Consider the following 288358-nt stretch of genomic DNA (forward strand, 5'->3'; position numbering starts at 1 on the left):
TTTATCACAGTTAATGGCTTCTTAATATTAATTTCCCTAATCCTTATTTTTTTAATTATCACTGTTTTTTTTTTAGCTGAATGACTACCTGACTTCTCCAAGTCAATTTTGTCAGAAATGTGGAATTTGTACCAGACTATAAAAATGAAGAAATTTAATGAGGAATAATACAATTTCTTCAAGCAGAACAGTGAAAATATTGTATAGAATTCAACAGACAGTAGGAAAGGGGGCAGTCAGTCATAGTAGACAAGGCAACCCAGTTTGTGACCTCTCAAATATGATCAGAGATACATGTAATCTGTTAGTATCTGTATCCAAGATCATCAAAGGATGGGGATGCATCCCTTTAGAGAGACAGAGGGCAATCAAAATGACCTAGGTCAGGGAATTAAAAATCTTCGAGAACTTCAGTTCCCTACTCATGGAATAGCAGCACTAAAATGGGGAAACTCAGGCACCCCAATGTACAAGGTCCATAACAGCACTGACATTTCAGAGAGGCCCCTGAAGAGTCAGTGCTCTAGACTCAAAGATCCCTAGGTAGCTAACCTTCAACATAACAACTCAAGTGATGATTACCAAGACTAAACAACCTGGACGACCCTATCCACAAATACAATAAGTATAGAACTTGGCCCTGACAAAAATCTCTAATTAAGAAATTGATATTGGAAATTTGTTAGTAAATGTAGGTTGATACTAACTACTATTTAACATTATTATAAATATCATATGGAGATTTCTCCACTCCCTAATAACTATAATCAAAGACTCAAAGGAAAATGTGATTTTTCTAGAAGGACTAAGTAAAAATTCAGAAGAAATGAAACAAGAAATTAAAAAATAAATAAAAGCTCTGGAGAAAGGATTTAGGAGAATAAATTATTTAGAAGTTAAAAAAAATAAACCCTATCCAAGAAACAGATTCCCTAAAAAAAGAAATTAAATATGTATCAATGACTACATCAGCACTAAAAATATTAGAATAAAATCAAAAGATTGAATAAAAAGAAGAAAATATCACTTTTATGCTATTGAAGAAAAAACTGGTCTGAAAAAAGTAAATGAGAGAGAGACTTTTTAATTTTTTATTTATTTAAAATATTTTATGATATGTAATTTTATTTTTCTATTTTTCAAAGATAGTTTTCAGTCATCTTTTTGTAAGATTTTGAGTTCCACATTTTTCTACCACCTCATTTTCCCTCCCTCCTCCCCATGGCTGAATAATCAGATATAGATTGTACATGTACAATCATGTTTAACATATTTCCATATTAGTCATTCTGTGAAAGAAGAATTAGAACTAAAAGAAAAAAAAGTCATGAGAATGAAAGAAAAAGCATAATAGAAGTTTTAAAACGTGAACAGTGTGTTTTGCTGTGCATTCAGACTCCATTTTTTTATGTGGATGTGGATAGCATTTTCCATAACAAGATTGTAAAGGATAGCTAATTTAAGAACAATTCAATTCCCTGAAAACCATGATTGACAAAGGTAAACCCATGGGGGCAGCTAGGTGGAGCAGTAGATAGAGCATCAGCCCTTGAGTCAGGAGTACCTGAGTTCAAATCCAGCCTCAGACATTTAAAAATGACCCAAATGTGTGGCCTTATGCAAGTCATTTAACCCCATTGCCTTGCAAAAACCTAAAAAAAAAAGGTAAACTATATTTTAATAAATCATAAATTAATTGGAAAATGATTGAAAAAGTTGAGTTATATAATAGTGGTGGAAAACTAATGTGATGTAAGAAATCATGAGCTCAGTGATCTTAGAAAAATATGGAAAAACTTGCTTAAAATGATGATGATTAATATACACAGAACCAAAAGAACATTTTATATAGTAAAAGAAATATTGTTTTTATAATGACTTTGAGTAAATAGTTATTTTTGCTCTAATACTTACAATATTAGTATTAAAGTAAGTACAATATGTAGCATGTATTAATACACTAGCATATTATATCTATATGTTAGCAGTATTATAAATACTAAATTAACTATAAAGAATATATGAAGAAAGATGCTATCTGTATCCAGAGAAAGAACTATAAATAAAAGGATACAAAGAATAAATTTGCACATATACACACACAAATTCATCCACCTATTTGTGAATACACATCACTAAGACAGGGTTGGAAAAAAGTAGAGAAAAAGAAAAAAAATTAAATTTACTTGACAATTTTGTTGTATATTGAAAGGAATAGAAAGTTGTATTTAGTTTATCTGCAGTTTCATGTATAGTATTCTTTTTGTGGTCTTATGTTATGGAAATATTTGCTTTATTCCATAAATGTTTATTAAAATAAAAAATAAATCATAAATGAAAATGACAGAAATTTAGTGGATAGGATTATTTATAGAATTAATCCACCAATCATTTTATAAAAAAAATCCAATCTGCAAAAAGTCCTAGGTAATTCATAACTAAAATCTAGAGCTTCTTCATTAATTTTTTTAATCTTGCACATCCAGAAAAATGCCTAAGCATCAACAAATCTCAGCCCAAAACACATACGACCCAGCAGATTATACTAGAAGAGAGAAAGAGATAGGGAAGGAAAAGAGAGAGAGAGAGAGAGAGAGAGAGAGAGAGAGAGAGAGAGAGAGAGAGAGAGAGAGAGACAGTTGAAATGCAATATTTTCAAAGAGAAAAGATAGCAACTTGTAGTCAATTTGCCCTGAAAAGTTGAATATAGCCCTAAAGGGGAAAAATGGATGTAATGAAAGAATCAAGCTGTCTAGGAACTTTAAAATGCAAAGACAAGTCAAGAAAATATTAAAGAGGTAAATGTATTTGAGCAATTAGAAAGGATATGATAATATTCTATTTGAGGGAGAGGGTACACTTCAAACTATCATTGCCTTCAAGGGAAAATTGAGTAAGTTAAACAACCAAAAAAAAAGAAAGGAAAAAGTATTTGAGAATGTATGAATTGATTTTCTTCTGATGCACTTAACAGTGGAAAAACATGGAAGGATAAAATAGATTCATTACCATATGCAGGAGGAAGCAGGGGATAAAGCTTATTATTCCTCATAAACAGGAAAATGAGAAGTACTTGCTGACATGGAGGAAGGATGGAAGAACAGACATTAGAATAACCTTATTCTTATATGAAACAAAGCATGGTTGAACATTTGTCCAAATGCCCACAAAAAGAAGCAACTGGATATAGAAATACATCTAGTTCAACAAATGAGGAACTGGAGATGGAAATGGTTTTGAAAGGATAATATTGGACAGGAAATAGTCACACGCATAACAAACATTCGCAGGTTGGGGCAAGGGACAAAAAAGGGAAAAAAAAACATCAAATAAATAAAACTAGAATCTAATAGGGTGTTTATTAATTGGGGAAAAAGTTGAAAAGAGATAGCAATGTAATGGATTATTATTGCTCCACAAGAAATTATGAAAGTAATAATTTCAAAGAATCTTGGATAGTATGAATTTGTGCAGAATGAGGTGAGCACAACTAAGGCAAAATTTATATTATAACCACATTGTAAAGACAACTATTTCTGGAAGTCTCAAGAACTCTTAGTAATGGAATAATCAAATTTCAGAGCATCTATAATGATGAATGTTATCCAATTCCTGGGTCCAAAGTTAGAGAAGAGACATGAATTTTTGGATATCACTATACATTTCAGATTTGTTTTGTTTTTCTATATTTTGTGATAATTTTTTCTTCTTTATCAGTTTTTAATAGAGATGGGATTAGAAGAGGGAATGGGTTTTAGCAATGAGGATGACCCCTCAATATATCATTGAGTTAAATGATGAACAGAATAGACTAGACTAGAACAGAACAGAAAGAAGTACAGATCTTCAGGAGAGTTTTGAAAGCAACATGTGTATTGTTATTATTTCAAATAAAAAAAGCAGAATGAATTGATGATTCATAGAGTGTGTGTCTGTGTGTTTGTTTTCTCTTGTACACATGGAAATGCTCTTTTTTAATGTTTAAGTTTGAAATCAAAATTATCTTATAAAATCCTATAACAATATCTAACATAAATGATCATATTTTTTCTGGTGAATAGTCTTCTCTTTCTGGGTTTTCATGACAGTATTCTTTCATCTTTTTAAATCTATCTGATTGATATTTCTATCTCTTGTGTTGATTCATGTCACATTCACTAAATGTATATATGACCCTATTATCTTTTCTACTTGCATTCTCTCAATTAACCATCTTTTGAATTGACATGAATTCCATTACAATCTCTATGAAGATGACTCCTTTCTCTATAAATTCATCCCTAGCACTTTTCCCAGAATTCCAGGTTCATATTATTAGACATTTGGCTGTGTGTCTCATAGATAGCTCAAATTAAATTTATTTTGAACAATATTTCATTACCTTTACCCCTAAAGCTACCTTGTCTTCTGAATTTTCCTATTACAGTTAAGGGAAATACTATTCTTCCCACCATCTAGATTAACACTCTTGCTATCATTTTTTTTAGGTTTTTTTGGTAAGGCAAATGGGGTTAAGTGACTTGCCCAAGGCCGCACAGCTAGGTAATTATTAAGTGTCTGAGCCCAGATTTGAACCCAGGTACTCCTGACTGCAGGGCTGATGCTTTATCCACTACCCCACCTAGCCGCCCTCTTGCTATCATTTTCAGTTCCTTACTTTCAACTCTCATATCCAATTAGTTGTCTCTTAACATATGTTCCCTCCTTTCCACACACACAGTCAACATACTAGTCAATTATTTAGGTCTCATCAACTTTACTTTGTATTACTGCAGTAATTTCCCATTCCATCTTTCACACATATGCCAAACCAATTTTCCTAAAGCAAAAGTCTGAGTGTGCTGCCCCTCCACTCAGGAAAATCTATTAGATACCTATTACTTCTAAGATAAGATATAAATTCGATTTTCATTTGAATCTCTTTACAACCTAGCCTCTTTTTTTACCTTTTAAAAAATCTTTTCACCCTTTACTTCCATCCAAACCTATTTTACATACATAACAATTTGCTTGATTTTCATCATAATCATGCTCCATTTTTCTAGTTGCACCTTTTCACTGGTACTTCTCCTTTCCACTTTTTTGAATACATAAATTCCTTAATACTCAGATCATGGACCATTTTTTGATATGGAACTTTTGCTAATTCCCTCAGCTTCTAGTGAAGTCCTTTCCCAAAACAACATACACATATATACACAGATATTCAGTACAGTATAAAACAGCTAGATAAACATATTTCCTCTTCAACATGGTCTATTGAATATCTAGGAGGAGACAACAAATTTCACCATTAAGGAAGAGGGCTTAACTCGTACTATAAGTAGGCAAGTTGGAGAGATGCATATAGGATCCAGGACTGCTGTGCCTGAAGTATCTCTCCTTCAATATTTGAACATCAGGAGGAGTATGGGCCCATAATTATAACTATATATGAAAACAAATATCTTTATATTAGATGTATAAAAAAAGTTTCAGAAGAAACAGTCACTTTCTCTGTTAACAAGGGGAGAGTAATAACTCATTCTTACTAGATTTACTACCTTCCACAAATACTGGTTGCACAAATAGCTATCAAGTTTCCTCATCAAACAATCCATTAAACAGAAATTGGAGAAGTGAAACAGATTAGTAGAACAAGTAATCTATAAGAATTGTCGTATTGCTAACCCAGCTATGAGACAGATGATTCAGTACATACAGCACTAGCCTTGAAATCAGGAGGACCAGAGTTCAGATCTAGCCTCAGACACTCACCATCTGGATGACCTTGGACAAGGCTCTTAATCCTGATTGCCTTGTGTCCTTATTCATATCTGACATCTGGTCATAGATGCTTCTGGAAGAGAAAGTGAGGCTAGTGACTTACCACAACACCCTCCTCACTCAAATCCAATTCACATGCATTTCATGATATCACCTCCCTGATGTCATGGTCTACTTTGTGAATGAAGGGCAAACATCAGGAGATATGATCTCAATTTGATCAAAGAGAGAGAAATGGGGAATGTCTACTTTTGACTATTTTTAGGATTGCACAAAATCAAGGGGCATTTGCAAGTTGGTTTCCCCACTTCTTTTGCTCTGGAAAGATATATTTACCATTCAAAAATTCATACTTGTATCTTTCAATACATGTTTTTAGGTTTTTGCAAGGCAATTGGGGTTCAGTGGCTTGTCCAAGGCTACACAGCTAGGTAATTATTAAGCGTCTGAGGCTGGATTTGAACTCAGATCTTCCTGACTCCAGGAATGGTGTTCTATCCATTACACCACCTAGCCACCCCTTCAAACCATATTTCTTAATCTGTATTTCTTTATTTTATCTTCTGAAATGTCTGCCTCACCTAGAAAGCTCTTTCATTATACTGTTGTCTAGCTCCTCATGTACACACACATGATAGGACTATACTTCAGGAAAACTGCCGTAAACTTAGGTGGAAGTGGGGTTACATTCCTCTTGTGAACTGAAACTACTTTTCCATATTTTGTAAAAATTAACTGGGGTAAATTTTAAACCTAAAACTGTACAATTAAAAATATTGGCATTTTTCTCTCTTTTTAATTTTATTTTTAAATCAGGAAATAAAACAAGCATTACCATAACATAGTAAAATAAAAACAGATGATTACACATGAAACTATAAATCTACTATGCTCAACTTGTTATTCTTTTAAATATTCAAGAAAATTAACTAGTGAATTTCCTTTTTTTCTTCCTCCACTCCTTTTCTAGAGATGGGTATCATAAGGTACAAATAGAAACACATTTTTAAGATTATTTATATATATTTCTGCTTTTCAGTTTTTTCTATTTGCAGATAGCATCTTTTACCATATGACTTCATAGATTATTTGGGTATTTAAAATACTCAAAACAATCTTCACTCAAAGTCATTCATAAAACAATATTGCTGCTACTGCATACAATATTTTCTTGGTTCTGCTCATTTCACTCTTCATTATTTTGTTCATCTTTCTATGTTTTCTAAAATCATTGAGTTCATTATTTCTTATAGCACAATTATATACTACAACTTTTTTAGTCTTTCCTCAAATGATGGGCATTCTTGCATTTTTTAGTTCTTTATCACCACAAAGAAAACTGCTATAAATATTTTTGAACATATAGATTCTTTTTCTTTTTCTCTAATTATCTTTGAAAATAGACTAAATAGTGGTACTACTAAGCCAAAAAATATAGAAAGTTTAGTATCTCTTTGGGCAAAATTCCATATTGTTCTCCAAAAGATTGGATCAGTTCATTCTTCCATCAACAATTATTTTAGTGTCTTAATTTTTCCACATCCCCTTCAACATTTGTCACTTTCTCCTTCAATTTTTAAAAATATTTATTTTCCAATTACATACAAAGATAATTTTTAATATTCAATTTTTAAAAACTTTTGAGTTCCACATTTTTCTACCACCCTTCCTTCCCTTTCCCCTCCTCACAGCAGTTAGTAATCTGATATATATGTTACACATGCACATTTGTGTTTGACATATTTCTATATTAGTCATATTGTGAAAGAAGAATAAGAACGAAAGGGAAAAATATGAGAACAAAGAAAAAACACAAAAAAGTTTTAAAAAGTGCACATAGAATGCTTTACTCTGTATCCAGAATCCATAGTTTCTTTTCTGGATGTGGATGGCATTTTCTCTAAAAGGTCTCTCAGGACTTTCCTTGTTCACTGGGCTTTTGAGAAATGCTTCCATCATAGTGGATTATCTCACAATGCTGTTGTTAATGTTTACAATGTTCTACTGGTTCTGCTTACTTTGCTCAACATCAGTTCATGTAAGTCTTTCTATGCTTTTCTGGTCAGGTCGCTCATGGTAATTTACAGAACAGTAGCACTCCATAACATTCATATATATATATATATATATATATATATATATATATATATATATATATATATATATACCATAATTTCTTAGCCATTCGATGGGCATTTTAAGCATTTTATAGAATTTTACAAATACAGTAGAACCTTAGTTTACAATTTTTATTCATTCCAAAATTCTATTCATCATGCAATTTGATCATATTGCAAAGTGAATTTTCCGATAGGAAATAATGTAAAATGGAATGATCTGAAACACATCCCCCAAAATATTTACATAAAATAATTATTTATAATTTAAAGTAAGCTTTTTGTTGCTAATGCCCCTGAAATACAATAGCAATGATTAGTACACAATATAAACTGAAAATAAAACAAATTAACCTGCACTTTTCTTTTAAGAAGAGTCATGGCTGGCATGATGAAGACAGGGGGAGGAGGAGAAAGGATTATTGCTTGGAAGAAGAATCCCCTTCCATGAGTACATTGGGGATTTCAACAACGGGAGTGTTCTCTCATGCTACTATCATTAAAAGTAAGACTAATACTAGTGCTTCCACTTACTTTTTTGTTTTTAGAGTCATTTTTATGGTTTGACTCACTGATTTTTTTCTCTTATATATGCTTCTGAATGAATTAAAGAGGGGAGGTACTTGAAACTGGTAGAGAAATTAGGAGGCTCTGCAACAGACAGGGTAAGAGCTTAAAAGGGCCTGAGGAATGGGGATAACAGTAAATAGTGAGAAGGGGCAGTCCAAGGAGATAGTATTGAAATATAAATGACCAGTGGGAGTTGAATGAGGTTTCCTTGTTTGACATGTGAAAGCAAAAAAAAAAAAAACAGAACAAAACAACTTTGCCCTAGTTGAGTGTCATCCCTTTGTTAGCTGTTCAATTCCAAAACTGATGTTCATAATGCAAATTTTTGTTCATCCTGCAAGACAAATTTTGCAAAAAATTTTTCCTTGTCCAGTGAAGCCAGGTTACTTATAAGCTAAGGTTCTATTTGTATGTCTAGTGGTTAACCTTAATCTTACAATGTCTTCCTCTTTCCTTATCCCTTTGGATTAAATCTAGTTTAGATTTTGCTTTGCCTGAACTCAGGATTATTAACCCTGCTGATTTTTTTAACTTCAGCATAATATATTCTGATGCAATCTTTTTACATTTACTCTGTGTGTATCTCTGTAAATGTGTTTCTTGTAAACAGCATGTTGTAGGATTCTGATTTTTAATCTATTCTACTCTTTATGGGAGAGCTCATCCTATTCACATTCACAGTTAAGATGACTAATTCTGCATTTCCCTCCATCTTACCTTTTCCCTCTTTCTTTCTCTTTTCTTCTTATTCCTCCTCACCACTGTTTTGCTACTAGCTATGCCTTTCTCAGTCTGTCCTACCTTCTATCAGCCCTCTTCACTTATCTTCTCTCTTTCCCCTTCTACTTTAAATTTTTTTACTGTTACTTTAACTTTAACTTGACCTTTAATTCATTTTCCCCTTCCTTTTAATCAGTCTCACCTTCCCCTTTCTTTTCCCTTCCCTACATTTGAATTTGATGATCTGAGTTTGAAGCCTGCCTCTTTTTTTTTAAGATTTTTGCAAGGCAAATGGAGTTAAGTGGCTTGCCCAAGGCCACACAGCTAAGTAATTGTTAAGTGTCTGAGGCCGGATTTGAACTCAGGTACTCCTGACTCCAGGGCCAGTGCTCTATCCACTGTGCCACCTAGCCGCCCCTGTCATCATTTCTTAAAGAACAATAGTATTCCATTATATTCATTTACCACAACTTATTTAGTCATTCCACAATTTATGGACATGCCCTCAATTTCCAAATCTTTATCACCACAAAAAGAGCTGATATAATTATTTTTGTACGTATGGTTCTTTCCCTTTTGTGATCTCTATGTGATATAGACCTTGCAGGGAATTGCTAGTTCAAAGGTCTATGCATAACTTTATAGTTCTTTGCACATACTTCCAAATTGCTCTCATGAATGGTTGGATCAGTTCACAATTTCATCAGCAATGAATCACTGTTCCATGTTTCCACAAGTAATAATTGTATCTTTAATGTGAATTAGAAAAGATAATAGCAACATTCATGTAGAAATACAAAAAGTCAAGAATATTCAAGGAAATAGTGAAAAAAGATTAAGAAATGATGATCAGTTAGATTTGAGAAAAACCTGGAAAAGACTTTCATGGATTGATCCTAAGTGAAGTGAGCAGAACCAGGAGAACACTGTACATACTGACAACAATATTGTATGATATTTATCTCTGATAGATTTAATTCTTCTCAACAATAGAATGATCAAATACATTTCCAAAAGACTCATGATGGACAAGGCTAACCATATTTGGAGAAGGAATTACAGAATCTGAATGCAGATCAAAGGACATTATTTTCACTTTCTTATTTTTCCTTTCTTTTGATTTTTCCCTTTTTTTCTGATTTTTTTTCACATGACCATTGTGGAAATATGCATAACATGCTTATTACATGTATGACTCACATCAGATTGTTTTCTCTCCTGGGGAGGACGGAGAAAAGGAAAGTTGAGAAAAAATTTGGAACTCAAAATCTTACAAAAATGTTGAAAATTATATATGTAATAGAAAAAAAACACTAAGAAAAAAGATAGATTTCATTGCATAGTTCCAATTTCTGCCATGATGGTAGAGATAAAGCACTTTATGTTGACTAGAACTTTTTGTGTTTTGACTCTTATTACTTCTATTTCTTCTTCAGCCATGTTTTTGCTGCCACTCATATGCAGTTTACTGCATAACTTGGCTCAGTGAAACAAGTTTTACATAGATGATAAATATTTTGTCTCATCTTTTTGACTACTTCTGCACTGGTACACCCCCAATTACCTTGTATTCATTTTTATATATCATATATATTAGTCTATGTCACATTTTTTTTCTTCTCCATTAAAACATAAACTCCTTAAGCATAGACACAGTTTGATTTTTGTTTTTGTGTAGTGAGATTTACTCCAGTGTCTGGCACAAAGTAGGTTCTATATCAGTGATGTTTGATTTTTAAAGGAAACTTAAAAAAACTTTAGAATATGAAATCAAGACTAATTATTTGACAGTTATAGGAAAAGAATGCTACTACTAACTTTTGGTATGGCAGGATGGGTGATTTAATTTGTGTATCTATGTAGCTCTGCTCCCACCTACCTTCTAACTATTTCCTCCCAATTTTCCTGTCATTCCTATATTTGCTCAAAAGTGTGTGTGGGGGGGGAAATGATCACTTTAATTACCATATATTTATCTTATCTATATTTTTAAAAAATCTATTTTTATGTATTTTCTCCTAGATAGGAGGTAAGGTTTTTGAGGGCAGGACTGTATAAAAATTAAAAATTAAAAAGGAATTTATTTGAGGAACTCAAGAAAGGAATAGAGAGAGAAAGAAACACCAAGCTAAGGGAATATTAATTGTGAAGTATTTTGTCCCCCTAGAGTTCTTGTATTCAATGCTCTTGGAAACTGCTTAAGGTAGTTGGTTTTAATATATATGACAAATGATGAGATGAATTATTATTTGAGAAATTTTATCCATCTCACTTGAAGCTTTTCATTTCTCTGACTAAGATATGTAGAAAGTCCCAGGATTTCAATCTTTGATTTTCAAAATTGCACAGATAAATATTTCAATCTAAATTAGATTTAGTTGAGATTATGACAACAGGTCAGGGTTTTCTGCTTAAATTATAAAGATGTAACTTCATTTTACACCTGATTAATATATTAGCACTGGACATCTGATCTCTTATTAGTACTGAATGAATGCTCATGAATTGATTTATTTTTCCCTAGTCATCACTAATTTGCCCAGATTAATTCTTCTAGGCAAATGCCTTAGGGTATTTATTTTTTCTGCTAATCAATCAACTTTTCCCTAACTGCTTTTCTAAATTGAATTATGTTATTCATCCTGTATAATTAAAAAAATGTAAGAATGAGTAGCTAATTGATTTCTTTCTTTGATTCAGTTTTCCTCTTAATTGCACAAATAGTGTGAACATTTAAGGGTGGGCATGTTTTTTTTTTAAGGTGAATGAATTATTTGAGAGTGCTCTTTTAAAATTCTAAGATGACAAGACTTCTGTTTTGAACATGGAAAGCAATTTCCCCTGCCTTTATTTTAGATCTCAGGAAATTGTGACTCATTTAACAAATACTCTAAAGTAACTGGTAATGAGCTTGTTTTTTCCCCTTAATAATAAGATTTGTTCTTATAGTTAGGACTGGATAATGTGTAAGGAGTGGGGTAATAAAGTAGCAAACCAATAGCATAATTTCAAAATTGCCAAATATCTTTCCTTACCAGCCAATCTGTAATTAAAGGTACTAATTGGTTTATATATATATATATATAAGTCTAGGGTCTACAGAATGTTAGTTGTTACTTTGTGGAGTGAATATGGAACCCCTGAAGACCTGCTTACTTAAATTACCTTGTATTTATCTTGTATAACTGTTAAAAGTCTATTTTTACTTATTTCTCCCACTGATAGGATGCAAAGTTATTTAGGACAGGGGCTATTTTGTTATCTTTGTAACCCCTGTATCCAAAACAGAGTAAGTGCTTAATAAATAATCCTCAATTAATTAACTGATCCATGATTAATCCTTAATTGATCTTGAGAAAGGCAGTTTGGGAATATCAATTTGGTCAGACAGTAAAGAAAGTATAGTTAAAAGAGACCAAATATAAAGTTATTGTTGTTTGGTTTTTGTTCTTAAAGAGGAATGTTGATGATATCACAAGCCTTGCACATGAAAGTTATTGCAAGTAGTCAAAGCAAGAGATGACAAGGGCTTAATGAACTAGGAAGGGAGGGATGATGGTAAGGATGAAGAGAAGGGGATAAATATGAAAGATATTATGGGTATAGAACTTATCAAACTTTGGCAGCTGAATAGTTATGGAGGACTCTGATCATTAAAGAGGCAGGTATGCTCCTGAAGTTGTAGTTATACAACCAGAAGGATGTTTGTGCTTGTAGTAACATAAAGGGGGAAATCAGGCAAAAGGAGTAGGTTTTGGGGAGAAGGCAACATATGTTACTTTAGACATGTAATATTTGAGATGATTGTGGAATATTCATTTGGAGATGTCCTAGAGCGTTGGTGAGAGGGAACTGGAGCCGAGCAGAGAGATGAGGGCAGGTTATGTAGATTTTGCTTTTATCTGAATAGAGATGCTAATTGAAATTGTATAAAAAAAATGACATATCAAGACAATGTCCAGGGATACCTTGATTTTTAGGGATTATGGCATGGGTAATAACTTAGTAAAAGAGACTGAGAAATAGTAGTCAGTCAGTTTCTAAATAAAGTCTCTCCTGATCCCTCCTCCCATCTGTCATTATCTCCTTTGCCAAGTTTTCTTATACCTCTTTTTTATATATGCACATATATTGGTTTTTCTCTTGGCTAAGTTTTAAGCTCCTATAGATCAGGGATTTTTATTCTTTTGACTTTATATCTATATAGTAGAAATTTAGTGTGTTTATCAATGGATTGACTGATTGAACTTTTGTTTCATCCAAGCATAGTGTTCTGCAATCAGTGAGTAATTAATAAACATATGGTAATTGGACTTAAAATACCATCAGAGATCAGAAGAAACAAGATTGTCTGATACTCAGTCTCTAGGGATGGGGGAAGCTTGCATCTAAAAGCTGGATAAAAAAATTGTCCACCTTCAAGTTCAGCCAAGTACAATTTGTATAGGACCCTTAGTTATATTTAAGTTTAAAGCTTAAAGTATTACATGGTGTATTTTAATGAGATCTTTGAATAACTCCCACTATTTATTCTCTTCCCTTTCAATTATAGCAGTTTTTGCAGATGTGAAACCAGATGGATCTTACAAGTTTTTTAAATGGTGTCTTAAAAACTATGTAATTAGTATGTAAAGTAAAGTCTTCTCTCAATTAATTACTCTTTTCAGTTATATAGTAAAGGCTTGGGAGTATATTATTAGTTACTGTATATTATATATGTTCAGTTGTGGGGGCAAAAGCTTTCTTTGTAGACAAATTACCTCATTTGCCCCTATTCTCAGAATGTACTTTATAAACTGAATCAGTTTCTTTAGAATACAGTTGGGGAGAGTGAAATTTCTAATTTACCTGTGATTCATTTAGCAATAGCTCCTAAAGTCATATTGATTCAACAAAGAATTATGAGAAGCATAATTGTACTTTCTTGTTGTTACTGTTTAATTTTTTTTTGGTTTTTATGACTCTTTATTTCTTCATTTTGAGTTGTATTGGCAGAGACACTGAATGTCATTTCCTTCTTTAGATTATTTACAGGTGAGGAAGCTGAAGTAAAAAGGTTAAGTGAAGTTTGGCAGGTCACACAGCAAGTAAAGCTGAAGTCAGATTTCACCCTAGGGAATCAAGCCTTTTTGACTTCAGACCTGGCCATCTTTCTATTGGACCACTTAACCACCCCTAATTATAACATGATATTATTTACCATACCAAAGAAATTCAGAGTAGAAAGGGACGTTCAGTAGGGCTCTTCTTTCCTCTTCTTGGACAATACTCCTTTCTTGAGTCAGTTTAAGATTGAATTGACTTTGAGAAGAGTGGCACTAGATGGCAGAGAGAAGCCAGAAACTTCCCTGAGTTCTTTCAAGTTTCCCTCAGAAATAAATTTTAACCAAATATATAAATGGATTCTGGGGCAACAGAAGAAGCATAAAAAAGACAGAGTGGAACATTTTCAAGCTTAAGATATCTTAGAAGAACTTCAGGAAAAGTTTATTTCACTATCCCACTTGGGTGTAGAGGGAGCATGGTCGGTCCAGCACAAGTGGGATGAAGAAGGCAAGTTCTTGTTGGTTCTCATAAGCAATCAATTCACTACATGAGGCCATACTCCCAGTTCAGCAAGCCAGTGACACAGCAGGGCAACTGAGAGACTCCAGCTCCAGCACAGAAGGCAAATTGTGTGCCCCAGAACCCTAACACAGTGGGAGCAAGTAGACTGGCAACCCCAATGCGGTGAGGTGGCTGCTAACACTGGAGACCCTAATGTGGAGAAAGAGGGGTTAGTAGTGCTTCAACTCCAAGTCCAAGAAGCTTTGGACAGCACCCCATGTGACTAAGGATCCAAGCTCTACATTAAAAACCATGAGTAAAATAGAGGAAAACTACTGCACTAATGAGGATGATTAAAACAGTGTCTTGGTCTTGAGTCCAAAAATCCTCTTGGAAGAGATCTAAAAGGATTTTAAAAATCAAGCAGAAGAATTGGGAAAAGACATGAGAAATGTGTAAGACAGTCAGCAGGTTGAAAAAGGAAACAAAAATTGACAGAACAAACCTATTCCTTTAAAGATTCAATTGGGCAACGAATTGGGGAATGGCTGAACAAAATGTAATATAGGAATGTGATGGAATTTTATTGATCTATAAGAAATCATGAGGGATGGGACTTCTGAAGAGCATGGAAAGAATTGCATGAACTGATGCTGAGTTAAGTGAGCAGAACCAGAAGAATATTATACACACTAAGAACAACACTGAGTGATGATCAACTATGATGGACTTGTTCATATTTAGCAGCACATAAAAGATTTCTTAAGGCAAACACCATCCAATCTAGAGGAGGATCTATGGATTCTAAATATAGATCAAAACTTACTATCTTCAATTATTAAAAGTTATCTTATATAATATTTTTCCCATTTTTTCTCCTTTTTTATTTGAGCCTTCTCTCATAACATAACTAATGGTTCTATGTTAGCATGATTAAACACACTGAATTGCTTTCTGTCAGGGGGAAGAGGGAGGGAAAGAAGGATGGGAGAAAAACATAAAACCCAAAACCTTGAAAAAAATATTGTTGAAAATTACTGATCTGTGTAGTTGGAAAAAAAAATAAATAAAATATTTAATTGAAAAATACAATTTGGGAAATAGACAAGGAAAGTAACTCTTTAAGAATACAATTGGCCAAATGAAAAAAGAAAACAACTCCTTCAAAAATAAAATTGAACCTGGCCCTGGAGTCAGGAAGAACCTGAATTCAAATTCAGTCTCAGACACATAAAATTACTTAGCTGAGTGACCTTGGGCAAGTCACTTCACCCCACTACCTTGTAAGAAAGACTAAAAAAATAAATAAAATTGAACAAATGGAAAAAGAAAACAATTCTTTTAAAAATAGAATTGGACAAATGCATAGGTCAATGCAAAAACTAATGGAAGAAAATAATTTCTTGAAAATTAGAACTGGGCAGGTGGGAAACTAATGACATTATGAGTCATCAAGAATTAATTAAGAAAAATAAAAAGATAGAAGAAAATGTAAAATGCATGTTGGAAAAATAACTGACTTGGAAAATCGATCCAGAAGAGATAATTTAAGACTTTTTGTACTACTTGAAAGCCATGATAAAAAAAAGAGCTTGGACAACATCTTTCAAGAAATCATCAAGGTGGCCTAGAACCAGAGGGTATCATTGAAATAATACACAGATCACCTGACAGGGATCCAAAATGAAAACTATGGAACTCAAAAGTTTACAAAATGATGAATGTTGCAAACTATCTTTGCATGTAATTGGAAGAACAAACTAAAACAACATTTAAAAAATTGAGTTGGTTTTCTTTTTAAAAATAATTAAGACATTGTTTATTCCAATTACATATAAAGGCAATTTTCATAGTGTTTCTTAAAATTTTTGATCTCTAAATTCTCTCGCTCCTTCCCTTCCCTCATAAAAGGAAAGCAATTTTAAATATATTATACATATCCATTTTTGAAAAACATATTTTCCATATTAGATGTGAAAATAAGCACAGATCAAAACAATCAACATAAAAAGAAAATTTTAAAAAAATATTTAATTTGTATCCAGACTCCATTAATTCATTCTCCAGAGTCAAATAACATTTTCAATATGTTATTCAGAATTGTCTTGGATAATTTTAGCTCTGTGAATAGCTTATTCATTCACAATTGATCATCAAACAATATTCCTATTTCTATATAGAGTTTTCTACTTGCTTCACTTTATATTAGTTAATATAGGTCTTCTCAGGTTTTTCTGATAGCACCCTGTTCATTTCTTACAGCAAAATAGCATTCCACCTCAATCCTATACCAGAGATAATTCAGTCACTGCCCAATTGATGGGCACTTCCAATTTCCAGTTCTTAGTTACAACAGAAAAGAACTTCTATAAATTTTTGGACATTTAGATCCTTTCTTTATCTTTTTTTAGGGTCTATGCCTGGTAATGGTATTGCTGAATCAAAAGGTATATGCAGTTGTTTATAATTCTTTGGTCATAGTTCCAAATTACTCTTTAGAAAAGTTGGATCAGTTAACAACCCTACCAGCAATGCATTATTGTTATGTTTTTTCACATCTCCAAATTTGTCATTTTCCATTTCGGCAATATAAGTCAATCTGATAGGTAGTAGGTAATACTAATAACTTTCTCAGCATTGTTCTTATTTTCATTTCTCTAATCAATAGTTATTTATAAATTATTTATATAACTTTATATAACATTCTTCTTTTCCCTGAAAAGCTGCCTCTTCAAATCCATTGTACCTATATCATGTAGGGAATGACTCCTAAATGTGAATTTATGTCACACTTTCTTATTATCTAATAAATGAGGCCTTTATCAAAGAAATTTGGTTTATATTACCCACCTACCCCTGTTTCCTGTTTTCCTTTCAATTTTGGTTGAAGTGCTATTGTATGTGCAAGCCCCTTTTCATTTGCTATAATCAAAATTGTCTACTTTATTTCATAATATTCCCTATTTCTTCTTTACAAATTCTTTTTTTGTCTATTAATCTTGCAGATAAAATATTATATGACCCCTTAATTTGCTTATTTATTTCTTAATTATGTACACATTTTGATGTTGGAATATAGTGTAACATGATGACTTATGCCTTTTTCTTGTTGTTAAATCATTTCAATTATGTCAGATTTTCATGATACCTTTTGGGAATTCTTGGCAAACACACAAGAGTGGTTTGCCATATCCACTCATTTCACAGATGAGGAATTGAAGCAAACAGAGTTAGGCAATGGCAAGGTTCACATACAAGTGTCTGAGGTGAGTTTTGCATCCAGGCCCAACACTTTACCTAGGAACCTCTATATAGGCACCTAGTTGCTTATTCATTTTAGTTGAATGGATAGACACTTCTAGTTAGGGGTAAGTAGTTCTTCATCTGCTGAGAAAGCACTCTATTCTTTGTGCCACTAGTCCTTTGGTGCATTCCTAAGATCTGATAAATTGCCTTCCATTTTTCCAGCAAATTTTGTCCAACATTGAGATTTTATCCCAAAAGCTGGGTTCTTTGAATTTGTCAGATAAATGGTCCTTTACTAATAGGTATTGTGTGCTTATCTATTCCAATAATTTGCCATTCCATTTCTTAACCCATAATGAATTGTTTTAATGATTACTGCTTTGTAATATAGTTTGAGATCTGGTACTGCTGGGCTACCTTCCTCTGTATTTTTATTTTGAATACTTTATTTGATATTCTTGACCTTTTATTCTTCCAGATAATGTTTGGTTTTTTTTGTAAGTTTATAAAATAATCTTTTGAGAGTTTTATTTTTATGGCCCTGAATAAGTAGATTAATTTAGGTGAAATTGTATTTTTTTATTACATTGAATTGGCCTACTCATGAGCAATTAATATTTCTGCAATTTTCTAGAAATGATTTCAGTTTTAGGAAATGTTTTATTTTTATTTTTTAATTTAATTTAATTTATTATTTTTTTATATTTTTTGCAAGGTAAATGGGGTTAAGTGGCTTGCCCAAGCCCATATAGCTAGGCAATTACTAAGTGTCTGAGGCCGGATTTGAACTCAAGTCCTCCTGACTCCACGCCCGGTGCTCTATCCACTGGGTCACCTAGCCACCCCAGGGAATGTTTTTAGTTGTGTTCTTATAACTCCTGGATTTGTTTTGGCAAGTAAAATCTCAAGTGTTTTTATAACATCTTCAGTTATTTTCAATGAAATTTATCTTTTTATCTCTTGCTGTTAAGCTTTGTTGGTCATATAAAGAAATGCTCATGATTTTTTTTGGATTTATTTTATATCCTATGTCTTTGAAGTTGTTAATTATTTAAGTAGTCTTTTAGTTGGTTTTCTAGAATTCTCTTAAATACACCATGATATTTTCTGCAAAGAATGATGATAGCCTTTTTTCTTCATTGTCTAGTCTACTTTCTTGAATGTCTTTTTTCTTGTCTTTTTACTATAGCTAGGTTTCCTTGAATAGTATTGAATTATTGTGTTGATAAATGACATCCTTGCTTCATCACTGATATCATTGAAAAACTTCTAGTTTATTGCCATTACAAAAACATTTTCTGATGGTTATAGATAAATGCTACTTATCACTTTAAGGTAAATTCCACTTACTCCTATGCTCCCTTTTGCTTTCTAATTGGAATGCAGATAGTCTTTTGTCAAAAATTTTTCTGAATCTGTTGAGATTCATCATAAAGTTTCTGTTATTGATATAAATCTCACCTCATTATAGTATATGATCTTTCTGACATATTTCTGTAATCTCCTTTCTAGTATTTTCTTTAAGATTTTAATATCAATATTCCTTAGGGAAATTGGTCTATATTTTTTTTCTGTTTTTGCTTTTCATGGTTTAGGCATCAGCACCATATTTGTGTTGTAAAAAGAATTTGATAGAACCTATTTGACTATTTTCCCTAATAGTTTATATAGTATTATAATTAACTGTTCTTTATATGTTTAAGAATTCACTAGTAAATTTATCTGGCCCTGGAGCTCAATGATGAATTTTTCAATTTCTTTTTCTGAGATAGTGTTGTATAAGTATTCTATTTCTTCTTCTGTTAATCTGGGCAATTTATATATTTTTAAACATTCCTTTCATTGAGTTAGTTTTTTATACTATGCCTTTAACTCATATCAAGCTAGTGAGACACTAAAATCTTAAAAATATTTTTGGAAGGTAAAGGGGAAAATCTACTATTTAGTCTTATCTTTACATTCTTGTTAAATTGTGATTTTAATATCTCTATGACAGTATTTATTTTTTAAAGATTTTATTTATTTTGAATTTTTCAATTTTACCCCTAATCTTACTTCCCTTCCCCCACTCTACCACTGAAGGAAATCTGCTAGTATGACATCATTTTTAACCACATCAAATTTTAAATCATTAGATTTGGGCCTATTGTTTTTAAATGTGAAGATATATTAAAATATTGATCTTATTACCCTTTGTGTCTAGCTTTGTGTCATTTTTGCATTTTACAAACAGTGCACGTATGCCTTAATTCAAGTCAAGGAGTACCAAACACAAATCCCTGGCATATATCACTGAAAATCATTAATGACTGCTTTATGTCTGTCAGTTTGATGAATTCCACATCCATCTGCTATAATTTTGATTAATTCAAATTTTTACAACTTTTCCATTAAAATATCATGAATGAGATTGTCAAATGTTTCTTCAAAATGTAGGTAAACATGATGGCTTCATTTTCTAAAAGGTTTTTAAATTTTTAAAAAATCATGTATTTTAACTTATTTTTCCTGTTTGAATAAGTGATTTTTTTAAAATGTAGAATCATCTTTATAATTGGTACAAATCCAATTTGATAACAGCCACAAGACCTATAATTTTATTGATATAGGGAACTTTTGTATGAAGAAACTTACTGTATTAATACTGATCAAATGTTGTTACATAAATTGTCATTATTTCATGGCAGTCTTGCAAATGTATCTCTTAAATGTATTGACATAGAAGTACTTCCAGCCAAATTGGCTGGCACTGTGCTAATGTTTCCTGGTCTTCTCTCATATATAATATGAAACAAACCTCTCAACAGAAATTTGATTGACAAACCCCAGTAAAAGAAGCTAGGAGAAGAACATCTATCAATAAGGTCAGTCTCCAGGTATTTTGGATGAGCCAGGGGCATAGAACAGAAAACCAGTGAGGGCAGGGTGAGAACTCGATTCACCTGGGATCAGCTGAGGAGGCTTTGAATGTGGGAGGTGTGGTCTGAGAGCCAACTAATCCATGGAAGCTTTGGCTGTGGGAGCAGCCGTCTGGGGTGCTCCAGTGGGGCTGGAGGGCAAGTTTCAGAGATAGTTACAAAGTGCAGTTGGACATTGATCAGCTGGGCTCAGATTCCATACTTGTATTTCATCAGACTCATCTTCCCAGAACAGACACAGTAACAGTATTCCGCCCCCACCCCCACCCCCACCCCAGCCTCGGGCAGGCTCAGGCATGGGAAGCAGAGATCCCTTGCTGAAAAGGGAGATTAACATTCTTGCCCCAGGGCACAGCCCACATTCTTCAAAGATAAAAGAATCCAGCAGTGCCACCCATCCCATCTAGGCCTAGGGAAAGGGTCTCAAATCAAGGTCACAGATACTCTGGCTGGCTCACTTGGAGTTACTAAACCCTGTTAGCAATGTCTCTGGTGATTGCAAAACCAAACCTCTGTGAACCAGCCCTTCCCCCATCACGAGATCTTAGAAAAATAAAGAAAGGCCAGTGAAAGGGGGGTCCTTAGAAAACTACCTAGAAGATAAAGACACTAACTCAGAGAGATCTAGAACTTCTGAGGAGAATATGATTTAGTCTCCAGCCCAGAAAGACTTCCCTGAAGATATCAGGAAGGAGTTTAAAAATCAGTTGGAAAATTTGGGAAAAGAAACTGAAGAGAAACTTAACACCTTGCAACAAGAAAACAAATCCTTGAAAAATACAATTGGCCAAATGCAAAAAGAAAATAATTCTCTCAAAAACTCAATTGGACGAATGGAAAACCTCCTTCAAAATAGAATTGAAGAACTGGAAAAGGAGTTGCAGAAGGCAAATGAAGAAAATTCTTCTCTAAAAAAAAGGAATGGAGTCTTTGTAAACGAATGACTTCATGAGTCGGCAAGAATCTGTTAAACAAAACCCAAAATTGAAAATTAATAGAAGAAAATGTAAAAATACCTCATAGACAAAAACCACTGACCTTGATAATAGATCTAGAAGAGACAACTTAAGAATCATTGGGTTCCGAGACTTCTGGTCAAGATGGAAGATAGAAGACAGGCACTGCATTAAGTGATCCCTGTGTGCCCTCAAAAATAACATGAAAGAAATCTCTTAACAGAAACTCAATCAACAAAACCCAGAAAAAGGAGCTAGGAGAAGAACACCTAACAACAAGGTCAGTCTCAGGGGATGTGGGTGAACCAGGAAAGAAGAGCAGAGGATTAGCACAGGATCAGCGTGTTGGGGGGGGAGCTAAAGATCTGCATTAGCCTCAGAGACCTTGGTGAGAGGCTTTAGCCTCAGAGACATTGGTGAGAAGTGTTAGCCTCAGAGATTTTGGTGAGAGGTGGGTCAAGAATCAACTTTATCTGTGGAGTCTTTGACCACGGGGAGGGGAGGTCTGCAGCCTGCTAAATGTCCAGATCAGTATGGGATCTGAACTTCATACTCTTGGAGCATTCATCCAGGAACAAAGGGTAGCCATCTCATCTCCTCAAACACAGGTGTGGACTAAGGAGCCCACTCAGCTGAAAGGGAGATAGGGTTCCAGCTCATTGTTCAAGGTCAGGGTTTCAATCAGTTCAGAGAAAGCAACTAGCACTCCCTACTGGTCGGGCCTTGGAATTACTAAGCCAAGTGAACAAAGCCTCTAGGATCTTCAAAAGCAAACCTATGAGAGCCAGTGCCCCCATGCCAAACACAAGATCCTAGAAAAATGATGAAAAGGGAAACCCATGGAGAAATATATAGAATGACCAGATTCTAAGCCAGAGAGATATCTAAGACTTATGAGGAGAATATGAATTGGTCTCCAACCCAGAAAGACTTCCTTGAAGAAATCAGGAAGGAGTTAAAAATCAATTGGAAAAGTTGGGAAAAGAAACTCAAGAGAAAATTAGCACCTTGCAGGGGGTGGAGCCAAGATGGGATCGAATCTTAGGAGCTTTCTGATAAAACTCATCAGCTAAGGACTCTAACTAAACTTTCTAGAGACAGAACCCACAAAGGGACCCAGTGAGGCAATTCTCCTACTCAAGGTAACCTGGAAAAGAGCAGAAAGGCTCTGCTCCCCGGGATCGGAGAGGTGGCCCGCCGGAGGGGTGGCCCGCCAGAGCCGAAGAACTTCAGCCTCCCGGAGGCAGCCCCAGGATGCTGGGAGTCTAAGCTCACAGCAGCTGGGGGGGAGTCTCATGAGCTGCACCCCGAGGAGCACTGGGCATAAAGTGGGGGAATAGCGGGGGACCTCTGCCAGAGTGAGCACTTGGAGCCCAGCCCTCGGGGCACACAGCAAGCAGCATGGTCTTTCCCCAGCCCTGATCCAGGAAACAGAAGCAGGTGGAGCAGGTAAGCAGGAGCCCCTGGGGCATGGGCCCATTGAGCTGAGGGAGGGGAGTGAAGAGAGACTGCAGAGCTCTGTCCTCTGCCCCTGAAACAGGACTCTGGGGCTCTGACCACATTCAGATCCTGATCCCAGCTTAGGCCCCACCATAGAACAGAAGGGACCCCCACCTCAGCCCTGTGGCAGAGGGAGGTGCTTATGGTCATTCACAGACCAGGAGGGAAGACAGAGCCTCACACACTGAGACCCTTGTGGGAGTATCCCAAAAGCTCAGGAAGCACCCCAAACCAGGCCCAGGCTGGGAAAATGAGCAAGCAAAGAAACAAAAGGAAGACTATTGAGAAATATTTTGCAAATGAGCCCAAGAAAGATCAAAATACTCAGTCTGAAGATGAGAAAGCACAAGCTCCTGTATCTAAAGACTCCAAGAAAAACAGAAATTGGGATCAGGCTATGACAGAGCTCAAAAAAGACTTTGAAAATCAAATGAGGGAGTTGGAAGAAAAACTGGGAAAAGAAAGGAAAGAGATGCAGGAAAAACATGAAAATGAAGTCAGCAGCTTAGTCAAGGAAATCCAAAAAAATGCTGAAGAAAATAGCATGCTAAAAAACAGCTTAGGTCAAATGGATAAAACAGTTCAAAAAGCAAAATTGGCCAGATGGAAAAAGAGATAAGAAAACTCTCTGAGGATAACAAATCCTTCAGACAAAGAATAGAATTCAGGGAGATTGATGAATTTACCAGAAATCAAGAATCAATACTTCAAAACAAAAAAAAAATGAAAAATTAGAAGAAAATGTGAAATATCTCATTGAAAAAACAACTGAAATGGAAAACAGACTTAGGAAAGATAATTTAAAAATTATTGGAATACTTGAAAGTCATGATCAGGAAAAGAGCCTTGACATCATTTTCAAAGAATTACTACAGGAAAATTGCCCTCATATTCTAGAAGCAGAAGGCAAAATAGAAATGGAGAGAATCCACCGATCCCCCAGCGAAAGGGATCCCAAAAATCCAACCCCTAGGAATATTATAGCCAAGTTGCAGAACTTCCAAGTCAAAGAGAAAATATTACAAGCAGCCAGAAGGACACAGTTCAAATATCGTGGAGCTGCAGTCAGGATCACTCAGGACTTAGCAGCAGCTACATTGGAAGCTTGTAGGGCTTGGAATAAAATATACCTGAAGGCAAAAGAGCTTAGAATGCAGCCAAGAATGAACTACCCAGCAAGGCTGAATGTCCTCTTCCAGGGAAAAAGATGGACTTTCAATGAACCAGGGGAATTTCAAATGTTCCTTTTGGAATGGCCAGAGCTGAACAGAAGGTTTGATCTTCAGATACAGGACTCAGGTGAAGCATGGAGATTGGAGGAGAAGGGGGAAATATGAGGGACTTAATGAGGCTGAACTACATGTATTCCTGCATTGAAAAATGACACTGATAATACTTATATGAACCTTCTCAGTTAATAGAGCAGGTAGAGAGAGCTTTTATAGTTGAAGCACAGCAGAAAGCTGAATTCGAAGATAAAATATGGTGTAAAAATGGGGTCAATAGAAAAAAAGGGAAATGGAATGGGAGAAAGAAAAAGGAGAGGGGGAATAGGCCAAGATATTTCACATAAGATTTTTTTTTATTATAATGAGCTATTGCAATGATATGGAAGTGGGGAGGCAAGGGGGAATGAGGGAACCTTTGTTCTCATCAGAGATAGCTAGGAAAGGAAACAGCATATATACTCAATGGGGTATAGACATCTGGAGTAAGAAGGAGGGGGGAGCAGGGGAAAAGGGTGGGGATGTGAATAAAGGAGGAGAGGATGGACCATGAGTTGAGAGTGGCCAGATATAACATATTTTCTTTCTTACTTCTTGCAAGGGGCTGGGATTGGAAGGCCTGCCCAGGACCACAGGGCCAGGTGGATTCTGGGCCTGAGGGGTGGTATGGGAGCTCAGGGATTCTTGGCCCCAGGACCAGGGATCTGTCTGCTGAGCCAGTCAACGACCCTATAGCAGAGTCAGAGTGAAAGGAGAGAGAAAATAGAGTACATGGTAGTGGAGAAATAAGAAAGGAGGGAGTTGCAATCAGCAATGGCAACAGTGGAAAAATATGGAAATAACTTTTGTGATGGACTTATCATAAAGAATGAGATCCACCCATGACAGAATTGTTGGTGTTGGAAGAAAGACTCAAGCACATTTTTTGTTATTATTATTTGGGGGAGGCTGCAGGGCAAGTGGGGCTGGATGGCCTGCCTGGGGCCACATAGTGGGGTGATGTTTGGGTGTCTGGGGCCAGATATGGACCCAGGTGGTCCTGGCTCAAGGGCCAATGCTCTGTCTGCCACCCAGCCACCCCTACTATTATTACTATTTTATTTTATTTTGCGTCTTTTTTTCTTTCTATTTTTTGGTTTTTGCAGAGCAGTGGGGATCGGGTGGCTTGAATGTCACACGGCTGGGTGAATGTTGGGTTTTCTAAGCTGGACATGGACTCGGGTGCTCGTGGCTCCAGGGCTGGTGCCTCATCCATTGTGCCACCTAGCCATACCTACAATTATTACTATTTTTTTTAATTTAATTTTTTTCCTCTCCCCTTTACTTTTTTCACCCAAGCAAGTCTTTCTATATTCATGGGGGAGGAGGGGTATTTTGTTTACTTGTAAACAAGAATACTTTATTAATGTAAAAAAACATTTGTACAAAATTAGAATAAAAAATAAATTAAAAAAAAAGAAAATGAGCACCTTGCAACAAGAAAACAAAATACTGGAAAATACAATTGGACAACTATAAAAAGAAAATAACTCTATCAAATCTTCAGTTGGGCAAATGCAAAAAGAAAATAATCTCAAATCATCAATTGAGCAAATGGAAATTTCCTTCAAAAATGGAATCAACCAGTTAGTAAAGGAATTAAAAAAGGTAAATGAAGAAATTTCCTCTCTACAAAAAAGAATGGAATGTGTGGAAACTAATGACTTCATGAGACAACACAATTCTGTTAAACAAAAGCAAAAGTTCGAAAAAAATATAAGAAAATGTAAAATACCTCATCAGCAAAACCACTGACCTCGAGAATCAATTGAGAAAGGACAACCTGAAAATTATAGGACTTCCTGGAAACATTGAAGAGAGAAAAGAGCCTGGACTTAATACTACAGGATTTAGTGATGGAGAACTGCCCCTGATATCATGGAATTAGAGGGCAAAATAGATAATGAAAGAATACATCAATTCCCTCTCAAAAGAGATCCTAAAATGAAAACACCAAGAAATGTTCTTGCCAAATTCCAGAACTATCACATAAAGGAGAAAATCCTGCAAGCTGCCAGAAAGAAATCATTTAAACATCAAGGAATCACAGTAAGGATTACATAGGACCTGGATGTATCAACATTAAGGCATCGAAGGACCTGGAATGAGATATTACAAAGAACATGGGATCTGGGAATGCAGCAAAGAATCCATTATCTGGTAAGGCTGAGCCTTCTCTTTCAGGGGAAAAGATGGACATTTAATGAATTGGGAGACTTCCAAAATTTCCTGATTAAAAGACCAGAGCTAAATAGAAAATTTGGATATCAAGCAGGAGGCTCAAAGGACATATGGAAAGGTTAAAAAAAAAACTAAAGGAAAAAAGCTGCTATCCAATAAGATGAAACAAGCTAAATCCCTTCATTAGAGAAAGACTCTAATAACTCTTGAGAATTGTAACTCTTTTAGAGAGAAAATACTTAGCCTGAAGTGATGGATACTCATAACTTTTCTGTAACTCAGAATGATTTAAAAACAATACCTCCTTAAAAAAGGGGGGATATTAAGGAGATGGGAGGATGGAGGAGATTGAATTGGGGTAAATCTTATTGCATCAAGAGGTAATGACTTATTTTAATAGAGGGGAAGAAGGGAGGAGGTGAGAACAACCTGAATCTTCATCTCATCAGACTTGGCTAAAAGTTAACTTACACACATTCAGTTAAGTCAAGAAACTTATCTTACCTTTCAGGTATTAAAGGGGGAAAAGGACAGGGGGGATGGTGAGGGGAGAAAAATAATAGAAGTAAAGAAGGAGGAAGGGGAAAACAGTAAAGAAAGGGGAGGAGAGTTGATATAGGAGGGAAAACACACTAAAGGTGGCGGTATTCAGAAACAAAATACTAGGGAATATGGAAAAAGGGATACAAACAGAGGGAAGATAGCATGGAGGCAATAAATAGTAATTGTAACTTTGAATGTGAACAGGATGGACTCTCCCTTAAAACATAAACTTATAGCAGAGTGGATTAAAAACTAGAGTCCTACAATATACTGCTTATAAGAAATTCATTTGAAGCAGAGAGATACATATAGAGTAAAAGTAAAAGGTTGGAGCAAAATATATTTTGGTTCAGCTGAAGTGAACAAAAGCAGGGGTTTCAATCCTTAGCTCAGACAAAGCAGCTGCAAAAATAGATCTCATTAAAAGAGATAAAGACTCTATATCTTCCTAAAAGTTACCATAGACAGTAAAGTAATTTCAATACTAAATATGTATACATCCAATGTTATAGCATCAAAAGTCTTAGAGGAGAAGCTGAAAGAGCTACAGGAAGACACAGACTGCAAAACTCTCCTAGTGGGAATGGCTTAACAAATTATGGTACATGTATGTCATGGATCACTATTGGTCCATTAGAAACCAGGAGAAATGGAAATTTAGGGAAGCATGGAAGGATTTGTATGAACTGAGCAGAAGCAGAGAAATATTTTACATCCTGATGGTGGCATGGGGATGATGATCAAACTTGATGGATTAGCTCATTCCAACAGTATAACAATCAGAGGCAATTTTGAGCTGTATTTGATGGAGAATACCATCTGTATCTAGAGAAAGCATTGCGGAGCTTAAACAAAGCCCAAAGGCTATTACCTTTAATTTAGAAAAGAAAATTATCTTCTTATGTAATTTTTCTATACCTTGTACTTTATTTTTCTTCCTAAAGGATATGATTTCTCTCTCATCACATTCAATTTAGATAAATGTATACCATGGAAATAATGTAAAGACTAACAGACTGCCTTCTGTGGGAGTGGGAGGAGGGAAGCAAGATTAGGGATAAATTGTAAAATGCAAAATAAATAAAATCTTCAAAGCAAAAAAAAGAATCATTGGGTTCCTAGAAAATTTTGAAGAGGAAAAAAATAACAAAACCTGGACTTAAAATTGCAGGATTTAGTGATGGAAAATTGTCCTGACATCATGGAACAGAGGGCAAAATAGTTATTGAAAGAATACATTGATCCCCTCTGGAAAGGGATCCCAAAATGAAAATACCAAGGAATATTGTGGTCAAATTTCAGAATTATCAGATAAAAGAGAAAATCCTGCAAGCCACCAGAAAGAAACTATTAGATACCAGGAGCCACGTAAGGTTTATAGAGGACCTGGCTGCATCAACATTAAGGGATCAAGAGGCCTGGAATGTGATATTCTGAAGAGCATGGGAGCTTGGAATGCAGCCAAGAATCCACTATCTGGCAAGGCTGAGCCTTCTCTTTCAGGGGAAAAGATGGAGAAGGGAGTCTGAAGGGGATTGAATGGAGTAAATCACATTACATAAAGAGGTACAAATGATCTATTGCCATAGAAGAGAAGAAGGGAGAAGGTGAGAATCACTTGAATCTTACTCTCATCAGATTTGGCTTAAAGTTAACATACACACACATGCACAGTTAAGAAACTTATCTTACCTTTCAAGTACTAAAAGGGGAAAGAGGAAGGTGGGGTGAAAAAGTGAAAGTAACAGAAGAAAGGGAAGGAAGAAGGGGCAAAGGGAAAGGGGAAAGGGGTTGGATATAAGGCAGCAAACACAATGAAGGTGCTGGTATTTAGAAACAAATACTGGGGAATATGGATAAAGTGAAAAAAGGGAAAAATGCACACAGAGGGAAGATAGCATGGAAGGCAATTAAGAATTAGTAATTATAACTTTGAATTTGAATGGGATGAACTCTCCCATAAAATGTAAGCAAATAGCAGAGTAGATTAAAATCCAGAATCCAACAATATACTGTTTACAAGAAACTCACGTGAAGCAGAAAGATACATATAGAGTAAAGGTAAAAGATTAGGGCAAAGTGTAATTTGTTTCAACTGAAGTGAAAAAAGCAGGGGTAGCAATCCTTATCTCAGACAAAACAGCTGCAAAAATAGAAATCATTAAAAGAGATAAGGAAGGAAACTATATCCTTCTAAATGGTACCATATACAATGAAGCAATTTCAATACTAAATATGTATGCACCAAGTTGTATGGCATCCAAATTCTTGGAGGATAAGTTGAATCAGTAACAGGAAGATGTAGACAGCAAAACTCTACTGGTGGGAGATCTCAGCCTGCTTTTGGTTTTAGATGAATCTAACCATAAAATAAACAAGGAGGAGGTTAAGAAGGTAAATAGATTGTTAGAAAACCTATTGAATGATAGACCTTTGAGAAAATTGAATGGGGATAGAAAGGAATATACATTTTTTCCTGTTGTACATATCACCTACACAAAAATTGAAATTGTACTAAGGCATACAAACCTAATAATCAAATGTAGAAAGGCAGAAATAGTGATACATTCTTCTGAGACAATAATGCAATAAAAATCATATGCAATAATGGGCCAGGGAGATATAGACTTATAGCTAACTGGAAATTAAATAACCTCACTATAAAGTATGAATTGATCAGGGGCAGCTAGGTAGCATGGTGAATAGAGCATTGGCCTTGGAGTCAGGAGGACCTGAGTTCAAATCTGGACTTAGGCACTCAGTAATTATCCAGCTGTATGATTTTGGGTAAGTCACTTACTCCATTGTCTTGTAAAAATAAAAAAAAATTACCAAAAAAGGAATGAGTGGATCAAACAACAAATTATAGAAAGAATGAATGATTTTAAGGCATCTAGGTGGTGTAGTAAATAGAGCACTGACCCTGGAGTCAGGAGTACCTGAGTAATTACCTAGCTGTGTGGCCTTGGGCAAGCCACTTAACCCCATTGCCTTGCAAAAACTAAAAAAAAAAAAATGAATGAAAGATGTCATCCTAGGTAATGACAATAACAAAACAACATACCAAAACTTATAGGATACAGCCAAAACAGTTGTCAGGGGATATATTATAACTTTAAATATTTACATGAATAAATTAGAGAAAAAGGAAATCAAGGACCTAAACACTCAACTAAAAAATTAGAGAAAGAAAAATTATTAATTTCCAATGAAATATCAAATTAGAAATTCTAAACTTAAAGGGGAAATTAATAAAATCCAAAGCAAGAAAACTATGGAACTAAACTGAGTTGGTTTTATGAAAAAAAACAATAAATTGATAAATCTCTACTTAATTTGATTGAAAAAAAAGAAAGAAGAAATCCAAGTTGCTAGTATCATAAATGAAAAAGATGAACTCAGCACCAATGAGGAGGAAATTAAAATAATAATTCAGAATTATTTTGCCCAACTGTATGCAAATAAATTTGATAATCTACATGAATAGGATGAATATTTAGAAAAATATAAATTGCCTAGGTTAAATGAAGAGGAAATTAAATATCTAAATAACCATATCTCAGAAATAGAAATTCAACAAGCCATTATTGAACTCCCTAAGAAAAAAATCATCAGGGCCAGATGGATTCACAAGTGAATTCTATCAAAAGTGAAGACTGAGAACTGTCTAAAGAAATCAGTCTTTTTACCAGTTATATAGTTTGAGGGACCACTAGGTGGCACAGTGGGTAGAGCACTGGCCCTGGAGTCAGGAGTATCTGATTTCAAATCAGGCCTCAGACACTTAATAATTACCTAGCTGTGTGGCCTTGGGAAAGCCACTTAATCCCATTGCCTTGCAAAAAAAAATTCAGGAACTATTGGTTCCAATTCTATATAAACTCTTTGAAAAAATATGTGAAGACAGAATTCTGCCTAACTCTGTTATACCAATATGGTGCTGATACCTAAATAAGGAAGAGTAAAACAGAGAAAGAATATCATAGACTTATCTCCTTGATGAATATAGAAGCAAAAATTTTAAATAAAATCTTAACAAAATGATTGCAGCAAGTTATCACTAGAATCATATTGGTTGAATGTTGGTTCAATATTAGTAAAACTGTTAGTATAATTATTTATATCAATAATCTATCAGAAATCATATGATTACATCAATAAATGCTGAAAAAGCCTTTCACAAAATACAACACCCATTCCTACTAAAAACACTAGAGAGAGTAGGAACAAATTGATTTTTCTTTAGTATAATAAGCAGTACCTATCTGAAACCATCAACATGCATTATATACAATGGGGATAAGCTAGAGGCATTCCAGTAAGATCAGGGATGAAACAAGGATGACCATTTATCACAACTACTATTCAATATTGTATTTGAAATGTTACCTTAAGCAATAAGAGAAGAAAAAGAAATTGCATGAATTAGAATTGGGAAGGAAGAGACAAAGTTCTCATTCTTTACAGATGACATGACAGTATACCTAGAGAATCCAAAAAAAATTCTAATAAAATGCTAGAAACAATTAGCAACATTACCAAAATTGCAGGATATAAAATAAACCCTCATAAATCCTCAGCATTTATTATATATTAATAGCAGGAGGTGGAAAGAGAAATCCCATTCAAAATGACTTTAGACTATATAAAATATTTGGGAGTTTACCTGCCAAGGCAGACTCAGAAACTCTATGAAAACAACTACAAAACACTACTCTGACAAATAAAATCTGATTTAAAAAATTGGACAAAGATCAAATGCTCATGGATAGGCTGAGCTAATATAACAAAAATGACAATTCTATTTAAATTAAACTACTTATTTAGTGCCCTACCAATCAAAATTCCAAAAAAAAATTACTTTAATGAGTTAGGAAAAATTGTAAGTAAATTCAGATGGAGAAATAAAAAGTCAAGAATTTCCTGGGATTTAATTAAAAAAAGTGCAAAAAAAAGGTGGCTTAGCCCTACCAGATCTAAAATTATATAATAGAGCATCAGTCATCAATACTATTTGGTAGGGCAGCTAGGTGGCACAGTGGATAGAGCTCCTGGAGTCAGGAGTACCTGAATTCAAATCTGACCTCAGACACTTTAATAATTACCTAGCTATGTAGCCTTGGGCAAGCCACTTAACCCTATTGTCTTGCAAAAAGCAAATTTTGGTATTGGCTAAGAAATAGAGTGGTGGATCAGTGGAATAGACTAGGTACAATCAGGAAATTATTATAGTAATGTGCTATTTGATAAACCCAAAGAGTCCAAAAACTCTCTCTTCAATAAAAACTGTTGGGAAAATTGAAGGTTAGTACAGCAGAAACTTGGATTAGATCCACACCTCACACCCTATACCAAGATAAGATCCAAATGGATATGGGATTTGGATATAAAAGACAATATTATACATAAACTAGGAGATAAAGGAATAGTTTATTTGTCATATCTATGGAAAGAAAAGCAGTTTATGACAAGGAAAAGGTGGAGAACATCATTAAAAACAAACTAGATAATTTTGATTACATTAAATTAAAAAATTTTGCACAGATAAAACCACTGTAACCAAGATCCAAAGAAATGTAATAAATTGGTAAATAATTTTTACAAACAGCATTTTATATATATGTATATATACATATATATATATATATGTAAAACACTGAGTCAAATTTATAAAAAAACAAGCCAAACAAGCCATTCCCAATTGATAAATTGTCAAAGGATATGCTGAGGCAATTTACAGATGAGGAAATCAAAGTGATACATAGTCATTTGAAAAATTGATTTAAATCATTACTTATTAGAGAATGCAAATTGAAGCTTCTCTGAGGTACCACTTCCCACCTCTCAGACAGGTCAATGTGACCAGAAAGGACAGTTATCAATGTTGGAAAGGTTGTGGGAAATCTGGGGCACTGATACATTGTAGATGGAACTGTGAAGTCATCCAAACTTTCTGGAGAACAATTTGGAATTATGTCCAAAAGGGAATAAAAATTTGCATGCCCTTTGATTCAGCAATAGCACTACTGGGTCTATATCCTGTAGAGATCAAGAAAAAATATGAAAAACATTACTTGAACAAAAATATTCATGGTACCTCTGCTTGTGGTGGCAAAAAATTTGAAATTGAATGAATATCCATCAGTTGGGGGATGGCTGAACAAATTGTGGTATAAGTACATTATGGAACACTATTCTATTTGCCAGGAGGGATGAGAATTCAGAGAAGTCTGGAAGGATTTATATGAACTGTTGCTGAGCGAGATGAACAGAACCAGAACATTGTGTATTATAACACTGTAAAATGGGGTTGATGATCAGTCACAATGGACTTGCTCATTCCATCAGTGCAAAGATCAGGGACAATTTTGGGGTATCTGCTATGAAGAATTCCATCTGCATCCAGAAAAAGAACTGGAAAAAATTGGAGTTTGAACAAAGACTATTACATTTAATTTAAAAAAAATATTATCTTATCATGAAATTTTACTATACCTTTATATTTTTTTCTTAAGGATATTCTTTCTCTCTCAACACATTCAACTTAGGTCAATGTATAGCATGGAAACAGTTATAAAGACTAACAGACTGCCATCTGTGGGGGGCAGGGGAGGGAAGCAAGACTAGGGGAAAATTGTAAAACTCAAAAATCAATCAATCAATCAATCAATAAATAAATAATATATTGACATAGAGTTATCTAGAACAGAAGTCTCAAGTACCTGACCCTCAGAGACATGAGTCTCTAGAGAATCAGAGCTTAGCTGGAACCAGATTAGAACATAATTTAACAATATATGTAACAACACAGGAAAATCTAAATAATATTACATTTAAAAAAATCAAATCAATAGGCAAGAGCCTAATATAGGTATTAGTATTCCCTATTTATATTTGAGTTGACATTTTAAATGACTTGTCTACTGTCCCACTGTCATCATATGTTAAAGGAAGGACATGAACCCAAGTTCATGGCTCCAATATCTGCCTCTCTGCTGTGTTTTTGATATTGTATTTTTTTGTGTTAGAAGTCAGTAGCTATATTGATTTATACATCTCTAAATCTACTTTGTTCTCCTTCATTGAATATCAGTATATTAAAGTGCCTCATTTCTCATTTATTAACATGTAATTACTCAGTATCCCTTCTAACATAATTTCTCAATTATAACATATAATTACTCTTTAAAAATTTCATGACATTCACTTATAAATATATCTGGAAAAGGTGATCTTTATTTTGAAGTTAATCTATGAACTCTTTAGTTTTTCTTTTTCAGATTGAGTTGTTTAGTATATATGTTAGTTTTTTAATCAGAATATTTTATATTTTTTAGTTAATTGATTTTTTAAAGTTTTATATAATTTATATACTAGTGATATTCCATTCTATCTTTACTGATAAACCCTATTCAGTTACTTTTGTTCCTTTTTTTTCTAGCTTTAACATTTGCCTATTCAGTACCTCTTCATTTTGTTCTTGTGTTCCTTTCACTGATTTCTTTATCCATATTTTCTCCTTCATACGATTCATGAATCTGTTTGAAGTACTGTGCTTTAGTTCATTTTCTTTTCCTTAGTCAAGAGAATAATAAATCATGCCAATACATATTATTTTGTCACCACAAAATGGCATTTTAATCCACAGCAAAAATGACATGGAATTACCTTGACCAGTTTTTTTTCTCAAATTCAGTCTTAAATGCTATGACCTTTCCAGAATAAAGGAAATCTACAACTCTCTGTTTATATTAAATATTTTTTTTGTTTCATTGTCCTTGTTTAGATGGCCATGGCATCATTCATAGTAGCTGTCTACTCAGACCAGGAGAGAAAAAATGTATTTTTATCTAAATCCTAATTTTTGTGATATAGTAATTTCCAGTCATTTCCTTTATTTTCAGTCCATTCATAAGCATTTGACATTCCATTTTTTGGACAATTTAATTTATATCTCTAGTCTCCTATATCTCTGTCATTCCTTCTGATTCTATTACCATTTCTCACACTTTGTCTACTCTTCTCTCTGTTCATAAATCAACATGAAATTTTAAAAGGATAAGCATTAAAGGCATTTGAAGCCTTTGAGCATTCTTCAGGAAAGAAAAAAGCAATTAAAACAAGTGCATCCTTTCCCATCTTATTTATAAATAATTTACCTGTCATGTTTTGGTATAGAGTGACAATTATGCTGAAAGAATACAAATAAATTTAGCATTTTAGCAGTGCTTTATTCATTCTTTCTTTTATTTTGTCTTCAGAATTCATCTCTCTGGTTTCCTGTGTTGCAAATAAAGACAATGAAATATAACATCAAAGGTACAACACTGGATTAGAAACTTTGTACACCTTTTATGTTAGACAAAATTTGAGGGAAATATTTGTATAATCTCTAAATGAATTTTCATTTGGTAATCCTTTCAATTGTTAAATAGAAATATTGACTCAGGATGCACTTAGAAAAGTTACGTGGTATACAAGGCAATCATGCAGATTCTTATTGCAAAAAATTAATGTATAAATTTTCCATTTTTCTATGTTTCTGATGCATTTTTAAATAGAAAATTATAAGTTTCAATAATTCTCTGTTTTTTGATAGGTAGCCTCATGTAGTATCTACTAAAAAAGTTCTATAATCTATGGTCTCATTATTGCCGATACTCTCTTTAATGAGGATGGCAATCTATCCATCTTTTCCTGAATAACTCTATTCATATTTTCCTATAAGTTATTCATGAGAGTTGTAACCAAAAATTCTAGGACTCTTCTTGGTTTCTTGATACGTGGAGACAAAAAGAATATGAGAAGCTGTTCATTACTTATCTTTCTCATTACATTGTTTCTACTGGTTTGACAGTGACTAATTTCTTCCTTAACAGGTCAGTTCTATTATTCTGTAGATAACAGATTTAGAACTGTTTCTCAAATCAAAAACTGATTAAATACAATTTCATTAAGAAAATATTGGAGTAGAGTTATGAGGGGTTGAGCCAAGATGACCAAGAAAAGGCAGTCATTCTCCTGAGCTCTCCCCCCAAGCCCCTTGATGAAATAATGTCATAAAAACAATTCATGGAGTATCAGAACCTACAACAGGGCAGGGAGGGATAATTTTCCAGCCAAAAACAACTTAGAAGTCTGTCATGAAAGATTTGTCTCACCTGGGTATGGGTGGAGCATAGTCCAGTCCAGATTTCTCCAACATAGGCAGCAAACCAGGAGGGGGTCTTGGAGACACTGAATCAGCACCAATATCAGCTAATTCTGGAGCTCTCAGCCCATACATAAAAAGGCAGTTGCTCAATGGGTCAGAAGGAGATTACAGGATTCTGTTACTTTCTAGTTCTGGGTAGCAGTTCCAGAGCAGGAGGAACAGAAGCACATAAGAACTTTTGAAACAGTGAAACAGAGACTCCTCACACTTCCAGATCACAAAAGAGTACATATAATCATTCATAGACCAGAGCACAGGTCAGGAAAATATTAAATACACCGAAAACCTATGAGTTTCAAGAACATCTCTGAAAACAGCTGCACAAAACTCCTGAAGCTTGGGGCAGTGTTCCCTCCACCCTGGAGGGAGAATCCTATTTTAACAAAATTTTAAAAATCAAGAAAGAAGCTGGGAAAATGAGTCAACAACTTAAAAAGCATGACTTTAGAAAATTACTTTTTTGACAAGGAAGAACAAGATACACACTCGTAAGAAAATAACAGAGTCAAAACTCCTACATCCAAAGCCTCCAAGAAAAATATGAATTGGTTTTAAGCCATTGGAAGAGCTCCAAAACATTTTTAAAAATGAATTGAGAGGTAGAGAAAAAATTGGGAAAAGAATTGAGAATGATGCAAGAAAATCATAAGAATGAGCCAATAACTTGGTAAAAAAAAGACAAGAAAATACTGAAGTAAATACAATTCAAAAAACAGACTAGGTCAAATGGTAAATGATTGTTCAAAAAAGTCAATGAGAAGAATGCCTTAAAAACATAATTGGTCAAATGTGAAAAGAGTTGCAATAGCTCAATAAAGAAAATAATTGTTGAAATTTAGAATTGAACAAATGGAAGCTAATGAACCTATGAGAAATCAAGAAACAATTTTAAAAAGAATGATAAGATTGAAGACAAAGTGAAATATCATATTGGAAAAACAACTCATCTGAAAAATATAAGCAAGAGAGATAATTTAAAAATTATTGAATTACTTGAAATCCATGATTAAAGAGAGTACTAGGGACTAGGTACAGCCAAGATATAAGAGTAAAGGAAGGACTGCCCTGAGCTATTCCCAAAATCACTCCAAATATCTTTAAATGATGACTCAAAACAAATTCTTGAGTGGCAGAACCCACAAAAAGACTGAGTGAAACAACTTTCTAGCCCAAGTCAACTTGGAAGATCTGTGGGAAGTATTAATTGCAATAGGATTAGAAAGAATACATCCTAGGCCATGTCAGAGTAGGTCTCAGGAACAGAGAGTTGTGGAAGTATTCAGACCTCTCAGGGATTACCAAGGACAACTTGGTTGGAAATTTGGATGATGCTGTAGGAATTGTTTTATGACATTATTTAATCTATGGGTTGGGGGAGGAGCACAGGAGAATGACTGCCTTTTTTTGGTCATCTTGGCTCAACCCCTCAAACTTCTCTGCATTTGGGTGAGACAAACAAAGTTCAGTGCAGGTTTCAGCAGTAAAGCTCTGACCCCAGATGATCAACAGACCTTGGAGCCTCAGGAGATACTGAATTACCAATGGCTTCTACTTTTAGAGCTCTCCATCCACAGGTGGTAAGAGGGATTGGAAGGAAATTAACAAGGGTCTCTGCTATCACTGAGGCAGGTCTCTGTTGCTTTGGACATATTGGGTTGCAATCTGGGATCCCAATTCCTGGAAAAAGGAGCAGAAACACAACAGAGCTTATTGTGCAGCAGAGCAGGGACCCTCCTCACAGTTTTAATGTAGAAAGAAGTGCTTGTGGTAATTCATAGACTAGAGTATAGCCCAGGAGAATAGTCAATACCTCTCATAAGACTTTGGAAGATCAAAAACTTGCAAGCGTCTTGAAGTATCTCTGAAAACAGCTGCAAAAAATCCCATTCCCAAAACTTGGGACAATGCATCCTCCATCCTGAAGCAGAGCCCCCTTTAACAAAGAGTTAAAATGAAGTCATAGGCTAAGGAAATGAGCAAACAAGAGAAGAAAAACAATCTGACCATAGACAGTTACTTTAGTGAAAGGGAAAATAAAACACATACTCGGAAGAAATTAATAAAATCAAAGCTTCTATGATGGAAGCCTCCAAGAAAAATTGGGCTCAGAACTCAAAAAGGATTTTGAAAATAAAGTAGTGGAGATAGAGGGAAAATGGGGAAGAAAAATGAGAAGAATGAAGGAAAATTGTGAAAACCAAGTCAATGGGTTGGTGAAGGAGATACAAAAAATACTGAAGAAAATAACAGCTTAAAACCTAGACTGGACCAAATAGAAAAATAGATCCAAAAAAAACAATGAGGAGAATAATATCTCAAAAAAAACCAGAATTGGTCAAATGGAAAAGGAGATACAAAAACTCACTGAAGAAAATAATTACTTAAATATAGAATGGAGCAAAGGAAAGCTCATTGCTTCGTGGGAAATCAGGAAACAATAAAACAAACCAAAAGAATGAAAACTAGAAGAAAAGGTGAAATATCTCCTTCAAAAAACAACTGACCTGGGAAACAGATCTAGAAGAGATAATTTAAAAATTACTGAACTACATGAAAACCATGACCACAAAAAAGAGGCTGGATATCTTTTTTCAAATAATAATCAAAGAAAACTGTCCTGATATTCTAGAAGCAGAGGGAAAATAGAATTGAAAGAATATACTGAACACCTCCTGAAAGAGATCCTAAACTGAAAACTTCCAGGAATATTATAGTCAAATTTCAGAATTCCCAAGTCAAGGAAAAACATTGCAAGTAGTCAGAAAGGAACAATTAAATTACCATGAAGTCACAATCAGGATAGGACAATTTAGCAGCTATCACAATAAAGGATCATAGGGCTTGGAATATGATATTCTGGAACACAAAAGAGCTTTGATTACAATCAAAAATCAAATACCCAGCAAAAATTTTCTTTAACAAGAAAATGGATATTTAATGAAATAAGGGATTTTCAAAATTCTTGATGAAACATCTAGAGCTTAACAGAAAATCTGATCAAAGAAATACAAGACAAGTGAAGCATTGAAAAAGTAAAACAGGAAAGTCAATCATAAGGGACTTAAATGATGTTGACCTTCTTATATTCTTGCATTGAAAGATGACACAGACAACTCAAATGGACTTTTCATTTATTAGGGGCAGCTAGAAGAGAGAAGGCATATGTGGAAGTTGAATTTGAAAGGGTAATATATCAAAAAGATGGGACTAATGGGTGTAGGAGAAAGGGGAACATAGAATGAAATAAGTTATTTCACATAAAAAAGAGAGAAGTAAAAGCTTATGCATTGAGTGGAACAGGAGGGAGGTGAAGTGGAGGTGAGCCTTATTCTCCTTATAAGTGACTCAGAGAGAGAATAACATACATATGCATTTGTATATTGAAATCTCTCTTGACCTAAAGGAAAACAGAAGAGGAAAGGGATGGGAGAAAGAGGGCTGGGGATAAGTGATAGAAAGGAAGATTGTGGGAGGGGTTAGTCAGATGAAAAATACTTTAGAAGAGGGAATGGGTGAAAGAGAAGGGAGAATAAATTAAATAGAGGTGGGGAGAATAGGATGGAGCAAAATACAGTTAGCAATATTAACTGTGGGAAAAACGTTGAAATGAGTTTTTCTTATAAAGATCTCATTTATCAAACAAGAACCAAATTTAGTAAAAAATAAGAGCCACTCCCCAATTGATAAATGATTGAAAGATATGAGCAATTTTCAGATGAGGTTATCCATACTATCTATTTAAAATCATTTAAAAATGTCTAAACTCACAATTGTTAGGAGAAATGCAGGTTGGAAAAATTCTGAAGTACCACCTTTATACCTATTAGATTGCCTAATAGTACAGAAAGAGAAAAATGACAAATGTTGGAGGGGATGTAGGGGAAATGAGGCATTTATGCATTATTGGAGGAGTTGTGAAATGATTCAACAATTGTGTAGATCAATTTGTAACTATTCCCACTCTTTTTCATGTAACTGTGAGAAGATGAAATAAAAAATACAAAAAATAAATTATCAAATATAATCTATTTTAAAAAGGAGCATAGATATCATCTCACAAAAAATATGAAGGAAAACTGGAAGCAGGTGGTAAAGTAAAAACTGGAAAGAATCCACCAATCACCTCCTGAAACATATCCCAAAACACAAACTCCCATGAATAAGATAGTCAAATTCCAGAAGTTCCAGGTTTGCAATTTAAATATCATGAATATAGGGTCAGAATAACACAAAATTAAGCAACTTCTATATGGTAGGACTGGAATATGATTTTCCGGTGGGGAAAGGAGGTAGGAATACACAAGGAATTGCCTACCCAGCAAAACTGAACATAATCCTTCACAGGAAAAATAAATATTCAATGAATTAGAGGGCCTGCAAACATTCTGGATGAAAAATCTAAATAGAAAATTTGACTTCTAAATACAAGACTCAAAAAATATTAAAAGGTAAACCCAAAACAGAAATCATAATGGACTTAATAATGTTAAACTATTTATATTCCTATTTGGAAAAATCATATTTGTAACTCATAAGAACTTTCTCATTATGAAGACCATTAGGAGACAGAAGGCACAGGTGTGATTTGAATATGATGAAATGATAGCTAAAAAAATAAACTTAAGGGATGAGAGAGGAATGTACTGGAAGAAAGAGAAGGGGAGATATAGACTAGGGTAACTTTCCTTCCTCAAAAGAAGTAAGATAAAGCTTTTATTGTGAAAGGAAAGAGGAGGAGTAAGTGAACCTTATGCTCATCAGAATTGGCTAAAAGATGGAATAGCATACACTCAATTGGATATAGAAATATAACTTATCCTACAGGAAAGTAGGAAGGAAAGGAAATAAAATTAGGGTGAGTGATAGAAATGAGAGCAGATTCTCTCAAAAGGAGGAGAAACTGAGTGGAAAGAGAAAGAGAATAGGATAACTGGGGGGGGGTAAGGGGTGGGAATAGAATGGAAGGAAAAAGGATAACAATGAATCAAATTTTTCTGATAAAGACCTAATTTCTCAAATATATAGAAAACTGAGTCAAATTTATTAAAAATAAATGATAAATGGTCAAAAGATAAGTTTTCAGGTGAAGTAACCAAAGCTATATGTAGCTATATCAATAAAAGCTCATTGGGAAAATGCAAATTAAAACAATTCTGGAGTACTATCTCATATCTATTAGATTGACTAATAGGATAGAAGAAAAATGACAAATATTGGAGGGAATGTGAGGAAAATGAGATATTAATGCATTGGTGGTGGAATTGTGAATAAATCCAGTCATTCTGTAGAGCAATTTAGAACTTTGTCCAACAGGTTGTAAAACCATGCATACCCTTTGTTCTAGCTAACCTACTACTAGGTCTGTATTCCAAAGGAAATAAAAAAAGGAAAGTACCTGTATGTAAAAACATATTTTATTATCTCTTTTCTGGTGGCAAAGAATTGGAAATTGAGGAGTTGTCCATCAATTGAGGAATGACTGAAGAAATTAAGACCTATGATTATGATGGGCAGTTTTATTATTGTACTATAAAACATGATGCATCAGATGCTCTCAGAAAAAAACCTAAAAAACTTACATGAGTTGTAAAATTGATGCATGTGCATGATTCAAAGAGAAATGTACTGTGTATAAAGAAAGAGTAACATTATAAGATGATCAAATGTGAATAAGTTATTCTTAGCAATTCAATTATCCAAGAAAACTGAAGAACTTATGAAAAATGCCATCTATTCCCAGAGAAAGAATTGATGGTATCTGAAGACAGATTGAAGCATATTTTTAAACTTTATTTTTCTTGATTTTTTGTCTGTTTCCTTTCACAATATGATTAATATGGAAATGTTTTGCATGCCTACATATGTATAACCTACATGGCTTGCCTTCACAATGCGGAAGGTAGGTTGGTGAAGGAGGAAGGAATTCAAAGGAAGGAATTTGGAATTCAAAGTTTTAAAAAACAAATGTTAAAACTTGGGGGAAAATAAAATAATGAATTCAAAAGAAATATGATTTGGACTATTTGGACTATTTTTCTCTTGATATGTAAAGATTCTCCAGTTGACTGTTTCAATGATCTTTATTTAAAATTTAAAACTTATTGACCACTTTTCATTGCAATTTCTAATTATTTTCTGTTAATTCTATTTATCTGGACTTTGTTATTTCCTACAAATCTAGAGGAAATTTCTTGTATGATTTCCTGAAACATAGAATTTAGATATTTTGTTTCACTGTGCTTTTGGGACATATCTCTGTTGTTGAAATTGTTATTGTTAACTTGTTTTTCGAGATCAGAGAATTTTATTGGTAGAGACTTTTATTATTCCTCTAACTTTACTGTCTTTTGGTTTTCTTCTGATCTTTATTGACATATTGTTTGAAAGTAGTTCCACACTGAGAAAAACATTGCAAAGTTCTGTATACTGTTCTTTCATTCTTTAACTATTTATATTGTTTCTACCCTCTGGAACTACACAATGTATACTTAACCCTTTTCCCATTTGAAATCCTTTTTAATATTTGAATATAGTGGGGGCATCTAGGTAGTGCAGTGGATGGAGCACTAGCCCTGGAGTCAGGAGGACCTGAGTTCAAATTTGGTCTCAGACATTAAATAACATGACTTAGCTATCTAAGTTATTTGATCTCTTTGCCTTCCAAAAAAAATCCAAACACCCAAATTTGAAGATATTGATTTAGAGTTCATTCCTACTCCTTCTTTCTTATCACATCCAAGTCTTTTCTTAATGTTAACAACATATTATTTGTCCTCTTAGGACATATCCATCCAAAATCAAAATAAACCTTTAGAGATTTCTTATGTTAGTGTGCACTGCAATGTTAAGAATTGATTTATCCAAACTTTAATGTCTACATGTCATAGAGAGTGAGAATCTCTTTCATTAAAATGTATATCTCATCATATATTGTAATTTGTTGCAACCTAGTCAGTTGCTTGCCCTCTCTTCCATTAATACTGGTTCTGGCTACATGGTTATAAATTTCCCAAATAATAGAAGTTATCCTTTTCTGAATAAACTTCAGTTTGTCCATAAATTTGCTAAACTGGTTAGCTCATAATGGAATATTGCTTAGTTTGTGCTGTGGGAAATTGGAGCTAATACATGGCCTTACCTAAACAAATGTTTGAGGCTTATTTTTTTTATCCTACTGCAGAGAGTATTAGGAAAAGGACAATGTCTTGGTGAACAGTTTTGTTAGTAGACTTTCAGTAATAGTATATTAGTGTCACAGTTCTTTATCAAAGGAAATTATTGATTAGGGCCATTTTCAAAGAATTGTTTATTACAAAAGTACATAACATTTAACTAATATATCATAATGTCATCTTGAATTTGTCATGTTTGGTATTTATACACAATTGGAATGTGACTTTTACCTATTATACTTTCATTCCTCATTTTAGCTGCAAAAAGCTGATTGACTTCTTCCTCGAAAGTAGAGACACTTTGCTTTACTATATGCTTTAAATTTCTTAAGTCATATTTCAGTATAATGACTTATGTGATTCTTGCATGAATTTATTAGTTACTTCATTTTGATGGTGCATTAATCATAAAACTTGCTATTTTAATAATAATGGAAGTTAAGTATCGCCAGGGGATTATTTACATGAATTATGGAAACTAGACAACAGGATTTGAGTATTTTGATGAAAGGAGCCCATGTTTTACATGTGTATGTGCATGTGTGTGCAGATGTGTATGTATGTGTGTGTGTGAGAGAGAGAGAGAGGAAGAGACAGAGAGAGAGAGAGAGAGAGAGAGAGAGAGAGAGAGAGAGATAGCCAGAGAGATAATAAATTTCCATATTTTGATTTGGTTTGGGTTTTTGGTAACAAGCAATGGATGTTGGCATGGAAAAAAATCTCACATTGGCTTTTTATACCAGTCTCATCAGAGGGATGCTTTGATTCAAAATTTTTAATCATTAAAAATGGTGTCTTTCTAGAGCTTAAAATGTCTATTACCTGTGGGACATGGAATGGATTCCAGTGAATGTGAATATGCATTATATACTAAGGAGAAAACTGGCACTACATCAGACACAAATACTGCTATTATTCTGTAAAATCATTTTCAATCACTTCTAAACAATGCCAATATCTTATTTCTTACATTTGCCCAAGGCTACAGTAATTGCAGATTCTGCTGATTGTCTTATCTCTCTGAGGAAGAGGATCAACCAAAGAAAGCAAGATGTTTTTCTTATCATTTTAGCCTGAGATTCCTTTTGGTGCTATGAAGCAAAGATGAGTGAGAAATGATTATAAAGGTACTATAATCCTTATGAAAATTAGATGGAGTTCAACTGAAGGTGAGTCTTCCAGAGCATTAAGTTCAGAAATAAGAAAAAAAGTATCAAGCATTTATAAGAGCACTTCCTAAGGGAACAGTTTAAAGAAGATGCTCTAAAAACCATTGCATTCAATTTGGATGTGTGTGTTAACTTGAAACAATAAAAACTGTAGAGTTAAGATAACCTTTGAAGTTGAGATGAGTTCCAAGGTCACTGCTCTGACCTAGAAATGCATTTATTTTAATGACCTAGTAGCATATCAATGAGTATTTTAAACCAAAGAGAATTTTTCTTGTGAATGCTTCAATATCATAAAATGGGGGACTTAGGAGAAATCTTACCAATGGATAATCAAATGAAACCTAAACTTTTTAAAATGAAACCACTGAAGCCAGAGACAATGGATTATCTACAGTTATATAGTTAGATAGAGAAAGAATGAGCATTGGAATTTAAACTTCTTGGCTCCCAAGGAATATTGTCTATTTATGATGTCTTCACCTGAAACATAGGATTTAGTTATCAAGCAATATAATTTTATTAAAATTGCTTCAATTTCTTAAGTCAAGCACAACCTAACTTATATGTAAAAAAGGAGTGGTTTAGTTTTAAATTATCAGCTTTTAAAATGTCAAAAAAGAAAATTCTAAAAAATTTTTTCTTTGTCCAGTTCTTCTTCCTGAGCAGATCAACAAATATCTTGCAACTTATATTCTTATTGAATGGAGACTGAAAGGTTATGTCACTTGCAAAAAGTCACAAAACTTACGTATGTCAGAAGAATGATATATTCACTTCTGGTTAATAATTACTGTACTCATACATTATCATGGCAATTAATTCTTATGCTATCATCAGTTTTCACATTATGTTAAAACAACCTGAGTATATTTTCTATCAAAAGTAATGTGTGCCAATATTCATAGGGAATGAAATGCATCCTGTTCACACACTGAACCAGTGTTATTGGTGTCACTGTGAAGAAGACCACTATAAGATCCTTTCACCATTTCTACAAGAGCACTCCTTGGAGTCAGAAGGAATGGAGATCAAATCTGCCTCAGATATATGACACTTACTAGCTGTGAGATCTTGGGCAAGTCACTTAACCCTGATTGCTTTGCATCCAGGACCATGTCCAGTCATTCTGATTCACATCTGGTCACTGGATTCAAATGATTCTAGAGGAGAAAGTGAGGTTGGTGATATAAGTAGCCCTCACTCAAAGCCAATTCATGTACTTGTCATGGCATCACCTCCACTATGTCAAGATCTTCTTTGAGAATGAAGGACAAACATCATCACCAGAACAACTGGAAATGAAGCAAGAACAGTCATAATAGCCATGCCTTGGCTGTTAAAAAAGAGGGTTAGGAAGAACACCAGTTTTATGAAACTCATTTATCAGTGTACATTATACCAACATAGATCCAGAGGTTTGAAAAAGGGAATTCAAGTTAATTAAACATTGCCAGGAAATGAAACATGATTGACTCCATCAGATCAAAGCATACTTTTTTCAAAAAGCTTTCTTTTTCTTGTCATTGATTTTTGGTCTAGGTTTTCTTTTAAAATATGACAAATATGGAAGTGTTTTGCTTGATTCCATTTGAGTAAAACATAAGAAATTGCTTGCTTTCTTAATAAGGGGAAAGGGAATGGAAGGAAGGAGAGAGTGTGGAACTCAAAATTAAAAAAAAGAATATTAACTGTCTTCATGTATAATCAGAAAACATTAAAAAATTTAATAAAGTAGTCTAATCTGAATTGTTAAGTACTCAAGATGTGAACTTGAGTTTCCATTTGATAACATAGCTAATTGAGAGCCACTGATGATTATGAATTAAGAGAATTACATGGTAAGGATCATGATCTAGAAAGAGTTTTTGGATGTATGTGGAGACTTCAGGTAAGAGAATAGAAAATATAAGTCTAATTAGAAAACTATTACAATATTTTAGCTGAGGTAATTGTGAACATTTACATGAGTAGAGGGAAGAGAATAGATGCAAGAGATTTTATGAAGCTATAATCAACACTGATGAACAATGGGAGGTAAAGTGAAGTGAGAGTTGGAAATGAATCAGAAGTTGTTATTTAGGTAACTGGAAGGATATTGATGCTCTCCACAAAAACTAGAGAAATTTAGAGAATAGGTAGGTTTAAGAGTATTAATATTCTATATTCTTTCTCTATTTTCATTTGAGATGCCTATGAAACATTTAGGTCAACACATCCAAAGGGCAATACTGAAAGTCAGAAGAAAGAATAGACCTGGATATATGGTCCTATAAGGAAATTGAAATTCCTATGAGGAGTTTCCATGAACATATGGAAACTAAGGATCACTAAGAGTGAGACAAGAGGAGAAAATCTTTTTCAGAGGTTTGAGGGACATTTAGAGTTAAGGATAATGATGTTAAAATAAATAAGCATACAGTCAAGATGGCAGAGAGAAGAGGAGAGGAGAGGAACACCTAACAAGAAGGTCTGTCTCAGGGGACCATGGATGAACCAGGAGACTAGAGCAGAGGATCAGCACTGGGGATAGCATGTGGGGAGGTCAGAGGGTCAGCATCAGCTGTGGAGACTTCAGTGAGTGGTGGGTGCAAGACCCAGCTTTAAGCTGTGGAGTCTTTGGTCAAGGAGAGAAGAGACACCAGAGGGTGAGTTCCAGTACAGTCTCAGAGCACACCTGAAGAACAACCAGATGGGTCAGGGATCTGAGCTCCACACTTGCAGTTGAGCCCTTTGCCCAGAACAAACATTAAACAACACCCCCCCACCCCCTCAGGGCTACAGAGCTCATTTAACAGAAAGAGATTAACTCCCTCCCCCAGGGCCCAGCCAAGTTTTCAAGGTCAATTTAGACCCTGCTGCTCAGACCTCACTCCAGAGAAAGCAACCATCACCCCCTACTGACTGTCCCTTGGAATTACTAAGCCAAGTGAACAAAGCCTCTAGGATCCTCAAAAGCAAACCTCTGAGAGTCAGCTCCCCTCCACCAACACAAGATGAAAAAAGGCCAGAGAGAAAAGGGGGGCCCATGGAGAAATACTTAGAAAGACAGATTCTGATCCAGAGAGATCTAGCACTGCTGAGAATATGAATTGGGCTCAAGCACAGAAAGACTTCTTGAAGAAATCAGGAAGGAGTTTAAAAATAGATTGGAAATATTGGGAAAAGAAACTCAAGATAAAAATGCAAGAGAAAATTAACATCTCAAAAAAAGAAAACAAATCCTTGGAGAAAACAATTGGACAAATACAAAATGAGAATAACTCTCTCAGATCTTCAATTGGGAAAATGCAAAAAGAAAATGATTCTCTCAAATCCTCAGTTGGCAAATGCAAAAAGGAAATGATTCTCTCAAAATTACATTTGGGCAAATAGAAAAGTCTTTCAAAAACAGAATGGACCAATGAAGAAAAATCTTCTCCTCTAAAAAAAAAAGAGTGGAATTGGCGGAAACTAATGACTTTATGAGACAAAAAGATTGTGTTAAACAAAACCAAAAGATTGAAATTGAATTGAAAATTGAAATTGAAATTGAAAAAATAGAAAAAAAATGTAAAATACCTCATCAGCAAAATCACTGACCTCAAGAACCAATTGAGCAGAGAGAATCTGAGAATTATTGGCCTTCCTGAGATAACTGAAGAGAAAAAAAAAAGCCTGGACTTAATGTTACAAGATTTAGTGATGGAAAATTGCCCTGGTATCATGGAACCAGAGGGCAAAATAGTTATTGAAAGAATACATCGATCCCCTCCGGAAAGAGATTCTAAAATGAAAACACCAAGGAATGTTGTGGCCAAATTTCAGAACTATCAGATAAAAGAAAAAATCCTGCAAGCAGCCAGAAAGAAATAATTTAAATGCCAAGGAGCCACATTAAGGATTATGCAGGACCTGGTGGCAACAACATTAAAGGATTGAAGGGCCTGGAATAAGATATTCCAAAGAGCAAGGAAACTTGGAATGCAGCCAAGAATCCACTACCTGGCAAAGCTGAGCCTTCTCTTCCAGGGGAAAAAAGATGTACATTTAATGAAATGGGAGACTTCCAAGATTTCATGATGAAAATACCAGAGCTAAATAGAAAATTTGGACATCAAACAGAAGGCTCAAGAGACACATGAAAAGGTTAAAAAATACTGCTATACAATAAGATGAAACTGGCTATATACCCACTTGGGAGAAAGTAATTATAACTTCGAATGTGAATGGGATGAACTCTCTCTTAAAACATAAGTGAATAGGAGAGTGGATTAAAAACCAGAATCCTACAATATGCTGCTTACAAGAAACTCATTTGGAGCAGAGAGAGACTTATAGAGTAAAGGTTAAAGGTTGGAGCAAAATATATTTTGCTTCAGCTGAAGTGAAAAAAGCAGGGGTAGAAATTCTTATCTCAGATAAAGCAGCTGCAAAATTAGATAGCATTAAAAGAGATAAGGAAGGAAACTATATCCTACTAACAGGTACCATAGCCAACAAAGCAATTTCAATACTAAATATGTATGTACCCAATGATACAGGGTCCACATTCTTAAAGGTGAAGTTGAAAGAGCAACAGAAAGACATAGACAGTAGAACTTCACTCGTGGGAGACTTCAACCTCCCACTCTCAGATTTGGATAAATTGAATCAAAAAATAAGCAAGAAAGAAATCAAGGAGATAAACAGGTTGTTAGAAAACCTACATATAATATTCCTATGGAGCAAACTGAATGGGGGTAGAAAGAAATATACATTTTTTTATCTAGTACATGGCACTTACACAAAATTGATCATATATTAGGACATAAAACCCTAATTATCAATTGCAGAAAGGCAGAAATAATGGATTCATCTTTCTCATATCATCATGCAATAAAAATCATATGCAATACTGGGAGATTTAGGGGAGATATAGACTCAGAACTCATTGGAAACTAAGTAAACCTCCTTTTAAATAATTAGTGGATCAAACAACAAATTATAGAAATAATTAATTATTTCATCCTAGATTATGGCAATAATGATACAACATACCAAAACTTATGGGATACACTCAAGGCAGCTGTCAGGGGATATATTATATCTTTAAATGCTTACATGAATGAATTAAAGAAAAAAGAAATAAATGAGCTAAACATACAACTAAAAAAAAATAGAGAAAGAACAAATGAAAAACCCTCAATTAAAGGCCAAATTAGAAATTCTAAAAATTAAAGGAAAATTACTAAAATTGAAAGCAAGAAAACTATTGAACTAATAAACAAAACCAAGAGCTGGTTCTATGAAAAAAACAATTAAATTGATAGACCTCAGGTCAATTTGATTAAAAAAAGAAAGAAGAAAACCAAAGTGCTAGTATCATAAATGAAAAAAGTGAACTCACCACCAATGAGGAAGAAATTAAAGTAGTAGTTTGGCATCATTTTGCCCAACTCTATGCCAATAAATTTGACAATCTAAGTGCAATGGATGAATATTTACAAAAATATAAGTTGCCCAGATTAAATGAAGAGGAAATTAAAAACCTAAATAACTCTATCTCAGAAAAATAAATTCAACAAGCTATTATTGAACTCACTAAGAAAAAATCTCGAGGGCCAGATGGATTCACAAGTTTATTCTATCAAACATTTAAGGAACAATTGGTTCCAATTCTATATAAACTCTCTGGAAAAATAGGCGAAGACAGAAATCTGCCTAACTCTTTCTATGACACCAATATGGTGCTGATACCTAAACCAGGAAAAGTTAAAACAGAGAAAGAAAATTATAGACCTATCTCTCCAATGAATATAGATGCAAAAATCTTAAATAAAATCTTAGCAAAATGACTACAACAAGTTATCACTAGGATAATACATTATGACCAAGTAGGATTTATTCCAGGAATGCAGGGTTGGTTCAATATTAGGAAAACTGTTATTATAATTAATTATATCAGTAACAGACCTATCTGAAATGATATGATCATATCAATAGATGCTGATAAAGCTTTTGACAAAATATAGTACCCATTCCTACTAAAAACACTAGAGAGTATAGGAATAAATGGTTTGTTCCTTAGAATAATAAATAGTATCTGTCTGAAATGATCAATAAGCATTATATGCAATGGGGATAGACTTGAGGCATTCCCAATAAAATCAGTATCACCAATACTATTCAATATTGTATTAGAAATGTTAGCCTCAGCAATAAGAGAAGAAAAAGGAATTGAAGGAATTAGAATAGGAAATGAAGAGACAAAATTCTCTCTCTTTGCAGATGACATGATGGTATACCTAGAGAATCCCAAAAAGTCCTCTAAAAAATTACAACAAATAATTAGCAACTTCAGCGAAGTAGCAGGATATAAAATATACCCTCATAAATCCTCAACATTTCTATATATGACTAGCAAAATACAGCAGAAGGAGCTAGAAAGAGAAATCCCATTTAAAGTAATCTCAGATAAAATAAAATACCTGTGAGCCTACCTGCCAAGGCATTCTCAAAGTTTTAAAACAATTACAAAACTCTTCTCACGCAAATAAAATCAGATTTAAATACCTGGGCAAACATCAACTGTCATGGATAGGTCAAGCTAATATAATAAAAATGACAATTTTGCCAAAGCTAAACTACATATTTAGCGCCCTACCAATCAAAATTCCAAAAAATTACTTTGAGTTAGAAAACATTGTAATTAAATTTACATGGAGAAATAAAATGCCAAGAATTTCCAGGGATTCCATGAATAAAAGTGCAAAGGAAGATGGCTTAGCCTTACCTGATCTCATATTATATGATAAAGCATTGGTCCTTAAAACCATCTGGTATTGGCTAAAAATAGTTGTGGATCAGTGCAATAGACTAGGTGAAAAAACAGGAAATGATCATAGTAATCTGCTGTTTGATAAACCCAAAGAGTCCAGCTATTGGGATAACAACTCTCTGTTTGATAAAATCTGATGGAAAAATTGAAATTTAGTAGTGAAGAAACTTAGATTAAACCATCACCCCACATCCTATACCAAGATAAGAACCAAATAATACAGGATTTAGACATAAAACAATCTTATAAGCAAACTAGAAGATCAAGTCGTAGTTTACCTGTCAAATCTAAGGAAAGGGAAACAGTTTATGACCAAGGAAGAGATAGATAACATCATTCAAAACAAACTAGTTAATTTTGACTACATTAAATTAAAAAACTTTTGCATTGACAAAACCACTGTAACCAAGAACAAAAGAAATGTAAATTGGGTAACAAATTTTGTAACTAGTATTTCTGACAAAGGACTCATTTCTAAAATATACAGAGAACTGAATCAAATTAAAAAAAAAAGCCATTCCCCAATTGACAAATGGTCAAAGGATATGCAAGGGCAATTTACAGCTGAAGAAATCAAAGCAATCCACACGTTTAGGAAAAATTGCTCCAAATCATTACTTATTAGAGAAATGAAAATTAAAGCATCTCTGAGATATCATCTTATAGTGTCCTGACTGGCCAATATGACCAGAAAGGAAAATGATCAATGTTGGAAGGGATGCCGGAAATCATGGACACTTGGACATTTTTGGAGCTGTGAACTCATCCAACCTTTCTGGAGAGCAATTTGGGATTATGCCCAAAGGGCAACAAAAATGTGCATACCCTTTGACCCAGCAATACCACTCCTGGGTCTGTACCCTGAAGTGTTGATGAAAAAGTGTAAAAACATCACTTGTACAAAAATATTTATAACAGCCCTGTTTGTGGTGGCAAAAAAAAAAAAATTGGAAATTAAGTTAATGTCCTTCAGTTGGGGAATGTCTTAAGAAACTGTGGTATATGTATGTCATTGAACACTCAGGGAAGCCTGGAAAGATTTGCATGAACTGGCGCTGATCAAAATGAACAGACCCAGAATAAACATTGTACACCCTAATAGCAACTTGGGGATGATGATCAACCTTTATGGACTTGCTCATCCCTTCAGTGCAATAGCCAGGGACAATTTTGGGGTATCTGTGATGGAGCATACCATCTGTATCTAGAGAAAGAATTATGGATTTTGAACAAAGGCCAAAGACTATTACCATCAAATTAGAAAAAGACATGTTATACCATTATGTAATTTTACTATCTCATAGTTTATTTTTCTTCCTTAAGGATATGATTTCTCTGTCATCACATTTAGCTGAGATCAATGTATAACATGGAACCAATGTAAAAACTAACAGAATGCCTTCTGTGGGGGGGGTGAGGGAAGCAAGAATGGGGTAGAAATTGTAAAACTCAAAATAAATAAAATATTTCTTAAAAATAAAATATAAATAAATAAATGAGAATAATAATCTTTGCCAAAAAAAGAACATGTTGAAAAAATTTGAAGAAGGGAGTATACAGCAGAAAGTGGGAGACCATGTCAAATGGTGTAAATAGATGGAGAAGGATAAGACCAAGAAAGGTCATGGGATTTACGTTCTAAAGATCAATTTAATTAGAAAAGTAAGGCTAAACAGATTTCAAGAAGATTAAAAATAGTGGAAACAGAGGGAATAGAAGCAAAAGGACATAATGGCCTTGCTTTAGTTTTAGGCTTTGGAAAAGAAAAGATAAAGGACAGTATTTTAAGGGGTAGGGTTAAGTAAAGGCCTGGACAAAAAGATCTAAAAATGTTTGTTGGAAGCAGGGAAAGAACTAATAGCTAGGGAGTTATCAAGGATTAACAAAAAGAGAGGAGAGGGGAAGTTTTTGAAGTGACAAGATCCCCAAAAGAAGGAATCACTATAAGACAGGGGATGACTGGAGAGTATGATATTGAAGTTTTTTGATATATAGAATAAAAAAAAAGAATTTACAACAGGTCATTTCCATTTTTCCTTTCTTGAGATATAGGACAGAAGATCATGAAAGAACAATGCAAGAATAGAGGAGAGAGGAGGTTTGAAATAACATTTTATCAGTAGTGTAATAGGGAGTTCTTTAGGGATGACAGTGATAGGAAAAAGATCATGAATTTCAAGAATTCAGAGACGCTTTTAATCAAACTGATTATTTTTAGTGTCAAGTGTGTGACAGGAGGAAAATGGAAGTGTGGGACACAGTAGTTATAGTCTATGGGAAAGGGCTTCCCTGCCATTATAGAACATAGTTCAATAATCTAGCCTTTAATTTCTCCAGAGAAATCAGAATGGCAGTGACACTAAGGATATATGTTAGGCAGGAAATTTAGTTTCAATTTGAACAATTTATTCAATTTGATCAACTTATTACACATTGATATATTTTAATTCCATCTGCAAGAACACTTACCACTACCAGAGACTGATGGTGAAAGTGAAACAATTTTCCAGCCCAAGATAATTTAGAAAGACTGAAAGCTAGGTCTGATTAATTTGGATAAAAGGGGAATATAGTCCATTGCAGGTAGTATCCTAGCAAGCCTTTGGGAAAGCCTCTAGTGATTGCATCCATCAGCAAATCAACTCAGCAGGCCAGCACACAGTGAGACATCTGGGTAGCTTCCAATATCAGGTGAATCTTCAAAATAATATGGGAGCTAGGGGAGGCTAGGTGGTGCAGTGGATAGAGTACCAGCCCTGGAGTCAGGAGTCAGAAGTATCTGACCTCAGACACTTAATAATTACCTAGTTGTGTGGCATTGTGCAAGCCAATTAACCCCATTGCCTTGCAAAAACTAAAATAATAATAATATGGGAGCTGCCAGTCTCAGAGCTCTTTGCTTAACAATTTTTCACTGAAAACCAGTAAACAGGCCATTGGGTCCTCAATTCAAGAAGCTTGGGATAGTGCCTCTTGGGCACAAGAACTGACTTCAACTTTTAAAGTCACAAAATCAGCTAGAAAATGAAAAAAGGAAAAGACCTGACCAAAATAAGCTGCTATGGAGATAGAAAGTTCAAAACATTAACTCAGAAAAGAGAACAATATCAAAATGCTTACATGTAAAGCCTCAAAAAGAACTGTGAGTTCGTCTGAAGTACAAAAATGCCTTCTGGAAGAGCTCAAAATGGATTTTTTTAATCAACTAAAAGAGGTAAATATAAATAGGAATAGAAAGGAAAGTGTTGCAAGAAAATCATGACAAAAGTATCAAAAGCTTGAAACACAAAAAATTGACCAAAGAAAACAATTGCTTAAAAGGTAGAATTGACTAATTGCAAAAGGATGTACAAAAGATAACTGAAAAAAATTCCTTAAAAACTAGAATTATGGGGTGGCTAGGTGGCGCAGTGGATAGAGAGCACTGACCCTGGAATCAGGAGTACCTGAGTTCAAATCTGGCCTCAGACAATTAAATTACCCAGCTGTGTGGCCTTGGGCAAGGCACTTAACTCCATTGCATTGCACAAAAACCTAAAAAAAAAAACCCAAAACTAGAATTGGGCAAGTGGAAGCTAATGACTATGAGACATCAAGAAGCAGTTTAAAACAAAAGAAGAAAAAAAAGAAGAAAATACAAAATGCTTTTTTGGAATAACAACTGCCCTAGAAAATAGATATAGGAGTGCTAATTTAAGAATTATTAGACTACCTGAAAGATAGGATCAAAAAAAAAAGTATCTGGACATCTTCTTTTAAGAAGTTATCAAGGAAAATTGCCCCAGTAAACTAGAACCAGAGGATAAAACCGTAATTGGAAGAATCTTCTGATTGTATCCTGAAAGAGATCATAAAATGAAAAATCCCAGGAACATCATAGTCACATTCTGAAAATCTCAGGTCACAAAAAATACTGCAAACAACCAGAAAAACACAATTCAAATATCACAGAGTCATAGTCAGGATTACATAAGATTCAGGATCTTCTAGATTAAAGGATCAAAGGACTTGAGATATGATATTTTGGTGGGCAGAGAAGCTAGTATTATAATCAAGAATAACCTACCCAGCAAATGTTAGAGTACTATTACAAGAGGAAAAATAGACATTTAAAACCTTGTGGACTTTCAAACTTTCCTGATGAAAAACTAGAGGTTAACAGAGAATTTGATTTTTAATGACAAAATTCAAGAGAAGTATTAAAAACTAAAGAGGAAAGAAAAAATATTAGGCAAAAAGATTAAACCATTCCTATACATTGCTATAAGGGAAGATGATATTTGCAACTCACAAAAAGGATATACACAGAAACAGTCAAGATAGCAGAGTAAAAGCAGGGACTTGTTGGAACTCTCTTCCAAACCCTGACAAATACCTTTAAATTTGACTCAACAAATTCTAGAGGCAGAAACCACAAAAAAGACAGAGTGAAATAATATTCCAATCTATGACAGCTTTGAAGGTTATCATAAAAATTTGTTGCATGATGAAGAGAAGGATGCAGTCCAATGTGGGCCTCTCAATGCAGACTGGACCCCAGCAAAACAGGAGCTGTCCTTGGAGAGACTGAATTAGTGGTAGCAATGGTGGTGTTTGAGGTCTCTCATATCACAGTTGCCAGACATCTTAGAAGGTCAAAGGAAAGATCTGTAACACCCAGGTAAGAGTGGAACAGTCTAGCACAGTGCTGGATCCTAGCAAACCAGGGATAGGTTTAAGGAGACACAGAGTCATCAGTGTTAGCAACTGCTTATGAAGTCCTCAATCCACATACTTTAAGGGATTGGACTAACATTCAGAAGGCTATTATAGGGGTATCTTTGCTAGCACTGAGGCAGGACAGTGTTGCTTTATCTGTATGCAAATCCAGGTCACAGTTCTGGGCCTCAGTACCAGGGCTAGGAGAAGCAGTAGCAAATCAGAGCTTATGACTGCAGGAAAGTAAAGACCATTTTTATAGCTCCGGGGCAGCAAAGAGGGCTTGTGGTCACTCAGATCAGAGTACAATCCAGGAGAGTAGTAAGTATTTCTCTATAGATCATACCACCTTGGAAAAACTAAGAACTTACAGATGCTTAGAAGTGTCTCTGAAATCTACAGTTGCACAAAACCCCTGAATATTGGATCAGTACACCCTCCACCCTGGAAACATCTGGACAAAATATTGCTAAAGTGATCCCTATAATATCCTTCTGTTTGCTGGGGCAATTTTCCTTGATAACTTCTTAAAAGATGCTGTCCAGATACTTTTTTTGATCATATCTTTCAGGTAGTCTAATAATTCTTAAATTATCTCTCCTGTATCTATTTTTCTAGGGCAGTTGTTATTCCAACCCCCTTACAATTTGTGGGCTGAGAACGTCATAAGTGATTGCTGCCTCTGATGATTCCATGACTCTTAAAACCTATCCCTGGTTTGCTGGGATTCAGCCTTGTACTATGCTAAGCAGCGTTCCACTCTCATCCAGGTGTAACAGATGTTAACTCTTTAACAAGGAGTTAAAATTTAGTAATAGATTGTGAAAATGAGCAAACTACAGGGAAAAAACCCTGACCAGTGAAAATTACTGTGGTGACATGGATGATCAAAGTACACACTTAAATGAAAAAAACAAAGTTCCTACATCCAAAACCTCCAAACATGCTATGAAATTCTTTCAAAAAGCATTCTGAAAATCAAGTAAGACAGAAGAGGAAAAATTGGGAAGTGAAATAAGAGTGATGAAAGAAAATCATGAAAATTAATTTTATAACTTGGTTTAAAAAATTAATTAAAAAATTAGTTTAAAAAAATTACCAACACAAATAACCTTAAAATACATACTAGGCAAAATGATTAAAAATGGTACAAAAAGTCAAAGAGGAGAATGCATTAAAAAAGCAGAAGTGACAAAATGGAAAAAAGGCAAAAAATTACTGAAGAAAAAAGCTCTTTAAAAAGGAAAGTTATACTTAACTCTATTGCCTTCCAAAAAATATAAAAACAAACCAAAAAAAAGGAAAGTTAGCCAAATGGGAAAAGGAGTTTCAAAAGCTCACTGAAGAAAATGATTCCTTAAAAATTGGAATTGAACAAATGAAAATTAATGACTTCATGAGAAATCAAGAAACAATAAAACAAAATTAAAAGAATGATAAAGAAGACAATATGATATATCTCACTGATAAAAAAAAACTGACCTGGAAAATAGATCTGAAAGAGATAAACTAAATATTATTAGATTAACTGAAAACCCTGATTGAGAAAAAGAGCCTAGACTATCTTTCAATAACTTATCAAGAAAAACTGCCCTGATATTCTAGAAACATTAAAAAAAATCTACCAATGACTCCCTGAAAGAGATCCCCAAATGAAAGACTCCTCTGAATACTGAAACCAAATTTCAGAGTGTTCAGGACAAGAATATTTTGCAGCAGTCAAAAAAAGAAAGAACTCAAGCATCATGGAGCTACAGTCAGAATTCATAACTTCTACATTAAAGAATCAGAAGGGATTACTATTCTGGCCAAAATGGCAGAGAAAAGCCAGGTCCTGTGTTAAGGTCTCCTGATCTTCCCTCATAAATAATATGAAACAAACCTCTTAATGGAAGTCTTATGGACAAAACACAGAAAGAGAAGCTCTAGAAAAAATAACACATACCTCAAGGGATGGGGGGGGGATGGCAAGTGCAGAGTATGAGACTAGTGGGGGAGGAGTGAAAGCCTGACTAATTGAAGATCAGAACTGGGGGCTTTCTCTGTGGGAACCACTTTGCCTTGGGGACCACTTTGCCTTGGGAAACACTTCACTGTGGGAACCACTTGCTCTGGGAAACAACCAGAGAGTAGAGGCGTGGCCATGGGACTGACAATCTAGGATTTACAGGAAGGGTTGGAGGGTAGGTTCCAGCCACTAAAACCACCTACTGGCTGGGAGGAGATATTACATCCAGTGAGAAAAAGCTTCCAACACCCCCTCATAGTCTCTCAGTGAGCAAAACCATGAGCACTCCCTACTGGCTGGCTGGAGATATTATACTCATTGAGTAAAGCCTCTAGGGATCACAATACCAGACCTCCATGAACCAGCCCCTCCCCCAACACAAGATCTTAGGAAAATGAATGAATTCCTACAAGGATAAGACCTTAAGAGAGACATAGAACCCCTGAGGAGAATATGATTTGGTCTTCAGCACAGAGAGATTTTCTTGAAGAAAACAGGAAGGAGTTTAAAAATCAATTTCAAAATTTGGGAAAAGAAACCCAAGAGAAGATTGACACCTTGCAACAAGAAAACAAATCCTTGGAAAATACAATTGGACAAATGCAAAAAGAAAATAATTCTCTCAAAACCTCAAATGATCAAAGGGAAAACCTCTTACAAAAATAGAATTGACCAAAAGGAAAAGGAGTTGCAAAAGGTAAATGAAGAAAATTCTTCTCTAAAAAATGGAGTCTATGGAAACCAATGACTTCATGAGACAAGAATTTGTTAAACAAAACCGAAAAATTGAAAAACAGAAGAAAATGTTAAATACCTCATCAGCAAAAGCACTGACATTGAGAAGAGATTGAGGAACGATAAACTAAAAGTTATTGGTCTTCCTGAAAATATTGAAGAGAAAAAAAATCTTGGATACAATATTACAGGATTTAGTGATGGAAAACTGCCCTGATATAATAGAACCAGAGGGCAAAATAGTTATTGAAAAAAAACACATTGATCCCCTCCACAAAGGGATCCCAAAATGAAAAAGCCAAGGAATATTGTAGCCAAATTCCAGTACTATCAGATACAAGAGAAAATCCTGTAAGCAGCCAGAAATAGCCAATTTATATACCAAGGAGTTACAGTGAAGATTACACAGGACCTGGAAGAATCATCATTAAGGGATTGAAGGGCCTGGAATGCAATATTCCAAAAATCAAGGGAGATTGGAATGCAGCCAAGAATCTACTATCTGGAAAAACTGAGCCTTCTCTTACAGGGCAAAAGATGGACATTTAATGAAATAGGAGACTTCCAACTTTTGCTGATGAAAAAGGCCAGAGCTTAATAGAAAATTTATACTTCAAATAGGAGACTTAAGAGACACAAGAAAAGGTAAAATCAAAAAAAGAGGGGGAAGGGAAAAACTTATCAAATACGATAAAACTGGCATTATCCCTATCTGGAAGAAAGACAACAACTCCTGAGAATTGTAACTCTATTAGAGAGAGTTTAATTAGCCAGAAGAGATGGATATGCATGACTTATTTGAAAAACTGCTATCCACTAAGATAAAAGTGGAAATATTCTTAACTGGGAGAAAGACTCTGATAACTCACAATAATTGTAATTCTAGTAGAGAGAATAGCCAGAAGTGATGGACACTCAAGACCTTTCTGTGATTCAAACAGAATGATTTTAAAACAATACCTCCTTAAAAAGGAGGATAGTAAAGAGATGGGAGGATGGAGGAGACTGAATGAGGTAAATCTCATTACATTAAGAGATACAAAGGATTTATTGCAATAGAGGGGAAGAAGGGAGAAGGTAAGAACTACCTGAATCTTACCCTCATCAGATTGGCTTGAAGTTAACATACACACACTCAGTTAAATTAGAAAACTTATCTTACCTTTAAAATCTCCAAAGGGGAAAAGGTCAGGGGAGGAAAGGGGGAATCAACAGAAGGAAGGGAAGGAGAAAACAGCAAAGGGAAAGGGAGAAAAAAGGGGAGAGGGTTGAATATAGGAGGGTAAACACACTGAAGGTGGTGGTATTCAGAAAACACTGGGGAATATGGTAAAGGGAAAAAGGGGGGAAGAATACAAATAGAGAGAAGATAACATGGAAGGCAATAAAGAGTTAGTAATTATAACTTTGAATGTGAATGGGATGAACTCTCCCTTAAAACAATAGCAAATAGAAGAGTGGATTAAAAAACAGAATCCTACAATATGCTGCTTACAAGAAACTCATTTGAAGTAGAGAGAGATATATAGAGTAAGGGTAAATGCTCTGGACCCAGCTCTGGACCTTGGCCACCTATGGGTTAGGAGACACCTGGGGGTGTGAACCCGCCCACATGGGTGCTGGGAACACCCCAGTAACAGGAGTGGCTCCGCCCATGAGGGAGGAACAGGGGAGGAGCTCCGGGGAGGAACAGAAGACTAGATAAGGGAGGGGACTGGGGAAGAGGAGAGGCTTTTTTCACTGCTATGTAAGGAATAAAGACCTTCTTGTTAGACTGCAACCGGGTGTTCTGTCCAGTTATTGCCCTCCTTTCCCAAAGGAGGGTCCCTGTGTCCGAAGACCGACGGGTCTGTGACGTGCGAAGACCGGGAAAGGTATGTATCCAGGCGAAGGCTTGGGATAGGTCCCAGAGCAGGTAAAAAGTTGGAGCAAAATATATTTTGCTTCAGCTGAAGTGAAAAAGTCAGGTGTAGCAATCCTTATCTCAGGCAAAGCAGCTGTAAAAATAGATAACTGTAGAAGAGATAAGGAAGGAAAGTATATCCTCCTAAAAAGGTATCATATACAATAAAGTAATTTCAATACGAGAAATGTATGCACCCAATGGTATAGCATCCAAATTCTTAGAGGAAAAGTTGAAGGAGTTACAGGAAGACATAGACAGAAAAACTCTACTAGTAGGAGACCTCAATCTCCTGCTCTCAGATTTAAATAAATCTAACTATTAAATAAACAAGAAGGAAGTTAAGGAGATAAGTAGATTGTTAGAAAATGTAGACATGATAGGCTTATGGAGGAAACTGAATGGGGATAGAAATGAATTTACTTTCTTTTCTGCAGTACATGGCACTTACACAAAAATTGACCATGTACTAGGGCATTAAAAATCAAATGATCAACTGCAGAAAGGCAGAAATAGTGAATACATCTTTCTCAGATCATAATGCAATAAAAATCACATACAATATTGGGCCAGAGAGATATAGACCCAAAACTAATTGTAAATTAAATAACCTCATTAAAAAAAATTAGTGGATCAAACAACAAAGTCTAGAAATAATTAATTATTTTATAGTAGATAATTATAATAATGATAAAACATACCAAAAGTTATGGGATACACTCAAGGCTGCTTTCAGGCAATATATTACTTCTTTTTGTTTTTAGGTTTTTTCAAGGCAAATGGGGTTAAGTGGCTTGCCCAAGGCCACACAGCTAGGTCATTATTAAGTGTCTGAGACCAGATTTGAACCCAGGTACTCCTGACTCCAAGGCCGGTACTTTATTCACTACGCCACCTTGCCGCCCCACAATATATTATTTCTTTAAATGCTTATATGAATAAATTAGAGAAAGAGGAAATCAATACATTGAATATGCAACTAAAACAATTAGAAAAAGAACAAACTAAAAATCCCCAGTTAAATACCAAATTAGAAATTCTAAAAATTAAAGGAGAAATTAATAAAATTGAAAGCAAGAAAAATATTGAACTAATAAATAAAACCAAGAGCTGATTTTATGAAAAAACAATATAATTGATAAATCTCTGGTCAATTTGATTAAAAAAGAAAGAAGGAAACAAAAATGCTAGTATCATAAATGAAAAGGTTGAACTCACCACCAATGAGGAGGAAATTAAAGTAATAATTTGGAATTATTTTGCCCAACTCTATGTCAATAAATTTGATAATCTAAATGAAATGGATGAATATTTACAAAAATATAAATTTCCTAGGTTAAATGAAGAGGAAATTAAATACCTAAATAACCCTATCTCATAAAAAGAAAGTCAACAAGCTATTATTGAACTCCCTAAGAAAAAATCTCCAGGGCCAGAGGGATTCACAAGTGAATTCTATCAAACATTTAAGGAACAACTCATTCTAATTCTACATAAACTATCTGGAAAAATAGGTGAAAACAGAGCTCTGTCTAATTCTTTCTATAACACCAATATTGTTCTGAGACCAAAACCAGGAAGTGTTAGAACAGAGAAAGAAAATTATAAAGCTATTTTCCTGATGAATATAGATGCAAAAATCTTAACTAAAATCTTAGCAAAATAACTACAACAAGTTATCACTAGGATAATACATTATGGCCAAGTAGGAGTTATCCCAGGAATGCATGGTTGGTTCAATATTAGAAAAACTGTCAGTATAATTAATTATATCAGTAACAAATCTCCCAGAAATAATATGATTATATCAATAGATACTGAAAAGCTTTTGATAAAATACAGCACCCATTGCTAAGAAAAACACTAGAGAGCATAGGAATAAATGAATTCTTCCTTTGAATAATAAGCAGTATCTAATTGAACCTATCAACAAGCATTATATGCAATGGGAATAGGCTAGAGGCATTCCCAATAAGATCAGGGGTGAAACAAGGATGCTCATTATCACCACTTTTATTCAGTATCATATTAGAAATGTTAGCTTCAGCAATAAGAGTAGAAAAAGAAATTGAAGAAATTAGCATAGGGAATGAAGAGACAAAATTCTCACTCTTTGCAGATGACATAATGGTATACTTAGAGAATCCCTAAAAATCATCTAAAAAACTACTAGAAATAATTAGCAACTTTAGCAAAGTTGAAGAATATATAAAATAAACTCTTATAAATCCTCAACATTTCTATATATAACTAGCATAATACAGCAGAAAGAGCTAATAAGAGAAATCCTATTCAAAGTATCCTCAGACAATATAAAATACCTGGGAGTGTACCTGTCAAGACAGACTCAAAAACTTTTTGAAAACAATTACAAAACGCTTCTCACAAATAAAATCAGACTTAAATAACTGGGCAAATATGAATTGCTCATGTATAAGCTGAGTTAATATAATAAAAATGACAATTCTACCAAAATTAAATTACTTGTTTAGTGCCCTACCAATCAAAATTCCAAAAAATTACTTCAGTGAGTTAGAAAAAAATTGTAAGTGAATATATATGGAGAAATAAATAGCTGAGAATTTCTAGGGATTAAATGAAAAAAAGTGCAAAAGAAGGTGGCTTAGCCCTGCCAGATTTAAAATTATATTATAAAAGATCAGTCATCAAAACTCTCTGGTATTGGCTAAGAAATAAAGTGGTGAATCAGTGGAATAGACTAGGTGCAATAGCAGAAAATGATTTTAGTAATCTGTTGTTTGATAAATCCAAAAAGTCCAGCTTTTGGAATAAAAAACTCTCTTTTCAATAAAAACTGTTGGGAAAATTGGAAGTTAGTATGGAAGAAAGTTGGATTAGACCAACACTTCACACCCTATACCAAGATAACAACCAAATGATACAGGATTTAGATATAAAACAAAAGCAAACTAGAAGATCAAGGAGTAGTTTTCCTGTCAGATCTATGGAAAGGGCAGCAGTTTATGACCAAGGAAGTGATGGAGAGCAAAATTAAAAAGAAACTAGATAATTTTGATCAAGTTAAATTACAAAGCTTTTGCACAGATAAAATCACAATTTGTATGTGTAGTGTTTCTAACAAAGCACTCATCTCTAAAATATACAGAGAACTGAGTCAAATTTTTTTTAAAAAAGACAAGCCATTCCCCAATAGGCAGATGTTCAAAGGATATGCAAAGGCAATTAACAGATGAGGAAATCAAATAATCCATAATCACATGAAAAATTTCTCTAATGCATTAATTATTAGAAAAATGCAAATTAAAACATCTCTGAAGTATCACCTCACACCTCTCAGCCTGGTCAATATGCCCAGAAAGGTCAATGATCAATGTTGGAAGGGATGTGGGAAATCTAGGACACTAATACATTGTTGGTTGATCTCCAACCTTTCTGGAGAGCAATTTGGAATTATGGCCAAAGGGTAAAAAAATGTGCATACCTTTTGATCCCAGAATACCACTATTGGGTCTATTCCCTGCAGAGATTAAGAAAAAGGGTAAAAACATCACCTGTACAAAAATGTTCATAAGAGCTCTGTTTGTGGTGGCAAAGAAATGGAACTGTAGGGAATTTCCATCAATTGGTGAATGACTTAACAAACTGTGGTGTATATCTGCCATGGAACACTATTTTTCTATTAGAACACAGGAGGGATGAGAATTCAGTGAAGCCTGTAAGGATTTGCATGAACTGATGCTGAGCGAGTTGAGCAGAACCAGAACACTGAACAACCTAACAGCAACATGGGAATGATGATCAAACTTAATGGACTTGTTCATATCAATAGGGCAACAATCAGGCTCAATTTTGGGGTATCTGTAATGGAGAATGCTATCTGTATCCTAAGAAAGAATTGTGGAGTTTGAACAAAGACCAAGAACTACTACCTTTAATTTAAAAAATATTGCCTTATTATGTAATTCTGCTATATCCCACAATATATGTTTCTTCCTTAAGGATATACTTTCTCATCATATTCAACCTAGATCACTTTGGGAATGATGTAAAGATTAGTAAGTTGCCTTCTGTGGGGGGTGGCAAGATTGGGGCATAAATTGTAAAACTCAAAATAAATAAAACATTTCTAAAATTAAAAAAAAGAATCAGAGATCTTGGAATATGATATTGTGGAGGGTAAAGTTTTTAAGATTACAGCTAAGAATCATCTTCCCAGCAAATCTAAATATTATTCTACAGGGGAAAAATTGAGCATCCAATGTAATAATTAACTTTCAACCATTCTTGATATGGGAACAAGAAAGGATGTCTCTTAGGTGCTCTCTCATAAAACTTATAAACTAAGGACTCTAACTAAATTTTCCAGAGACAGAACCCATATAGGGACACAGTGAGGCAGTTCTCCAACTCAAGGTAACCTGGAAAAGAGCAGAAAGGCTGTGTTTCCTGGGGTTGGAGGGCTGGCCCACCAGAGGGGTGGCTCACCAGGCTGAAAGAACTTCAGCCTCCCAGAGGCAGCCCCAGGGTGCTGGGAGCTGTGGCTCACAGCAGTGGGGTAGTTTCCTGAACTACACGCTGGGAGCACCAGGCACAACTTGGAGGAACAACGGGGGACCTCTGCCATAGCAAGCAGTATAAAAGCAGAGGCTGGTAAGCAGGAGCCCCCAGGGCATGAGGGCCTAGGGAGGGAACAGAGAGAGACTGCTGAGCTCTGTCCTTTGTCCCTGGAACAGGACTCTGGGGCTCTGACCACATTCAGATACTGATCACAGTCTAGGCCCCCCATAGAACAGCAGGGCCCCCCCACCTCAGCCCTGTGGCAGAGAGGGGTGCTTATGGTCATTCACAGACCAGGAGGGAGGACAGACCCTCACACATGGGGATCCTTGTGTGGGTGTCCCAAAAGCTCAGGAAGCAGCCCACTACCAAGCTCAGGCTAGGAAAATGAGTAAGCAAAGAAAAAAGAGGAACACCATTGAGAAATACTTTTCCTGTGAACCCAAGAAGGATCAAAACACTCATTCTGAAGATGAGGAAGTCCAAGCTCCTGCATCTAAAGAATCCAAGAAAAACAGAAATTGGTTTCAGGCTATGACAGAGCTCAAAAAATACTTTGAAAATCAAATGAGGGAGATAGAAGAAAAATTGGGAAAAGAAATGAGAGAGATGCAGGAAAAACATGACAATGAAGTCAGCAGCTTAGTCAAGGAGATCCAAAAAAATGCTGAAGAAAATAGCATGCTAAAAACCAGCTTAGGTCAAATGGATAAAACAGTTCAAAAAGTTATTGCGGAGAAGGATGCTTTAAAAAGCAGGATAGTCCAGATGGAAAGAGAGATAAGAAAGCTCTCTGAGGAAAACAAATCCTTCAGACAAAGAATAGAACTCAGGGAGATTACTGATTTTACAAGAAATCAGGACTCAATACTTCAAAACCAAAAGAATGAAAAATTAGAGGAAAATGTGAAACATCTCATTGAAAAAACAACTGATGTGGGCAGCTAAGTGGTGTAGTGGATAAAGCACCAGCCTTGGAGTCAGGAGTACCTGGGTTCAAATCCAGTCTCAGACACTTAATAATTACCTAGCTGTGTGGCCTTGTGCAAGCCACTTAACCCCACTTGCCTTGCAAAAACCAAAAAAAAAAAAAAAAAACTGATGTGGAAAACAGATTTAGAAAAGATAATTTAAAAATTATTGGAATACCTGAAATTCATGATCAGGAATAGAGCATTCACATCATTTTCAAAGAATTACTACAAGAAAATTGCCCTGATATCCTAGAAGCAGAGGGCAAAATAGAAATGGAGAGAATTGACCGTTCTACCCAAGAAAGAGATCCAAAAAAACAAACAACCCCCAGGAATATTATAGCCTAGTTCCAGAACTCCCAAGTCAAAGAGAAAATATTACAAGCAGCTAGAAGGACACAATTCAAATATTGTGGAGCTGCAATCAGGATCTCACAGGACTTAGCAGCAACTACATTAAGGGCTCGTAGGGCTTGGAATACAGTATACTGGAAGGCAAAAGAGCTCAGAATGCAACTGAGAATCAGCTACCGAACAAAACTGAAAGTCCTCTTCCAGGGAAAAAGATGGACTTTCAATGAAACAGGGGAATTTCAAATGTTCCTGTTGGAATGGCCAGAGCTGAACAGAAGGTTTGGTCTTCAAATACAGGACTCGGGTGAAGCATAGAGATTCGAGGAGAAGGGGGAAAATATAAGGGACTTAATGATGATGAACTGCATGTATTCCTGCATAGAAAAATGACACTGAGAATACTCATATGAATCTTTTCAGTTAACAGAGCAGGTAGAAGGAGCTTTTTAGATGAAACACAGGAGAAAGCTGGATTTGAAGATAAAATGTGGTGTAAAAATGGAGTCAATAGAAAAAAGGGAAATGTAATGGGAGAAAGAAAAAGGAGAGGGAGAATAGGCCAAGATATTTCATATGATAAGATTTTTCTTTATTACAATGAGCTATAGCAATGATATGGAAGGGGGGAAGGCAAGGGGGAATGCGGTAATCTTCGCTCTCATCAGAGGTAGCTAGGAGAGGAAACAGCATATATACTCAATGGGGTATAGACATCTGGAGTAAGAAGGAGATGGGGGGATAGGGGGAAGGGGGATGTGAGTAATGGAGGAGAGGGTGGACCATGGGGAGAGAGTGGTCAGATATAACACATTTTCTTTTTTACTTCTTGCAAGGGGCTGTGATTAGATGGCCTGTCTGGAACCATAGGGCCAGGTGGATGCTGTCCCTAAGGGGTGGTATGGGGGCTCAGGTCCTCTTGACCCCAGGGCCAGGGATCTGTCTGCTGCACCACTCAGCTACAGCAGAGTCAGAGTGAAAGGAGAGAGAAAATATACTACATGGTAGTAGAGAACTATGAATGGAGGGAGTTGCGATTAGCAATGGCAATGGTGGAAAAATATGGAATATTGGTGGTGTTGTAACACAGACTAAAGCACATTTTTTATTATTATTATTTTTGGGGGGGATGCAGGGCAATTGGGGCTGGGTGGCCTGCCTGGGGCCACATAGCAGGGGGATCATGGGTTTCTTAGGCTAGAATTGGACCTGGGTGCTCCTGGCTCAAGGGCCAGTGCTCTGTCCACCACCCAGCCACCCCTACTATTATTACTATTTTGTTTTATTTTGTGTCTTTTTTCCCTTTTTTTTTTGGTTTTTGCAGTTCAGTGTGGTTGGGGTGGCTTCCATGTCACACAGCTAGGTGATTGTTGGGTGTATGGGGCTAGGTTTGGACTCAGGTGCTCCTGGCTCCGGGGCTGTTGCTCCTTCCACCTGGCCATACCTACAATTATTACTGTTATTATTTTAATTTTTTCTCTCCCATTTACTTTATTGCTCATGAGGTTCTATATTTTTTGGGGGTGAGGGAGTATTTTGTTTACTCTTAAACAAGAATATTTTATTAATGTATAAAAACATTATTTGTACAAAATGAGAATAAATAAATAAATTTTAAAAAAGGCTACAACTGAATGGAAAAAATGAATTTGAATTGAGGGGGATTTTATATCATACATTAGATAGAGAATTGATGCAATTACTTAACCCTTATATTAGAAAGTAAGTCAGAAGTCCTGGAATTTGAATTTGGCTTCAGACACTTGACATTTACTTGCTGTATGATCTTGGGCAAATCACTTAACCCTGATTGCCTTGCCTTGCAAATAGGGCCATTTCCAGTAATCCTGATTCATATTTGGCCACTGGACCCATTTGACTCTGGAGGAGAAAGTGAGCCTTGGTGATTTAGTACAGCATCCCTTCACTCAAATACAGTTCATGTGCATCACCTCCCTGATGTCATTGTCTTCTTCAACTATGAAGAAAAAGCATTATTATACATGTTTCCTATGCTTATTTCCCCTTTTCCTGATTGACTTATCTTCTCACTGATGGCATGTGTATATTGATGGAAAGGTATGCCCTAGGCTTAAGCCTCTGTTAATTATGTGATCTTGAGTGAGTCAATTTTCTGAGCCTCAGCATCCTTATTTGTAAATCTGAAATTTTTGGACTTGAGGGACCTTTGGAGTTCTTTTTAAAATCTAAATGTTTATTCTATTTGACCTGGATTTCCATGAATGCAAGAAATAGGAGTATGAGAAAAATATTTCTGAGATGAGATATTGCTACCTTGTTTTCTTTATTCTAATAGTAAAGAAAATACCCACTTATTAAGCCCCTGCTATGTATCAAGCACTATACTAACTTATGCTTGGGCAATAAAAGAAAGGCAAAAATAATTCCTGCTTTCAAGGATTTCATAGACTCAAATGAGAAGTGACAGGTCTTTCGGTGTTAAACTTCTTAGTTTGGCTTTATATGACACTGGGGATATATAGGATGGGAAGTATGGGACAGCTACTCCTAAGGAGAACTTGGGAAAGGAAGAGTAATTTGTGATGAAAAATCAGTGATCTGGCCTACTTTTCAGTAGAAGAGAGCATTGTATTAGGCAGACTGGCATCCCTGTGGTTACAGACAATAATGTACAAATAATATATACAGGGTGTTTTAAAAGTCCTTGTCTTTTAAATTCTTTTAATACTTGATGACTTAGACATTTGAAATACTCTATATAGTGGATAAATTAGAGATAATCAGTGGAATGGTATAAGAGCTAAGGATGACCAGGAAAAGCTCCTTAAAGAAGGTAGAACTTTATCATCAACTATTCACAAGACATTGTAGACATTGTAGATATTGGAAAGGAAAAAAACCCAGAAACAAATATCATTCCTTTCCATAAGAAGTGTATGTTCAACACAGGGAGGGGAAAAGAAATAACAGCAATATCTACATAAATGAGTCAATATAAAATACATATGAAATATGAACAAAACAATTTCATAGGGAATAAGATTCAGGAAAGCTCCAAAAGGGATCCCAGAGGGAGATAGTAATTGAGTTGAGTCTTGATTCTAAAAGGCACTGTTGAGCAAAGACTGCATTTCAAATACAGAAGAAAGCCTATGTAAAGGTACAAAGAGTGAAGATGAAGTATGAAGAGCAGAAATTTTGTGTAGAAAATTGTTTAGGAAGTAAAAAAATGTGAAATAAGTCTTTAAGCATAGTTTAGATTATTAGATAGGATACATAGATCAGGAAAGTTTCAGATGTCAAACAGTGGAACTTGTATTTAAAGAAAGACATTAGGGAGCTACTGAGTATTCCTGAAAAGGGGAATGAGAGAGTTAAAATTTGTACTTTAAGGACAATTATTTCAGCAGCTGATAGGAAAATGTAATATGAAAAGAATAAAGATAGGGAAAACAGTCAGGATTCATTCTATTTTCCAGCCTCTATTCTCCTTCCATTCAATTTTTTTTTAAATTAGGAATTTGACAATGCTTCCCTTCGAAGCTCAAAGTTATAGGGATATATTTTTTGCAGTTTTAACATTTTTGCTCCAATTCCTCCAATATTTTTCATCATTGTAAATAAGCTTGTGATCTTCTAATTTGTTTATATTTTAAGAGCTTTCTGTTTACTGCTTACAAAGTTAATTATTTTTCATTAATCATGCACATGTGCTTTATTGACATTCATCTCACTCAACTGACCTTGATGAGGTGAAAATCATTTGAGATAGTTCCCCCATATTTAGGTATTTCTCTGTCAGCTGAATGCTTCATTTCTTTGTCTTGCACATCTTTTTTATTGCTCTTTTTTGTGTTTTTTAATCCTGTGTATATTTAAGGATTTTGAAGCGCTTAGCAAAATTTTTGAGTATTAAATTGCCACTTCCATGAATAGTGAACTTTTGTAGCCAGAGTTTCTGCGAGGAAGTCAAATAACATAAAAATTGTTTAAGCCCACAGTGAAACATTACCATCTACAACAAAGCACAAAAGAAAATGCATTTGACAAAAAAAAATGCCAACCACTGACAAACTCTTTACGTGTAAATATAAACAACTTTCATTTTTTATATACATATTTTATTTGTTTTTCATTTACATACAATGGTAGTTTCTATCAATTATTTTTGTTCCAAGGTTTTGAGTTTTACAATTTTTCCTCCCTCCCTCCCTCCCTTCCCTCCCCCTTCCCCCAAAAGAAGGCAATCTGATATAGTCTTTACATTTACATCCATGATATGCAGAGATCAAAGTTAAATGTATTGTGAGAGAAGAAACAGATCTGAAAGAAGAAAGAAAACATTAGAGATAGCAAAATTATATAATACATAAGACAACTTTTTAAAATTGAAGATAATAAGTTCCTTCTCTGGATACAGATGGTATTCTCCATTAGATACCTTAAAATTGTCTCTGATGATTGCACTTGATGGAGTGAGCAAGTGTTCTTCTGGTTCTGCTCATCGCATTCAGCATCAATTCTTGCAAATCTTTCCAGACTTTTCTAAAATCCCATTGCTCATTATTTATCATAGAACAATACATATACCACAATTTGTTCAAACATTTCCCAAGTGATGGGAATCCCCTCAATTTTCAATTCTTTTCCACTACAAACAGAACTGTTATTAATATTTTTGTACATGTGGGATTTTACCCCCTTTTTCATTATTTATTCCGGATATAGAGCCATTAGTGGTATTGCTGGACCAAAGGATATGCACATTTTTATTGCCCTCTGGGCATAATACCAGATTGCTCTCCAGAAAAGTTGGATCAGTTGACAGCTCCACCAACAATGCATTAGTGCCCCAGATTTCCATCACTGTACATTATCCTTTCTGGTCATATTGGCCAATATAAGAGATATGAGGTGGTACCACAGAGATGCTATAATTTACATTTCTCTAATAAGTAATGATTTAGAACAATTTTTCTTATGACTTTGGATGGCTTTTACTTCCTGGTCCAAGAATTGCCTTAGCATATGCTTTGACCATTTGTCAATTGGGGAAAGACTTGTTTTTTAAAACATTTTACTCAGTTCTCTATATACTTTAGAAATGAGTCCTTTGTCAGAAATACTCATAAACATTGTTTTCCAATTTAGTACATTCCTTTTGATTTTAGATATAGTGGTTTTGATTGTGCAAAACCTTTTTAATTTAATGGAATCCAAATTATCCAGTTTGATTTTTGTAACATTCTCTATATCTTCTTTGGTCATAAACTGCTCCCCTTTCCATAGATCTGTCAGGTATACTATTCCTTGTTTTCATAATTTGTTTATAATATTGTCTTTTAAGTCTAAATTCTACATTCATTTTGACCCTTATGTAGGTATAGGGTGTGAAACGCTGTTCTAATCCTAATTTCTTCCATGCTATCTTTTAGTTTTCCCAGTTTTTATCGAAGACAGAGTTCTTATCCCAGAAGCTGGACTCTTTGGGCTTATCAAATGGCAGATTACTATAATCATTTCTTTCTATATCTTTTCCACCTAATCTATTACACTGATCCACCATTCTACTTCTTTTTTAGGCAAGGCAAATGGGGTTAAATGGCTTGCCCAAGGCCACACAGCTAGGTAATTATTAAGTGTCTGAGGCTGAATTTGAAGTCAGGTACTCCTGACACCAAGGCTGGTGCTCTATCCACTGCTCCATCTAGCCAGCCCCATTATTCTATTTCTTAACCTGTACCAGACACTTTTGATAACTGATGATTTATGATATATTTTTAGATCTGGTATGGCTAGGTTTCCTTCTTTTGCATTTTTCATCAATTTCCTTAATATTCTTGAATTTTTGTTCCTCTGTCTAAATTTAGTAAAACTATTTGTTTTCCAGCTCACCAAAGTAATTTTTTGGAAGTTTGAATGATATGGCACTAAATAAGTAGATTAATTTAGGTAGAATTGGCATTTTTGTTATATTAGCTCAGCCTATCCATGAACAATTGATATTTATCCAGTTATTTAGATCTGATTTTATTTATGTGAAAAGTGTTTTATAGTTGTTTTCATAGAGTTTCTGAGTGTGACTTGGAAGGTAGATTCCCATGTGTTTTATGTTGTCTGAAGTTATTTTAAATGGGATTTCTCTTTCTATCTCTTGCTGTTCTATCTTGTCAGGAATATATAGAAATGATGAGAATTTATGTGGGTTTATTTTATGTCCTGTGACTTTGCTTAATTTTGCTAATTGTTGCCAGAAATTTTTTAGATGATTTTTTAGGGTTATTTGGGTATATCATCATGTCATCTGCAAAGAGTGAGAATTTTGTTTCTTCATTCCTAATTCTAATTCATTCAATTTCTTTATCATCTCTTATTGCTAAGGCTAACATTTTCAATACCATAATTGAATAGTAGTGGTGATAATGGGCATCTTTGTTTCACTCCTGATCTTATTGGGAATTTTTCTAGCTTATCCCCATTGCATATAATGCTTGTTGATGGTTGCAGCTAGATACTTCTTATGATTTTAAGGAACAATATATTTATTCCTACACTCTCTAGGAATGGGTGCTGTATTTTGACAAAAGTTTTTTCAGCACCTATTGAGATAATCATATGAATTCTGTTAGGTTTGCTATTGATACAGTCAATTATGCTGACAAGTTTTCCCAATATTGTACCAACTTTGCATTCCTGGAATAAATCCTGCTTGGTCATAGTGCATTATCCTAGATAACTTGCTGTAATCACTGAGTTAATATTTTATTTGAAAATTTTGCTTCTGTATACATTAGGGAAATTGGTCTATAATATTACTTCTCTGTTTTGACTCTTCCTGATTTAGATATCAGCACCATATTAATGTTACAGAAGGAATTTGTCAGAAATCCGTCTTCACCTATTTTGGCAAACAATTTATATAGAATTAGAACCAATTGTTCCTTGAGTATTTAATAGCATTCACTTGTGAATCCATCTGACCCTGGAGATTTTGTCTTTGGAAATTCATTGATATAGCTTGCTGATTTTCTTTTCTTTTTTTGAGATAAGGATATTTAAGTATTTAATTTCCTCTTTTTTTAACTTGGGCAATTTATATTTTTGTGATTTTTCATACTGTTCACTTAGATTATCAGATTTATTGCCATAAATTTTTCTGTAAATTGAGCAAAATTGTTCTGAATTATTACTTCTATTTCCTCCTCATTGGTGCTGAATTCATCTTTTTTCCTTTTTTGATACTAGAAATTTAATTTTCTACTTTCTTATTTTTAAATCAAACTAATCAAAGATTTCTCTATTTTATTGCTTTTTTCATAAACCAACTCTTGATTTTATTTATTAGTTTAACAGTTATTTTCCTTTTGCTTTTATTAATTTCTTCAGAATTTCTAATTTATATTTAATTGGGGATTTTAAATTTGTTCTTTCTCTAAATTTTTTGGTTACATGCACAATTTATTGATTTCCTTGTTTTCTATTTTATTCATGTATGCATTTACAAATATCATATATCCACTAATAACTGCTTTAGCTGTATCCCATAAGGTTTGGTTTGCTGTCATTGTCTTGGATGAAATCACTAATTCTTTCTATGATTTACTATTTGATCTACTCATTTTTTAAATTAGATTATTTAGTTTTAATTAGTTTTAGGTCCATCTCTCCATGGTCTTTTATTACACATGATTTTATTGCACCATGGTCTGAAAAGGATGCATTAAATATTTATGTCTTTCTGCATTTGATTATGATGTTTTTAATGCCCTAGTACATGGTCATTTTTTGTGTAGGTGATATGTACTGCAGATAAAAAAGGTATATTCCTGTCTATCCCCAGTCAGTTTTCTCCACAGATCTATCATGTCTAAATTTTCTAACATTCTAATCACCACCTTAACTTGTTTATTTTACATTTAGAATTATATAATTCTGAGATGGGAAAGTTGAAGTGTCCCACCAGTAGAGTTTTGCTGTCTATATTTTCATGTAACTCATTCATCTTTTCCTCTAAGTATATGGATGTTAAAGCACTTGGTGCATACATATTTATTATTGATATTCCTTCCTTGTCTATGGTACCTTTTAGGAGATTATAGTTTCCTTCTTTATCTCTTTTAATAAGATCTAATTTTTTAGCTGTTTTGTCTGAGATAAGAATTGCTAATCCTGCCTTTTTCACTTCAGCTGAACCATAATATATTCTTCTCTATCCTTTTACCTTTACTCTGTATATACCTCTCTGCTTCAAATATGTTCCTTATAAGCAACATATTGTAGGATTCTAGATTTTAGGCCACTCTGCTATCTGCTTCCATTTTTTGGGACAGTTCAACCCATTCACAATCAGAGTTATAATTACTAACTATTGCTCTCCATGCTATCTTTTTTGAAATTTGTATTTTCTCCTTTTTTTCACTTTATCCCTACTTCCCATTATTTTACTTCTGAATACCACCTTCTTCAGTGTGTTTACTCCCTTCTATCCAACCCTTTCTCTTTTGTCCCCCTTTTCCTTTACCCCTTCTTCTTTCCCTTCCTTCTGTCAGAGTATACTTTCCTCTCGCCCTACCTCTCCCCACATGCCATTATCCTCTAAATACTTGAAATGTAAGATAAGTTTCTAAACTCAACTGAGTGTGTGTATCGATCCCTCTTAGAGTCAAATCTGATGACAATAAGAGTCAGGTGATTCTCACCTCCTCCATTCTTCCCCTCTGTTTCAAAAGGTCCTATGCACCTCTTCATGTGATGCAATTTACCCTGTTCAATCTCTCACTTCCTCATGTCTATTTACTGTCCTCCTTTTTGTTAGTTTTTTTGAAAGGCAAATGGGGTTAAGTGGCTTGCCCAAGGCCACACAGCTAGATACTTATTAAGTGTCTGAGGTCAGATTTGAACTCAGGTATTCCTGACTCCAGGGCTGGGGCTCTATCCACTGCACCACCTAGAAGCCCTGTGTCCTCCCTTTTTAATGAGATATCGTTTTTAAATCATTCCATCAAAGTCATGGACATGTCATGAGTGTCTGTTCCTGCTGGCTAAGTTTATTCCCTCTAATAGAGTTACAATTCTCAAGAGTTATGAGAAGCTTCCTCCCAGGTAGAGATATAACCATTTTAATCTTATTGGATAATAGTTTCTTTTTTCTTTCCCCCTTTACATGTATCTATTGAGTTTGCTGTTTGAAGATCAAATTTTCTGTTTAGCTCTGGTCTTTTCATCGGGAAAAATTGAATGTCTCCTATTTACTTAAATATCCATCTTTACCCCTTAAAGAGAAGACTCAGTCTTGCTGGATAGTGAATTCTTGGCTGTAATATAATCTCTGTTGCTCTCCAGACTATCATATTGCAGGCCCTACAATTCCTTAATGTTGATGCAACCAGATCCTGTGTAATCCTGACTGTAGCTCCTTGATATTTGAATTGTTTCTTTCTAGCTGTTTGTAGAATTTTCTCAGTGATCTAATGGCATTGGAGTTTGGCTACAATATTCCTTGGTGTTTTCTTTTAAGGATCCCTATCAGGAGGGGATCTATGTATTTTTTCAATGACTCTTTTGGCCTCTGGTTCCAAAATATCAGAGCAGTTCTCCTTCACTATATCCTGGATTATGTAGTGTGGGCTTTTTTCCCCTTCAAGACTTTTCAAGTAGTCCTATGATTATTAAATTGTCTCTTCTGGATATATTTTCCAGGTAACTTGTTTTGCTAATGAGGTATTTTATATTTTCTATCATTTAAAATTTTTTTCTCAGATACCTGGTGACTTGCAGTCTTTGCTTTCCACAGATTCTGATTTTTTTTTTAAAATAAGAGTTTATTTATTTATTTTTTGCATCTCCTTTTTCAATTGGTCAATTCTGTTTTTGAAGGAATCATTATCTTTTTCCAATTTCCCAATTGTGTTTTCAAAGAATTTGTTTGTTTGTTATATGAAGTTAATTTTCTCTTGCATAGTGTTAATATTCTCATGCATTTCTTTTCCCAATTTTTCCATTTGATTTTTAAATTCCTTCCTGATTTCCTCTAAGAAGACTTTCTTGGCTAGAGACCAATTCATATTCTTCTCAGAAGTTCCATCCCTTATGTCTTCCTGAACTAGTATCCTTATCTCCTAGGTAACATTCAATGGACCCTGATTTGTTCTGGCTTTTTCTTCATTTAGGTTTTTTCCCCTAGCATCTTGTGTCGGAAGAGCAACTAGTTTGCAGGCCTTCAGTGTTGAGATTTCTAGAGGCCTTGTTCACTGGGGTTAGGAATTACATGGGGTTACTCAGTCAGCCCACCAGTAAAGAATGTCAGAAGTTTTCTCTTGATTTCTCTTTATTTGTCAATGGCCCACTCCCTAGGCCTGGGCCAGGATCATAGAATCTGGTCTGTACTCTTAGGCTAGAAAATTTAGTGTCTCTCTGTCTCTCTGTTTCTCTGTCTCTCTGTCTCTCTGTCTCTCTGTCTCTCTCTCTCTCTGTCTCTCTGTCTCTCTGTCTCTCTCTCTCTCTCTCTCTCTCTCTCTCTCTCTCTCTCTCTCGGTAATCAGCATAATTGGCACTGAGGAGGATCTTCTGCTACCCTCTGGGATTTGGGGCAAAGTGTGAACACCTAGGCTGTTTCTGTGTTTGTTCTAGAGAAAGTCATCCTCCCAGGGGAACAAGGTTGGGGAGAGGGCTCAGCTAGAAACACCAGTACTACTAGGCTACAAACACTGGGTTTCATGGCCTGGGTCTTCCAGATTAACCAAACTGGACTTCCCTACTGGAGCTCTCTCATCAGCACACAGCAAATGCTTCCACTGCTTATCTCAGATTAGGCACTGGCTTAACCCTAACTTCTCTGCATTGGATTTCCACACTCTGCCCTGGGCATACCTACATTTCCCCTTCTATGGGTTCTGTGGGTATAGAATCTGTTAAGAGACTTGGTTCATGTTAATTCTGAGAGAAAGCTAGGAGAGCTTAAAAACAGTGCCTGATTTCTCTCTACCATCTTGATGGGAAGCACAACATTCATTTTTGTGAAATTTTCTCTCTCTCATCTTTCCTCCCATTTCCTCAACACAGCAAGCAATCTGTTACAGATTATATGTGCACAATCATGTTCCTTGTTTCAATATTAATGAAAGAAAGATCAGAACAAAAAGAAAAAGAAAAATGAGAAGAAAAAATAATGTATTGGAAAAAGTGAAAATAGTATGTTTTGATCTGTGCCTCAGACTCCATAGTTCTTTCTCTGGATGTGGATGGCTTTTTCCATCACATCTTTTAGAATTGTTTTTAATTATTGATTTGTATTGCTGAGAAAATCCAAGTCTATCATAGTTGATCATCACTCAGCTTTGCTGTGCACATTATTTCCCTGCTTCTGCTCCCTTCATTTACCATCAATTAATATAAGTTTATTTTAGGTTTTTGCAAGGCAAATGGGATTAAGTGGCTTGCCCAAAGCCACACAGCCAGTTAATTATTAAGTGTCCGAGACCGGATTTGAACCCAGGTACTCCTGACTCCAAGGCCGGTGCTTTATCCACTATGCCACCTAGCTGCCCCTGATAAAAGTTTTTACAGGTTTTTCTGAAATCCACCTGTATATCATTTCTTCTAAAACAATAATATTCCATGGCATTCATATAACACAATTTGTTTTGCCATTTTCCAATTGATAGGCATACTCTTAATTTCCAATTCTTTGTCACAACAAAATTGGCCATAAATATTTTTGTACATGTGGATCTTTTTCCATTATTTATGATCTCTTTGGAATACAAATTTAGCAGGGGATATTGATGAACCAAAGAGTATTTACAGTTCTATAGGTCTTTGGGTACTGCTCTCCATGTAGTTGGATAGATCTCTTAATATTTTTTCCCTGGCACTTATCTATTGAAAAAATACTGTGCAATAATTCTATTTATTAGAAAATACTTTTATGTTTTCTATAACTATTTTATTCTATTTAAAAATTTTACCCCAGTTACAGGCAAAAGAAAATTTCAAAATTTACTTTCAAAATCTTGAGTTTCAAATTCTCTCCCTTCATCCCCCTCCCATTGAGAAAGTAAGTTGTTTGGTGTAGGTTAAAAATGGGTAGCTTTGAAACACATTACAAAAATTATCATGTGAAAAAGCAAACACAATCCCCCTCCCTACAAAGAAAGAGAAACTTCAAGAAAAATAAAGTGAGAAAAAAACATGCTTCAGTCTGTACTCAGACACCATCACCATTTTCTTTGGGATGAATAGCATTCTTTATCATAAGTTCATCAGGGAAATTGCTTCAATATTTTCCCCATAATTGTTATTGCTAGCTATATTTCTCTCCATCCTATTCCCCCACGACCATTTTTTTCTATTCTCTCTCCTTTTTCACCCTGTCCCTCCTCAAAAGTGTGTTATATGTGACTACCCTCTCCCACAATCTCTCCCTCTTTTATCAACTACTCCCTCTCTTCCCCCTGTCCTCACCCCATCCCTTTTCCTCTACAATTTTCCTTTAGAGTAAGATAGATTTCTATGCCCAATTGAGTATATATGTTATTTACTCTCTGAGCCACTTGGATGACTGATGAGAGAGCAAAGGCTCACTTACTCCCTCTCACCTTCCCCCTCTTCCACTCCATTGGAAAAACTTTTCCTTCTCTTTTACATGAAATATCTTAGTCCTTTGTACTTCTCCTTTCCATTTCTTCCAATATATTTCTTCTTGTCCATGAACTCCATCATTTTAATATATTATACATTCAAATTCAACTCCCATGCCTTGACAACATATACTCCTAACAACCCTAATAAATGAGAAAGTTCTTATGAGGCATCAGTCATTTTCCCATGCAGGTATACAAGCAGTTCAACATCATTAAGTCCCTCATCACTTGCCCTTCCCATTCACCCTCTCTGTGTTTCACCTGGTCCTTTACTTGAAGATCAAACTTTCTGTTCAGCTCATGTCATTTCATTTCATCAGGAAAATTTAAAGGACCCCTTTTTCATTGAATGCCTATCTTTTCCCCTGACAGAGTATGTTTAGTTTTTTGGGGGAGTTGATTCTTCATTGTAATCCAGTTTTTTGTTGTATGGAATACCATATTCCAAGCCCTACAAGCCCTTAATGTAGAAGCTGCTAAATCTTGTGTTATCCTGACTGCAACTCCATGATGAATTATTTCTTTCTGATTACTTGTACTATTTTCTCTTTGACTTGGGAGTTCTGAAATTTGGCGTTAATATTCCCAGCAGTATTCATTTTTGGATCTCTTTGAGGAGATAATAGATATATTCTTTCAATTTCTATTTTACCCTCTGCTTCTAGGATATCAGGGAAATTTTCCTGGAGAATTTTTTGAAGAATGATGTCTAGGGACTTTTGTTAGTCATGACTTTCCAATAATTTTAAAATTAACTCTCCTGGGTCTGTTTTCTAGGTTAGTTGTTTTCTCAATGAAATATTTCTCATTTTCTAGTTTTTCATTCTTTTGGTTTGTTTTATTGTTTCCTGATTTCTCATAAAATAATCATCTTCTCTTTGATTCATTCTATATTTTAAGGAATTATTTTCTTCAGTGTGTTTTTGTATCTCCTTTTCCATTTGACCAATTCTGCTTTTTTGAGGTATTCTTTTCCTCAATGGCTTTTTGGACCTCTTTTTCTTTTAAATCCAGTCTGATTTTGAAGATGTTATTTTCTTCATATTTTCTGTATATCCTTCATCAAACTGCTAACTTGGTTTTCATGATTTTCCCTCATTCCTTTCATTTTCCTTCCCAGTTTTTCCTCTGTCTCCCTTACTTGATTTTCAAAATCCTTTTCTGAAAGCCTAAAATTGATCCCTTTTTTCTTAGAGTCTTTGAATATAGAAATTTTTACTTTCTTATCTTCTGAGTGTATATTTTGACCCTTCACAGGACCAAAGTAATTGCTTATGATTGGACTTTTATTCTTCTGTTGTTTGCTCATTTCCCCAGCCTATGGCTTGCTTTTAACTTTTTGTTAATGTGGGGGTCTGCTTCCAGAGTGGAGGATACACTTTCCCAAACTTTTGAGGGTTTTTGCATCTATTTTCAGGGATACTCCCCAGGTACCTCAATTCCTTCAAGGTCTTATGAGAGACTCTGACTGCTCTCCTGGACTGTACTCTGGTCTATGGATGATCACAAACAGACTTCTCTGCCCTGGAACCTTGAGGAGAATCTCTACTCTACATTGGCAGCTTGGGGCCCAAGATTGTGACCTGAATCTGAGTATGGGTAAAGCCACAGTATCCTGTCCCAGGCATAGTAGAGACCCCTCTTTTCTACCCCAGCACCCTTGCCATTTGTGGGCTGAGCACTCTGGAAGCAGTTGCTGGGTCATTCCCTGTACGATGGCTCCCCAGGCCTACTTCTACTTCTGAGGACTGGGGCTGGTCTGAGGCTTGCATTGGACTGGGCTCCACACTCATTCTGGTGCTGCAATTTTCCCACTGACCCTCCCATTTGTCCTTGCAATCCTTGGTTTCAGAAGTCTGGAAACCACAACTGCTTCTAGGGACCCAGATGCCCTCAGGGATCCAGGCACCCTGAGGACTGTACCTGGATGGCTCGAGTTGGTTTACTCTGGGCCAGGCTTTGCTGCAGGTCCTTTCTAACCCCAGTGGGACAGACATTTCCTGTAAATCTTCCAGGTTATCTTGGGCTGGGAAATAGTTTCACTCTGAGTTTTTGGTGGGTTTTGCCACTATAGAATTTGCTATTTGGATTGGTCTGGGGAAGAGCTTGTGGGAATTCCTGTCTTTACTCCATCATTTTGGCTCTGCTTCCCCTACCCCCAACACTTTTATGTCTTAAGAACTAACTGATACAATGCTCAACTATGTCCCTAAAGCATTCATGATACACAGTATCTTCCTTCTGACAGAGACAGCGTCAAGTATCAAGACAAAAATTTTTGTACTAGCTTGCTATTGGAATTCAGTTTTCTTTACTATGTGTGTCAGAAAGGTTTTATTTTTCTCTTTGTTTTTCACTATTTTTATTAAGAAGTTTGGAGGGGGGAAGGAGGTAGAAATAGTGAAGCCAAAAAAAGAGAAAGAGCCAATATAATATATTTTTAAATGCATGGAATAAAGCAAAACTTCAGAATGTCAGAAAGACAATTTTGAACAGAAAACAGAAACAGAAGCACACTTTTAAAAGTATTCTAGAAAATAAGCACAGAAGCACACTTTTAAAAGTATTCTAGAAAATAAGCATGCAACAGGAAATGGAGATTCACAGTTTCATATAGAATCTTCTTTTAATGTTCTGCTATGTGTATGGAAATTTTGTTGTTTATTTTTTTGTGGGGCAATGGGCTTAAGTGACTTGCTCATGGTCACACAGCTAGTAAGTATTAAGTACCTAAGACATATTTGAACTTGTGTTCGTCTGACTCCTGGGTAGGTGCTCTATCTACTGCATCACCTAGGTGTCCCTTGGATTTTTTTTGCATTTAAATTCAGAATTAAAAATAAACAAATTTTATAAGAAGAGAAGAACTGGCTAGATTATATTTGAGAAATTGTACAATTCTTTTTAATGACCTGAATGTTCTCCTTGAAAAAAAAATAAATTTAAACTAGTATTTTGGTGATCTTCTTTTAATGTAACCCATGGTATTTCAAAAGTTGTAAAAATTTATAGGAGCAAATCACCTGAAAGATGATAGAAATGAAAATTATGGACTTATGGAGAATATCATATTTCTTTGGGTAGTTACTCTGGACAAATCTTGCCACCAAAGAGATGTAAAACAGAGAAACAAGGGGAACCTGTCAGATAACAAGATTGAGGGATAACATAGTTAACCTACATGTTCCATTCATATGAACAGATGTCAAGAGAATTAGAGCAAGTGACCCACTCAACAGAGGAAATAGCTCCTGTAGATTATTTATGCGAAGGTATTATTGAAAGAAAAATAATTAGAGGCATTTCATGAGCAGAAATCTTCACTACTGCATTGAATAAACACCTGATAATCTTTTAAGTATCAGAAGAATTATTCTGCCAGTTGCTTGAGATTTTATCCCTTTTAGATTAACTAATTCAAAGTATTCAAGAAACTATTTCATGGAATATGGGCATAAGACTTTAATAATCCAAATAGAACATGATATAGAAGACAATCAGCAATATATTTACAAGACAACCTTAGGTTATATGATCAAGGAAACTGGAGACAGAGGTAATTGAAGGAGTACAAAATCAAGCAATAAAAAAAAGAAATTACAAGAAATGGATATCACATTTTTAACAATCTTTTTTTTTAATAGGATTGAATTCTAGTTCTTATTTTCAGAAACTTAGAAACGGGTTGTTGTGTCTGTTCTCTCTTTAGCCCAGTCCTGGATTTCTGCACGGCCAAAAATTAGGAAAATGATCATCCCTATTAGAATAATTGTAGCTGATAGAAAGAAGATATTCTTCCATCCATTTACTGAATCCTATGGATGTGAAAAAATCAGAATAATATCAATCTACAGAATTTCACAATTAGCTAAGTCTATAAAGAGGTTTGAGATGCCTGGGAGCTTTAAATGTTTCTATAGGTTTTCCATTCTATACCTTGACAAAAAGTCATTTTCATTATATAATTGGGGAAAATTACTTTTTTTTACTATTTTTTTACTATTTTTAAATGATAGTGCATTAATTTATTTTTATTTATTTTTATTTTTTATTTTTTATATTTTTTATTTATAATTTATATATATTTTTTATTTTTTTATTTTTACTATTTTACTATTTTTTACTATTTTTAAATGATAGTGCATTAATTTTTTCATTGAATTAATAGTTTAGGCCATTTTCAGAAATTGTATATAGTTCTAATATATGTCTAATAAGCATTGCTTCTATGAGCACTCTTAGGTTCTTTTATTTCTCTTTGTTTATTCCTTCATTTAACTTTGGTGCCATTTGGTGCTATTTGGTTATATGAATGTCTTCATATATATATATATATATATATATATATATATATATGTGTGTGTGTGTGTGTGTGTGTGTGTGTGTATTTTTGCAAGGCAATGGGTTTAAGTGACTTGCCCAGGGCCACACAGCTAGGTAATTATTATGTGTCTGAGTCCAGATTTGAACTCAGGTACTCCTGACTCTAGGGCCGGTGCTCTATCCACTGTGCCACTTAGCTGCCCCGATGTCTTGATATTTATAATAAAATGAAACTTGTGAAAAGCACATTCACACAGGACTAAGTGAAAGTGAAATCTTCTAAGACTCTACCATAAAAGCCAATAACACTGACCTTTTCATCGCACACTGGCAAATAGTTGTAATGCTATTTCCTTGATGGAAAATTGTTTTACCCATGTTAAAATGACTACAACAATTTCTAGACTGTTTTCTTTATCTCAGTAATATCACAATTCAATTTTGTGTATTTCGTATCACTCTTGTCTTCCTATGCTTTGTTTATCTCTTAAATAGATTTATTTCAGGTAGAAGATTAATATTTTTGGATAGCAAATATCTTACTTGACCAATGAAAAATCCAGCAACAGTGGGAACTATGATTTGAGGAAGTATTGATAATGCATTTGCCACTCCATTGAGAAAACTGTTATATCTATTAAAGAAAAGAAATTCCATATCAGAACATCATTTATCCTTGTACAAGCATTTAACCCATAATGTCAGCAAAGCATTATATATCCCATAAATATCAAGGAAAAATTCTTGATTTAACATCTAAATGCATGGCACTATTCAAGGCATAATCAGATGGTGAATGGATTTTCTCTCTCTGTTTTACTCCCATCTACTTTTTTTTAGGTTTTTGCAAGGCAAACGGGGCTAAGTGGCTTGCCCAAGGCCACACAGCTAGGTAATTATTAAGTGTCTGAGACCAGATTTGAACCCAGTTACTCCTAACTCCGGAGCTGGTGCTTTATCCACTATGCCACCTAGCCACCCTCTCCCATCTACTTTCAAGTAAATATTGGAATCTCCAGTTGTTTGGTTTCAGGGGGGAATCTTGGAATCAGATTTCATCATAGAACTCTACTATTCTATATTATCATAGAACTCTACCAGTCTTCCTGGGAACCAGTGCTGATACCACATAATATCAATAGGCAAAGAGCCCTGTTGTAACATTTTGGAAAATTCAGGTCACATGGTAACTATATAGAAACACAGTTTAAAACTTCTGACCCTGCATATAGCCATGAAACACTCAAAGGGAGTTTATAGTTATTGTGATAATTTTTTAAAGAGTCATTTTAGCTACTATGTAGATAAATATGTAGACTTTCCATTAAAAGAACCCAAATTATTGTAACTCAGGAATTCATTGAAAATTTGTTTCTTCAAATATTGTTTCCTGAATTCAGCCCTTTTGACAACACTCCCAAATGTCAGCCATGTCATTAGGCCCAATTTTTAATTCAGTTTCAGCATTTACTTTTCTTACAATCATGTCTTATATTTTCATGAGTAAATCAAAGCTATCCTTTTAAAACATTTATTTCTTATTCTACATTTCATGATCCATTTAAAAATTTCTATATTCCTTTCACCTTTCTCATTTCAGAGCATAGAATCCCTTCTCTACTAAAACTATACCTTTTACTTGTTTCCTTGCTCCCATTCATTTTATCTCAATGATCATGTCTTTCCTCTGATAACTGTAGCTTTTAAGATATAATGTTTGTAGTTCTAATGTTGTAGTTTTAAATAGGACTTCAATGTGGAGCCAGAGGCTAAGTGGGCCTAATGATTAGAAAGATAAAAGGAAAGACAGGTAATTTGAATTTTCTTCATGTCCTGACTCATTCCAACCCAAATGTGTAAACAATTTCAATTTTTGAATGTATAATGCTCCTGACCAACTGCAGAAATCCCAATACCCTTTTCCAGGATCCCCAATTAACAGCTTGATCCCTCAACCAATTTCTAATACCAATTAGGAAAATCCCCCACAAAAGTCCAGTATTGATAAATAACCTGGACAATTCCCTCACCACCTCTAATTCTAATTAGAAATCTTTCTTCTTATATCTGGAACCAACTAACTATTCTCAACCAAACCTATTTCAAAGATGTAAATTTTTATTGTTCTGACCTCACTCTGAGTGTGTACTCCTATTGATAGCATTGTTATAGTATGTCTCTCTTCTTCACGTGATAGACGTGGCCTACAGCATTGCCAAATCATGCCTCTGTTTTCTGTTATTGTGTATGTTTGTGCATTTGTGTATATGTGTGTGTGTGTATGTGTGTATGTATGCCTGGTTTTGCCAGCCTTCTATGGTATATAATAATAAAATTCATTTTTAATCTAGCTTCTCAAATATCAATTTACTGTAAATCCTTGAACCTAATTCTTTGCTCTAACTTGAATGGTGGTCAGGTAAAACAATCAATTTGATATTTAATGTCTCCATATCAATTAGCTCTTTATATCTCTATATCTTTTTCTCTTACTAACATGTTTCCTGTTTCCTCAGTTTTCTCTATTCTTTTAAACAAATCTTTGATTGACCCTAACTCCTACATTTGCTATTGTCTTATATTTCTCAACCCCGCTACCTGCCCATCATCTTCTCATTCCTAACCTATTGAAAAATCAGCTTTTAAATCAACTAATGTTAATTGTTAAATCAGCAACATTTTTTCAATCATCTTCCTCGATATTTGTTATTGGTGACCATTCCCTTCATTTGGTTCCTCTGGAGCAAAGATCTCTTGGATCTATTTGAACTTTGATTACTTTTTATGACTAAAGTACTTTCCTTATGCTCTTGTTAGTCTACCATCCATTCTAATGGCCCCCTTTTATTTATTTATTTTTCCATACCCTCCCTTATGTGGTGGTCTTCCCATAGCACTGCCCCTACTTTCTCTGCTTTAGTTTGAGTCCCATAATCCCAAGAAATCCATTACTACATTCAGATATTCATTATGGATGACTTACAGATCTATGCTCCAGTTCTCTGCTGAATTTCACTATTTCACTATTTCTATTAGATAATATGGTAGATTCTCAAATTCAACATGTCAAATATTTTATGTATTATCTCCCCCCCCCATAAACCTTCTCCCTTTTCAACTTTCTTATTTGTAATGAATTTTTTGCTATGTCTACCGAGTCCTTGGCTATACAGGTTGAACCTATAATTTTTCTTTTTAAACTTTGGTGCTTTCTTCTTTTTTCTCATATATAATCAATTCTTGATTGCTTCTTTAAATCATCTCTCCCCAAATCTCCATTCTCTAGACTCATGTATCTTTCCTTATTAAGTTAAGGATTTCATCACTTATTTCCCAGAATTTTTATATTAATCTCTTAATTGGTTTCTTAGTGTCAACAGTTCCCCTTGGACAAAAGATAAATTTCCTTGTTTGGATCATAAAGCGCTTTGTGGTCTGGTTCCTATTCACTCTTTCCACATTAATAATACATTATTCATATTTTGCCTTATTGTCTTTGCATAAACTATTGTCTCTCCCTTCCAAGAAAGTTCTCTTTCCTCACTTCTATTTCTTGATATCTCTTGCTCTTTTCATGATTAAGTTCAAATATTTCCTTCTACAATATTCAAATACTTCCTTCTTTCACTTATCTTCCTATTTATTGGTTCTCTTTTTCCCACTGATATTGATTTGCAAAGTTTATCAAAGTTTTTTGAGCACACATTGTTTCCCAGATGAGTTTAAGCTTCATGAAGGAAGGATAAGCTTATTATTTGTATTTGTAACCTGATGCATTATATCCTAGATAGGTAATATAGCATAGGGAAAAACATAATTCTGTGAGCATGGCTAAATCACTTATCCTTCCAGTTCTCTTGAAAGCTCACTAAGGCTATAAAGAAAAATAAAGTCAAATCTAAGTTATTCCTAAACTGTTAAAGTCTAAACACAATTATCTTTGAGAAGAAAAATAAACACACTAGCTCAATTCTATATCAGCATTTATAATCTATAAAGTGGATCTCTTAAAAGACCTTTGTGAATCTGGTGGTATAGTCATTAATATCTATCTAATTCTCTATCTATGTATCTATGCACTCATTTAGCTATTTAGCTATCTATTTTGTTTTCTTGAGATTTAAAGAGGGATCAAGACCCACATTAAATTTTAAAACTAGGACTCAAGTCTAATATTTTTGTTTCAAAGTATGATTCTTTCCCCATCATATTATACTGTAAAAAAAAAAACCAGGAAAAAATGTTAGTAACCTTACTTGGGAGCAATCTCTAGAATATTAACTCCTGGTACTGTGGCACACAGATTGTTAATTGCCAAAGAAAGAATCAGAATGATAATAGTTGTGTTGCCTCTGACAAATGGCACAGCAATGAATAATCCTGCTCCTGGTAGCATTCCTGGAGAACAAAATCAAAAAAGAGTGACTGAGGATGTTCTAGGGATTTTCTTTGAGAAATTTCTTAATATCTTGTCCTTACCTAAGACTATCAGGAGTTTTCGAATCACCACAGGCCTGAGAATATTCCTAGACAATAGGAAATCTGATATTTGTCCTCCTATAATAATACTCACAAGTGAGCAAATAGAAGGTAATGAACTCAGAAATCCATTCTGTGGAGAGAAGAGTAGACACATGTATGGGCATGTTCAGGACTGAGAGAATCAAATGCCTAGACCACTTGAGAAGTAGAAGAGTGTGGGGGGAAATTTTCATGGTTTAGAGTATAGATAAGATTAAGATACCAAGACAAAAATGAAATAGTCTCTGCTCCCAAGGAGTTTATGTTCTACTCGAGGATTTAACATACATGTATGTAAATAAATTCAAGGTAATTTGATGAGGGAGACAGTATTAAAAACAAACATATATATATAGTGAAAACGAAATATGAACTGAAGTCTATGAAGAAAGATTAGAAATATGAAAGGAAGAGATGGAAATAGAATACTTTCTAGACATATAGAATGGTTTTTGCAATTGTCCAAAAGCAAGAGTTGGTATGTTGAAAAGTACAATTTGGAATGCATGTCATCACATTTTGGGCATATTTTGGTATATGTACTTTGGTAAGTCATTTAATTTTTTAAGGCTAATTTTGTTATTGCGAAAATGGAACTAGTAAGAGTATAACTCATATATTTATTGTGAGAATTGAATGCAATTTCAGCTCTTTGCAAGCTTTAAGACATTAAATGTCAGCTCATGTAATGATGATATCACAAAGAATGTATTTGAGAAACAAGGCTTTTATCAGAGGAACTTTCTTCAGAGATTGTGTCCCCAGCTTTCTGTTTTCCTTCTAATATTGGTTTTGTTTGTGTAAAAGTTTTTCAATTTAATATAATTAAAATGTTCTATTTTACATTTTGTAATCTTCTCTTTCTTGTTTGATTATGAACCTGTAACTCACTTAACTTCTCTTTTGAGAATTTGGATGCTATATCTCTTGCTTCATATGTATTTAGTACTAACATTACTTAATGTCTATAGTACCTTTTAGCAAGATGTGCTTCCTTCCTTATCTCATTTAATTAGGTCTATTTTTACTTCAGCTTTGCTGGAGATAAATGTTTCTACCCCCTCTTTTTTTCAGCTGAAGCATAATATATTCTGCTCATAATGTATTTTTCTCTGTCTGTCTTTCTGCTTCAAGTGTGTTTCTTGAAAAATAACACGTTCTAGGATTCCGGTTTTTGATATTCAGTTCCATTTTATGAGAGTGTTCATCCCATTGAACATTCAGATCTATAGTTATGATTACTAACAGTGCATTTCCCTCCATTTTATTTTTCTTCCTTTTCCTCCTCTAATCTTATCTTTCCTCTCTTTACTAATATTTAGCTTCTGTCATTCACCTTTATCAATCTGCCCTCTTTTATGTCAGTCTCCAATCAATTATGATTCTATATTCAACTGACTGAGAAGAGTATTTCTTCCATAAGTCAATGCTGATGAAAGGAAGGTTCAAGTGTTGCCCATTGCTCACCTTACTGCAATAGGTTTACCGTACCTTTTCATGTGAAATAATATACTTCATTCTAACTCTTCTACCTTCTGCACTCAGTGCATTTCTCTTTTTTATCCCTTAGTCATTTTTTATGTCATTCCCTCCAACTGATTTCATACCCATACCATCTATCTATGCATATTGCTTCTAGCAGAAATATTAGTATTGTAATTTTTAAGAATTATAATAATCAGCTTCCCATTTAGGGATGTAAATAGTTCAGCTTCATTGGATCCCTTATATTTTATTTTTCCTTTTATATCTTTTCAGGTTTGCCCTGGGTCTTGATAATGGAGATCAAAATTTTTATTCAATTCTGGTCTTCTCCTTAGGAAGGCATGCAATCCTTCTGTTTCTTTGAATGATCATCTTTTACTCTAAAGGATTATGCTTAGTTTTGCTGGGTAGGTTGTTCTTGGTTGTAGTCCTAGATCCTTTGCCTTATGAAATATCATGTTGCTTGCCCTCTTATCTTTTAATGTTGTAGCTGCTAAGTCCTATGTCATTCTGTTTGTAGCTCCCCATTATTTAAGTTGCTTTTATTCTGCATTCTTACAGTATTTTTTCCTTGTTCTGATAGCTATGAAATTTGGCTATGATGTTCCTTGGAACTTTCATTTTGGAATATCTTCCCTGAGGTGAGTGGTAGATTCTTTCTTTTTGAATTTACATTTTATTTATTTATGCATTATTAAAAGTCTTGTTATAAGAGTAAACAAAATCCCTCTCACAAAAATAAAAAAAACCTCATGAGAAATAAAGTAAAAGAGAAAAAAATCTTCTTCAGTCTGTGTTTAGATACCATCAGTTCTATCTCTGGGGTGGATCACATTCATTATCATAAGTCCATCAGAGAAGTTACTTCATAATTTTTCCACAGTTGCTGTTGCTGATTGTAATTCCCTCCATCCATTCCTCCCCCCAACTACTTATTATATTTTCTCTCTCCTTTCACTCTATCCCTCTTCAAAAGTGTGCTGTGGGGCAGCCAACTGGAGCAGTGGACAGAGCACCAGCCCTGGGGTCAAGAGGCCCCAAGCCTACATCCCACCCCAGAGAGGCAGCAACCACCCAGCCTTGTGGTACTGGACAGGCCACCCAATCCCACCATCTAGCAAAGTAGAAAATAATGTGTGGTATCTAACTACCCTCTCCTATGATCTGTCCTGTCCTCTATCATCTATGTCCCCCCCTCCCCTCCCCCATCCCCTTTATCCATTCCCTTTCACTCCTTTTTTCTCTAGATTTCTATACTCTATTAAGTCTGTATGTTGTTTCCTCTTCGCCATTTCCAATGAGAATGAAGACTCCCTCATTCCCCCCACCTTGCCTCTTCCACTCCATTGCAAAAGCTATTTTTTTACTCTTTTACATGAAATATCTTAGCCCATTCTACTTCTCCTTTCCATTTCTCTCCATACATTCCTTTTTCACCCATTGGCCCCATTTTTACAATATATTACTCCTGCATATTCAGATTCCTCCTGTGCCTTGTCTAAATATGCTCTTTCTAATTGCTCTATTAAATGAGAAGATTCATATGAGTTATCAGTATCTTCTTTCCATGCAGGAACACATGAGTTCAACATCACTAACTCCCTAATAATTTACCCTTCTCATCCACCCTCATCCTGTACTCGAAGATTAAACTTTCTGTTCAGTTCTGTTCATTTCAACAGGAACATTTGAAATTCCTCTGTTTCATCAAATGTCCATCTTTTCCCCTGGAAGATGTTCAGTTTTGCTGAGTGGCTGCTGAGTTGCATTCAAAGCTCTTTTGCCTTCTGGAATATCATATTACAAGTCCTACAAGCCCTTAAAGTGGATGCTGCTAAGTCCTGTACAATCTCGACTGGAGCTCCATGATATTTGAATTGTTTCCTTCTGGCTGCTTGTAATATTATCTCTTTGACTTGGGAGTTCTGGAATTTGGCTATAATATTCCTGGGGGTTTATTTTCTTTGGATCTCTTTCAAGAGGAGATTGGTGGATTCTATCAATTTCTATCTATTTCTATTTTGCCCTCTGCTTCTAGGATATCAGGGCCATTTTCCTGAAGTAATTATGTAAAAATGAAGTCAAGGTTCTTTTCCTAATCATGACTTTCAGGTAGCCCAATAATTTTTAAATTGTGTCTTCTGTATCTGTTCTTCAGATTAGCTGTTTTTCCAATGAAAGATTGAATGTTTTCTTCTAGCTTTTCATTCTTGTGTTATCATTTTATTGTTTCTTGATTCCTTGCAAAGTCATCAGCTTCCTTTAGCTCCACTCTACATTTGAAGTAGTTGTTTTCTTCAGAGAGCTTTCTTATCTCTTTTTCCATCTGGTCAATTCTGTTTTTTAAGGTATTCTTTTCCTCATTAACTTTTTGTACAGCTTTTTCCATTTGATCTAGACTGGTTTTTAACTGTTGTTTTCTTCAGTATTTTTTTTTACTCTCCTTGACTAATCTACTGAACTGGTTTGAATGTTTTTTCTTCATTTCTCTCATTTCTGCTCCCAATTTCTCCTCTACCTCCCTTACTTGATTTTCAATTTTTTTGAGCTCATCCATAGCCTGAGACCAATTATTATTTTGCTTGGAGGCTTTGGATATAGAAGTTTAGACTTTGTCATCTTCTGAGTGTTTGTTTTACTCCTCCATGGGACCAAATAATTGTCTATGGTCAGGTTCATTTTTTTCTGTTTAGTTATTTCCCCAGCCTGTGCCCTGGTTTGGGAGTGCTTCCTGAGCTTTTGATTATCATTGGAACACCCCTGCAAGGACCTCAGTTCCTTCAAGGTCTTAAAAGAGGCTCTGACTGCTCTCCTGGCCTATGCTCTGGTCTGTGGATGACCACAAGCATTCCCTGCTGCCCTGGAGCTATGAGGAGGGTCCCTGCTCCACTATGGCAGTTTCAGGGCCCAAACTGTAACCAGGCTCTGAATATGGACAAAGAATCAAAGTCCTGACCCAGGGACAGAGGAGAGACCTTCCCCTAACTCCTTACCTTCCATGGGCTGAGTGCTCTGGAAGCAGCTGCTGGGCAGCTCTCCAGGACTGCTTCCATTTCCTGGGATCTAGGCTGCTCTGATGGTTGTGGCTGCACTGAGGGCTGTGGCTGCACTGAGGACCAGGCTGGCTCCCCACTCACTCTGACTTATCTTCCAAGTTATGCTTGGTGTTCCTTGGGTTGGCAGGTCAGGAAACATTCTCCTGCCATAAAATGGCACCTAGACATTCTGTGGGCTCCTTTGCTCTCAGCTGGTGATCCTGGCTGTGCTGCCATCCCCTTAAACCCCATGGAATAAAGCCTACCCACAATCTAACCTTGGGCTAGAGAATTGCCTCACTGGATTTTTCTATGGGTTCCTCAAGAATTCAGTTAGAGTCATAATTTTAAAGTTTTGGAATATTTTGGAAGAGAGTTTCAGGGAAATATTGTCCTCATTCCTCCATCTTGGCTCCATCCCAAGTGGTGTATTCTTTCAATGCTTATGTTGCCATCTGATTCCAGAGTATTAGGGTAGTTTTTTTAATTATTATTTTTTTAGTTTCTTGAAAGATGTTGGCCACATCCTCCTTTTGACTGTGACTTCCAGATAGTACAATAATTCTTTATCTATTTTCCAAGTCAGTTTCTTTTTTTTCTATGAGTTATTTTTCATTCTTTTTAATTTGTTTCATTGATATTTGATATTTCACAGAGTCATTAGCTTTCACTTGCCCATTTATAATTTTTAAGGAGTTGCTTTCTGAGTTAGATTTTACTTCCTTCTACATTCGGTCAATTCAATTTTAAGAATTTGTATTTTTTTTAGCAATTATTCATTTGTTTAGTATTTTATTTTTCACAGTAACATGTAAAAAAAATTTTCAGTCTTCAAATTTAAAACTTTGAGGCCCAAATTCTCTCCCTTCCTTCCTCTCCATATCCTTATTAGTGAGAAGGAACCTATTTGAAACAGGTTATATTCATGCAGTCATGCAAAATTGTTATGTTATGAAAGAAAAGATAGATCCTTATACCCCCCCCTCAAAAAAATTCAAGAAAGATAAAGACACACAAAGTATTCTTTAAGCTATATTCAGAAAGCACCAGTTTTTCCTCTGGAGATGCATAGCATTTTTCCTCATAAATTCTTCAGAGTTGTCTTGGACCATTCTGTTACTGACAATAATGGTCATTAATAGTTGATCATATTACAATTTTGCTGTTATATTATACAAAGTACAAATCACTTTGCATAAGTTCATGAATGTCTTTCCAGATTTTTCTGAGAACATTTTGCTTATCATTCCTTTATTTTTCAATTCTTTTAAAATATTTATTTAATCTTACTCCTCCCAGGCTACATGCAAAAATAAGTTACCACATTCATTTAAAAACTTTGAGTTCCAAATTCTCTCCCCTCTTTCCATCCTTCCCTCTTCCCTTCGTTGAGAAAGTAAGCAGTCTGATATAGACTATGAATGTATAGTCATGTAAACCATCTCCTCATCAGTCATTCTCTGAAAGAAAGCATATCTCCTAACCCCAAAAGAAGCCTCATAAAAGCAAAGAATATGCCTCAATATCTATTTAGACACCTTCAGCTTTCTCTGCACATGGATAGTATTCTTCATCCTAAGTCTTTTAGAATTTTCCTGGATTACAGTAATTCTGAGAAAAAGCTAAGTCATTTACAGTTCATCATTCTATAAATATTGCTGTCATTTTTGTGCACAGTGCATTTCACTTTGTATCAACTCATATAAGCCTTTCCAGGTTCTTTTGAGAATATGCTCTTATCATTTCTTATATCAGAATAGCATTCCATTATAACCATATCCTCATTTTATAATTCCTTGCCTTTATAAAAGAGCAGTTATAAATATCATTGTATGTATAGGTCTTTCCAATTTTTTCCATCTCTTGGAATACAGGCTTGATAGTGGGATTGCTAGATCAAAGCATTTTATAGCCCTCTGGGCATAGTTACAAACTGACCTAAAGAATAGATGAATCAGTTCAGAACTCCACCTACAATGCATTAACGACTCACTCATTTTCCCTACATCCACTCCAACTTTTCTCATCTTCCTTTTCTATCTTATTTTTCCAATCTAATAGGTGTAAGGTAGTATCAAAGAATTGCTTTAATTTGCATTTCTCCAATCTCTTATGAGTTAGGTCATTTTTTGTATTACCATAGATAGCATTGATAAGCTCATCTGAAAATTGTTCATGTCTTTAGATCATTTATCACTTGGGGAAATGGCTTTTATTTTTATAAATTTGTCTCAGTTGTCTATGTTTGAGAAATGAAGACTATCAGAAAAATTTGCTTCAAAAATTATTTTCATAGTTACTATTACTAACTGTATTTCCCTTTATCCTATCTCCCATCCCATTTTTTCTATTCTTTTTCTCCTTTCACCCTATCACTCTTTAAAAATGTTTTACTTTTGATTACCCCACTCCCCATCTTCCCTCCCTTCCATTACTCCCCTTTTCCTTATCCATTCCCTTCCTACTTTCTTTCAGAGTAAGTTAGATATATATACTCAATTGATATGAGATAAAATTTCATTTACTCCTCCTCAATTTTCCCACTTTTCCACTCACTACAAAAGCTTTTTCTTGTATTTTCATGAGATAATTTGCTAAAAGTTATGTGAAATAATTTTTCTCCCAATAAATTCCTCTCTTCTCTTAATTTTATTTTTTAATGATATTATCCCTCCATATTCAACTCACACCTGTACCCTCCTTCTAATTGTCTTTCTAATTGTCCTGATGAAGAGAAAGTTCCTAAGAGCTATTATTAGTATCATCTTACCTTGTAAGGAAATAAATAGGTCAATATTATTAAGTCCTTTTGATTTTCCTTTCCTGTTTAGCTTTTTAATACTTCATTTGATCTCCTATTTGAAGGTCAAATTTCTTTTTCACTTCTTGTCATTTCATCAGGAAATCTTGAAATCCCCTATTTCATTAAATGTCCATTATTTCCCCTGAAAGTCTATGCCAATTTTGCTGGGTTGGTGATTTCTTGTTGTAATCTATGCCATTTTGCCTTCTGTTATGTCATAATCCAAACTCTATGATCCTTTAATGTAGAAGCTGCTAAATCTTGTGTCATCCTGACTATGGCTCCAGTGAGAGGAGTCTCAGGGCCAACCACCAGGAAGATATGTCCAAACACAAGCCAACAGTGAAACCCTACCCAGAGACCAATTAGCAGCAAGGCCCAACTTCCAAAGAAAGTTAGCAGTGAGGCCCTGTCCCCAGTACAAAAATAGCATATCTTGAGCTTTGGGGCAGGCAAAAGCAAATCCACATCTATTGGACAGACCAGCAGTGATACCTTGTCATCAGTACAATCAAAAGTAAGTCTGCCCCTATTTATTCACAGAAATGCAATGAATCAAAATAATTCCAAAGGACTTCCTTCCTTTCCTCCCTCTCTCCTTTTCTTTCTTTTCTTCCCTTTCTCTCTTCCACTATCCCTCCCTTCCTCCTTTCTTTTCTTCCTCTTTCCCTCCCTTTCTCCCTTCCTTCCTTCTTTCCATCTTTCTTTCCTTCCTCCTTCCTTCCTTCCTTCCTTCCTTCCTTCCAAAAATAAAAGTAGAAAACTACACCTTTAAAAATATGATTGGAAAAATGCAAAAGGCAAATAATTCCCTCAAAAACACAAATGGGCAAAAGAAAAAGGATAACAACTCATTCAAAAGTAGAATTGACCAAATGAAAAAGAGATGCAGAAGCTAAATGCTGAAAATTGTTCTCTGATTGGGATCAATGGAAGTTAAAGACTTCATGAGACACCAAGAATCTGTTAAACAAAATTAAAATAAATGAAAAAATGGAAGAAAATATAAAATCTCATTGGTAAAATAACTGATCCAGAAAATAGATCTACAACAGACAATTTAAAAATCAGGCAATTTACCTGACAATCTTGATTAAAAAAAAGAAAGCCTGGACTCCATACTTCAAATTATAGTTAAGGAGAACTGTACTGATATCCTGGAACCAGTTGGAAAAATAGTAATCAAACAAATATATAGATCCCCTCCTGAAAGGGATTCTATAATGAAAACATCAAGGAATATTGTAGACAAAATCCAGAATTATCAGATCATGGAAATCCTGCAAATGACCAGAAAGAATCAATTCAAATACCAAGGAGTCACAATCAGAATTACACAGGACCTGACTGCATCAACATTAAGGGATTGAATGACCTAAATATGAGATTCCAGAGAGCAAGGGAGTTTGTATTCCAACCAAGAATCTACCTTCCAGCAAAATTGAGCAATCTTTTTCAGGGGAAAGATAGACAATTTACAAAACAGGTGATTTTCAAACTCTCCTGATTTAAAGACTAGAACTAAACAGAAAACTTGATCTTCAAATAGGATACTCAAGAGATACATGAGAAGGAAAACAGGAGAAAAGAAAACAAAACTATTATCCAGGAAAATTAAACTGGGAGGAAGATTCTCATAGCTTTTGAGAATTGTATTTCTTTCAGACAGAATATATTTAGGCAGAAGGTGAGGACATTCATGGTATGCCCATAAATTCATTAAAAAGGGGGGAACTGTAAAGAGATGGTAGGAAGGAAGAGATAGAATGGGGTAGATTATATCACATGAAGAGGTAAAAAGAACCTACTGCAATAGAGGGGAAATAAGGGAGAAGGTGAGTACTGTCTGAATCTTACTTTCATTAAATTTGGCTCAAAGTGTGTTTAGAAATTTATCTTACCTTTCAAGTATTAGAACAGGAACGGGGGAGAAGGAGAGACTGAAAGAAGGAAGGAAAGGTAGAAGAGGAAAAGGTAAAGGGTAGCATGCAGAGCAATCAAGATAGAGTAATGATAACTGTAATTGTGAATGGGATGAACTCTCCCATAAAATGGAAATGGACAGCAGAGTGGATTAAAAACTAGAATCCTACAATATCCCACAATCCTACAAAGCTTTCAAGAAGCACATTTTAAGCAGAGAGATCTGCACACAGAATAAAGGTAAAAGGCTAGAGGAGACTATATTATGCCCTAATCATATTCAATAATGGGCCATGGAGAGATGGATGCAAAACTATTTAAAAGCCAAGTATCCTAATTTTAAAGAATGAGTGGATCAAACAACAAATCATAGAAAGAATCAATGATTTCATCCAAGACAATAATGAGGCAACATATTAAAACTTAGTCAAAGCAGTTATTAAGAGATATGGCTCTAATTGCTTAGATGAATAAAATAGAAAATGAGGAAATCAATGAGCTGAACATGTAAGTAAAAATGTTAAAGACCATATTAAAAAATCCCCAATTAAATTAAATTAGAAATTCTGAAATTTAAAGATGAAATTAATAAAATTGAAAGCAAAAAAATATTGAACCAATAAATAAATAAAACAAAGATTTGATTTTTAAGAAAAAATCCTAATAAGAAAAATAAATCTTTGGATAATTTGATTTAAAAAAGAAGAAAATCAAATTACTACTATCAAAAATGAAAAAGTGAACATGACACCAATGAGGAGGAAATTAAAGTAGTAATTCACAACTATTTTGCCCAGCTGAATGTCAATAAATTTGATAAATCTAAGTCAAATGGATGGATATTTAATAAAATAAATTGTCCAGATTAAAAGAGAAAATTAAATTCTTAAAAAACTATATCTCAGAAAATGAAATTCAATAAGCCATCAATGAACTCCCTAAGAAAAAATCTTCATAAGTGAATTCTAGCAAACATTCAAATAAAAATGGGTTCCAATTCTATAAAAACTGTTTGAAAAAATAGGTTAAGGACTGTCAAATTCCTTCTATGATGACAATAAGGTGCTGATATCTAAACCAGTAAGAGTCAAAACAGAAAGAAAATGATAGACCAATTTCCCTAATGAATATGGATGCAAAAATTTTAAATAAAATATTAGCAAAGTGAGTACAACAGATTATAATTAGCATAATATACTATGATCAAACAGGATTTATACTAGAAAGGCAGGAATGGTTCCATATTGGTAAAACTATCAGCATAATTGACCAAATCAATAACAAACCTAACAGAAATCGTATGATGATCTCAATAGATGCTAAAAAAGCTTTTGACAAAATATCACTCCTGCCTACTAAAGAGGAGAGAGCATAGGAATAAATAGAATGTTCCTTAAAATTATAAGCAGTATATATCTGAAATCATCAAGTATATGAAATGGGAATGAACTATAAACATTTTCAATAAGATCAGGGGTGAAAAAAGGATGAGTGTTATCACCACTATTATTCAATATTTATTAAAAATATTAATTTTATCAATAAGAGACGAAAATATTGAAGGAATCAGAATTGGTAATGAAGAAACAACATTTAGCAGAAGTTATGATGTCATACCTAGAGAATGCTAGAAAATCATCTAAAAATGCTGGAAACAATTAGTGACTTTAGCAAAGTCTTTGGATATAAAATAAACCCACATAACTTCTCAGTATTTCTGTATATTACTGTCAAGACATAGCAGCAGGAGAGAGATCCCATTCAAAATAACTTCATACAGAGGGCAGCTAGATGTCACTGGATCAGATGACTCTAGAGGAGAAAGTGAGGTTGATGGTCTAGCATAGCAAAACTCCCCATCTCCTAGATGTTATGGTCCTCTTCATGAATGAAGGACAAACATCATTTATGTATGTATGTATGTACACACACACACACACATACATACATACATATATTCAATTGAATGAATGAAAAATAATTTATTAAGCACTGTGTTGAACATAAGGAATCCAGCTAGATAAAATAAAGGAATATTGACTTTGGAGGAGAAACTGAGGCTGGTGATGTATTGCAGTCTTCTTCAAGAACAAAGAACAAACATCATCATTATCATCACCATCATCATCATCATCATCATCATCACACTTAACAATCTGGCCCAACATATCTTTCTAACTTCATTGGAAATGAAAATCCCTCTTGAATTCTGCTCCAGTCACATTTTCCTTCAGTTTAAGCCTCTCCCACAATACTCCAATAACTGCCTCAGAGAATCTTCTATATGACACCTTTTCCAATCCCCACAACAGCTAAGTCTTCCCCCTAACTACTTCCCTAAGTAACTGGTAAAGATCTAATTTATTCTCTTTATATTTATACTATATATATATATATGTATATATATATATATTTATACTATATATATATATATGTATATATATATGTGTGTGTGTGTGTGTGTGTGTGTGTGTGTGTCCACAGATGTATTTAGCTATCTATTAAAATGTAAGCTTCATCTGATTCTGAACTGTTTCCTTCTTTGTATTTATATGCCTAATGCTTAACACAGTGCTTGCCACATTACTTATTAATTGGTCAATCAACTCAAAAATCAAACAGTGCTTAAAAAGGGCAAATCCATAATAGGTATAAAATACTCACATTTATGCTGTCAAAATGAAATATATTGTTGATGATGGTAGGTAATATTTCTGACATACTAGCAAATGTCCAGCTATAACAAATACAAATAATTAAAATGGCCCAAAGTGGTAAGGATCTAGCTGCAGCTTTGATAGGTAAAGACCAACCAGGGGGGGTGACCTGAAAGAAAATACAATGGTTATATACTGAAAAAATAGACTAGAATTAGAAGAATAATGTATGTCTCCTATGAATAACAAAATTTATCATAGCTGAAAAATTCAACTAGAAATATAACTAAAAGGCACAAAGTCTTTTTTTACAATATTTATTTTTCCTATTCTCTAACAATAATTTTCAAGATTCATTTTTTGTAAAATTTTCTCCCATCCACTTATCCTTCTCCTCACCCTAGGATAATCTGATGTATGTTATACATGTACAGCATGTTATACATATATATATATACATATATATATATATATTTCCATATTAGTTACAATGTGAAAGAAGAATTAGAACAAAAAGGGAAAAGTCATGAGCAGGAAAACACGCAAAAAAAAACATTTTTTAAAAAATGAAATTAGTATACTTCATTCTGCATTCAGATTTCATAGTTCTTTCTCTGAATGTGGATGGTATTTTCCATCAGAGACATTTTAGAATTTTCTTTGTATTTCTAAGGAGAGCTATACCTATCATAGCTGATCACTGCACACTGCTGCTGTGAAAATGTATAATGTTCTGGTTCTGTTTATTTTTCTCAGTATCTACTTGCTCTTCATTACTAAAAGAGCAGTCATAACTGATTATATTTATATACCACAACTTGTTCGGCATCCTCTCAATTTCCAGTGCTTTACCATCTCAAAAAGAGCTGCTATGAATATTCCTATACATTTGGTCTTTTTGTCATGTCTTTGGGATATAGATCTATTAGTGTCACATTGTCAGATTGAAGGGTTTGCAGGATTATTGCCCTTTGGGCATAGTTCCAAATTGCTCTCCAGAATGGTTGCCTCATTTTGCAACTCCACCAGTAATGCATTAATGGTCCATTTTTCTCACATCCCCTTCACCATTTAACATTTACTTTTTCTGTCATATTAGCCAATCTGATACATGTAAGGTTTGAATTTGTATTTTGTAATTAATAGTAACTTAGAGATTTTTTCATATGATAATAGAAAGCATTAATTTATTTAAATCTGGAAACTGCCTATTTATATTCTTTGACCATTTATCAACTGGGGGGATGATTTTTATATTTCTTCTTATTCCTATAAATCTTAGTTCTCTACATAATTTAGAAATGACTCCTTTATTAGAAAAATTAGGGGTAAAAAAATGTCTCCCAACTTTCTGTTTTCCTTCCAAACTTAGTTGCATTGGTTTTGTTTGTACACAAATTTTCCAATTTAATATAATAAAAAGGTTCCATTTTTCATTTCATAATGTTATCTACAGCTTCTTTGGGAACACATTCTCCTTCTCTCCATAGATTGTTCCTTGTTCTCCTAAATGGCTTATGGTATCACCTCTTATGTCTAAATCTTATACTAATTTCGATCTTAGATAGGTAATAGTATGAGATATTGATCTGATTTCTGTCATATTATTTTACAATTTTCATAGCAATTTTGTTCAAATAGTAGGTTATTACAGTTATTTACTACTTTGCCTTTTGAACATAACTATTCCATTGATCCTACACTTTAATTCTTAGTAAGTATTAAAAAGTTTTGATAACAGCTGCTTTTTTGATATAGTTTTATGTCTGGTACAGCTAGATCACCTTCCTTTGCAATTTTTCATTAATTTTCTTGATATTCTTAATCTTTTGTTCTTTCAGAAACATTTTGGAATTATTTTTCTAGCTCTACAAAATAACTTTTGGTAGTTTGGTTGGCATGGCAATGAATAAGTAGATTAATTTAGGGGAGAATTGTCAGTTTTATTATATTGGTTCATTATGCCATGAACAACTGATATTTTTCCAGCTGTTTAGATCTGATTATTTATGTGAAAAGTTTTTCTGTAATTGTATTCATATAGTTCCTTTTGGAACTTGGCAGGAAGTCACACAAACATTTTAGGTATCCACAGTTATTTTGAATGAAAATTTTCTTTTTCTATGACTTGCTATTGGGCTTTGTTGGTGACATTAGAAATGCTGATGATTTATGTAGATTAATTTTTTTTATTCTGCAACTTTTCTAAAATTGCTAATTGTTTCAAATATTTTTGTTGATTCTCCAAGTTTCTCTAATCTCACCATCATATAATCTGCAAAGAGTGATAGTTTTGTTTCCTCATTGTCTATTCTAATTTCTTTATTTTCTTTTTTTTCTCTTATTGCTAAAACTAATTATTTCTAGTATGATACTGAAAATTAGTGGTGATTAGTGGGCATCCTTATATCAACCCAGTCCCATTGAGAGGGCATATCACTATTGCATATAATGCTTGCTGGTGGTTTTAGAAAGATTCTGTTTAATATTTTAAAGAAAAATATATTCCTATGCTCTCAAGCATTTTAAACAGCAAAGGGTGCTATATTTTGTTAAAAGCTTTTTACAGTATCTATTGAGTTAGTCATATAATTTCTGTTAGATATTATATTTATATGATCAATTATAGAGTTAGTTTTCCTAATATCAGTCCTGTATTCCTGGTATAAATACTATCTGTCATGTATATTAACCTGGCAATATCAGTGTTTGTTAGAGAAATGATCTATAATTTTCCTTTTCAGTTTTGGCTGTCCCTGATTTATATATCAGTATGTATATATCAGTATGATCTTACTGTCATCTATTTTCAAGTAGTTTATATAGTATTGAAATCAATTGTTCCTTAATTTTGGGTAGACTTCACTTTTAAATACATTTGATGTTGGATATGTCTTCTTAGGGAATTAATTGATGGACTATTCAATTTATTTTTCTGAAATGGGTTTATTTAAGCACCCTATTTCCTCTTCTGTTAATCTGGGCAATTTATATTTTCTGTACAGCTTCAACAATTTCAATTGGATTGTCAGATTTATTGTCATATAGTTGGACAAAATAGCTTTGAATTATTGCTTTAATTTTCTCTTTATTTGTGGTGAATTTAACTTTTCATTTCGATACTGGCTATTTGGTTTTTCTTCTTTTTTAAATCAAATTAGCCAAAGTTTTAACTATTTCTTCATTTTCTCATTAAACCAATTTTAAGTTTTACTTATTCATTCAATAACTTTCTTAATTTCAATTTCATTAATCTGTCCTTTGATTTCCAGGAATTCTAACTTGGTATTCAATTGGGAATTTTTCATTTGTTCTTTTTCTAGCTTTTTTAGTTGCATGTCCAATCCATTAATCTACACTATCTCTATTTTATTTAAGTAAGTATTTAGCAATATAAAATTTCCCATAAGAACTGCTCTGGCTGTTTTAATATAATGTTTCATTATTGTCATTTTTTTCATTGAAATTATTGATAGCTTCTGTGATTTATTGTTTCATTCACTCATTATTTAATATCAAGCAATTTAGTTTCCAATTAATTTTTCATCTATCTTTCCATGACCCATCATTATATGAGATTTTTATTGTACCATGACCTGAGAAAGATGCATTTATCATTTTGTTTTATGCATTGAATGGAGAGGTTTTTTTTACGGCCTTAATATATGGTCAATTTTTGTGTAGGTGCCATGTACCACTGAGAAATTGGTATATTCTTTTCTAAATGCTTTCATTTTTTTGTAGAGTTCTATTATATCTAACTTTTCTATAATTCTATTCACTCATTCACTTCTTTTCTGTTTAATTTGTACTAATATTAATCTAACTCTGAAAGAGGGAAGTTGAGTTCCCTTAGTAGTATGGTTTTTCCTCTCAATTTCTTTTGGCAATTCACTTAACTTCTCCAAAACTTTGGATGCCAAGCCACTAGTTACATATCTATTTAGTACCAATATTACTTCATTGTCTATGGTGCATTTTATCAGATGTAGTTTACCTTCTTATTTCTTTTAATTAAATATATTTTTCCTTTTGCTTTGTCTGAGATCAGGATTTCTATCCCTATTTTTTTTTTACTTCAGTTGAAACATACTTTATTCTACTCCAGGCATATACCTTTATTCTGTATATCACTCTGTTTCAAAATTTTGTAGGATTCTGGTTTTTAATCAACCTTGCTATCTACTTCCTTTTTTGGGGAGAGTTCATTCTATTCACATTTGACTGATATGATTGTTAACTATATTTCCATCCATCCTATTTTCTCAATTTTATACTTTTCTCTACATTCACCCTGTCTCTCCTCACCAGTATTTTGATAACCCCTCCTTTGATCTTCCCTCTCTTTTATCAGTCTGTCCTCTTTCTTTCCCTTCTCTCCTCCTAATAACCTGTAGGTAAGAGAGACTTTTAACCCAATTGGAAGTGTGAGTTATTTTCTCTTACTCTATTGAGAGTAAGATTCAAACAATGCTCACACCTTTTCTTTTTCCCTCTATTGTAACAGGTCCTTTGTGGTCTCTTCATGTGATGTGATTTACCCTTTTTTGTCTCCCCTTCTACTCCCAATATAATCCTTTTTTATGTTTAATATCACAATATCATAGTGAACTTATTTCAGCACCCTCCATAAAAGAATACTCCTTCCAAGTGTCCTAAAAGAAATCCAGTTCTCAAGAGTTAACAAGTAAACAGTTTAGTCTTGCTAACTAACATTTTTTCTTTTTGTTTACATTTTTTTACATCTCTCTTATTTCTTGTATTTAAAGATTGAATGTTCTGTTCAGCAGTTTGGTTTTTTATAATCAGTCAAGTTTGGAAGTTCCTTATTTTACTGAATGTCCATCTTTTCCCTATAAAGAGTGTGCTGCATTCTGCAGGATAGTTGATTCTTTGCTGTAAACCAAACATTTTTAGCCTTCAGGAATATCATATTCAAAGACTTCTAATCCTTTAATGTTGTATCTGCTACGTCCTGCCCAGTTCTGACGGTGACTCCTTGGTATTTAAATTGTTTCTTTCAGACTGCTTGCAATATTTTCTCCTTTTCTGAAAATTCTAGAATTTGAGTGTAATGTACCTTGGAGGTTGTACTTTTGGGATGTCTTTTAGGTGATTAGTATATTTTTTCAGGGATAATTTACCTTCATATTCTAGGATATTAGGGATATTATCCTTGATAATTTCTTTAAAGAAAATGTCCTGGCTTTTTTATCATGGCTTTCAGGTAGTCTGAGAATTCTTGAATTATCTCTCCTGAACCAGTTTTTCAAGTTGGTTGTTTTTCTTATGAAGTATTTTACATCTTCTTCTATTTTTCTAGTCTTCTGGTTTTGTTTGATGGATTCTTGATATCTTATATAGTCATTAGTATCCACTTGCCAATTTTAATTTTTAAGAATTTATTTTCTTCAGTTAATTTTTGTATTTCCTTTTCCAATTTCCAATTCTACTTTAAAGGTATTGGTTTTGTCAATCATTTTTTGTGCTTCCTTTACCAATTTTTCGTAATTCTCCTGCATAACTTTCATTTCTTACCCCATTTTTCCTCTACTTCTTTTACCTGTTTTTAAAAATCCTTTTTGAGGTCTTCAAAGAGATTTAGGGATTTGAGACTATTTATGATCCCCTTTAACCTTCTTATGTAGACATTTTGTCATTGCTGCCTTCGTCTGAGATGACATTTTGATTTTCTTTGTCACCATAGTAACTTATTAACCATTGTAGTATGGTTAGGGTTCTTTTTGTTATTGTTGTTTTCCCATTTTAAAAGTTAAACTCTGCTTCTGAGGCTCAGGGACCACAGTCCTTTTGCTGAAGGCCAAGGTTCTGTTCACTGTATTTCCACACTGAGGAATCAGGTGCTAGTAGCTTGCTCTCTGCATTAGGGTAGCCCAGCCCAACTTTGCCTGCTGCACTGGCATTCAGGAGTATACCTGCTGTGATGGGGCTGGAACTTTCACTACTGGCCTCCTTTGCCACTGACCTGCTGAGCTGGGATGCAGGGGCCTCAATTACTAATCTATTCTAGGACTAAAAACCTCTTGTTGCCTTCCCCATAACCCACCTGTGCTGGGCTGCACTCCCCTTTAGTCCAAGTTACCCAATACATTTCCTGAAGTCCCTCCAAGATAATCTTGAGCTGAAAAATTGTTTCACTATTTTTATGGGTTCTGTTGCATGCAGAGACTTAACAATGAGTATGGTATAAAACAAAAATATCATTTAAGATTTGCTCTTTTCATGTTCCCTTTATGAATCTCCTTAATAAACTGATAATAATCATTGTACTATTTGGAATATTTGTTGGTTGTTATTTGCTAATAATATTTATATAAAATACAGCATAAAATAAGCTACTATTATTAACTCACCTCTATAGGCAATGAAGAAATAATATATTCCTTTTCATTGTTACTTATATATGGATGAATCATGGGATCATCATAAATCAAAAAAACTGAGAGAGTACAACAAACCAAGCCAATGACTCCTAGGAGGAAAAGAGGATACAATGACTGTTGCTAGATTTCTGTTTTTGAGTTTGTTTGATTTTTTTTCATAGCTCTCCTGTTCCAAACGATCCTGTGAACTGACACTCTTCTTTTTGTTTTTTCACTTTTCAATCAAATTAAATCTAGTATTCAAAGTCTCTAGTTTTCATCTTCCCCTTATTCATCTCTCTCCCCCTCATTCTCTAATTTTACTGCATAGTGCAACCTTCAGTTACCAAGTGCTTCTTGTTATTAAGGTTGTTAAGCCTAGAAAAGTTCAGAGAGACCACTGACTTCAAAGAATTCCTGAAAAAAAGAAGTCATTATGTAAAATAATGGAAAATTTATTCACACATTCCATAGTTATATTCATATCGTTGACATTTATATGTTGCCCATCCCTTCCTGGAAATATTCTTGCTCTGCAATTCTACCTGTGGTCATGAATTTAAGGGATAATTTTCTATTCATCAATGGGAAAAGAATAGCTTCATTTGTGTCTTTAGAGCCCCCCCCCAATTTATTTGGGATAGTTTCCAAGTTATAGGACATTTAAAGATCATACCTTGAGAATGTTCGTCAATTTCTTCTTTGAAATTGAAAGAGACACAATTAAGTTTGATTTCTGAATGAATGAGAACAAACTCTAGCTGTCCCTAGATGTTTTGGAAAACCTTCACAACCCTTGATATAATTTAGGGCAAAGTTTGGTAAAAAAAAGTTTTATTATTATTACAAGTCATGGTAGTAAAAGGTTAAAGACAAAAGTTTCTATGGAAAAAGTGGCCTTTTCTTATAAGCAATTTCCAGTTAATTACATATTAAAATGAAATTCAAATTAAAACAATTCTGAAGTACTACCTCATTAGTTTGGTTAACTGGAGTGGAAAGAAAAATGACAAATGTTGGAGGGTATGTGGGGAAAATGAAATATTTATGCACCTTCGATGGAGTTGGGATCAGATTCCCCAAAAAGAACAGTTTGAAACTATGCACTTAGGGCTGTAAAACCATGCATATCCTTTGACTTAGCAATACAACTACTGGGTCTCTATTCCAAAAGAGAAAAAATCCACAAAAGAAACAGGATGTATATGTACAAAAATAATTTAAAGTTCCTCTTTTCTTATGACAAAGAATTGGAAACTGAAAGAATCTTAATTTTGGGGGAATGACTGAAAAAAATTATATCATGTAATTATATTTTTGCTATAAGACATGGTGAACAGGATCCTCTCAGAAAAATTTGGACTTACATGATTTGATGCAAAGTGAAGTGCATGTTTTACAAAGTTATAGTGATATTATAAAATTATCAGTTGTAAATGGCTTAGCTATTCATAGCAATAAAATAGTCCAAGACAACTCCCAAGGTCTGATAATGAAAAATGCTATCCATCTCCACAAAAACAGAGCTGATTGTGTTTGAATATTTATTGAAATGTATTTCTTTTAATTTCTTCATTGTTCTTGAGGATTTTTTGTCTACATTTTCTTTCATAACATGACTATCATGAAGATGTTTTTGCAGGTCTACATCACTTGATTAGTAAATTTTTGCCCAGTGCAAAACATCTGCACATGCTTCTAATATCTCTAAGGTGCTTACATTATACATCATTACAAATCTCCAGAATCAGACTTCTTGTTTTTTTCCTTTTTTGTAACACATCTACTGAGCATAGTCATTTCAGGTCATACGATTAGGACTCTTAAACAATTCCATCTTATACTTTACAATGAAAAATAAATTTTAATTTTCCTTCATATTTTTTCTCTATCTCCAGCTCAATTCCCTCCCTTGATTCTTCTTCAACTTTTCTCTCCAAAGTTGAAAATTACCACCTCCCCAAAAGATTGCATATACCCATAACTATTGTAGCAACATCTTGTTTTATACTTCTTATTTGCTCCAAAGCAGAAAGCTCCTAGGAAACAATATTGCAAATGATTTGCCAGGTTTATGAATATTTTGGAAATGACCTTAAGAAATATCAGTCTATTATCATCATATTAAACAAAGTCAAAAACTTTTAGTAAGTCTTTGTTAAATAAGACATTGATAAATTCTGAATATACAAGGAAAGGCAAAAAATATCTGTTTTCAAATAACTTATAATCTGAAGAATGAGACAATACGTAAATAGCTAAGAATATATTATATATAGTCTTATAGACTATATCTATTTATCTATATGTATATCTATCTACCATGCTAGTCATCCTGTCTCAAATTACAATCAAACATTAATAGCTAGGGAACAAGGAAAGGTATGTTGAAGAAAGTAGAATTTTAACTCATTCTTGAAGAAAGGTATGAAAGCTAAAAGGCTAAGGTCAGAGGGCAGAACATTTTAGGCATGAGAGACAACTATTGCAAAGGTAAATAAAATGGAATGCCATGTTCAAGGACCTGAAGTAGATCCCTGTCACTGGATTACAGAGGAATTGAGTGGAGTAAAGTATAACAAGACTGGAAGGTTAGGAAAGATTAAGATACAGATGCAAAATATAAAAGATTTTATTTTATCCTAAGGCCATCAGAATGTCACCTGGATTCATTAATTTGGGGTGGGGTATGATACTTGAGCTTATGCTTTAGAAAATTATCTTGATTGTTGAATGGATAATAGATTGGAATAAGGAGTGAGTAAAGAAAAATAATTCATTTAAAAACTAGTGGGTAAGATGAGAATACCTGAATTAGAATTGTGGTTGTATGAGTTGGAATAAAAAGGAACATATAGGATGCTGAGAAGGAAGGAATTACAGGATGGTCAGATTTAACAATAGATTAGATTTTAAGGGTAAATGATAATGATGACTAAGAATAATACTGAGATTTCAGGTCAAGATGGTGGGGAGAATCTCACAACTTTGTTAAGCTCTCTTGGCTTTCCCTCAGAACCCACATTAATCAAGCCTCTTATCAGATTTTGGAGAGATAGGACCCACAAAAGAGCTGAACATCTTCTCAGTAAGGTCTGTTATGGGAGAAGCATGGGTGTGTCAGGGCAGAAAGCAGAGACCCAGTGTAGGGCAACTGAATGAAAAGTTGACTCACCTGAGATCATTGACTATGGGAGTGGAAGCTGTGCAGCAGGCAGGCTGGTAGAACTCCTGTGCTCTGAGAAAGCTCAACATTGGTGCCCAAGATCCACAATCACCCAGTCCATCTTGTCTGGACAGCATTACTCAGGCAGTGAGCACCTGGCATTCCCATTGGAGCCCCTTGCATTCCTAGTCCAGAGTCCTTGATGTTCCCAGAAGTGAGGGCCCAGACACAGTCCCAGGTGTTCCCACCTCCCCTAGTGACTCAGGGACTAGGAGACTGACTTCCCAGGTGCTGATAGTGCTGATGGTGCAGAGAGAACCTCTGGCATTTCCAGCCCAGACAGCCTTAGCCTAGTGACTGACAGACAGCCCAGAGAGTATTCCAGGTATTCCCAACATTCCCAATGGCCCAGGGATTGGGCAGTTGATATCCCCAGTGTATATGGTTCAGAGAAAGAACCTCAGGCATTCCTTGCCACATTCCTTACCAGTGAGCAGCCCCCTGGAATTCCCAACATCTATGACCCCAGGTCAATAAGCAAATCTCTAGGGTTCTCAACACAGAAGGTCTGAGAGTCAGCCTTCCCTACCACTTGACACAAGACCTTTGGGATAGGTAACAAATCCCAGAATGAATAAGAAACGTTAGAGAAAGATAGGGTTACCTTGAAAAAAAGGACAGACAAATACTAGCTCTGAAAAGGACAGAAGGGGTACTATATATGAAGCTTTGGAGCAGACTATGAATTGATCTCCATTCCAGAAAGACTTCTTAGAAGAGGTCAGAAAGTATTTCAAAAATCAAATGGAAAAACTGGGAAAATAAATGCAAGAGAAAGAGAAACTGACAGAAGAAAACAAATCCTTTAAAAATATAATTGGGAAATGCAAAAGGAAAATAATTCTTCAAAATACAATTGGGCAAATTAAAAAAAAAAGATAACAGCTCCTTTAAAGATAAAATTGATCAAATGGAAAAGGAGATGAAAAGTTAATTGAATAAAATACCTTTTTGAAAATTAGGTTGAGCCTAATGGAAGCAACTGATTCAATGAGACACCAAGAGTCTATTAAACAAAAATTTAAAAAATAAAAAAGAAGAAAATGTAAAATATCTCATTGGTAAAACATCTTCTCTGGAAAATAGATCCAGGTAAGATAATTAAAGAATAACTGGATTACTTGAAATCCATGATAAAAAAAAAATAACCTGCATAGCATTCTTCAGGAAATAGTCAGGGAGAACCACCCTGATATCCTGGAACAAGAAGACAAAATAGTCATTGAAAGAATACACTGACCAACTCATGAAATGAATCACAAAATGAAAATACCAAGGAATATTGTAACCAAACTTTAAAATTATTTGATGAAGGAAAAAGTCCTGAAAGAGGTCTGAAAGAAGTAATCAAATAATGAGGAGACACAGTCAGAATTACATAAGACCTGACTGCATTAACATTAAAGGATCAAGAGCCTGAATTATGATATTTCAGATGGCAAGGGAACCTGGATTACAATCAAGCATCACCAACTCAGTAAAATTGAGCATTTTGTTTTAGGGAAAAGGATGGACATTTAATGACATAGGTGACTCAAACTTGCCTGATGAAAAGACCAGAGCTAAACAGAAAATTTGATCTTCAAGCAGGACACTCAAGAGACACATGAAAAGAACAAGAGGGCAAAAGAAACAGACTGCCATTCAATAAGATAACACTTATTATATCCTTACCTGGTAGAAAGATTCTAATAATTCCTGGGAATAATAATTCTATTAGAGGGTGTATACTTAGGTTAATGATATGAACCTAATTTGTTTTTTGATGGAATGATTTTAAAAAAATGATACATTAAAAAAGGGATGTATTTCAATGATATAGAAGAAGGAAGAAGAATGGGGTAAATTCTTATTTCAGTAGAGGGAGAGAAGGGAGGGGGTGAGAGTCACTTAACTTTTACTCTTATCAGATTTGAAGAAAAGAGGGTATAATACATACTCAGTTTGGCTTAGAAACTTATCTCCCTTCAAATATTAGGAGGAGAAAGGGGAGAGAGGGAAGGGAAGGAAGTATTGATGGAAGGAAGGTAAGGAAAGGAGGGAAGGAAGACAGGGAAAAGGGAAAGAGAGAAGAAAAGAGAAGGTAAGAGAAAGGGAGTACAGATTCAAGGAGGTGGTATTCAGAAGCAAAACATTGGTGAGGAGGGACTTAGTGAATAAAGAGGAAAAAGTAAAAAATGGAGAGGAGATAGCATGGAGGGTAATAAAGAGTAATTATAACTGTGAATGTGAATGGTTTGAACTCTCCCATAAAACAGAAGCAGATAGCAGAAGGGATTAAAAATCAAAATCCTTCAATATGCTGCTTACAAGGAACACATCTGAAGCAAGGAGAGATACTCACAGAGTAAAAGTAAAAGGCTGGAGCAGAATATGTTATACTTCAGCTGAAGTGTCAAAAAGTAGAAGCAAACCTTATCTCAGACAAAGCAAATGAAAGAAATGGATATCACTAAAAGGGATAAGGAAGGAAATTACATCCTTCTAAAAAGTACCATAGACATTGAAGCAATTTCAATGCTAAACATGTATGCATCAAGAGGTATAGCATTCAAATCTTTGAAGAGCAACTAAATGATTTACAGGAAGATATAGACAGCAAAACTATACTGGTGGGGAACCTCAACCTCTTTATCTCAGAAATAGATAAATCTAACCAAAATACAAAGAAGCAGGAAGTTTATGAGATGAATAGAATGGAGGGGAAAAGCTAGGTATGATAGGCCAGTGGAGAAACCTGAATAGCCATAGAAAGGAATAGTATTGGGTAGTGAAGTAAATGGTGTCATAAGGAGGAAGCTAGATATCAGTGAGAAAATGATGGAATGAGTGAGAATGGGAGAGATTTAGGACAGAAGGAAGCTTTTTGATTATTCAACAGGATTCAGGAGAATGATCAGGGCTATAAGAATAATGGCTGTCCATTTCTTCATCAACATGCTGAAAGTGCAAAAATTGAATTTCTTCATGGAAGCTTTAGCTATTGCAACCAAGACTCAATGAAATGCTATGCTTTGTTTCACTCAATATTTTCAAGAGAGAGAGAGAGAGAGAGAGAAAGAGAGAGAGAGAGAGAGAGAAAGAGAGAGAGAGAGAGACAGACAGACAGACAGAGAGAGAGAGAGAGAGAGAGTGTCCAATCCCACTAAGAGAAATCACCCAAAATCTCTAGTGTAGCAAATCAATGATAATGACATTATCAAAGTTCTACAAGTTGGTTTCTTGTCAGCCTTTTTCTCCCTTCTATAACCTGAAGAGGGATTGGCATTGTTTATCATTTATTTCAAAGAGGAAAACCAGAAGATCCTGAAACCACTGAAAGGCCCAAAGAGACTATGTTATTTTCTCTTTCACTCTCTCCAATTTTGTCCCATCATTCATACTAGAGTGGCATTGATCTCCAATAATTAGAAGAGTCCCATGCCAATGGATTTGGGGACTTGGGAAATATATAAAGAGTGGGTGAAGAAATAACCAAAAACAAAGGGCACAAACCAGTTTTGGTAACCATTAGGCACTACATAACTATTTTAAAATGTTTTAGACATATTTTTTACTTTAATTTATAATTTTATACTATTACAATAATATTGTTATAAGAGTAAACATAACTGCTCCCCCCAGGAAGTCAAGAAACCTCAAGAATAGTGAAAGAGAAAAACAACTTACTTCAGTCTGTGTTCACATTCCAATTTCATTGCCTCTTGGGTGAGTTGCCTTCTTTATCATAAGTCCACCAGAGAAGTTGCTTCAATATTTTTTCCCACGGTTGCTATTACAATTTGTATATACCTCCCCTCTATTCCTCCTTACTCTCATTTATTCTGTTCTCTCACTCCTTTCATCCTGTCCCTGTCCAAAATGTATGTTTTATCTGAGTACACTCTCCCTCTTTTCCCTCTATTCTATTTCATATCCCCCCCCCCCGGCCTTTCTTTCCCCATTCCCCCTTATCCCATCCCTTTCTCCTCATTTTTCTCTAGGGTAAGATAGATTTCTCTACTGTATTAAGTGTGTATGTTATTTCCTCTCTGAGCCATTTATGATGAGAATGAAGGCTCACTCATTTCCCCTAGCCTTCCCCCATTCCACTCCATTTAAAAAGTTGTTTCCTGACTCATGTGAAATATCTTAGCCCCTTCTTCCTCTCCTTCCTCTTCCTCCCAGTATGTTCCTTTATCACCAATTGACTCCATCTTTTTACTGTATTATACCACTATATTAAGCTCTTTCCTGTGCCCTGTCTATATATGCTCCAACAGTTCTCATAAATTAGAAAGTTCTTCCCTTGCAGGAATAAAACAGTTCTACGTCATTAAGTACCCCATAGTTTAGTTCCTCATCCATCCCCTCTTTGGTTCATTACAGTCTTATACTTGGAGATCAAATTTCTGTTAAGCTCTGGTTGTTTCAAAAGGAAAGTTTGAAAGTCCTTTGTTTAATTGAAAAATGCATCTTTTCCCCTGAAAGAGGATGTTCAGTTTTGCTGGGCAGTTGATTCTCGGTTGTAAACCAAGATCTTTTGCCTTCTGGAATATCATATTGTAATCCCTAAGAGCCCTTAATGTAGTTGCTGCCAGATTCAGTGTAATCCTTACTATAGAGCCATGGTAGTTGAATTGTTTGTTTCTGGCAGCTTTTAGTATTTTCTCTTTGACTTGGGAGTTTTGGAATTTGGCTATAATATTCCTGAAAATTTTTCTTTTAGGATCTCTTTCAGGAGGTGATAGGTAAATTCCCTCAATTTCTATTTTACCCTCTTCTTCTAGGATCTCAGGGAAATTTTGCTATATTATTTCTTGAAAATGAAATCTAGGCTCTTTTCCTGGTAATGCCTTTTAGGTAGCCCAATAATTTTTAAATTATTTCTCCTGGATTTGTTTTCAATTTCAGTTGTTTTTCCAATGAGATTTTTCACATTTTCTTCTAATTTTTAGCTTTTTGAGGTACAGTTTTATTTCTTCCTTAGTTCTCACAAAGTCATCAGCTTCCTTTAGTTCCATTCTGCTTTTGAAGGAGTTAATTTATTCAGAGAGCCTTTTTATCTCCTTTTCCAGGTGGCCAATTCTGCTTTTTAAGGCATTCTTCTCCTCATTTGCCTACTGTGTTGCTATTTTTTTCCCATTTGGCCTAAACTGGTTTTTAACATATTATTTTCTTCAGTATTTTTTTGTAATTCATTGACCAAGCTGCTGATTTGGTTTTCATGATTTATCTGCATTGCTCTCATTTCTCCTCCCAATTTTTCCTCCACCTCCCTTAATTGCTTTTCAAAGTTTTTTTGAAGTCATCCATAGCCTGAGGCCACTTTCTATTTCTTTTAGTGGCTTTGGATACAGAAGCTTCAATGTGTCATTTGAATCTTCCATGGGACCAAAGTAATTTTCTATAGTCAGATACTTTTTTCTTTTGTTCGCTCATTTCCTCAGCCTAAGACTGATTTACCACACTTCCAAGGCTTTGGGGGGTTTTGGGACACCCTAATGGGACCTTTATTCCTCTGAGGTCTTATGCCCTCTTGCCTGTGCTTTGATATGTAGATGGTCATAGGTGCTCCCCTCTACCTTGGATCTGTGAGGAGGATCCATGGCAGCCCAGACTACAACCTGGATCTGATTGTGGGAAAACAGCTGAGTCCTATGCCAAGGAGAGCAGAGAGATTTCTGCAATCTCCCCTATCCCCTTACAGTCTGTGGGCTGCAGGCTGGCTTTCCTGATTCCCACTACAGTTTCTCACTGCAGGGCTGTTCTGAGGTTGATACTCCTGCACTCTGGTGTAGCAGAGTTCTTTCACTGACCCTTCAATCTGTTCCTGGTGATTGCTGTGCTGTGCTGTGGCTGCGGCTTTGTTCCAACACCCTGGTCCTGGGGAAATACAGACTTCCCATGGAACTTCTAACTTATCTTGGTCTGGGAAATTGTATCACTCAATCTTTCTGTGGATTCTGTACATCTAAAGTCATAATTTGATGGCTTTTGGAGTTTTTTGGTGAACAAGTTTCAGAGAGATCCTGCCTTCACACTGCCATCTTGGCTCCACCCCTCTTTCAATTAGACATATTTTTGAAGACAAACTAATTGACATAATTTGAAGCAATCACAAAGGAATTGAACAGGCAAATGCTAAAAACAAGGCCAAATGCTGTCCGTGTAAAGATCAACTAGTCAGTAGATTGAATAGAACTGGAAAATGGGAAAAATGGTAAAAGAAAACCCCAAATTCAAAGGTCATTCAGTATTCACTTCACTAAATTGTCTAATATCAGTATTGCTATAAAGTAGGTACTTGTTTTCTGAATGAAAAATAAAGAAGCTCATAAATTAGCCATAAAATTATTAGAAAGTGAGCATGCTTTATATACTTGCAGATACTAAAATTGTAGTTTAGGATATAATTTTTTAAAAAATTGTTTCACAATAAGTTTACTATTTTTTCCATTACCAATTTTGCCTCTTTATTTGTAGCTATATAAATTTCTCTTAGCAGCCTACTTTTCAGAGATGTCCCCAAAGATGTTTAATATGAGCAGTTCTAGAGCTAGTTCAATATTTGGAAGGCTACAAAGGAAAGTGTGGGAGCTAGGCATTAAACTGCCTTTTGAAATGAAGGCCTGCAGAAATATTGTGCTGATCTCATTGTTGTATGCCTGTAAAACCTGGACAGTATGCCAGCTCCATGCAAGGAAACTGAATCATTTCCATTTAAATTCTCTTAGGAATATTCTGAAGACCACCTAATAAGATGAAGTACAGGACACTGAGGTCCTTTCTTGTGCTGAAGCATCAAACATTCGAATGTTACTTCAGAGAGTTCAGCTCTAATGGACTGCTCACACTGTCCAAATGCCAAATATGCAACTGCCTAAAAGACTATTTTATGGAGAATTCACTCAAGAAAAGTATTCATACAAAGATCGGAAAATGACACTCTTAAGGTCTGTCTAAAGAAATGTGGAATGGATTATGAGATGTGGAAGACACTAGAAAAGTATTGCCCAGAATGGCATGCCTATACACAAAAAGCAGAATTGCAATAGTTCAAAATATATGTGGGGTCTGCAAATTTGGAGTTATTTACACTCTAAATGTTCATATAGATTAATTCTGCCTAACTCATGGGAGAAACTTTGAGCTTGTATTTCTATGATCAGTCACAGTTGAACACATAGTACACTGACCCTAATAGAGGGATGCAATTTTACTCCTCTTCAAGAATGAAAAATAATTGACTTCTACATTCCAAGGATACTTTTGGCCCCTTTCCTCTCTTATTTTAGTCATATACAATTTTTTAAAATTTTTCAATATGTCAATATTTTGCATTTCTTTTTTTTAGGTTTTTTGCAAGGCAAATGGGGTTAAGTGGCTTGCCCAAGGACACACAGCTAGGTAATTATTAAGGGTCTGAGACCGGATTTGAACCCAGGTACTCCTGACTCCAAGGCCGGTGCTTTATCCACTATGCCACCTAGCCGCCCTGATATTTTGCCTTTCTTTTAAAAGATTTTGAATAGGTTTTAGAAGAATAAAGGAAAACCATGATCAACTATCAAAATGGTGTTCGTTCACTAATCATCAGAAATAAACAAAACATTTGAAAATTATATTTCATGTTATTATCAAAAACATTAAAACTTATATTATTTTAATTATATATTGAGTGAACTAATGAGTTAAAAATCATTTATTAAATGATCAATACATGTAAATCCCTTCTTGGAAAGAAAGCTTGGTAAATCTGAACAGCAGAGACATCTGCTTTCAGATAAAAGTTCATATAGTCAAAGCAATGATTTTTCCTATAGAAATGTATATTTGTGAAAGTTAGATTACAAGGTAATCTGAGTGCCATAAATCATTGCTTTTGAATTACATTGCTGGCCAAAGACTTTTAAGCCCTTGGATAGTGAGGACAGTAAATCATTTAATATTTAAAGAAATTGATTCAGAAATTATTCACTGGAAAAGATTGGAAATCACAAGAGAAGATATGACTCATTGGAAAAGTCCCTGATAGTGAGTATGTTTGAAAGGAAAAGGAAAAGGTATAAAAAATATAGGCACAACAAGATGAGTTAGACAGATTTTGAGAGATTGATAATACATCATCTGATGTATTATGTTCCATGGGGTCACAAAGAGTCAGATAGGAATACATGACTGAACATTATCAGCATTATCATCATTGTTCCAAGCAGTAGGATTAGAATAGAAAAGCAAGATAAGTCTCTGTTCTTGACTTCATATTTTCATAATAGGAGATATGCTTATATGAGGTTTCAAATGCAAATCAGATAGAAAGATCCTCTGTTTCTCCAGATAGAGTAGCAAAGCAGATGATAAAGCATATTTTACTGATGTTTCCACTTATGAAACATTTTGACAATGCTTGAATTTTGATAGCGAAAAGTTTCTTTTGGGGATCTTCAGTAACTAGGTGCTACATCACCTGTAGGTGCCAGGTGCCAGGTAAATAAATTCAAGAGGGTTGTAAGTGACTAAATGTCCCCAAAGAGTAATTAAAATTCAGATTTTCAGACTAATTTTGGAAACAGATAATTATTTGAAAATTGTTCTTTTGTACCAGTAAGAGTCTAGTATAAATAACATTGGATTAATAGTCATGATCTGGATTCCAATCTCCATGTACCATTAAATTGCTATGTGTTTCTTGGGGAAAAAAATCATTTCTTTTTGTTCAGTTTCCTCATTTGTAAATTTAAGGAATTTAAGATCTCCAATATTATTATCAGCTTTAATTACCTCTTATCTTTTCATATGGGATCATTTAGTATGTTACTTCAGATGTCAAAGACAATAACTATGACAATGATAATAATAGCTAGCATTGAGTGAAGTGAGCAGAAGCAGAAAAACATTGTATACACTAACAACATTATGTGATGATCAAGTATGATGAACTTGCTCATATCATCAGTTCAATAATCAAAATCAATTCTAAAGGACTTGTGATGGAAAATATCATCCAGAGAAGGAAATATGGAGTCTCAAGGCAGATCATAGTTTGCTATTCTTAATTTTTAAAATTTGTTTTATGCATTAATTTTTCCACTCATGGTTTTTTCCCTTTTTGATTTTATTCTTCTTTCACATATAGATATATGTTCAACACAGTTATACATGCATAACCTATATTAGATTGTTATCTGTCAGGGGAAGGGGGGGAGAAAAACTGTGAAATTTAAAACCTTACAAAAATGATTGTTGAAAACTATCTTTAACTTCCAGCCAAGATGGTGGAGAGAAGGCGGGCACTGTGCTAAGGTCTCCTGACCTTCCCTCATATATAAAATGAAACAAGCCTCTTAACTGAAATCTGATTGACAAAACCCAAAAAGAGAAGCTAGGAGTAGAACATCTACCTCAAGGTTTGTCTTCTGGGATTGTGGGTTAGCCAGGTGTAGAAAACAGAGACTCTGCTGGGGTGAGAACCTGAGAGCAGGATTAGCCTGATCAGCCATGGAGGTGTTAGGTCCATGAGCTAACTGGGGAACGGAGGTACTAGCTGTGGCATTGACAGTCTGGGGCTTACTAGCAGGGCTGGAGGAGGAGTTCCAGTGCTGGAGAGTTATAGACATTGATCCCTGGGCTCCTCTGGTCTGGAGGAACTAAGTGTCCATACTTTCGTTTCATCTGAAGCCTCTTCCCAAAACAAACACAATTATAGCCCAACTCCCTCCTAGGCTCAGGTGTGAGCTCAAAGCTCCCTTAGCTATGCATAGGGAGAGTAATTACCTTGCTCTAGGGCATAGCCCACCATTGTTCAAAGATAAAAGTAATCAGTAGCTTCAACCATCCCCTGCAGTCCAAGGGAGAGGACATACCAAAGAAAGCAACTAGCACCCCTCTACTGGCTGGCCCACTTGGAGTTACTAAACCCAGTGAGTAAAGCCTCTAGGGATCTCAACACCAAACCTCTGTGAACCAGCCCTTCCCCAACACAAGATCTTAAGAAAAGGAAGCAAGGCCACCAGAAAGGAGGTTCAATAGAAAAATTCCTAGAAGGAAAAGATCTTAACTCAGAGAGACCTAGAACCTCTGAGGAGAATATGATTTGATCTCCAGCACAGAAAGACTTCCTTGAAGAAATCAGGAAGGAGTTTAAAAATCAATTGGAACACTGGGGAGAGGAAATTAATACCTTGCAATAAGAAAATAAATTCCTGGAAAATACAATTGGACAAATGCTAAAAGAAAATAATTCTTTCAAAACCTCAATTTGTCAAATGGAAAACACTTTCAAAAATGGAATTGACCAATTGAAAAAGGAGTTGCAAAAGGTAAATGAAGAAAATTCTTCTCTTAAGAAGAAGAATGGAGTCTCTGAAAATTAATGACTTCATGAGAAAACAACAGTCTCTCAAACAAAACCCAAAAAATGAAAAAATAGAAGAAAATGGAAAATACCTCATCAGCAAAACCACTGACATCAAGAATAGATCAAGGAGGGGTGGCTAGATGGCACAGTGTATAGAGTACCAGCCCTGAAGTCAGGAGTACCTGAGTTCAGGTCTGACTTCAGACACTTAATAATTACCTAGCTGTGTGGCCTTGGGCCAGCCACTTAATCCCATTTGCCTTGCAAAAACCAAAAAAAAAAAAAAAGAATAGATCAAGGAGAGATTAAGAATTATTGGTCTTCCTGAAAACATTGAAGAGAAAAAAAGCCTGGGCTTAATATTAGAGGATTTAGTGACGGGAAACTGCCCTGTCATCATAGAACCAGAGGGCAAAATAGTTATTGAAAGAATACCTCGATCCCCTCCAGAAAGGGATCCCAAAATAAAAATGCCAAGGAACATTGTGGCCAAATTCCAGAACTATCAGATAAAAGAGAAAATCCTGCAGGCAGCCAGAAAGAAATAATTTAGATATCAAGGAACCATAGTAAAGATTAGACAGGACCTGGCTGCATCAACATTAAAGTATGGAAGGGCCTGGAATTTAATATTCCAAAAAGCAAGGGAGCTTGGAATGCAACTAAAAATTCATTATCCAGAAAAACTGAGCATTGTCTTCCAGAGCAAAAGATGGATATTTAATGAAATAGGAGACTTCTAACTTTTCTTGATGAATAGACCAGAACTTAATAGAAAATTTGGACTTCAAAAAAGAAGACACAAGAGACACATGAAAAGGTTACAAAAAGGGGAGGATTAAAAAAAAGAAAAAATAACTGCTATCCAATAAGATGAAACTCACTATATCCCTACCTGGGTGAAAGACTTTAATAACTATTGAGAATTGTAACTCTATTGGAGAGAATATACTTAGCCAGAAGTGATGGACACTCAGGACATTTCTGACTCTGACAGAATGATTTAGAAACAATACCTCCTTATAAAGGGGGACGGTAAAGAGATGGGAGGATGGAGGAGACAGAATGGGGAAAATTTCATTACATTAAGAGGTACAAAGGATGCATTGCAATAGAAGGGAAGAAGGGAGGAGATAAGAACTGCCTGTATCTTACTCTCAACAGATTTGTCTTAAAGTTAACACACATACATTCAGTTAAGTTAAGAAACTTATCTTACCTTTAAAGTGTTAAAAGGGGGGTAACGGGAAGGGGGAGGAAAAGGATAAACAACAGAAGGAAGGGAAGGAAGAATGGGCAACGGGAAAGGGGCTCAAAAGGGGAAGGCAGTTGGATGTAGAAGGGCAAGCACACTGAAGGTGGTAGTATTCAGAAACAAAATACTGCGGAATATGGATAAAGTAAAAGAAAGGGGAAAATGCAAACAGAGGGAAGATAGTATGGAAATTAAAAGTTAGTAATTATAACTTTGAATGTGAATGGGATGAACTCTCCCATAAAATGTAAGTGAATAGAAGACTGGATTTAAAAAAGAATCCTACAATATACTGTTTACAAGAAACTCATTTGAAGCAGAGAGATACATATAGAATAAAGGTAAAAGATTAGAGCAAAATATAATTTGTTTTAGCTAAAGTGAAAAGAGCAGAGGTAGCAATCCTTATCTCAGCCAAAGCAGCTGCAAAAAATAGATAGTATTAAAAGAGATGAGGAAGGAAACTACATCCTCCTAAAAATTACGATAGTAAATAAAGTAATTTCAATACTAAATATGGATACACCCAATGTGATAGCATCCAAATTCTTAGAGGAGAAGTTGAAGAAGTTACAGGAAGACATAACAAAACTCTATTAGTGGGAGACCTCGTCCTCTTGCTCTCAGATTTCAATAAATCTAACTATAAAATAAACATGAACAAAGTTATGGAGGTAAACAGATTGTTAGAAAACCTAGGCATGATAGACACATGGAGGAAATTGAATGGGGATAGAAAGCAATATATTTTCTTTTCTGGAGTACATGGCAATTACACAAAAATGAAAGCTGTACTAGGGCACAAAAATCAATTGCAGAAAGGAAGAAATAGTGACTATATCTTTCTCACATCATAGTACAATAAAAATGACATGCAATATAGGGCCAGGGAGATATAGACCCAAAACTAAATGAACACTAAATGACTTCATTTTTTTTAGGTTTTTGCAAGGCAAACAGGGTTAAGTGGCTTGCCCAAGGCCACACAGCTAGGTAATTATTAAGTGTCTGAGACCGGATTTGAACCCAAGTACTCCTGACTCCAAGGCCGGTGCTTTATCCACTACACCACCTAGCCGCCCCTTAAATGACTTCATTTTAAAGAATGAGTGGATCAAACAACAAATTATAGAATTAATTATTTCATCCTAGATAATGACAATAATGAAATAACATACTAAAATCTATGGAATACACTCGAGGAGGCTATCAGGGGATATATTATATCTTTAAATGTTTGCATGAATAAATTACATAAAGAAGAAATCAATGGACTAAATATGCAACTAAAAATTGGAGAAAGAACAAATTAACCCTCCCAATTAGAAATTCTAAAAATTAAAGGAGAAATTAATAAAACTGAAAGCAAAAAACCTATTGAACTAATAAATAAAGCCAAGAGTTGATTTTATGAAACAAAACAATAAAATTGATAAAACCCTAATCAATTTGATTAAAAAGAAAGAAAACCAAATTGCTAGCATCATAAATGCAAAATTGGAACTCACCACCAATGAGGAGGGAATTATTTTGCCCAACTCTATGCCAATAAATTTGACAATCTAAGTGACATGGATGAATATTTACAAAAATATATGTTGCCCAAGTTAAATGAAGAGGAAATTAAGTACTTAATAACCCTATCTCAGGAAAAGAAATTCAACAAGTTGTTATTGAACTCCCTAAGAAATAATCTCCAGGGCCAGATGGATTCATCAGTGAATTCTATCAAACATTTAAGAGAACAATAGTTTCTAATTCTATATAAACTCTTTGTAAAAATAGGTGAAGATGGTACTAATTCTTTCTATCATACCAATATGGTGCTGATACCTAAACCAGGAAGACTTAAAACAGAGAAGGAAAAGTATAGAACTATCTCCCTGATGAATATAGATGCAAAAATCTTAAATAAAATCTTAGCAAAATGACTACAAGTTATCACTGGGACAATACATTATGACCAAATAGGATGTATCCCAGGAATGCAGGGTTGGTTCAATATTAGGAAAACTGTCAGTATAATTAATTATATCAATAACAAACCTATTGGAAATCATATGATTGTATCAATAGATGCTAAAAAAGCTTTTGGCAAAATATAGCACCCATTCCTACTAAAACCCCCATAGTATAGGAATAGATGAATTGTTCCATAGAAAAATAAGCAGTGTCTATAATTACCTATCTGGGTGGCCTTGGGCAAGCCACTTAACCCAATTTGCCTTGCAAAAATTCTAAAAAAAAAAAAAAAAAAAAGAAATGTTAGCTTCAGCAATAAGAGAAGAAAAAGAAATTGAAGGAATTAGATTTGGGAAGGAAGAGACAAAATTCTCACTCTGCAGATGACATGATGGTATACCTAGAGAATCCCAAAAAACACCTAAAACTACTACAAACAATTAGGAACTGTGGCAAAGTCATAGGATATAAAATAAACCCTCAAAAATCCTCAGCATTTTATATGTGACTAGCAAGATGCAGCAGAAAGTGCTAAAAAGAGAAATCTCATTCACAATAACTTCAGACAATATAAAATACCTGGGAGTCTACTTGAAAAGGCAGACTCAAACTTTTTGAAAACAATTTCAAAATATTTCTAATACAAATAAAATCATATTTAAATAACTGGGCAAATATTAACTGTTCATAGGATAGGCTGAGCTAATATAATAAAAATGACAATTTTACCAAAATTAAACTGTGTGTTTAGTGCTCCACCAATCAAAATTCCAATAAATTACTTTTAATGAGTTAGAAAAAATTGTAAGTAAATTCATATGGAGAAATAAGAAGTCAAGAATTTCCAGGGATTCAATTGAAAAAAAGGTGCAAAAAAAGGTGGCTTAGCCTTACCAGATCTAAAATTATATTATAAAGCATAGGTCCTCAAAACTGTCTGGTATTGGCTAAGAAAGAATATCATGGATCAGTTCAATAGACTAGGTACAACAGCAGGCAATGATTATAGTAATCTGCTGTTTGATAAACCCAAAGAGCCCAACGATTGGAATAAAACTCTCTCTTTGATAAAAACTGTTGGGAAAATTGGAAATTAGTATGGAAGAAAATTGAATTAGACCAACACCTCACAATCTATACCAAGATAAGATCAAAATAGTTACAGAATTTAGACAAAAAACAATTTTATAAGCAAACTAGGAGAACGAGGAATAGTTTACCTGTCAGATCTACAAAAAGGGAAGAAGTTTATGACCAAGTAAGAGATGGAGAACATCAATCAAAACAAACTAGATAATTTTGAATACATTAAATTAAAAACCTTTTGCACAGACAAAACCACTGTAACCAAGATCAAAAGAAATGTAGTAAATTGGGAAACAATTTTTGCAACTAGTATTTCTGACAGAGTACTCATTTCTAAAATATACAGAGAACTGAGTCAAAATTTTAAAAAGACAAGCCGTTCCTCAATTGACAAATGGTCAAAGAATATACAAAGGTAATTTACAGATGAGGAAATCTAAGTGATTCATAGTCTTATTAAAAATTTCTCTAAATTTCTACTTATTAGAGAAATGCAAATTAAAGCATCTCTGATGTAACACCTCATACCTCTCAGATTGACCAATATGAACAGAAAGGACAATGATCAATGTTGGAAGTGATGTGGGAAATATGGGACATTACTACATTGTTGGTGGAGCTGTGAACTCATCCAAACTTTCTGGAGATCAATTTGGACTTATGCCCAAAGGGCAATAAATTATGCATGCCCTTTGATCCAGAAATACCACTACTGGGTATATACCTTGAAGAGATTATGGAAAAGGGTTAAAATATCACTTGTACAAAAATATTCACAGGAGCCTTGTTGGGGTGGCAAAGAATTAGAAATTAAGTGAATGTCCTTCAACTGGGAAATGGCTTAACAAAATGTGGTATACAAATGTGATGGACCATTATTGTTCTATTAGAAACTAGGAGAGATGGGAATTCAGGGAAGCCCTAAAAGATTTGCATGAACTAATGCTGAGTGAGATGAGCAGAACTGGAAGAACATTGTATACCCTGACAGCAACATGGGGTGATGATCAAACTTGATGGACTTGCTCATTCCATCAGTGCAGCAATCAGGCACAATTTTAGGGTATCTGTGATGAAGAACATCATCTGTATCCAGAGAAAGAATTGTGGAGATTGAACAAAGACCAAAGATCATTACCTTTAATTAATAAATTCCATTATCTTATTATGTAATTTTGCTGTCTCTTATCCTTTTATGTTTCTTCCTCAAAGATATGATTTCTCTCTCATCGCATTCAACTTAGATCAATGCATACCATGGAAACAATGTAAAGACTAACAGACTGCCTTCTGCAGGGGTGGGTGAAAGGAAGCAAGAGTAAGGGGAAAAAATGTAAAATTCAAATAAATAAAATCTTTCTTAAAAAAAGAAAACTATCTTTTCCTGTAGTTGGAAAAATAAATAGATAAAATATTAAAATACTAATTAGCATTTACAGAGAGCTTTAAGGTTTCCAAAACATTTTACACATATTGTTTTATTTTTATTCCACAAAATAATCCTTGAAGTAGGTTTTCTTTTTGACCCCATTTTTCAAATTAAGTTACTTAAGAATGAGAGAAATTAAGTGACTTGCCGAGAGTCATGTAGCTCATAAATTTTTAGGGAAGGATTTAAACTGAAGACTTCTGGACTCTAGGCAGAGCACTCTTTTGAGCTTCACCTAGCCAAATATCAGCTCTGAAAATAGTAAATCTTGGATAGGTGGAGACATTACTTACCAAAAATATAGAAGATATATGGCCAGCCTAGAGAATGAGAGATGATTCCACCCACAAGGAATATAGTGAAGTTTCCAAGCAGTACACCTGATGTAAGACAGAGAATAAGTTAAATATGGCAATACAAGTAAAAGATTATGAAATATATTAGAGACAATATTTCCTAAGGAGAAAAATGAATAACTAGCATTTTAAACAAAGGGAAAGTTTAACCAAGGGAAAGTCTCAAAATAGGAAGGTTTTGAAATTGTTTGTCAAATTTAAAACTTCTTTGTTCTAGTGACCTAAACATGAAATAAAGATTAGGAAGGGATGAACATGCAGTGCAGCTTCTGTAAATCTACATGCTTACCACATAAAGTGATTCCATTTAGCAAGTTACGTTCTATGGGAGGAGCCCAATTTTTCCAAAAAGAAAATACAGATGTAATTACAAATCCCTAAAGTGAAAATAGATGTTAGTATAGTGTTTCATCTCTAAATGGAATTGAATAATATTATATTTTTAAAAGCTATTTAAAAATATCTTTGTACCTGAAAAATCCCTTGTGTTACCCGGATCATGATGATATGTAGCACTTTCTGAGCTGCAGCAAATGGTGTTAAGATGGTCAGAAGTGAGGTCATTGCCAAACCAACCACTAAGGTTTTCCTAACTCCAAATATTCCAACTAAATAGCCACTTGGGATGAGTGATATTAGAGATCCATAAGAGACAGAACTGAAGATTATTCCCTGGATTTCTGGACTCCAGGCAAGCACAGGAAACTGTAAGACATGGAAATTTCATTTTTTATGGTTCCATTGTGGAAGAAACTACATTTCAATCAGTGCTTTAAAATATACAATAGAATAACAGTAGTGGTAGAAGAGAAGCAGTAAAGCTTAGGGTTAAAAATAATGAATTTGGAATCTGGGGAACAGGGTTCAAATTTCATCTGTGCTTATTTATTACTTTCTCTGAGTTAGACTAAATGGTGTTTTGTTTTTCAGTTTTTGCAAGGCAATGGGGTTAAGTGGCTTGCCCAAGGCCACACGGCTAGGTAATTATTAAATGTCTGAAGTTGGACCTGAACTCAGGTACTCCTGACTCCAGGGCTGGTGCCACTGTGCCACCTAGCCTCCCCAGACTAAATGGTTTTTAATGTACCACCATTTATGTGATACTGTTTGACCTTGGGAAAGTCACCTCTCTGTGCCTTAGTTTTCTTATCAATACAATGAGCATGTCAGACTGGAGTTTATAGTTCTAAATCCTTGTATTCCCCCCTATTCAAATCTTCAACCATTCAGAGAAACCTGTCTATCTATAAACTCTACCTCATCATCACTTTCAGAATTAGTATATATAGAAAAAATTGTGAAAATATGAGAAATGATTCAAATGAATAGTGGAAAGGAGAGAGAAATAGGGAGAAAGAGAGTGATGTTCTGGTGGATATTATATGTTTACATTTGGTACCTTTCTATATTTACTGATTTGGCTAGTGTGTCTATCTAACTATGTTGTCTCTGAGTCAAAGGTACAGTTATTTTAGTTACTCTCTTAACATGATACCAAATTGTTCTCACAATAGGGGATTAGTCTGTCTGTTTTTGGTGGCAGACATTGATAGTATATCACCACTCTAAAGAAATGAAAGTATTTTTATACTTTCAATATATATAAAAATAATAAAATCCTTTTTAAAGTGAACACAAGGGGTGGCTAGGTGGCACAGTGAATAGAGCACCAGCCTTGGAGTCAGTAGTACCTGAGTTCAAATCTGACCTCAGACACTTAATAATCACCTAGTCGTGTGGCCTTGGGCAAGCCACTTAACCCCATTGCCTTGAAAAATATAAAAAAAAATAAAGTGAACATAAGTTTACTGTTAAAATTTTAAAATGCCATTTGTAAGAATAGAATGAAATTCTACATTAATCCTCATGAATAATTACTGAAGATAAAATAAAATATCTGTGTCTGAGTCACAGGTTGACCAAACTGGAGGCAGTAGATAATATCATGACCTAATTGTCTAAGTTGTGTAAACTAAGAAGACATTATTCATTTATAACTGGTATTGTTCTCTCTTTGATCATCTAGAGTCTTGTCATTCAGTTGCTCAAAAGTTTTTAGTCCAATCCCATAATCTGATAAATCAAGCCCAAAGTACTTACCCAGGTGAATAATTTTTGTTTGTCCTTTGTTTTCAAAGAACAAGGTCATGGCATTAGGTGATGCCATGATGTGCATGTGATTTGGATTTGAGTGAGGAGATGCTGTGCTTAGTTACTGGCCTTATTTTCTCCTCCAGAGTCATCTTGTTGAAAGGCCAGAAGTGAAACAAGATGACTGGAGATAGTCCTGGATGTGAAGCAATCAGGGTTATGTGACTAGCCCAAAAGTCACAAAGCTTGGATGTGTGAGGTATATGAGATCACATTTGAGCTAAGGTCCTCATGTCTCTAGGGCCAATGTCTACTCCTAAGTTGATATTTTGGTTTTAGTCTATCATCATCATCTCTCCATGATCTATCTCTCCAAGGTTTATCTGCACATTTGGCAAATGTGCCATCTAGGGTTTTATCCATTTCATTATAAGAATATTATAGATCATAGCTCTCCATTTTGTCCAAAAGGAACATGGAAGACTCTATGAAATACCTTTCCTTAACTTACATTAGGCCTCTCCTTCATGTGTCTTATAGCCTTGATCAAATGGGACTGCTTACCATCCTGTGTTCACCTCATGTTTTCTTCCTTCTGCACTTTTGTTAATGCTTTTAGCTAGATCTAAATTTTCCACCTCCTATATTTCAAGGCTATTGCTATTTTATTTATTCTTCCAAATGCCATATATTAAGTTCTCAGTTATACCCATAGATAGTAGAAATCTCTTCTTTATCTGATTACAAATACAATAATGTAGTGAAATGTTTTAACAGTTTTAAATTCTTAATTAAATATCAGCTATCATTATTGGGATTTTTATCTTATAGATCTTTGTATTTTAATTCAGTATATTTAAATGTGAATTATATTTACAAATGTATATAATTTGCCTCTTCAAAAATGAAGAAAGGCATCATGTTACATTCATATCTGTTGTACTTTCATTGTACACATATTCAGTAATCAATAAACATTTGCTGAATGAATGAATAATGATGAATGAAAGAAAGAAGAACATTTATCTAATCATCAACTTACCCCTGCATTCGGCATGTCTTCAGAATTCCCCACAGTGGAAAAATTGGATGGATCAGTCATGTCTGTGTTGTTAACCATGGATACAATAGCAATGCTCATACTTCCCCTTTGTGAAGTAATTATCCAATTACATAAGGACAAGATGACTGCCAACCCATATCTCAGTAAACAGAACCCTTGGATCAGAGACCAAAAATAACAGTCATTATGCAATATTTACGTAAGCAGAAACTAATATTCATTTTGTTTTTAACAAAATAACTCAGGAATAACATTGAAGAACCAACACTTTTCTGTTTAGTGGTATTTGATTTGAGTGAGCACTAGTAAGTTAGATAGTATAGTGGGTAGAGTCATAGACCTGAAGTTAGGAAGACCTGAATTCAAATTCAACTTCAGACTCTTGCTGGCTATGTGAGTTGAAATAAGCCACTTTATCACTATATTCATGTATCTTCCTATTTAGTATAGAGAAAATAATTGGTTCTAATTTCCAGGATTTTTGTGAGGATAAAAATAATTCATTTATTGTGCTTTATATTTTGGCAATCAAGATGATGGACTAAGTAGGAAATTGGTAACCCTTCCATATTTACCTCCAAATAACCATAAAAGAGCATCTCAAATTGAATACTAGAACTGAAGAACTAGGAAAAAGATGGGGTGAAACAACCTACTAGCCCAAGAACTTTAGAAGGACAGCAGGAAAGTTGTGTAAAGCTAGGCAAAAGGGGAGCACAATCCAGGATAGGAAGCATTGTGGCAAGTTAGAAGTAAGTCAGCAGAAAGATTTGAACCCCAGCATTGGGAAGCAAGTAAACTTCAATGCCAGGACCTCTGTGTGCCTCGGGGTAGCATGGCAAATAGGTAGATGAGAGTGTAGGATCTGTCACTTATTTCATAATGGCCCCAGGCAAACAGGTAGATACCTACTCATGAACCCTGCAAATGGCAGGCATCAGCACCACTAATCCCTTTATGTCTCAGTATAGACCCAGGCAAACAAGAAAATGCCAGAACCCATATTCACCTTGTGGGCAGACACCAGCACTAGGACATCTGATTCTGTCTTGGCTCGACATCTGACCCCAATACCACCAACCATTGCTCATGCTACATCCTCAGTATAGTACTAGACAAAAGAATCCCTTAAACAGGCAGGACCTAGAGCATCTGGCAAAGGAGCTTAGGAGAATGCCCCTTCTACCTCAGGAGCAGAGCTCAAATCTAAAAGAAAGGAAAAAAGGCATAGAAAAGATGAGAAGAAAAATAATCTGACCACAAAAATTTATAATGGTGATAGTAAAAATCAAGACATACACTCAGAAGAGGACAAGAATGGCAAAATACATATGGGAAAAGTCCCAAAGGAAAAATGAGTGGGAATTGGCCTCAAGCCCTGAAAAAATTAAGGATGAGATCAAAAAGGAGTATATAAATCAAATAAGAGGTGGTAGAAGAAAAATAGGTTAAAAAATGGAAATGGTGCAAGAAAATCATGAAAACTTAACAGTTTAGGAAAAGAAATCAACTATTTAAAAAGTAGAATTGCCCAAATAGTAAAGGAGATGCAAAAATCTATTGAAGAAAACAATTCCTTAAAAGGTAGAAATGGGCAAAAGGAAGTACAAAAGATAACTGAGGGAAATATTTTTTAAGAAATAGAATTGGCCATGTAGGAGTCAATGACACTAGGAGACATTAAGAATCAATAAATCAAAATCAAAAATGAAAAAATAGAAGAAAATGTAATATAATTCATTGGAAAAACAACTGACCTTGAAAACTGATCTTGGAGAGATAATCTCAGAATCACTATTCTACCTGAAAATTATAAACAAAAGGAGGACCTAGACTTCATACAGCAAAATATTATCAAAGAAAATTCCACTGATATTTTGAAACTAGAGGACAAAATAGGCATTAGAAGAATTCATCAGAAGGTTCCAGCCAAGATGGCAGAGAGAAGACAGGCACAGTTCTAACGTCTCCTGATCTCTTCCCCATCTATCACATGAAACAAACCTCTTAAAAGAAATTGGACCCACAAAACCCAGAAAGAAAAGCCAGGAGACAGAACATCTACCTCAGGATTTTTCTCGTGCAGCAGCTTTGGCAGAATTCAGGTGGGTGAGTCTGGGCTCAGAGGGAAGATCAGCCCTGGATCAGCCAGATTAACAGCTGAATTGGAGCCAGGAGTCTGAGGACAGGAGAGCTGGACCTGCTGGATCAGCGGTGGGGCTGGACAAAGGGGGCTTGGGTCTGCAGGGAAGCAGAGGAGCTGGTGTTGGTGCCGTCCCCCTGGATCTTAGGGACCAGGCTGTGGGGAGAGTTCCGGTTGCAAGAATGCTGTGGACACCATCCCTAGGCTCCTCCGTTCTGAGAAACTCTGAGTCCACGCCTTCATTGCACAGGGGCCTCTTCCTAAACAAACAAATACAAACTACTTCTGCCTCAGGCCCAGGTGTGAGAGCAGAAGAACCAGCCCAGCTGAGGCATGACCTCAGGCCAGGGTAAAGCCCCACCATTGATTGAAGGAAAAAGAATTCAATAGCTCCAACTCCTTCCATCCCGCAAAGGAAGAAGGTCTCTCAACCGAGGTCACAGAAACTCCAGAGGGGGCAACCAGCAGCTCCTACTAGACAGCCAGAGAAACTGCACTCAGTAAAGCCATTGGCAATCCCAAGCCCAGGTGAACTAGGTGCCCCGCAACTCAAGGTCATAGCATAATGAAGAAGGGTCAGCGGAAAGGTGGATACATAGGAAAATTCCTGGAAGGGAAAGACCCCAACTCAGAGAGACCTGGAACCTCTGAGGAGATTACAATCTAGTCTCCAGCACACAAAGACTTCCTTGAAGAAATAAGGAAGGAGCTTAAAATTTGGGAGAGACAATTAATACCTTGCAACAAGAAAACAAAACCTTACAAAGTACAATTGGACAAATACAAAAGGAGAATAAATCTCTCAGATCATCAATTGGACAATAACAAAATGAGAATAATTCTCTCAGATGCTCAAATGAGCAAATGCAAAAAGAAATTAATTCTCTCAAAACCTCAATTGGTCAAATGGAAAGCTATTTCAAAAGTAGAATTGACCAATTGGAAAAGGAGTTGCAAAAGGTTAATGAAGAAAACTCCTCCCCCGAAAAAAGAATGGAGTCTACAGAAACTAATGACTCCATGAGACAGCAAGAGTCAGTTAAACAAAATCAAAAAATAGAAAAAATAGAAGAAAATGTAAAATACCTCATCAACAAAAACACTGACCTTGAGAATAAAATGAGGAGGGGCAACCTGAAAATTATAGGACTTCCTAAAAACAATGAAGAGATAAAAAGCCTGGACTCAATATTACAGGATCTAGTGATGGAAAACTGTCCTGAAATCATGGAATCGGAGGGCAAAGTAGTTATTGAAAGAGTACATCAAACCCCACCTGAAAAAGATCCTAAAATGAAAGCACCAAGGAATGTTGTGGCCAAACTCCAGAACTATCAGATAAAAGAGAAAATCCTGCAAGCAGCCAGAAAGAAACAATTTAAATATCAAGGAGCCACAATAAGGATCACACAGGACCTGGCTGCATCAACTTTAAAGGATCGAAGGGCCTGGAACAAGATATTTCAAAGAGCATGGGAGCTTGAAATGCAGCCAAGAATCTACTTTACTGCAAAGCTGAGCCTTCTCTTCCAGGGAAAAAGATGGACATTTAACGAAATGGAAGAATTCCAAAAATTTCTGATGAAAAGACCAGAGCTAAACAGAAAATTTGGACATCAAACAGGAGGTTCAAGAAACACATGAAAAGGTTAAAAAAAATAAAGGGGGGGGCGGTAAAAGGAAAAAAAATGCAATCCAGTAAGTTGAAACTGGATATATCCAAGCATGGGCGGGGGGGGGGGGGGAGATCCTCATAATCCTTGACAAATGTAACTCTAACAGAGAATACACCTAGCCAGAAATGATGGACATTCATGACCTATCCATGAGACAACTATCTAATGGGATGTAACTGGCTTTAGCCCTACTTGGGAGAAAGACTCTAATAATTCTCAGGAATTTTGAATCTATTTGATAGAATATAGAGAACTGGAAGGGACAGACACTCAGAATTTTATATGATTTAGAATGATCTTAAAAAAACACTACCTCCCTAAAAAGGGGGACAGGAAAGAGATGGGAGGAGGGAGGGGATTGAATGGGGTAAATCTCATTACACTAAGAGGTACAAAAAAAACCTATGGTAATAGTGGGGAAGAAGGGAGCAGAGGAGAAACACCTGAATCTTCTCATCAGACTTGGCTTGAAGTCAACCTACACATACTCAGTTAACTAATAAAACATCTCACCTTTCAAGTATTAAAAGGTGAAAAGGGGACTGGGGACTGAGAAAGGGAAGGGGAGTGGGGGAAATAAGGGGAAATAACAAAAGGAAGGGAAGGAAAAAGGGAAAAAGGGAAAGGGGAAAGAAAGGGGAGGGTGTGATATAGGAGGGCAAACACACTGAAAGGGGTGGTTTTCAGAAATAAAAGACTGGGGGATATGGATAAAAGGGGGGGAAAGGGGTAAAAATACAAACAGAGGGAAGATAGCACATAGGGCAATAAAGAATTAGTAATCATAACCGTAAGTGTGAATGGGATGAAATCTCCCTTAAAACGTAAGCAAATAGCAGAGTGAATTAAAAAACAGAATCCTACAATATGCTGCTTATAAGAAACCCATTTGAAGCAGAGAGATACATATAGAGTAAAGGTAAAAGGTTGGAGCAAAATATATTTTGCTTCAGCTGAAGTAAAAAAAGCAGGGGTAGCAATCCTTATCTCAAACAAAGCAGCATCAAAAATAGATAGTGTTAAAAGAGATAAGGAAGGAAACTTTATCCTCCCAATATGTACCATAGACAATAAAGTCATTTCAATATTGAATATATATGCACCCAGTGGGACAGCAACTGAATTCTTAGAGGAGAAGATGAAAGAACTACAGGAAGATATAGACAGCAAAACTCTACTAGTGGGAGACCTCAACCTCCCCCTCTCATATCTAGATAAATCGAATCATAAAACAAACAAGAATGAAATTAGGGAGGTAAATAGATTGTTAGAAATATTAGATATGGTAGACTTATGGAGGAAACTGAATGGGGATAGAAAGGAATATACTTTTTTCTCTGCAGTACATGGAACTTATACAAAAATTGACCATGTATTAGGATATAAAAACCTAATGATCAACTGCAGAAAGGCAGAAATATTGAATACATCCTTCTCAGATCACAATGCAATAAAACTCATATGCAATATTGGGCCAAGGTGATATAGACCCAGAGCAAACTGGAAACTGAATAACCTCATTTTAAAAAAGGAATGGACCAAAAAACAAATTATAGAAAGAATTAACCATTTTATCCTAGATAAAGATAATAATAAAACAACATAGCAAAATCTATGGGATTCATTCAAAGCAACTCTCAGGGGATATATTATAGCTCTAAATTCTTATATGAATAAATTGGAGAAAGAGGAAATCAATGAACTAAACATGCAACTAAAAAATTAGAGAAAGAACAAATCAAAAATCACTAATTAAATACCAAATTAGAAATTCTGAAAATTAAAGGAGAAATTAATAAAATTGAAAGCAAAAAAATTATTGAATTAATAAATAAAACCAAAAGTTGGTATTATGAAAAACCAATAAAATTGATAAACCTGTGGTCAATTTGATTAAAAAAAAGAAAGAAGAAAACCAAATTGCTAGTATCATAAATGAAAAAGGTGAACTCATCACCAATGAGGAGGAAATTAAAGTAATAATTCAAAATTATTTTGCCTATATCTATGCCAATAAATTTGATAATCTAAGTGAAATGGATGAATATTTACAAAAATAAAAGTTGCACATGTTAAATGAAGAAGAGATTAAATACCTAAACAACCCTATCTCAGAAAAAGAAATTCAACAAGCCATTACTGAACTCCCTAAAAAAAAAAATCTCCAGGACCTGATGGATTCACAAGTGTATTCTACCAAACATTTAAGGAACAATTGGTTCTGATCCTATATAAACTCTTTGGAAAAATAGGGAAAGATGGAACTCTGTCTAACTCTTTCTATGAAACCAATATGGTACTGTTAACTGAACCAGGAAGAGTTAAAACAGAGAAAGAAAATTATAGACCTATTTCCCTGATGAATATACATGCAAAAAATCCTAAATAAAATCTTAGCAAAACGATTACAAGTCATCACTAGGATAATACATTATGATCAAGTAGGATTTATTCTAGGAATGCAGGGTTGGTTCAATATTAGGAAAACTGTTAGTATACTCGATTATATCAACAACAAACCTATCAGAAATCATATGATCATATCAACAGATGCTGAAAAAGCTTTTGACAAAATACAGCATCCATTCATATTAAAAAACAATAGAGGGTGTAGGAATAAATGGACTGTTCCTTAAAATAATTAGCAGTATCTATCTGAAACCATCAACAAGAATTATATTTAATGGGGAGAGGCTAGAGGCATTCCCAATAAGATCAGGGGTGAAACAAGGGTGCCCATTATCACCACTACTATTCAATATTGTATTAGAAAGGTTAGCATCAGCAATTAGAGAAGAAAAAGAAATTAAAGGAATTAGAATTGGGAAGGAAGAGACAAAACTCTCACTCTTTGCAGATGACATGATGGTCTACCTAGAGAATCTCAAAAAATCATCTAAAAAACTAATAGAAACAATTAGCAATTTTAGCAAAGTTGCAGGTTATAAAATAAACCCTCATAAACCCTAAACTTTTCTATATATGTCTAGCAAGAAACAGCAGGAAGAGCTAGAAAGAGAAATCCCATTCAAAGTAACCTCAGATAATATAAATATTTGGGAGTCTATTTGCCAAGACAGACTCAGAATGTTTTTGAAAACAATTATAAAACACTTCTCACACAAATTAAATTAGATTTAAATAACTGGGCAAATATCAACTGCTCATGGATAGGGAGAGCTAATATAATAAAAACGACAATTCTACCAAAACTAAAGTATCTGTTTAGTGCCCTACCAATCAAAACTCCAAAAAATTACTTTAACAAGTTAGAAAAAATCATAAGTAAATTCATATGGAGAAATAAAAAGTCAAGAATTGATGGGAGCTTAATGAAAAAAAGTGCAAAAGAAGGTGGCTTAGCCCTACCAGATCTAAAATTATATTATAAAGCATCAGTCATCAAAACTGTTTGGTACTGGCTAAGAAATAGAGTGGTGGACCAGTGGAATAGACTAGGTATAAAAGCAGGAGATGATTATAGTAATCTGCTGTTTGATAAACTCAAGGAGTCCGGCCATTGGATAAAAACTCCCTCTTTGATAAAAATTGCTGGGATAATTGGAAGTTAGTATGGAAGAAACTTACATTAGACCAACACCTCACACCCTTTACCAAGACAAGATCCAAAATGGTTACAGGACATAGACATAAAAAACAATACTATAAGCAAATTAGAAGATCAAGGACTAGTCTACCTGTCAGATCTATGGAAAGGGGAACAGTTTATGACTAAGGAAAAGTTGGAGAATATCACCGAAAACCAAGTAGATGATTTTGATTACATTAAATTAAAAAGCTTTTGCACAGATAAAAGCAATGTAATCAAGATCAAAAGAAATGTAGTAAATTGGGAAACAATCTTTGCAACTAATGATTCTGACAAAGGGCTCTTTTCTAAAATATACAGACTACTGAGTCATATTTTTAAAACAAAAAGCCATTCCCCAATTGACAAATGGTCAAAGGATATGCAAAGGCAATTTACAGATGAGGAGATCAAAGTAATCCATAGCCATATGGAAAAATGCTCTAAATCATTATTAGAGAAATGCAAATTAAAGCTTCTCTGAGGTACCACCTCACACCTCTCAGATTGGCCACTATGACCAGGAAGGATAATGATCATTGTTGGAAGGGATGTAGGAAATCTGGGACACTATTACACTGTTGGTGGAGCTATGAACTCATCCAACCCTTCTGGAGAGCTATTTTTATCTATGCCCAAGGGCAACAAAAATGTGCATACCCTTTGACCCAGCAATACCACTACTGGGTCTATACCCTGATGAGATGAGGAAAAAGGGTAAAAACATTACTTGTACAAAAATATTTATAGCAGCCCTGTTTGTGGTGGCAAAGAATTGGAAATCCAGTAAATGTCCTTCATTTGGGGAATGGCTTAGCAAACTGTGGCATATGTATGTCATGGAACACTATTGTTCTTTTAGAAACCAGGAGGGACGGGATTTCAGGGAAACCTGGAGGGATTTGCAGGAACTGATGCTGAGTGAGATGAGCAGAACCAGAAAAACACTGTACACCCTAACAGCAACATGGGAGTGATGTTCCACTTTGAAGGACTTGCTCATTCCATCAGTGCAACAATCGGGAACAATTTTGGGCTGTCTGCAAAGGAAAGTACCATCTGTATCCAGATAAGGAGCTGTGGAGTTTGAACAAAGTGCAAGGACTATTCCCTTTAATTTAGGTAAAAAAAAAAAAAAACAAAAAAACAGATAGCTTATTGTCTCATTTTGTTACCTCTTAGACTTCTCTTCTCTTTAAGGATATGATTTCTCTCTCATCACACCCAATTTGGATCAAGGTACAACATGGAAACAAAGTAAAGACTGACAGAGTGCTTTCTGCGGGGGGTGGGGAAGGAGGGAGGAAAACAAGATTGGGGGAAAATTGTAAAACTCAAATAATATCTTTAATAAAAATAAATTTAAAAAAATTCATCAATCACCTCCAGAAAGAGATCTCAAACTGAAAATTCCAATGCACATTATTTCCAAATTTCAGAATTACTAGGTTAAGGGAAAAAATGTTAAAGGCAGATAAAGAACCAAAACAAATTAAAACAAAAACAACCAAATACTAAGGAGCCACAATCAGGATTACATAGTATTTAACAACTATATCATTGAAGGATTAATTCTCATGGACCATAATATTCCAGAAAGTAAAGTAGCTAGTAGTACAACCATATATCACCTACATGGAAAAAATGAGCAAAATACTTCAATGGAAAAAATTGTTAATGAATGAAATGGAGGGATTTTAAGCTTTCAAAAAGAAAAGATCAAAGCAAAACAAAACATTTGATCTTCAGTATCAGGACTCAAGAGAAGCTTAAAAAAGTAAAAAGGAAACAGTGATTTAATAGGCTAAACTATTTGCCTACATGAGAAGATGATAACTGTAATTCTTTTCTAATGCAGTTAAAAGGAATATACATAAGCAGAGGATATGGATACAGGGTAAATTTAAGGGAATCACAAAAAATTAATCAAAAGATCAGAAAGAGGAGTATACTGGATACAGAAAGAACAGAGATAAAACAGGGAAAATAATCTCATGTGAAAAGTTGCAAAATATTTATTAAAGTAGAGGGGAAGATGGGAGGGTGGATACTGTCATTGCCTGAACATTGTTCTTATCAGAATTTTCCCAAAGAAGGAATTTTATCCAGAACTGACTGGATATAGAAATACCCAGAAGGTAAGTGGGAGAATGAAGATTAAGTAAAAGAGAACAGATTGATGAAAAAGATGGCATATCAGAGGATTCTATGGACAGAAACAAAATACTAGTGAGGAGGGAAAGGTTGAAAGGAGAGCGGATTGAACAGGAGGAAAAAGGATGAGAAGAAATAACAATAATCATAACTGAATTTGAATGGAATAAACTTTCCCCTCAAGTGGAAGTAGATAGCAGAGTGAATCAAAAACCAGAATATCACAATATAATATTTATGAGAAACACATTTGAAACAGAATAAAGGTAATGGGTTGGAGAAAAATCTTTTATGTTTAAACTTAAGTAAAATAAAATGCTGTATGTGTGAGGGAGCAATCTTAATCCCAAGAAAGCCAAAGCTAAAATAAATCTAATTAAATGAGATAAGGAAGACCACTACATGCTTTTTTTTGGTTTATTTATTTTATAATATTACAATATTCTTGTTATGAGAGTAAACATAAACCCCACCCCCCCCAAGAAGATGAGAAACCTCCAGTATAGTGAGAGAGAAAAAAAATGTACTTCAGTTTGTGTTCAGATTTCAATGGCTCTGTCTCTGGGATGAGGTGCCTTCTTTAACTTAAGTCCACCAGAGAAATTGCTTCAATATTTTCCCCACACTTGCTATTACAAGCTTTATTTCCCTCCACTCTATTCCTTCCAACTCTCATTTATTCTATTCTCTCTCTCCTTTTATCCTGTCCCTGTTCAAAAGTGTGTTGTATTGGAGAACCCTCTCCCACAATCTTCCCTTTTTCTATTTACCTATTCCCCCCCTTCCCCACCCCTATTCCTCCTTATCCCATCCCTTTATTTTCATTTTTCTCTAGAAAGATAGATTTCTTTACCCACTAATTGTGCATGTTATTTCCTCTCTGAGCCATTTCTGATGAGAATGAAGGCTTACTCATTCCCCCTTGCCTTCCTTAGTTCTACTCCATTGCAAACTTTTTTCTTGATGTTTATGTGGAACATTTTAGCCCCTTCTTCCTCTCTTTTCTCTTCCTCTCAGTACTTTATTTTATCACCCATTGACTCCATCTTTTTACTATATTTTACCATTATATTAAGCTCTTTCTTGTGCCCTATGCCCCTGTATCTATATACTTCTTTTAACAGCTCTTATAAATGAGAAAGTTCATATGAGTTATCAGTATCTTCTTCCCATGTAGGAATACAAACACTTCAACATCATGAAGTTCCTCTTAGTCCTTCTTGTCCACCCCCTCTATGGCTCACCAGAGTCTCATACTTGGAGATCAAACTTTCTGTTCAGCTCTGGTTGTTTCAATAGGCAAGTTTGAAAGTCCCCTGTTTCATTGAAAGTCCATCATTTACCCTGAAAGGGGATGTTCAGTTTTGCTGCGTAGCTGATTCTTGGTTGTACACCAAGATCTTTTCCCTTTTGGAATATCATATTGTAATCCCTAAGAGACCTTCATGTAGATGCTGCAAGATCCAGTGTAATCATAACAATAGCGTCACAGTAGTTGAATTGTTTCTTTCGGGCAGCTTTTAGTATTTTCTCTTTGACTTGGGAGCTTTGGAATTTGGCTATAATATTCCTGGAACTTTTTCTTTTAGGATCTCTTTCAGAAGGTGATAGGTAAATTCCCTCAATTTGTATTTTACCCTCTTCCTCTAGGATCTCAAGGCAATTGTGCTATATTAGTTCTTGAAAAATGAAGTCTAAGCTCTTTTCCTGGTCATGACTTTTAGGTAGCCCAATAATTTTTAAATTATTTCTCCTGGATTTGTTTCCAATTTCAGTTGTTTTTACAGTGAGATTTTTCACATTTTCTTCTAATTTTTGACTTTTTGGGTACAGTTTTATTTCTTCCTGAGTTCTCACAAAGTCATCAGCTTCTTTAGTTCCATTCTGCATTTGAAGGAGTTAATTTATTCAGAGAGCTTTTTTATCTCCTTTTCCAGCTAGCCAATTCTGTTTTTTAAGGCATTCTTCTCCTCACTTGCCTTTTGTGTTGCTTTTTTCCATTTAGCCTAAACTGGTTTTTAGCATATTATTTTCTTCAGTATTTTTTTTTGTTTTTCTTTGACCAAGGTGCTGATTTGGTTTTCATAATTTATCTGCCTTGCTCTCATTTCTCCTCCCAATTTTTCCTCCACCTCCCTTAATTGCTTTTCAAAGTCTTTTTTGGGCTTATCCATAGCCTGAGGCCACTTCCTATTTTTCTTAGAGGCTTTGGATACAGAAGCTTCAGGTTTTTCATCTTCTGAATCTTCCATGGGACCGAAGTAATTTTCTATTGTCAGATTCTTCTTTTTCTTTTGTTTGCTTATTTCCTCAGCTTAAGACTGATTTACCACACTTCCAAGGCTTTGGGGGATTTTGGGGACACCCCACTGGGATCTTTATTCATTTAAGGTCTTATGCTTTTTTGCCTGTGCTTTGCTACATTGATAGATGATTATAGGTGCTCCTCTCTGCCCTGGAGTTGTGAGGAGGATCCCTGCTTGGCTATCTTATTATGGCAGGTCAAACTGCTACCCGGATCTGAGTGTGGGCAAACAGAAGAGTCCTACCATGAGGGAGAGCAGAGGAATTTCTGCAATCTACCCTGACCCCATTACTGTTTGTGGGCTGGAGGTACTGGCTGGCTTCTCTGATTCCCACTGCAGGTAGTCACTTCAGGGCTGCTCTGCTCCCGCAGAGCAGCTCTAAGGCTGGAGTGAACTCCATACTCACTCTCTCATGACCCCTTCAAACTGTTCCTGGAGATACTTGGGCTGTGTTGAGCTGTAGCCAGGTATTTCTTCCAACTCTAGTTCCCTGGTGAAACACACCTTCGTCCCGGAATTTCTAAGTTGTCTTAGACTCAGAAATTGTTTCACTCAGTCTTTCTGTGGGTTCTACCCCTCTAAATTTTGGCCAGAGTCATAATTTGATGGCTTTTGGAGTTTTTTGGGAAAGCATTTTCTGGGATTTCCTGCTTTCAAACCACCATCTTGGCTCCTTCCCCAAAGTTAACTATATCTTACTAAAAATACCATAGACAATGAAATAATATCAATATTAAGCATATTTGCACTCAGTAGTATAGCATTCAAAATATTAGAGAAGTTAAGTAAGTTACCATAAGAAATAGATAGCAGGGCAGCTAGGTGGTGCAGTGGATAGAGCACCGGCCCTACCTGAGTTCAAATCTGTCCTCAGACACTTAATAATTACCTAGCTGTGTGGCCTTGGGCAAGCCACTTAACCCAATTTGGCTTGCAAAAAATCTAAAAAAAATAGATAGCAAAACTAAACAAGTGTGGGACACTCAACCTCCCTCTCTTAGAAATATATAAATCTAATCACAAAATAAATGAAAAAGAGTTAAAGAGAAGATACATATGTGGGGAAAAAACAGAATGGGAATAAAAGACAATATACCTTTTTTCAGTGTTATATGGCATCTACACAAAAAATGTATCATGATTTTAGGACATAAAAACCTCACACTCAAGTGCAGAAAACAGACAAATTTCAGGCATCCTTTTCAGATCATGTTGCAACAAAAATTATGTTTAAGGAAAGGTCATGGAAAGATAGAATAAAATTAACTGGAAACTAAATAAGTTAATGTAAAGAATGAGTTGATCAAGCAACAAAAAATAGAAACAATCAATACTATCATCAAAGAGAATAACAGTAATGAGACAACATTCAAGAACTTATATAATATAACCAAAGCAATTTTTAAAAGAAAAAATTTTTTTATCTCTAAATTCTTACATGATTAAAATAAAGAAAAGGGAGATAAATGAATTGAGTATGGAGTTAAAAATTTAAAAATAAAAATCAGCATTTAATTGATAATTGGAAATCCTAAAAACCAAAAGAGGCACTAATAAAATTAGATATAAGATCACATTTGAACTAATAAATAAAATTAAGAGCTGAGTTTTGATTAAACCAATTAAAATAACCAATAAAACCTTTAATTGAATTGTAAAAAATATTATATAAAACCTTTAGAGAAATAGGTAAAGAAGTTCTACCAAATTTCTTGATTCTTTGTGGCCAGGATTATTTCTCTGAAGTTTTATTTGAAATAATGGGGAATTAATCTCTTTTTATGCATATGCTTCTTGGTTATTTTTCAGTTCAAAATATATTTTTCTCATATTCAAAATCTTCTTCTGTTTCCTTGTATTTCTAAATTTAGTTTTTGATTTAAACTTTGATGAGTCAAATTCCACTACTCTACCTCTTAAATGATATGGGCAAACCTTGTGTGGTCCTGAGTAGAGTGACTAAGTTAAGGCCATAGCTTCTTTAGACTTTGTCTCTAATCTGTTCCCTAATGTGGTTCATATGATTGGGATTTGTTCCTATTGTGGCCAGGACATTCTGGGCAGCCTTGCACTGAATACTTCTCAAAGCCTGTCTCCTGTAGGGACTCAGAGTCATCCATGAATCTACTTCCTATTGTAAGATTTAGCTACTTTACATTTCCTTTCTACCTCTTCTAGTCTGTTTCTAGTCAAGATTATGGCAGTTTTTTGTGCAATTTGAAATTGGTGGTTGAATTTCAGAACTGATTCATTTTGTTTATCAGTAATCATTATCATTGCCTTTACCAATGTTATTTTTATTATAATAATTTCTTATGGCACACTTTTAGAGGTTTACTGAAAGCTTGTTGGGGTCCTGTAGTCTTCTGTGTACTAATGTTTCTATTTTCTGATCTTTCAAATCTTCATTCTAGCTTCTCTGTACCTTTTGCTTTTCTCTCAGAAACTATTACAAAGACATTCTAGAAGCCAGATTTCCATAATCACTAGATATTCTATTTTGGAGAGGCATTATTCATCTTCCTGGCTATAGCAATTCATAGTTACAATAAAATTAACAAATAATTATTAAACTCAATTCAATTCAAAACAATATGAGCTCAATATTTTACTATTCCTTTTGAGGATACCAAAGAAGGCGATTAGTCATTTATTATTCGAACATTATTGAGCACCTACAACATGCAAATCACTGTGGTCAGGAAATACAAGTGGGGATTGTTGCATTTATTTTAATAGTGATGCAGGGGAAGATGAAGAGAATTTGAATGTAACAGAAAGAATTTGGTTGGAGATGTAAACTGACTCTTGAGATGTAAATTGAATTGAAGTAGAGAATTATGATTGTAACAGAAATAATTGTAATCTTAGGTGGGGACCCTCTCCATTCTTAACTATTAATTCTTAATATAAAATTTGTAGCATGATCTCCTTGGGCTTTACCCTCTTCCTAATTTCCAGTACAGTATAGGGGAAGGGAGTTCACCTTTAGCCCTCTGGATGAGAGGCAAGGCATAAAAACCTGGGTTGGACCCTGGTTCAGGGCTGGCAGTCTTCTCTGCCCATGATCCAGCCAAGGATAAGGATACTTGACTATTCTTATCTCTCTCTCCCCCTTCCTATGTCTTGTAACCTTTTAAATAAATTTTTGTTTTATTCCACCCATGCTTTTCCAGTCTGAATAATGATTCCTCATAGGCAGAATCAAACCCAAGTAGCCAGAGGCTACATTTTGTTGACCAATGAAGGGATTCTTTCTGACCAGACTGGGGAATTGGATTGAGCTCCATAGATGAGAAGCAACACCCCCTCCTTTTTTTTAAATTCCTAGGTTTTTAGAAAAGCAGGAAAATTACTGGACCTCTAGCCCTCCTTCTGTGTTTACCTTTTTCTGGAAAATGGAAGAAGATTGAGTTTGTGGGTTGTCAGCAAAGCTGAGCCCATGTGGTGTTTCGCAGTAGCCCTGGTGTGGGCCTGCCTCTTTTTCAGACTGGAGGAATGGCAATTCTGAGGTGTGTTTGGTTTATACCCCGCTGTGAGTGAGGGTTGTTAAGGAAGGGCATTTAGCATATGTCCAATTGACATGTTTGCCTACCTATAAATTGAAAGAGAATTAAAATATGAGAGAAAATCTAGTACCAATACTTCTCTCCCAGCTGTGTGCTTGCTCCTTGGAAGGAATTAGATTTGACAATAGCAAAACATCTGAGCTCCTGGAAATTATCCTTGAGTGGTACTTTCATTCTCTCTTTCTCTCTCCTTGAAATGCTCTCTCATTCTCTGCCACCCCCAGCCTCTGCAGAGGTGGGGGGGGGGAGAAGGGAATTCTTCCTTTTTTAGAACTTCAAAACACAAACCTATGAAACAAACAGATAAAATGCATGCTTCACAACAGGAAGGGTAAGACCCCCCCCCCAAGCTTTTTTTTAATAAAAACAGGGGACCCCCATGCCTTCTTCCTAATTTGGGGAGGAGATGGGTTTGTGCAATGACCACATTTTTTTCTTAGACTACAGGTGTTTATCAATTCCAAGCCGAATTTAGCTGGGTTGAGAAAGCCCCACCCTTGGGAGGGGAAAGGGGAAATGGGAAATGGGAAGAATAATTGGGAAGCCTTTTGGTCAATTAGTTAAAAAGGGGAAGATAACTTTTTCTGGGACTAGGAGATTCAGATTTCATCTTTAAATTAAGCCTGTGTTAATAACTAATATTTCTATAATAGAATAACTGGATTTGAAATTTATAAAGTTACTTAAGAATGCCTTCAATTTTAACTATTGTTTGGTGATTTCAAATCTTAATGAATATACATATAAGAGGATCCTCAAGAAATTTTGATAGATTTTAAAAATAATATTTTTGACTGGTCTTAATTGATACATTGAAAAATATACAAAGTAAATATAAATATAAGTGTGTATATGTGTGTATTCACATCTTTCTACCGGCCTGAAGAGGTGGGAAAATGTTTCTGTATTCTGAGATCTGGTACTGACCTGGGTATCAATCTCAGCTTGACAAATTTGATACAAAAGAGTTGCATCTAAACTCCTGTGTATGTGTGTGTGCAATTCAGAAATTGTTACAGCTGCCTGAGTTAAATGTTACTGATTTTAGTTTGAGTTTTGAATTTAATTGCTTAAAAGGTCTAACTTTAAGGAATTAATGAAGTTGGGATCTGAGTCTATCCACTTATACGATTTGAAAGGTTATAAGTGGCAAAGTCTGAAATGATTTCAGCTGTGAGCTAAGTTTTTGTTGCCCTAATATATTGATTGAAGGCTATATTCAACTTAGGTTAATGGAGACTTTAAAGTTTAATAAATTCAGACGCCCTGCCCTCAAGAAGCTTTGAAAAGAGTGCAGGAAGGCCTTTGATAGGAAAAGAAACTATCTGAAAGCTAAATGTGAATAATTTAGTCGCCCAAGTTTTGTAACGTGTATTGAAAATTTGTGTGTGTGTGTGTGTGTGTGTTATTAAGAAGGAAAATACAATTGGGATAAATTGTATGTCAAGGAATTTGGAAATATTGAATCATTATTTACTAATTTCTTTTGGGAAAGAGAGTGCATTAAATTTTGTAATCTGGTTTTGTTTTGATGTTAAATCAATATTGATAACTGTCAACACACAAGGTCTTTTGTTGGTAAAGGAAGAAAATTTGTAATCTTTGTGTCATATAGCATATATTTATGGAAGTTAATATCTACATGTACATATATAGTATATATACACATATATGTATTTATCAGTTATGTGATATTCTCTTGTAACTTCAAAGAAATACTAACAGTGTTTGGTTCTCTTGTGAACATGTAAGCTATTTGAATAGTGTAATGTTAAAGACTGGAATTAACCTGTGATTGTTTTGAAGGGGTGGTCTAACGGTTTTAAAAATTCTGCAAGTAATTTGTATTCTGAAGATGGCTAGTAGTTAAAAGTTTATAGAAATGTCTAGCTATATATGTTAAACTTGGACTAAACTGGTTATTTGCTTGAAGGGGAAAGCATCTATGTATCATGAGGAAGATAAAATAATGGTGATAATTTGAGATTTTCTCTGTGGCAATCTCTAGTTGTTATGTGAGAAGTATGGAGATGATGGGCAACCTTCTAGTCAGAAGGAGATGTTTAGTTCTTTTAAACCTAGTTAATAACTAAATGGGTTCATTGCAAAAAGTTGATTTTGTTAAAAATACATATAATATGAATTAGAATTTTTGTTTTTAGACCTCAAAATCTGTTTATTGCATTTCATTTGCAGCACCGTCCTTAGCTACATGAGCAACAATTGAATTATGACTTTTTCCCCTGGATCTCTTATACCAAATTACAGCCAGGAACACTCTTGGTTTTCCTTAGTGCTCAAGCCACTTGATTCTCTGGTTTAGGTAATTGCTATATTACAACATATTGATGTGCCTGGCATCAGGTATAATAAAATAGAAAAAACATATGCCAGTGAAGCCATTTAGCCCTATGGGGTTTGATGTTCAGATAGAATAAATGACCTTTGAAAGAACGACCCTAACCTCAACTAGGGTAGGATTCTTTTAAAAGTTCCCTCACCTGGCCCATTGAAAAATATTGTCTGTATAACAGAACACGTCCTCTTGTCTCTCCTCTGTAATAGTAAATTGCCTTATCATTCCAGGTGCATCATAATTAAGCATGAGAGTGTACCAGTGGATCAGGATAATGCCTATTGGCATATTTAACAGCTTTAAAGGAGAGATCCTTTCTTCAACTAGAATTTTTGTTCATTCTAAACATGACCAAAGCAAAATAGAAAATTTTGTTGGAAATTACTTTTTTGGAAATGTGCAGTTTTCAAAATGCTTTTTCAGTATATTTGTTTATACTATTGGAGCTTTTGTTTTCAACTTATGTTGTATCCATCAACAAATCTGTGTTATATTGGAACCCATGATCTTATAAAAGAAATTTTGATACTGTCTTAGGATTACAAAGTATAATTCTTACCCTTTATATACCTTCTAGCTTTTTCTTAAATTATTAGACCTCTGTTAAATAGCCTTTTTGTTACAATATCTCTGGATTTTGCTTGCTCAATTTTTTCCCTTGAGTTTTAAGGTCTTTCTTAGCTGTATAGCTCCAAAACCAGCCTCTACAGGATACCAACCGGCTGTGCCAGCTAATCATTCCCTGGACCCTGCCTCAATGAAGCCCTTGCTGTAATACATTCATCTCCAAATGGACTCTGAAAGGCCCAGAAGATCCTTGTCCTAAAATGATTGAGGGAGGAATGATGCAGGCAAAGATGAAGAGAATTTGAATGTAACAGAAAGAATTTGGGTGAAGATGTAAATTGACTCTTGAGATGTAAATTGACTTGAAGTAGAGAATTATGATTATAAGAGAAATAATTGTAATCTTAGGTGGGGACCCTCTCCATTCTTAACTATTATTGCTTAATATAAAATTTGTAGCCTGATCTCCTTGGGTTTACCCTCTCCTAATTTCCAGTCCAGTAGAGGGGAAGGGAGTTCACCTTTTGCCCTCTGGATGAGAGGCAAGGCATAAAAACCTGGGTTGGACCCTGGTTCAGAGCTGACAGTCTTCTCTGACCATGACCCAGCCAAGGATGCTTGGCTGTTCTTTTCTCTCTCTCTCTCTCTCTCTCTCTCTCTCTCTCTCTCTCTCTCTCTCTCTCTGTCTCTCTGTCTCTCTCTCTGTCTCTCTCTCTGTCTCTCTCTGTCTCTCTCTGTCTCTCTCTCTCTCTCTCTCTCTCTCTCTCTCTCTCTCTCTCTCTCTCCTTTCCTATGTTTTGTAACCTTTTTTGTTTTATTTCCACCCATGCTTTTCCGGTCTGAATAATGATTCCTCATAGGCAGAATGGAACCCAAGGAGCCAGCAGCTATAATAGTAATACCATGATCCTATAAGATACAGTGCCTGAAAAATAGTAGTCATTTAATAAATAGTCATTTACTGGCATTTGATTGGTACCAGATTCATCTACTTTTTCTCCATCCCACCTTTATATTTATTGCTGCTGAAATTAGAGTAGATACTAGCTTTTCCTTTTCTAATATTATGCATATTTAAAATCTTTCCACAGTGTTTTTTTTTTTTTGTGGTAAAGCACATTCTAGTACAATTTGGAGGAATAAAAGTTCTGTATCTACTACTGAAACAGCCACCAGATTACAACTCCAAAAGTTATATCACTTTTTAAAAATTTCAAATTTTAAGAAACCAATTTTAATTTGCATTGTTTTTTGCTATTTTTATAATTCTTTTTCCAAATGAGATACAGCAAGACATGAGAGTTTTAGATTTGGAGCTGAAAAGGCTCTGTTCTTCTTCTCTGATGTATAAACTTGAGTAAGTAATTTTTTTAATGTTTGTCTGTCCTTTTTGAAGACCATGATATTAGGGAAGTGATGCCATGACAAGCATATAAATTGGATATGAGTGGGGGGGTGCTATGCTAAGTCACCAGCCTCACTTTCTCCTCAGAGTCATCTGAATCCATGACCAGATAGGAATCAGGACAACTGGAAATGGCCCTGGATGTGGGACAACCAGGGTTAAGTACTTTGCCTAAGGTCACATAGAATGTGATTGGAACTGGATTGGAACTCCTGTCATCCTTCTGGTTCCAAGACTAGTGCTCTATCCACTGTGTCAGTAATTTAATCTCTCAAACTTAACATAAAACTCGAGGTTTCTAAAGGGCTTTGGTGGAAGTTGTTTTACTCAAAGGTTATTTTTCTATACCAGTAAGAACATAGGTTCATGTTCCCAAATCTTTGCTTATTACAATTATTTATATATAAGAATTTTTCATCAACTTGCATTGATTGTAAAAAAGTAGTTTTGTGTGTATGTTTCAGTGTGTGGGTTTTGTTTGTGGACAAAAAGCACTAAACCTAGAGTCAAGATGGGTTCAAATTCTGACATTTACTTCTTGCCAGAAGTAAATCTGATATAGACATGACAATGAGCTTCTTCAGATGAAAAATACTGGAACTGGACTCAATGAACTTCAAGGTTTGTTCCAGTTTTAAATTCTTATTCTTTTTTTTCAACTACACCTAGAAACTGTGTCTTAATTATTTTACCATAATCCATTGCTTGTTTTTTGACCCAATAAATGACAGATAAATGAATATCAGATCTAATTGAATGGAATTTGTGGACTCTTGGTACAATCATCCATGCTAGAGATAATAAGAGTGTTTCTAAATATCTCCTACCTTTACTATTTCTATGGGTCTTTTGTTCTTGCTCATCTCTTTGCATATTCACTACACCAGTACCCTCCTTTGATGTAGTATTATTATCTTCTGCAGAAATCATTATGAGTTTCTTTTTCTAGAGGTGGTTTTCACCTGAAAAACAAAACAAACAAAGAATCATGCATACATAATAACCAAAAATTAGTTTTTCAAATATTGTTATATATTCTTCTATTTTTCTCTAAATTAGAGTCCACATTACTAAGAACACTATTTCATTGATATGTGTAGTTTAGATTACTTTTGGTAGGCATATAGGTTATGCATGTGTTGTCATGCAAAACATTTCTATAACAGTCATACTCTGAAACAAATCAGGGCAAAATAGAGAAAAAATCTCAAGAAAAATAATGTAAAAAAATCCTTCAGTCTGTATTCAGAAATCATCAGTTCATTCTCATTCTTCATCATTAGTCCTACAGAGTTGTGCTGGATCATTGTATTACTGAGAAGAGTTAAGTTATTTACAATTTTTGCTGTTATTTTGTACTTAGTACATTTCACTTTGGTTAAGTTCAGTAAGTCTTTCTAGGTTTTTTCTAAAAGCATCCTGCTTATCATTTCTTATAGCACAATAATATCATAATCAAATATCACAATTTGTTCAGCCAGTTGATTATTATATTGATAGGCATCCCTTCAATTTCCAATTCTTTGCCACTTAAAAAGAGCTGCAGTAAATATTTTTGTACACATAAATCCTTTTCCTTTTCCTTTTCTTTAAATCTCATTTGGGATACAGACCTAATTCTGGTATTGCTTGCTCAAAGAGGTATTAAAACCCTTTGAGCATAATTTCAAATTGCTCTACAGAATAGTTGAATCAGTACACAATTCCATCAACAATGCATTAGAGATTCATTTTTTCTACATCCCGTCCAACATTTGTCATTTTTCCTTCACCATTATTAGCCAAACTAATAGGTATGAGGAAGTACCTCAGAATAGCTTCAATTTGCTTTTCTCCAATCAATAGTGAGTTAGAGAATCTTTTCATATCATTATAGATAACTGATTTCTTCATCTGAAAACTTCATATCTTTTAATCATTTCTCAACTGGGAAATGACTTTTATGTTTATAAATTGTCAATTCCATTATGTTTGAGAAATGAGTCCATTATAAGAGAAATTTCCTTAACTTTTTCCATAGTTACTATTACTAACTGTATTTCCCTCATTCTATTCACCCCCAGTACTCTATTTTCTCCTTTCACTCTGACCCTGTTCAAAAGTGTGAAAAAGGAGGCAGAGTCAAGATGGCAGAGTAAAGACAGAGACTTGCCCAAGTTCTCCCCTACACAACTTCAAATACTTTTAAGTAAATTGACTTTAACCAATTTTGAGAGTGACTGAACCCATGAAAAGATTTAGCGACGCAATTTTCCTACCCATGACAAAATGGAAGATCATTGGGATGGGTCTGCTGCAACAGGGTGAGAGGGAAGCACAAAGCCAAATGGATCTTTCTGGAATGAGCTGGTCTCAGCCATCCAGGAACAGGAAGCCAGGTAACTGGATCAGTGGCATAAATGTTTCCAGGACTCTCAGTCAAGGGATGAAAAGGGAGTCAGAAGGAGACAACACAGATCTCTTTGCTATTACATGGCAGGACTCTGTTGCTTTGTCCATTCTAAGATCCAGCTCACAGTCTGGGGACTCAGTCTTAGGCAAAGGAGCAGAAATACAATAGAGCTCATTGCCCTAGTAGAGCAGGATCTCTCCTCACAATTCCATGGCAGGAAGGAGTGCTTGTGGCCATCCACAGACCAGAACATGGGCTAGAAAAGTAATCATAAGCTCTCATAAGATCTTAGAAGAATTTAAAACTTGCAGGTCCCTAGAAGTATGTTTGAAAACAGCTGCAAAACCTCAAAAACTTGGGCAGTAAGTCCTACATGCTGGAAGCAGACTCCACTTTAACAAAGAGTTAAAATAAACCATAGAATGGGGAAAGGAACAAGCCACAGAAGGAAAAAAATCTAACTATTAGCAAACTTGGTATTTTTTATTGATTTTTTTGTTTTTGTTTTGTTTTTGTTTTTGAAAGGTCACAATATACACTCTGAAGAAGATAACAAATTCAAAACTTCTACACCCCAAACCTCTGAGAAAAATATGAACTGGTTTCAGGCCATGGAAGAGCTCAAAAGAAATTTGAAAATTAAGTAAGGGAGGTAAAGGAAAAATTGGGAAGAGAAATTAGAGAAATTGTGTGAAAATCATGAAAATTGACTCAGCAGCTTAATAAAGAATATAGAAAATAATGCTGAAGAAAATAACCAGATTAGGACAAATGAGAAAAGAGAAGAGATCCAAAAAAAGTCAATAAGGAGAAGAATTTCTTAAAAACCAGAATTTGTCAAATTTCTGGAAAAGGAGATACAAAAACTCACTAAAGAAATTATTTCCTTGAAATATAGAAGCAATATATAAAACAAAAGGAAGCTGATGACTTTATGAGAAATCAAGAAATGGTAAAAGAGTACCAAAGGGATGAAAAATTAAAGGAAAATGTGAAATTTCTCATTAGAAAAACAACGATTCTGAAAAACAGGTTCTAATTTAAAAATTAATGAGCTAACTGAAAGCCATTTCCCAAGAGAGAACCTGGACATGATTTTTCGAGAAAATTACTAAGGAAAACTACCCTGATATCCTAGAAGCAGAGAGTTAAATAGAATCCATTCATCACCACCTGAAAGTATCCCCAAATGAACCCTGCCAGGAATATTATAGTCAAGTTTCAGAGCTTCCACATCAAGGAGAAAATATTGCAAGCAGTCAGAAATATTGTGAAATTGCAGTCAGGATAAGACAAGATTTAGCAACTTCTACATTACAGGATTTTGGGACTTGGAATATGATATTCTGGAAGTCAAAAGAGTTTGGATTACAATCAAGAATCAACTACTCAGGGGGCAGCTAGGTGGAGCAGTGGATAGAGCACCGGCCCTGGAGTCAGGATCACCTGAGTTCAAATCCGGCCTCAGACACTTAATATTTACCTAGCTGTGTGCCCTTGGGCAAGCCACTTAACCGCATTGCCTTGTAAAAACTAAAAAAAAAAAAAAAAAATCAACTATCCAGCAAAACTGAACATACCCTTTTTTTATTTTATTTTATTTTTTAGGTTTTTGCAAGGCAAATGGGGTTAAGCAGCTTGCCCAGTGCCACCCAGCTAGATAATTACTAAGTATCTGAGACCGGATTTGAACCCAGGTACTCCTGACTCCAGGGCCGGTGCTCTACCCACTGTACCACCTAGCCACCCCCATACTCTTTTTTTTAAAGAAAGATTTTATTTATTTTGAGTTTTACAATTTTCCCCCCATTCTTGCTTCCCTCCCCCACCCCCACAGAAGGCATTCTGTTAGTGTTTACATTGGTTCCATGTTATACATTGATCTCAATTGAATATGATGACAGAGAAATCATATCCTTAAGGAAGAAAAATAAAGTATGAGATAGTAAAATTACATAACAGTATAATGCTTCCCCCCCCCCCAATTTGATGGTAACGGTCTTTGGTCTTTTTTTAAGGTCCATAATTCCTCCTCTGGATATAGATGGTATTCTCCATTGCAGATAGATCAAAATTGTCTCTGGTTGTTGCACTGAAGGATAAGCAAGTCCATCAGGGTTGATAATCACCCACATATTGCTGTTAGGGTGTACAATGATTTTCTGGTTCTGTTCATCTTGCTCAGCATTAGTTCATGCAAATCTTTCCAGGATTCCCTGAATTCCCATCCCTCATGGTTTCTAATAGAACAATAGTGTTCCATGACAGACATATACCACAGTTTCTTGAGCCATTCCCCAATTGAAGGGCATTCCCTTAATTTCCAAGTTTTTTCCACCACAAACAGGGCTGCTATAAATATTTTTGTACAAGTGATGTTTTAACTCTTTTTTATCATCTCTTCAGGGTATAGTCCCAGTAGTGTTATTGCTGGGTCAAAGGGTATGCACATTTTTGTGTCCCTTTGGGCATAATCTCAAATTGTTATACAGAATGGTCGGATGAGTTCACAGCTCCACCAACAATGTATTAGTGTCCCAGATTTCCCACATTCCTTCCAACATTGATCTTTGTCCTTTCTGGTCATATTGGCCAGTCGAAGAGGTGTGTTTGGTGATATCTCAGAGATGCTTTAATTTGCATTTCTCTAACAAGTAATGATTTGGAGCAATTTTTCATATGACTATGGATTGCTTTGATTTCCTCAGCTGTAAATTGCCTTTGCATATCCTTTGACCAGTTTTCAAATGGGGAATGGCTTGTTTTTTTGAAAATTTGACTCATTTCTCTGTATATGTTAGAAATGAGTCCTTTTGTCAGAAATACTAGTTGTAAAAAATTGTTTCCCAGTTCACTACAATTCTTTTGAACTTGGTTGTAGTGGTTTTGTCTGTGCAAAAGCTTTTTAATTTAATGTAGTCAGAATTATCTAGTTTGTTTTGAATCATATGCTCTAATTCTTGGTTATAAACTGTTTCCCTTTCCATAGATTTGACAAGTAGACTAGTCCTTGATCTTCTAGTTTGCTTATAATATTGCTTTTATGTCTAAATCCTGTATCCATTTGGATCTTATCTTGGTATAGGGTGTGCTAATCCAATTTTTTTGCGATACTAACTTCCAATTTTCCCAACAGTTTTTATCAACTCTTTGGGCTTATCAAACAACAGATTACATAATCATTTTCTGCTATTGCACCTAGTCTATTCCACTGATCTATGACTCTATTTCTTAGCTACTACCAGACAGTTTTGAGGACCAATGCTTTAAAATATAATTTCAGATCTGGTAAGTCTAAGCCACCTTCTTTTGCACTCTTTTTTCATTGAATCCCTGGAAATTCTTGACTTTTTATTTCTCCATATAAATTTGCTTACAACTTTTTTCTAACTCATTAAAATAGTTTTTTGGAATTTTGATTGGTAGGGTGCTAAACACATAGTGTATTTTTGATAGAATTGTCATTTTTATTATATTAGCTTGACCTATCCATGAAGAGTTGACTCTTTTTGCATGATGTGGTATTTAAATCTGATTTTATTTGCATAAGAAGAATTTTTTAATTGTTTTCAAAAAGTTTTTGAGTCTGCCTTGGCAGGTAGACTCTCAGGTATTTTATTTTGTCTGAGGTTACTTTGAATGGGATTTCTTTTTCTAGCTCTTTCTGCTGTCTCTTGCTAGTCATATATAGAAATGTTGAGGATTTATGAGAGTTTATTTTATATCCTGCTACTTGCTGAAGTTGCTAATTATTTCTAGTAGTTTTTTAGAGTACTTTTTGGGATTCTCTAGGTATACTATAATGTCATCTGCAAAGAGTGAGAGTTTTGTTTCCACATTCCCTATTATAATTCCTTCAATTTCTTTCTATTCTCTTATTGCTGAGGCTAACATTTTTAATACAATTTTGAATAGTATCAGTCATAATGGGCATCCTTGTTTCAACCCTGATTTTATTGGGAATGCCTCAAGCCTATCCCCATTGCATATAATGCTTGTTGATGGTTTCAGGTAGATACTGCTTATTATTCTAAGGAACAAACAAACACTCTCTAGTGTTTTTAGTAGGAATGGGTGCTGTATTTTATCAAAAGCTTTTTCAGAATCTATTGATATGATCATATGATTTCTGATAGGTTTGTTATTGATATAATTAATATAATATATTATATTATTATATTATATTATATATATTATATAATTATATAATATATTAATTAATATAATATAATTAATATAACTAATAATTTTCCTAATATTGAACCAACCTTGCATTCCTGGGATAGATTATACTTGATCACAATGTATTATCCTAGTGATAACTTCTTGTAATTGTTTTGCTAAGATTTTATTTAAGAATTTTGCATTTCTATTCATCAGGGAGATAGGTCTATAATTTTCTTTCTCTGTTTTAACTCTTCCTGGTTTAGGTATCAGCACCATATTGGTAACAGAGAAAGAGTAAGGCAGAGTTCTTCACCTATTTTTCCACAGAGTTTATATAGAATTGGAACCAATTATTCCTTAAATGTTTGATAGAATTCCCTTGTAAATCCATCTGGCCCTGGAGATTTTTTCTGAGGGAGTTCAATAATGGCTTGTTGGATTTCTTTTTCTGAGATAGGATTATTTAGGTATTTAATCTCCTCTTCATTTGATCTGGGCAATTTATATTTTTGTAAATATTCATCTATTTCATTTAGATTGTCAAATTTATTGGTATAGAGTTGGGCAAAATAATTATGAATTATTACTTGAAAATCTTCCTCATTGTTGGTGAGTTCACCTTTTGCATTTATGATACTAGAAATTTGATTTTTCTTCTTTCTTTTTTTTAATCAAATTGACCATAGGTCTATCAATTTTATTGGGTTTTTAAAAATAAAACCAGCTCTTGATTTTATTTATTAGTTCAATAGTTTTCTTGCTTTCAATTTTATTAATTTCTCCTTTAATTTTTAGAATTTCTAATTTGGAATTTAATTGGGGGTTTTTAATTTGTTCTTTCTCTAATTTCTTTAGTTGTATATTTAATTCATTGATTTCTTCTTTCTCTAGTTGGCATTTAAAGATATAATATATCCCCTGACAGTAGCCTTGAGTGTACCCCATAGGTTTTGGTATGTTGTATCATTATTGTCATTATCTAGGATGAAATAATTAGTTCTTTCTGTAATTTGTTGCTTGATCCACTCATTCTTTAAAATGAGGTCATTTAGTTTCCAATTAGTTTTGGGTCTATATCTCCCTGGCCCAGTATTGCATGTGATTTTTATTTCATTATGATCTGAGAAAGGTGCATTCACTATTTCTGTTTTTCTGCAATTGATCATTAGGTTTTTATGCCCTAGTACATGTTTAATTTTTTTCTGTAAGTGCCATGTACTGCAGAGAAAAAAGTATATTCTTTTCTATCCCCATTTCAATTTCCTCCATAGGTCTATCATATCTAGGTTTTCTAACAAATGATTTACCTCCTTAATTTCCTTCTTGTTCATTTTATGATTCGATTTATGTAAATCTTAGAGCAGGAGGTTGAGGTTTCCCACTAGTAGAAGGTTTGCTGTCTATGTCTTTCTGTAGTTTTTCAACTTCTCCTCTAAGCATTTGAATGCTGTGCCATTGGGTGCATATGTATTTAGTCTTGAAATTACTTTGTTGTCTATGGTACCTTTTAGTAGTATATAGTTTCCTTTCTTATCTCTTTTAAGTCTATCTATTTTTACAGCTGCTTTGTCTGAGATAAGGATTGCAACCCCTGCTTTGTTGAAGTAAAATATATTTTGCTCCATCCTTTTAACTTTACTCTATATTTATCTCTCTGCTTCAAAGGAGGTTCTTGAAAGCAGCATATTGTAGGATTCTGTAATCCACTCTGCTATTTGCTTATTTTTTAAGGGAGAGTTCAACCCATTCACATTCAAAGTTATAATTAGTAACTCTTAATTGTCCTCTATGCTGTCTTCCTTCTGTTTGTATTTTTCCCCCTATTCCCTTTATCCATATTCCCTATTGTTTTGTTTCTGAATACTACCACCTTTAGTGTGTTTGCACTCTTATATCAATCAACCCCCCTCCCCTTTTTTCCCCTTTCCCTTTTCACCTTCTTGCCTTCATTTTGTCATTGACCCTTTTATCTTCCTCTCCTGTCCTCTCCTCCCCTTTTCCCCTTGTAATGTTTGAAAGGTAAGATAAGTTTCTAAACTTGATTAAGTGTGTCTGAGTTAACTTTAACCCAAATCTTATGAGATGAAGATTCAGGTGGTTCTCACCTCCTCCCTTCTTCCCCTCAATAATAATAGGTTTTTTGTATCTCTTAATGTAATGAGATTTACCCTATTCAGTCTCCCTCTAACATCCTTTCTCCTTATTGCCTCCCTTTTTAATGAAGTATAGTTTTTAAAACATTCTATCTGAGTCACAGAAAATTATGAGTGTCCATCACTTCTGGCTCTGTATATTCTCTCTAATAGAGTTACAATTCTCAAGAGTTATGAGACTCTTTCTCCCAAGTGAGTATATAGCCATTTTCATCTTATTGGATATCAGTTTTTTTACCTTTTCCTGTATCTCTTGAGCTTCCTGTTTGATATGCAAATTTTCTATTTAGCTCTGATCTTTTCATCATGAAATCTTGAAAGTCTCCCATTTCATTAAATGTCCATCTTTTTTCCCTGGAAGAGAAGGCTCAGCTGTGCTGGGTAGTGGATTCTTGGCTGCATTCCAAGCTCCCTTGCTCTTTGGAATATCTCATTCCAGGCCCTTCAATCCCTTAATGTTCCTGTGGCTAGGCCTTGTGTAATCTTTACTGTGACTCCTTGGTATTTAAATTTTTTCTTTATGGCTGCTTGCAGGATTTATTTCTTTTATCAGATAGTCCTGGAATTTGGCCACAACATTCCTTGGTGTTTTCATTTTGGGATCTCTTTCTGGAGGGGATCAATGTATTCTTTCAATAACTATTTCGCCCTCTGGTTCCATGATATCAGAGCAATTTTCCATCACTAAATCCTGTAATATTAAGTCCAGGCTTTTTTTCTCTTCAATATTCTCAGGAAATCCAATAATTCTCAGATTCTCCCTTCTCAATTGGTTCTTGAGGCCAGTGGTTTTGCTGATGAGGTATTTTCTATTTTTTTCTATTTTTTTCAATCTTTTGGTTTTGTTAACACAATCTTGTTGTCTCATGAAGTCAATAGTTCCTCTGATTCCATTTTTTTTTAGTGGTGAAGATTTTTCTTCATTTATCTTTTGCAACTCCTTTTTCAGTTGGTCCATTCTATTTTTAAATGACTTTTCTATTTGCCCAAATGTAGTTTTGAGAAAATCATTTCTTTTTTGCATTTGCCCAATTGATGTTTTGAGAGAATCATTTTCTTTTTGCATTTGCCCAATTGAGTATTTGAGAGAATCATTTTCTTTTTGTATTTGCCCAATTGAATATCTGAGAGACTTATTCTCATTTTGTATTTGTCCAATTGTTTTTTTCCAAGGATTTGTTTGCTTGTGCAAGATGTTAATTTTCTTTTGCAACATGTTACTTTTTCTTGAGTTTCTTTTCTCAATTTTTCTTGTTGATTTTAAACTCCTTCCTGATTTCTTTGTTTTTTTTAGGTTTTTTTTTTTGCAAGGCAAATGGGGTTAAGTGGCTTGCCCAAGGCCACACAGCTAGGTAATTATTAAGTGTCTGAGACCGGATTTGAACCCAGGTATTCCTGACTCCAGGGCGGGTGCTCTATCCATTGTGCCACCTAGCCGCCCCTACTTCCTGATTTCTTTAAAGAATCTATTTGGTCTGGAGACCAGTTCATATTCTCCTCAGCAGTGCTAGATCTCTCTGAGTTAGAATCTGTTTCTTCTAAGTATTTCTCCATGGGCTCCCCTTTTCTTTGGCCTTTTTTTTCATCTTGTGTTGGTGGTGGGGAGCTGGCTCTCAGAGGTTTGCTTTTGAGGATCCTAGAGGCTTTGTTCACTTGGCTTAGTAATTCCAAGAGCCAGCCAGTAGCAGGAGCGGGTTGCTTTCTCTGGAGTGAGGTCCTCAGCAGCAGGGTCTGAGTTGACCTTCAACACTGGGCTGGGACCTGGGGGGAGGGAGTTCATCTCTTTCTGTGGAATGAGCTCTGCTGCCCTGAGGGGGTTGGGGTGGGGTTGTTTATTGTTTGTTCTGGGCAAACACTTCCACCAAAGTATGGAGCTCAGGTGGATGACCTAACTAGTTGTTCTCCAGGTGTGCTCTGAGACTCTGTGTTGGAACTCATTCTCCTGTAACTCTTCTCCCCCTGGCCAAAGACTTTGAAGCTAAAGCTGGATCTAGCACCTGCCACTCACTGTAGTCTCCACAGCTGAGGCTGACCCCCTGACCTCCTCCAGCTGCCATCACCAGTGCTGATCCTCTGCTCTTGTCTCCCTGTTTCCCATGGTCCCCTGAGACAGACCTTTTTTGGTAGACGTTCTTCTCCTAGCTTCTCTTTCTGGGTTTTGTTGATTGAATTTCTATTAAGAGGTTTCTCTCACATTATTTCTGAGGGGGAGAGAGAGAGAGAGCACCTATCACAGTGCCTATCTTCTCTCTGCCATCTTAGCCAGAAGTCCCAATGGAATATATTCTTTCAGGAAAAAAGATGGATATTTAGGGAATTTTCAGATTTTCCTGATGAAATGAAAAGAGCTGAATAGAAAAATGTGATCTTCAAAGTAAAGCATAAAAGAAGTAAACAAGAAAGGCAAATTACAAGGGACTTAATGATGTTTACCTACTTGTATTCCTACATGGGAAGATGATACAAATAGCTCAAATACACTTTCTCATTTATTAGGGTAGTTAAAAGGAGTGCAAATAGACAAGTCACTGGTGGGAATTTCATTTGAAGGAATATTAAATTAAAAAGAGTCAATGAATGAGAGAGGAATGTACTGGGACAAAGAAAGGGAGAGGTAGAATGAGTTTAGTTATTTCACATAAAAGAAGCAAGAAAAAGCTTTTGCAGTGGAGTGGAAGGGGGGGGGGGTTTGACAGGAAGTGAGCCTTACTCTCATCTGAATGTGACTCAGAGAAGGAAGACACATTCAATTGGGCATTGAAATCTATCTTTTCCAGGAGAGAGAGAGGATTTCAGAGAGGAAAGGTATGGGAGAAAAGGGATGGGGGATAGATGATAGAAGGGAGAGGATATTCAGATGCAAAACACTTTTTAGGAGAGACAGGGTGAAAGGAGAGAGAAAATAGATTAAATTCCAATGGGAGGAATAGCAACCATGGGGAAAAATATTAAAACAAGTTTGATAAAGACTTTCTTTCTCAAACATAGAGAACTGAGTCAAATTTAGAAAAAATAAGACCCATTCCCTAATTGATCAAATCATATGAACAGTTTTCAGATGAAGATATCAATGATCTCTCTCCCTCTCTCTCTCTCTCTCTCTCTCTCTCTCTCTCTTTAGGTTTTTTTCCAAGGCAAATGGGGTTAAGTGGCTTGCCCAAGGCCACACAGCTAGATAATTATTAAGTGTCTGAGACCAGATTTGAACCCAGGTACTCCTGAGTCCAGGGCCAGTGCTTTATCCACTGTGCCACCTAGCCACCCCAATGATATCTCTTTAAATCATTTTTTAAATGTCCTGATTTACTATTAATTTGTGAAATGCAAATTAAAACAATTCTGAAGTACCACCTTATAACTATTGGATTATCTAATAGGACAGAAAGAGAAAATGACAAATGTTGGAGGGGATGTAGGAAAAATGAGACATTAATGTGCTGTTGGTGAAGCTAGGAAAAGATTGAACAATTTTGTAGAGCAATTTCTAACTATGTTCAAAGGGCTATAGAACCCTGCCTACTTTTTCACCTAACAATGACAATACCAGGTCTATATTCCAGATTAAATAGGAATTCCAAAATAGGTCTATATTCCAAAATAGGAAGGAAAAGGACCTATATTTATAAGAATATTCATAGAAGCTATTTTCTGTTGATAAGAAACTAGAAATTGAAGAGATATCTATTGGTTGCAAAATGACTGAAAAAAATCATGCTGTATGATTGATCTGAAATGCTATTATATTATAAAAAATGATGGACAAGATATTCTCAGTAAAAAAGAAAAATCAAAAAACAGTCTTGCATGAGCAGATGCAATGGAAAATGTACTATATACATATTAATAGCAATATTTTAGGATGATCAGCTGTGAAGGACTTACATTGTTGCAACAATGCTGTGTATGATAAAGAATACTATCCATCTGAAAGACAGAGTTGATGGTGTTTGGATACAGATTGAAGCATACTTTTTTAACTTTATTTTTCTTGAAGTTTCGTTTTTTGGGCTTGAAGGAGGTTATGTTTCATTCTATTTTGATTTTATTTTTGCAAGGCAATGGGGTTAAGTGACTTACCCAAGGTCACACAGTTAGATAATTAAGTGTCTGAGGCTGGATTTGAACTCAGGTCCTCTGACTTCAAGGCCTGTGTTCTATGCACTGCACCACCTAGCTACCTGGTTATGATTACTTTTATGTCATGACTATTTTGGTAATGATTTTCATGACTACATATTTTAAACATATCAAATAATTTAATTTCTCAATGAGAGGGATTGGAGTGGAAGGGAGAAGATTCATAATTCAAAGTTTTAAAAATGAATATTGAAACTTAATTTTGCATGTAAACAGGGAAAAATGAAATTAAATGAAATATAAAAAATGTGAGACTTCTGACTACCTCCTTCCCCAATATTTCCTTCCTTCTATGACCCCCCTCTTTCCTTTCCTTTTCTCCCAGCATATTCCTCTCTCATGATTTAATTTATTTTATTGGATATCATTCCTTCATATTCAACTCACTCCTGTGTCCTAACTCTCCATATCTTCCTTATAACTGTCCTAATAATGAAGAAGTTCTTGTATGTTACCAGAATCATCTTCCCATGTTGGAATGCAAACAGTTTAACCTTATTAAATCTCTTTTAATTTTCCTTTTCTGCTTACTTTTTTTGACTTCCTCTTGAGTCTTATTTTTGAAAGTCAAATTTTCCAATGAACTCTGATCTTTTCATCCAGAATGCCTGAAAGTATAATCACTGAAGGAATATACTCTGCTTGTAATTCTTGACTGTAATCCTAGCTTTTTTGCCCTCCAGAAACTCATGTTCCAAGCTATTTGATCCTTTGTTGTAGACGTTGCTAAATCTTGTATTGCCCTGACTGAGACTTGATGATACTTGAATTGTTTCTTTCTGACTGTTAGCAATATTTTCTCCATGACTGGGAGTTCTGGAATTTGACTGCAATATTTCTGGGAGATTTTATTTGGAGACCACTTTCAAGTTATCAACAGTGAATTCTTTCAATTTCTATTTTACCCTCTGATTCTAGAATATCAGGGCAGTTTTCCCTGATGCCTAGGCTCTGTCTTGGTCATGGCTTTCAGGTTGTTCAATAATTTTCTAGATCAGTAATTTTTTCCAATGAAATATTTAACATTTTCTTGATTTCTGATTGAATCTACATGTTGTAAGCAGAGGATAATAACAGACCTGAAATTTTATTTGTTATATTTAATTTTTCAAAGCCTTTAATATAAAAAGTTTTCTTAAAGGTTCTGAATAATGCTCAGTGGTGGACTATTCAAAGCTCTGATCTGTATTTTGTAGAGTTGAAAACTGAGTCATAGAGAATTTAAGTCACTTACTCTAGATCACACAGCCAGTAAACTATAAAACCAGTATTTGAAATCAGATTTTCACATTCAGTACTCAGTGGTCTTTTGACTCCATCACCTCTGTAGGTCCAAGTGAGAGGACTGAAGAAATTAAAAAAAAAAAGAGAAACAGAACTTAGCGGGCGGAGAAGGTAAAACTTATAGGATGAAGGGATATTAAATGTCATTTTAATGTGGAATTCTGATGGAATTATTAAATAAAAAATTTAGTATTGAAACAAAGATTATTTTAAATAAAAATATTTAAACAAAAGAAGAGAGGAAGAACACAGCAGAAAAGTGGTAAGAGTGGTCTGAGCAGAGGCAAAAGGATACATGAGGCTAGAAGAAATAAGAAACTTGGCTGAGTTAAGTTTTTGCTTGCACTAGTTTTTTCCAGGCATCTCTGATTGCCTACAAATGGCAACTAAGAAAATTAATTTTCTTATCATTTGAAAAGGTGAGAAACTCATTAGAAACTATTACAGCCAGATTAAGGAATCCCTATTATAATTGAATATTTGAGATATGAAAGACACTTTGGCACTTAAGTTCTTCACCACTAGTTAGACATGAACTTTACCACCAAGAATGGCATCAGATAAAGGAGGCAAGAGGAATTTGGCACTAAGCAGCAGAGTACACATTCTATTCTTGTGTTTCTAAAAGTGCTGTACCAGATAAGCACAAATCAAGTGAATAGAGCATTGGCCTTAGAGTCAAGATGAAAGGAGTTCTAATCCAGCTTCAGACACTTTGACTCTTACTAGCTGTGTGACCTTGGGCAAGTCACTTAACCCTGATTTCCTTGCATCCAGAGCCATCTCCAGTCATCCTCATTTATATCTGACCACTGGGCCCAGATGACTCTAGAGGAGAAAGTGTGACTACTGACTTAGCACAGCACCCCTCAACAAAATCCAATTCATGTGCTTCTCATGGCATCACCTCCCTGATGTCATGCTCTTCTAATGACAAAGGACAAAACATTTCAGCTATCTTTCATCACATGTCTTTCCCTATTAGATTATAAGCTCTGTGAGGAGTGGGAATGTCTTTCCTTTTTCATTTTATTTGTAGCCCTGGTATTTATCAAAGTTCCTGTCACATAGAAAATCCTTAAAATATGCTTATTGACTTTCCTACTTCTTTTAGGTATTTTATAGTGGTTTAGAATGCAATTTCTCTTTCTGTCATTTTGTCCTTTTTTATTAATTACTATGTCAAAATGATTTTTTGTGATGCAATGGATGAAGTACTGGAGCTGGATTCAGGAAGAATCTTCTACTGAGTTCAAATCTTGCCTCAGACACTTACTAATTGTAAGCTATCACTTAACCTTGTTTGTTTGAGTTTTCTCAACTGTAAAATGATAATGGAGAATGAAATGGCATATCCCTCCTACATCTCTCTGTCAAGAAAACCCAAAATGGGGAAATGTTTGAGAAGAACTGGACAATAAGTATTTTTAGTCAAACCATTGATTGTTTTTAATTCCCTTGCTGATTTTCAGAGATTTGTCTAAATAATGTTCTAAATGTCATCTGCAAGTAGGTATGACTTTATATCCTCTTTCCTGATATTTCTTCTTTTTTTAGTTTTTGTAAAGAATGGGGGTTATGTGACTTGCCCAAGGACACACACCTAGGTAACTATTAAGTGTCTGAAGCTGTTTTTGAACTCAGGTCCTCCTGATTCTGATTCCAGGACCAGTGCTCTATCCACTGTGCCAGTTTAATACTAATTGGATATTGTTGATACATACAGGAACAATAAAATGATAGGAGGTTATAAATTATCTAGTTGGTTGCTGTCTTTTATTTTAAAAAAAAAGATCAAAATGTAATCACTAAATTCGGGTCAAGTCTAATTGTCTAATTGAGGCTGATCAGAGTAATAGAAGCTTGTGAAGCTCTATCATAGATAAGGTACAAATAATCCATAGGTACATCTGGAATGGAGATATCTCTAAATCTGTACATCTCATGTTTCTTTTGAGCTACTGCAATTCTGCTTTGCCTATAAAACACAGTACCTTGTTTGTCGTTGGTATGTCATTCTGGGAAATCCTTTGCTGATGTTGCTCATGTCATGCAAATTGATTTCAAAATTCTTCAGAAAGATCTGGAGGATTTCCTTGTAGCTCTCCTTCTGACCATCATGTGAGCACCTACCTTTCATGAGTTCACTATAAAATGGCTCTTTGATATAGTCTAGTATTAATATTTGAAATAATCTAAATTAACTAATTAGCTAATAAAGAGGGACATAGGAATGAGAAGCAGGGAAGTAAGGAACTTAAAATCCTAATGTGAATCCCTCAAGTTACTAAAAGTAGTTAATGTTCAGTCCCTAGTTTTATTTGCCTTGGTACATGAGCCACTACACCCAGATTGGAGTCAATAGCAGTTACAGTTGTATAATGTTATGGACCCTCCTTTATCCTTAGAATTTCAGCTTATTGGGGGTAATGAATCATTTCATTCATTGCACTTCTATCCTCAGAGCAAAGCATAATGCCCTGCATATGGTGTGCTTTAAATAAATACTTGTTGATTGATAATAATAGCATTTATATAACACTTGAATCTTGGTAAAGTGCTTTCCGAATATTTTCTCATTGGGTTAATACAACAACTCCATGAGATAAGATGCTATTATTGTCTCCAACAGATTAAGTGATTTGCCCAGCTTCACATAGCCAAGAAGTATCTGAGGCAATACTAGAACTCTGCTACTAATAGTAGAATTGCAAGAAGTTCTGTAAGTCGTTTGATATTAAGGGGGACCACATCAACCAACCAAGTGACTGGAGGCATGAGTGGCACAATTATGTTTATAATAGTGAGGGGTATGCTGTGCCTTCTCACTTGCCTTTACCAGAATCATTCTACTCCATAGTCTGATTGGAGGGGAAACAGAACTATTGGAGATGGTCTGGCTGCTGCGGGAGTCTCTTGGGCTTAAATTGGTTTTGCTTCCTCCTGTATTAATGGGGCAGCATGACAGTGCACCAGGCAAACACCACCAGCATTTAATATCTGCAGACAGAAGGCAACAACAGGATATTCCCTAAGCTATCAACTTTACTAATTGTCAATACAGCCCTTCCTCTCAGACAATTCACCTTTGAGTTACTCAAGTCTTCCTGACTCCAATTTTAACTCGATATTCACCTGGTTGTCTCAGCTGCTTGCTGAACAAAGAATGTTCAGTTAGAACACAGTGATAGGGTCACTACAGTAAAGAATTGGCATGAATTTATTGCAGTAGGTTCAGGGAATTTTGTGTGGGTGGAGCACTGAATGGGAAATTGAAATATTCATTTTTTATTAGTGTTTATGAGGTTCTTATCTTGGGGCTGAGAGAGGGGTTTCAATTTTCTTATTTAGAATGCTGAATCAACTGTAAATTCTAGAACATAATTTCTTCCTTCAGAAATGTGTAAAGAGATGTGTAGAAAGCATTATTTTTGCTATCTTTCAAGTTACCTAATTCTTCTCTCTTTTTAAAAATTACTTTGTATTTACTTATCTGTTCATGTTATAGTCACATAGTATTATCAAAAGAGAATATTACAAAACTGTCAAATATTCCTCTATTTTTCTTTAAATTGGAGTCTACATCACTAGGAATACTGTACCATCCATATATGTTGTGTTTAATTCCATATTGGCAGGGATATGGAATATGATCCAACCTGTGACAATTCATCAGAGTATATATTTAAATTCTAGGACTAACATTCTAAAAGATTTATTTTCTCTTGGGTATTTTGTCTCATTCCCTGCATCCATGAATTCCTTGACTGTTGTACTAGTGAACAAGGATCTGTAATTTCTTTAGACATTATTAAATTTTCAATACATTAGAAAGGATCTTTTCTCAACTGTATAAGGGTTCATCAGTTTCTTAATATTGTGGTGCATTAGCTTTACATAATATCAAAATACATAGTTTACAACTGGGTATAAAAATTTAGAGCTGGGGTTTTTTAACATTTTCTGTGTCACTAAACATCAATCTGGACCACTTCTTAACATAATATCCTTTGATGTGTAGTATTACAAAAGACTAATCTATCCATGGACTTTTTAAGTTCCATGGACATCAAGTAAGTAATAAATGATTTAGAATAAGTCTTTTGATTATTTTTTGCTTTTTGCAAGGCAATGGTGACTTACCCAAGGTCACACAGGTAGGTAATTTTTAAGTGTCTGAGGTCATATTTGAACTCAGGCCCTCCTGACTCCAGGGTCAGTGCTCTAGCCCCATGTACCACCCAGCTGCCTCCTAGAGTAAATCTTAAAGAAATATAAATATAAAGAAAATTATTTTCCCACCTGAATTCAACTCTTACTGATTACTCCTTGAATCTATCTATCTATCTATATTCTGAAATGCAAAGTAATATAATGAAAAAAGATTTGCATTTGCATTCGAATTTTTTTTTATTTTGAACCAGACCTTTGCTATGTGTTTGCTTTGTGAACTTGAACAAGTCAGTTCAACTTTCTTCTGTCATAGGTTGGAGGAGAGAATTGGACAAGATGGTGCCTAAATCACTTTAAATTCTAAATTTTGTCTTCTCAAGTTACTTTATGGATGCATTGCATTTGTCTTAACAATTTATTTTTTAGGTTTTTGCAAGGTGAATGGGGTTAAGTGGCTTGCCCAAGGCCACACAGTTAGGTAATTATTAAGTGTCTGAGACCGGATTTGAACCCAGGTACTCCTGACTCCAAGGCTGCTACTTTATCCACTACACCACCTAGCTTCCCCTGTCTTAATAATTTCGTGACTTTAAAAAAAAAAGTTTGGGTTAGCATGACCTGGGATTGTCACATTTTTAAAACTCCAAAATACAATCAGTCTCACTATATCTTTTAAACATTTGATGATATTCTCTATTTGTTTTTCTTGATCTTACTTATAGTATAATAATTTTGAGTTATTGTCATATATTAGACTTACTGGTTACCTTGCAATTTGAAGCTATTTCTACCCATGTTATCTTCTTTTGACATGGAATAATTATAGTAAATCTTATTTAACATTTTGCCCATTTCAACCTTTTTTAACCTATTCTATCTATTCTTATAGGAACAAAAGGATTTATGTTTTCAGAACTATATCCCATCAAATCTCAAACAGAAAAAAGTCAAATTTACCTCCTTGATTTAAAATCTCTAGTTGACTTTTCTTATTACCTATACTTTGTATTTTTTTTGTAGATATCTAAAGGCATAGATTTTAGATATTTCTGTTGCTTTTCTTCCTCCTTTGAAGCCAGGATTTTGCTTAGTGTATTATATAGACATTTTCTGTCTTCTATTCCTTGTTAGTAGCTGATATTTTTTTCTTTTTAGATTTCTGTATTTTTTAGCAAGGATTTAGATTTGTATATATCTTATCAAGATCTGTGGCTTAGCCTGATTTACAAAATTACCACTTGAATACGACCTCCCTGATGTGTTCATTTATTTCTGTTAGAGCCATACATTTACTTTATGTAGAGGATTTTGTCATGAGGGTATTTCTTTAATTTTGACCTTACTATGATGTTTAGTTCACAAGAACATCCATGATATAGCTCTTCTCATTGCCTAACATTATATTTGGTTTCATGGCAAAAAAACAAAACAAAACAAAGGAATAAGCTCTTTTATCTGATGACATGATCATCTTAGAGTAATTAAGTAGAGTGGAGTAAAGTAACTAAGTAATTGGAGTAAAGATTGCCAATTCTGGAGTGACTATGGGACCTTGGACAAATCACTTATCCCCAGTTTGCCTTAGTTCCTTATCTGCAAAATGACCTGGAAAAGGATATGCAAATTACTCCAGTTTCTTTGCTAAGAAACCCCAAAATGGTGACACGAAGAGTTGGACAAGACTGAGATGATTCTACAACACATTATCATCCGGATTCTTGCTTATTAGTGATAACCCTAATTTCAAGTTTCACTTGTAAGGTGTCCTTTCCAATGGTCTATAGATATATTGAAACCCATTCTTATCTTGCTCAAAATGACAAAACACTAACAATACTTAATAAACATTTCAATTTAGCCACATTACTAGCTTGTAGGCTCAAAACTCCATTCTATATCTGCTTCTAATTTAAGCTGCTTTAACCATTATAGCACAGGAACTAAGGCTCAACATTTGAAGTATTAACATAGCAAGAAATTTTAATTGATTTCTTTGCAAATTCTTTGAATATAAGCTTGGTTATAATTAGATTTCTACAGTAAAGTGAGCAAGAGTTGGGTTGGACTCTGTAAAACTTTTGACAGTTTCTTAGTTTTCAAACTCTGTGAGATCTATCCTGAATAATAGGACAAATTTGGGGGCAATTGTAGGGTGTGGAAATCCTCATGCATTAATGATAGCAAGCATAAATATAAATTCTTAGATAAAAGGAAACTGTGCCCTAGAATATGTTGGTGAATGTTCAACCATCTCTTGAGAGGAAAATCAATGATGTCTTCTAAAATCTGCACTATAACATTCTTAAATGTAGACAATCTCAAAACTTTATTCAAAGTCTAATTTCTAATATTTGCTGATTTCTGAAGGTTAAATGTCCCCAATGAAAATTGAACAATTTGATTTCACTGCCATTTGGTAGTAGGACAGCTGCATCTGAAAAACTCATCTCTTCAGAGAACTAATGCTTGTCTTTGACTGAAAAATTTCAAAAGGATAACCAGTATATATACAAATATATGTGTGTGTGTGTGTGTGTGTGTGTGTGTGTGTGTGTGTGTGTGTGTGTGTGTATGCTGAAAAATAGCTAATTTTCCATTCACTATCAAATCTGAGCTCCAATTTTTCAAAACATTTTTCTGAGTGTAACTGAAGGTATCTCCGAAGCAATGTGGAAACATCAATGAGTCAATTAGGCCAGTGTTTGCTGACTGAAGAAAATCTGCTTTATCAAAAGTAGAGATTTTTCCTCAGAGGAATGGAAAAGAAGTAGAGGCACAGATAAAGTTCTCTTATGTTGGAGAATTATGCTTTCTCAGGAGCAAAAGAAACATATTGGGGTGATTCTTATTTTATGAATTTTGTATTGCTTTAGGAATAGGCAAAAGCAAATCAGAAAAGATTGATAAGACCAGAAAAATAAAGTCAAACAAAATAGAGATATAGGAATGTTGAGATATATGCTTTCTCAGGAGCAAAAGAAACATATTGGGGGTGAATCGTATTTTATGAATTTTGTATTGCTTCACAGGAATAGGCAAAAGGAAACTAGAAAAGATTGATAAGACCAGAAAAATAAAGCCAGACAAAATAGATATAGGAATGTTGAAGGTAGATGAGGTCTTACACAGCCCAAAATACAGGCATAAATGGAATCTTCTTTTGACCAATTTGGGTAATGCATAGAGATGAAGTATTTTCAGTAAAGTCAGAAAACTCCTGAAACCAAAAGATAATCTGAAGTGGTTCAAGTCTTGAAACTCAATATCAGCTCCTGGAAAAAAGAGTTTTTATTCAAAATTAAAGACTCTGCCTATGGAAGTACTGTTTTGAATGGGTCCTTATCTACTGAATTTTAGACTAGTCAGATCACATATTAAAATGGTGGTCAGCTACAGAATTGGTGTTGGAAAAAAGAATTGAGAAGTTAGAGCATGTCTCAGGGAGGGTCTTGAGAAAAATGGGATATGAAGACCACCTTTCAGGAGAAAAAGGTAATTGAATTGGGTTCCCAATGTTCTCATGTCCAAAGTGTTATCTTCTTTTTCCAATTTTGAGATTCTCTGGTTTTGTTTATTTTATGCTGACAGAATCTTTGGTCCTAAAGCTGCTTAAGAGAAAATGAAATTAAATTTCCAGAGCTTTTGTGCCTACAAAAATACACTGTAATATGACAAATGTGCACACTCTTTTGGAATGAAGCACTCTTCTTCCATGCATACTGTACTTGAGTGAATGTCAATGTGGATCTCTTTATGGAGACACTTTAGAGATGTTCAGTTTCACTGTTGAATTGGAAAAGACTGAATAGATTTACATGTTTTATATCATATGTTCTTTATATACTATATTATATAGTATATTCTTATATCACATTCTTATATCAAATATTATATATTATATCATATATTCTTAAAATTATCAATCAACTCCTTTTATCCATCATTGAAAAATATTAGATTTTGTTTTCATCCAAGGGGTAAACAATAACTTCAATATGGTAACTGGTTTTCTTGAAGATCACTATGTCACTATATCACTATGCCACAGGTAAACAGCACAATATATAGAATGGAGTCAGGAAGACAGTTATTCCTGACTTTAATTGTGGTCTCAGATCCAAATAAGCTGTGTGATCCTGGACAAATCACTTAAATCTATTTTCCTCAAATCTTCATCTGTAAAATGAACTGGAGAAGGAAATGGCAAACCACTCCAGTATCTTTGCAAAGAAAACCCCAAATGAGTATATGAAGAGATGGTCCCAATTTTAAAACAACTGAGCAACAACCACAACACAACAACAATAATGGCAAAATGTCATTAAATATAATACTTCATAAACAAGAAGACGCTGGAGGCAGCAGTAGTACAGCTCTTGGATCACCCACATATATAAGAAACAGTAAGTCAATTGAATAAAAAGAACACAGGCAATTCTGGTCTTAAAGAGAATATAGGATACCCCAGTATTAGCTGTGAAACAAAAGACTGGGTACAGTTAGCAACTCCATGGCCCAGTATCCAGTTCTGGTTGTAGTTTCCAGGCAGAGAGTTACTTTTGTGGTTACAAAAGAACAGTTGCCTTGCTGAGGTAAAGATCAGAATCTAGACCACAAGAGCAGGGTCCAACTCTCTCCCTGAGTCACACCACCCTAGAATCAATGAACACTTACAATCCCTGAGCACGATATTAATGTTTGAAGCTCAGGACAGTCACAATGTCCACCACACAGCTTAGCAGAGCCCCACTCAAATATAAAGTCAAAAGTCATGAAATAGACTACAAAATTGAGTAAATGATAACCACAAAAATCCTGATAATAAAATCTACCATATTAAGGTTTTGTCTACACTAACTTTTTCCAAGAATCTCCTAACTGCCTAAGAAAGCTAACTATCTTGTCTTTGGAAAAGCTGAGAGTCTTATTAAAAAACAATTATAGTCATATAATTGAATATTTAAGGTATGAAAGACACATTGATGCTGAATTTCTGAACCACTAGTTAGAGATATCTACTTTTGATAATGACAACAAATAGAGGAGACAAGGACATTTTGGCTATGACTCGTATGGTTCATATGCTATTCTTGTGTTTCTAATGTTTTTCAGCTAAGCACAAATCTAGAGTGGATTTACTCTACTATAATAAAAAAATGATGGCAAGAAAAATGCCTTCCTATTCTATATGTGAGCAATCTGAGAGAATGAATTTTGCTTTAAAATAATGGAAGACTTGCTTCTTCTGGCCTCACTTCCACAAGGATGGACCTTCCTCTGGTTCTTCATTAAAGCTTTATCCCAGTGCCTCTTCTCCCCCAAAGGCATGAAAATTTTAGCACTTTTTCATGTAGTTATTTTTAAAAAATAAATCAGCAGTGCTTACAAAAATAAAATAATGGAAGAACTATGTCATAATATGGAAATAGCAATATTTATTGTTGTTGGGCCCCTGTTTCCAAAAATCATTAGAGCTTTAGTCAGAATATCTCTACAATTCATCAAGGAAATTAAATGAGACAATTAAAATTTGAGTAAAAATTATGGCTATTCAGTTATTTTCAGTCATGTCCAAAGATTTCTAACCACATATGAGGTTTTTGTGGTAGAGATATTGGGAAGGATTTATCATTTCTTTCTTTAGATCATTTTACAAATGAAGAAACTTAGACAGACAAGGTTAAGTAACTCACCCAGGGTCATACAATTCAGTAAGTTTCTGAAGCCAGATTTTAACTCAGAAAGACTATAGGGCACTGCAAAAAATCATCAGGATTTCTATACACTAATTTTTTTTTTAAAAAAAGGACAAAATAATAGAGAAAATGCATTGACTTCACTATAAAATGCATAAAATAATGAAGAAAAGTCAACAAATCTTAAGTGCTTTCTATATTCTTGGACATATTATTAAGAATTAGGGCTACATGGGGCAGCTAGGTGGCGCAGTGGATAGAGCACTGGCCTTGGAGTCAGGAGTACCTGAGTTCAAATTTGACCTCAGACACTTAATTAATTACTTAGCCCTGTGGCCTTGGGCAAGACACTTAACCCCATTGCCTTGAAAAAAAAAATCTACAAAAAAACAAAGGAATTAGGGCTACAAAAACAAGTAAAATATCCCTCACAGTTTACAATCTCATGGGGCAAGACTCCACATGAAATGATCTGGCATGGAATGAGGACAAGAGGAGAAGAAAATATTAAGTTAAAAAGAATTAACATAATTGGGAGGAGAATGATGGTTGTTAACCTGGTCCAAATAGAGGCTCTAGGAGGAATTCACCAAGGGGAGTGACTGAATAAGGTTGGGAGTCTGATGGGTTTTCTAAGGTGAAACTGCTGATGAAGGATTGCCTTCTGTGGGGGGATGGGGGAGGAAAGGGAGGATGGGGAGGAAATGTAAAATTCAAAAACCTTACAAAAATCCTTACAAAAAAACTACATTTGTATATAATTGGAAAACAAATAAAGCATTAATAAATATAAAAAAAGAAACTGCTGATGAAGCATGGTATTGAAATCTGGAGCATTTTTTTTTCCATACAGTAGTTACTTTGGATTTTTATCCTTTGAAAACTATTCATTCATTTGTTTAATCTGAAGTAGATAAACTAGGTTTAATTTTCTTGATAATTGTATTTCAATATATTTGTTTTCTTTGTTATCCTATGTATTGTCTTATGAATTTAAAAAATAATTGTTCTGATGACTGTATAGACTTACTATACTGTCAAAGAGATCCAACACACAAAATATGATTCTTGCTTTGTAACACTGCAAAAAATTATAGAAGTGATTGGTAGAAACTAATGATCTAGGAACTTAAAAATAGTTAATAGCATAGTATCAATGGAATTCAAATTATATTGTGAAAAATTAATATATAAAGCAATTTAGTATTAAATAGTTTTGAAAGTAGGTTAGTGCAGCTGAATAGATAAAGAAGGAAAAAGAACCATCAAATTTAGAAGATCACTGTTTGATAAATTTAACAGTTACTGGGAAAAACTACAAGTTAATTCAGTAAAAACTCTTTTAAAACAGAATCATATATAGCATATTATATAATGCATTCCAAAAGTGGATAAAAGATCTAAATTTTAAAAGTCATATCATAAAAACTAAATAGAAAATGACAGGAATATCTTTCCCTCTAGCAGCTAGAGGGACAAATTATTAACCAAATATGAGGTATTTTAAGAATATTTTCTTAAGATCAAAAAAATTTTGGAGCATTAATAACTAAAACAGAAATTATAAAGCATTGTTAAATAGCCATTTTAAATATAATATATACATATAGTTTATTTTAAAAATCCATAAATAATGAGTATAGATTCAATAAATTTTTAGTTATTTTAATATTGTTAGGAGATTCAAAAATCAAAGATGTTTGGAGACCAATGATGTAGGTCTACTCAATATATTTATCTTGATATTAAACTCTTACATGCTGAAACCAAGTCTTGTTTGTCTCTTGCCAGCTCACTCTTGGATAATTGAATTTTTTGTCTTAATTTTTTTGCCTGACATTTCCTGACATTTTATATTTAGTCAACCTATCTATCCTTTTCTTTGTGTTGATTTGCTATCCCAAACCTCCTAAGATTTTTTTGGACTGTTACTCTTATTCTTGATTAATAAATATTATTTGAATTGAATCAAAATTATTCACTGATGTGGGGATATGAAGAATTCCACATTAAATACTCTTTTAACTAACTCAAGCTAGGACTTCGGTGAAACAAAGGAAACCTTTTTTTTGTATTTCTAAATGTCTATTTTGTGGCTTGCTTTTGATTAAGGTTCTTCTGGTTGTCAATAGAAAATAAGAAATAGGGGGCAGAGCCAAGAATGGTGACAGAAGAAGAGTCTCTCTTTGGACCTCCCTCTTCATAATATTTCAAAATTCATAAAATAATGACTCTAAATTTTCAAGAGACAACCTACAGAGGGATCTAGTGAGGCAATTCTCCAGAACAAGGTAACTTAGAAAATAGTGGAAAGGCTCCACTCCATGGGGTTAGAGGGGTAGCCCACCAGAGTGAAGGAACTTCAGCCTCCTGGTGGCAGTCCTAGGGTGCCTGGGAGCCATGGCTTACGGGGGGGGGGGGGGGGGGGCAGTTTCCTGACCTAAAGCCCAGGGAACAATGGAACAATGGGCACAACTTGGAAGATCACCAGGGGACCTCTACCAGAGTGAGCAAGTGAAGCCCAGCCCTCAGGGCACTCAGTAAGCAGCGGTGACTGTGGCAGCCCAGATGCAGCCCAGATCTAGGAAAGGGAAGCAGGCACGGAGCCAGTAAGCAGGAGCCCTCAGGCAACTGAGCCTTGAGTGCTCAGTCTACCAAAGGTAGGGGAGTGGAGAGAGAGATGTCTGAGGTCTATCCTCTGTACTTGGAACAGGACTCTGGGGCTCTGACCACATTCAGATCCTGATTGCATTCTAGGCCCCCCATAGAACAACAGGGCCTCCCCAACCCAGCCCTGTGTTAGGGGAGTAACTTGTGGTCATTCACAGACCAGGGGGGGAAGACTGAGTCTCACACACTGAGAGCCTTGTTTGGGGGGTGTCCCAATAATATTCAAAAGCTCATGAAGCACCCCAAAATGAGGCACAGTCTAGGGAAATGAGTAAACAGAGAAAAAAAGAGAAACACCATTGAGAAGTAAATTGTTCATGATCCAAAGAAGGATCAAAATATTTAATCTGAAGAAAAGTAAGTACATCTAAAGACTCCAAGAAAAACAGAAATTGGGCTCAGGCTATGACAGAGCTCAAAAAAGATTTTGAAAATCAAGTAAGGGAGATACAAGAAAAATTGGGAAAAGAAATGACAGAGATGCGGAAAAACATGAAAAAGAAGTCAGTAGCTTAGTTAAGGAGAACCAAAAAATGCTGAAGGAAATAGCATGCTAAAAACCAGCATAGGTCAAATGAATGAAACAGTTCAAAAAGTTATTGAGGAGAAGAATGCTTTAAAAAAGCAGAATTGGCCAAATGGAAAAAAAGAGATAAGAAAGTTCTCTGAGGAAAACAAATCCTTCAGATGTAGAATGGAGCTAAAGGAAACTGCTGACTTTATGAGAAGACACAATATTTCAAAACCAAAAGAAAGAAAAATTAGAAGAAAATGTGAAACATCCCATTGGAATTAAACAACTGATCTGGAAAATAGATTCAGGAAAGATAATTTAAAAATTATTGGGATACCATGATCAGGAAAAGAGCCTTGACATCATTTTTAAAGAATTCCTATAGGAAAATTGCCCAGATGTCCTAGAAGCAGAGGGAAAAAGAGAAATTGAGAGAGTCCACTGATCTCCCATGGAAAGAGATACAAAAAAATAACCCTCAGGAATATTATAGCCAAGATCCAGAACTCCAAACTCGAAGAGAAAATATTACAAGCAGTCAGAAGGACACAATTCAAATATCATGGAGCTACAGTCAGGATCACACAAGACTTAGCAGCAACTACATTAAGGGCTCATAGGACTTGAGATATAATATTCTGGAAGGCACAAGAGCTTAGAATGCAACCAAGAATCAACTACGCAGCAAACCTGAACACCCTCTTCCAGGGAAAAATGAACCAGGGGAATTTCAAAGGTTCCTGTTAAAATGGCCAGAGCTGAACAGAAAGTTTGATCTTTCAAATACAGGAGTCAGGTGAAGCATAGAAAGTGGAGGAGAAGGGAAAAATATGAGGGACTTAATGATGATAAACCACATGTATTCCTGCATAGAAAAATGATACTGATAATACTGACAAGAAACTTCTCATTTAATAGAGCAGGTAGAAGAGCTTTTATACATAAGGCACAGGAGAGAGCTGAATTTGAATATATAATATTTGGAAAAATGGAGTCAGTGGCTAAAAGGGAAATGTAATGGGAGTAAAAGAAAGGAGAAGTGGAATAGGCTAAGACATTTCATATAATAAATTTTTTTATTGCAATAAGCTATTGCAATGATATGGAAGGGGGAAGGTGAGAGGGAATGAGGGAACCTTCACTCTCATCAGAGGTGGCTCGGAGAGGAAACAGCATATATATACTCAATGGGGTATAGATATATAGAGTAAGATGGAAAGAAGGGGGACAGGGGGTTGGGGGGATGTGAGTGATGGAGGAGAGGGTAGACCATGGGGGAGAGTGGTCAGATATAGCACATTTTCTTTTTTACTTATTGCAAGGGGCTGGGATTGGATGGCCTGTCCAGCACCACAGGGCTGGGTGGTTTCTAGACCTTAGGGGTAGTAAGTGGGCTTGGGGCCTCTTGACCCCAGGGCTGGTGATCAGTCTGCTGCACCACTCAGCTACCCTACATCACATTTAAGAAGAGGGACAGAGTGAAAGAGAGATAAAATGTAGTGTATGGTAGTGGGGAAGTACGAATGGAGAGAGTTGTGATCAGCAATATGGAAGTAGCTTTTGTGATGGACTTATCATAAAGAATGTGATTCACTCACAATAGAGCTGGTGGTGTTGGAATACAGACTGAAGCACAATTTTTATTATTATTATTATTATTATTATTATTATTATTATTATTATTATTATTATTATTTGGTTTTTGCAGGGCAATGGTGATAGGGTGACTTGCCCCTGGTCACACAGCTGGGTTATTGTTAGGTGTCTGAAACCGGATTTGAACTTGGGTGCTCCTAACTCCAGGGCCCTTGCTCCGTCCTCTGTGTCACCTAGCTGCCCCTAGTATTATTTTTTTAATTTTAATTTTAATTTTTTCTCTTTTATTTTATAGCTTATAAGGGTCTGTATTTTGGGGGGAGGGGGTATTTTGTTTACTCTTAAACAAGAATATTTTAGTATGTATAAAAATAATTTGTACAAAAATAAATATATGTATAAGAAAAAAAAGAAAAAAGAAAATAAGAAGTAACACTGGAAAGTTTTCTGCTTCTTATAAGAATGTCATACCATGCTATACAGAATATATAGTGACTGTTTCTGTTTGGAGAAGGTTTTTGGTTCAAGGAAATAACAAATTTTTATTTTCGTTTACTAGATTTATATTTTAAAGTTGCTATTTAAATTGCTATTATTAATATTATTCATTTAGGTAGTGCTATGCTAGGCCTTGAGTTCAGAAGACCTGGGTTCAAATTTGATCTGTGTGACCCTATGTAAATCACTTAATCCTGTTTGCCTCAATCTCCTCAACTGTAAAATGATTTGGAGAAGGAAATGGCAAAGTATTCCAGTCTATTTTCCAAGAACATCTTAAGTGGGTTAGCAAATAGTTTAATTTGACTGAAAACAACTTGGCAACAATAAATTTTACTTACACTGTTAGTTGTCTCGTTTAATTTCCTTGTTGATTTTCAGGAATTTTCTAAATAAGGTTTTGTTATATGTAAGAAGGTATGATTTTAATCGCTCTTTCCTAATATTTCTATGTTTAAATTATCTCTTGTCTAATTTCTGTAGCTTCAGAAAACCAATTTTCTGTCTTTCTAGTATTCGTACTTTCTATGACTTCATTGCATTGACTTGCTGTTCCCAAACAGAGCAGTTATCCTTCCTCTTTAGAATGCTTTCATTACTTCTCTGCCCTCCTAACTTCCTCAGCTTGTCTCATTAAAAATCCTACCTTCTATAGAATTCTTTTTTGTATCCCTATATTAGTGTCTTCCTTCATCAATTTATTATCATCTCTCTACTGAATATTCATAGTTCTATCTATACAGGCCCAGTATCTGCCCTGAGCTTCAGTCTTATATTTGCCAGTTGCCAATAGGATGCTCCAATCTGAATATCAGAGATATCCCAAATTCAATATATTTGAAACAACTGATCTTTCTTCCCAAACTCAATCCTTTTTCCAATTTCCTTATTTCTTTAAAAGGCTTGATGCAGTTTCCATACACAACCTTGGTATTTTCCTTGACTCTCCTTGTTTTCCCTTATGTTACTTAGCTAATCATTTACAAAATCTTGCCATTTATAGATCTATATCACTCAAATTAAACCCTTTCTCTACTCACCTTAGTTATTTTATCATTCTCATCTAGATTATGTAACTAGTCTATTAATTGGTCACCCTATCTCAAGTCTCTCCCTGCATCAGTCTGTCTTTACAAAGTAATGTCAGACTTATTTTCTTTAAATGAAAATACATAGACTTTTTTTAACCTAATAATCTCCATTGACTTTTAGCTTCATTATATCTTATTTTCCTTCTGATACTCTGCAGTCAGGACAAATTGACCTCCTGTTCCTTATATGAAGAATGTTATATCTTGGGTACATGTCTATACAGCAGCCAGTTTTAATGCATGGAATGAATTCCTTTCTTAACTCTGATTTATAAAATTATTCCTCTTTTTTTCAAAATGTAATTCAAGCATGTCTTATATATATATATATATATATATATATATATATATATATATATATATGAATATTTCCCTGATAACCCCCTTTTTATTAAATCTGGCATTATTTAGCTGCTCAATCAAATATTTAATTACAAAATTAACATTATTTAATTAATTGTATTTGATATCTTCTCTTTATATTTTATATACACATGTATATCAATATATACACATAGATAAGTATATTCATGATATATTTATGTATAATACATGTATGTGTTAATATATGGATAGCTGCAAAATTTTTATATATATGCATGTATAATAATATTATATAATATAATAAGGTATTAAATAGTAAATTATGTTATGTATTATTGTATATATAACTATAATAGAATCTACAATAACTTAACTTATATATGAATACATAATTATATTTGTGTATATGTAGGCACACTATTTACATATATATACACGTATGTATACACACACACATATATATATATATATACATATGAAATAATTTTAGAAAATATTGAATCTCATAGGAGGAAGGATAATCACTGCTAACAGGGATGGGCTGTATAATCTCCCTTTGGATGGGCCTGCACAGAAAGAGCCCCAAGTATTCACATCTTTCCCAAAGACCTAGATGTGGGTGGTAAATTTCCCTTGTACTGATTATTCAGTGAGAACCTCTGGTGTTCTAACAGCCCTAATATCCTAGCCCAGATCCAGCCCAGACATAGGGCATGGGTGGCTGACATTCCCAACACAGTCAATTCAACCCTCTGGAGTTCCTAACCCCAGTAAACAAAGACCTCTAGTACTCTCAACACCAAAGGTCTGTGAACAAACCTCTACTCCAACAAAAGACCCTCCAAGAAAAGATCAGCTTAAAGTGGGGGCTTTTGAATGTTACCTTGGAGACAGGGATACTAGTTCAGAAAAGGAGGACAGAAGGGTTGTTATATGCAAACTACAGAGGAAAACATGAATTTGTCTCCAACCCAGAAAGATTTCGTAGAAGAGATCAGAAAGGAGTTTAAAAACCAAATGGAAAAATTGGTAAAAGAAATGCAAGAGAAAATTAACACCATGCAGGATAAAATTAACATCTTAAAACAAAAAAATGACTGAAGAAAACAAATTCTTTAAAAATTCAATTGTACAAATGCAAAAAAAAAAGATTCCTTCAAAAACACAATTGGAAAAATAGAAATAATAACAACTCCTTTAAAAATAGAACCAGCCAAATGGAAAAGGAGATGCAAAAGCTAAATGGAGAAAATATCTCCTTGAAAAATGATTGGGACTAGTGGAAATTAAGGACTTCATGAGAAGAATCTGTTAAACAAAATTTAAAAAATAGAAGAAATGTGAAATATCTCATTGGTAAAACAACTGACCTGGAAAATAGATCCAGAAGAGACAATTTAGGAAGCACAGGATTACTTGTAAACTTTGATTTAAAAAAACCTGAATTCATTCTCAGGATATAGTCAAGGACAACTGCCCTGATATCCTTGAACCAGACGGCAAAATAGTTACAGAAAGAATTAATCTACCCCCTTCTGAAAGGATTCCAAAATGAAAACACCAAGGAACATTGAGGCAAAACTTCATACTTATCAGATCAAGGTGAAAATCCTGCAGGTGGTCATAAAGAAGCAATTCAAACACCAAGTAGTCAAAAATCAGGATTATACAGGACCTGACTGAATTAACATTAAAGGATCAAAGGACTTAGAATATGTTATTTTAGAGAGCAAAAGAACTTGGATTATAACTAAGAATCAACTATCCAGCAAAACTGAGCCTTGCCTTTCAGGGAAAAGGATGGATATTTAATGAAATAAATGACTCTTCAACTGTGTTGATGAAAAGACCAGAGCTGAACAGAAAATTTGGTCTTCAAACAAAAGATTCTAGAGATACATGAAAGAGATCCATGAAAAAGGAAACAGGAGAAAAGAAAAAGACTGCTGTCCAATAAGATTAAACTAATTACATCCCTACTTTGGAGGGATACACACAAACATACACATATGCATATATACATGTATACATTGGAGGAAGGGAGAGGTTGAATGGAGTAAAATACATCTCATGAAAAGGTGTAAAGGACCTATTCAATAAAGAGGTCAAGAAGGAAGGGAGTGAAAACCACCTGAATCTTACTCTCATCAGATTTGACTCAAAGAGGGATCAACACACAAACGCTGTAAAGTTTAGAGATTTATCTTACCATTCAAGTATTAGAAGGGGAAAGGGTGGAGAGGGAAGGTGGGACTGATAGAAGGGAGGGGAGGAAGGAGGAAAAGGGGAAAGGGAAAAAAGAAATGAGAGAGTAGTTCATAGAGTGAGGGAAGCAATATTTATTAGCAAAACACTGGTAAGGAGGGATAAGGTAAAAGGAGGGAAAAATACAAACAGAAGGGAGAGATAACATAGAGGGTAATAAAGAATCAGTAATTATAACTGTAAATTGATTGGGATGAAGTCTCCCATAAAATGGAAACAGATAACAGAGTGGATTGAAAAAAGAAAATCCTACAATATGCTGCTTAAAAGAATCACATTTGTAGCAGAGAGATACACATAGAGTAAAGGTAAAAGGATGGAGCAGAATATATATTACTTCAGCTAAAGTGACAAAAGCAATTCCTATTTCAGACAAAGCAACTGTGAATATAGATCTCATTAAAAGGAATAAGAAAGGAAACTACATCCTCCTAAAAGCACCATAGACAATAAAGTAATTTCAATATTAAACCACCAAGTGGTATAGCATCCAGATTCTTAGAGGAGAAGCTAATTGAGTTTCAGGAAGACAGAGTCAGAAAAACTCTATTGGTAAGGGACCTCAGCTTTCCTGTCTCAGAATTAGATAAATCTGGGGCGGCTAGGTGGTGCAGTGGTAGAGCACCAGCCCTGGAATCAGGAGGATCTGAGTTCAAATATGGCCTTAGACACTCAATAATTACCTAGCTGTGTGGCCTTGGGCAAGCCACTTAACCCCATTGCCTTGCAAAAATCTAAAAAAAAAAAAGAATTAGATAAATCTAACCATAATATAAACAAGAAGGAAGTTAAAGAGGTGAATATAATGTTAGAAAATTTAGCTATGATAGAAGTCTGGAAAAAATTGAATGGAATAGAAAGGAATATACCTTTTTTCCTATGGTACATGACACCTAAACAAAAACTGATGTATTAGGGCATAAAAACCTCATAATCAAATACAGAAAGGTAGAAATATAGGATATAGAAATATAGAACATATTGTGAGGCAATACAAATCACGTGCAATAAAAGGTCATAGAGAGATAGACCTAAAACCAATTAGAAACTAAATGACCTAAAATTTAGAGAAAGAATGAATTAAAATTTTCTAATTAAATACCAAATTAGAAATTCTGAAAATTAAAGGTGAAATTAATAACATTGGAAGCAAGAAAACTATTGAACTAATAAATACAACCAATAATTGGTTTTTATGAATAAAACAATAAAATCAATTAACCTTTGGTCAATTTATTTTTAAAAAAAGAAAAGATAAAACCAAATTACCAGTATCAAAAATAAAAAGGTGAATTCATCATCAATGAGGAGGAAATTAAAATAATCATTAGGAACTATTTTGCCCAACTGTATGCCCAATAAATTTGATAATCTAAATGAAATGGATGAATATGTACAAAAATAAAAACTGCCCAGGTTAAAAGAAGAGAAAATTAAATACTTAAATCATCCCATCTTAGGAAAAGAAATTGAACAAGCCCTCAATAACCTCTCTAAGATAAAATCTCCAGGGCCAGATGGATTCACAGAAGAATACTACCAAATAGGCAATGAAAAATTAGTTCCAATTCTACATAAAATATTTGGAAAAAATAGGTGAATAAATTCTGTCAAATTCCTTCTATGATACCAGTATGGTGGTGATACCTTAACCAGCAAGGGTCAAAACAGAGAAAGAAAATTATAGACCAATTTCTTTAATGAATATAGATGTAAAAATTTTAAATAAAACATTAGCAAAGTTATTACAGCAAGTTATCACTAGAGTAATACACCATGATCAAGTAGAATTTATACAAGGAATGCAGGATTGATTCAATATTAGGAAAACTATCAGCATAATTAACTACATTAATAACAAACCCAGCAGAAATCATATAATTATCTCAATAGTACTGAAATTTTTTTTTGAGAAAATACAATACTCATCCCGAGTAAAAACATAGAGAGCAAAGAAATAAATGGAATGTTCCTTAAAATGAAAAGCAGTATCTATGTAAAATCATTAACAAGCATTATATGTAACGGGGAAAAGCTAGAAGCATTCCCAATAAGATCAGCATAAAACAAGGATGCTCATTATCATTGTCATTATTCAGTATTGTATTAGAAATGTTAACTTTAGCAATAAGAGAAGGAAAAAGAAATTGAAGGATTTAGAATCTTTAATGAAGAAAGCTCTCACTCTTTGCATATGATTTGATGATATACCTAGAGGACCTTAGAAAATCATTTAAAGAACTAATGGAAACAATTAGCAATTATAGCATAGTCACAGGATATAAAATAAATCCACATAAATCCTCAGCATTTTTTTTATTTTTTTGCAAGTCAATGGGGTTAAGTGACCTGTCCAATGTCATAGAGTTAAGTAATTATTAAGTGTCTGAGGCCAGATTTGAACTCAGGTACTCCTGTCTCCAGGGTCAGTGCTCTATCCACTGTGCCACCTATTGCCCCAATCCCCAGCATTTTTATATTTTATTAATGAGATACAGCATCAACAGAGAAAGAGAAATCCTATTTAAAATAACTCCAGACAATATAAAATATGTGGGAATCTGTCTCCAAGGCCGACTCAACAACTATAATATACTCTTCGCACAAATAAAATCAGATCTAAATATCTGGGCAAATGTCAATTGTTTATGAGTAGGTCAAGCTATTAAAATAAAAATGACAATTCTATCTAAATTAAATTATTTATTCAGTGTCGTACCAATCAAACTTCCAAAAAATTACTTTAATGAGTTAGAAAACAATAACTAAATTCATATGGAGGAAAAAAGTCCAAGAATATCAAGGTAATTAATGAAAACAAAATTTCCCTTTTTCATTGAAAGTCCATATTTTCCCCCTGGAAGAGGATGCTCAGTTTTGCTGGGTAGTTGATTCTTTGTTGCATTCCAAGCTCTTTTGCCTTCTGGAAGATTATATTCCATTTGACCTAAGCTAGTTTTTAACATGTTATTTTCTTCAGCATTTTTTTGGATCTCCTTGACTAAACTGCTGACTTTGTTTTCATGTTTTTCCTGCATCTCTCTCATTTCTTTTCCCAATTTTTCTTCTATCTCCCTTACTTGATTTTCAACATCTTTTTTGAGCTCTGTCATGGCCTGAGCCCGACTCTTCATTTTTCATGCAGTCTTTGGAAGCAGGAACTTGTTCTTCCTCATCTTCAGATTGATGAGAATACTTGAGATCATAGACAAAGAATTTCTCAATGGTGTTCCTCTTTTTTCTCTGTTTACTCATTTCTCCAGCCTGTGTCTGGTTTTTGGGGTGTTTCCTGAGATTTTGAGTGCTATTTGGATAACAACTTTGGGGGTTTTCTTGGTACACCCCACTCAGACCTTTATTCCTCCAATGTCTTATGCTTTCTTACCTGTGCTTTGATATGAGGATGATCACAGGCACTCCTCTCTGCCCTGGATCTGTGAGGAGGAGCCCTGCTATCTCACTATGCAAGGCTAAACTGCCACCTGGATCTGAATGTGGGCAAGCAGCAGAGTCCTGCCCCAGGGAGAGCAAAGGGTTGCTCTGAGGCCAGTGCTCCTCACTCCACACTCAATAGGGGGGCAAGAATTGAGTTTCCCAGAGAAGAATTATAGCTAGGAGACCAAAAGAACAGAAGTTAAACTTTGCCATAAATCACCTAGCTTTGGATATACCAAAAGTTTACAGGTCCTTAACATAAGATTCTTAAAGAACAGAGCATTCAATAGACATAGAAAACTATACAGAGAGACTTCTGGCCAAGATGGCGAAGAGAAGAAAGGCATAGTTCTAAAGTCTCCTGATCTCTTCCAAATCTGTCACATGAAACAAACCTCTTAAAAGAAATCCAACCCAGAAAGAAAAGTTAGGAGAAAGAACATCTACCTTAGGATTTGTCTCCTGCATCAGCATTGGCTGAATTAGTGGCAGGTGAGTCTGGGCTCAGAGGGAGGATCAGCCCTGGATTAGCCAGATTAACAGATGAATTGGAGCCAGGAGCCTGAGGGCCTGAGAGCCAGACCTGCTGGATCAATGGTTGGGCTAGATGGCAGGGGCTTGAAACAACTAGGGAGCAGAGGGTTAAGGTTAGGGTTAGGGTCAGAGGTGCTGGTGTTGGTGCTCTCCCCTAGGAGCTTTCAGACAGGGCTGGGGGTAGAGTTCTGGAATAGGAAAGCTGTGGACACCATCCCAGGGCTCCTCTGGTCTGAGGAACTCTGAGTCCCATTACAGCTCAGACTTCTTCCCAAACAAACAAATGCAAACTAATTCTGCCTCAGGCCCAGGTATGTGAGCAGAAGAACCAGCCCAGCTGAGGAATGACCTCAGGCTAGGGTAAAGCCCAACACTGATTGAAGGCAAAAGAATTCAATAGCTCCAACTCCTCCCTTCAAGCAAAGGGAGAAGGCCTCAATCAAGGTCACAGACACTCCAGAGAAAGCAACCTACACCTCCTATTGGCCAGCCAGAGAAACTGTACTCAGTGAGTAAAGCCTTTAGCAATCCCAAGACCCTGTGAACCAGCCCCTCCCCAACTCAGGTCTTAGCAAAATGAAGAAGGGTCAGCAGAAAGTTGGATCCATAGAAAAATTCTTGGAAGGGAAAGACCCTAACTCAGAGAGACCTGGAATCTCTGAGGAGAATACAATCGGGTCTTCAACACAGAAAGACTTCCTTGAAAAAATAAGGAAGGAGCTTAAAAATTTGGGAGAGACAATTAATACCTTGCAATAAGAAAACAAAACCTTAGAAAGTACAATTGGACAAATACAAAAGGAGAATAAATCTCTCACATCATCAATTGGGCCAATACAAAATGAGAATAATTTTCTCAGATCCTCAATTGGGCAAATGCAAAAAGAAATTAATTCTCTCAAAACCTCAATTGGTCAAATGGAAAACTCTTTCAAAAGTAGAATTGACCAATTGGAAAAGGAATTGCAAAAGGATAATGAAGAAAACTCCTCCCCCCAAAAAATAATGGAGTCTACAGAAACTAATGACTCCATGAGACAGCAAGAGTCAGTTAAACAAAATAAAAAAATAGAAAAAAATAGAAGAAAATGTAAAATACCTCATCAACAAAACCACTGACCTCGAGAATAGATCGGGAAATGGCAACCTGAAAATTATAGGACTTCCTGAAAACATTGAAGAGAAAAAAAAGCCTGGACTTAATATTACAGGATCTAGTGATAGAAAACTGCCCTGATATCATGGAATCCGTGCGCAAAGTAGTTACTGAAAGAGTACATCGATCCCAACAAGAAAAAGATCCTAAAATGAAAACACCAAGGAATGTTGTGGCCAAACTCCAGAACTATCAGATAAAAGAGAAAATCTTGCAAGCAGCCAGAAATAAAAATTTTAAATATCAAGGAGCCACAGTAAGGATCACACAGGACCTGGCTGCATCAACATTAAGGGATCGAAGGGTCTGAAACAAGATATTTTGAAAAGCAAGGGAGCTTGGAACGCAGCCAAGAATCTACTTTCCTGCAAAGCTGAGCCTTCTCTTAAGGAGAAAAAGATGGACATTTAACGAAATGGAAGAATTCCAAAAATATCTGATGAAAACACCAGAGATAAACAGAAAATTTGGACATCAAACAGGAGGTTCAAGAGACACATGAAAAGGTAAAAAAAAAAGAGGGGGGGGGGGCGGTGAAAGTAAAAAAAAATGCAATCCAGTAAGTTGAAACAGGCTATATCCCAGCATGGGGGAAAAAGATTCTCATAAATCTTGAGAATTGTAACTCTAACAGAGACAATATACCTAGCCAGAAATGATGGACATTCATGGGCTATCCATGAGACTGCTATCTAATGGGATGTAACTTGCTTTAACCCCACTTGGGAGAAAGACCCTAATAACTCTCAGGAATTCTGACTCTATTTGATAGATTACACTGAACTAGAAGGGACAGACACTCAGAATTTTCTTTGACTTAGATAGAATGATCTAAAAAACACTACCTCCTTTAAAAGGGGGACAGGAAAGAGATGGAAGGAGGGAGGGGATTGAATGGGGTAAATCTCATTACACTAAGAGGTACAAAAAACCTATGGTAATAGAGGGGAAGAAGGGAGCAGATGAAAGACACCTGAATCTTCTTCTCATCAGACTTGGCTTAAAGTCAACCTACACATACTCAGTTAACTTATAAAACATCTAACCTTTCAAGTATTAAAAGGAGAAAAGGGGAGTAGGACAATGGAGAAAGGGAAGGGGAGTGGGGGGAAAGGGGGAAATAACAAAAGGAAGGAAAGGGAAAAGAGAAAAAGGGAAAGGGGAAAGGGGAAAGAAAGGGGGCGTGGAGATATAGGAGAGCAAACACACTGAAGGGGGTGGTATTCAGAAATAAAATACTGGGGAATATGGATAAAGGGGGGGGAAGGGGGAAAATACAAGCAAAGGGAAGATAGAACGGAGGGCAATAAAGAATTAATAATCATAACCTTGAATGTGAGTGGGATGAACTCTCCCTTAAAACATAAGGAAATAGCAGAGTGGACTAAAAACCAGAATCCTACAATATGCTGCTTACAAGAAACTCATTTGAAGCAGAGTGATACATATAGAGTAAAGGTAAAAGGTTGGAGCAAAATATATTTTGCTTTAGCTGAAGTAAAAAAAAGCAGGGGTAGCAGTCCTTATTTCAGACAAAGCAGCACCAAAAATAGATAGCATTAAAAGAGATAAGGAAGGAAACTTTATCCTCCTAAGAGGTACCATAGAAAATAAAGTCCTTTCAATATAGAATATATATTCACCCAGGGGGACAACACCCAAATTCTTAGAGGAGAGGCTGAAAGAACTACAGAAAGACATAGACTGCAAAACTCTACTAGTGGGAGATCTCAACCTCCTGCTCTCAGATCTAGAAATCGAATCATAAAATAAACAAGAAAGAAGTTAAAGAGGTAAATAGATTGTTAGAAAAGGAATATACTTTTTTCTCTCTGCAGTACATGGAACTTATATAAAAATTGACCATGTACTAGGACATAAAAACCTAATGATCAACTGCAGAAAGGCAGAAATAGTGAATGCATCTTTCTCAGATCACAATGCAATAAAGGTCATGCAATACTGTGCCAAGGAGATATAGACCCAGAACAAATTGGAAACTGAATAATCTCATTTTATAAAATGAGTGGACCAAAAAACAAATTATAGAAAGAATTAACCGTTTTATCCTAGATAATGATAATAATGAAACAACATACCAAAACCTATGGGATTCATTCAAAGTGACTCTCAGGGGATATATTATAGCTCTAAATGCTTACATGAATAAATTGGAGAAAGAGGAAATCAATCAACTAAAAAAATTAGAGGAAGAACAAATCAAAAATCCCTAATTAAATACCAAATTAGAAATTCTAAAAATTAAAGGAGAAATTAATAGAAGCAAAAGCAAAAAACTATTGAATTAATAAATGAAACCAAAAGTTGGTATTATGAAAAAAACATAATAAACCTAATAAACCTCTGGTCAATTTGATTAAAAAAAGAAGAAAAGCAAATTGCTAGTATCATAAATGAAAAAGGTGAATTCACCACTAATGAGGAGGAAATTAAAGTAATAATTCAAATTATTTTGCCCAACTCTATGCCAATAAAATTGATAATCTAAGTGAAATGGATGAATATTTACAAAAATATAAGTTGCCCAGGTTAAATGAAGAAGAGATTAAACACCTAAACAACCCTATCTCAGAAAAAGAAATTCAACAAGCCATTACAGAACTCCCTAAAAACAAATCTCCAGGGCCTGAGGGATTCACAAGAGGATTCTATCAAATATTTAAGGAACAATTGGTTTCAATCCTATATAAACTCTTTGGAAAAATAAGGAAGGATGGAACTCTGCCTAATCTATGAAACCAATATGGTACTGTTACCTAAACCAGGAAGAGTTAAAACAGAGAAAGAAAATTATACATCTATTTCCCTGATGAATATAGATGCAAAAATCCTAAATAAAATCTTAGCAAAACGACTACAAGTCATCACTAGCATAATACATTATCATCAAGTAGGATTTGTCCCAGGAATGCAGGGATGGTTCAATATTAGGAAAACTGTTAGTATACTCAATTGTATCAACAGCAAACCTATCAGAAATAATATGATCATATCAATAGATGCTGAAAAAGCTTTTGACAAAATACAGCATCCATTCCTATTAAAAACACTAGAGAGTGTAGGAATAAATGGACTGTTCCTTAAAATAATTAGCAGTATCTATCTGAAACCATCAACAAGCATTATATTCAATGGGAGAGGCTAGAGGCATTCGCAATAAGATCAGGGGTGAAACAAGGGTGCCCATTATCACCACTACTATTCAATATTGTATTACAAATGACAGCATCAGCAATTAGAGAAGAAAAAGAAATTGAAGGAATTAGAATTGGGAAGGAAGAGACAAAACTCTAACTCTTTGCAGATGACATAATGGTCTACCTAGAGAATCCCAAGAAATCATCCAAAATCTACTGGAAACAATTAGCAATTTCAGCAAATTTGCAGGATATAAAATAAACCCTCATAAATCCTCAACTTTTCCATATATGTCTAGCAAGTTAGAGCAGGTAGAAAGAGAAATCCCATTCAAAATAACCTCAGACGTTATAAAATACTTGGGAGTCCATTTGCCAAGACAGACTCAGAATCTTTTTGAAAACAGCTATAAAACACTTCTCACACAAATTAAATCAGATTTAAATAACTGGGCAAATATCAACTGCTCATGGATAGGGAGAGCTAATATAATAAAAATGACAATTCTACCAAAACTAAACTATCTGTTTAGTGCCCTGCCAATCAAAATTCCAAAAAATTACTTTAATGAGTTAGAAAAAATTGTAAGTAAATTCATATGGAGAAATAAAAAGTCAAGAATTGCCAGTAGCCTAATGAAAAAAAGTGCAAAAGAAGGTGGCTTAGCCCTACCTGATCTAAAATTATATTATAAAGCATCAGTCATCAAAACTGTTTGGTATTGGCTAAGAAATAGAGTGGTAGACCAGTGGAATAGACTAGGTGTAAAAGCAGGAGATGAGTTTAGTAATCTGCTGTTTGAGAAACCCAAAGAGTCCAGCCATTGGGATAAAAACTCCCTCTTTGATAAAAACTGCTGGGACAATTGGAACTTAGTATGGAAGAAACTTAGATCAGACCAACACCTCACACCCTTTACCAAGATAAGATCCAAATGGTTATAGGACTTAGATATAAAAAACAATACTATAAGCAAATTAGAAGTTTACCTGTCAGATCTATGGAAAGGAGAGCAGTTTATGACTAAGGAAGAGTTGGAGAACATCACCAAACTCCAATTACATGATTTCGATTACATTTTATTAAAAAGCTTTTGCACAGACAAAACCACTGTAACCAAGATCAAAAGAAGTGTAGTAACTTGGGAAACAATCTTTACAACTGATTCTGACAAAGGACTTATTTCTAAAATATACAGAGTACTGGGTCATATTTTTAAAACAAAAAGCCATTCCCCAATTGAGAAATGGTGAAAGGATATGCAAAGGCAATTTACACATGAGGAGATCAAAGCAATGCATAGCTATATGAAAAAATCCTCTAAATCATTAATTATTAGAGAAATGCAAATTAAAGCTTCTCTGAGGTACCACCTCACACCTCTCAGATTGGCCAATATGACCAGGAAGGGTAATGATCATTGTTGGAAGGGTTGTGGGAAATCTGGGACACTATTACACTGTTGGTGGAGCTGTGAACTCATCCAACCCTTCTGGAGAGCTATTTGGAACTATGCCCAAAGGGCAACATAAAATGTGCATACCCTTTGACCCAGCAATACCACTACTGGGTCTATACCGTGAAGAGATGATGAAAAAGGGTAAAAATATTACTTGTACAAAAATATGTATAGCAGCCCTGTTTGTGGTGGTAAAGTATTGGAAATCAAGTAAATGCCCTTCAAATGGGGAATGGCTTAGCAAACTGTGGTATATGTATGTCATGGAACACTATTGTTCTATTAGAAACCAGGAGGGATGGGATTTCAGTGAAGCCTGGAGGGATTTGCAGGAACTGATGCTGAGTGAGATGAGCAGAACCAGAAAAACACTGTACACCCTAACAGCAACATGGGAGTGATGATCAATCTTGAAGGAGTCACTCCATCAGTGCAACAATCCAGAACAATTTTGGGCTGTCTGCAAAGGAGAGTGCCATCTGTATCCAAATAAGAAGCTGTGGAGTTTGTACAAAGTTCAAAGACTATTCCCTTTAATTTAGGAAAAAACTGATATCTTATTGTCTGATCTTGTTACCTCTTAGACTTCTCTTCTCTTCTTTAAGGATATGATTTCCCTCTCATCACACACAATTTGGATCAAGGTACAACATGGAAACAAAGTAAAGACTGACAGAGTGCTTTCCGTGGGGTGGGGTGGGGAAGCAAGATTGGGAGGAAAATTGTAAAAGTCAAATAATATCTTTAATAAAAAAATAAATTTAAAAAACTATACAGGATCCAAGCAAATACAACAAAGGACTAAGAAAGGCATGGAAACTTTCTCTAATTTGACTCTTAATATAAAATCTCAGTTTAGGAAGAGTAAGAGAATGATTAAATAAACAAGAACTTGCCAAATGAAAGGGCATTATGGTGACACAGGGACATCCAAGACACATAACCAGAATAAAGAAAACAATTACTCTCAAAGTTGCAAAGAAATCCTTCAAGCAAAGCATTGCCTGTCCACAAGTCCAACTAGAATTATTCTATTTATTTATTTATTTGTTTGTTTGTTTGATTGTTTGGTTTTTTGCAAGGCAATAGGGTTAAGTTCACACAGCTAAGCAATTATTAAATATCTGAGGCCTGATTTGAACGCAGGTTCCCCTGACTCCAGGTCCAGATCAACTAGAATTCTAAAAGGAAATGAAGTCAAAGGTTTTTTTTTAAAGTTTTACTTTTTTTTAATAAATGAGAGCAATAGAGAAAAAAATGGATAAGAAAGGAGAGAGAGATGGAGGTTATACTTAGGAGAGATAACAGCAAAAAACAGACTATTTGAAGAAAAGAATGGACCAAACAGAATTTCCTGTCTCCATGAGAAAAAAAGAAATATGAAAATGAACATTTTAACAAATAGATGAAAATATGAAGCTTTTCATATCAAAAATAATTGACCTGGGAAAACAAATGAAGTGCGTATAATATAATAATCATTGAATTTACCTGATATACATGTCCAAAATAATCCTGAAAGTCAAGAAAAAAATGTGAAGAATATGGGGATGTTTGGGTTTTCCAAGAATGTGAAGGGAAAATTGTTAGTTTATATTACAAAGACTAAAGTCTGCCTGTATTGTTGTCTTTAGGCAGTTATGTGAGTTAAGAATAAAGATTTAACCTTAATCTGATCAATAAATGAAATTAGGCCAGTTCTGCCCCACCTAGTTCTGAGTTAACTTAAGGTCTATGTTCTTCTTCTTTGCACATGCTCAAGGAGATAGGTGTTCTTGTTCATTAGCATAATGAGCAGGGTGGGGAAAATGTATGGGGATGAATTAACAATTAGAGTTTAGCCCCAGCCAATGATTGGCAAGAAGGAACAGGATCAAATACAGCCAAATGGTAGATTTGTTGCAAATGTTATAGAAGTGGATTACAGATTCAGTGTGGATTGAGGAGAAAATCAAAAACTAGAGGTTAAAGATAAGCGCAAAGAAATACACCCCTCAGTCTAAGGGCATAGACCAGAAAAGTAGCAGGAAAAAAATGTGTAATAGTTGTGCAGGGATGCTTATTATGGAAAAAACAACTTTCAATTTAACATAAAAAACACTAAGATGCTCTTGCAATTGCATAAAAGACCTAACATTTCCTGGAGTCCTTGCCCCTCCCCACTTCAGAGAAGTGTGTCATTTATGCAGATGTCTTATTAAAAAAATCATTTTAATCACTCTGGATAAAGTATTCATGAGCCATTTATAACAAAATCAAGAAAGAAAACCTCCCAGATCTCTTAGAAAGAGAGGGCAAATTAAAAGTAATAGTTCCTATATATTGGCTACTGAAAGAAGCCCTAAAATGAAAAAAATAGGAATTTCATATTAAGAGTTTTAAGATCACAGAAAAAATAATTCAATTAACCAGAAATAAATCATTCTAGAATCAGTGAGCCAGAGTTATAATCAGACAAATTTATCAGCTACTACTTAAAGAAATGGAGAACATGGAATATAGCATTCAATTAGGTAAAATATAATTACTTACAACCAAAAATTAATTAGTATGAAAACTAAGAACAAACCTCTAGAGGGAAAATGGAAATTTTGAAATAGAGTGTTTCCTAGTATACCTGATGAAAAAACAAATTTGAATAGAAGCTTTAAAGTATAAACATGGGGAACAAAAATCATAAACAGATAAATTTGAGTGAGCTATAAAAGGAACTAAATCAGGAAAAAAGTGCCTGCATTCATCTTTTCTGAACTTTATTTATGTTGAGTCATGGGGGAGTTAAATAAAATAGAAGGCTCCACAGTGGGATTGTTATAATTTAATAATCTCAATAGAAGAAAGAATAGGGATGAGGAAAATGAATGTATTAGGAAAGGAAAAGGGAGGGTTGAAGAAATTATCTCTAATTTGGAAGTCCAAGTAGAAGATTATGCAAAGTAGGAAGGCATACAAGATGTGAGCTCACATTCATTTGAAGCTGTCAAAGACAGTAGAACATACATATTTAAGTGCAGATATACATTTAAATGAACAAGAAAATAGAAAATAGGAAGAGATAGGAAAAATAAAGGGAATAGATCTAGGAAGAAATTATTCATAATCAAAACAGCCTCTACACTTAGAAGATAGAATATCAAGGAGTTTAAAAGTGAAGAATAAACAAATTTAAGAACTTGTGGTTTGGTTTGCTTATAGGTGAGGGAAAGAGAAGAGGTACAAGGGAACAAAATCATATTTCAGCGAGCATTGAATCATGAGAACACTCCATGTCACTTGTTTGTAAAGTTGTAAGGGAAGCAAAGAAAGGAAAAAAGTATGAGAGAAATAAAAGAATATGGTAAAGGGAAAAAATACAATTAATGATTGTAATTCTAAATATGCATAAGAAAAGCTCACACATAAAATGGAAGAAGATAGCATAATGTATTGAAAAGCAGATTTCAATATGATATTTTCAAGATACACAAACTTGAAAAATAAAGAATTGAAAAAGGAATGTTAGAGAAAAATGAATTATGCTTCAATTGAAATTAAAAAAGTTATAGGAAAAATCCTTATCTCAGACAGACAACAAAAAAAAACTTAGTTAAAACATCTGCAGGAAATCTGTATTATGATGAAGATTATTATAGAAGGTGAATTAATATCAATACTTAACATATAGCCATCAAATTTTATATCATATATATACATATATTTGTATGTGTGTGTATATATATATATATATATATATATATATATATATATACGAAGCTAAATGAATAAATCTGAGAAACACAAATAATCAGGGACCTCTATGAACTGCTTGCAGTGGTTGACAAATTTAATCATAAAACTTTAGGCCCTATATAGAATTATAGAAAATTTCATATGATAGACTTGTTGTAATTATTGTATGGAAATTAAAAGAGACAAAAATTTATATATTATGATATTACACATTATAAAACCTCAAAAAACACAGAAAGTAGGAATATTTCACTTATCTTTTACTGACACAAAAAAAAATCAAAAAAAGAAGGAACTGAAAATAGCTAGGGACTAAGTAAGAACTTTATCCTAAAGAATTAGTGAGTCAGAAAAAAAATCACAGAAACAACTGGCAACTTCTTTAAAGATTATATCAAAAATGAAATGATATAAATTATGGAATGTTGTCAAAACATACCTTATAGAAAATGTATCTATAAACATTTTCATCAAAAATAGGAAAAATTAAATTGTATAAAAATCCAAAAATAAGATTAGAAAACCAAAAATTTAAGCAACTGACCACTAAAATAGAAATTCTGTAATTTTTAAAAAAAGAAACTTTTATAAATGGAAATTAATGAGAGTCAAGATGGTAGAGTACAGGGATTCTAACCGAGCTGAATTCCCTCTACATTTTCCTTCAAACTATTTTATATTTTATAGTAGCAGACTCCATAAAACATCAGGAGACATTTTTTCCCATGCTAAACTCTTTAAGAGATCAGCAGAAGATGTTTGTAACAATTTGTTGTCTACTTACCTGGTACCAGTAGTAGCCTTTAAAGTCAGCTGCAATAGCAGCAGAAGGTTTAGGAGCTCTGAGCACAGAGACAGGTAGAGGATGGGATAACTGGTTAGAGATAGATTATAGGAGATACTTTGAGGGCATTTGGAACACCTGAACCTGATTGGCAACTCTATTAGCCTTAGGCTGTTCTGGGTAACTGTTTGTTTAAGCAAGTTGTTAGTCAAAGCACAGATCAGGAATTAATTTCCAAGATTCTGACTTAGCAAAGTCAATAGCATAGCTCACCAGCTATGTGAATGAGTCCAGTGAGTAGTCAAATTGCCAGCACTAAAACCCAGGGCACCACAAATGTGTGACTAGTCTTGGGGGAGATAGGTAGTGCAGTGGAAAGAGATCTAGCAATGCAGTCAGGAAGACCTGAGTTCAAATGTGGCCTCAGATGCTCTTGGGCAAGTCACTTAAACTTGTTGCCTCACATCCAGGGCAGTCTCTAGTCATCCTGCTTCATATCTGGTCACTGGACCCAGATAGCTCTGGAGGAGAAAGTGAGACTAGTGTCTTAGCACAGCACCCTTAACTCAAATTCAATTCACTTGCTTGTCATGGCATCACCTCCCTTATGACATAATTTTCTTTGAGAATGAAGGACAAACATCATCATCACCTGTAAACCTGGTGGTCCTAGAACAATGGACCAACCCCAGAGACCACAGTCCAGATAGTCAGTGACCAGTTCTCTGGTTGCCTAGTGAAAGAAGCTTGGGACAGTGTCCTTTCTATCGCAGGAGCACAGCTCAGCTTTAGAAAAATGAACAAAAAATCAAAAAGACCTCTGACAATAAAAACCTACTAAGGTGACAGGGAAAATCAAAACACAAATTCAGAAGAGAATAACCACGTCACAATGCCACTATGTGTAGCCTAAAAGCAGAATATGAATTGATCTCAAGCCCAAAATGAGCTCAAAAGAAGAGCTCAAAAATGATTTTAAATATCAAGTAAGAGAAGAAGGGGGGGAAACTGAGAAAAGAAATAGGAGTTATGGAAGAGAATAGCTTGGAAAAAGAAGCACAAAATTGGCTGAAGAAAACAGTTTTAAAGCAGAATTAGCCAAATGTGGGGAAAAATTCAATGTAGAAAGCAGTTCTTTTAAAAATAGAATTGGTCAAATGGAAAAGGAGGTGCTACCTGAAGAACAGAATTTGTTAAAAATTAGAATTGGACAAGTGGAAGTTAATGACTCTATCAGATATCAAGAATTATTCAGAATGAAAAATAGGAGAGATAGAAAAATAGAAAATAGAAAAAAGAAAATATTTTTTGCCTCTTTGGAAAAATAACTGATCTGGAAAACAGATCCAAGAGAGATCATTTAAGAATTATTGGACTACTTGAAATCCATGATCAAAAAAGAGCCTAGACAACATCGTTCAAGAAATTATGAAAGAAAGCTGCTGCAATATCCTAGACCCAGCAGGTGAAACAGAAATTGAATGAATCCACTAGTCACCGCTTGAAAGAAAGCTTGAAATGAAAATTAGAAGAAGTAGTATAGTAAAATTCGAGAGTGATCAACTCAAGGAGAAAATACTACATGCAGCCAGAAATAACAATTCAACTATTAAGGAATCACAATCAGAATAACACAGGATTTAGCAGCTTCTACTTTAAGGGATTGGGCTTTTTAGGATATGATATTCTGGAAGACAAAAGACCTTGAGTTACAACCAAGAATCAGCTATCCAGCAAAATTGAGTATTATCTTTTGGGGGAAAGATGACTTTACATTTTTTAAAATTTATTTATGCCAGTGGGATTAAAGGACTTGCCCTAAGTTACACATCTAGGCAATTGTTAAATGTCTGAGACCAGAATTAAACTCAGATCCCCCTGACTCCAGGGCTGGGGCTCTATCCACTGCCCCACTTAGTTGTCATGAAAAGATGAATTTTTATTGAAATGGGGTCTTTAAGACTTTCCTGTTGAAAAGACCAGTGCCAAACAGTAATTAAATCTTCAGATGCAAGAGAGGTATAAAAAGAACTCTGAATATGAAGTCAGAAGATCTGTGTTCAAATTCTGCAGGTGATCTATATCTAAGAAACTCTGGGCAAATCATTTTAGTTCAGAGGGCCTCAGTTTTCTCAACTGTAAAATGCAAAAATTGCACTTAATTATCTCCCTTCCAGGCTAAATCCCTAATGTTAAAATTATTTCTCTCCTTTGTTGAAAGACAGTGTCTGCTTTCTGCCTACATGAGCTGCAGATATTTTCACCATAGCCCACTTCATTATCTTCACCTGTCCTTACCTTTTTTTTAAGTTTTTTCAAGGCAGTGGGGTTAAGTGGCTTGCTCAAGGCCATATGGCTAGGTAATTATTAAATATCTGAAGTCGGATTTGAACTCAGGTACTCCTGACTCCAAGGCCAGTGCTCTATCCACTGCGCCACCTAGCCGCCCCCTGCCCTTACCTTTCAACAAACTTCCAGGTTCTGGTGAGGCCAGGCTGTGCTTCCATTTTCCTCCCTGGAGAGCTGATCAGCCTGCTTCCAAAGCACCAACATCCTGGCTTCCTTCATGAGCTCTTAACTAGTTTTGGGGGAGGCAACATTAACTCAGTTATGCAAAATGACAAGGTAATTTTTTGGGGGGGAGTAATTGGGGAAGACACTTCGCTTGTAGACTTCCCCCTCTAGATTGGGAGCTCCTTGAGAGTAGTAGTTGTTTTTTGATTTTGTTTGTTTATTGTACATTAAGCCAGAGAAAGTGGACTGGACCAAACTTTGAAGGACTATAAATTCTCATATAAAAATGAGTATGTAGAGAAATATTTTATCCCTAGGATTCTCCCTTCATCTCTCTAAACTTCACTTAACAAGGTCACTAGGGGAACCACAGTGCACAGAGCACTGGGTCTGAACTCAAGATCCAAGTTCAAATTATAGGTCAGGCATTTACTAGCTGTGTGATTCTGGGCAAGTATCTGAATTCTTTGCCTAACTTTCCTAATATATAAAATGGGGATAGAAATAACACTGATTTATGAGATAATTTTAAAGTGTTTAGTTCATTGCTTGTGACATAGTAGATGTTCCTCCCCTTAAAGTGTTTGATCATCATCCCACTTCTCTTGCTTCTCCCAATAGGCAAATTCTCTCCTGGTTAACCTAGTTGCACCTTCATCCTTCCCACTCATTCACTAAAGTATCAATGGAAGATTTGCAGCTTAAATGGACATTAGAATTTACATAGCTCAATGCACTCATTTAAAAGAGGAGAAAGTAAAAACAGTAAAATAAAATATAGACTGATTTCCTTGAAGCATATGGATGCAAAAATCCTAAATAAAAACAAAAAAATTACAAAGATTATATATCATTACCAAGCTGAATTCATATAAGGAATTCAGTAGTGGTTTAATATAAAGATTTTAATAAAAATTTTAATATAATTAACATAATATCATTCATAAAAGTAACAAAAATTATATGATAATATATGAAGAAATAGATGCAGAAAAAGAATTTGGTAACATACAGCATTCATTTCTATTAAAAACACTTGAAAACAAAGGCATACATGGGCTTTTCATTAAATAGATAATAAGTACTTAACTTAAAATTATTAACAAACATTGTTTGTAATGGACATAAGTTAGAAGACTTTCCAGCAAGATCAGGAGTGCAACAAGAATGCCAAAACAAGGTGAACAATATTATTAAATATTATATTAGAAATTATAGCAATAGCAATAAGAGAAGAAAAAGAAATAGAAGGAATCAGAATAGGGAATAAGTAATAAAACTATCTCTGCATATGGCCTACTTGAAAAATGCTAAAGATTCAGCTAAAAGTTAATTGAAATAATAATTTCAGAAAAGTAGAAGTTTACAAGTTAATCCCTCATAATTAATCAGCATTATTTATTGAAAATTAGTTCAACATGTTATCAGTGGGATGCTATAAAAAAGATAGCTGTAGATACTCCATTTAAAATAGCTCTAGACAATATAAAAAAATCTTATTTATTTGGTAATAATACACTTACCAAAACAAATTCAGTTGCTATATGAACAAAACCATAAAAAACTTTGTACACAAATAAAATAAGATTTAATTGAATGGAGAAATGTTAGTTGTTCATGGTTAGGCAGGGCCAATACAATAGAAATGACAAATTTATCAAAAGTAATATGTATATTTGATACCATCCCAATTAAATAATCAAAAATATTTTATGGAGTTAAAAATAATAACAAAATTCATTTTTTAAACTAAAGAGCATTTATTGTATTCTCTATTAAGCATTTGAGTTTTGAGGACATAATTAAATTCTGGAAAACCCTCACACAGAAGGTTAAATACAGTGAGCACTATGAAGCAGATATGAATAGCTGGAAGAACTGTAACCAAGTGCTAACTGATGGGAGAGAAATTTTCAGCTACTTTTTAGTAAAAAAAAAAAAAAAGGAAAAAGTAATTAAGGAGGGACAAGGGCTTCAGATTGAACAAGACAAAAATCTCCTAATACATTCGACCTTGGCTATATTGTAACAAAGTGCAAACAGGACTTCTATAATACAAAGCCCCCCCTACAGCATGCTGTACACACCTGTTTTCCAAGCCCTCCCCCATCCCCCCCCCCCCAAAGGCTGCCATTGGAATTATTTGCCGGCTTTTTGGGCCTGCCGATGGAGAAGCACATAAATCTTCTCTTTAATCTAATCTTTGTTGTAGGGCTGGTATGTCTGAGTGTCCGCTGGATATACAAGGCAGCTAAGATCTGCCAGATCATCAATGAAATCAAACAACTGTTTGATGTCATATGTGATGGAGGGACTGTTGGGATTCATTCTCTTCAGATGCTCTTCATACATTTTACAAACTCCTTCCATGCATTCATTCACTAATTCATAATCAACATAAATTCAGCCTTCTGGCCTCTTGGTAGGCTGGACCAACAAAATGGTGTGAGACATCACGCTGCGCTCCGCCGCTGCCGCCGCCACAGCCACTGAACACGAGCAACAAAATTCATTTCGAAGAATAAAATGTCAACAGTATCAAAGGAACTAATGAAACAGAGGTAAAAGAGGGAAGTTTAGCAAAACCAGACCTTAAACTAAATTAAAAGGCTGCAATTACATGGAACTGGCTAAGAAAAAGAAACATAGATTGGTGGAACTGCACTAAAGCAGAAAACAAAATTACCCTATATTTGATAACTGTAAAGATTCAAGTTTTGGGAATAAGAATTCATTATTTGGTAAAAATTTTTGGGAAAGCTGGAAAGAAGACTGGCAGAATTTGAACATAGAACATTTACCAAGATAAGTTCAAAATGGATACATGAACAGGATATAAAAGGAGATACTGCAAAAAAATTCAAAGAATATGGAATGTGCTGTCTATGAGACATAAAGATGGGAATCGTTCTTTGTTTATAAGTAAGAGATAGTGCTGTGATATGTAATTTTGATTACATTAAATTAAAAACATTTTTTACAATAAAACAAGATAGTTAAGATTAGAAGGAAAGTAGAAAATGGGGAAAAATATATAAACATTTCCTCAAAGGTCTCATGTCTAAAGTATATAAAGAACTTTGTCAAATTTTTAAGAATGTGTGTTATTCCTTAGCTGATAAATGGTCAAAGGATAGAAACAGGAAGCTTTCTGATGAAGAAAACAAAACAATTTATATCATGAAAAATGCTCTAAATCATTATTGAGATATCATTTGCATCTATTACATTGGCTAAAATGATAGAAAGGGAAAGAGATAAATATTGAACAAGATATAGAAAAATTGAGACCTTAATTCATTGTTGGTGGATCTGTGAGCTGATCGAACCATTTGGAAGAGACATTTATAATTATGCACAGAGAGTTTTTAAACCACCTATACCTTTTGATCCAGCAATATCTCTATTAGGGATAAAACATCCCAAGATGATTAGAGAAGATTTAAAAGAACCTAAATGTTCTAAAATATTTATAGCTGCTCTCTTTGTCATGTCAAAGAACTTGTGGGGATGCCCATCACTTGGTGAATCACTTAAAAAAAAGATGGTATGATTACTCTACTTAATAAAGAATGCAGTGATTTTAGAAAAGCATGGAAAGACTTCCATGAAACAATAAAGAGCAAAATGACTAGAACCAGGAGAACACTATATTCAATAACAGCAATATTGGTTTATGAATATTATGAATACTCAAGTTAACTTTAATGACCCTATGAAGGAAAATGCTGTTTGAATCCAGAAAGGATTAGGGTGTACAAAATGATGAGCTGGTTGTTTTAGAAAAACTTAGAAAGACTTGGACTTATGAAGGAAGATGATATCTTCCTTCAGAGAAACAGATGACAGGAGAAAATAAGTATAATAGAGTATATGTGCATGTTTAATCATATCCATAAAGAGCCATAAAAATTCACTCAAGAAAAGAACTTCTTCAAAAGTAGAATAGGAAAAATGAAAAAAAAAAAGAGGTATAAAGTTCACTGAAGAAAAAAATACCTTAAAAATTAGACCTAGGCAACTGGAAATTAATGACTCTAAAAGACTTGAAGAAACAAAGAAATAAAAAATATCACATTGGAGAAACAACCTCATTGGAAAATAGATCAAGAAGAAACAATTTAAGAATAATTGAACTATTCAAAAGTCATAATAAAGAAAAGAACCTCTATTTTAAGAAATCTCTTATTTCAAGAAATTATGAAGGGAAATGACCATGATATATTTGATCTAGAGGATATAATAGAAATTGAAAGAATCCATCACATACCTCCTAAAAGAGATTTAAAAATGTTCTCAAAGGAATTTTAGACTCAAAATTTAGAGCTCCAAAGTAAAGAAGAAAATATTCAATCAATCAGAATGAAACAATTAAAATATCATGGCAGTTTAGTTGGATTACAGAAGATTTATCAGTTTCTATATTAAAGGAGCAGAGCTTTTGAAATGAGATATTATGGATAACAAAGGAACTAGGATTACACCACAAACCATCTACTGAGCAAAACTAAAATTAATCTTTCAGCATAAAATGGACATTTAATAATATAAAAGACTTCTAGGTATTTCAGAAGAAAAGCCAGAGCTAAATAGAGAATTTGTCATACAAATGGAAAACTTAAGGTACCTTAAAAACTGAACACAAAAGACTAATCATGAGGGACTCAATAAAGTTAAACAGCTCCTAAGAACTTTACTGAACTTCTTCAAAGATGATTCCACTCAACATTGGTACATGGAATGTGTGCAGACTCATATACCACTCAAGATCCTACAGATCAAATAGCTTTTGTTTGTTGTAAGAGAACTCAGCAGGTCTCACAGTCAAATAGCAACCCTGAGTGACACAATATCAACAAATGAAGGTCACTTTACTGAAGTCAGAACTGCATATATGTTTTCTTCTGAACTGGCAACAAAGTAGGGGAACATTGTGAAATTGGAGTAGGTTTTGCAATCAAAACTAATCTAGTCAAAAAGCCTGAATGCCTATCTAATGGAGTGAATGACAGGCTCATGATAGTGCAGTTGTCACTTTCAGAAAAACACCATCTCAGGGCTATGTTTGTCCCATGATGAACCCTGATGAGGATAAAGAAAACTTTTATGAAAACCTGGAGATCCCTCTCATCAGTGTGCACAAAGAGGACAAGCTTATAATTCTGTAATGCTACAGTAGGCTCAGACTATCAAACACAGCAGGGAGTCTTTGGGAGTAATGGAGTCGAAACAGTATCCACAATAGTCACCTACTAAAGAAGACTTGTGCATCTCATTATTTTCTCATCACAAGCACTGTCTTCTGTTTCTCTAAAGGTAATAAAATTCCTTGGATGTATCCTCATAGCAAATATTGGCACCTGGTGATTGTAAAGACAAGAGAGAGGCAGAATGTGACAGGAAAGAAAGTAATGTATTTGCAGAGTGCTAGAATGATTACAAACATCCTTTCCAAGCTAAATATTCACATTCATTCAAATGGGCAACCCCAAGGCAAATGATTACCAGAAGAATTAACACATAGTTGGCAACAGTGGAGCAGAAAAAGAATGGGCAGCTTTCAGAGATTTGGTGTACAGCACTGCTTTCCTTCTGGGTAAGAACATTCCCAAACATCCAGACCGATTTGATGAAAATGATGGGGAAATACAGAAGTTACTAACTGAAAAATGAGAACTCCATAGATTTTACCAGCATACTGCAGAGTTTTGAAGGAAAGGAAAGGACAGGAAATGAATTTAGAAAACATTTACATTGATCCCATAGAAACAAGGGCCCATCTTTTAAAAATATCATTCTAGTGCTCACTTTAGCAGCACCTATGCTAAAATTGGAATGATAGAGAAGAATATGGTCCCTGCACAAGGATGACATGCAAATTCATGAAGCATTTCACATTTTTTAAAAAGAAAAGGAGGGATGTAGTTATAACAATGCCATATATCGGGACGGTCCAAAATACAGCCTGTGGCATGGCCCACTTGTATCATGAGCATAATTGTTATGAGAAAAAAATATATATATACATATATATATATATATATATATATATATATATATAAATTTGCATGGAATGCATTTTAGATTTTTTTAATTCCATCACTGGTAAAAAATCTCATTAATGTTAAAAAATATCATTATATGATTGTTATGGTAGGGTTATTAAATTTTGATAAAACCATCTTTGATTAATTATATCACATAGAGGGCAAGGGAAAGAGGTTTATGGTAGATGCAAACAGGTTATAAACATATACTTAGGAAATTTTTTTAGAAAGATTTTATTTTGAGTTTATAATTTCCCCACTAATCTTGATTCCCTTCCCCCACCCCCCAACCCCCACAGAAGGCAGTCCGTTAGTCTTTATATTGACATTTAGGAATTTTTAAAATGAATTGAATAAAAAAGGTTAACAATAAAAATATGATAGGTAGGGAAAATGTACTGCATATAAGATACTCTAATAACTAATTGTATTAATTGCTTTATTTCACATTTCCATGGTAGAGCAGGAAAACCTATCCTGCCATTTGTAAAAGATTTATGTATTGGGGCAGCTAGATGGCACAGTGGATAGAGCACTGGCCCTGGAGTCGGGACAACCCGAATTCAAATCTGGCCTCAGACATTTAATAATTACCTAGCTGTGTGAACTTGCACAAGTCACTTAACCCCATTGCCTTGCAAAAAACAAAAAAAAAATAAGATTTATGTGTCATGAAGAGTAAGATTTACAGAGTAATTTAGGCCTAGGTTCAGCTACCATAAAAAATGATTTGTTAATGTCACTATGTAGTTACTAATCCTGGAAAGATATTAAAAGTTCTGAGAGAATGCATTGGGTCAGTCTTCAATTCTTACTATCTTTCCATTTGTGGCTCTCTTTCTCCCTCCTATTCTCTCACTTTACCTGGACTTGGGATTATAGAATGATATTCAAAGGCTGTTAGGTTTTAATAGTCCAATTCTAGAAGACAATGGGAAGGAATCTGACAAAATTAGCCCTAAAATTCTCAGAATAAGCTTCCTAAGGTTCGAGGCACTTGATTCTGTGACTGCTTTTTGTGGGTTTAATTGCTACATAATATATTTATAATTTCAAGATAATTTTCATATTAATTCTTTTGAATTATATGATTCAGATTCCTAGGGTTTTTATAACATTTCTGAACCTCTTACAGCACAATCCTGGAGGATATTTTAGTTAGGAATGTTAAAGAATTGAAAAGTAGAATGACAGGAGGGAGATTGATAGAGGCTGTATTGATTTGATTGCAGTTACATTATTGGAAACTTAGAGGGGGGGAGGTTGGAAGAAGGATAGCAAGAGCTAAGTTAACTGGAAAGAAAGTGGAGAAAGAGTAAAGTCAAAGCAATGCTAAGCTCTGCAAGAAATAGCAGACCTGACAAGGGCTTATTAATTAATCTAGTGGGTAGAAGTTCTAGAAATAGACGAGTTTCATTTTTGTTAGGCAATTGGAGGTTAAGTAACTTGCCCAGGGTCACACAGCTACTAAGGGCTGAGGCTGGTTTTGAACTCAAATCTTCCTGACCCATGGGCCAGTGCTCTATTAATTGCACTACCTAGTTTGCCGCAGGGTTGCATTTTCAATGTATGATTTCTGGTCCTGGTGGCAAGGCAGATAGTCAGATTACTGATGAGGAAAATAAAGCATTATAGATCTCTAACTTAAATAATTCATCTCAGGTGAGACTCAACAATCAGACCAATGGATCTCTAGGGAGGAGCTGAACACATGAAACCATCCCTTTGAGGGTTAAACCCTCAGAGAACTTGGTTGCCTCAATTTATGTTTCATAATTTTCCTCAGAAAATCTCAGAGCTGTTCAGATTTAGATCTACTGTTATTTATGGAAAAGTGTCAAGCATGTGGCCTGGGCCAGATGGGGGCCACAGCACTCACTAAGACAGCCAAACCAGGTTGAAATATAATTGGGAAATGTTTAACAGAATAAATGAAATAGAACAAACCATAGCAGAGATTTTTGTAGAGATTAGTAGTCCTCATCTATATTAGATTTTGACAATGATTTACAGTAAGATGTATTTTATACTTAATGTCTATCAAAAGGGTAAAGAATTGACCTGAATTCCTTTAACAATTATTTAATAATGCTATGTGTCAGTGACTTTGGTGGGTACTAGTTCAAAGATATGACAATAAGTTTATGTTCTACACATGAAGATAAATCAATAAGAAAATACAGAGTAATTTCAGGGTCAGGAGACCCAAAATTCATGGGGGTTAGAAAGACCACTTATGAGAGGTAGCTCTGGAGATGAGTCTTGATGGAAAGTAAAAAATCCACAGTTAGCTGAGAAGGGGAAGTATTTCAGGAAATTCAAGTAGGTCAATTTAGCTGGAATATTCTGTATTCTGTAGAGTTGACTGAAAGTTATATGGAAACAGTTTAGAAGAAAAATAAGTTGGAGTTGCATTATAAAGGGTTTTTAACTTGAAACCTTAAATATATATGCATTATGTACTTATTATGTGCCAGTTACTTCACTAAGACTGTTTTCTTATTATTGGTATTTTATTTTATTTTTCCAGTTTCATGTTATGAAAGTTTTTCAAATTCATCCACATGTATAATTGTTACATAATTTACTTTCACCCTCCCTTCTCACCCCACTCCCCTTAGCGGTGAATAATCTAGTGAACATTGTATGTGTACATTTGTGCTTGGCATATTTACATTTTAGTAATTAAGACTAAGGGGAAAGGAAGAGAACCATGGAATGAAAGAAAAATATAAGATAATTTTTTTTAAAAAAGTAAATATTGTGTTCTTTCAGATTCTGTAGGTTTTTGTTGGGGTTTTTTTCCCCTGCTTGTTTTGTTTTCTTCATTTAGATGTGGATGGCCTTGTCCATAACAGGTCTCCCAGGATTATCCTAGTTCTCTGAGTTACTGAGATAAGCTGCATCCATCAAAGTTAGTCAGCTCACAATGTTGTTAATATGTACAATGTTTTCTTGGTTCTGCTCCCTTCACTCAGCACCAGTTCCTGTAATTCTTTCCATGCTTCTCCAGAATTTGATCATTCATGGTTTCCTATAGAACAATACTACTCCATAACATTTGTATATCATACTTTTTTCAGCCATTTCCCAATTGATGGACATTCTCTCAATTTCCAATTCTTTGACTCTGAAAAAGAGTTACTATGAATATTTTGAAATATATGAGAATTTTCCCATTTTTTATGATTTCTTCTGGATGTAGGCCTATATTGGTATTTCTGGTCAAAGGGTGAGATCAGTTTTATTGCTCTTTGGGTATAGTTCCATATTGCTCTCCAGAATAGTTAGATTAGCTTATAACTCCACCAACAGTGCATTAATGTCCCATTCCTACTACAACCTCTCCAACAGTTGATCATTTTTTCTTTTTGTCATCTTAGCCAATCTGATAGGTGTGAGGTGGTACCTCAAAGTTGTTTTAATTAGCATTTCTCTAATCAGTAATGATTTAGAGCATTTGTTCATATGATTATATAAAATCAAAATTATCCATTTGCAAATTATAATGAATTCCATTTCTTGTTTGTTCTTTAATTTCTCCCCTTTTCATAGATGTGGTAGATAGAGTATATCCTGTTTTGCTAATTTCTCTATGATTTTGCCCTTTATTTCTAAGTCCTGTACCTATTTCAAACTTCTTTTGGTATAGGGTGTGAAATGTAGTTCTATGACTACTTTTTGCAATATTATTTTCCAATTTTCCCAACAATTTTTGTCAAATAGTGAGTTCTAATTCCCAGAAACTAATATTTGTGTTTGTCAAACAGTAAAGTGTTTTAGTCATTTACTACTGTTTCTTTTGTATATCATAATCCCCCAGTGCACTATTGTTTAACGAGTATCAAATAGTTTTGATGACTGCCACTTTATAGTGTAGTTTTAGATCTGGTAGAGCTAGACTAACTTTATTTACATTGTTTTCATTAGTTCCCTTGATATTTTTGACTTTTTGTTGCTCCAGATGAATTTGTTACTATTTTTTTCCTATCTCATAAGACAGATAGTTGAAAGTTTGACTGGAATGGCACTAAATAAGTAATTTAATTTGGATAGAACTAACATTTTTATTATATTGCCTTGACCCAATCATGAGCAATTTATATTTTTCCAACTGTTTAGGTCTGATATTATTTGTGTGAAAAGTGTATTGAAATTATATTCATACAGTTTCTGGATTTGTTTTGGGAAGCTGATTCCCAAGTATTTCATGTTGTCTGCAGTTGTGCTAAAAGGAATTTCTCTATCTCTCTTGCCTTGGGTTTTCTTGTTCATATATAGAAATGCTGATGATTTATTTGGGTTTATTTTACATCCTGCAATGTTGCTGAATTTGTTAATTGCTTCAAATAGTTTTTAGATGATTTTCTGGAGCTCTCAATACACCATCACATCATCTGAAAAGAATGAAAGTTTTGCTTCCTCATTGCTAATTCGAATTCCTTCAATTTCTTTTTTCTTCTTTTACTGCTAAAGTGAACATTTCTAAAAATATATTGAATAGCAGCAGTGATAATGGGTATCCTTGTTCACTGCTGATCTTATTGGAAATGCTTTTAATTTATCTCCTTCACATATAATATGTGTTGAAGTTTCCAATAATGTAACCCCAATCAAATTAATATTATTTAGTCTTATACTCTCTAGTGGTCTTAAATGGGAATGGATATTGTATTTTCAGCATCTTTTGAGATAATCACATAATTTCTGTTGGTTTTGCTATTGATATGTTCAATTGTGTTCAGTATTTTCCTAATATTGAATCATCCCTGCCCACTTGGTACAAAGCTTACCTAATGATGGTGTATTATCCTAATAATAATTTGCTGTAATGTCTTTGCTAAATTTTTTAAAAAACATTTTTGCATTTAAGTTCATTAGGGAGATTGGTCTATAATTTTCTTTGTTTTTGGTTCTTCCTGGTCTAGGTATCAGCACCATCTTGGTATCATAAAAGGAAATTAGCAAAACTTCTTCTGCTCCTATTTTTTTAAAATAATTTATGTAGAATTGGAATTAATTGTTCTTGAACTAGTAGAATTCATTAGTAAAGCTATCTTTATCTTGAGACTTGTTCTTAGAGAGTTTATTAATGGTTTCTTCAAATTCTATTTTTTTTTGAAATGAGGTTATTTAAATATTTTGTTTCCTCTTCTTTTAATCTGAGTAGTTTGTATTTGTGTAAATATTCATCCATTTCACTCATGTTATCAAATTTATTGGTAGTCATTTGGGAAAAATAGCTCTGAATTAGACTTTGGTGGAGAGGTAATCTTTTTCAGTTTTGATACTGGTAAATTTGGTATTCTTTCTTTTTTTAAAAATTAGATTAACAAAAGGTTTATCAATTTCACTGGTTTTTTTCCATAAAACTAACTCTTAACTTTGTTCATTAGATCAATGGTTTTCTTGCTTACAATTTTCTTAAACTCTCCTTTGACTTTGTAGAATTTCTAATTTGATATTTAATTTGTTCCTTTTTTAACTTTTTTAGTTAAATACCCAATTCATTGACCTCTCTATTATATACAAGTAAGCATTTAGAGATAAAAATTTGCCCTAAAAATTTCTTTGTATAAATTTTGGTATGTTGTCTCATTGTTACCATTTTCTTGCATGAAATGATTGTTTATTTCTATTATTTGTGGTTTGATTCACATTAATATGAATTTGTTTAGCTTCCATTTTTTTGGTTTCTCTTTCCATGGCACCTTATTAAAAGTAATTTGTATTGCATCATGGTCTGAAAAGTGTACTTTTCTGCATTTAATTGTAAGGTTTTTAACATGGGTCAAATTTTGTACAGGTGTCATGCCTTGCACAGAAAAAGGCATATTCTTTTCTATCCCCATTCAATTTTCTCCAGTAGTCTATTTGTATCTGTTTTCTAAGATTTTATTTACCTTCTTAATTTCTTTCTTGTTTATTTTGTAGTTAGATTTATCCAGTTCTGAGAAAGGTAGATTGACATCTTCCATTATTATAGTTTTGCTGTCCATGTTTCTTTGTAATTCATTCAGCTTCTCTTCTAAGAACTTGGATGCTATACCACTGGGTGCATATTTGTTTAATAATTATATAACTTCATTACCTATTGTGTCTTTTAAGAAGATGTAGTTTTCTTCTACATCCCTTTTAATGAGATTTAATTTGCTTTTGCTTTGTCTGAGGTAGTACTACCCCTGATCTTTTTACTTCCACTGAAGCATAATAAATTTTTACACTTACTCTGTGTATCTCTCTGTCTCAAATGTGTTTCTTGTAAATAATATATTGTAGGACTCTGGTTTTAAACCCATTCTGCTAGTTTCTTCTGTTTTATGGGATAGTTTGTCCTATTCTCATTTATAATTAAGATGACTAATTCTGTATTTCCCTCCATTCTTTCTTTCCTTGTTTGTACTTTCCCCCTTTTCTCTTTTTGCTCTATAACAATGATTTTTCCCCTTTTCCTCTTTAATTTTTCTTTCAAATTTTAACCTTTTTTTTAGCTTCACTTGCAACTTCATTTCCCTTTTATCAGTTCCATCTTACCTTTTTGTTCCCTTCCCCCACCAACTTCCCTGTAGGGTAGGTTAGATTTTTTAACCCAAGTGGGTCAAATGTATTGAGTAGAGTTTAATCAGTGTTCACACTGTCCCTTCTTTCCTTCTACTATAATAGATCTTTGTACCTCTTCACCTGGTATCTACTAATGCCTTGTAACTTTTTATGGTTAGTGTTCTTTTAGCTTTTTTTTCTTATTTTGATTGTTGGAGTACTGCTCCTGGAATATAAAAAGTATATTCCTGAATTTTTTGTGTTTGAACTGGGGTCTGATCCCTGGGTTATCACTGCCCAAGATGTTGTCTATGCAAGCCAGGCATTACCTATGTAGAGGTTTGTTTCCTCCTTTATCTCTAGGTCCTTCCTATGCAGTCGTTTATGCCCAACTCAGTCCTGTCTTTTGCCCCAGTATTCCCAGGGTTCAGACTTTGTCTGGGGTTGGGCTCCTCCCTGCTGGCTTGCTATCCAGCTGTTGGGATCTGTGCTGTTGTCTGGCTGCCAGGACCAGGACTGTACCGTGGCTAAACGTCTCCCACGGGTTTTCCCACTCTCCTATCTAGATGGGCCATACTTCCTTTTTCTCCCAAAAGAGACAGACATTTACTGAAGATCCTCCATGATGCCCTCAGATGAAAACTTGTTTCTGTCTCTTTTTTGGTAGGATCTGTAGTTTTAATGTTTGTAGAGAGGCTTCATTTAACATTTTGTAGGGAATGATCTGGGAGCATGCTAACTTCATGCCACCATCTTGGCTCTACCTGGAAATCTCCAGTACTAAGAGTTTTAAGAGTCAAAAACACAGCAAAAGGGTGGAGATAAAATTCATAGCCTTTGAGTGTGACATTAAATTATTCTACCTTTACCCCTTTCTTCTACCTATAACATTTTAAAGGTTTTTTTAATAACCTATAGCCTAAATCTTCCTTCTTGCATGCCCTTTTCTCTGATTTTGTAAGTTTCTAGGTTTAAACATGTTTCCATCTCTAATATTGTCTTCTCCTTCTGAATCTTTCCAGATTAATAACTAGTTCATGCATCGGATGATATTATTGATGATATTGGCAAGATCTCAGCATACTTTCATATATACATTCTGTGAGTAGTGAAATTTTAGTTCCATGAACAATTGTATATATGTCTAATGGTGGCATCTCTGATTCAAAGAATGGAAATTTTAGTTACATTTTAAAATATATATTTCTAAATGAATTTACTTTAAAATTGAACCAATTCATAGGTCTACCAGGGTATCCCCATCTCTCCACATTTATTTCAGTGTCCAATGGTTGTGTCTTTGCCAGATGCTAGCCATGACCAGGCCAGTATGTTAAATTACTTATTCAAGATCACATAGTAAAGCTGTGATTTTCATCTAGATGGTCAGGATCTGAATTCAGTGCTCCTTCTACCACTCCACAATTTTGTTTCTTAATAATTTATTTTTAAAAACACACATGTATATACACAGAGGATAGATCAAGATATTGATCAGTAAGAGACCTCTAATGACAATAATGGTGCTAACTGGCTTAGGCCTGGGCAAAACTCTTACATACAGTCTTTGAGTGTAATGAATTTTATCTATGATTTTCACTAATTCATAGACTTGGGTTTGTATTGGCACCAAACTCCCAAAGCCTGAAACCCAAGCATTTCATTTTGGCAGGTCTTTCTGAAATTGTATTGTGAATTTCCAATTATGGGGTATGAACTTCCTGTTTTTGACACAACTTTCTGCCCCTGGCTCTTTAAACCTAGTTAACCAGGCACCTGGCACATGATAGAGGCTTATTGAATTATCCTACTGGCATTATTTTGGACTGGCACTGGCTAGCAGAAGAGGTTTTAATTTAATAGAATACATATCTATTTACCACCACCTATTTTGCTTTATTGGCCCCTGTGAATACAAGGACAAAAATATAATATCCTCTTTCCTATAAGAATTTATTTCTAACTGGTCTATAGAAGAGAGTTATATCAGGAGAATTCCTTGATCAATGTAAAAAGTTTCCAATTGAATGAGATAAGATTTAAGATGAAAGATTTTAACTTCAGGTGTTTGGCTAATGTTTGGGGACAATGAAAGGCTACAATCTAATAGGAATTTATTTGCTCATTAGTCTTTTATTCTGCTAGAAATAAAGAATTATACTGACTGGCCAACTAAGGATCCAATCTAATGTCCTTTCAAAGTAAGTTGGTTACACACATGTCACAATGCTGCAAAGATCTAAGGGAAGGAGATTTCCCACTAATGCTAATTGTAACTCTTCACGAAATTCTAGATAAAACCTGGAAGGAAGTCTCATAATGAATTCATATTATCTATTTTATCCCTCTTCAAATATCTCAGGACTGCCTCTCTATTCACCTTTTAGTTCAGAATCTTGTCTTATATTTTACTGAAAAGGAGATCAATCACAAAGACCAACTTCTCCCTTGCTCCCTCCTTCCTTCCTCCTCATCTTACAACCCCTAGATGTCTTCCACCACAATCTGCTCCTTACTACTGTCTCACCTGAAGAGATGACCTCCTTTTTTGCCAAGACTAATCTCTCTACATGCACAAATAACTGAATTCTATCCTGTTTTCCTTAAGAGATTGTTCCCTTGTACCCAGTCTCTTATTTTATCTCCAATCATTCTCTGTTTACCATTTAATTCACTACTGCCTATAAATACATCCATTTATTCTCAAGGAAAAAAAACCAAAATAATACTTACTTGATCCACCCATTCATCTTTTTTTGCCCCCAATCTCTCCTGACTTTTCTGATTTAAATGCCTTTGAAATTCTAGTTTTAAAAGGTCCTTTGACTTCCTCTCCTTGAATTATCTTTTTAATTCCCTACAGTTTGGCTTCTGACATTGTCATTCAAAAGAAATAACTTTTTTTCAAAGTTGTTAATGATTGCCAAATCTAATGTTCTTTTCTTAGTCCTATTTTTTTTTACTTCTTTCTATGCTTTGACACTAACACTTTTTCTCCTTGATTCTCTTTCCTCTTTGGGTTTTCCTGACAAGCTTTTCTCCCGATCGAACCCTCTTTGGCAATCTTCTTTGCTAGATATTCATCTAGGTCATGCCTGCTAACCATAGGTGTTTCTCAAGATTCTGTCTACTTATTCAGTCTAACCTTCCTGGTGATCTCCAGTCCAATTGACTGTCCACTAGACAGATTTATTTCAATAGGTCAAAAATTGAACTCAATGTCTTTTCTCCTTAAACATTCCTCTGTTCCCAGACTACCCTTTTACTATTTAGGAGCATAATTGTTTGTCACCAATATTTCAAGCTAAGTGTCATCCTTTGCTTGCCCCTTCTGCCAAATTATATCTATTTCCAAAACCTATTGATTGTATCTTTATAATATTTCTAGAATATTCCTCTTCCCTTTTCTATTTTTGTTTGGCTCATGTAGAGGTCTTATTATTATTTTTCAATTATCATTATTAATTATTGTTAATTAAAAGGAACAAGAAGAGTTCAGCTGAGTTATCTGCCCCATGGAAACTCTGGGTCTAGAAGGATGAGTTTGAGGATGCCTCAAAAGAAAAAAAAAACAACTTTGGAAATTTGCAGTGCTGGAAGCATGTTTCCTTCATCACGTGCATTCTCTATTACTCTTTGTATGTCTACTCATTCCACTAAATTTGTGGGCATTTGTAGGAGCATGCTCCTCAGATTTATGGGAGGAATACTGTATAGCTGCTGTTCTTATCATTCCTTCACAGTAAATGACTTTGCTTTAATCTAATTTTCTTCTTTGGCCCAATAATGTCAAACTCAATTTGCAATGGAGATTACTAACTTTATATTAGCATCCCTGTAGGTTGTATATTGACTTAAAAAAACCACATATTAGCATTACATATGCTCTATCATTATATATATATATATATATATATATATATATATACACACACACATTAAGTTAAATTATTTTTCAATTACATTTTTTTTAATTTGGTTCCAGTCACAGTCAGGAATGTAATGGTCACAATGTGACTCTGATAATTTTGTTCTTATTTTTAAAAGTAAGCCCACTAGTGTTATCTTAGAATCTATAGTTTTAAGAGTGTGACCCACAATGTGAGTTGAATTTGAGATACCTGTTACCTGGATCATCCAAGATATGAGAGCAAGTGAATATTTCAGAGAGCCATTTATATATGAGAACTGGGAAATGCCTCTTGCTTATATATGAGCATGCCAGTACAAAAGTATAGAGATGAGAAATAGATTACTGTGGTTGTGATTTTATCAATATGACTGAAGCATTAAATTCATGGAAGAATGCAATCTGTATAAAGGATAGAAGCACAGGAAGGGGCAATATTGTAAAGAGCATTAAATACCAGAGGGGCAGCTAAATATCTACTATTCTGGGAGAAGTTAATTTTAATGCTGTCAAATGACTATTAATAATATTTCATAATATTTTTTTCTCTGTCAAGAGATTAGTTTAGAAAGATACCACTCTCTGACTAAAAATATTCTAAGCCTTCTCTTTTCAATGCATCTGGGGAATCTGATTTATGTGTAGGACTTAATCAGGATCCAATTTAGGTTAGACTCTTCTCTGAGGGAAAAGGCTGCTATCCGTGCTCCCCTTCACTAGAGTTAGGGCAATCCAAATCATGAGAGAGAAATCAAAACAGAGGGATATTAATTAGGATGGCCACCTTGCTGAAATACATTTGTAATTGTGTTAATTAACTTTGTTTATGAATCTGTTTATTTGAATTTTTAAAAAGTTTAATAATTGAATAATTCTCACTTAAAAAAATCTTTTTTGAAGGGATGTTTCAAATATCTTTCTTTTGTTAAAAGTCCATTTTTTCCTCTTACATATTAAGTTCATATTTCTAAGTTACATTGGGAAAAAGATTGTTGAATGGGACTTTTGAACTGAAGTTCTCTATTGTTATTTAATGTAACCTTTACTTTCTTAGATGTTGATGTCTTATTGTATATATCCACCTTTTCTGTCTGGCACATAATTACTTTTTTCTAAGATTTTTGGGTTGTCAAGAATTTCTGAAAGCAATTTCTCTGCTATTTTACTAATTATATGAACTGCTATGAAGGGATGAAATAAACTCTGTTCCTTACTCAATGCTTGTATTGGCTGGAGGTTAGCTGTGTAGGAGGTGCAATTCCTGTTATCCAGTGGGACTCAATAAAGGAATTAATAAGAGATATAGAAAGTGGTCTTGGAGTCAAAAATATGAAAAAAATCAGGGTAATATGACTTCCTTCTGTACAAATCATGAATTAACTGTGGCAAGGATCATTTGGAGAAACCTACCAGTGTCTTGAATGGAGAATTGCAGGAAATCAACTCTAAGAGATTAGGTTGACAAGGAAGCTCAAATCTTTGTCCTGGGACATTAAAGAGTAGCTAAAAGGTCTGAAACAGAGGTTCTTAGTCTCTACATAAAGAGTAGACCCACTGGTGGTGCTAATTAGATATAATTGATGAACTAGATTTTAATATCTTTACTAATTTTCCTGCTGATGTAAGTATTCTAAAATATGCGTTCCTTAGAGAAATCTACTAGACATGCTTCCTAGACACCAGAAATTGTATCAATATTGTTAAGCACAAGTTGCTTAAGTTGAAAGCACAAATCTTGATAGTGAATATTTTATTGTGTATTATTTCTTTTTTTTATCATATTCCCCAAATAAAGTACTGTATACAGTTAAGTTTGTAGTTCCTGTGGGAAATATTCTCCTTTATAGTAATGTCTCACCACTGGTGAACTCAAGTAGATTCTAACTGGATAAATTTAGGGGAGGAGGCAGTATAGCCACGTAAAAAGAGGTAGACTGGGAAAATAAAGTTTCAAACTCAGAACCATAAAGGACAATGAGTTTCTTTGTATTTCTACATAAGGCAATAGGGTGAAGCACATATGTACTGGGCGAAGACTCAGAAACAGAGCCTTCTTATTAAATAAGATCAAGATAATGTATATATATATATATATATATATATATATATATACATATATCAGTGACACAATCATAAAATAAGCAGAATTGCAAAGAAGAAACTATATAAAAGATATTCTCAAAAAAATATATAAGAAAAAATATGAATTGATCATATGGCAAGAACAAAGGAGAATTGCAATATCAGACAATTCATATATTACTTCAGTATCCTTGCAATTAAAGGAAAAGTCACCAATATAGTATGTGCACACCCTAGTGGCAAACTTATGGAGACTACATTGATAAAATAACATAAGATACCTAGGTTTATTTAAGTTACAAATCAATGTGGTTGGAAGGAATACCTTCAGATTTCACTTAAATATTGGGTATTCAAGAATGACTTGACCTCGTTCCCCTTTAGCTCAGTTCTGAATTTCTGCACAACCAAAGAATAGGACTGATTAATTGAAGACATTTCCCTATCTATTTGTAACATCAACACAGATGTTTTAAACCTCCAAAATCCCTAAATAACCCTTTCTGTAAAAATGCTTGAGAATCCCACAGAAGATAACTATTGCTATTGCATTTACCAATTCACCCCAAAAGTAAGTTCTAAAACATGTGCAAATAAAATGGTACTGTTAAATTGATAGTATGTTCTTATTTTGGAGAGCTTTTCCATCATAGGATAGAGAACAAGTATTGTCCAGTGGACCTGGGGTTGAATCCTGCTTCTCTGCCTCTACCACATCATCATCATTATCATCATCATCATCATAGTTTAAAATATGCTATCGGTATTCTCCCCAAACCCTGTGAAATGGGTGCAATTATTACTTCCATTTAATGGATGAAGAAATTGAGATTTAGGTTATGTGATTTGTTCAGAGTCACACAGTCACTAAGTGTCTGAGGTAGGATTCAAAATTAGGACTTCCTGATTCTAAGACCACTGTTCTAACCATTATTCCATCTAACTACCTATATATTGTTTAGGTAACCCTGGGCTAATCACTTAACCTCTCAGGGCCTCAAGTCCCTCTCTAAGACTAAGTTGAAGAATAGCTACTGATTCACATTTTTAGACAATTTTTTGAAGGAAATGTGTATCCTATTGAAATCACAAATTAAAACAAGAACAAGAATTTGATAACATTTTGACAATTCAAAGCTGCTCCCTGAACTGTCTTTAATGCACAAAATGCACTGTCTGCTCATCATTGTTTCTTCAAATCCTTTCTTCTTTTGATTATAGCAGAATTTTAAAATGTATTTCAAGCCATGATTAGGCTTCAAAATAGTAGATCAAGAACAACTGTGCAGGGGCTTCTACTCTAAAATGGAATTTGAGATTTGATCAGAAGTATTAAAACAGTCAGCATCCTAAGCCGACAAGACAAGAATAAACTTCATGAAGATATTTACAGAGCAATGGAAATTCATGAGAGAGCAAAAAAAGGTTCCTTTTTTTGGATAAACAAAGGCAGAAAATGTTGATGACTATCTTTGTATCACTGGTAATCGTCTTTTTTTAAAGCAAAGAGGTTAAAATATATAACAGGATATCAAATTTTCCTGTAAAAGGATAAGTTATAATTTAAATAAGGGAAACAATTATGGATAAATATTTATTTGATGTTTCAGAGTCCGCTAATCAACAGAATATATGAAAATGTATTGACTACTGAGATAGATTATTAAACCTGAGATGATCTAAGAGGCCAAGTGATTAAAGGAATTCTGATAAAGAAATAATAGTTTATTAAATTTAGGAAAGGAAGAGAAAAGGAGAGGAAGGAAAGATGAACACATATTTATAGAGCACCTATTATGTGGGTTAGACGTTTGGTTGAATGCTTTTTATAAATATTATGTCATTTAATCAGCACAATAATCCTGTGAGGGTGCTGTTATTAGTATTATTCCCATTCCCATTTTGCAGTTGAGGAAACTAAGACAAACAGAGATTAAATGACTTACCCATGGTCACAAAGCTAGTAATTGTGTACAGACTTAAACTCAGCTCTAACTGACTTTGGGCCAGTTGTTCTATACATGGCATCACCTGTTTAAGGAAGGGATTATTTTGGGCTGTTTTAATCCTTTAACCCTTGGGCTGTCTGGAGGAAACTGGGAAGACTGAATTTTCAAGAAAATTGTTTCAATTATCTAAAAAGGATCTGCTTTTTTGATAACTAATGAATCATAATCAACTAAGTGTGGAACAGACAGACTCACAGGCCATGCAGGCTGACACTGATTAAAATATAATTGGGAAATGTTTAACAAAATAAATAAAAATATAATACAACATAGATAATGTGAATTTGAAATTTTCTAATTTAGGAATACAGCTACCAGGAACCATTTTTATGCCACTGCCTTGGAAAGTAGCCACTTCTTGATTTTTGTTCTTGCTTGTTTTGTCATGATGCAGGAAATATTTTACATACTATTTTTCCAAAATCTACTAGACAAATGGAGATCAAAACTGACAAAATGCTAATCTTATGATAAAATATTATTTATTCACCAAAATAAATAATATTATTGCCAAACCCTATCTGTTCTGGAAATTAGGTAATTCTTTTTTATTTCTTTTTTTCCCCTCTAAATAAAAGTCACATATTTATATGTTTGCAGTGACACTTGGGATCAGTCTTGCAAAGCAAGACCAGTTATATTTTTCCATGAGTGTTCTGGTAGAACCCCTGAGGATCTAAGAAATCTTTGCTTTTTTAATACCATCCATTAAAGTACCTAATCTTGGAAATTCCCCACTAACCAATTGATATTAATTAAATTTTAAAAGGATATTAATTTAGAAGATATAGCAAGAATGAAGTACAAGCATCATCCCTCTTCACATAAGAGTACACTATCCTCTATGCTACCTTGGTGATTGAGGTGTCATTAAAGAAGTTTCATGGCTTAATGCAGCATGGTGGGTGGATGGAAGAGTCTGCATCTAGGTTACTGCTGCCAGGGATCAAGTAGGGAACTTGGAATTTCACTCCTTACATTCTAACCTTGAGCCATTTCTCATATTGACTCAAGTTCTCAGACTTAGGACCTTTTGAAAGCCTCAAGGTAAGTCACTGCCCTTACATCTAAAATCAGGAAAAGAATGGATAAACCAAAGATAGAAATGTGCCCTCAATGCCATGCCACTGATTCCAGAATATAGAAAATCAAATCTCTCTAAAGAACCACCATAGCTTATATTTTTCCAATGCCAGTCATTCTGGAAAGATCCAGACCCACAAGGTTCACTTTAGTTAGTAAATAATGTCTTTTGACTACATCCTAGTTCTGGTAGTTAGAAACTGCAGTGGATAGAACACCAGGCCTAGATTCAATAATATATGAGGTTAAATGTGACCTTAGGACTTGTATGATGCCAAATAAGACATTCTGTTTGCCTTATTTTCCTCAACTATAAAATTAGGGTATCAGCCCCTACTTTGTAGGATTGATGTGAAGATCAAATGAGGCCATATTTATTAGGTGTTTAAGATAGTGCCTAACCCACGACAGAGATTATATAAATGCTTATTCTCCTTCCTTTCTATATCAATCAAAAAAGACTTCTCTTGACCATAAGATTAGATGACTGGAACTAGTTAGAGAATATCTGTTCATTCTCCAAATCTAGAAATAGGGCACTTAAACTGACTCCCTTAATTACTGATTGAAACAGAGTTGTCCTTATTTTGACTCAGCTGGAAATTACCATAGAATAGGGAAATTTCCCCTCAGATATGCTCTTTATTCATTTCAGAATCAGGAAAGTGATAGAAATTCCTAGGTTTCTAATTCTTTTGTTATTACCTGAATAGGGTCAGTTTATTAAAATTTAATTACTCTTTTTTTGGTTCTTGAAACCTTCTCTTTTGCCATCTTTTTTATCATGTCACCTTCATTAAGAGAAATCTAGGTAGAATAGTAGATACATTTCTAGACTTAGAGTCAAGAGGAGCTGAGTGGGAAGCCTGATGAAGTCAGTTATTTGCTAGTTTTTTGACCCTGGACAGGCCATTTAACCCTTCTCATCTACAACATGAGAATAATAATAGTACAATTTCATAGCATTGTTATATAATTTTAATTTATGTGTCTTTCTGATTATGTTTGTCCTTCACCCTTTATTGTTTGTTTTTTTACAAGACAATGGGGTTAAGAGACTTGCCCAAGGTCACAAAGTTAGGTAATTATTGAGTCTGAGGCTGAATTTGAACTCAGGTCCTCCTGACTCTAGGGCTGGTGCTTTATCCACTGCACCCCTAGCTGCCCCTTAAATTTTTTCTAAATGTCCTACTTCATTTATAATAGGAGAAATTTGGGTTGGAACACTATCCTATACCTATTGGATTGACTAATAGGATTGAAGGAGAAATGACAGTAGTAGGAAGGAATATAGGAAAACTGCAACATTGATGCACTGTTGGAGGTGTTGTGAAATGATTCAACAAGTTTGCCGAGCAATTTGGAACTATACCCAAAGGACCTAAAGGACTATGCCTCTCTTTGACCTAACAGTGCATCTATTAGGTCTATATTTGAGGAGATGAAATATGGGAAGGAAAGAATCTATATGTATAAGGATTGTTATAGAAGTCCTCTTCTGGTGGCGGGGAACTGGAGGTTAAGGAGATGCCTAGGGTTTGGGGAGTGACTGAATAAATTATGGTTTGTGATTGAGATGAAATGCTGTTTCTGTTATGGGAAATGATGAACAGGATGCTCCCAGTAAAAACCTTTCATGAACAGATGCAATGGGAAATGTACCTTATTCAAACAAAGTAACAGCAATATTGGAGGATAATTGGCTGCGAATGACCTATCTTTTCCCAGCAATGCTGTGATCCAAGAGACTTCTGAAGGACTTATGATAAGGAATGCTATCAATCCTATTGACAGAGCTGACGGTATCTGAATATAGACTAAAGTATACTTTTTCATTTTTTTTCATTATTTTTCTTTCATTATTTTTCTTGAAGTTTCTCTTTTTTGTGGGGTAAAGTTTCTCAACTCCTTTCACATTTCCTATTTATATATTATACAGTCTGTTTGCTTATAATAACTGACCAAATTAATGGTAGTGTAACTTGGACATTTATATCAGTCATATCTTGAAGCAAGGTTCCCTTTGTACTTGACAATGAACACAAAGTGAGTACATTTCCTTGGTAGAAGAGAAGAGGGAAAGAATGGAAGTTGTACCTTTGTCCAATAGAGTAACTTATGGAAGTCATGATTGCTTAGAAACTAGAATCAACAATCATTTATTATTCATTATGGGTCAGATAGTGACAAAACTGATCCCTCCAAAGTTACTAAGTGCCAAATATAATGGTCTTTTTTTCAGTCCTCAGTTTTTTTTCCCTTTGTTTTGCAAGGCAATGTGGTTAAGTGACTTGCCCAAGGTCACACAGCTAGGTAATTATTAAACATCTGAGACTAGATTTGAACTCAAATCCTCCTGACTCCAGGGCCAGTGCTCTATCCACTCTGCCACCTAACTGCCCAGTCCTCTTTTTTTCTTGATTTCCCTTTTGTCTTTGATGCTGTGGATTGCCAGTTTCTCCTCAGTGCTACTCTCTTATCTCTAGGTTTTGATGACATTACTCAATATTGGCTCTTTTTTATTTATCTCACCATCCTTCTCAGCCTCCTTTCCTAGTCCCATCCAGTAAACATAGATGTCCCATAAATCTCTGTCATGGAACCTCTTTTTTTCCCTTTATACTGCTTCACTGGATGACTTCATCAGCTCCTATGGATTATATTACTATTAACCCTAACATCTACTGATCTTCAGTCTGAATTTCCAGCTGTCTTTCAGATATCTTGAGCTAAATTTCTTGAACTTAATATGCTCAAAATTGAACTAATGGTCTCATCTAACCTCTCTTCCCACTTCCCACTTTCCACTTCCCTATTACTATCAAGAGTACTACCATCCTCCTACCATCAAGGCTCACAATTTTCTCATCATCTTCAACTTCTCCCTATTCCCATCCCCTATATCCAATCTTTCACCATTTTCTGTTGATTTTGTCTTCACAATACTCTCCAATAATTCTCCAATATACCCCTTTTCTCTTCTAATTCTACTACCACCATGTTGTAGGTCCCCATCATCTCATGCTTTGACTATTGTTATTGACTATAGCTTTATAGTTCTTCTGCCAACCACACCATTTCCTAATTCAGTCCATCTTCTATTCAGCTATCAAAGTTAGTTTCCTAAACCACAAGTCTGAGTGTGTCATTCCCATATATACTAAACTCAATTGCATTCCTAACTCCTCATTCCCATGATCAAATATAAAATCCTCTATTTAGCATTTAAAGTTCTTCATAGTCAACTCTCTTCTTCTAGTTACCTTATATGTTACATACCCTCTTATATTTTTCTAAAGACCCTGGCCTCTTTGTTGTTCCATTAACAAGATAATTTAATTCTAAGTCCCAGACACTCTCTCAAATTGTTTCTTAAGGCTAGAATGTTCTCTTTCCTTATCTATACCTCATGGCTTCCTTTAAAATCAATTCAAAATCTCATTTTTAAAGGATTTTTTTGCATCTTCTCTCAATTCTGGTTCCTTTCTGATCTCATCTCCTATTTATCTATTATATAGTTTGTTTGCATATAATAGTTCTTAGATTTTGCTGACCAAATTATTGGTGGCGTGATTTGCACAATATCGTTTATCATAGTGAGGGGTAAAGATTATATTTTATCTCCCACTGTATCCTGGGCTTTTAACACAGTGGTAGGGATATAAAAAACTCTTAAGAAAAAATTATTAACCTACTTCATGGTACCTAAGAAGGAAAAAAATCACAGAAATGAAAATAGAGATTGAGGGGATTTGAAAGGTAACCTTTACCTATTTCTCAGTTTTATCTAAGGCCAACATATATTTTTAAAAACTAGAAGGAAAAATAATGGTGGTAATTTACTTCTATGTAGGTGAAATCATAAGTAAAAATGACATTCATACATAGTGGTTAATGTCAATGAATCATTGTATATTAATCATACCTACCAGCTGTTATGTCTGTCAGTATTGTCTGATTCATGTGATAGCTTATAATTGTTACTCTTATGAAACTAGCATAAACTTGGAGCAATAACAAATAGAAAGAAAAAGTAAAGCAATTTTTTTAAAAAGAAGAGAACATGTTAGCTAAAACCTGTGAGAAAATGGTTTATCTTTTGAAATAAACATTAAATAGACTTACTCCTTTCAATTCAGATATCAAATTCATCCCCATCATAACCCCAGCAATATTTTTTGCTTATTCCAGCCCCTTAGTCTTCAACTTCATCTATTATTGTAAATAAGTTGGTAACTAAAAACCTCAAAACAAATCAAAACAAAGCAATAAAAAAAAATTTTTTAAAATTCCTTTTATTTGGGTGGCTAGGTGATTCAGTGGCTAGAGCACCAGCCCTGGAGTCAGGAGTACCTGAGTTCAAATCTGGCCTCACACAATAATTACCTAGCTGTGTAGCCTTGGGCAAGCCACTAAACCCATTTGCCTTGTAAAAAAATTTCTTTATTGTCTCAGGGTTCATTCTGTATAAAGTCTCTGCTTTCTAAGGTTGGAAGGAATTTCTATGGAAGTTACAATAAACAGATTTGAGATTTATAAGGAAGGATAGTTTTACTGTGTCTAAATTAATCTTACCTAATATCCAGTCTTTTCTAACCCTCCTGATCCTCAGTTGTTAGAGAATGTCTGCTTATGTACTTTGGGAAAAAAGTTTTCTGTATTTATTCACTGATTTTGCAAAAGAAATATTTATTTTATTTTTAATTTATGGCATAAAATAAGCATTTCCATTATGCAGTATAATAAAAAATGAATGAAATAAAACTACAGATATATTATATTCATTTTTCTTTCATTAAAATTTGTAATAAAGTTATATAAATTAATTTTTCCCTTTTTTTGCTTCCCTATCTCATCTCCATCCCACTAAAGATGGCTATTGTTAGACACAAATATATATGTGGGTGAGTATATAAAATCATTCTAAACATAGTTCTCTATCAGTTCTTTCTCTAAGAATATATAGTACTTTCCTTCATAAGTTCTTTATAGTTAATTTAGGTATGTATAATAGCAAAAATAACTTATTAGCTTAAGGTTGTTTTTAAAACAACTTTTAACAACTCATTGTTATTGTTATAAACATGGTTTTCTTGATTCTGCTTATTTTTCTATTCATGTTTTTTTAAATTGAGTTCACCATTTCTTATTGCACAGTAGTGCTCCATCACTATCATATAACACAACTTGTTCAGCCATTCATCAATTTCTAGTTTTTTTGTCATCACAAAGAGAGTTGCTATTAATATTTTCAAACATATAGATTCTTTTCCTTTTCCCCTAATCATTTTTGGAAATAAAACTAGTAGTGGAATTGTTGGGTCAAAGGGTATAGGCAATTTAATAATTCTGCGGACTTAATTTCAGATTATCTTTACAATAACTGGAGAAATTCCCAATTAGTGAATGTGTCCTAATTTTTTCACTTCTCCTCCAACATTTATTGTTTTTCCCTTTGAGTGGAATATTCCATCTTAAAGAGTTAATATTCCTAGGGTTAAAGATCATTAAAACAAAGACAGACTATTATTCTTAGAAGAGGGAGAGAGGCCTTGCATTCCCAGTCAGACATCCTCCTTAATCTGCTAGGGAGTGAAACAGTGGACTATTTCCAGAAAGACCTTGCAGTGATTCTGTTAGGGAGGAAAATAGTGGAAAACTTCCAGAGAAGAGACTTTGCAGTCTTAGTCACCTGTTTGATAATGGACTGTTTAAACAGTAGTCTGTTTTTTCTTATTTGATAAGTGCTAGTAGAGTCCCTTAGAAGGCCTTACATACTCAGACATTAATTCATTTAACAGAAGCTCTTTAGAAATCTTCTTCTGATACCCTTGCCATCTGAATGGTGAGATAATATTTTATGAAAACCTTTTATTATTCTCTTTGTTTGCTGGGTAGAGTTTTTATGTAAAGACTATAACTCTGAAAACCTTAACCAATCAGGTTGGAAAAGAGGGGCGTACTGAGGGGGGAATCATGCTAGGCTATATAATCTTGCTTGACTGTTACCTCGGGGCAGCTCCTTGATCTTCTCTACCTTTGTGAGACTTGAGGGTACCCTTTTCTCGAGAAAAGACAAAATAAACTTTTCTTTTATGCTCAGAGGAACATCTATATTTTTTAAGTGGATTTTTATCTCACACACCTTCAATCATTTTAGTCTGTCTGAGAGTGTAAAATGACATTTAAAGGTTGTTTTAATTTGCATTTCTCTAATCAATAGTAAGTTAAAATATCATTTTTTTCCCTGAGTATAAATTATTTTTTATTTCTTTATCAGAAACTTTCCTAGTCATATTCTTTGATGATTTAACAATTGGGGAATGATGTATTCTTATTGATTTGACAAAGTTCTTCACATATTTAAGATATGAAAACTTTATCTGTGCTAAAATATTTATGGTAACAGTCTATGGGGCAGCAAAAAACTGGAAACAATAGATAATCTCTTGGAGTATCTCTAAATAAATGCGATACATACAAATAAAAGAACTTTGTGCTGTAAGTAATGATGAATTAAGAGAAATATAAAAAGTCTTACAACAAAGAAAATATTAGAGTCAAAAAATATTATAAACAACCAAAAGAATAAAAATGAAAATAACAATCACAAAAAAATATAAAAATCAATATTATAAAATTATAATGAATAAACTCAGTTCTAAAGAAGAAATATGAAAAACCACCTTCTCCACCTCCTTTAGTAAATTAAGAAGTCCACATGTGTGGAACATCATTGAATATATTATCATTTTTTTCAATGCTTTGATTGGTCTTGTTGATTTTTACTCTTCTTTTTTTCTTGAAAAATGTATGGTTTAGCATTAATATCTAGCAAAGGAAAAGGAAGGAATTCAGAAGGAAATGTAAGCCATGTAAAAACAAAAAAATGAATAGACTACCATCATTTTGTCCTCTAGGATATTATATCTTGAATTCATGTAACAGTGAAAAACTATGAAGATGCATTTTGCAGAAACCACACGAAATAACTTATTGATTCAAGTTATAACTACCTTAAAAATTAACTTTCATTAACCATTTTCTGCATCTTATAAAAGCTGTATGAATCTTGTAAATCAATGTGATAAATGTTATTTGCTCATTTAATGGTCCATTTAATGGTTGGTTTAAAATAGAGAGAGAGCCAGTCCTTTAAACTGCTGACATAATTGGGTACTTATGTCATAGTTCAGTTGTAGTTACCTATTTTTGCACACACATTAAATTAAAACAAATAAACAAACACACAAATAATCAAATAAATAAATACTGTTTTGCCTTAGGAAGGGAAAGTCAAGACTCAAATAAACTCATTTTTCTGGATACTTTTTATTTTTTTTCCTAATAGAGATATTCTACTGTATTCCTAATACACACACACACACAAACACACACACACACACACACACACACACACACACAGACACAAAACCACACATCAGTAGTGTATTGGGGAGAGAAAACAAGCATTTATTAAGGACCCACCATATATCTGATAGTTTGGTGAGCATTTTATAAATATTATCTCAAAGATGTTGCTATGAATATTTTGGTATTTATAGGAAAATTATTTCTCCTTATGCTTTGTACACAATGAAAGGATTACTAAATAGTTGTGCTATGGATTTCAAAACTCCAAACCTTACATTGTCTCATCAAGAAATCTATCAGTTTAGACAACTCCCAGCAGCCAAGCTAGTGGAGTAAGAATGATATTACTGCAGAATATGGAATCTCTTTCATATTCACCTCTAAATAACAATAAAATAATGCCTCCAAACAAATCCTGGAAGAGCAGAACCAACAAAAATATAAGGTTCAATAATCTTTGAGTCCAAGAAACTTGGAAAGTCAGCAAGGTCTGCCTCACTGGGATAAAAAGGGAGGAAAATACAGGAAAGGCAACATCCCAGAAAGTCAGCAGTAAGTCCAACCTCAATTCAGAAGAGATCCTGACCCCAATTTGGTGGAATAGGTAAACACCAATACTGGAACTCCTATGTGTTTCAGCATATCAGGGAACCCAATAGGTTCCAGTTCTAAGAACCATTAGGTGTTTCAGAATAGCCCAGGTCAAACAGGCAGTCTCTAAAGGCCAGACCTTCAAAGTGCTTCAGTGTAGCTGCTAAATCAGTCCTAGAGACACAAACACTTGAACCCTAGCTCAGCACCAACTAAGCTGCCAGAATCCCACAACCTCTAGCACTGTCACCCCAACCCCTCAGTGAAGCACCAGACACCAGGGTCCCTTATGGGCTTCAGAAGCCCAAGAGAGTGATCTTTCCATTCTGAGACCAGAGTTAAAATTTAAAAGAAAGGAAGGAGACAAAAAAAAGAGAGGTGAGCAAAACACAACAAAAAAAGAATCTGAATATAGAAAGCTATTATCCTGAAAAGGAAGACAAAGACACAAGTTCAGAATAACACAATATTGAAATATCTATGGACAAAATCCCAAAGAAAAATAGAAAGTGGTCTCAAACAGAGAAATAATTCATAAAAGAACTGAAAAGGGAGCTCAAAAATAATGTAAGAGAGAAGAAAATGAGAAAAGAAATGAGATTGATGAAAGAAATTGATGAAGAAATGATGAAAGAGAATCATGGAAAAAATAACCAACAGTTTGGAAAACAAGAAAACTACTAAGAAGTAGAATTGATTAAATAGAAAAGAAAATACAAAAGTTAATTGAGAAAAACAATTCCTTAAAAATTAAAAGTGGACAAGTGGAAGCTAATGACTCTTTGAAAGATGTTTTAATCAAACAAATTCCTATGAATGAAAAAATAGAAGTAAATATAAAATATCTCATGGGAAAAACAAGTGACCTAGAAAATACATCAAAAAGAGATGATATCAAAATCATTACACTGTCTGAAAGTCATTTTAAAAAGGAAGACTTGAGTAGGCTCTTTCAGGAAATTATCAAGGAAAACTGCCCTGATATCTTGAAACTAGAGGGTAAAATAGGCATTGAAAGAATCCACTGAGTGGGCAGCTAAGTGGCGCAGTGAATACAGCACCAGCCCTGGATACAGGAGGACCTTAGTTCAAATCCAGTCTCAGATACTTAATAATTCCCTAGCTCTATGACCTTGGGCAAGTCACCTAACCCCATTGTTTTAAATAAATACAATTTTTATAAAAGAAAGAATCCATTGATCACCTCAGGAAAGAGGCCCCAAAAATAAAAACTAGGAACATTATAGTCAAATTACAGAACTCTCAGATGAAGGAAAAATACTGCAAGTGATCAGTAAGAAACAATTCAAATATTGGGGAGCCAAAATTGGTATTACAAAGGACAAGGTAGCTACAACATTAAAGGATCACAGATCATTGACCATGATATTTTAGAAAGCAAAAGAGCTAGGAATATAACCTAGCATACCTTACCCAGTGAAATGATACATAATACTTTATGTGAAAAAATGGTTATTCAATGAAGTAGAAGGATTTCAAGCCTTCATAAGAATTGAACAAAAAATTTGATCTCGACACTGGGCCCAAGAGAAACCTAAAAAATGGGAAAATAAAACATAAGGATTGAATTGAATTGAACTGTTTATATCCATTCATGAGAAAATATAATTCTTAAAAATTGTAGCCCTAATAGCATAGCTAAGAGGAATATATATAAACACAGAGGTTATGGGTAAAAAATGAATTTGAGAGAATGATATACAAATTAATTAAGTGATAAGAAAAAGAAATGCACTAGGTATAGAAGTAAAGGAGAGATAGAAGTGGGTAAATTATTTTACATAAAAAATCACAAAAAAACCCAATTACAATGCAAGGGAAGATGAGAGTTTAAACGATGGTCATTTCTTGAACTTTACTCTCATCAGTATTGGCTCAAAGAGGGAATAATACAAAATTAACTGAATATAGAAATCTATTTTGCCTAACAGGGAAGTAGGAGGGGAGGAGATCAAATATAGGGGTGAGATTGACAGAATGGAGGACAGATCACAGAAATTGGTAGATAAAAACAAACTGGTGAGGAGAGAATGGATGAAAGGAAAGAGGATAAAGAGGAGGAAAAATAGGATAAACATAACAGTGAATGTAATTGGGATGCAATCTCTTATAAAATGGAATCAGATAGCACAGTGATCAAAAATTCAGAATCCTTTAATATGTTGTTTTTGTAGCTGAGAGACATACACAAAGTTAAGGTAAGGGCCAGAATCTATTATGATTCAGTTGAAGTAGAAAAAAAAATCATGAGTAGTAATCCTGATCTCAGACAAAGCAAAGGCAAGAATATATCTAATTAAAAGAGATAATGAAGGAAACTATATCTTGCTAAAAGAAACAAGTCTGGTCCTGCATTCAGGGCCCTTCTAGACCAGGAGGGTCTGGGGCTACTGTTTATTGTTGGGTTTTTGGCATAGGAAAGGCTTGTGTACCTGCCTTAGAGAAGACCCTGCATGTAACCCTGTTCAGTTTCCTGTACATTAGGTGTCTAAGGGCTACTACCTGGGCTATGGTCATGATCATGACCTGGACTACCTGAAAGAAGGAAGAAAGGAAGAGGTCTCTGGGTCATGGAAACACATGCCCAGACCTCAGAAGAAAGAGAAATTAATATTTGGAGAGTAGAATGGGACATTTCAAGACAATCTTTATGTGTAGCCTATAAAGTTTTTGACTTCTGACTAGTAAACTTTGCTAGATGCCGAACCAGTCCCTCTTTGCATGGTCTCACAAATGCCAGAAAAAACAGATGGTACACATTTCAGTTAAATTAAAGTTTTAAAGCATAATTATGATTACTATCCTCTAGAATCCCTGGAGGAAAACGTGAACTGTAAGAAAAGTTTTCAGAAGCAATGGATACTTTTCCCAGAATCTCACTTACTGAGAAATTCTAGTTTTTATGCTTTATGTTATTAAAAATAGAAATGTTAAATTCACCATTACTGGTCTATATCTTCCCAAGGATGAGGAGAAAGAAACCATATATACAAAATTATTTTAGCCTCAGCAGTTTCTGTTTTAGCAAAGAATTTGAACTAAACAGGGAAGGTGCTTAACAGTTGAAGAATTTTTGATATATTAATGTATTGGATTGTTATTATTGACCCTTAAAAAAGTTGAAAATGATGAATTTAGAAAAAAAGAGAGGACTTGTATAAAACAATTTAGGATACAGTTAACAAGAAAGAAATTTCTACAATAGCTACAATATTATAAAGGAAAATAACTTTGAAAAAAATTGTTAATACTGATTAATACAATGCCAAACATGACTTCAGAAAACTAGTCAATCATGCTTTCCCATTTCTTGGCACAAAAGTATTGGGCAAGTAGTACAAAAGGAGACTTATATTTTCAGATAATGTCAATATATGATTTTGTTTTACTTGACTATAATTATTAATTATAAAGGAAGGCTTTTACTTTTCAGTAAATGAACAGTTATGACAGAGTAGGAAAAAGTGTTGTGATACAAAAAAGAAAAACTATATTAAACATACAAATACACAAAAATGTAGAGAAGAAAGCAGAGTGAAGTTCAGAATGGGCAATAGAAACTGGGCAATGCTGATATTACTATATTGAATATGATAAATACTTTAAAAATAATAAACTATACATAGTATAATGATTCATGTTTTCATATGCAATTCTTTTTATTCTTTGAATTTGGAACTTTTCACATTTGTTAACATTTGTTAAATGAAAAATAAAATAAGTTTTAAATGAAATGGTGGAGGGAAGAAAACTATATTACAGATATAGAATTAGTTTTTCCTTTTTCTTAAGTTTTTATTTAAGGCAATGGGTCACATAGCTGGAAAATATTAAATGTCTGAGGCTGGATTTGAACTCAGGTCCTCCTGACTCCAGGGCCAGTACTCTATCCATTGTGCCACCTAGCTACTCCTAGAATTAGTTTCAAGAAAAATTAAGACAATCCACAATATAAGGAAATATCTTGCAAATACCAAAAAATGTTCTGTATGAGAAAAGGGAAAATAGCTGAGTTTTTGTGTGTCAGATAGGGTCTTTGAAATATAGAGAAAATAGATGAATGTTTTATTGTAAACTTTGTTTTTTAAAGTAACCAAACAAAAACGCTAATCTCAAACATATTTTCATATCTTCAAAAAATGATAGGACACTACTGAAGTCCACTTGATAATGTAGCCTTAAGTATTTATTGTACATCAATGTTATAAAGCACATCTATGCCCCTTTTAACCAAGGCCTTTATGCTACAGAAACCAATCAATAAGTAGGTACAACTGTATTCTCAGTACTGTACCAACTTTTCTGAAAAAGAACATTATTTTTGACATTATCTTATTTTCATTATTCTATTAATCAGATGAGAAGCAGGCACAGACCTAGAGGGTTGGCCTTGAAGTAAGGAATACTGAAGACTTAATTGTGTGAGTAGAGATAAGCCACCATCCAGGTTTGGCCAAATGATTTTCATATGAGCTTTTTTTTAATGAACTTATTTTTTTACCAACAACTCAGCATGATGGAAGAAACACTGTACATCTGAATTCCAGATCTGATTGTAATAACATTCAGTTTGTAACCTTGATCAAGTCACTTCATGTATTTGAAATTCAAATTAGTTAATCTCTAAGGTCCTTGTCAATTCCAAATACCTATGGTTCTGATCTAGTGAGAAAGAAAATGCAGAATTCACAAGGCTATCTAACTGTAGGATATTTTAAAGAATAAAATATACATTAAAGTTACCAGCAAGCTTTGATATGCTCTGAGAAAAGACATAGATGCCAGCTGTAGAAACCATCTTCGTGGATCCCACTACATCTGCTTTAGCTAGTAGAATAAAATAAATATCTATTACTGTTCCCACAATGAATACAAAACCTGTGCTGCATGTTATAGGACCCCCAAAATCAAGAAGAAAAGGAAAGGCACACAAAGATACAGTCAACAGAATGACACAGATAAACTCAATATAATAGACCTTATGAGTTTTCTAGCAAGGACAAAACCAGCACTAATTCTTCCAAAAATTTCTATCACTGTCATTGCAATATGAAACCTGAATGATCTTTATGAAAACAAAGACCAGTACTCAGAGGAATGATGAACAGTAACAAAGGAGCAAAGAATCCAAGTACAGCAAATATATATATATATATATATATATATATAAAACTTCTTTCTTTAAAAAATGAAGGATACCCTAGACAACAATTAAGTAATATTAATGATAAGCAGCCATGCACCAAGTGGCAAAACATCTAAATTCTTAAAGAAGTAAAATGAGTTACAGGTTCATGATCACACAAGAAAGTATAATGAAGTATAAAAGATAATTTTGATTATACTAAATTAAAAAGCTTTCACACAAAGAAGATTCATGTTAAAATATTAGAAGAAAAGCAGAAAGGTGGGAAAGAAACTTTATAAAGGCCTCTTTTCTCAATATATAGATAACTGAGTCAAATTTATAAGAATACAAACCATTCCCAAATTGATAACGCTCAAAGAACATAAAAAGGTAATTTTCAGATGAAGAAATCAAAATTATCTATAGACATATGAAGAAGTGCTCTAAATGTGTTTTGATATGAGAAATGCAACTAAAAATGACTTTGATGGACCACCTCACACCTATCAGATTAGATAATATGACAAAAAAAAGGAAAATGATAGATATTGTAGAGAATGTAGAAAAATTGGGACACAAATGCATTGTTGATAGAGTTGTGACCTAACCCAACAATTTTGGAGAGTAGTTTGGAACTATGCCCAAAAGGCAACCAAACTGGGCAATATGCTTTAATCTGGCAAAAGCATTACTTAGGTGTCTATCACAAAGAGCTCATCAAAAAGGGGAAAGGATTTATATGTGCAAAAATATTTATAGTAGTCCATTTCATAATGGCAAAATATTGGAAACTGAGGTGATGTCCATCAATTGAGGAATGACTAAACAAATTTTAGTAGAAGAATGTGATGAACTGCTATTATTCTGTAAGAAATCATGAGCAGGTAAATTCTGGAAAAACCTGGAAAGACTTGCATGAACTTATGCTGAGAAAAGTGAGCAGAACCTGGTGAATATTGTGCACATTAATATAAATTCTGTGAGATGATCAAGGATGATAGATTTAACTCTTCTCAGCAATACAATGAAAAAGTCAGTTCTAAAATACTTGAGATGGAAAATACCATTTACATCCAAAGGAAAAACTAGAGTCAGAATGGAGACTAAAGCATACTATTTTAACTTTTTAAAATTGATTTTATATTATTTCTTCCTCATGCTTTTTTCCTTTTGTTCTGATTCTTCTTTCACAAAAAGATTGTACATATAAAACCAAGGGAACTTAGGGAGGAAGAAAAATCTGGAATTCAAAATCTCACAAAAAATTCAATGCTGAAAACTATCTTTACATGTAATTGGAAAAAAATAAAATATTTTTTTATAAAGAGAAATAAAAGAACCTGGTTCTTTCTGACTCCAAGTCTAGGTTGCTAGCCATTATGCAACACTACCTTTCAAAAAATCTATCATGGTTTTATGTACAATTCTTATTTTTAATTTTTTTTTAATTTCCTTAAAGCAATGGGGATAAGAGTGACTTGCCCAAGGTCACACAGTTAGGCAATTATTAAGTATCTGAACTCAGGTCCTCCTGAATTCAGGGTTGGTGCTTTATACACTTTGCCACCTAGCTGCCCCATGCACAATTCTTTATCATTTTTAGAGAGAATTTAAAAAACTTCTTGATCTTAATATGCTTAAATATTAAATAAATATATTTTATTTAAGATTCTTTAGTCTGTAGGATTCCATAAAGACCAAAGTTCTGATCTAGACTTAGCTGGCATAATTTAAAGCATGGCATAAAGGATTCCTAAGGAAAGATAGTGATAAAGCACTAGGACTGAATCTTCCTTCATCTTTGTCTCAGTCTCTGTTCTCTCTCTCTCTCTCTCTCTCTCTCTCTCTCCCCCCCCCTCCCCCTCTCTCTCCCCTTCTCTTTCTCTGTCTTTTTCCTCTCTCTCACATGTATATGGGTACATATATACAGATATATTTATATCTGTAACTATGTGTATATTTATATATGTACACAGAGATGAAGTGCAATACATTATTAAACCAATTTTTTAAATTTTCTACTATATATATATAGTTTGAAAGCAAATACAAAAAGTTCTACTAAAGCATTACATCATTTACTATATTTTTAAAGGGGGATGAAAAAAGTCAAGGGAATAAAAGGAAATTTATTTAAGTAAAAGTCAGTAATTTTCAACTCGGATTTAATATAACTAATTGTATTTAATAAGTCACATGTGCAACAAATACTCCTGTGTATCCTTTTCTATTTTTTACTGAACTTCTGTCATTGTTTGTGAATCCATCTGGCTAATAAGATTATTCATGATGCCACCAATATATGCAGAAATGCATTGGTGTTTAAACCATATGAATGAAAATTATGATAGGAAAACATTTTTTAAAAGAGTCATTAGTTTGAATTACAATAAGTAAGAAATGAACGTTAAGTTGGAAGTATGATTATAATCAACAGGATATTCTTCCAATGGTAGCATATAATTTAGAGAAAATAAGAGAAATTGACATTATAGAAAAATAAAATGAGTGATTCTTAAATTTGGCAAAATGAAATTTAATATCCCTTGGATATTAAATACTTCATTTTAAGTAAATCAGAGATTTTGAGACTTATTGAAAGGGAATAATAATGATTATTTAATTTTTCTACTCACTGTAAAAAATCAAATTTCTTTTAAAGTTATATATATTTTTTGCTTTTTGTCTTGTCATCCTACTGAGTTTATAAACTCCTAGATGATCAACTGCTATATTTGTTTTTGTATCTCCCCACCTCATGAATATAACAGGCACTTCAGAAATATTTCTTGAAAAAAATGAATTTGTAGAAAGCTTTAATAATCAATCAAAAGTTCCTTCTTCTCTAAAGGAAGCCAACAATACTCAACTAGTCCTAGTTTTTATCTTCTTGATAAAAGGTTTATTTCTTTGCTCAATCACACATCAAGAACTAAAAGTTGGAAGATGGGGACATGAAGGGATCGAGTCTTAGGAGCTCTCTGATAAAAACTCATAAACTAAGGACTCTAACTAAACTTTCAAGAGACAGAACCCACAAGGGGAACCAGGGAGGCAGTTCTCCTACTCAAGGTAACCTGGAAAAGAGCAGAAAGGCTCTGCTCCCTGGGGTAGGGGTCAGAGCAGCGGCCTGCCAGGGGTGGCCCCGCCAGAGCGAAAGAACTTCAGCCTTCCTGAGGCAGCCCCAGGGCGCTGGGAGCCAGGCTCACAGCAGCAGGGGAGTCTCCTGAGCTGCACCCCGGGGAGCAGCAGGCACAAAGTGGGGGAACAGTGGGGGACCTCTGCCAGAATGAGCATGTGGAGCCCAGCCCTCAGGGCACACAGCATGCAGCTTGGTCTTTCCCCAGCCCTGATTCAGAAAACAGAAGCAGGCAGAGCTGGTAAGCAGGAGCCCCCAGGGCATGAGCCCATGGAGCTGAGGGAGGGGAGTGAAGAGAGACTGCAGAGCTCTGTCCTATGCCTCTGGAACAGGACTCTGGGGCTCTGACCACATTCAAATCCTGATCGCAGTCTAGACCCCCCCCATAGAACAGCAGCAGCCCCCCTCACCTGGGCCCCGTAGGAGAAAAGGGGGGGTGCATATGGTCATTTACAGACCAGGAGGGAGGACAAAGCCTCACACACTGAGACCCTTGTGGGAGTGCCCCAAAATCTCAGGAAGCACCCCAAAACCAAGCTCAGCCTGGGAAAATGAACAAGCAGAGAAACAAAAGGAAGACTATTGAAAAATATTTTGCAAATGAGCCCAAGAAGGATCAAAATACTCAGTTTGAAGATGAGGAAGCACAAGCTCCTGCATCTAAAGACTCCAAGAAAAACAGAAATTGGGCTCAGGCTATGACAGAGCTCAAAAAAAAGACTTCGAAAATCAAATGAGGGATTTGGAAGAAAAAGTGGGAAAAGAAAGGAGAGAGATGCAGGAAAAACATGAAAATGAAGTCAGCAGCTTAGTCAAGGAAATCCAAAAAAATGCTGAAGAAAATAGCATACTAAAAACCAGCTTAGGTCAAATGGATAAAACAGTTCAAAAAGTTATTGAGGACAAGAATGCTTTAAAAAGCAAAACTGGCCAGATGGAAAAAGAGATATGAAAACTCTCTGAGGAGAACAAATCCTTCAGACAAAGAATAGAATTCAGGGAGATTGATGAATTTAACAGAAATCAGGACTCAATACTTCAAAACCAAAAAAATGAAAAATTAGAAGAAAAATGTGAAATATCTCATTGAAAAAACAACTGATATGGAAAACAGACTTAGAAAAGATAATTTTAAAATTATTGGAATACCTGAAAGTCATGATCAGGAAAAGAGCCTTGACATCATTTTCAAAAAATTACTACAGGAAAATTGCCCTGATATTCTAGAAGCAGAGGGCAAAATAGAAATGGAGAGAATCCACCGATCCCCCCAAGAAAGAGATCCCAAAAAACCAAGGCCTAGGAATATTATAGCCAAGTTCCAGAACTCCTAAGTCAAAGAGAAAATATTACAAGTAGCAAGAAGGACACAGTTCAAATATCGTGGAGCTGCAGTCAGGATCACACAGGACTTAGCAGCAACTACACTGGAAGCTCGTAGGGCTTGGAATACAATATACCGGAAGGCAAAAGAGCTTAGAATGCAGCCAAGAATGAACTACCCAGCAAGGCTGAATGTCCTCTTCCAGGGAAAAAGATGGACTTTCAATGAACCAGGGGAATTTCAAAGGTTCCTTTTGGAATGGCCAGAGCTGAACAGAAGGTTTGATCTTCAGATACAGGATTCAGGTGAAGCATGGAGATTGGAGAAGAGGGGGGAAATATGAGGGACTTAATGAGGATGACCTGCATGTATAGAAAAATGATACTGATAATATTCATATGAACCTTCTCAGTTAATAGAGCAGGTAGAGAGAGCTTTTATAGTTGAAGCACAGGAGAAAGCTGAATTTGAAGATAAAATATGGTGTAAAAATGGAGTCAATAGAAAAAAAGGGAAATGGAATGGGAGAAAGAAAAAGGAGAGGGGGAATAGGCCAAGATATTTCACATAATAAGATTTTTTTTATTACAATAAGCTATTGCAATGATATGGAAGGGGGGAGGCAAGGGGGAATGAGGGAACCTTTGTTCTCATCAGAGATGGCTAGGAGAGGAAACAGCAAATATCCTCAATGGGGTATAGACATCTGGAGTAAGAAGGAGGGGGGAGCAGGAGGAAGGGGTGGGGATGTGAATAAAGAAGGAGAGGATGGACCATGGGGGGAGACTGGTCAGATATAACACATTTTCTTTTTTACTTCTTGCAAGGGGCTGAGCTTGGAAGGCCTGCCCAGGACCATAGGGCCAGGTGGATTCTGGGCCTAAGGGGTGGTATGGGGGCTCAGGGCTTCTTGGCCCCAGGACCAGGGATCTGTCTGTTGCGTCACTCAGTGACCCTAAAGCAGAGTCAGAGTGAAAGGAGAGAGAAATAGAGTACATGGTAGTGGAGAAATAAGAAAGGAGGGAGTTGCGATCAGCAATGGCAACTTTGGAAAAATATGGAAGTAACTTTTGTGATGGACTTAGCATAAAGAATGCGATCCACCCAGGACAGAGTTGTTGGTTGTTGGAACAAAGACTGAAGCACATTTTTTGTTATTATTATTTGGTGGAGGGTGCAGGGCAAGTGGGGCTGGGTGGCCTGCCTGGGGTCACATAGCAGGGTGATCTTTGGGTGTCTGGGGCCGGATTTGGACCCAGGTGCTCCTGGCTCAAGGGCCAATGCTCTGTCTGCCACCCAGCCACCCCTACTATTATTACTATTTTATTTTATTTTGGGTCTTTTATTTTTCTTCTTTTTGGTTTTTTCAGGGCAGTGGGGATCAGGTGGCTTGCATGTCATATGGCTGGGTGATTGTTGGGTCTACGGGGTTGGATGTGGGCTCTGGTGCTCGTGGCTCCAGGGCTGGTGTTTTGTCCATTGCGCCACCTGGCCATACCTACAATTATTACTATTATTTTTTTAATTTTAATTTTTTTTCTCTCCCCTTTACTTTTTTCACCCAAGCAAGTCTATCTATATTCATGGGGGGGAGGGGTATTTTGTTTACTTGCAAACAAGAATATTTTATTAATGTAAAAAAATTTGTACAAAATGAGAATAAAAATAAATTTTAAAAAATAAAAAAATAAAAAAAATCACACGTCTATACCTATCTCTATTTTTGTTTATATGATGAAAGTCTTTGAGCCCAAGTAATTTGGAAGATCTACAAGAAATATGTGTCTCATTTGTGAAACAGGCTTTCTAGTTCAGGATAGGAAGTGTCCCAGCAAGCCAGCAACAAGGCCCACCTCAGCCATATACCATTGCAAATATCACCACCAGTACCCTCCCTACACCCCATGAACCTTAGCATAACCAGGGAAACCAGACAGGCCACAGCTCTGAGAACCTCCATGGGCTTCAGGAAAACAGGTAGACATGAATACTCCTGGTTCTAAGATAACAGATAGATGTCAGCACTGACCTGGCATTTGTTTCTGTCTAGTTGTAGGTAAACTAACCTGAAAAATAGATCCAGGGGAGACAATGGGTAAACACTATATGCTTTGGAAATATGCTAAACATGATTGAACATATATAACCTATATCAAATTACTCACAGCCATGGGGATGGGGGAGAAAAGGGAGATAGGAGAAAAATGTAGCACTCTAAAGCTTACAAAAAGGATGAATGTTGAAAACTATCTTTGCATGTAATTAAAAAATATAATAATATTCAGAATACCATGGGCTTCAGTATATTCTGGGGAAACACAGAAACAATCCAGCAGTCTCAGCTCACCCCTGCTCAGAGCCAGAAAACCTGTATGGTCTCTGGCAGCACCAGCCACATGACCTCCTCAACATAGTACCAGACACCAGGGCTTCCTAAGGACCTCTGAGAAATACAAGTATAGCACAAGGCAAACAGCTAGGGCCTGAGGAATCTGGAACAAAAAGGTAGAAACAATATGCCTTCTACCCTGAGCAGGCACAGCAATCAAATTTAAAATAAAGGGAAAAGGTCAAAAAAGATGAGCAAAAAATTAACAAAAAAAGAAACAGACAACAAGGAAGATCAAGACATAAACTCAGAGACTTCCAAAGTAGACCAAAATGACAGTGTTAAACTAGGAAGATCCCAGAGCTTTTCCCTACTCAAATTTAAATTAAACTTATAACAGGACCTTAAAGCTACAGAACACATGAAAACAAGAGTGAAACAATTATTTAATTCAAGATATCATGGAAGAATTTAAGTAAAGATCATCTGAAGTGGGAGAAATGGGAAGTGAAGGCTGGCATGGGTGGGAGAGTTGGAAAGTCAAAAGGAGACTATTACTCACAGAACGGTTCAGGTATGGCTTCAATTAGCCAGCAGTGAGGCAGGCCAGCAGTGAGGATCCCAAACCTAACCCAAAAGACAAAGTTCAAGTCCTGGGAATGCTGGTACAACAGGTGGGACTTGGTTGGGGTACTCTAACACAGGGAACAAACCACCAACAGTTGAAACATAAGCAATGCCCTAATCAGGGACCAGTCCACAAGGCAAAAATCTTGAGTATATAACCTGTAGCCCAGGAGCAGAGTTCAACTATCAAAACACCAAAACAAAACAAAACAAGTGATAACCATAGAAAGCTACTATTTTCATGAGTATGGTAAAAACACCATCTCAGAAGAGTAAAGCAGTAATAAAATGTATACATGTGAAGCCTCAAAGGGGTTTTTAAATGTATAAATCATACCCAAATGAGACAGATTTTTCTTGTAGATCTTTCAAATTTCTTGGACTCAAAGATTGTTTCATCACCTAAATATAAATAGAGATAGGTATAGATATATGATTGAGCACTGAGTAAATCTTACTCTCAACAGATTTGGATCTAACAGGAAATAACATATATTTCCTGCCCTACTGGGTTTAGAAAGAAAGGGAAGTAAGGGGGAAGGGGAAAGAAAGGGGAAGATGAGGCCTTTAGAAGGGAAGGGGAGAGTAAAAATAAAGTTAAAGTTAAAAAAGTAAAGTAAAAGGGGGGAAAGGAGAAGAAAATGAAAGAGGGCTGATAGAAGGGAAATAATATAAAGGTAACAGAAGGAAAATATTGGTGAGGAGGGACAAGGGGAAAGGAAAGAGAAAAATACAACTGAGTGGGAAGATAAATTAGAGGGAAATATAATATTAATAATCTTAACTGTGAATGAATGGAATACACTCTTCCAAAAAACAGAAATGGATACAAGAGTGGATTAAAAACCAGAATCTTACATTATGTTGTTTACAAAAACACATTTGAAATAGAGAAATAACACAAGTTAAAGGTCAAAGGCTGGAGCAGACTATACTATGCTTCAGTAGAAGGAAACAAAAAGAAAGTGGGGCTAGGAATCTTGATCTCAGACAAAGTAAAAGTGAAACTGTATCCAATTAAAAGGGATAAGAAAGAAGCAAGACTTTATAAGGTTAAGGCTAATACATTATTTTGTGAAATTTTGTAAAATATTCTTTATAATGTCTATCAATTTGGGAATGAATGAGCAAGCTCTGGTCTATGACTGTTGTGGAGTACTGTCATTTTATAAGAAATTTTGAGTGGTCTCAATTCAGAAAAACATGAAAAGATACATGAACTGATGCATAGTGAAGTGAGGAGGATGAGCAGAATATTGTACACATTAATAACAACATTGTGAGATGATTGACTGTAATGGAAGCTACTTCTCTCAGTAATCTCTTTCATATTCACCTCTAAATAACAGTTCTGGAAGAGCAGAACCAACAAAAATATAAGGTTCAATAATCTTTGAGTCCAAGAAACTTGGAAAGTCAGCAAGGTCTGCCTCACTGGGATAAAAAGGGAGGAAAATACAGGAAAGGTAACATCCCAGAAAGTCAGCAGCAAGTCCAGCCTCAATTCAGAAGAGATCCTGACCCCAATTTGGTGGAATAGGTAAACACAAATACTGGACTTCCTATGTGTTTCAGCATATCAGGGAACCCAATAGGTTCCAGTTCTAAGAACCATTAGGTGTTTCAGAATAACCCAGGTCAAACAGGCAGTCTCTAAAGGCCAGACCTTCAAGTGCTTCAGTGTAGCTGCTAAATCAGTCCTAGAGACACAAACACTTGAACCCTAGCTCAGCACCAAGTAAGCTGCCAGAATCCCACAACCTCTAGCACTGTCACCCCAACCCCTCAGTGAAGCACCAGACACCAGGGTCCCTTATGGGCTTCAGAAGCCCAAGAGAGTGATCCTTCCATTCTGAGACCAGAGTTAAAATTTAAAAGAAAGGAAGGAGACAAAAAAAAAAGAGAGGTTATGGGTAAAAAATGAATTTGAGAGAATGATATACAAATTAATTAAGTGATAAGAAAAAGAAATGCACTAGGTGTAGAAGTAAGGGAGAGATAGAAGTGGGTAAATTATTTTACATAAAAAATCACAAAAAAACCCAATTACAATGCAAGGGAAGATGAGAGGTTATATGATGGTCATTTCTTGAACTTTACTCTCATCAGTATTGGCTCAAAGAGGGAATAATACAAAATTAACTGAATATAGAAATCTATTTTGCCTAACAGGGAAGTAGGAGGGGAGGAGATCAAATATAGGGGTGAGATTGACAGAATGGAGGACAGATCACAGAAATTGGTAGATAAAAACAAACTGGTGAGGAGAGAATGGATGAAAGGAAAGAGAATAAAGAGGAGGAAAAATAGGATAAACATAACAGTGAATGTAATTGGGATGCAATCTCCTATAAAATGGAATCAGATAGCACAGTGGATCAAAAATTCAGAATCCTTTAATATGTTGTTTTTGTAGCTGAGAGACATACACAAAGTTAAGGTAAGGGCCAGAATCTATTATGATTCAGTTGAAGTAGAAAAAAAAAATCATGAGTAGTAATCCTGATCTCAGACAAAGCAAAGGCAAGAATATATCTAATTAAAAGAGATAATGAAAGAAACTATATCTTGCTAAAAGAAACAAGTCTGGTCCTGCATTCAGGGCCCTTCTAGACCAGGAGGGTCTGGGGCTACTGTTTATTGTTGGGTTTTTGGCATAGGAAAGGCTTGTGTACCTGCCTTAGAGAAGACCCTGCATGTGACCCTGTTCAGTTTCCTGTACATTAGGTGTCTAAGGGCTACTACCTGGGCTATGGTCATGATCATGACCTGGACTACCTGAAAGAAGGAAGAAAGGAAGAGGTCTCTGGGTCATGGAAACACATGCCCAGACCTCAGAAGAAAGAGAAATTAATATTTGGAGAGTAGAATGGGACATTTCAAGACAATCTTTATGTGTAGCCTATAAAGTTTTTGACTTCTGACTAGTAAACTTTGCTAGATGCCGAACCAGTCCCTCTTTGCATGGTCTCACAAATGCCAGAAAAAACAGATGGTACACATTTCAGTTAAATTAAAGTTTTAAAGCATAATTATGATTACTATCCTCTAGAATCCCTGGAGGAAAACGTGAACTGTAAGAAAAGTTTTCAGAAGCAATGGATACTTTTCCCAGAATCTCACTTACTGAGAAATTCTAGTTTTTATGCTTTATGTTATTAAAAATAGAAATGTTAAATTCACCATTACTGGTCTATATCTTCCCAAGGATGAGGAGAAAGAAACCAAATATACAAAATTATTTTAGCCTCAGCAGTTTCTGTTTTAGCAAAGAATTTGAACTAAACAGGGAAGGTGCTTAACAGTTGAAGAATTTTTGATATATTAATGTATTGGATTGTTATTATTGACCCTTAAAAAAAGTTGAAAATGATGAATTTAGAAAAAAAGAGAGGACTTGTATAAAACAATTTAGGATACAGTTAACAAGAAAGAAATTTCTACAATAGCTACAATATTATAAAGGAAAATAACTTTGAAAAAAATTGTTAATACTGATTAATACAATGCCAAACATGACTTCAGAAAACTAGTCAATCATGCTTTCCCATTTCTTGGCACAAAAGTATTGGGCAAGTAGTACAAAAGGAGACTTATATTTTCAGATAATGTCAATATATGATTTTGTTTTACTTGACTATAGTTATTAATTATAAAGGAAGGCTTTTACTTTTCAGTAAATGAACAGTTATGACAGAGTAGGAAAAAGTGTTGTGATACAAAAAAGAAAAACTATATTAAACATACAAATACACAAAAATGTAGAGAAGAAAGCAGAGTGAAGTTCAGAATGGGCAATAGAAACTGGGCAATGCTGATATTACTATATTGAATATGATAAATACTTTAAAAATAATAAACTATACATAGTATAATGATTCATGTTTTCATATGCAATTCTTTTTATTCTTTGAATTTGGAACTTTTCACATTTGTTAACATTTGTTAAATGAAAAATAAAATAAGTTTTAAATGAAATGGTGGAGGGAAGAAAACTATATTACAGATATAGAATTAGTTTTTCCTTTTTCTTAAGTTTTTATTTAAGGCAATGGGTCACATAGCTGGAAAATATTAAATGTCTGAGGCTGGATTTGAACTCAGGTCCTCCTGACTCCAGGGCCAGTACTCTATCCATTGTGCCACCTAGCTACTCCTAGAATTAGTTTCAAGAAAAATTAAGACAATCCACAATATAAGGAAATATCTTGCAAATACCAAAAAATGTTCTGTATGAGAAAAGGGAAAATAGCTGAGTTTTTGTGTGTCAGATAGGGTCTTTGAAATATAGAGAAAATAGATGAATGTTTTATTGTAAACTTTGTTTTTTAAAGTAACCAAACAAAAACGCTAATCTCAAACATATTTTCATATCTTCAAAAAATGATAGGACACTACTGAAGTCCACTTGATAATGTAGCCTTAAGTATTTATTGTACATCAATGTTATAAAGCACATCTATGCCCCTTTTAACCAAGGCCTTTATGCTACAGAAACCAATCAATAAGTAGGTACAACTGTATTCTCAGTACTGTACCAACTTTTCTGAGAAAGAACATTATTTTTGACATTATCTTATTTTCATTATTCTATTAATCAGATGAGAAGCAGGCACAGACCTAGAGGGTTGGCCTTGAAGTAAGGAATACTGAAGACTTAATTGTGTGAGTAGAGATAAGCCACCATCCAGGTTTGGCCAAATGATTTTCATATGAGCTTTTTTTTAATGAACTCATTTTTTACCAACACCTCAGCATGATGGAAGAAACACTGTACATCTGAATTCCAGATCTGATTGTAATAACATTCAGTTTGTAACCTTGATCAAGTCACTTCATGTATTTGAAATTCAAATTAGTTAATCTCTAAGGTCCTTTTCAATTCCAAATACCTATGGTTCTGATCTAGTGAGAAAGAAAATGCAGAATTCACAAGGCTATCTAACTGTAGGATATTTTAAAGAATAAAATATACATTAAAGTTACCAGCAAGCTTTGATATGCTCTGAGAAAAGACATAGATGCCAGCTGTAGAAACCATCTTCGTGGATCCCACTACATCTGCTTTAGCTAGTAGAATAAAATAAATATCTATTACTGTTCCTACAATGAATACAAAACCTGTGCTGCATGTTATAGGACCCCCAAAATCAAGAAGAAAAGGAAAGGCACACAAAGATACAGTCAACAGAATGACACAGATAAACTCAATATAATAGACCTTATGAGTTTTCTAGCAAGGACAAAACCAGCACTAATTCTTCCAAAAATTTCTATCACTGTCATTGCAATATGAAACCTGAATGATCTTTATGAAAACAAAGACCAGTACTCAGAGGAATGATGAACAGTAACAAAGGAGCAAAGAATCCAAGTACAGCAAATATATATATATATGTATATATATATATATATATACATATATATATATATATAAATATATATATATATAAAACTTCTTTCTTTAAAAAATGAAGGATACCCTAGACAACAATTAAGTAATATTAATGATAAGCAGCCATGCACCAAGTGGCAAAACATCTAAATTCTTAAAGAAGTAAAATGAGTTACAGGTTCATGATCACACAAGAAAGTATAATGAAGTATAAAAGATAATTTTGATTATACTAAATTAAAAAGCTTTCACACAAAGAAGATTCATGTTAAAATATTAGAAGAAAAGCAGAAAGGTGTGAAAGAAACTTTATAAAGGCCTCTTTTCTCAATATATAGATAACTGAGTCAAATTTATAAGAATACAAACCATTCCCAAATTGATAACGCTCAAAGAACATAAAAAGGTAATTTTCAGATGAAGAAATCAAAATTATCTATAGACATATGAAGAAGTGCTCTAAATGTGTTTTGATATGAGAAATGCAACTAAAAATGACTTTGATGGACCACCTCACACCTATCAGATTAGATAATATGACAAAAAAAGGAAAATGATAGATATTGTAGAGAATGTAGAAAAATTGGGACACAAATGCATTGTTGATAGAGTTGTGACCTAACCCAACAATTTTGGAGAGTAGTTTGGAACTATGCCCAAAAGGCAACCAAACTGGGCAATATGCTTTAATCTGGCAAAAGCATTACTTAGGTGTCTATCACAAAGAGCTCATCAAAAAGGGGAAAGGATTTATATGTGCAAAAATATTTATAGTAGTACATTTCATAATGGCAAAATATTGGAAACTGAGGTGATGTCCATCAATTGAGGAATGACTAAACAAATTTTAGTAGAAGAATGTGATGAACTGCTATTATTCTGTAAGAAATCATGAGCAGGTAAATTCTGGAAAAACCTGGAAAGACTTGCATGAACTTATGCTGAGAAAAGTGAGCAGAACCTGGTGAATATTGTGCACATTAATATAAATTCTGTGAGATGATCAAGGATGATAGATTTAACTCTTCTCAGCAATACAATGAAAAAGTCAGTTCTAAAATACTTGAGATGGAAAATACCATTTACATCCAAAGGAAAAACTAGAGTCAGAATGGAGACTAAAGCATACTATTTTAACTTTTTAAAATTGATTTTATATTATTTCTTCCTCATGCTTTTTTCCTTTTGTTCTGATTCTTCTTTCACAAAAAGATTGTACATATAAAACCAAGGGAACTTAGGGAGGAAGAAAAATCTGGAATTCAAAATCTCACAAAAAATTCAATGCTGAAAACTATCTTTACATGTAATTGGAAAAAAAATAAAATATTTTTTTATAAAGAGAAATAAAAGAACCTGGTTCTTTCTGACTCCAAGTCTAGGTTGCTAGCCATTATGCAACACTACCTTTCAAAAAATCTATCATGGTTTTATGTACAATTCTTATTTTTAATTTTTTTTTAATTTCCTTAAAGCAATGGGGATAAGAGTGACTTGCCCAAGGTCACACAGTTAGGCAATTATTAAGTATCTGAACTCAGGTCCTCCTGAATTCAGGGTTGGTGCTTTATACACTTTGCCACCTAGCTGCCCCTATGCACAATTCTTTATCATTTTTAGAGAGAATTAAAAAAACTTCTTGATCTTAATATGCTTAAATATTAAATAAATATATTTTATTTAAGATTCTTTAGTCTGTAGGATTCCATAAAGACCAAAGTTCTGATCTAGACTTAGCTGGCATAATTTAAAGCATGGCATAAAGGATTCCTAAGGAAAGATAGTGATAAAGCACTAGGACTGAATCTTCCTTCATCTTTGTCTCAGTCTCTGTTTCTCTCTCTCTCTCTCTCTCTCTCTCTCTCTCTCTCTCTCTCTCTCTCTCCCCCCCCTCCCTCCCCCTCTCTCTCCCCTTCTCTTTCTCTGTCTTTTTCCTCTCTCTCACATGTATATGGGTACATATATACAGATATATTTATATCTGTAACTATGTGTATATTTATATATGTACACAGAGATGAAGTGCAATACATTATTAAACCAATTTTTTTAATTTTCTACTATATATATATATACTATATATATATATATATATATATATATATAGTTTGAAAGCAAATACAAAAAGTTCTACTAAAGCATTACATCATTTACTATATTTTTAAAGGGGGATGAAAAAAGTCAAGGGAATAAAAGGAAATTTATTTAAGTAAAAGTCAGTAATTTTCAACTCGGATTTAATATAACTAATTGTATTTAATAAGTCACATGTGCAACAAATACTCCTGTGTATCCTTTTCTATTTTTTACTGAACTTCTGTCATTGTTTGTGAATCCATCTGGCTAATAAGATTATTCATGATGCCACCAATATATGCAGAAATGCATTGGTGTTTAAACCATATGAATGAAAATTATGATAGGAAAACATTTTTTAAAAGAGTCATTAGTTTGAATTACAATAAGTAAGAAATGAACGTTAAGTTGGAAGTATGATTATAATCAACAGGATATTCTTCCAATGGTAGCATATAATTTAGAGAAAATAAGAGAAATTGACATTATAGAAAAATAAAATGAGTGATTCTTAAATTTGGCAAAATGAAATTTAATATCCCTTGGATATTTAATACTTCATTTTAAGTAAATCAGAGATTTTGAGACTTATTGAAAGGGAATAATAATGATTATTTAATTTTTCTACTCACTGTAAAAAATCAAATTTCTTTTAAAGTTATATATATTTTTTGCTTTTTGTCTTGTCATCCTACTGAGTTTATAAACTCCTAGATGATCAACTGCTATATTTGTTTTTGTATCTCCCCATCTCATGAATATAACAGGCACTTCAGAAATATTTCTTGAAAAAAATGAATTTGTAGAAAGCTTTAATAATCAATCAAAAGTTCCTTCTTCTCTAAAGGAAGCCAACAATACTCAACTAGTCCTAGTTTTTATCTTCTTGATAAAAGGTTTATTTCTTTGCTCAATCACACATCAAGAACTAAAAGTTGGAAGATGGGGACATGAAGGGATCGAGTCTTAGGAGCTCTCTGATAAAAACTCATAAACTAAGGACTCTAACTAAACTTTCAAGAGACAGAACCCACAAGGGGAACCAGGGAGGCAGTTCTCCTACTCAAGGTAACCTGGAAAAGAGCAGAAAGGCTCTGCTCCCTGGGGTAGGGGTCAGAGCAGCGGCCTGCCAGGGGTGGCCCCGCCAGAGCGAAAGAACTTCAGCCTTCCTGAGGCAGCCCCAGGGCGCTGGGAGCCAGGCTCACAGCAGCAGGGGAGTCTCCTGAGCTGCAACCCCGGGGAGCAGCAGGCACAAAGTGGGGGAACAGTGGGGGACCTCTGCCAGAATAAGCATGTGGAGCCCAGCCCTCAGGGCACACAGCATGCAGCTTGGTCTTTCCCCAGCCCTGATTCAGAAAACAGAAGCAGGCAGAGCTGGTAAGCAGGAGCCCCCAGGGCATGAGCCCATTGAGCTGAGGGAGGGGAGTGAAGAGAGACTGCAGAGCTCTGTCCTATGCCTCTGGAACAGGACTCTGGGGCTCTGACCACATTCAAATCCTGATCGCAGTCTAGACCCCCCCATAGAACAGCAGCAGCCCCCCTCACCTGGGCCCCGTAGGAGAAAAGGGGGGGTGCATAAGGTCATTTACAGACCAGGAGGGAGGACAAAGCCTCACACACTGAGACCCTTGTGGGAGTGCCCCAAAATCTCAGGAAGCACCCCAAAACCAAGCTCAGCCTGGGAAAATGAACAAGCAGAGAAACAAAAGGAAGACTATTGAAAAATATTTTGCAAATGAGCCCAAGAAGGATCAAAATACTCAGTTTGAAGATGAGGAAGCACAAGCTCCTGCATCTAAAGACTCCAAGAAAAACAGAAATTGGGCTCAGGCTATGACAGAGCTCAAAAAAAGACTTCGAAAATCAAATGAGGGAGTTGGAAGAAAAAGTGGGAAAAGAAAGGAGAGAGATGCAGGAAAAACATGAAAATGAAGTCAGCAGCTTAGTCAAGGAAATCCAAAAAAATGCTGAAGAAAATAGCATACTAAAAACCAGCTTAGGTCAAATGGATAAAACAGTTCAAAAAGTTATTGAGGACAAGAATGCTTTAAAAAGCAAAACTGGCCAGATGGAAAAAGAGATATGAAAACTCTCTGAGGAGAACAAATCCTTCAGACAAAGAATAGAATTCAGGGAGATTGATGAATTTAACAGAAATCAGGACTCAATACTTCAAAACCAAAAAAATGAAAAATTAGAAGAAAATGTGAAATATCTCATTGAAAAAACAACTGATATGGAAAACAGACTTAGAAAAGATAATTTTAAAATTATTGGAATACCTGAAAGTCATGATCAGGAAAAGAGCCTTGACATCATTTTCAAAAAATTACTACAGGAAAATTGCCCTGATATTCTAGAAGCAGAGGGCAAAATAGAAATGGAGAGAATCCACTGATCCCCCCAAGAAAGAGATCCCAAAAAACCAAGGCCTAGGAATATTATAGCCAAGTTCCAGAACTCCTAAGTCAAAGAGAAAATATTACAAGTAGCAAGAAGGACACAGTTCAAATATCGTGGAGCTGCAGTCAGGATCACACAGGACTTAGCAGCAACTATACTGGAAGCTCGTAGGGCTTGGAATACAATATACCGGAAGGCAAAAGAGCTTAGAATGCAGCCAAGAATGAACTACCCAGCAAGGCTGAATGTCCTCTTCCAGGGAAAAAGATGGACTTTCAATGAACCAGGGGAATTTCAAAGGTTCCTTTTGGAATGGCCAGAGCTGAACAGAAGGTTTGATCTTCAGATACAGGATTCAGGTGAAGCATGGAGATTGGAGAAGAGGGGGGAAATATGAGGGACTTAATGAGGATGACCTGCATGCATAGAAAAATGATACTGATAATATTCATATGAACCTTCTCAGTTAATAGAGCAGGTAGAGAGAGCTTTTATAGTTGAAGCACAGGAGAAAGCTGAATTTGAAGATAAAATATGGTGTAAAATGGAGTCAATAGAAAAAAAGGGAAATGGAATGGGAGAAAGAAAAAGGAGAGGGGGAATAGGCCAAGATATTTCACATAATAAGATTTTTTTTATTACAATAAGCTATTGCAATGATATGGAAGGGGGGAGGCAAGGGGGAATGAGGGAACCTTTGCTCTCATCAGAGATGGCTAGGAGAGGAAACAGCAAATATCCTCATGGGGTATAGACATCTGGAGTAAGAAGGAGGGGGGAGCAGGAGGAAGGGGTGGGGATGTGAATAAAGAAGGAGAGGATGGACCATGGGGGGAGACTGGTCAGATATAACACATTTTCTTTTTTACTTCTTGCAAGGGGCTGAGCTTGGAAGGCCTGCCCAGGACCATAGGGCCAGGTGGATTCTGGGCCTAAAGGGTAGTATGGGGGCTCAGGGCTTCTTGGCCCCAGGACCAGGGATCTGTCTGTTGCGTCACTCAGTGACCCTAAAGCAGAGTCAGAGTGAAAGGAGAGAGAAATAGAGTACATGGTAGTGGAGAAATAAGAAAGGAGGGAGTTGCGATCAGCAATGGCAACTTTGGAAAAAATATGGAAGTAACTTTTGTGATGGACTTAGCATAAAGAATGCGATCCACCCAGGACATTTTTTGTTATTATTATTTGGTGGAGGGTGCAGGGCAAGTGGGGCTGGGTGGCCTGCCTGGGGTCACATAGCAGGGTGATCTTTGGGTGTCTGGGGCCGGATTTGGACCCAGGTGCTCCTGGCTCAAGGGCCAATGCTCTGTCTGCCACCCAGCCACCCCTACTATTATTACTATTTTATTTAATTTTGGGTCTTTTATTTTTCTTCTTTTTGGTTTTTTCAGGGCAGTGGGGATCAGGTGGCTTGCATGTCATATGGCTGGGTGATTGTTGGGTCTACGGGGTTGGATGTGGGCTCTGGTGCTCGTGGCTCCAGGGCTGGTGTTTTGTCCATTGCGCCACCTGGACATACCTACAATTATTACTATTATTTTTTTCAATTTTAATTTTTTTTCTTTCCCCTTTACTTTTTTCACCCAAGCAAGTCTATCTATATTCATGGGGGGGAGGGGTATTTTGTTTACTTGCAAACAAGAATATTTTATTAATGTAAAAAAATTTGTACAAAATGAGAATAAAAATAAATTTAAAAAAATAAAAAAATCACACGTCTATACCTATCTCTATTTTTGTTTATATGATGAAAGTCTTTGAGCCCAAGTAATTTGGAAGATCTACAAGAAAGATGTGTCTCATTTGTGAAACAGGCTTTCTAGTTCAGGATAGGAACTGTCCCAGCAAGCCAGCAACAAGGCCCACCTCAGCCATATACCATTGCAAATATCATCACCAGTACCCTCCCTACACCCCATGAACCTTAGCATAACCAGGGAAACCAGACAGGCCACAGCTCTGAGAACCTCCATGGGCTTCAGGAAAACAGGTAGACATGAATACTCCTGGTGCTAAGATAACAGACAGATGTCAGCACTGACCTGGCATTTGTTTCTGTCTAGTTGTAGGTAAACTAAACTGAAAAATAGATCCAGGGGAGACAATGGGTAAACACTATGTGCTTTGGAAATATGCTAAACATGATTGAACATATATAACCTATATCAAATTACTCACAGCCATGGGGATGGGGGAGAAAAGGGAGATAGGAGAAAAATGTAGCACTCTAAAGCTTACAAAAAGGATGAATGTTGAAAACTATCTTTGCATGTAATTAAAAAATATAATAATATTCAGAATACCATGGGCTTCAATATATTCTGGGGAAACACAGAAACAATCCAGCAGTCTCAGCTCACCCCTGCTCAGAGCCAGAAAACCTGTATGGTCTCTGGCAGCACCAGCCACATGACCTCCTCAACATAGTACCAGACACCAGGGCTTCCTAAGGACCTCTGAGAAATACAAGTATAGCACAAGGCAAACAGCTAGGGCCTGAGGAATCTGGAACAAAAAGGTAGAAACAATATGCCTTCTACCCTGAGCAGGCACAATGATCAAATTTAAAATAAAGGGAAAAGGTCAAAAAATATGAGCAAAAAATTAACAAAAAAAGAAACAGACAACAAGGAAGATCAAGACATAAACTCAGAGACTTCCAAAGTAGACCAAAATGACAGTGTTAAACTAGGAAGATCCCAGAGCTTTTCCATACTCAAATTTAAATTAAACTTATAACAGGACCTTAAAGCTACAGAACACATGAAAATAAGAGTGAAACGATTATTTAATTCAAGATATCATGGAAGAATTTAAGTAAAGATCATCTGAAGTGGGTGAAATGGGAAGTGAAGGCTGGCATGGGTGGGAAAGTTGGAAAGTCAAAAGGAGACTATTACTCACAGAACAGTTCAGGTATGGCTTCAATTAGCCAGCAGTGAGGCAGGCCAGCAGTGAGGATCCCAAACCTAACCCAAAAGACAAAGTTCAAGTCCTGGGAATGCTGGTACAACAGGTGGGACTTGGTTGGGGTACTCTAACACAGGGAACAAACCACCGACAGTTGAAATATAAGCAATGCCCTAATCAGGGACCAGTCCACAAGGCAAAAATCTTGAGTATATAACCTGTAGCCCAGGAGCAGAGTTCAACTATCAAAGCAGCAAAACAAAACAAAACAAGTGATAACCATAGAAAGCTACTATTTTCATGAGTATGGTAAAAACACCATCTCAGAAGAGTAAAGCAGTAATAAAATGTATACATGTGAAGCCTCAAAGGGGTTTTTAAATGTATAAATCATACCCAAATGAGACAGATTTTTCTTGTAGATCTTTCAAATTTCTTGGACTCAAAGATTGTTTCATCACATAAATATAAATAGAGATAGGTATAGATATATGATTGAGCACTGAGTAAATCTTACTCTCAACAGATTTGGATCTAACAGGAAATAACATATATTTCCTGCCCTACTGGGTTTAGAAAGAAAGGGAAGTAAGGGGGAAGTGGAAAGAACGGGGAAGATGAGGCCTTTAGAAGGGAAGGGGAGAGTAAAAATAAAGTTAAAGTTAAAAAGGTAAAGTAAAAGGGGGGGAAAGGAGAAGAAAATGAAAGAGGGCTGATAGAAGGGAAATAATACTCATAAAGCTAACAGAAGGAAAATATTGGTGAGGAGGGACAAGGGGAAAGGAAAGAGAAAAATACAACTGAGTGGGAAGATAAATTAGAGGGAAATATAATATTAATAATCTTAACTGTGAATGAATGGAATACACTCTTCCAAAAAACAGAAATGGATACAAGAGTGGATTAAAAACCAGAATCTTACATTATGTTGTTTACAAAAACACATTTGAAATAGAGAAATAACACAAGTTAAAGGTCAAAGGCTGGAGCAGACTATACTATGCTTCAGTAGAAGGAAACAAAAAGAAAGCGGGGCTAGGAATCTTCATCTCAGACAAAGTAAAAGTGAAACTGTATCCAATTAAAAGGGATAAGAAAGAAGCAAGACTTTATAAGGTTAAGGCTAATACATTATTTTGTGAAATTTTGTAAAATATTATTTATAATGTCTATCAATTTGGGAATGAATGAGCAAGCTCTGGTCTATGACTGTTGTGGAGTACTGTCATTTTATAAGAAATTTTGAGTGGTCTCAATTCAGAAAAACATGAAAAGATACATGAACTGATGCATAGTGAAGTGAGGAGGATGAGCAGAATATTGTACACATTAATAACAACATTGTGAGATGATTGACTGTAATGGAAGCTACTTCTCTCAGCAGTTCAGTGATCAAAATAAATTCTGAGAGGCCTATTAAGTAAAAATTACATAAATATCCAGGGGAAAAACTATGAATTTTGAATACAGAGCAAAGTATACTGTGTTCACTTTTTTAAACATGCTTTATATTTTTTTCTTTCTAATGTTTTTTCCCCTTAGTTCTAATTCTTCTTTTACAATATGACTAATATGGAAATATGTTAAACATGATTGCACATGTAAAACCTTTATCAAATTGTTTGCTGCCATGTTAAGGGGGGGAAGAGAAGGGAGAATGGAGGAAAAATATACAATTCAAAAACTTGCAAAAGGCTGACTATTGAAAATTATCTTTACCTGTAATTGGAAAAAAGACCTAAATTCAGAAAAGGACAATGTCAAAACATCTTTGTTCAAACCTTCCCCTCCCCCATAAAGGGAAGTGTTTTCAAGTTCAGAAATAACTCATGAAAGAACTCAAAAAGGAGCTTAAAATCACATGAGAGTTAGAAGAAAACTTGAGAAAAGAATTGAGAATAAATGAAGAGAATTATAAAAAAGAGTCAATAATTTGGAAGAATACAACTACTTAAAAAGTAGGCTTAATGAAATTGAAGAGGTACAATAATTCGCTGAAGAAAATAACTCCTTAAAAAGTACAATAGGCCAAATGGAAAATAAAATACAAAATTTAATTGTTTAAAAGTTAAATTAGACAAATGGGAATGAATGATTCTATGAGACATTAAGAATCAAACAAATTGAAAAGAATGAAAAAAGAAGAAAATATAATTCATGGGAAAAAAACTAACCTGAAAAATAGATCCAGAAGAGACAATATCAGATCATTCAACTGTGTGAAAGCTGTAAAGAAAAGGAGGATCTGGACAGAATATTTCAGAAAATTATAGATGGAAACTTCCCTGATATTTTAGAACCAGAGGGCAAAATAGGCATTAATAGAACCCACTAATTATTTCAAGAAATAGATCTCCCCCATAATTCCAAGGAACATTATCACCAAAATATAGAATATAATTTCAAGCAAAAAAAATACTTCACATAACCAGAAAGTGAAAATCATATATTAGAAAACAACAATTATAATTACACAGGACTCAGTAACTATAATACTAAAGGATCAGAGGTCACAGAACATGATATTTCAGAAGAAAAGGATCTAGGAGTATAGTTAAGAATCACTTAACTGATGAAATTAAGCATAATGCACCATGGAAAAATGGTCATTGTTGAAATATAAAGATTTCAAGTTAAAGATCAGAATTAAACCAAAAAAATGATATCCAAAAATCAAGACTCAAGAGAAGTATAAACAGTTTTTTTTTTAAAAAAAGGGAAAAGAAAACATAAAGAATTCAATAGAGCTGTTTATATTCCTACTTGGGAAAATGATACTTGAAATTCTTAAAAATTCTATCACTAACAGTATACCTAGAAGGTATATATGTGGACAGAAAGTATAGGTATAAAATTAATGACATAAAAATTAATTAAGGGATAAGAAAGAGTAGCACACTGGAAGGGAGGGAGAGGTATAAGAGAGTAAGTTATTTCACATAAAGAAGCACAAAAGAGCAATTAAAGTGCAGGGAGAGATGAGAAGGTAAGTGATAAGCACTGTTGAACCTTATTTTTACCACTATTGGCTCAAAAGGGAAATATTACAAAATCAATTGAATATAGAAATCTGTCTTACCCAGTAGGGAAGTAGGAGGAGAGAACATCAAGTCAGAGAGGCTGTCAGAGAGGGGGACAGATCAGGAATTTGGTAAATAAAAACAAAACCCTGTTGAGGAGTGAAAGGGTGAAAGGAGGGAGAGAGAGAGAGAGAAAGAGAGAGAGAGAGAGAGAGAGAGAGAGGACAAACAGGAGGAAAAATAGGATTGAAAGAAATACATAGTTAGAAATCATAACTGTGAAAGTGAATGAAATAAACTCTCCCATAATATGGAATCAGATATCAGAATGGATCAAAAACCAGAATTCTATAGTATATTGTTACAATGAACCAACATCAATACTAAACATGTATGCACCGCATCTAAATTATTAAATGAAAATTTAAGTGAATTATAAGAATTTTGAAATGTAAAATAGATAATATTGATAATATTAAAATAAAATTATTTTATAAATACAAAGCAATGAAACAAAGATGAAAAAAGTAGAAAACTGGGAAACAATCTTTACAGCAAGTGTCTCTGATAAAGATCTCATTTCTCAAATAAACAGAGAACTGACTCAAGTTTATAAGAATACAAGTCATTCCCTAATTGATAAATAATCCAACGATATGAACAGGTAGTGATGAGATGAAGAAATCATAGCTACCTATAGTCATAAGAAGAAATACTCTGAATCACTTTTGATTAAAGAAATGTAAATTAAATTAACTCTGAGGTACCATGTCACACCTATTAAATTAGGTAACTTGACAAAATAAAAAGAAAATGAAAAATATTGGAGAGGATGTGGGAAAATTGTGACACTGATTATGAGCTGCTTCAACCATTCTGGAGAACAATTTGAAATTATAGCCCAAGGGTTATAAAACTCTGAATGCCTTTTGATCTAACAATATCATAACAAGGTTTAGATCTCAAAGATATCAAAAGACAAAAGGATCTATATATGAAAAATATTTATAGCAGCCCTTTTCAAGATAGTAAAATATTGGAAATTGAGGGGATACCCATCAATTGAAGAATGAATAAACAAATTGTGGTCTATGAAAGTAATGGAATATTATTGTGTAATAAGAAATAATGAACTGACAGATTTCACAAAAACCTGGGGAAAAACTTGCAAAGTGAAATGAACAAAAGCAGGAAAACATTCTATACAGTATCAGCAATATCATGTATAATCAACCATGAATGTCTCAACTCTTCCTAGCAACAATATAATCAAAGACTACTACGAAGAATTCAGGAAGGAAAACTCTATCCACATAGAGATTAAGAATTGATGGACTCTAAAAGAAGACAAAAAAGTACTTTATTAATTTTATATTTTATGTAGTTTTTTTCTTTTCATCTTTTCTTTCACAACTGTGACTAATCTGGAAATATGTTTTATATGATAGGACATGTGTAACCTAAATCAAATTGCATACCAGTTTCAGAGGAAGGGAGGGGAGTGAGGAAAGAAGAAATATTTGGAATGGAAAAATCTTGTAAAAATGAATGCTAAAAATTGTCTTGACATGTAATTGGGAAAAAATTAAATACTATTAAAAAATTAAGTGGAGCTTAGCTTCCAGTTTGAAAGTGTCACAGGTTTTGTGCAGTTGTTCTCAGAGATAACTTCTGTAAGCTTTCAACACTTTCAAGATGATAAGATCTAAGGCAAAGGTTGTTAACCACTTTCCTGGCCTGTTATCTAGTCTGTGAATTATCAAGAACTCTTTTCTGCCCTTGAATTGTGCCTAGAGTCCTCACTTTACTGAGGCAACAAGTTCTGATGGGCTAGTGCTCCTTTTCACTCCCAGCCAGGACTGCAACTCAGATGCAAGTAAGGGAAGATCAATAGAGTCCTACCCTTAATACCAGCAAAAAAAAAAAAAACAAAAAAAAAAAAAAAACACCCTATATTGAGAGCAGTCTTTCTAACCATTTATTCAACTCTTTACTCTTGAGACTGAGAACTCAGGAAACAACCCCTGAAGCAGCTGATTCCATCTCTCCCAAGCTTACTCCTATTTGCTAAAGCTTAGTCTGCCCCCTACTCCTTTTCTGAAAGAAACCATGATAAACTTTATAAATATATTGCTGTAGTATGAAAAAAAATCAATGGTTATGACATTCTTCTAACATATGAGGAATTTTGATAACTCTGTGACTCCATTTGAAAGTTTCTTGGCAAAGATCCTGTAATGGCTTGCCAATTTGTTGTAGATTACACATGCCCTATCATATAAAACATATTTCTAGATTAAGAAGGTGTGAAAGAAGAAACAAATCAAAAGAAAAAAAAACAAAAAAGAATAAAGTGGTTTGCTCATTTTATAGATGAAGAAATGGAAAAAGAGGGTGAGGTGACTTGCTAGGGTCACATTGGTGACAAGTGTCTGAAGTCAGGAAGATGGGTCTTCCTAACTTTAAGTCCGACACTATCCACTGGACAATCTAGATGCTGCAATGCTAAAATTATTCCCCCAGGGAGGTCAGATTCATCTGTCATAAAGTGCTCTCAGGAATCAAGAAGATCATTTCAAATAGGATTTCAGATACATAGTAGTGACGTGACTTTGGTCAAGTCATTTAATTTCCATTTGCTTAAATTTCACCTATAAAGAGAAGATAATATTATTTCTTAGCTATCTGGGTTGTTGTGAGGGTCAAAAGAGAAAGGATTTGCAAAGTGTTTACGATAGTACAAGTGTTTTAGTAGATGCTTAGTTAAGTCTTGCTTTCTTCCTCCATATTAAAACCACAGTGGTTCTATGCATACATTGATTTTTTTTCTAATGATGACAACTGGTCTTTGTAACATTCAGTCACAGAATTTTTTTTCATAAATTAATATCAACTGCTATGTTTATAGTTTTCAAAATATGTTATCTTTTTTTTAAGTTCCCTACTCTTCTGTTTCTGGTTCTGCATCATTTTTCAAGGATTTTTTAATACCCGGTTTTATTTTTTTGGGGGGGTTGCAAACCTAAATTTCTTAAAAGTAAAAAGCCAGGTACCTTCTTATCTTTTCTTTATCTACCTTAGACTAATTTTCTCTTAGTTATATTTGTCCCCTTTCTGGTTTAGAGGATGAATCTACTTGGAAAAGGGAGAAAAAAATAGGCATGGAGCAGCTCTGCTTTCTCTTTGTCATATGGTAACATTTTTACCATCTGCAACAAGCCTTGGGCTCAGTTCTTCCCCCCCTACCCCCCACCCATTTATTTTTGGTCTTCTGATTCCTATCATTTTAATAAAACATAATTTTATTACATTAGGTAATTTTGGCAAATCTCAGATTATTTCTTTAGTATTAATCATAAATTAATGATCCTTTTATCTTTTATAAATCTTATTCAAATGCTACACTTTTGTACTTTTCCTTTTTTTCTTTCTCTTTCAGATAATTTCTGGTGTTGTCAGAATTTTTTTCTATGAAACCTCCCACCCTACTTTGAGCATCTTCCCACTTAGAGCTTCTGCCTGAAACTTAAAAAAAATCTTTACTAAAGTTAAAGGCAAAACACTTGAATTTTCTTTTTTCAGCATAATATTAAGGTAATTTGGTAATTTGGCCAACCTTTCCATGTCAATCAATGTGCCAATATGGGGAGTACTGAATTAGTGCATAGAAATTATATATACATATATAAAATATACATACATATGGTTTATACATATGCAACATGTAAGTATCTGTGCATATGCATTTATATTCTTTCACATATTTTAGAGAATTGTGGAAAGTTTTTCAGACGAAAGTAACAAAATTTTCTTTAATTTCATTTCTCAACATATATATTCATATACACATTTGGGTATATGTACATATTTGTATATTAATGTACTATACATATATGTATGAATATGTGCAGATATTATAGACTTGTCTATATCTGTGTATCTGTTTAGAAGTGGGCTGGATTAAAGGACAGAATGACACTGACATTGAGATTCATGGCTTGTAGATTTGGAATCAACTATCCCAGTTTTTTTTTAGTTATCTATCCCTTTGAAGCCAAGTTGATTTAGGCTTCATTCCCTCAGCCACATAGTTGTCAATGTGATATAACACTTAGGAAACATGGTTTTAAATAATAATACTGATTTCTTTTGAGAAGTACTTGAGCAAATCATCTCAAGCTGTCGTCATTATATTTGCATGTGGATAAACCTATGTTAGACTCAACAGATCATAACTGAACCAACTTTATTTTTGATCTTCTCTTCACAATACCTCTATCTCTTTAAATGGCATGCTACAGATCTCTCATGAATTTTTAACTCTATTCTTTTCTCTTTCCTTTTCTTCCTTAGCCAGAATTTAAATCTTGATTATTATTTCTTCAAAGTGTTTCAGACATCATTCAGTCTCACTGTAACTACCAGGCTTCTGGTTTTTCATATAAGATTAACCAAAGTAGACTGTTAAATTATCTCCTTAACTCCCTTCTAATAAATATAAATACAAATGGCAAGCTATTCTTTTTAAAATTCTAGTAAAATTACATAACACTATTTCTCAAGAATTCACCTTGGTTGCCCTTTACCTAGCAAAGTAAATACAAACATATTACCTTGTAACCTTAGGTCCCTCATAAACTGCATATATCATACTTCATCCATCATCTCCTACTGCCCCCTAGTGGGTACTCTCTTCTCTTAAGCTTTAATTTATTCACATTGGGGGAAAATAGTAAAAAGAATAACTGACTACCTTCCCTCTTTCTTCAGTGTTTTGATAGAGTTTTCATTTATAGTCTTCGTTATACTTTCTAATACTTTATGCAAAATTTGTCACTCATTATGTATTACCTCAATTTTATTTTCTGTTTCATGTTGATTCTACAAGTGATGACTTGAGAATAGGTTAATGAACATACATTTTGTTTCTTCAAAAAGGAGATTGATTCCATGAAAGCAAGGACTATGGATATACCTAATGCTTTAAATGCATATTTTCCCTTTAATACACACTAGCTGAATTTACATGAGTGGAATTCATTAAGACTGTGGACCATGGTCTATGATATGAGATATAGGTCTATGAACAGTTTCTGCCATATTATTTTACAATTTCCCCAGCAGATTGTATAGAATAGTGACTTCTTATCTCAAAAGTTAATGGTGTTAGGTTTATCAAAAAGTAGATTACTATAGTCATTTGCAATGACTTCTTTTCTTTCTAATCTATTGCTATATTTTTTATCTAATACCAGTTTTGATGACTGTTGCTGCATTGTATCATTCCCTTGATATTCTTGATCTTTTGTTCCTCCAGATGAATTTTGTTATGATTTTTTCTTGCACATAAAGTAATTTTTGATAACCTGATTGGTATGGTACTGAATAAAATTAATTTAGGCAAGATTAGGCTGAAATGGGTACAATATTACCATTTTTACCATAATTTACCATAATTACCATTACCAATTTTACCATAAGCCAATTAGGAAACAAGGAATAGTTTACTTGTCAGATATATGGAGAGAGGAGGAGTTTATGACCAAACAAAAGATAAAAAACAGTATAAAATGAAAATAGATAATTCTGATTACATTAAATTAAACAAGATTAAAAAGGAAGCAGAAATTTGGGAAAAAATTTTCATAGCTAGTGTTTCTGATAAAGAACTCATTATATATATATATATATATATATATATATATATATATATATATGAGAGAGAGAGAGAGAGAGAGAGAGAGAGAGAGAGAGAGAGAGAGAACTGGATCCAATTTATTAGAATACAAGTCATTCTCTATAGACATAAGAAAAAATGGTCTAAATAATTCAAATTAAAACCACTCTATAGTACTACCTCACATCTATCATATTGCCTAAAATGACCAAAAAAGGAAAATGAACAATGTTGGAAAGAATATTGAAAAATTGGAACATTTGTGCATTGTTAATTGAGCTATAAACTGATCCAACCATTCTAGAGAACAATTTGGAACTATGTCCATTGGACAATAAAATTGTGCTTACCCTTTGACCTAGGAATACCACTACTAGATTTTATTAATAAGAAATCTTAAAAAGGGGAAGAGACTATGTATAAAAATTTTCATTGCAGCTCTTTTATTATCAAAGAAATGGAAATTGAGGGAATTGACTATCAATTGGGGAATGGCCGAACAAATTGTTAGTGTTGACTTCAGAAAAACCTGGAAAGACTTGTCTGAACTTTTGCAATATGAAGTGAGAAGAATCAGAAAATATTATAAACATTAACAGCAATATTTGTGATGATCAACTTAGCTCTTCTCAGCAATACAATATAAAGACTATTCTAAAAGACTTGTGATGGATAATGTCATTCACAAACAGAAAGAGGGTTGGGGGAAACTATGAAGTCTTAATCAAAGCATATTATTTTCACTTTTTAAAACATGTTTTATGATTTTTTCTTTTTTGCAGCTTTTTGCCTTTAGGTCTTATTCTTCTGTCATAATATGACTAATATGGAAATATAGTAAACATGATTTCACATGTATAACTTACATCAGTTTACTCACTGTCACAGGGAGGAGTGAGGGAAGGGAGGGAGGTAGATAAATATGGAACTCAAAAGCTTACAAAAAGATGAATGTTAAAAGTGATCTTTACATATAAGTGAAAAAACAAAACAAAACAACAAAAAGAGACTGTATTGTGAAATCTACTTATGTTCCAACTTAATAAGTACATGGCCTGAAGCAGTGAAGAGGAGAAACATTCTTCTTACCCATCGATTTTGTGAATGCAATAACTGACTTCACTATTCACACTGAATTTTTTTTCTTTGAATAAATAGGATCTATTAACTATATGAATTCATGGATAAGAATGTTTCATAGTTGAGAAAAATAAGTCATAAAAGCAGCTATGGCAAAATGACAAGAGCTTAAGTTTTGGTTCTAAAAAGAAGGCAATTAGTCTATTTGTAAGATGATAGAACACCAGAAGGTGTTTTGAGACTAGTTTCCTGACTCAGGATCCCTCTAAGTAAAGCTCTGTGGGTGAGTAACATTAACAATAAAGTCTTGGCAAAATAATTATTTGTATAAAATTTTTGCTGCCAGTTCTACCATAATTTAGTCATTCAGATTATGCACTTTTCAACTAAGAAAAAACTTGTTCACAAAGAAAAACACTGGCATTCACTTTTCTGTAAGAGCATATAATATTAATTGGCTAGCAAGGTTAATTGATACATGGTCTAGCTTGGTAAAGATATATACACTTGATAAAAAAACAAATGGACTTTGAGATTGTATCAGTGTTATAAAAGAATAAGGTAACTGATGGTTGGGGTGGTGCAGTGGATAGAGAATTGGGCCTGAAGTCAAAAAGATTCATCTTCCTGAGTTCAAATCTGAGCTCACACAATTCCTGGCTAGGTGACATTCTCATAATCCTGTTTTCCTCAGTTTATTTATTTGTAAAATGAGCTAGAAAAGGAAATGAAAAATCACTCCTGTATCTTTGACAAGAAACCCCAAATAGGGTCACAAAAAGATGGATGTAGTGGAAAAATAACTGAAAACAACAAAAAACTGATGGTCAATGAAATATATGTATAAAATGATAGATAATCATTTAAGAGTAGTCATTTGGGGCAGCTAGGTGGTGCAGTGGATAGAGCACCAGCCCTGGAGTCAGGAGGACCTGAGTTCAAATGTGGCCTAAGGCACTTAATAATTGCCTAGCTGTGTGACCTTGGACAAGTCACTTAACCCCATTGCCTTAATTTAAAAAATTAAAAAAAAAAACCCGAGTAGTCAGTTAAGAGTGATTTCTGAATCTTATCAAGGTCCAGCTTAATTAAGAGTGGGCTATGGAAAATAGATCCTGAAACACATTCATCCATCATCTATTGTTTAGGGCTGCATGAAAACAATCAAATAATAAATATATAAGTACTTTCTATGTCCCAGAAATTATGCTAAATCCTGGAGATATAAAAAAAAAGGCAAGATAGTCAAGATAGTCCCTACCCAAAAGGAACTTACAAACTATGAATACTAACCATAAGATGTTTTAGGAAATATTTCATCCAAATCTGATAGAAGCTAGGCATAGATCAACATGTCACACCATATACCATAATAAGGTCAAAATGAGTAAACAATTCAGACACAAAGGGTAATAAGTAAATTAGGAAGTATGGAATCTTTTCTTGTCAGATCTCAAGATAAGGGAGGAATTTATGAGATAGAGAAAGAGAGGATCATAGGGATTAAAAATGGATATTTCTGATTACCTGAAATTAAAAAGGTCCTACCCAAATAAAACTAATGCAACCAAAATCAAAAGGACTGCAGGAAATTGGAGGAAATTGCTTATAACAAGCTTCTCTGATAAAGGTCTGAGACAAATTTATAAAAATAAGAGCCATTTCTCCATCCATAAATATTAAAAATATAATCAGACAGTTTTCAGAAGAAGCAATCAAAGCTATTGATAGTCATATAAAATGCTTAAAATCAGTATTAGGGGCAGGGGACTTCATGTTGGCAGGCTGTATTGTTCTGGTGTTGCCAAAACAACAGCAGTCAGGAATCAAAATTCAATAAATCTAGTGCCTTTTTCTAGGGGTGAATTATTTGACCAAATGTGGCCTGTGAATGATATTATAAATATTCATTTGACCCTTAGAAGAAAAAAGATTCCCCACTCCTGATAAAACAATTTTGAGGTTCACTTCCCACCTAATACTACAAAAAAGAAAAATAAATGCTAAAGGAGATTGGAAATAACTTGTTTGGGAGAACTGTGAACTTGGTTCAAAAGGGCTATAAAACTGTAAGTACCCTTTAAACCAGCACTACCACTACAAGGTCTATATTCCAAAGAAACAAAGTAAAGTATCTACATGTACAAAAATATTTAGTACATTTCTTTCTGTGGTAACAAAAAATTGGAAAATTTAAAATATTATATATGCTTTTATGAAATTATGAGTCTGATCATCCTGGGAAGAGTAATATATGGAAAGTGAAGTGAGCATTATCAGAAGAACAGTGTATATTGTACAGCAATATTGTAAGGAAGATTAACTGATTGACTGTGAAAGGTTTGTTGACTCTGATCAAGATGATGATCCCAGTTAATTCCAAAGAATCTCTTATAAGAAATGCTATCCACTTTCAGAGAAGTAAGAAATTTTAATGCAGAATAAAATATACTTCTTTTTTCACTTTATGTTTCTTGATTTTCTTTTCTTTTTTTGTAGCATCACTAATATGGGAATATATATTTTAATTATTTCAAATGTATAATTGTTATCATATTGCTTATCAAATAAGTGGGAACAGATCAAGAGGGAGAGAAATTAGAACATTTAAAAGGATGATAAATATAAAATTTTTTTAAAAGAGATATTTAATAAAGAGATAATATCTTCCCACTAAAACAACTTGGATTTTCAAAGCCATTATTTTAAATGGCTTAAATGATCCTCAGTATCCTTGTAATAGGACTATCTCCACATCAAAGATGAATGTTTTAGGTTACAAGTATATTCTACTCTATGTAGAATCCTATATTGCTTTTTTGGAAAGAGGGCTGGATTTGGACCTCTGTTTAAATCCTGGTTTTGTCATTGTTTAACAATTAACAAGCATTTATTAAGTAGATACTAAGGGCTTACTAGAGGACTGAGCACTGGTCTTGGAGTCAGGAAGATAGGAGTTCGAATCTAACTTCAGATACTTGACTCCTATTAGTTGTGTGACCTTGGACAAGTCACCTAACCCTGACTACCTTGCATCCAGGGCCATCTTCAGTCATCCTGATTCAAATCAGGCCACTGGACTCAAATGACTCTGGAGGAGAAAGTGAGGCCAGTGACTTAGTACAGTACCCCCCACACACTCAAATATAATTCACATGTTTGTCATGGCATCATCTTCCTGATGATCTTCTTTGAAAATGAAAGACAAACGTTATTATTCTGGGCCCTAGGCATTGGTCTAGATACTGGGGATATACATACAAAAAGTGAAATCATCTCTATTTTGGATCTTAGTTTTTGCATTAACTAAATGAATCTATGGAATCCTTTTCAGTTCTTAATCTATGAATTCTTGTTTCTTTTGGCAGAAGAGCAAGTTATAATGGTGAGAAACTGGGATTAGGGTCAAAAAGATCCAGATGCAAGTCCTGCCTTTGACTCATAATGGTTATTTCTTTCTGGAAAGTGATTGAACTTCAAAAATTTAGTTGCTGTAACATTTGGCATATATATGTTTGGTACTTACATCACTTCATTGTCTATAGTATCTTTCAACAAGATAGAATTTCCTTCAGTTTTTTTCATTTAATTTGATATAATGTTGCTTTTGTTTTGTCTGAAATCATGATTGCTTTATCTATATTCTTTGCTTCAGTTGAAACATAATTACATCTTTACCAGCCTTTTATCTTATCTCTGTGCTTATCTCTCTGTGCCAAATATGTTTCTGATAAAACATATTTTAGTATACTGTTTTTTCTTTTATTTTTTCCAACTACATGCAAAGATTGTTTTCAAAATTTGTCCTTTTGAAAGTTTTTTATTTCCCCACTTTTTAATTACCCTCCCTTCCATCCCCCCTCCCCTTGGCAATGAAGACTCTGATAAAGGTTGTACATGTTCAACTGTTTTTAACATATTTTCATATTATCATGTTGTGAAAGAGGAATTATATCTAAGGGGGGTAATAAGATGAGAAAGAAAGAAAAAACATGAAAGTTTTTAAAAAGTGAATATAAACTTTGTTCTACATTCAGACTCCATAGTTTTTCTTTTTTGGTCTCGATAAGGATGGCATTTTTTTTGTAATAGGTCTCTCAGAATTATCCTTGTTCATTAAATTTCTGAGAGAAGCTATGTCCATCATAATGGATCATCTTGTTGTTTTATTGTATACAGTGCTCTCCTGGTTATGATCATTTCACTTAGCATCAGTTCATACAAGTTTTTCCAGGCCTTTTTAAAGTCTCTGGCCATTTACAATTGATTACAGAACAATAGTAATCCATAACATTTTTATATCATAACTTGTTCAGCCATTTCCCAATTGATAGATTTCCCTTTAATTTATAATTCTTTGTCATGACAAAAAAAAATCTGCTAAAATATTTTTGATGCACGCCTTTCCCCTTTACAACTGAATCACTTCCATTTTAATTGTTTTTTATACATGTCTGCTTCTCTCTACTCATACAGACATAACTAATTTAAGTATGTGTCACCTCTAAACTGTTTTACTGCAATAGTCATCTAACTCATCAAGTCTTTCCACCACAATGGGATTTTCCATTAAGTGCTAAGGTTAGTTTTTTTAAATGCAGGTTTGAAAATCTCATCTTACCACTTTGTTATTCCTAAGCACTCCCCATTATTTCCAGTATCACAAAGAAAGTCCTCTTTTTGGTATTGAAAGCTCTTCATTATAATAGCCCTCCCAACCCTTCCAGTCATTTTTTTTTATCTATTATTGACACATTCTACATTCAATCCCACTGGTTTATTTGTTGATCCCTAAACCTATCATGAATGACCCCTACAGGGAAGTCATTATCCCACTTGATTTCAGAATAAGAGATATGAATTGGGGTTGCTAAACCCTCAAAGATTCCCAGGTTTGTTAGATGAAGTAATTTGATGAACCTCATCTTTAAAGACAACTTGGTATATATGAGTTACTGGAATCATATATAATATAAAGTTGTCATGGCTTTCTCCTAGTAATTTTATTTTATTTTGATTTTTGGCACAATAGATGTTTATTGAATGAATGAAAAAATATTTTTGTAAATTTGAAGCATTTTTAACCCTTTATCTTGGTTTCTATCCTTTACAATTTTTACCTGGTAATTGACCCTTTAATCCCTTACTCCTTTTTCCAATACTAATTCTGTTATGCCAAACTCAACCACTACTCCAGGGTGTCTAAAAGCTGTTGGAGAAAGTTCTGTAACTTTAAGACTGGGTTTCCTACTAATTTATGTTATTAAATCTCAGAGAAGATCTCAAAACTATAGGATAACTTTTTAAATTCTTTATCTTTCTTTCTACGTGTTTTTTAAAGCTTTTCTCCTAAAAGCCCTGAACCAATCTCTCCCTCATAAAAGAGGGGTTTGCCTCACTATTTACAGAGGTGTTCATGGTCTTGACCTTGATGTGATCCACAAGGGTACTACTTCCATATCTCTAGACTCTAACAGTGAAGTCATTTTGGTCCTCTTCAAGAATGAAAGACATCACCAAACAACCAATTCAACACTGATTTTACTATCTTTTGACTCTGCAAATTTCCACTGGTTACCCCCTACTTTTTCTCCCTGACACCCACTTCTTAGTTCCCATGACCAAAGTCTAACTTCTGCAGAAGTCTCTTTCTAGTTTCTCTAGCTGCTAATACTTTCCTTTTTCTGATTTCATTCCACCTTCTCTGTATGTATCCAGAATATACATCCTATATATAATTTGCTAAAGACATGGAGTCTTTCCCATCAGAATGTATTGCCCTTGATTGCAAGTGATATTTTTTACCATACTTTTTACAAAAGAAAAAATTTAAATGCTTGTTGACAAACTGCTAAAGTAAAGTTTCAAACTCAAGGTGCCCCTAATTCTAACATTCTTTACATTATACTGTGATAATTCTGTTTATTGTCTAATGGCAGAACTTTTCCTCTGAGAATTAAATGTCCTCCATATTATGACTCTAGAATAGCTATGTCATCTTATGTGATATTCTCAAACTTAAAACATATGCTCCAATTAGATTTATCACTCCTATGTCCCCTGAATATGACATTATTATTTCTTCCATATACACACCCAATATAAATATGTATTTATGTATATACATATATGCACATATGCACACATATGTGTATATGAAATTTATTTTTATAAAATATAATTTGATATAATTTATTTTCATATCATCTAAAATTTCTCTGTCCTCCCTCCTCTCTTTGTGAGTTATCCTTGTAGCAAATTGTTCTAACAAAAAAAAATAAGCAAAAGAAAAAATAAGCAAAACTAATCAATGCATCCCCAAAATATATGCAATATATCTTTCATATTTAATATATGTAATATATCAATCTTCCAAATCCATGGACCCTAACTCCAAACTCTCTATGTAAAGAAGTAAGGGAATAGAAAGTTTAAAAAAATCATGGTTTTCAAGTAACCAGTGGAAATTTGCAGAGTCAAAAGATAGTAAAATCAGTGTTGAATTGGTTGTTTGGTGATGTCTTTCATTCTTGAAGAGGACCAAAATATGACACCACTATGTTAGAGTATATATATATATATATATATATATATATATATATATATATATATAATTTGCTAAAATATTTGATATATACAGAGAAGCTGGAATGACTCAGAAAAAGGAAGATTATTAGCTGCTATAGGAACTAGAAAAGGACTTCTGAAGAAGTTAGTCTTTGGTAACTGGAACTAAAAGTTGGGTGTCAAGGGGGAAAGTAAGGGTAACCAGTGGAAAGTTACTGAATCAGATCGTAGGAGTTGGGTGAGAATGGGGGTGTCTTCTCATATCTCTTCTTTGGGGCCAAGCTTATTCTTTGTAATTTTGCAACATTTTAAAAAATCACTTTCTGACTGATTTTTTAATTTACATTATTACAATATTTGTACATAGTGTTTTTCTGGTTCTGCTTATTTTGATTTTCCAATTTTTTGCTATATTAAAAAGTTTTCCTATAAATATTTTGTTGTATATGAAAATGTTCTTTTTTTGTCAATAACAACCATAAGTAAATGACTAGAAATAAAATCTCTAGGTCAAAAGATATGTTTATTTTCACTAAATTGTTTTCCAAATTGGTTATATTCATTCAGAGTTCTACCAATTACTCAGTAGTATACCTGCTCCACTCTTCCCATATTTTATTATTTTTTATTTGTTAATATTACTAATTTTTAAAAATAAGCTTTAATTATCATTTTAACCTCATCATTATTCCCTCTACATCATCAAGGAAAAAGAGAAAAAAAAATCAGCATAACTGATCTGAACACTGAAAATATTTGTGCAATTTATCACATTTTAGTCTCCTTTTTCTAAGGGGTAATATGGGAGTGTGCATTTTCATAAATCTTCTTCACATCAGTCTTCTTGCAATGCTTTTACATGTCTTTCAATCACTGAATAAAACCAAGAAAACAATATATACATTAACAACCACATTGCAAGATGATCAACCTTGATGGATACAGTTGCTTCTAGAAGTTCAGAGATCTAGGACAACCCTATTATACCAACTTTGACAATGGTATACACATGCAGAGGAAGAAAAACAAAACAAAACATAACAAAATCCTTCAGAATCTGAGGAACACTACATTCACTTAAAAAAAATCTCTTATGCATTTCTTTCCCTTAATCCTAATTCTTCATACTGAAAATGACTAATCTGTAAACATGCATAGCACAAATGTTTAAATTGCAATATTAACCTGTTTGCCACTGAGAGGAGGAAGATGAAAAGGGTGGATGGAAGGAAGTTTTGTAAATTAGAAATATGCATAGGCATGTGATGAATATTAAAAAATCTTTTATAACATGTATTTGAAAAAGTAAACTATCAACAAAAGAAAGGAAAGAAAAGGAAAAAAGATGAAAAAAAATCACTGATTACCAAAATTTTCTAAAGAACCAAAACTTTAGGTGACCCAAAATAATGTGTGAAGATGCCTAAATATGCTATATCAAATAACCACAAATAACTTTTGTGCAAGAAACATCATGACAATTGTCATTGGGGACAAATATAGCCACAAAAAAAGATAATTTAATTGTAAAGCAAGAATGTTTTAAGACATATGACTATACTGGTACCTAAACAATGATAAATGACCTGGATGAGAACCTTTAGGACACTGGACTAATCTAGACTGGAGGAGTCTTATACAGAATTGCCTAGATTATAAAGTACAGAAAAATTGCTACTGGGAGAAAATATATATGAATAAAATCACAAATTCAACAAAGCATTAAAAACAACTCTTCAGTCATTAAAATTTCAAGCATAATTATTAACTTCAGACTACTATATTTTCTGGTATTAAAGTTTCTCCTTTATAAAAAGGTCAGCCAAAAATTAAAAAAAACCTGAAGTTCTGGATAAAAATGTAAATAATGTAATCAAATAATTACTGACTTTCCCCTTCCTTTTATCTTTTCTTTACCATATTCTTGTATATTTAACTGTTTAAACAGCATTTTTAAATGACTAAGATGCTTTCTTCAAGAAGCTTATTAATCCACAGGGGGTACGAAATCTGTGGATTTCTTTTTATACTTGATTGCAGAGATACCAAGTTACATTATTAGCACTAGGAAATTCTCATGTATCTTCCTTCCCTGATAGCAACATGAACTTAGCTTTGCTTCTTATTGTGCTAATAGAATTTTGCCCGTTTGAAATAGAACCAGAGTAGCATTTCACCAAATGGGCCACAGAACACTTTAAGACTTGTGTGAAATCTACTGATAGAATCTATAAATAATATTTCAGGGGCCAGGAGATTGAAATAACCATGGGGTAAAGAAAGACTTTGGAAAATTTTAGAGCAAAGGAGAAGCAGTTAAATAGATTTTAAACCCTCCACCAGATTGACTTTTTTGATGAATAGTTTGTGAAATACATACCTAATTTCATAATTTATCATTTAGAAGAGAGATCATCATTATGGTTGACATTTCCTTTTAACAAATTCACACTATGTTCATATCATGAACCTATTCATATTAATTGGAACATTGGGAATTAAATAGAATTTAATTGGGGAAATGATGAATTAATGCTGTTATGGATTTTATTAATCACTGATACAAATTGTTCTACTTAATTATGACCTTCCAGGAATTAGATACTGTTTTTATTCGAGTCTCTAGTTCTTAGTACACTTTCCACATGTTTTTTTTGAGGCATTTCAGTCATGTCTGACTCTATGTGACCCTGTTTGGGATTTTCTTGGCCAGGAGCCTGGAGTGGTTTGCCATTCTTTCTCTAACTAATTTTACAAATGAACAATTGAGGAAAACAGGATTAAGTGACCTGTCCAATATTCCACAGCTAGTAACTGTCTGAGAACAGATCTGAGCTCAGAAAGGTGAGTCTTTCTGTGCCTAGGCCTGGCACTCTATCCTTTGGGACACCTAGCTGGTTCTTTAAATGAAACAAGTGCTTAATAATTTTTTTGACATTCATTTGTAAAGATAGCAATTTCAAGATGTTAAACACTTTTAAACATATGATTATATGTCATGTATAATACATTATACATTATTATATGTTTATATTATATATGCATATATTGACTGTATACTCTTTTATACTCCATTTTTTGTTATAAAAGCATTTTTTCATCATAATATTCAATCATTTTTAGATGTTTAACTTAGCTGAAATTTTCTCTGCTTCAAATTTATAATACTGCTATACTAACAAATCTTCTCAACTAGAGACCTAACAAAGGTACATTCAAAAGAAAGACCAGTCATGTTATGTAACAATGATCAATACATGTTTATATTGTTGATCATTCTCACCTCCTTGATACTGTTTTCTCCTGTTTTTTCTCCTAACCATTTGATCACTCTGTCTCTTTGTTGAATCCTCCTCTGAGTAGTTTGACTTTAAACAATAGGTGTCCAGGGTTCTGTCCTAATCCCCTCTTCTCTTTTGTCTTTATACAATCACTTGGTGATCCCTTTTGCTATCATGGATTTAATCACCTTCTCTATATCCATAATTCTCAAATCAACCTATCCTGCTTTGATCTCTCTTTTGTCCTCCAATGCCATCAATTTCATAATCCAAATACTTTTCAGTAATCCTGAACTTCATGTTCAGGAAATATATTACACCCAGTATGTCCAAAACAGAATTCATTCTTTCACTGTAACAATTTCCCCTCTTCCCCCACCCACCATCTCCCTTAAAAATATAGAAGGCAAAACTATCCTTCCAGTCTCTCAAGGTTCAAACCTTGTCATTCTAGATTCATTAATATTTCTCACCCCACTCCCCAATATTGAATCTATTGCCAAGGCCTGCCAATTTCACCTGTAAAAATCTCAGTTATCCTCCCTCCACTCCTTTGACATTTCTACCAAGACCATTACAGTAGCCTGCTGATGGATCTACCTACCTCAAGTCTTTCCCCACTTTAATCCAACCTCTTTTCATTCACTGATTGATTTTCCTAAATTTGAGGTCTGATCAAGTCACCTTCCTCCTCAAAAAGCTACTGTGGTTTCCTATTGCCACTAGGAACAAATACAAATGCTTTGTTAGAAATTCAGTCTTTCATGACCTAACCTCCTCCTACCTTTCCAGTTTTTTTTAAGCATGATCAATTTATTAGTTAGGATCATAATAATCAATAAACTGGGTCAATGGAATCTCTCAGTGACCAAAGACCCCAAGGTAAGGTTATCAGCCTTCATACAGTTATTTTGTTTTGTGGGATATTTTGTATTTTTTATGATTTTTTTTATTTCCAATCTTCTTACATTTTAATACTATATATATATATATATGTATATATATACATACATACACACATATATATATATATATATATATACATATATATATATATACATGTATATATATATATATATTGGTCTAATGATCTTTTGACTGGGTTATTCATAGGACACTCCATCACTCAGCTTTGTACATTCTTTCTGGCTGTCCCTTATGTCTAGAACACATTCCCTCTTCAGCCTCAACTAATCACCTTCATGTCTTCCATTAAATTCCATCTTCTATAAGAAATCTTTCTCAATTCCTCTTAATTCTAGTACCTTCTTTCTGCTAATTATTTCATTTTTATCCTATATACATCTTTTTTGTATATATTTTTGCATGCTATCTCTCCATTTAAATGATAAGCCCTTTGAGGGTAGAAGCTGTCTTTTTCCTTTTCTGATATCCCCAACATTTAGTACAGTGACTGGAACCTATTAGTCAATTAATATTTCCTGACTGATTGAAAAGAAACTGAGTTTAGTTCCCTACCAATCAAAATTCCAAAAAAAATACTTTAATGAGTTAGAAAACAATTGTAAGTAATTCATATGTACAAATAAAAAGTCAAGAATTTCCAGGAATTTAATGAAAAAAAGTGCAAAAGAAGGGGGCTTAGCCCTACCTGATCTAAAATTATATTATAAAGCATCAGTCATCAAAACTGTTTGGTATTGGCTAAGAAATAGAGTGGTGGACCAGTGGAATAGACTAGGTGCAAAAGCAGGAGATGATTATAGTAATCTGCTGTTTGATAAACATAAAGAGTCCAGCTATTGGGATAAAAACTTTGTCTTTAATAAAAACTGCTAGGAAAATTGGAAGTTAGTATAGAAGAAACTTAGATTAGACCAACACCTCACACCCTTTACCAAGATAAGATCCAAATGGTTACAGGATTTAGACATAAAAAACAATAATATAAATAAAATAGAAGATCAAGTACTAGTTTACCTGTCAGATCTATGGAAAGAGGAGCAGTTTATGATAAAGGAATAGATGGAGAACATCACCAAAAATAAACTAGATGATTATGATTACATTAAATTAAAAAGCTTTTGCACAGATAAAACCAATGTAACCAAGATCAAAAGAAATGTAGTAAACTGAGAAACAATCTTTACAACTAATGATTCTGACAAAGGACTCGTTTCTAAAATATACATAGAACTGAGTGATATTTTTTAAAAAGAGCCATTCCCCAATTGACAAATGGCCAAAGGATATGCAAAGGCAATTTATAGATGAGGAGATCGAAGCAATCCATAGCCACATGAAAAATTGCTCTAAATCATTAATTATTAGAGAAATGCAAATTAAAGCTTCTCTGAGGTACACCTCACACCTCTCAGACTGGCCAATATGACCAGAAAAGATAATGATCATTGTTGGAAGGGTTGTGGGAAATCTGGGACACTATTACACTTTTGGTGGAGCTGTGCACTCATCCAACCTTTCTGGAGAGAAATTTGGAACTATGCCCAAAGGGGAACAAAAATGTGCATACCCTTTGACCCAGCAATACCACTACTGGGTCTATACCCTGAAGAGATGATGAAAAAGGGTAAAAACATCACTTGTACAAAAATATTCATAGCATCCCTGTTTGTGGTGACAAAGAATTGGAAATCAAATAAATGCCCTTCAACTGGGGAAATGGCTTAGCAAACTCTGGTATATGTGTGTCATGGAACACTATCGTTCTATTAGAAACAAGGAGGGATGGGAATTCAGGGAAGCCTGGAGGGATTTGCATGAGCTGATTCTGAGTGAGATGAGCAGAACCAGAAAAACACTGTACACCCTATCAGCAACATGGAGGTGATATTCAATCTTGATGGACTTGCTCATTCCATCAGTGCAACAACCGGGGACAATTTGGGCTGTCTGTAATGGAGAATGCCATCTGTATCCTGATAAAGAGCCATGGAGTTTGAACAAATTTCAAGGACTATTCCCTTTAATTTAAAAAAAAAACAGATATTGTCTGATCTTGTTTTTTCTTATACTTTTTGTTTCTTCCTTGAGGATATGATTTCTCTCTCATCACATTCAGTTTGTATCAATGTACAATATCGAAACAAAATAAAGACTGACAGATTGCTTTCCATGGAGGGGGAGAGGGAAGTAAGATTGGGAGAAAAAGTATAATACTCAAAACTCAAATAAAATATTTTTAAAAAAGGAACAAAGATAAATATGGAACAAAAACAAGACCCAAAAAAATCATCACTGAAACGTCATTCATAATTCATTCAGATTCCTTATCACTCAGAATCAGAGAAAATTAGGTTCTGGAAGGAAATTAGAAATCAATTAATTCAATGCCCCCAACCCCCAAATTTATAGGCAAGGAAATTGAGGTCCACTAAGTGTAAGGACTTTACAAGGAAGAGTGCAACCATTAATCTTTGATAACTATTTCTGTCTTTAAATAAACAAAATCATTTTCTGTTTCCAATTAAATTTCGAGGTTATCAGATAGGATCTAATCCTTGATTCTAAGTCAATTTATTTTCCATCTACCTTGCTAACTGAGATGCTTAGTTAGTTTTCTTGGGATACCCCCCCCTTTTGAATCTTTCTATCATTCTGAATTTCTGCAGAGGTTTTCATTTATTATTATGAGAGGGAACCAGTGCATCACACTTTTTAGTTGCTACTGAGTGATTGAAAATTTCCAGATTCAGCATAATTGAAGGTGTGTGACTTACAAAATCATGTATGGTAAACTGCAACATGAGTGTAATGTATACCAATTGAATTTTCAGCTACTGCAAGAAATATAATACTATGGGAAAGGGCAATATTGTATGTATTTGTAGAACCTCAATAGCTTAACAAAAGTCTTGATCCAATCATAAGTTATATTTATTTTGGGGGAGGGTATATATTATAAATATAATATATATATATATATATTTGCAATTATATGTAAACCAATTTTTAACATTCTTGTTTTTCAATTTTTGAGTTCCACCTTCCTTCCCCCACTCCTTTATACCTTCCCTCATTTGTCCTTCCTTAGTCAGAGCAATTTGTAAATGTTATATAGTTTTAATAACACAAAACATATTTCCATTTTGCTCATGCTGTGAAAAAAAGATACCCACAAAACTACATAAAAATAAATAAAGTAAAAATTAATATACTTTGATCTACTTCAGACTCTATCAGTTTTTTCTCTGGAGGTGCATAGTATTTTTTATCATGAATTTTAAAATTATCTTGGATCGTATGCTAAAAAAATGCTTAAGTAGTTCACAGTTAATCATCACATAATATTCCTATTACTGTTTATAATCTTCTCCTGGTTCTTCCAGGTTTTTTCTAAAATCATCCAACTCAGCATTTCTTATAACACAGTAATATTCCATTATAATCTGATATTACAGCTTGTTTTTTCATTCCCCAATTAATGAGTGTTCCCTCAGTTTCCATCCATTACCACCACAGAAAGAGTTACTATAAATATTTTTGTACTTGTGGGTCCTTATGCATTTTTTTAAAAAATCTCTTTGGGATATAAACCTAGTAGCAATATTTTTGAATCTTTTGATTGCACAGCTTTATAGTTCCAAAATGTTTCCCAGAATGATTTGGTTAGTTTACAACTTAACAAAGTGGATTCATGTCCCAATTTTATTATACCCCTTTCATCACTTGTCATTTTCTTTTTTCTCTTTTTTATTGTCATATTAGTCAATCTGATAGGCAAAGTTGTTTTAATTTGTATTTCTCTAATCAACTTTTATTTAGAACTTTTTTCATATGACAATAGATTTCATTTCTTGTCTGAAAAAGTTCTGTTCATATCCTTTAGTCATTTATCATTTAGGAATTGAGTTGTATTCTTATAAATTTGACTCAGTTCTCTATATATCTGAGGAATGAGGCCCTTATCAGAAAAACTGTACAATTTTTACTGCTTACCTCCTTTTCTTCCTCTTTTTCTGCTTTCCTTCTACTCTTTGTTGCATTGATTTTGCTTGTCTAAAACTTTTTTAAATTTAGTGTATTTAAAATGACTATTTTATATTATGTAATGTTCTCTTGATCATAAATACTTCCCTTATTCATAGATGCGAGAGTTAAACTATTCCTTAATTTGTTTTTGTATCATAGTTTATTTTTAAATCATGTACGCATTTTGACCTTATCTTGGTACATATTATAAGATATTGGTCTATATCTAGTTTTTGCCAAATTGTTTTCCAGAAATTTCTGTAAAACTTTGAATTCTTAATCCTCAAAGCCTGGATCTTTTGGTTTATAAAATACTAGATTATTACTGTTTATGATATTATGATATACTTAATCTATTCCACTGATCTAAAATTCTATTTCTTAGCCAGTAACAGATTGTTTTAATGATGTTCACTTTATAATATTTTGAAATTTGAAATGGCTAGGTCACCTTTCACATTTTTATAATTAATTCATTTGATGGCCTTGACTTTTTTCTTTCTTATGAATTGTGTCATTTTTTTATAGCTCTATTAAAATTTTTTGGTAGTTGCTTGGTATGACACTGAATAAACAAATTAATTTTGGTAGAATTGCTATTTTTATTATATTAGTTCAACCCTATCCATGAACAGTTGATATTTAAAAAAATTTTTAGATCATATTTTGTTGAAAAGTGCTTTTTAAATTTTATTCAAATATCTCATGAGTTTATCTCTTCAGGTAGACTCCCAAGTATTTTATATTATGTGATGATTTTTGTCCTTTGTTCTTGAAAAGCACCATTACATTGGTGAAGTGATGTCTTCACAAGCACATGAATTGTATTTGAATGTGGAGATGCTGTACTAAGCCACCAGTCTCACTTTCTCCTCTGGAGTCGTCAGGATCTAGTGGTCAGATATGAGTCAGGTCAACTGGAGATGGCCATAGATATTATCAGAGTTAAGTGACTTGCCCAAAGTCATACAGCTAGTAAGAATCAAGTATCTGAGGATAGATTCGAGCTTCTGTCCTCCTGACTATGAGATCAGTGTTCTAATCACTGTCAGTTATTTAAAAGGAAGGACAGCTAGGTGGCATAGTAGAAAGAGTGTGGAAACTAAAAGTGGGAATAATCCTCTTCCTGAGTTCAAATATGACCTTAGATATTACAAACTAGGTGACCCTAGGAAAGTCACTTAACCTTGTTTGCCTTAGTTTCTCATTTTTTAAAATGATTTGGAGAAGAAAATGGCAAATCACTCTAATACTTTTGCCAAGAAAACTGCAAAAGGATCATAGTCAATCATGACTGAAACTCCTGAACAGAAACATTTTAAATGTATTGTAAACCCTTTAAATATTAAAGTGAATTATTGAAGTAAAACTTTTATGTCATTCTTTATGAAAATAAGCACTATTGTCTCTACTAGTAGGCAATTGCTTCAATTGCTTCTAGGTGACTTATTTTCTGAAAGACTGCAAACTTGCTCCAAGATATTTTCCCCTAATTCAATGACTCATTATAACTTCACTGATATGCATATTCCCTTCAACAATTCAGATAACAATCTATTAATTTCTGCCTATGCTGTGTGACTTTGGTCCCTATCAATCCACCAGTTAAATACAGAAGATCTCCCTCAAGTTCTTTTTTTTTTAAAGGTATTATTTGAGTTTTACAATTTTTCTCCCAATCTTGCTTCCCTCCCCCCACCCCCACCCCACAGATAGCACTCCATCAGTCTTTACTTTGTTTCCATGTTGTACCTTCATCCAAATTAGGTGTGATGAGAGAGAAATCATATGCTTAAAGAGAACAGAATTCTCAGAGGTAACCAGATCAGACAATAAGATATCTGGTTTTTTTTTTCCAAATTAAAGGGAATAGTCTTTGTACTTTGTTCAAACTCCACAGCTCCTTATCTGGATACAGATGGTACTCTCCATTGCAGACAGCCCAAAATTGTTCCCAATTGTTGCACTGATGGAATGCGCAAGTCCTTCAAGGTTGAACATCACTCCCATGTTGCTGTTAGGGTGTACAGTGTTTTTCTGGTTCTGCTCATCTCACTCAGCATCAGTTCATGCAAATCCCTCCAGGTTTCCCTGAAATCCCATCCCTCCTGGTTTCTAATAGAACAATAGTGTTCCATGACATACATATACCACAGTTTGCTAAGCCATTCCCCAATTGAAGGACATTTACTGGATTTCCAATTCCTTGCCACCACAAACAGGGCTGCTATAAATATTTTTGTACAAGTGATGTTTTTACCCTTTTTCCTCATCTCTTCGGGGTATAGACCCAGTAGTGGTATTGCTGGGTCAAAGGGTATGCACATTTTTGTTACCCTTTGGGCATAGTTCCAAATAGCTCTCCAGAGGGGTTGGATGAGTTCACAGCTCCACCAACAGTGTAATAATGTCCCAGATTTCCCACATCCCTTCCAACAATGATCATTATCCTTCCTGGTCATACTGGCCAATCTCAGAGGTGTGAGGTGATACCTCAGAGAAGCTTTAATTTGCATTTCTCTAATAATTAATGATTTAAAGCATTTTTTCATATGGCTATGGATTGCTTTGATCTCCTCATCTGTAAATTGCCTTTGCATATCCTTTGACCATTTGTCAAATGGGGAATGGCTTTTTGTTTTAAAAATATGACTCAGTTCTCTGTATATTTTAGAAATGAGTCCTTTGTCAGAATCATTAATTGTAAAGATTGTTTCCCAATTTACTACTTTTCTTTTGATCTTGATTACATTGGTTTTATCTGTGCAAAAGCTTTTTAATTTAGTGTAATTGAAATCATCTAATTGGTTTTTAGTGATGTTCTCCAACTCTTCCTTAGTAACAAAAAGTTCCCCTTTCCATAGATCTGACAGGTAGACTAGTCCTTGATCTTCTAATTTGCTTATAGTATTGTTTTTTATGTCTATGACCTGTAACCATTTGGATCTTATCTTGGTAAAGGGTGTGAGGTGCTGGTCTAATCTAAGTTTATTCCATACTAACTTCCAATTATCCCAGCAGTTTTTATCAAAGAGGGAGTTTTTATCTGGGTGGCCAGACTCTTTGGGTTTATCAAACAGCAGATTACTATAATCCTCTCCTGCTTTTACACCTAGTCTATTCCACTGGTCCACCACTCTATTTCTTAGCCAATACCAAACAGTTTTGATGACTGATGCTTTATAATATAATTTTAGGTCAGGTAGTGCTAAGCCACCTTTGTTTGCATTTTTTTTTGATTAAGCTCCTGGCAATTCTTGACTTTGTATTTCTCCATATGAATTTACTTACAATTTTTTCTAACTCATTAAAGTAATTTTTTGGAATTTTGATTGGTAGGCCACTAAACAGATAGTTTAGTTTTGGTAGAATTGTCATTTTTATTATATTATCTCTACCTATCCATGAGCAGTTGATATTTGCCCAGTTATTTAAATCTTATTTCATTTGTGTGAGAAGTGTTTTATAATTGTTTTCAAAAAGATTCTGAGTCTGTCTTGGCAAATAGACTCCCAAGTATTTTACACTGTCTGAGGTTACTTTGAATGGAATTTCTCTTTCTAGCTCTTCCTGCTGTTTCTTGCTAGTCATATATAGGAAAGTTGAGGATTTATGGGGGTTTATTTTATAACCTGCAACTTTGCTAAAATTGCTAATTGTTTCCAGTAGTTTTTTAGATGATTTCTTGGGATCCTCTAGGTAGACCACCATGTCATCTGTGAATAGTGAGAGTTTTGTCTCTTCCTTCCCAGTTTTAATTCCTTTAATTTCTTTTTCTTCTCTAATTGCTGATGCTAACATTTCTAATACAATATTGAATAGTAGTGGTGATAATGGGCACCCTTGTTTAACCCCTGAACTTATTGGGAATGCCTCTAGCCTCTCCCCATTGAGTATAATGCTTGTTGATGGTTTCAGATAGATACTGCTAATTATTTTAAGGAACAGTCCATTTATTCCCACATTCTCTTGTGTTTTTAATAGGAATGGATGCTGTATTTTGTCAAAAGTTTTTTCAGCATCTATTGATATGATCATATGGTTTCTGATAGGTTTGTTATTGATATAATTGAGTATACAAACAGTTTTCCTAATATTGAACCAATCCTGCATTCCTGGAATAAATCCTACTTGATCATAATGTATTATCCTAGTGATGACTTATTGTAGTCGTTTTGCTAAGATTTTATTTAGAATTTTTGCATCTATACTCATCAGGGAAATAGGTTTATAATTTTCTTTCTCTTCCTGGTTTAGGTAACAGTACCATATTGGTTTCATAGAAAGAGTTAGGCAGAGTTCCATCTTTCCCTATTTTTCCAAAGAACTTATATAGGATTGGAAACAATTGTTCCTTAAATGTTTGGTAGAATTCACTTGTGAATTCATCAGGCCCTGGAGATTTTTTTTAGGGAGTTCAATAATGGCTTGTTGAATTTCTTTTTTCTGAGATAGGGTTGTTTAGTTATTTAATCTCTTCTTCATTCAACCTGGGCAACTTATATTTTTGTAAATATTCATCCATTTCACTTAGATTATCAAATTTATTGGAATAGAGTTGGGCAAAATAATTTTGAATTATTACTTTGATTTCCTCCTCATTGATGGTGAGTTCACCTTTTTCATTTATAATACTAGCAATTTGGTTTTCTTCTTTCTTTTTTTTTAATCAAATTGACCAGAGGTTTACCAATTTTATTGGTTTTTTCATAATACCAACTTTTGGTTTTATTTATTAATTCAATAATTTTTTGCTTTAAATTTTATTAATTTCTCCTTTAATTTTTAAAATTAAAAATTTGGTATTTGACTGGAGTTTTTTTGATTTGTTCTTTCTCTAATTTTTTTAGTTGCATGTTTAGTTCATTGATTTCCTCTTTCTCTGATTTATTCATATAAGCATTTAGAGCTATAATATATCCCCTGAGAGTTGCTTTGAATGAATCCCATAGGTTTTGGTATGTTGTTTCATTATTATCATTATCTAGGATAAAATGGTTAATTCTTTCTATAATTTGTTTTTTGGTCCACTCATTTTTTAAAATGAGGTTATTCAGTTTCCAGTTTGCTCTGGGTCTATATCTCCTTAGCCCAGTATTGCATATGACTTTTATTGTACTTTGATCTGAGAAAGATGTATTCACTATTTCTGCCTTTCTGCAGTTCATCATTAGGTTTTTTGTCCTAGTACATGGTCAATTTTTGTATAAGTTCCATGTACTGCAGAGAAAAAGGTATATTCCTTTCTATCCCCATTCAGTTTCCTCCATAAGTCTACCATATCTAATTTTTCTAACAATCTATTTACCTCCCTAATTTGTTTCTTGTTTGTTTTATGATTTGATTTATCTAGATCTGACAGCAGGAGGTTGAGGGCTCCTACTAGTAGAGTTTTGCTGTCTATGTCTTACTGTAATTCTTTCAGTTTCTCCTCTAAGAATTTGGGTGCTTTCCCACTGGGTGCATATACATTCAATATTGAAATGACTTTATTGTCTATGGTAACTTTTAGGAGGATAAAGTTTCCTTCCTTATCACTTTTAACACTATCTATTTTTCCTGCTGCTTTGTCTGACATAAGGATTGCTGCCCCTGCTTTTTTTACTTCAGCTGAAGCAAAATACATTTTGCTCCAACCTTTTACGTTTCCTCTATATGTATCTCTCTGCTTCAAATGAGTTTCTTGTAAGCAGCATATTGTAGGATTCTGATTTTTAATCCACTCTGCTATTTGCTTACGTTTTAAGGGAGAGTTCATCCCATTCATTATGATTACTAATTCTTTATTGCCCTCTGTGCTATCTTTCCTCTGTTTGTATTTTCCCCTTTCCCCCCCTTTTATCCATATTGCCCAGTATTTTGTTTTTGAATACCACCCCCTTCAGTATGTTTGCCCTCCTATATCACACCCTCCCCTTTCTTTCCTCTTTCCCTTTTTCCCTTTTCCCTTCCCTTCCTTTTGTTATTTCCCCTTATTTCCCCCACTCCCCTTCCCTTTCTCAGTCCCCAGTCCCCTTTTCACCTTTTAATACTTGAAAGGTGAGATGTTTTATTAGTTAACTGAGTATGTGTAGGTTGACTTTAACTCAAATCTGATGAGAAGATTCAGGTGTTTCTCCTCTGCTCCCTTCTTCCTCTCTATTACCATAGGTTTTTTGTACCTCTTAGTGTAATGAGATTTGTCCCATTCAATCCCCTCCCTCCTCTTGTCTCTTTCCTGTCCCCCTTTTTATGGAGGTAGTGTTTTTTAGATCATTCTAAGTCATAGAAAATTCTGGGTGTCTGTCCCTTCTAGTTCAGTAAATTCTATTGGATAGAGTCAAAATTCCTGAGAGTTATTAGATTCTTTCTCCCAAGTGGGGTGAAAGCCAGTTATATCCCATTAGATAGCAGTCTCATGGATAGATCATGGATGTCCATCATTTCTGGCTAGGTGTATTGTCTCTGTTAGAGTTACATTTCTCAGGATTTATGAGAGTCTCTTCCCTCCCCCATGTTGGAATATAGCCAGTTTCAACTTACTGGATTGCATTATTTTTTCCTTTTACCGCCCCCCACCTTTTTTAAAATTTTTTATGTGTCTTTTGAACCTCCTGTTTGATATCAAAATTTTCTTTTTAGCTCTGGTCTTTTCATCAGAAATTTTTGGAACTCTTCCATTTCGTTAAATGTCCATCTTTTTCCCTGGAAGAGAAGCCTCAGCTTTGTAGGAAAGTAGATTCTTGGCTGCATTCCAAGCTCCTGTGCTATTTGAAATATCTCATTCCAGGCCCTTCCATCCCTTAAAGTTGATGCAGCCAGGTCCTGAGTGATCCTTACTGTGGTTCCTTGATATTGAAATTGCTTCTTTCTGGCTTCTTCAGGATTTTCTCTTTTATCTTGTAGTTCTGCAGTTTGGCCACAAAATTCCTTGGTGTTTTCATTTTAGGATCATTTTCTGGTGGGGATTGATTTCTATAACTACTTTGCCCTCCGATTCCATGATATCAGGGCAGTTTTCCATCACTAGATCCTGTAATATTAAGTCCAGGCTTTTTTTCTCTTCAATGTTTTCAGGAAGTCCTATAATTTTCAGGTTGCCCCTCCTCAATCTATTCTCAAGGTCAGTAGTTTTGTTGATGAGGTATTTTACATTTGCTTCTATTTTTTCTATTTTTTGATTTTGTTTAACTGATTCTTGCTGTCTCATGGAATCATTAGTTTCTTTAGACTCCATTCTTTTTTGGGGGGGAGGAGTTTTCTTCATTAACCTTTTGCAACTCCTTTTCCAATTGGTCAATTCTACTTTTGAAAGAGCTTTCCATTTGACCAATTGAGGTTTTGAGAGAATTAATTTCTTTTTGCATTTGCTCATTTGATGATCTGAGAGATTTATGCTCCTTTTGTGTTTGTCCAATTGTACTTTCTAAGGGTTTTTTTCTTGTTGCAAGGTATTAATTGTCTCTCCCAAATTTTTAAGCTCCTTCCTTATTTCTTCAAGGAAGTCTTTCTGTGCTGGAGACCAGATTGTGTTCTCCTCAGAAGTTTCAGATCTCTCTGAGTTGGGGTCTTTCCCTTCCAGTAATTTTTCTATGGATCTGACCCGTCTTCATTTTACTAAGACCTTGAGTTGGGTGGGGCTGGTTCACCTGGGCTTGGGATCGCTATAGGCTTTACTGATTGCAGTTTCCCTGGCTGGCCAGTAGGAGGTGCTGGTTGCCCTCTCTGGAGTGTCTGTCACCTTGGTTGGGAGGCCCTCTCCCTTTGCCCGAAGCCAGGGGTTGGAACTATTGAATTCTTTTGCCTTCAATCAATGGTAGGCTTTACCCTGGCCTGAGGTCATTCCTCAGCTGGGCTGTTTCTTCTGCTCACACTCCTGGGCCTGAGGCAGAATTAGTTTGCATTTGTTTGGGAGGAGGCCTCTGTGCAATGGAGGTGTGGACTCAGAGTTTCTCAGACCTGAGGAACCCAGGGATGGTGTCCACAGCTCTCCTGCACCAGACCTCTCCCCACAGCCCCTTCCCCAAGCTCCAGGGGGCAGCACCAACACCAGTTCCTCTGCTTCCCCGTGGACCCAAGCCCCTTTCGTCCAGCCCTACTGCTGATCCAGCAGGTCCTACTCTTGGGCCCTCAGACTCCTGGTTCCAATTCAGCTGTTAATCTGGCTGATCCCGGGCTGATCTTCTCTCGGAGCCCAGACTCACCTGCTGGTACTCAGCCAAGGCTGCTGCGGGAGACAAATCCTGAGGTAGATGTCCTTTCTCCTGGCTTTTCTTTCTGGGTTTCCTGGTTCTTAAGAGGTTTGTTTCATGTGATAGATGGGGAAGAGATCAGGAGACCTTAGAACTGTGCCTGTCTTCTCTCCGCCATCTTGGCCGGGAGTCCTCCCTCAAGTTCTAAGGGATCTCATCACTTTCCCTTGACATTATGAAGATCCTAATAAAACATATAGCCAACAAATTACCTTGCCTAGATATTAGTCAATCTCTTTTTCTCATATATGTATTTTAATGTCTTTCTTTAGTGAATGTTTCACCTTGTCAACACACCTGATTAATGGCAGACTCCAGCGATCTTTAAGGGTCCTGAGTAGGAGGGAACACTAATATAGGGAAAACAAAAATCACAAGGTAGGAGGTTGACCCACTTCACAGTTTTGCCCAAGATAAGTCTAAGATTTGAATGCCTGGCAAACAACTTTTTGGCAATTAATGGAAAGACCTATTTCATATGCTTCAGTGTGCAAATACTGAATTTCAAATTAACAATATATTCAACTATAATCATATGCATAATCTAACAGTATTTCAAAAGGACCTTAAAAAGATAAAATGTAACTATTTTCAAGGTCTCCTTATATTACTTTGTTATTTTTTTCTATTAGCAATGAATTATTTGTGGTTTACAACTCTTGAAACATTTGAAAACAAACTCAAAATGGAATGTTACATAATATTTGTCAAATACTTTAAAGTAAACAATTTTATGAATTTGTATGAGTATGATGTACTAAATTGTGTGTTTTCCATGTATTTTGTGCTATTGCTATTATGACATGTTTATTCATTTCAAAGAGAAGTAAAGATATTACAAAGTAAACTCAATATTTGGATTTTATTTTAACTTTAATTCCTTTGGCAGGTATTGAGTATGGCCCACAAACATATATTTTATTTCTTAATATTTTATTCTTTTTCAACTACACCAATGGTAGTTTTTACCAATCATTTTCTGCAAAGTTTTGAGTTTTAAAGTTTCTCCCTCCCCCTTCTCTTAACAGAAAGCAATCTGAAATAGGCTCTACATTTATAACCATGCGAAACAATACATCAATATTAGTCATGTACAAAATATATTTTAATGAGATTTTTAGAGATCTTTTTTAAATCATAATTTTTCTCTAATGTCCCTTCCCTTCTCCCTCCCAGTCATCCTATAAAACAAGTACTGTTTAAAAATATATGCAAAAAATCAGCATAATTGTTTAGTACATCATAAAACTGCAAAAATATGTGCAATGTGCAACACTTATGGGTGTTCTGTCAGTGGTCATCACTTAGACTTTTAATCAGACAGTACTATGTGCTTCATAAGGAAAAAATAAATCTGAATCCTACAGTTTTGTCAATATCGTTTAAGATAGAATTTCTTCTTTGATGCCTGTAGAATCTAGATCTGTCCTTTCTTACAAGAAGCCTTTCTGGGGGTAAGGAGAGATATATATTTTTTAATGATTTTTGGCAAGTATATCTTCTGGGTTTCTTTGCCAACTGCAGTTTGTTAAAATATCCCACCAGGACATGCTGTTTTGCTTTGATAATATCCTGCTTCAAGAGCCATTGCTGTCTAAATACTAAAATGTACTGAACT

The 288358-nt window shown here is 34.6% G+C and overlaps 1 protein-coding gene, 1 non-coding gene and 1 pseudogene across 4 annotated transcripts; 1 reads left to right on the forward strand and 2 right to left on the reverse strand.

The window, feature by feature from the left end:
* Positions 1-82930: 82930 nt before the first annotated feature.
* LOC141508537 (sodium-dependent phosphate transport protein 3-like) lies at positions 82931-196518 on the reverse strand. 3 transcript variants are annotated; one of them, XM_074217233.1, is made up of 12 exons: positions 196433-196518; positions 150044-150178; positions 129431-129606; positions 126769-127002; positions 126587-126674; positions 126235-126321; positions 106636-106754; positions 100269-100430; positions 88317-88449; positions 88094-88235; positions 84381-84471; positions 82931-83329 (listed from the first exon to the last, which is right to left on the reverse strand). In XM_074217233.1, exons 2-12 carry the CDS (start codon positions 150144-150146, stop codon positions 83189-83191), a joined length of 1476 nt encoding a protein of 491 aa, XP_074073334.1. In that variant the 5' UTR covers positions 150147-150178; positions 196433-196518; the 3' UTR covers positions 82931-83188. The 3 variants fall into 3 exon arrangements, with proteins under 3 accessions (XP_074073334.1, XP_074073335.1, XP_074073336.1); XM_074217234.1 differs by lacking the exons at positions 150044-150178; positions 196433-196518 and adding an exon at positions 131517-132386; XM_074217235.1 differs by lacking the exons at positions 82931-83329; positions 84381-84471 and adding an exon at positions 85494-85616.
* A 4567-nt stretch (positions 196519-201085) lies between these two features.
* On the reverse strand, positions 201086-201400 carry LOC141488923 (enhancer of rudimentary homolog pseudogene; annotated as a pseudogene).
* Positions 201401-204746: 3346 nt separating this feature from the next.
* LOC141510503 (U6 spliceosomal RNA) lies at positions 204747-204848 on the forward strand. The gene has a single exon (XR_012474983.1). It is a non-coding gene; the product is annotated as a U6 spliceosomal RNA (small nuclear RNA).
* The last annotated feature ends 83510 nt before the right edge of the window (positions 204849-288358 follow it).

Source organism: Macrotis lagotis, chromosome 1 (assembly GCF_037893015.1).
Source record: "Macrotis lagotis isolate mMagLag1 chromosome 1, bilby.v1.9.chrom.fasta, whole genome shotgun sequence".
Classification (NCBI taxonomy): Eukaryota; Metazoa; Chordata; class Mammalia; order Peramelemorphia; family Peramelidae; genus Macrotis; species Macrotis lagotis.

Bases quoted from the DNA above. Each gene is read 5' to 3' on its own strand.
- LOC141508537 (XM_074217233.1), bottom strand. From the start codon at position 150,146: ATGATTTCTGCAGAAGATAATAATACTACATCAAAGGAGGGTACTGGT. The intron at 126,322-126,586 runs GTAAGCATGTAG...GTCTTACATCAG, and splicing joins AAATGGAATCACTTTATGTG to GTGTACTGCTTGGAAACTTC. The intron at 88,450-100,268 runs GTGAGTATTTTA...TTCTCTCCACAG, and splicing joins TTCATTTTGACAGCATAAAT to AATGGATTTCTGAGTTCATT.